Below are 284,009 nucleotides of genomic sequence, written 5' to 3' on the forward strand. Positions count from 1 at the left end.
TAAATCTTTCATTCAGCATCTGTTGTAAATCCCAAGGAATCTAATGGGATTTGGCAATTTAATCCAGCCAGGGTTTAGATGATCAAAACAATTTCTTCGAGACAGCAGCACTTACAGTGAAAGCCAGCCAAAATCTCAAAATACAGTCCCTCAGCAGGATGAAGCCATTATTCTTTCTTTTTGAGTTTATGTGTCTTCATTTTTATCATCTCTCTGAGAGGAGGGGGAGGAGAGGTGGAAAAGTAAAGTTTAAGAGCACAGATAATTCTGCCTTGCTCAGCTCCTGCCCTGAGACACAGCTATCTCTAACCTCTCAGTGACACATTAGCCTTCAGAGAGATTGATCGATGGCTGGATTGCTGGGGAAGACTCACTGCCAGGGCTGTAATGACCAGAGAAACCTGCCAGAGGAACTGCAAAATTAACTCTGCTTCTAAATAATTAAGGGTGAGGTGAATATTTTCTTCCATTAACCATTTCCACTGGCACCCCAGCTGCAGATTCCTCCCTGCCCTCGATGGAGGGACCGTACCTCCAGCTGCTGTGGGATGTGACACTGTGCCTCCTGTTCAGGCAATCTGGTCTCCTGGATTCTGTTTCTGAGACTCTTCCAGTGACACACAGGATGTCACACAGACCTGGTGCGGAGGAGGAAATCATCCAGAATGGAAAATGGAGCCTTCCTCTCTCTCTGCCTCTGTTTCCCCTCCTGTACAACAGCTTCCTGCTCTATGGGGGGGGGGCAAGGGATGTTCAGTAAATGGCCATGGAGCAGGAATGACAAAGGACAGAGTAGATTTCCTGCCTGTCCCCAGTCGCTGGCTCTTTCACCAGCCCTGAGCTGTGCCCTTACTGTGCTCTTTCACCAGGGGTCAGATCCAGCATGGTACTAAGTGTTTCCTGCCTGCATCCTGACCCTGAACGTAACCATGGAGTGACAATAATGAGAAGTGATATAAACACTCAGTAAAAGCCACCCCTGCAGCAGTCACTGGGATCTGGGGGCAGTTTATGCTTCTTAAAGGGAACTCAGTACAGTGCAGGATCAGGTCCTGTTTGCTTTTCTGTCTCTAGGCCTTTCTGACATTCTTTTTTCACCTCAGCCAGTCTCCTCCTCCCTTTCCAGGTTCCTTCCACAACATCTCTTCTGTTCAAGCTCCATCCTCTCCCCATTTGGGAGGACAGACACGGGCAAAGTGTCACATTGCCAAGCAACACGTCCACGACGTGTCTGCCCTGCGCTAACTTCATGATGGATTGGGTATGGCTTGTCACCCCACAAGCAGTCTGTAAACTGACATGGAAGTGTAAACTCTAAGCCTCATGTGTGGGCTAATCTGACAGAATTCAGAATCAAATTGGTCCTGCCAGAAGAGCCGGGGTTGTGTTGATCTTGTGCAATGATTGTGCAGTCCCAGCTGCACACAGCATCTGGAGATGCTCGTAGACAATGCAGGGATGGCAGGTGAGATATAAACCTGGAATCCTTCCTTCTATAGAATATCTTTCCAGGAGAGAGACAAGATCTAGTTAAGAAGCTGCCTGCACTGAACTGACTCTGCTGCTGTGCAGAAATGTTTGCTGATCCGTTTAGAGCACTAAATTCACAAACAAAACAAAGCAACATACAGGAAGAATGACCTGAGCGTTGTAGTTCAACCTCTCCTCAACTCCATGGGGGAGAAAGGAGAAAAAAGCAGAAGAAAAGTTAATATATTCTCCAGATTGCTAGGTCACACTAACTTGAGGCCATATAAGGGTCCCATCCCCAGGTTAAGTGAGCATCCCCTGGTCTGGCACACATGTGTGCCTAGAGAATCCTCCCAACTCCACTCAGAGAAATCCAACTCCAGTGCAGCCAGTGGAGCTAAAGCCGTGTCGTGCTTCTGATGAGATGGAAAAGGCTTTTTGATTTCAGTGGGAAGCAGTAATGGCATCTAGCAGAGATCAGAATTTGGAACGACTCTCTCTGATTCTGCAAAACAGGGGAAAAGCTGCACATCGTTAAAACAAAATCTTCCATAATAAGCAGAGCTCATTTGTCTGTTAGTGCAGGTGACAATCCATCAGGCTGTCATCTGCCTTGACAGCTGTCACCTCCCTGAGAGTGACACATTTAGAGAGTACAGGGTTTACTGTGCTGCACTCCCTTGTACTGCTCTCCCGTGCTCATGTCCTAGTCACTATCTCCAGAGCCCTTCTGTCAGCTCTTAGGGGCATTTGATATTCACATCTATCCACCCAGGTCTTTTGACTTCACCCTGCAACACACTTTTTGCTGCCAGTATTCACTTGAGATTCATTTGCTAGACAGAATTTTAACGCAACAGTCATTGGTGTGGGAGTTCTGGGACAGGTCCTCTTCTGATGTGATCTGGAAGGACTCCAGATCTCCATCTGCATCACCTAACACCCCACCTCTGTCACTTCAATTTTCCACCAAATCTCTCCTCTCTTCTTCTTCCTACCTCTTCCATACAAGTTCCAACCACACTCCACACATCCACTTGTTTATTCCTTCTGCAACTTCTTTCTTTTAAATACAAATGCCTGATTACTGCTGTCCCCAGCAGGAAATGGAGATTCCAGGCCAGGCATAAAAGATGTTGCCTCCAACACTTGTGATGGAATTACTCTTACATATACTAGAGCTGAACATAAAAACAAAGAGTTCCAATCAGCTTACACACTGCTTGTGGGGCAACAGATGAAGCATAGAGTTGGAATTGATGGCCACCATCTCTGAAAGGAAGGACAGAGTGTTTACCACTGTGCCAAGGAATGAAATCCCCAAACCCTGGATGAAAGAGAAGGGCATCCTTAAGCCTACAGAAAGGGAACCTGCAATACAGGGCTGGTTTAGTGATTAAAGAAGGCCCTTGACATAAATCAGGCAGATTTTGCTTCTTTGATACTGGTACAAATCCAGGATGAGCACCACAATTTCACTTGGATTACTTCACATTCATGTTGATGCAAATATTATTAAAAGTTGGTGTCTTACCACTGGGATGAGCACCCTGCAGCAGAACAGAACCGTGCCCCTGCTGCTGCAGTCCTAATTAGGAGTAAGTTTATTGACCAAGGATCAGTGTGGCATTTTATCAATTCTTTTTCCTTGTTCTCTCTGTCCCACTCTCCAGGTGTCATTTATAGCCAAGGGAAGAGGAAAGAAACAGCATCAGCAGTTTCTGTCCACAATGAAATACAAACTCCTCTTCCCAAGCATCCTTGTGAAGCAAACCCTGGCTCCTGGGCTGCTTCCACCCCTTTCCATGGCACTGACAAACATCCTCCTGCCTCGTGTGTCAGGCAGAGATATAAACTCATGGCTGGAAGTGATGAGCTGGTTTGGTGCTCCCAGAGCTCTGCAGCCTGTGCCTGTGACAGACACTCACTGGCCTTCAGTGTGGGCTCAGGAGCCCAGTATATTTGCACTGGAGCATGTTCCAGCTTCCTGGTGAAATGAATGTATGTGCAGCACACTGCAGACAATTACTGTATAAATCACCGAGAGCCCAACCCAGAGTCCCAAGCTGTTTACTCCAAGCATGCAGCCTCTGCAGCTTAAGCTAAAGGGAAATTTCTTGAGCTAACAGCCACAGTTATTCCTTCACCTTGTCTAATTTAGTAGGGACAGATGGATGGATGTAGATATAGACACATACATATTGCTCCTCAGGTTTCTACATACGACTCCTGAGCATCCCTATTGCTTTAGCAGGTGTATCATAGGGAAGACCAACATCTTCCTTAATTATCAGTTTCATATTATCACTCTTTTCTCCTGTGTTAGATCATTTGACACTCCTTCCCACTCTGTGGGATTCCCTGATATAATCTACCAAGTACAAACAGCTACAGCTACAATGTTAATTGGTATTTATGCTGCAAACACTGTGTAACTACATGGTCATTTGCAAGTTCCCTTAGATCAGTCATTAATGATATTTAACATTGTCAAGTTATTACATCCATAATTGCTACACAATTCAGAGTGTTCAGGTCCCCTGATGAAAAAGCAGCCCAGAAAATTCAAACAGTGCTGCCTGTGCCTTGACACAGCTCCAACTGGATGTGATGTGGAAGTCCACACTCCTTACCCTGTAAAAATGAGTACTAGAGACTGATTTGTCCCGTTGCCTTCACCTGCAATGCACCTGGAGCCTGCCAGCAGTGTGAGCACCCGAGCCAGCTTCCAACAAGCACACAGTAGCCACTGAAGCATCAGTTCCAGTATGGGCTGGAAATGCTTTCAGGTGTCCTGGGTGTGTCTGGCTCACCTGAGCTTACATCCATCTCACTGTACCTGCCTGTGAGGGCCTTCCCACTGCATCCCAGCTGCTGCTGGTATTTAGGGAAGCTAAACAGAAGAGGCAAACACAAGGTTCACTGGGGTATAATGGCACTCCAAGCCTTCAGGTGGGACAAACCCTTTATCCTGCCCATCCTTTGAATGAACGGCACTTTCATCAAGATGCTCCTCAGGAGCTCAGCTCTGTTTGGGTTTTTATGGAATTAGAGACTAGTCTTTACAAACTATTGCAATGGTAGAAGGAGAACAGGTCATTTTGCCCAGGGAGTGTGGAGTCTCCATCTCTGGAGAGATTCCAGCCCCGTCTGGACGCAGCCCTGTGCAATATGAGCTGGGGAGCTGCTTTGGCAGGGGGTTGGGCCCCATGAGCTCTCCAGGTCCCTTCCAACCCCTGGGATTCTGGGATTCTATGATTTTCATGCCTACCCCTTGCCATGGACAGAAGTTTCTACATCTTCAGCTCTTTGCCTACAACATACTTGCCTACCAGGATGTTTTTCACAGGATTATCTAACTGTCTCCCTAATTGTGTCTTGGGAACATGTTCTAAAAATGTGTATCTTCAAGCTGCAGCAGTTGGGGACGGCAGCATTGCATCTTTCCTGCCAATTCCCCCCTGCCTGTTCTCCACATATTTGTCTCATCTGTAAGAATAAATGAGTATCTCCTGTGCATTCAGTGCCTGTGCCTGGGACTGCTCCCCTCACTTCAATGATAACGAGAATACCAGATCCCCAGAGATAAGGGTAACGCAAAACTTCATTAGAACAAGGCAGGATCTGTTTTCTTTTGTTGCTTCTGACTCTGCTGCATTTCTGGATTAGGATAATGTGTTTGGGGAGTCATTTCTCCATTTTTCAGGCCCGCAGTGAATTTATACAGTCCCACCAGAGACCTGCATGCCATTGCCAGTAACCAAGAGACACAACTTAATACTTCAGGGAGCTCAGTGCAGCGCATGGAGCCACTTTGGCTGCCAGCCATGGTTCTGAAAGAATAATAATGGAAAAAAATATGCTTGCTACAGGACTGCAGACCTAAGGAAATCAAAATGCTATTGATCCCAGCCCATCCTGTTCTCATTACAATCTGCTTTGCTAGTGGCATCAGGAGTTTTGATGAAATCCATTATTACTAGCAGGGTAAATACGTCTTTAGGTGGCGTAAATCAGCAGCGCTTGCTATGCCAGTTTATGCCAAGGCTGAATATAGACCACTCTGGTATTTGTTATGTGTAGAGAAATAGTATATGGGGTCAATACAGAAAGCTCCAGCACGGCTGAGGCTTGCAGAGCATTTGTTTAACTAATCAGCTGCACCATGCAATCAGTGTCTATTTTTCCTCTCATAAATAGGCACGCGCGAGGCAAGGATGATTGTTAAAGACTCATACAGCAGGTTTGAACAAACCACAGATTTGAGAAGAAAAACACAAGTATAAATAAAGCTTCCCAGCTGCTTAGGATTTTTTTTTCCCCCTTCCAGTTGCATAAATAATCACCTTTGGCTAATGTGGTAAATATAAACCTCCTCAGAAATGGCAACTCAGCCAAGCCATGAGGCAGCCCGGCGCTTGCAGGAGGAATCCCCCAAGAAACAGTCGATGCAGGAAGACAATGAATTAAATATTTCTCTCAGTTCCTCTAGAGGTGAGAGTCCAAAAGCTGAAATAATTAGGTAAAGAAAGAAATATTTAATTAATAAGATGAGACAAGAACAAGGCAGAGGGAATGGTTTCCAGACGCTTCACCCCGGAGTCCTAAATGAACGATAAACAAACCGCAAGACATCACCCCATCATCGCTGCAGTGGCTGGAGTTGTGAAGCAGGTCTGCACACTACAGATTTACTGACTAAAATACCAGAAACACCTTAAAGGGAATGCCACAGGAGAGGGAAGGAAAAGGCAATTTGATGCTGTTTTTCCACACAGAGGGAAAGAAAAACACATAAAGACGTTGCATGTTTTGAAGCCACAGAGCTGAGCTGGTGGTGGTGTTGGCAGCTGGTGCTTTCACCGTTAAACCACAGCGCCTTCTATTTCCACCTCTCTCTCTTGTTTTTCTTAGGAACATCAAGCTTAAAAGCATTGCCAGGCTGAGAGCTGAGCTTATGAATCAAAGAAAGGATACGGCAGTATAATCTTTTTCAAGTCATCTTCTTGTAAAGGTGGTTTCGATTGGTTTAACATCCCTCCATGGTCTTTATTAGCAAACAAAATGTGAAGTGCTTCACATGCTCTGTGTGAATTCTTACGAAGGAGGAGAGCGGCAGCACAAGATAGATGTGTCAGCTGGGAGGTCTCTGAGATTGGCTATAAGAATTTTAAGGAGCTAATTTCAAGAAAACAGTAATCAAGGGAAGCTGAAAGGGTGGAAGAACATCATAAAAAGAAGCGAGCTGCTTCTTCAGCAGAAGGAACTGGCTTGATACGATTCTCTGAGGGTCCCAGATTGGCTGCACCAATTCTATAAACTTTAGGTATTACAGCAGGCCAGCTACTAGGAAGCTGCAGTTTCAGAGATGACGATTGGCTCCAGATTAAGTACCCACATAAATCCTGTCAGCTGGAAAACGGTTTGTTTGTTTTACAAGAAAATTATGTAACCGAGAAAATCCAATCTTTTCCTTCCTCCCCTTTCCTTCAGTTACAACATTGAAACAATGAAGCTGAGCTTTACGATGAGTGTAACAGACAGGGCAAAATTAGTGTGTTCTGCTACCATTAAAGCTGTAAAAGGATCACATTATCCCCAAAGACCTGCTTCTCCACTACATCAAAATCCAGCAAGCCTTCTGCACCTCCATCATTCCAGGAGAGCAGAGCACTAGATGACACCTGGCACTCACGTGAGCTCTCAGAAGATTTGAGTTCACATCGAAGTTTGTTTGTGTTACAGCTCCAGTGCACTCATGAATCTGACTCCTGTCCAGGCACAAAGCCCCATTGTTTCTGTGTTGTGGTGTTAATAGCTCAAACTGATTAACGGAGAAAATGAGCACAGCTTGGCTTAAATAAAGGTAAGGAAGTTGAACGATACAATTCAGTTCTCTTGGCCTCCCTGAAAAAGGAAGGAAAATGGGAGGTTTGGGTCAAGAAGAATGAGGGTCTTGGCATGTTCTGGCTTCCAGAGTTAAAATAGGTACAGGGAGTTAGGGAAGGAGAGAAACCATGGGGCCAGCTGATGGTGCGATGCAACTCACGTCACCCTTTTCAAATCCACTGGCACAAATACTTGAAAATAACAAGGCTGCATTTTGATCAGAAGGAAGATGGCATGGTCTTCTGCACTATTCTGAGAGGCTCTGAAAGTCTCTCAGCAATCCAGCCTGCACAGGACAGCACGTAGCATTTCAGCAGACACTGCTGCACAGAGGCCAAGAGCCTGTGGTTAGCTGAAGGTGTGCCTGTCAGAAAGGCTGCTAAGGTGAAGCCCTGATGCTATTGAACCTGCTGCCAGAGCGTTCAGCAATTTCAAGTGCAAAACTTCCGCTTGAGTCTTGATTTACTGACTCAAAGGAAAAGAATTTAGCCTAGTTCTCAGCTCTGCTCACTCCGGGCTACACCGAGCGCGTTGAGATCAGTAAGGACGGCTCACCAGGGTGAGCACTGGGCAGATCAAAGCTTCAGGTTTCCTCATATCCTTGACAAAAAAGACCCTTTCAAAAAAAAAAAAAGAAGAAGACATGCCTCACTGTGCTCTGCTGAAGATGCACAAAGGGGGAACAAAGCTCATCCCATTCATTTTCTTGCCTGCGTGCAAAGACTGGTAGTTCTCTCATCAGACATCTGTGTGCGTTGTTAAACAAGCCCCACAAGCTTCCCCCCCCACCCCCCTTAGGTGCCAGCGAAATGCTGAAGGGCCATTGTGCTCACATCTGCACTGCTCTGGAATTGTGAAGGTGCCCTTAGAAGAAGCAACGTAATGTCTGTTAATGTGGAATTGAAATCACAGGAAATCATCGCTTTCACCACTTTATTTCCTATGCATCCTCCCCACTCCCCTCCTGTTCATCCATCAATCTCTGTAGCTCTCTCTGCTTTTCTGTCTTTTTTGGTGAATAAAAGCTTTGCTCAGGTGACAAAAACCTGTCCTTCTTCCAGTCTCTGGAATGAAAGTCAATATAAAACAGCTCCTTATCTCCAGGTTTAGTTTTTTTAATACCTTCAAGGGTCTTTATTTTATTTCAGTAGTAAATTTTAACTGACAATTACAGTCCTTGACGTGCATACAAGGTGCTTAAAACCTGTGTTACCACTGCATTAATCCAGGAGGAGACTGGGAGCCAGGAAAAAAAGCTGCCAAAGAAGGCACCTGGGAATGCATCGGAAGGAGGAGGCTGGGGAGAACATGCACATAAGTGCTACCCATTCCTTGCAAAACACATGGCCTTTTTTCTTCCTGCTCCTGCTTTTCCAGAGCTCTGGATTTAACAGCCACAGGTTAGAAAGAACCACACACAGGATGTAGAGCGTGAAAGTACAGCTGCAGAGGTGAAACCTGTCACAATTATGACGTGAAACAGCGCTGCCTTGAAAGAGACAAAAGGATTTACGTGCAAACAGCAAATCTTCTCCCTTAAACTAAACCCAAACCCAGTTTCCTGAGTGTTTACTTGAAAACAGACAGCGATGATGGCAAAAGGAGGCTTCTTCTCTAAGGCAAGACTCTGCTGTTTGGAAATGTGGAAGATGAAGGCCTTTATTTTGTCTTGTGACATGGAAATTAATAAGAGTAGATGAGCATTGCTGAATGCAAATTCCTCAAGGGGGAGAATCACTTATCTCCAAGAATATGTTCTGCTCAGCATCCTCTGGCAGCAGAGATCTTTGGAGCAATGCCAGATGAATCGGGGGAATAGCAATGAAGGGAAAGGCCTTTCTCTGTCAGGGAATGGCCCTGCTCAGCCAGCAGCGCTCGCTGCCCCGAGGTTTCCTGGCGGCCTCCGATCAGACAGAGTGGAGATCTCAGTCCTGTCTCAGCTCACAAAGCCACAGAAGCCACCACCCATCAATAATTTCAGGGCTGTCCCTTCTAAAAGCACTTCTGGCATTCAGCTCAAAGGGAGAGAGACCTGTGCTGCCCCAGGTGATGTCTGCATCACAGCAGCCTGGCACCAGACCACACGGCTGCAAACACTGCACAGCAGCTCCACTGTTCTTGGGTCTGTTCATTGACAGTTCATTGATGGACCAACTGTGTTCTGGCATGTCACACACCATGTGTTCTTTCTTCTCCTGGCCCAACAGAAAGGGCCCTGGGATGTTTATACCCCCAAAACCTAGACAGGAGGCTGTGGGATGCTTAGGAGTGTGTGTGTCCCTCTCTGATGGCTGGTGGCTGCAGCAGCACCCAATCACTGGTTATTCACACACACACACACACATAAGCACTCTGGCAATCAAACTAAGTCAGCAGTTGCTGACTTAACTGAATCAACATTGGGAGGTTGAATTAGCCACATGCTGGCACAGTAATTCTAATTGTTTTCAAATACACATTGTAATAAAAGCCTAATTAGCACACATCAAACAGGAGCCAATGGCACTCAGGATGGTTTTGCATTGGTGACACCAGTAATGAAGGATTATATACCTTCACCTGTTACTTCTGAGACACTTCACACCATGTTCTGTTGGTTTTGTGGCAGAGTTTTTTAGCAAACGTAGGAAAACAAGAAGGAAAAAGCAGGCTGACAAACTGCAAGAGATATAATATATAGACCAGAGCCTTGGGAATGCAATCCAGCAGAGAACATTTAAATAACAGATGACTACAGAGCTCTGACTCAAACACAATCCCCATGTGCTAACGAGTGTGCAGTCCTGTACACGCTCACCAGTATGGCTGCGTAGCCACCGCTTGCAGGAGCGTGCACGCCAGTCTGGCCTGCAGCACATGTACAGACACCACTCACGTGTGTGAGCCCACACACATGCACCTAAGCCTGTGCACAGTAATCCAGTAACACACAGACACCCCTGAGCCTCAGCACACACCATCAGCTGCAGACACATTTACTGAACCCTGTGTTGGATGTCATGTCCACGCTTCAGGCCCTGCTCAGCCCAGCTGTATGGGTCAGTGGTTGGGAGAGCATCACTCAAAAGGTCGTTGCAGGCTGCAGGTTGCAACGGGAGAGTCACAGAATCACAGAATCACAGAGCTGTAGGGGTTGGAAGGGACCTGGAGAGCTCATGGGGTCCAACCCCTTGCCAAAGCAGCTCCTCAGCTCATATTGCACAGGGCGGCGTCCAGATGGGGCTGGAATCTCTCCAGAGATGGAGACTCCACACCCCCTGGGCAGCCTGTCCCGGGGCTCCCTCACCCTCACTGGGGAAAAGTTCTTCCCCATGTTGGTGCAGAACTCCCTGTGCTCAGGAAGACAGAAGCAGAGGAAGCACTGCCCCACAGAAGGCAGAACATCAGCATGCTGGGGGATGCCTGGAGTTCTGGATGTGCTGCTACTCTTTCCAGTCCCACTGAGTACCAGACACAGCAAGCCCATCAAGTATTGAGCTTGTGTGGTGGCCTCTACAATTTGCAGCAGCCACTGCATACATTATTAATGGCACTGCCTGAGCCAAGGTCTGACCCTGCACCCAGTCAGGGTCAAGGCCCATTAATTATGCACTCTGAATCAGTCCAAACTGGGTGAACACAGAAACAGAATCATTTGCCACTGGGCTAGTGAGCAGATGTCCTGAAGATGAAGTAACTTGTGGAAACATGTGCACATAATACCCTCATCACACATGGCACAGGAATATATGGGGAAGCACTTCCCAGCATAGCCATCTCCATTTCCCCCTGGAATCTGATTCATTACTGGGGAGGCAAGCAGAGCAGAAGCACGGCGTGTGAAAGGCAGCCTAGCCCCTTCCCAAACTGAGTTGCCATTCCATTGCCACATTTGTCTGAGCCAGCCAGATCTATGTAAACAGAAGGAAGCCAATTAGCAGCTGATGTGAATGGTTCAGTGGAAAGTTATTGTTTAAAAGCCAGTTAAGATAATTAGGGGGCAGTTTAATTAAAACATCAACTTAAACACGAAATGAATGCAGTAGCTTTCAAGCCCAGCAGGATGCACAGCTAGCACATTCCCCTGGGAGGCTGCTAATTAGTGTTTGTAGTGACTGCATATAATAAATAAAAATAATAATATTCCCATAAGCCTTAAAAATATTAGAAGCTTGGTTCATTTCCATCAGCACATGCCCACTGCTCAATCCCTACTGCATGCCCAGGTAGTTTGAATCAAGAGCATCTGCAGGATATTGAAAGATTACAACGCTGTAGTAACTCAGCCTAAGTTTGTGAAGGTCTTTGAATCATCATAGAATCATAGACTGTTCTGGGTTGAAAGGGACCACAGAGCTCCAACCCCCTGCCACAGGCAGGGCCACCAAACTCCAGGCCTGGAAATACACAAGGTTGCCCAGGGCCCCAGCCAACCTGGCCCTGAACACCCCCAGGGATGGGACACCCACCCCCTCTCTGGGCAGCCTGTTCCAGCCCCTCACCACTCTCTCTGTAAAGGACTTCCCCCTAATATCTAATTTAAACCTTCCCTCCTCCAGCTTCACTCCATCCCCCTTGTCCTGCCAGTCTCTGCCCTTTAACAAGCTGATTCCCCTCCTGTTCCTCTGCTCCCTTCAGGGACTGGGAGGCTGCAATGAGGTCCCCCCACAGCCTCCTCTTCTCCAGGCTGAACCAGCCCAGCTCCCTCAGCCTCTCTCCATAGGGGAGCTGCTCCAGCCCTCTGATCACCTCTGTGGCTCCTCTGACCCCTCTCCACCAGTCCCACATCTTTCTTGTACTGGGGTCCCAGCTCTGGACATCTGGAACTCAAGCCCACCTCCCATACCATGCACCATAGATGGCAGCACCAGACTTTGTTCCCTTTTGTTGAGTTCTGCAAAGCTCTTGCTGGAACATCACAAAAGATCTGATTCTGACCTGAGTGACCCTGGTGTTGGTCAGAAGCACCTCTGGCTGTTTCACTCTGCACACTGCTGCAGGCAGCGATACAGAGAGTGCCCTTATCAAACAGGGAAAGGTGAGGCGGCTGCAGCAGCACCAGGGGCACGCAGCCCATCCATCCATCCATCCAGCTAAACCCAGAACTCTGCAGCAGCTACCAACAGAGGTGCTCCATCTCACTGAGAAGATAACTGCCAGGGCTCCCAACACAAAGAAGGGGAGGTCTCTGCACTGGAGAAGGTGGTGCTCACAGCAGCATGGGCAAGGCCACAAGGAACACAAGGGCTGATATTTTCTCAGCTCAACAGAGCTGAGCTGTGTTATCTAATTCCTGAGCTATAGATTCCCAGTTGCCCAAGGGGAGGGGGATGCATTAATTACTTATGAATCAATTGATCTGCTTCTATTTCAGGAACATCTATCTGTAACAGCGATGATTCCCAAACAGCAGCTCCCTCACTTAACACAAGTCACCCCTCACCTCTCCTCCCCACAGAAGAGCAAGACAAGAGCCTGCAGTACAGGGAACCTCCAGGATGTAGGGCAATCTCCTACCTCTTACTGGCCTTGTTCTTGTATCCCAGTTTATGTCAGGGCAAAGCAGGTGTGAACTGCCACCACTGGGAGTGAAGCTCTGGTGCCCCTATCTCACCTTGCTAAAAATGATGAAAGCAGGTAAAAAGCAGTAAGGAAATGGGTTCAGAGGCTGCTCCCCTTGGTGGGATACATTCAGGGGTGTCATCAGCAAAATTAGAGGCAGGGAAGGAAGGTCATCTCTCTCTTTTTCTTTCTACTCACACACCCAGCTCCAGCCTGGCCAGAAGCAAGGACACAGACCTTCACAGGGCAACCTGCATACATTACAGGAGTCCTGAGCAGCTTCCCACTCAGCAGCTTGGCAGACAGCTCCAGGACTGGGGAAAACAAATATGTTTTACAACTTCTTTTTTTTTTTTTTTCAGCTCTGGACTCTTCTGATGCTTTTGGGCAGACCCTGCATTTGGCCCCTTGCATTTTCCATTGGCAATAATACCCTGTTTGGATAAGCATAAGCCAGTTCTTTCACCACCCGAGCCCCCTGTGGCTTCCTCTGTTTCATCTCCCATATGTCTTGCAAGTGCATTAAAGTGCTGAGATTAAAATTTCTTTAAAAAAAAAAAGAAAAAAAAGAAAAGTAAACAAGATTCTTGGCATGCACTAGATGGCATTCTGCTCAGTAATGAGCCTGGACCACTATGACAGAGTATGAAATCACTCCTTTAGTTTAGCACAGACCGTCCCCAAAAGCCAGGGTGCAGTCTGGGCAGTTGTTAGATTTCCTACAGACACAGAGAGTGTCATAAAGGACAAAAGTACGTATTTTTTTCAGTTTACCACCCTAGACCAGATCCTGAGTAGCTTTAAGTCTGCTCTTGTTAAAGATCAATGGCCCAATGCCAGTTTATACTCCTCACAGCATATGCACCATGAGTCTGGTGGATCCTGAGTGCTGGGCTCTGCACAGTCTGCAGACAAAGCATACATGGATTTCTGTCTGAAACAGCACTGTTGAATCATCCTGGCCCTGTAAGTGACCCTTTCCATTGCTGCACAGTAATCAAAGCCTCCTTCTGTAAAGGGTTTGCCCATGCTCCATTAAAACCAGTGATGAACTCCTCCTCCTCAGCTCCTCTGCGTGGAGAATCAGGCCTAAATCAGCAGGAGGAATCAAGAAGTGTCTGAGACGTGCTCTTGGACTACCTTCCTTAGCCAGGAATTGAGCCATCAATTCATTAAAAACTAGAGATCCTAGTTTGGGAACTTAAAGGCAAGAAGCTTCCATTTTGCTTGGCACTTCTTCTCTAAAAGATAGCAAAGTATTTCTGTCATTCTATGAGTGCATATCGCTGCTCTGAAGGAAGTTCAGAGGCAATTTAGTTTCACTCTTCACATTTAAGACAACAGGAATACCTCTCATCAGACTGTGACTCTGTGTAACTGAAGCACAATTACCTACAGCATCCCATTCCCATCTTCAGCTCCTCTCCTGAATAATTAAGTTCTCTGTCAGTCATCAATTCTCTCAGTGTAAGCAGGGTCAAAAGGTAACCTGTGCTCCAGCAAGATTTGGGAGGTACATTTATGGGAAAGAATTTGCCTGTCATGGCCAAAATCTGCAAGGAATGCTTTCCAGTGGCTTTCTTGCTAATAACAATCTGTCAACACTTATCAAACTTGTATCTAATCATCTCATCTGTAGCGTCTTTTATTTTAGCAAAACATCAAACAAGAGGATATTAAAGAAAAACCTAGTCTGGCCCAGCTCTTTTCAGCAAAATATATGGAAACTTTTTATGCAGAAAGCGTGTATCATTATAGCCATTTCATAAACAGGAAAATGAAAGCATTGAGAGATTAAATTACTTGTTCAAGGTATTAAAGAAGATTATTGGCCAAGGCAGAAACAAACTCAAGTGCCTCAGGTATTGCTTCGATGCCCTGGATGACACCAAGTAAAGATCAGCTCATTCACCACTGAACACAACCATTTCTCAGCTGAAACTGTGCGTTATGGGTGCTGCATACCAATGTTACACAGCAATTTAGGACAACTGTGACTTAGATGTGTCCCAAGGAGGCTGGAGAGCTCCCTGGAGAAGGACCTGGGGGTGTTGGTGGACATGAGCTGGCTGGACACGAGCCAGCAGTGTGCCCGGGTGCCAAGAAGGCCAAGGGCATCCTGGCCTGTGTCAGGAATGGTGTGGCCAGCAGGAGCAGGGCAGGGATTGTTCCATTACACTCAGCTCTGGTGAGGCTGCACCACAAGTGCTGAGTCCAGTTCTGGGCCCCTCACTACAGGAAGGACATTGAGATGCTGGAGCGTGTCCAGAGGAGGGTGACAAAGCTGGGGAAGGGTCTGGAGCACAAGTCCTGTGAGGAGCAGCTGAGGGAGCTGGGGCTTTATAGTCTGGAGGAAAGGAGGCTGAGGGGAGACCTCATCACTCCCTACAGCTGCCTGCAAGGTGGCTGCAGAGATGTCGGGGTCGGTCTCTTCTCTTGGGTGACAAGTGACAGGAGGAGAGGGAATGGCTTGAAATGGCACCAGGGGAGATTTAGGTCAGAGCTCAGGAAGAATTTCTGTACTGAAAGGGTTGTCAGGTGTTGAACAGGCTGCCCAGAGAGGTGGTGGAGTCACCATCTCTAGGGGGATTTAAAAGGTGTGTGGATGAAGTGCTGAAGGACAGGATCTAGAGGTGGGCTGGGCAGGGTTAGGCTGGGGTTGGACTTGATGATCTAAAGGGTCTCTTCCAGCCCAGGTGATTCTATGATTCTATGGTTCTAATTTGTGTCATGCAAGCCAAAATCCCACAGCACAGCACACAGCTGTAAACACCTGAATTCAGATTCGATCAGGCCAGCAACATTATCCAAATGCTGTTTCACCCAGGTGCTGGGGTCTTTAGTTTATCCTCCTCCACCCATCAGGGCTCCCAGCAACTCCACAGCTCCCAGCCAGGAGCTGCATCTCTCTGCCCTCATTCTCTGTGAGCAGAGATGATCAGAAAGCCCAGCTTGGAGAGGTAAGCAGGGGAGCAGCTGCAGGAAGGGACAGAGGGCTGTCAGGGCAAGCAGTGAGCACGCACACGGCAGCTGCGGCTTCCATCGCGGGAAGTGCTGCAGCTACGCGCCAGCAAAGCGCTGGGGAGAGCGACTGAGGCAGGGAACAGCCACAGGTTGGGGCAGAGCTGGTGGCAAGGAGTGAAAGGGAAAGGCTGGCCTTGATCTCTGTGCTGTCTGAAGAGCCCCGGCAGGAAAGCATCGGGATCAGGGGGTTAATAGAAGCTCCGTGCCTTGTGGCCTACAGCTGCTGAGCGAATTGATCCGGTGTCGTGGTTTTACCCCGGCTGAGAGTCGAGATCCAGGCAGCTGCCTGCTCTTCAAAGGAAAAGAGGAGAGGGAGAAGTAGGGGGGGTGTGAGGGAAGGGAAGGGAAAAGGAAGGGGCAAATAACAACCCCAAACCCAAGAAACCAAAAGCCCGTGGGTTGGGATAAGGATAGTGCACTAGAATAGCAGAAAGATAAAATATAACAATGCTGACAGGACTTTAGAGTGAAAAATCTCTGGAACTGTTGATACCCAAGGCAATTTCTCACCAAACCCACAGCTCAGGCCGTGCCACCCAGAGCTGCCCCGGAACCCGACCATTCCCCAAAAACCACGCGTCCTGGAGCCGCCCCCTCCTCCTCCCATCAGCCCCCTTTACACTGAGCAGGATGTGATTGGCATGGAATACTCTCTTTGGCCAGTTTGGGTCACCTGTCCTGGCTTCATCCCCTCCTTTCTCATGAATAGAGAAATATGAACAGCTGGGAAAGTCCTTGACTGTCTGACAGCAACTAAACCCATCAGGGTGTTATCAGCACTGCTTTCATTGTAACACCCAAACACAGCATTCCATCCGCTGCTGTAAAAGAAGTTAACTCCATCCTGACCAAAACCAGGACATCCAGCTTTGCCCACAGTGACTCGCTGGGCGAGCACGAGGGGTGCATGAAACAAACACGGGTCCAACGCTGCCCTCACAGGCAGCACACCAGTTATGGAAGGTAGAGACAGCCACCCTGGCAGCTCGTGTTCAAGAGGAGTGATGGCTGAAGGGGAAGCAAAGGAACTCATCACCAGGGATCTAAATGAACCTGAATTGCATTTGCATTTCATTCAGATTTAATAAGATAGTTATTGTTTGTTAATTATGTGCCAATTGATTACTGCAGCAACATATTTATTGAAGAGGAATAATTCAGCTGAAGATGCATATCCTACTCATCTGAAGTGAATTAAGCAGATCCAAAGCGGTGTAGTGTCAGGGAAGGTACATCTCCAGTTTGACACATGCACCTTGGAAAAGTCTCTAGAATCTGGAAGGAAAGCTGCTCTGTTCCACAGCGACCTGTGCTGAGGAGGAAGTGTTGTATGGGAGACTGACTGGGAAATTGTAGGTCAGAGTGGCTGAGGACACCTTCTATCCCTTCTTCATCTGTGGGAGAAGGACTTGTTACCCACTGTCTACCTGGTGGTGATATGGTTCTCTTCTAGATAAGGGATGTGCAGTAGAACTATGACCATTAATATATCCCAAACTCTCTTGTTACGTACTTAATACCAGTTTTGGAGCACAGGAGGTTCCACAGCAACATGGGGAAGAACTTTTCCCCAGTGAGGGTGAGGGAGCCCTGGGACAGGCTGCCCAGGGGGTGTGGAGTCTCCATCTCTGGAGAGATTCCAGCCCCGTCTGGACGCCGCCCTGTGCAATATGAGCTGGGGAGCTGCTTTGGCAGGGGGTTGGACCCCATGAGCTCTCCAGATCCCTTCCAACCCCTGTGAGTCTGTGTTTCTATGATCACCTATGAAGGACTTGTAAGAGGCTTCCAGCCTCTTACAGATGATGACATACATAGATGAGCCTGCAGACCCCAAAAGCCACAAAGCTGTGCTCCAAGGGGAGTCCTCCTAGTGCCATACTTTTGCCAAGAAGAGCCATGCACACCAACACAAACATGCAAACTTACAAAAAAATGGAAAAATATACAGAAACTCACTTCCAAAACTGGAAGTTGGCATCATGAGAGCCATTGTTCCTATCCATCTTTGCAGTAAAAACAAGTTCTCCCTTCTGCAAGCCTCCACAGATGGCTGAAAAAGCAGGAGGTCTGGCAAAGGTCATCCCTACAAAGGAGAAGGAAAGGCAGAGTTTGGAGCTTGTGCCAGTTCTGGAAAGGAGATGTGGGGTATGTGGGGATGGTTGGAAAATTAAATCCCATTTGATGAATATGAGGAACTAAATGATCCTCTTCATGATGGTCTTTGCACACAAGCAGCTGCAAATCAGAGGACTGCTCCAGCCGGGAAATGTCAATTGTATGGAAATGTCATCTTCATTGCAGAGCTCTCCTGGGGCTGCTGGAAACTGCAACTCAACTGCAGTAATTTCCATCCCTCTTCCTCTATCTCACTTTCTTTTTTCTTTTTCAATCTTTTAACCTTTATATATATATATATATATATATATATTAAAAAAAAAAAAGAGAAATTAAACCCAACCCTCTTTTCTGCATCCTGTAAAATTCTGTGGCTATAATTGTGCAGAAAGGTTAAAGAGTTTCAATTAGAAAGGTCACTCCAGGATGACTGTGCAGCTGGGTTCACATGCTGCTTGCTGTTGAGAAAGTTAAAGATAGCACTGAAGAGCTTTCAGGGCTGACACCTCCAGCTTTTTCAGTCCCACCAAAAAAAAAACCCCGACCGAAAAAAAACCCCTTTCAGTCCCTTTCAAACAGGGCAAAAGCTCATGGATCTCTGGAGATTTTCAGCAGGGGAAAGTGTAACTTGTGTTCAAATGAAGACTGGATCAAGAGGAAAACAAGACATATATGGACAAAGGGAATTCCCAAAGGGAGCCAGCTGCACTCCTGGAGCTGAGTGTCTCCAAACCCACAATCTGGAGCTCATGGTACCTCCAAAGCACCCGCAGCATGAGACAGAGTTCACCTGTAGGCTTACCTAGCCTGGCTCTCCAGGCTCCCATTCCCCACTTCCAGCATTCCCTGATTCTTTGCCCTTACCCTGGCTGAACACTAACTTGTTTCATAGGAAAATAATGGATGTATTCTCCAGTGTGGAAACGAGGGAGGAACAACAAGGTGCACAGGGGGGACAGCGTACGGCTGGTCAGGAGAGAGGGATTATGTGAATTACAATTGATTTTCCACCGTTAATGAACCATGAAGTGCTTGTGATTGCATCTTGAAGAGATTTATAATTATTCATCGAATCTCAGAAGATAATTAAACTTCATTAAACACAGACATGACAAGCTTGCATAGTAAAGAATAAACCCCAGAGCAGGTTCCCGATAGAATAGGGAGATAACGGTGTTGGGAGATGATAAGAAGAACCAGGGGGGAATAAAGAAGGGGATCTTCATGGAAAAAAGGGGTTTCTCCAAACAAGAAAATGGTGCTTTCAATCTGTGCTTTCACCTCTCTGTCCTTTGTTTTTAAGGGTTCTTTTATTTCCCAGATAATACTCATACCACTGCCTTTGTCTGATGTTAGGAGTGCCGTATACAACACCCTTACCCACTACACAGCGGCTGCTGTGTCAAAACGTTCCCATGTTTCACAGCCAGTGGGGACCAGCCTTTCATTGTGCATTTCCCAAAGTGGCCTGGAGCATCTTCCCTGTGAGGAAAGGCTGAGTGAGCTGAGACTCACTCAGAGAAAAGAAGATTAAGGGGGGACCTGATTAATGTTTATCAATATCTGAAGGATGGGATGCAGGGGAAATGGGCAGCCCCTTTTCAGTGTCTGTGGGGACAGGACAAGGGGCAATGGCTGCAAGTTGGAGCACAGGGAGTTCCCCAGCAACCTGGGGAAGAACTTTTGCCCAGTGAGGGTGAGGGAGCCCTGGGACAGGCTGCCCAGGGGGTGTGGAGTCTCCATCTCTGGAGAGATTCCAGCCCCATCTGGACGCCGCCCTGTGCAATCTGAGCTGGGGAGCTGCTTTGGCAGGGGGTTGGACCCCATGAGCTCTCCAGGGCCCTTCCAACCCCTGGGATTCTGCAATGTATAGAACACAGACTGTGGAAAAAGCTAGGGAGGAGATAGCAAGGAGATGCAGTTCATCACACCATGAGTCAGAATTTCTAAACAGTTCAGCTTTGAAAGATCAAGGGGGTGCTTACCTCTTTCGAACCGTCTGGCCATAGCTTGTGATCACGTGAAAATTTAGCCTATATGGTCCATATTCTAGAGATTTCTTAGGATAGAATGGGACACATACTCCATGCTACATGGCTTGTTCAGCACTGGTGCATATTATGCCCTCGTTGGATACAAAGCATTTGAAACCTTAAAAAAAAAATTGAAATTTGGTTGACTGCAGGCTGAATGTGAGCCAGCAGTGTGCCTGGCTGGCCAAGAAGGCCAATGGCATCCTGACTTGTATCAAAAACAGTGTGGCCAGCAGGTCTGGGGAGGTCATAGTGCCCCTGTACTGGGCATTGGTGAGGCTGCACCTTGAGTGCTGGGTCCAGTTCTGGGCTCCTCACCATAAGAAGGACATTGAGGTCCTGGGGTGAGTCCAGAGAAGGGCAACCAGGCTGGGGAAGGGGCTGGAGGGCAAATCCTCTGAGGAGCAGCTGAGGGAGCTGGGGGTGTTCAGCCTGGAGAAGAGGAGGCTGAGGGGAGACCTTCTCCCCACCTCCCCTGCCAGGAGGGTGCAGAGAGGCGGGCCATGGTCTCTTCAGCCAGGGGACAGGAGATGGGACAAGGGGCAATGGGCTCAAGCTGCCCCAGAGCAGGGTCAGAGCAGATGGGAGGGAAAAGTTCTTCCCTGACAGAGTTGTGGGGCTGTGGCACAGGCTGCCCAGGGAGGGGCTGAGTCACCTTCCCTGGGTGTGTTTAACAGAGGGAAGATGAGGTGCTCAGGGATGTGGTAGCTTAGGATGGGAATGGTTGAACCTTGTGATTCTCTGAAACCAGATTAAGAAGGATCTAAGAATATTTCAGAAAATAAACTTATTGATCAAAGAAGGAACCCACTGGAGAAAGAAAAAAGCTAATAATGACGTGCAGTGCTGAGGATCAAAGGAACCCTGGCCTGCTGGTAGAGGTAACCAAAGCCATGAATCCAGAATCGCGTCTGTTCAAAATTTGATCACTGTGCTCTTGGGAGCTGCCAGAGATTACAGCACCCCGACTCAGGGAAGGGTCTGCATCCACAAATGCAGTCCAAGTAACCACAGAATCCCAGGGGTTGGAAGGGACCTGGAGAGCTCATGGGGTCCAACCCCCTGTCAAAGCAGCTCCCCAGCTCATATTGCACAGGGCGGCGTCCAGACGGGGCTGGAATCTCTCCAGAGATGGAGACTCCACACCCCTGAAACCACTTACTGGAGTACTCTGCTCAGACAAGGTGTGCTGCTGGTAACCACCCCTCCCCTCCCTGTCTCAGCTGAAGGGGATCTCACTGCCCTCTCACACTGAACTTCCCAAGATGTCACACAGAATGAGGGACAGACCCACCGCCTGTTTCCTCCAGCCCCCCCATAACACAAACTGCCTGATCTACAAGGGGCATCCAGCATCCAGCTCAGCCAAACACAAGGCAGCTGGGACACAGCTGCCACTGCAGAGCCAGGGGTTAGTGCTTACACAGCAAGACCAGGCTGTACCTCCACGAGTCAGCCTGGAGAGCAGGACAGCAATCTCAGCCTTGCCCTGTATCCTTTTTCTTCCTCCTACTGCCCTCCCAGAGCTGAACAGCGAGACGTCCCCGTCCCGAGTTGATCTGATTTCACTAACAACTGGAAATGTTGACACGAAGTGAAAAGGACCCAGAGAAAATGCTTCTCCCACCAGGCTGCCCTAACTTTGCTGAGCACACACGCTCTGCTGAGTACAGTGCAGAGGGGATGAGGCAATGCAGTTCCTACACTGTATTTCTAGCATGAACATCACATCTCTTTCCCTTCCATACCCAGGGGAACGACTGAGCCCGACAGCTACATCTCTCTCATCTCTCCTTCATTTTCTATCCCTCCCTGACACACCACCTTCCTCTCTCCCTTGCCTCAGATAGATTTTAGAAATATAGGGCTCCCCTATCACAGTGCAAGTTAAATCAAACTGTTGTAGGGAGAGTTTCTCTACAGCAGCAGTGCCAGAGATGCACAGAGCAGCACACCCATAGGTACAGGCAAAACAAAGGACAAGCAGGAAGATACACAAGTGGGAATTAACCACCTGAGAAGTGTTATTTGCTCCCTAAAGTCTTTGCACAAAGCCCATAGTCTCTGGCACAAAGAGAAGGATTCAGGTCTATCAGCCCTGATTTCTAATCGGTGGAGTTTAACTCCTGGAAACTCCTTCATTCAGCTTCATGGGCTTGATCATTCTGTGAGCCAATTAAGCCAAGCTGATTTATTTCATGAAGGAGGGAGCAGCCTTCGCTCTGCACGCTCAGAGTACTCTGATTTAGCTGGGTGAAACAAAAACCAGTCTCAGGAAATCCATGCAGAGCTCGCGGAGGGATTTCTGTCCTTCCAGGGAACAGAAGGGCTGAAGGAGACTGTCTCCACCCAAGACCCTTCCTGTCTTGCATCTCAGTGAATCCCACATCCCAGCTCTGCAATGAATGAGGTTTCCAAAGGCAGCATTTTACTCCAGCTCTCCCCCCTGTGCAGTAGCACTGTGTGTTTTACAGCATTGTCAGACATGGTGATTCCAACCCTGGAGAGAAATTGGGTTCCCTTTTATATTTTATTGCCTCAGAAAGGACATTTTTTACTTTCCACAGTCCACAGGTGGCAGCAACAGCCCTATAAATCTTGCCAAATGCTTTTTGTTGATATATTGTCCAGCAAGAAGTCTGTGAGGCTGGGGCCAGCACAGAGTAAACAAATTAATGGCCTCCTGATCCATGTCCGAAGAGGGAGAGCAGCAGGGATGAGGAGTGCTGCAGAGTCACTGCAGACAACATCCAGCAGCTGAGCAGTGAGCTAAGAGATCACCAGGAGTTTGTTTGCCACACTTCATCCAGAATAACAGGCAAGATGCAATGCTCCCTGTGAGCATGCCCCAGCACATGGCAGCAGGACTGGGGGAACTGGGATGAGGGGAAACTGGATGGGAGGGAAAAGCAGGAGCAGATTGTGTTGGTGAATTTATCTGTGCAGGAGCAGTTCTGCAGACAGAGTGAGCAGAGAAGGATGAATAAGGAGAAGAGAAGAGTAGGCTGCAGGGGGACCTCATTGCAGCCTCCCAGTCCCTGAAGGGAGCAGAGAAACAGGAGGGGAATCAGCTTGTTAAAGGGCAGAGACTGGCAGGACAAGGGGGATGGAGTGAAGCTGAAGGAGGGAAGGGTTAGATGAGATATTGGGGGGAAGTTCTTTCCAGAGAGAGTGGTGAGGGGCTGGAACAGGCTGCCTAGAGAGGGGGTGGGTGCCCCATCCCTGGGGGTGTTCAAGGCCAGGTTGGATGGGGCCCTGGGCAACCTTGTGTAGCTCCAGGCCTGGAGGTTGGTGTCCCTGCCTGTGGCAGGGGGTTGGAGCTCTGTGATCCTTGGGGTCCCTTCCAACCCAGATCAGTCTGGGATTCTATGAATACAGGAGAGACACAACTCCCTGTCCATAGGGAGCAGGCTCAGTGCAGTTGCTGTGCACACTTTCTGCTAGGAGGGTAAGCACAGGAGAGAACTGGTACACGTAAGGGTGTTGGGTGTGGGTGTAAGCAGAGCTGTAAAGGAGAACAACACGTCTGTGGGTGCAAGAACATGTTTTGGTACGTGTGTGGACAGTGATGGAAGGGAAGATGCTTGTTCCCACATTCTGGAAGCATCCAAGATGTGCATTGCCCAGTGCAGGGGTGGAGGTGTGTGTAGGTGACACACTTTACTCCTGTATCAGCACATGCACACATGATACACAGAGCTGGCCTTGAGCCAAGCCCTAATTTCTAACAAACTTGTACTTTGCAGGTGATGGCAGAGCCTGAGAAAAAGAGATGTTGAGCTTGATTCCTCTGGGCAGGTAATGAGCCGCTTCCCTCCTCTCCATCTCTGTCCCTGCACTCCTCCCTGAGCTCCAGCAGCACTTTGTGTGTAATGAAGAGATAATGCCATAATGACCTGATATGTTACACTCAGCCCCATCATAATGCCCTGGAACCACTGCCTGCTGCCTTGCAAGGGCTCTGGGAACTCAGCTGGTCGCATCCAGGCAGTGCAGAGCCCTGCCTGTCTCTCCAGGCACAGGGCCTGTTCCATGGACCTTCATCATGCAAAATAGAACCACATCTCAGAGAGTCAGGTGTCCCAAGCTTTACTGTCCCACACTATTCCTCCAGCCACAGGGCAGGAATGAAGTCCTCCAGGCACAACCCCTACCAGTCACCAGGCTTGGTTGGGATTCCTTATGAGCTGAACGTTCTCCTGAGGCCTCAAGAATAAAAATACTGCAAACCCTGGCTGAAAGCATAATGAACAAGAAGAAAGATTGATTGCTGTGGCTGTAATTAAGAGAGAGGCTTTGATAGCCTCATAAGCCACAAGAACCAAGCCAGTCCTGATGTGGAATTAGAGTGGCATGGCTTTCCCCCCTGCTCCCTGCCACGTTCTCCTCTTAGGGACAGCACCTTAGGATTCCGAACACGCAGCTGCCCTGCTCCAGGCTTTAGAGGCTTACAAGTCATTTTAAGGGGAAATGGAAGAAATGAGCTTCCCACAGATGAGAGTGAAAGGAGGCTTTAGGGGCTGACTGTATGTGGGAAGGAGGAGGAATTGGCACGCTGCCTCCCACCCTGTGTCTCACCTCCCACCCTGTGCCTCACCTGATTACAAGGTGTCTCTCCACGTTAAGCACAGCATCACATCTATTTATAGTCTGTGAACAGTGTCTCATAGCCAGGGCAGGAGGGCTTGGGGAGTGAGGGCAGGAAAAGGAGGGAATAATTATCCACCAAGGACTTGAATCCAAGGAGATTTACACCCTTCCTGAGCTATAAACATTGCTGGGAGCTCTAGAGATAAACACACTTGCAAACGCTGCCTGCCCACCTACAGATGCTCAGCCTGCCCTGCATGCCAGTTCCCAAAGGATAATCCAATTCTCAGCTCAGGTAGACCCAGAGAGTGATGTAAAGCACCTTTGGGACTGTTTCACTGGCTTGGCAATCACAGAAGTGTTCTTTCCATGTTTACTTTTAGGAAGTTCTCTTTCCCTGTTTGCTTTTTTCCTGCTTGTCATAGACCCTGATGGTGTTTCAGTTTTCTTTGTGGCTCAATCACCCAGGGAGGGGGTTGAGTCCCCACCCCTGGATGTGTTTAATAAAAGGGTAGATCAGGTACATAGGGATCTGGTTTAGCACAGGACAGGAGCTGTTGGACTTGATGATCTTAAAGGTCTTTTCCAACCCTGTGATTCTGTTTATTTCCCCTCTCAGTTCATCCTGAAGCTTTAGAGTGTGTTTTGCTTGTGCAGCAAGGTTTTGGTGGGGGTGTGGGGTGCGTGTGCTGCAGGAACATCTTTCAGTCCTGGCACCTTTTGTGTGGGAGCTGTTGCTGCCATTTGCCATTTGAAGGTAAGTCTTTGAAAGTGGTCACTGGTACACCCAGAGAGAGACCTAAGGTGCTGTTAGGACCATTCCCTTGGCTAGGAAAGCCCTGAGGGAGCCCCAGGGTGGGCTCCATGGGGAGGTTTCAGGCCAGGAACATCTTTCATTCCTGGCACCTTTGGAGCAGGAGCTCTTACTGGACATTTAATGTTTTGAAAGGTGAGCTCTGCTAGACCCAGAGTGTGATGTAAGGTTGTGGTTCACACACCCATTTCAGCACAGTGACTTAAGAGTTGAGAAGAATTCCATTTACAAACACAAAATGTAAAAGGAAAGTCAAGACTCTAAGAAAAGCAACAGCAGAAGAGCCCAGTGACAAGAGGCTCACACAAGAGGCAGTTGGCTCATCCACGTGGTAAAGAGCAGCACAAAGTGGCTACAGGGAAATAGCAGGAAGAGATGAACTGCTGACACTGAAGTGCTATTTCCAGCTGACATTTCTCTCAGCCTTGGAATTCCCAGTTGGAGAGAGGAGGAGGAGGTGACAACAAACAGGAGAAATTTACACTGGCCACTTTATGCAAATATAACCTTTCCCCACCTTGGGGGGAGCATTTATTTACTTTCTGGCTGCCTGGGAAAACTGGCAGGAGTAATCCAAACAGAATCTGGAGGAGGTCAAAGGACTACAGCTCATGGCTGGAATTCCAGGATCTGTTCCAGGCATTGCAATTCTAATGTGGCAGTTGAGAGATACACACCCTCAGCAAAATGAGCTGGCAGAAGACATGTTTGCCAACCAGTGTATTCTTCCACATGAGCATTTCATCCCCCTTTGAAGGGCAGGTTCAGAGATGCTGCTCTGTGTGCTGTCCTTACCTCATGAAGGAGCTTGCTCATAAAGGATCTCAGCAAACTCCTTCAGAACACGTGTGAAGAGAGATTAATTTTGGCCCAGGCAATCCTGAGTTCAGTTGCCTTTGTCACAATGACTTTTCAGGATGCAAAGATGTGAAGCTGAGCAGCAACTGTGAGATGTCTGGGGGTGAATCTGTCACAATTTTAAATAGAAAGATAGCACTTATATACACACACCATCAAATTAACGAGTTCATACCACACTCTAACAAGTGAAAACAACTTCCTGCCACCCCAGAATAAGACTGCCTTTTTTTTTTTTTGAATGCTAAATAATATCTCTTTGTAATACATATACTCATCTTCAGCTTTTTCCATTAAAAAGTCCCTTTTTGTTCATGTAACTAAAATGCAGCCATCTCTCAAGTAGGAAACAACACAAGAGCCCTTGATATGAAAGTCCAGGAGAAAAGGAATCACAGAATCATAGACTGGTGTGGGTTGGAAGGGACCCCAAGGATCACAGAGCTCCAACCCCCTGCCACAGGCAGGGACACCAACCTCCAGGCCTGGAGCTACACAAGGTTGCCCAGGGCCCCATCCAACCTGGCCTTGAACACCCCCAGGGATGGGGCACCCACCCCCTCTCTGGGCAGCCTGTTCCAGCCCCTCACCACTCTCTCTGCAAAGAACTTCCCCCCAATATCTCATCTAACCCTTCCCTCCTTCAGCCTCACTCCATGCCCCTTGTCCTGCCAGGACTGTTTGAGTCCCAGGGAGTTAGTGTGGTAGAAATGTCTATCCTGCAATGGGAATAGTGGAAATAGACTATTCAAATTCTATGTACCAAAAAACCCAAGCTTTAACAGTAAAACTGACTCAAATAGTCAGGCTATGGTGGTGCATACAGAAGTGTTGGCTGAAAAATTCCAGCCCCTCACCACTCTCTCTGGAAAGAACTTCCCCCTAATATCCAATTTAACCCTTCCTTCCTTCAGCTTCATCCATCCCCCTTGTCCTGCCAGTCTCTGCCCTTTAACAAGCTGATTCTCCTCCTGTTTCTCTGCTCCCTTCAGGGATGGGAAGGCTGCAATGAGGTCCCCCCACAGCCTTCTCTTCTCCAGGCTGAACCAGCCCAGCTCCCTCAGCCTCTCTCCGTAGGGGAGCTGCTCCAGCCCTCTGATCATCTTTGTGGCTCCTCTGACCCCTCTCCAGCAGTCCCACATCTTCCTTGTGCTGTGGGCCCCATACATCTGGTTAAAAGTATATAGGGCAAGTTGAGCTGGGCTGCCAGCCCCTTTGCACCCTACTGAGCCCTGGTCACAACACAAGAAATTAAAACCAGTGCCCTCAAAGTAGAAATGCCCTGAGATCTCTAGTCTTTGGGTCAAAAAATGCAGTTACACAGCCCTGCTAAGAGCACACTTCAGACACAGTAGCTGCCTCCAAGAGCCTGTGAGGACACTGCTTCAGCCAAGGAGTAATGCTGCAGCTCCCAGCTCGGCTTGTATTAGCCCACACAGCATCCTCCAAAGTCCCACTGACACCAGTGCTCACACAGTCAGCACAAAGCCTGATGTTTTACAAGCATGACTAACAATTCAGAAACCTGCTGACAAATGCCCTCAAGGGATTTGTTTCTAGAAAGTACTCAGATCTCCCCACCTCTTCATGGTATCAGTGTCTGGGTGCCCAAGATCACTAGAAGCAAGAGGGCTTCTGGCAGCCAGCATTTTTTACAACATCTTTCAGTCCCTTGAACTCAAATCTAAGCCATGACACTGCATAACTCATCAGATTGGCTTAACAAACAGGATACTTTTATAAACAAGGACTCTCTGCTGCTTTCTGCCTTCTGAGCCTTTAGGTTGCATGTGGGTCAACTGCTCAAGCTCCTCACCACAACTGAGAGACAGGGATTGCCTTCTAAATGCAACAAGATATCTTGTGGCATCTCGTTCCTCTAGGATCCCCAGGGTTGGAGAAAGGGGATGAAATAATGCCAAATTCACAGTAAATACCATGGAAACAGGCAACACATGAGCAGAGACACCAGATCTTCAACTGATTCCACACACAACATGGCAACAGTAGGGCCAAACCAGTTGGTGTCACACTTCAGGGCCTTGTGCAGACAAAGCAGACAGGTTCCCAGAACCACAGAACTGGAGGGGATGGAAGGGAGCTCGATCATCAGGTCCAACCCCCTGCCAAAGCAGGGTCCCAACGCTGTTTCCTACAAACTCCAGGGTTCTTTCAGTCATCCAGCCCAATTTTGCTTACTGTGCAAGAACTGACAACAGCCTGAGGTGATCTGGCTGCAGGACATGCCAGGGGCATATATCTGAACCAGGCATGCCCTCACATTGTCCCTGCCCTGAGTCTCTGGCTGGCTGGTTGTGTGCAAGAAGCAGGTGGGGGGAAAAGGATTTATGAAGGGTCAGAGAAAAAAAAACTGCAAAGAAAGAAAAATCCCATAGGATAAAAGATGTGAAATTCGAGGTAGTTTTAAAGTGGTTAGTGAAGTCAAGAGCCCAAGCTGACCTGAAGTCACAGCAGTGAGACTTTTAAGGACTTAGGCTGAAATTTTCAAAGCCTTTTCAACAACTTGGATGTTCATTCCCCATTTATTTTATTGGGTTGTTGCCAAGAAAATCCTGTGGGCTGCTCTGATTCCAGAGGTCTGAATTTGGAGAAGAGGAGCTAGGCTCTGCTTTATTTTTTAATCTTTTATATATAGATAGATCTATATAAAGCATCAGAAAAAACAGGCATCATTTCCTTCACCATCAGAGAGCCTGAAGGGTCAAGAGTTGCAGGCTACAGAGGAATCACTGCAAGGTATAAAAGGGAGCTACAAAGAGACTCCAGAACAGCAGAAGGGCTGCTGACATTCATGGTCTTGTGGTGCTATTGCTTCCCCCTCCTTTTCACCATGAAATTAAACAAGTTAGATCAGATTTCCCCTCACTTAGCAGAGTGAGTGCAGCGTTGGGTGGAAAAGATGGAGAATTCTGCTGTCCTCCTAAGAATCTCCCATCCTACCTCTTCCACAGCATCATTTCAGTCCCTGACACCAGCTCTGCCTGCTCTGGGGTGTCAGGCTCTGGAGGCATAGCCAGCTTCAGACATGCTGCAGAGGACAGGACTGGCAGCTCCACCATGGGACAATGTGCTGAGAACTGCCTGTCACAGAACTCCACAGCATGTTGTAGGATTTCTCCTATTCCACATGTCCACAGACTTCTCCACTCCCAGTTCCACACACAAGCAGCAGCCCAGCCCTAGAGCCACGTGAGTTGTTTCCCTTTCCAGTAGGAAACAGCAGTAGTGGAAATCAGCTCCTCCTGCTCTCCAGCTCTCATGAACTCGAGGTTAAGATGACTTGGGGCTTCAGTTCTATTAGACTATCGACTGACCAGCAGGTAAAACAAGCAATAAGTAAGTGGAAAGTAACTGATAGCAGCAGGTAGCTCCAATAAGTTTCTTAATCAATACAATTTATAGCAGAGACAGCTCCAAACACTGAAGCAGGGAAGCCCAGCTTAATGTGTTTATAACCCTTCTCCTTTGGGTTTGCTCATTTTCCCTTCCCTACATCTTTCAGCAGTGTTCTTCTGAGGACTCAGTTTTCCATGGACATAACAAGCTCATGCTTTACTCACCTTTATCTTACAAATTCCTTGTAAATCAAATTACCTGCATGGCAAAGGGGAGCTGTCCTAGTTCTCTGGGACAGAGCAGATTCCAGACACACGACCTTGTTCTTAGCAGAAAGTAATTTAGCTCTTTTTGTTGTTGTTATTGGATTTAAAGTGAGGACAAATGAAGAAGCCCCCCTCCTCAAAAGAGCAACAGAGAGTAAAATGGTCATTAAAACAAAGAGTTTCATCAATAACTGGTTCCTTAATCTCCAGAATGTGGAGAGAGGAGAATGACTTTAGCACGTATGATGTCAGGGGACTGTATATGGTTTTCTCACAGGTATCTTGTGTAGCTTTTCTTGCCTTAATTTTCCCACTCAAAAGCCAGGGATAAAACCTATCATTCCCTCAGGGTAGAGGGTTCATTTGCCTCCAGCCATGGAGGCCACACAGAGAGTACTCACTATTGAAAGACACACTCTGTGCTAAGCAGCACCACTTGCAACTGTTCTGACAGGTGTACATAAAATACTTCAAGCAATTATGGCTTGCTGACAATGACCAAAGATGGCATCAAGAGAGATGGGAGACCTTTCCAAGGTTTCCTGATGGATCCTGATGGATCCAGGTTTAAAGTTTACTGCTCAGAACTAAACATTGCAGCTGACTATGATCAAGGATCCTTCAGATGTCCTGCCAGTATTGGTACTGTGTGGAAGTAACACACATTACTGTGTGTTCTGAATTCTGTCTTTCCTGTCATAGTTTTTGTGTGAGTTGATGGACACCATAACAGGAGCCTTGAGGAGGCTTATTAGGAAGGCAGGTAGGCAGGGGTACCTCCAGGTGTCACAAAGGTATTCCTAAAGGGTTTGCACAGCCATTAGGAACAGACTGACATTCTCCCCACAGCACAAACCACCACATAACCTGTGTATCATATGTTGTGTCTCCTACCTGAAAGCCACTGGGGTGCATGGAGGTTGTCTTCCACATCCTTCTCCAGTGATACTGGTACAGTGTGTTTCTCCACCTCAGCAACTTCTGCTTCCCAGTGTTATTACTCTGGCAAAAGATGAGCATTAGATTGGTTACATGGAGAAAGTGGATACTGAGGAATATTCTCTGCATCAAGATTGATCTTCTTCCTCCTTGTCAGCTGAGGTGGGAAATGGAAGAGCTGATTTTCAGTTCTTTCAAAACTTTTCATAGAATCATAATCAATATTTTTCAATACACAAACAAAAACGTGTTCTAACCTCAAAAGGTCTGTTTATTATTTCTAAGAACCAGATGGAGAATACTACAGAATCATGAAAAATCCATATTTGTCAATTAATAGCATTTTTCAGGCAACATTTAATTAAAGGCCTTTTTCCAGTAGGTAACCCCCACACACACACACTTTTCAGCAAAATGCTAAAAATACTGAGAAAGAGTCTGAAGTGAAATTTTTGGCAAGATGAGTACAGCTCAGTAGAGAGCCTGTTCCATGGGAGATGCCTAATTCTGCTTCAGTGACTCAGCAGCCTCAGACATGCTTCCACAAGCTGCTAGATGTTCTTTCAGGACTATTATATAAACTTTTCCTTCTTCAAGAGACCTTTTACTATAGAAGACAGTTTAGGGAAAAGAAATAAAAAAGCTCAAACTTCAGTCAGTTCCAGCTGAGGAATCAAAAACATGGATATTAGAATTATTGGAATTGTATAGAAATATTACTTGTCCTCACACACTGACTGAGGAGCTGCAAGAAGCCAATCTCCAGAAAGCCAGGTTCCCTGCTCCTGCAGGACAGAGGTACAACTGTGGTTAGATGTTTGTTTCTGAAGCTCTTTCAGAAGAGGTCATCCTCCAAGAACTGTGGCCCTCTTGAGCTCACTGTGAAGAAGTTTTCTTTGTGGAGGGGACAGCTTTCATGGGACAGATCTTCCTAGGGGTATAAAAGCAAGAAGCATTCAGTGATGACTCTGTAGAGGAGTTAAAATTCTCCCACATGCAAAGATCAGGTCCAGAAAGGCTTAAGTACACTCAGAACTGAGCCCTCAGGAGGATGCTGAGAAACATTTGAGCCTCTTCCCAAACTTTGAGCAGAGACATTTGTCTTCTTCCCTGGGAGCAGTGCAGAAGTACTATGATGTCAGCCATCAGCGAGCTGCAGAAGGTCCTGGGAACTGCCCCTACTTCATGCTATGCATGAAAACAGGGCTCCTCAAGCAATGCCCAACTGCAGCAATGTCAGGAGATATGTATTAGGGAGACAATTTCCCTTTCTTTTTAAGACATTTTAAGTGAATGAATAATTCATCCTGAATGACTTTGAGCTGAGGCACCTCTCCATGTTACCACCTGATTACATGTTCCATAAAAAGAGATGACAGCAATTTATCTCTTTTCTCTTGCCAGGTGGGCTGGGGGGGGGATAAATATGCTGCCACCAAACTGGAGTGATGAATCACCCCTCAGAGCAACCAACAGACACTTGTACTGATTTGACACTTAGTGCTTCCCAGTGGGAGCAACAGGGAGAGGGACATCAGCCTTCAGAAAAGGAAGGAAGACCATCAGGAACAGAGGGCTCAGTTCTCTCTCATCATCCCCACAGGACCACTCATTGCTGAGTGCTCAGCAAAGGCATCTGGGCAGAAGAGCCTTCCTCCTAAAAGCACTGCAGTCTGCCAAGACCAGTGGCTCACATCACTGCCTGGTGGTAAGAAACACAGATATTAAGCCTTCCTCTGCTTTGCTATTGACTGAACAGTGGGGTTAGGCTGGAGGAGAGGAACTCTGGTAAGCATGATGCTGGGGAATGTCTCTTCCTTGTATAACAAGCTGCACAGCACACGCTGGTTGTTCAGCTGGGAAATGGAAGTGAGGAAGATTTGTCCTGGGAATTAAAGCACAGGTTTACTTAAAGGAGACAGGACTGCAAGTGGGGGCTGCTTTGGCTGGAGATAAAGCCCACTGCACCGGCCTTTACCTGTGCCCACTTTGGCAAGCCTGAGCCTATCCCAAAAGAGGATCAGCAGCTCCACCAACTTGGGGCTCTTTGGATGACCTGAAGCCACCAAGCCTGGATCAGTTCAGGCCAAGTCTGAGAAGTAAGGGCTTCCTTTCCTTAATCAACACAATGCTCTGCTATCACCACAGTCCATTTTTGGGATATCCCTTATGTTTATGGCCACGTAGACAACTGCTGTCAAGCTGTGCCAACGGCAGACAAATGCTTGATCTTCTTACCCACAAGCAACACATCCTGGGTGCAAACCCTCTGCCTGTGCTCCCACTTCTGCTCTGAAATGCAGTGTATCTGCCTCAGAATCATAGAATCCCAGACTGGTCTGGGTTGGAAGAGACCCCAAGGATCACAGAGCTCCAAGCCCCTGCCACAGGCAGGGACACCAACCTCCAGGCCTGGAGCTACACAAGGTTGCCCAGGACCCCATCCAACCTGGCCTTGAACACCACCATGCTCCACCACAAGTCCTCTGCAGCCAGAGACACCCACAAGACCTGGAATAAATGAAGATTTCCTTGCACAGGTACTGTGCTGTGCACACCCACACCTCCAGTGCCTCCACCTGCACACTGTGTTCAGCTGCCTCTGACCTCCCCACCACCCCCAGCCATGCCAAGGCTTGATGCAGCATGTAAATGGGCTACAAACACACATCCTCCTCACCCCCGTGCTGGCTATGGGGGACATAAAACACAGCAGAGATTGCTACTACTTTATTATTTATGAAGCTTTGGTTATTTCCTATATAAATAATCCATGACTGCAAAGTGGCGCTGGCACTGGAATTGAATATTCATGAGGTATTTCTGTTGCGAATTTTCACCACCACTTCAAACCCAGACACAGAAACAAAAACCACCAGCCTAAAACTTGCACCTGTCATTTCACAGCCCCAATCTCTGAGAAACAAAACCCTCCCCCCTCTTCTCTCCCACCCTGAGCGCTTCCCATGGGGCAGGGAAGGGAACAAACCAGGAGGGTGCGTCTGGAAGGCGAGTTCATGCTGCATTAGAAAGAAGCAGGAAGAACCTGCGTGGAGCTCTGCCTGCTGGCTCTTCACCCTGTCGGGATGCTTCAGCTGGGGATGCAGGCTGTGTGCATCCTCTCTTCCTCCTAGAAACCGTTTTCTCTTCAGGTTTAATCCCAGCCAGGACCCTGAGGGGGAAGCACCGAGGTTGGCTCGCTCGGGATGCTGCTGCCACCCTGCGGAAAACGGTGGCCCTGGGTTGTTGGGGACCATTCTAGAGGTTCACGAAGCCTCAGCTGATAGGGCGGTGGAAGAGATTTGTGGGGCTGTCATCACCCTGATGAGCCTCTGGAGTAAAGGAGCCGGGGAATTGCCATTAAATAACTGCAGGATTTGCAAGGAAGATGTTCGGAGGTTTTACAGGAATGATGGATGGTGCCTGTGCTGTGCCCAGGCTGCAGCAAGAGGATGAAGTACTATGGCTGCAGAGGCTCCCAAGGATAACACTGGCAAATTCCTGGACATGTGCAACAGTCTAAGTGTCTCTTGCATCCTGGGGTAGCTGATGTGCAGCTTCTCCTCCTTGCCTTGCTGGAGTTCCCTTTTTTCTCCCCACTGTGCTGCTTGTTTTCCACACAAAGGCAAGGGAGGACTAACTAAAAGACAGCAGTACTACCCAAATTCTTCCCTTCTCCTGCCTTCTATCCACATCTCTGAGGAGGCTCTGTAGCTGCCCACATGGTGCATCACCCCAGCCTCCTTAGCATGCACTGTCCCAGTTCTCCTCTACAATTTCTTCAGGTCACAGCTCCTTTCTCAACTCTGTGAAGCTCTGTATGCACAGAAAGGAAACAGCAGCAGGAGAAACAGCATGTTCCCAGCTCTTCTAACCCATCCTCCTCAACATCAAAGGGAAGCATATGAGAGCCTGGCAGTCAGATCTGGGATCCACCCCGATCTGCCACTGTCCCCATGCAAGTGGTGCATGTAAGGCTGTCTCACATCAGCACATCACAAACAGGGTCAGAGTTCTCAGAGCACCTTGCCTTCCAAGAGTGATTTATGGGCCCTGTCAATCCAGCAGACTGAGCTGCAGCGACAGCTGGAGTGTGCAGCAAAGAGAGCAGCAATCCATCACCACCGGGTGGGAGTCACCCAGGAACCCCTCAGGAGCTTCATCATGGTGACACCTATGCAGAAAGAGAAACAAAGAAAAGAGATGGAGACAGAAAGAGTGAGCCAAGAGCAGAAAACCCACCCAGGGTTTCTCAGAACTCCAGAGACACAGAAGTAAAACAAGATGGCAAGCATGAAAAATACTGTGTGCCTGTAGTGATTTAGGTGGCCCTGCTTTAAAGCCACAAATTACAAGGCCTCACACAGCTGAGCAGGGCTTGCTGGTGTCAGCCATACCACAAATTGCTTTCCCATTTGCTAGCTACACATCATTGTGGTAGGTATTAATCACATCCACGTGTGATGCTTGGGTGGTTTTGCTGGTGAGGGCATTTTATTGTTAGGGAGCTGTCCCTGGCAGAAGGAACCAACCTGAGCTCCACTACAGAGGAGAAAGGTGATGCCCTGTGCTTGAAGAAATGTCAAAGCAAGCTGCAGCATTTTTCTATGTGGCCCTTGTGTGGACTTTAACCTGATGCTCACTCTTCAGCAGGAGCCGACCTTCTCCCCTGAAAACTGCAGGCACATGCACAAAGACACAGGTACCCCAGGCCAACAGGGATGTAGGTATGCACCAAGTCACAAGAACACATGAGATAGTTACACAAGGCCCATATATACCCCCAAGTCCAGAAAGAGATGTATACAACAGCTTGGCACACACAAAGTAAAGGGGTACACACCCCCTAAGTGTGTCTGAAGTCTGCAAGTATGGCAGGAACAGAGAAGATAAACTCACAGGTGACCAGAGATACTCAGATTGGATATTAGGAAAACTTTCTTCACTGAGAGAGTGGTGAAGCATTGGAACAGGCTGCCCAGGGAGGTGGAGTCACTGTCCCCAGGGGTGTTTAAAAACCAGGTAGATTAAGCACTTTGGGAGATGGTTTAGTGGTGTAGGGCTAAGAGTTGGGCTTCATGGGCTTGAAGGTCTTTTCCAACCTTGACAATTCTATGACACATACACCAGTACAGCACCATGATGACTGTAAGAGTGTCTGTTATCTGGTTTTGATCTGCAACTCAATAATAGGAGAGATTTCAAGCTCTGCAGTAACACAACATCTCTCCATTCCTAAACTCCCTTAAAAAAACCCAGAGAACATGATTTCTCCTAAATCTGTTAGACACCAGGGAGAGGTAAAGAAAAGAAGTAAACATCTGCTCTTGGAGGAAAGAAAAGCAATTTAGCTTTGAATAGGGAGCAGCAGAACAAAGCACATCATTTCTTTTTGCTCCAGGGATAGAATCTGATGCTGGTTTGAGTCCCGCCGACTCCAGGTTCAGCATGTGCTCCCAAAGGTCGGGAAAGATGGGGAGGGTGTTGGGACCTTCCTGATAAATCAGGGAGGGGAAAGCAAATCAAATGAACAAAAGGATTCAGAAGCTGGGAGTAGGGGCAACAAATCTCTTTGGGCATCACAGTAGGTGCAAGAGAGATGGGGTGGGGAACAGGGAGAGCCTCCCTGGGAAGAAAGTAGAGGTGGGCATGAACAGGAGCAGCCAGGAAGACTGCTCAGGAGAAGAGTGAGTGCCTGAGACCGTGAAGGAGTGGCTAGAGACTTCCTGACCCAGGTTTATTTCTGATGTGTCTCTCTCTTCTGGGCATGTAAAGGACTACTGGCCTCCAGAAGGCCCTCTCCCCAGCTAAGACATTTATGCAGACAGTATGTATTCACCTGTCCTGAGAATATGTGCAAATATGGGGACAGTATGATACCCAGTGTCATAGGGATGGCTTTAACAGCACATCACAGGCTGAGTTGTGTCTAGCTTTCCTCTAGCAGCTTCTCTGGTGCTGTCTGAGTCACAGTGGCTGTGGAGCCATTTGAGTTTATGATCCTTTTATCTCTCTGACCAAGAGATCATATGCTGCTTCTCCCAAGAAGAATAATGAAGCCTCATATATTACACATCCCCCAAAGGACTTAATTTCCCTTAATCTAAGGGGAGGATTTGCCTCCAGTCTCCAGCCCTTTTATTATCCATTTGTCGCTCCATCTGCAGCACAGATAATAAAGGAATTCTTTATTTTTCAAGTCAACCTTTGCTTGGGCCTCATTAAGGCCTTACACAAAGTCCCAAGCTGCTCACAGCTCAGAGAAACAGAACGAGACAGAGGCACTGAGGGCTGGATGGGTCTTGTCCTCCCTCTTACAGCATTGTGAGGATGTCTGGCTCAACCAAAACCATGAAATGATGAGTCAAGAGAAAAGCAGCATCAACACTCACCCACCCTTCCTTCAGACCCATGCTTGCTCTGATGTTCCAGCCTGCAGAGATGTTGCTACTTCACACTGTGGTTGCTGGAGGAGCATTAGCCAGTGAGCCAAGACTCCTCTGTGCTACATGAGGTGCAAAAGTAGACCAAGGAGATTGTCCCTGTCCCAGAGAACTCATCCAAAGCTTGCAGCTTGTTTTAGAGATGAGGCCTATGCAGTTTATTACTACAGTGGGCTGTGGCTACTGAATTCTGTTCCTGGCTTTTTCACTGAGCCACAGTCTGGCATTGACCATGTTGTTTCACTTCTCTTTCTTCATCTGGAAATGGGGAGCTGTACAACTCAGTAGAGTGGATTATTTTAAAGGGTCTGGGTGTCTGTGGTGGTTCAGCCCCCAGCAGTGGCTGAGCTCCACATGCCACCCACTCACAGGAACAGAGGGAGTCTGTAGGGTGGGATAAGGACAGTTACTGACAAAAGCACCATGAAAGGGGAACAATAACAGCCCACAGGGAATTTCACTCACACCCAGTGATAACACAGAGTACCTCACTGATCCAATGGTAACACAGAGTACTGACTGAGGACTGACTCAAGCACTGGGATTGCCCTGGAGGCACCCAGGAGCACCCCTCCCCAACCAGCCCCTTCTATGGGAGTGATGTCAGGTGCTGTGGAAACAGCCCAGGGTACCTCAGCTCCCCCAGGCTGGCTTCTGGGGAGAGGGGTGAACTCTGGCCTGGCCATGCAGGTACCAATCTCTCTCCTCTCTCTGGGGACCAGGGATAGAACCTGAGGGAACAGCATGAAGCTGAGCCAGGGGAGGGTTAGGCTGGGTGTCAGGAAGAGGTTCTGTGCTCAGAGGGGGGTCGGGCTCTAGCACAAGATCCCCAGGGAAGGGGTCACAGCCCCGAGCTGAGGTCAAGAAACATCTAGATGATGCCCTCAGCCCCCATGGTCTGACTGGGCTGGGCCTGTGTGGAGCCAGGAGTGGGACTCCAGGGGCCTTATGATCCCCTTCCAGCTCAGGAGATTCTACCATTCCATGACTCTAAGACACTACTTTCTCTCTCTGCTTCACAGCTGTGTGCTAGCAAGAGGGAGCACATGTCCAGGGAAGCATGCAGCCTTCAGTGCTGTTGTCTCAGCTCCTTTACTGGCTATGTACATACATGTAGATGGTGTTCCCTCCTAAAGTGCTGCTGCTTTATTTTCCCTCCTTGTCATTCTCACTGAGCTAGAAACTGGCACTGAACTGAAAGTAATTTCCTTTCATTTTAAATAAATAATAATTTAACAATGCATGCTGCTGAATTCATTCCTGCATCAAAGGGGAGATGATTGCACTTCCCAGTCCGGAAAGGCAGAGAGGGGAGGAAGACACGGCTTTATAATTAAATTTGCTTTTACTCCTTTCATTGTGCATCTCATTGAAAAAAGAAGAAAAAAGAGTGGAAAAAAAGAGAGAGAGAAAAGAGAAAAACACCCAGATTGTTTTGGAGCTTTGTGTCTTAGCCCCAGGGAGAAGGGAAAACTCTGCCTTGTTGGTCTCTTGCTGCTGGTTCCATATGACCACATGGATAGTGCAGCTAAGGGGACCCTCTCAGCCCTGTGCAGGTCCCCAGGAGAAAGCAGAGCTGGATCAGTTACTGCCTGGGAGACAAGCAGAGAGATGAAACCTTAGGAAGGAAGTTGCTAGGCATTTTCTCTGACATCTCATACACCTAATGCGGATGCTATTCACACGGGGTAGAGACAAAGCGCCCCAGCAAAGGGCACTGTGACATGCTTAGGATTGTTGGGCAGCTCACTGTGCTGCTGGGGCAGCTGCTCTCCTCACTGTTCTCCCCAGTACAAATGTCTTTGGCACAGAACTCCAAGTACTGTGACCTCTCTAAACCCAAGCACTGACATTTCTTGTAAGCTATGGCACTGGCAGAGTTGTTGGAGTATCCCAGCCTTGTAACTCCAACCAAGCTCCCTAAGTTCTGACCCAGTGTGCACAGGGGCCTTGGAAGCCAGCCCAAATCCTGCCCTGTGTCCTGGAAGGGAACATCCTCAGGGCCTGGAGATTACTCACCTTTAGAGAAACTGACTGCAGCAGGGACCAGCAGGAAACACTCCGTTCAATCAAAGCAAACATGTACACTGCAGCTCTCTCCATAATAAGCTGGTGCTCACAGCCATCTTTCCCTGTGGAAAAATGATTCAGTGTAAGGAGGCTTCGCTGAGTATAGTTTATGAGAATGACAGAAATGTTTTCCTTAACAAAGGAAAAGCTATTGAAGCTGTAGTACTCAGATGCTGCTCAATTTAACTCTTTCCCAACAATCTTTGATCTCTACTCAGGGTGATCTCTCATCACCTGAGTGCTGCACAGGTTTACATTCTCTGCACTGCAGCCACACTTCCTTTCCTGGACATCTCTTGATCCTGAAGGCAGCTCACCTTCAGCACAGGCTTTGGTCCAGGAACTATCCTAATTCAGTGAATCTCTCTTCCCTGTCCCTTCTCCCTTTGTACAGGACAGGTTTTCCTCTTTGCACTTTCTGTATTTAGTATGGCAGAAGAGGAGGAGGAAATCACTTTGAGCTCTCCTCACCATCTGCATCCCAATCGCTCTAGTGGGATTTGGGCTGCATTCCAAACCGTTCCACTTGCTGTGCTTCTGGGGCAGGAGGAGGACAAGCTGACCCTGACATGTCTCTGTAGATAAGACTCCAAAGCAGGTAGCTTCTGGGACCTTTCTGTTCTGGCTACTCTAATTACAGCTGTCTAGGGCTGCTGAGCAACCTCCCTCCTATAGCACCCCGATTTACCTGACAACCTGCAGCATGCCCTACTGAAAGCAAACAGCTCTCCTACAGACAAAATTTACACACAAGGAAATAACAAAAAACCCCACAAAACTGGCATCACTCTGCACTAAAATAATGAAACTGGGTTTATTTTCAATTTGTTTCTACCCCAGATAGTGGCAGTGATCAGCACTTTACAAAAGATGCTTCTTCCCCATCCTGGCATATGTTATTACTGTTATTAATAGCAAGCCATTCCCAGGGGCAGCACTCTGTACAGGTACATTTATTTCCTTCACTGCCCTGTCACCCCCTTGCTGGTGCTCCAGCTCCCTACAGCACACCCCACAAGGCAAAGGGAGGCAGACACAATGTCAGGCACCGCTCTGCCACGCTCCAGACATGGCTTAGCCTGGTTCTGTCACTCACAGTGTGCCTGTTGTTAGCTTTATATCATCATAATTGCATGGCCTGTGTCTTGTACCACTGTAATTTCCTATTCCTTCCTCCTAAATCAAAACGGCCCTTAGAAGATAAAAATACTCTGGTGTTACCTCCTCCCTCTGAGCCAGCAGGAATGGAGCTACCAGCATCTTGCTGCTCAGTAATGAGGTCAATTCTCCTAGTTTGTTTTTCTGTTTCCAAGCACTGACTCATACCTTCTGCCCTCTGAAGAGGAGCTGACATGTCCCTTGCATGGGACACTGGCTATTTCTCAGGAGGGCTGCGACAAACAGGTACGTAATAAACTGTGACCACACCACCAGCATCAGGTTCCCAGTCCCTCCCTCACAGCAAACCCTGGCACTCAGACACCTGAGCAAGCCATGAACTGGGGCTAAACAGCCTAATGTGCAGCCACTGAGCCAGAATAACCACCCCCCAGCCAACCACAGTGAGATAAGATGGACAAGCAAGTCAGCGTCTGCCTGTTCCTCCCTTTGTCCCCTATCTGACCTACCTCTGCTGCAAAGTCTCCAGGGAAGCAAGTGTTGCTCAGTACCTAACAGAGCAGCAACCTGCCCTTTGGGACTCCACATGCTGTCACAGTAGAAATCAGAGTGATAACCCAGCCCCAAATCCTGAAAAAAACAAGAGAAAGGGAAGCACCCTCAGAGGAACTCCCCATGTAAGGGAGTTCTTAGGCTGGAGTCAAAGCAAACAAGGTGTATTCCCTCCTGAGAAAGATGTGCTGAGCTCCCTCCTTTGTCTAAATTTTAGCAACTTCTGTGGGTCACATTTGCCTTCCCCAAGTGGGATGAGGCTCCAGGCAGTCACTTAAGCGGTAAAACAATGCTCTGGCAGGATTTGTGAGCACTGGAGAAATCAATACAACTGGGACACAGCTCCTCTTTGCCTGCTGGCCATGGTGGTCACCAGCACGAGGTAACAACGTAGAGCCATTTAATAACACAGATCATTAGGCTTCTGACAACAGGGATGATTGGAACTAAGGCCTCAAACATAGAGCCTCATGAAACTTATGTGCAGTTTCAGACTGGGTATGTTAGACATTCCAGCACAGGAGGAATGCCTGTCTGGCACAAGATCCAGAGGGAAATTCCCTGAGAAAATCATGTAGGAATCTCCCTGAGGGAGCAAGATTGAACACTCAGGAATGTTCTTAGACAGTATGAAGCAGGTGGAGATGACCTAGAGAAGACAGTTTCTTTGGCTTCCCAGTGTCAAGCAAGCAGCCAGAGCTCAGTTTTGTCAGGGAGACTCCAGGAAAAACACTTTTGGCTGGTCTAGTCTAGATTACAACTTCTTCCCCCATGCCCCAGGAACTTGCCTCTAGGCTTCTCTGTTGCTTCAAATACTAACATTCAGTGAAAAACAGAGCTGTAACAGACAGCCAGAATCCAGTCAGGGACACCCTGCAGTTGTATCAAAAGTCTTACTAGCTGCAAGCTTAGAAGTGGTTTCCACATGGGGAGAGACCAGTCCCAGCACCAGCCAGAACAACAGAACAAGTAATAGGGCCTACAAGGTACAGCTGTCCTGGTGGAACCCTCATGCCATAGACAATGTTTGGAGGAACAAAAGCCACCAATAAAACAACAAGGAGTAAAATCCTGATCGCTTCTAAGTTGGTTACTAACCTACCACTGATTTTAATGAGCTGTGGGACTTTAAAGGGTGCACAGAGAGGCTGTGGATATATTGCTGTAAGAAGGTAGATGTGATGTCAACGCAGGAGCAAGGCCCCTAACTGTTACAGCCAAAAGGAAACTCTTTGATCATTAACCTGTGTAACACAGTCTCCTACCTAGCCACAAGCCAGAAAACAGAGCAGCTCATTTCTGCAACAAGCTGAGCCCTGTAAGACATCATGCACTCTTTGGAAAGACAACCAGCCTGATTCAAAGCCCTTTCCTAACAGATAATCGACCACAATCCTACACAAGCTGTTCCAGTAACTAATTGTTCCCTTGTTCAAATTTTATTTCCAGTCTGAGTCAGACTAGACACATTTCCAGCTCTTCAGGCTTCCACGTACTGGATCTGCCCATGTCCACTGTCTGGTGGATTAATGAGCCCTCTATTATCTGAAATCTTTCCCTTGTACTTAAAGACCGTGATCAAGTCACCTCTTTAGCTTCCTTTGTAGAAAGCTGATGCAACTTTTGTCACATTTCAGAGTTGTGTAAGGATAAATATACACAAGACTCTGTTTCTATGATGATGGAAAAAAGAGTTTCCAGAAATGTGGTCGTTATTCAGAGCTCTTGACTGGAGCTTATCTACACCAGACAGAAAAAATGGATAAAATCCACTGGCTTGAGCAGCTATTCCTTTGCTGCTGGCCCCCTAAGTCACATAGAACAGTTTCAGTTGGAGAGCAGGGAAGTGTGTCAATGTTGATGTTGACTCCTCTGAGTGCTTGTGCATGCAACTCCAAACTACTTCCAAAAACCTCTGTACCAGCAACACGCACCTGCTTAAATATTTGGGGAATTAAGCATCAGTGGGAAACTGAGTCAGGTATCCCCTAACCACCTTCTGCTTCCAGCAGGAGGGGCAATATGATTTTGGCAGAACATACTCACACACTCAGTGCCCATAACGGGCTTCATACTTTCAGAGCTCAGCACCTGGATGGATCCAGACTGCTCTTTGGAAAATCATGTGTCAGCAAGTTAGATGAAATCATGCAGCTTGATCACAGCGACAGGTTGCAATATGCAGCCTGATATTCCATTCTCATTCCAGCTTTTTGGTGGTTGCCACAGCTTTGATTTTATTATTCACATGTTTTCCCCTTGACTTCATTTAGGAATGCAGTGACTGACTTCTCTTCTGCCTCCATCACATGAGAGAGAGCTCATAAAGCAGCCTGATGGGCAAAAGATCTGAAATACATTAGCAAACATAGCAGTGCAACTGAACCAGAAAAATCAGAATTAACTCATTTGGTTCTTGCCTGGCCAGTCCTGGCTTTCTTATTTTCTACACAAACTTTCTTCCCTCAGCTTGAAATTAGCATTCCTTTTAAATGTTTTCACACTCTAAAATTATTCCTAAATGTGCATATTAGCTGGTGAAACAAGTTATTAAGTTAATCTACACAAGCTCACATTCATTGCAGCAAAAGCCTATTATACTTAATACGCCTTCTCCTCACTTCCCAGGATCATAAAGCTCAGCAGCAGTAATGAAATCAGCATATCGACTCTTCACCCAGAACTAGGGAGATCAGGGTGTCAAAGGCAGGAAAAAAATTATACAGTTTAGTTGTAGAAGCACGTTTGTGCAAGACATCTGTGCAAATTTAACAAGACCTCTGTGTCCAGGTCTTCCTCAATGGCCCAAACAGGCCATTTCCCTAGGAAAAGGTGGGGAGATACCACACTTTGCACAAACAGTGTTTGGAGGGAGAGATGTGAAAACAGAATTTGCTTGATCTGAAAAAGCAAGCTGAAGAACACCGTGCTTTGGGGACAGCTTTGAATCTAACTGCACCCAAAAAAAAAAGCCAAGCTTCAGCTAGAAACCAGTCTGGACACTCTTAACAGACCCTGCTGTCCTTGCTGGAGTTGACCATGGCAAAGCCTTGGGTCTTCAGCACGCTTCTGATGGGGACTGAGCAGGTCACCTTTTGTATGCAAGGAAGACAACAGTGCTCCAACCTTTGACAAGGCTCTTGGAGGGTACAATCCTTGATCTGATGATTGAAAAGAATTCAGGGCTGCAACAGTTAAATCACCTGCAAAAGCAACGCAAGCCATGCTAGCACAGAGTCTTTTAGAGGTGTCAGAAGCACTTCTGCAAAAGAAAATCATGGGGTGTGGGGGGACAAAGATCTTTGCAGAGCCCTATCCATTTGGTTCTTTTCAAACCCCTTGGTGGTCTGGCTATCAGGTACACCATCACCATTAGATCCAGGGCAGAACACGAAGTGACTTTCACCCACGTACCTGTCAAGGACACAGGACTATGACAGGCAGGAGTTTGAAAGCACTCAGCTGCAGAATGGGAAAGAAGGTGATTTTAAGCATTAGTTTAATCTGTATCTGAGACAGAATTAGGTCAGACTCCTGGGAAGATGCACACACAGCAGTGGCCCAGAAGGAGAGAGCAGGTAGCCCTCATCTTGCCCACTTACCAGCGTACACACTTAGAGCAGCCAAAGGGCTTTGCTCCAGCTATACAAGGTGTAAAGTCCCACCAGCTTGAGACAATTTTGAAGATGCTAGGGATTGGGCTTGGGGTATGTTCCAGGCTGAACCTGCACATGCTGGGGACTGCTGTTGCCTCTGTGGTGGCAATGAGACTGGATGAATCACTATTCACTGCTGGCAGCCTCCACTGTCAAGTAGGTCACAGGACGTTCCTTGTGGGACATACAGCACTAGGACCACGTGTATCCTACTGAGATCACCACTGCTGCTCCACAGGAGAGAGGGGTCTGAAGGAAAGCCTCAATCCATGCCTCTGCATTGCAGTAAGTATGCAGAGCCCCAGCACCCTTCAGGAGGGGACAGGACAAATGTGGCTGGCCCCACCCCAGTCCCACCCATCTTCCACAAGACCACAGCTCAGAAATCCAGCCTGGCTGGCAAAGTGGCTCTCTTCCTCCTCTTCTCTTTGTACCAACATGTTTGCCAGGGATGGCATAACAGGGCCAGAGAATAAATCAGGTGCTATATCAGAGTATTCCATCCCTGACTGTGTAAAGAGCAGCTTTTGTGACTTCCTGGTGTGATTTACCATACAATGACAACCTTTAATGTCCGCCAGTGTTATAATCTACTCTATCTTAATACAATCTTCCCCTGCTGAACCCACCAGAGTCTTAACAGCTATTTTCAATGGAGTTTTTTTTATTATTATGACTTGATACTGTGATTACTGTCGCACTCCTGCTCTTTGTGGAAGGGGAAATTAATAAGTTTTTTCTTAAGCACTCTGCACCAGAGCTGAATACCAATCAGCCCCCAAGCTGGGTTCCTGTGCCTGCTCGATTCCATTATGAACCTTCCCTCTGACTTTCCAAGACACAGCAGTTTTCAGATCAACAGCATGCCAGCACATAAGGCTCTGTCCCACTTCCCAAAGTCTCTTCTGGGGAGGAAAGGGAACAGGCACTGAGTGGGGAAATGTGGCTTTTCTTCAACTCTCCTATGGCTGCCCCATTTGTAGTTAAGTCCACAGACGTGTCCCTGCATTAGGGCATTCAGACTTGTCACACCTTGGAGAGGAGGGTTAAAGCACTGCCATTTATATGTGTTATCCTTAGCCATCCTTACTCAGACTCCTCACCTCCTCTCAGGGGTCACTACACCTTCCTTTCTCTTTGGGAAATCATTAGCCTAGGGAATCACAGAATGGTCAGGCTTGGAAGAGACCCCAAGGATCACAGAGCTCCATCACCCCTTGCCACAGGCAGGGCCACCAACCTCCAGGCCTGGATCTACACAAGGTTGCCCAGGGCCCCATCCAACCTGGCCTTGAACACTCCCAGACACAGGGCATCCACCCCCTCTCTGGGCAGCCTGTTCCAGCCCCTCACCTCTCTGGAAAGAGCTTCCTCCTAATATCTCCTCTAACCCTTCACTCCATCCCCCTTGTCCTGCCAGTCTCTGCCCTTTAACAAGCTGATTCTTCTTCTGTTTCTCTGCTCCCTTCAGGGACTGGAAGGCTGCAGTGAGGTCCCCCCACAGCCTTCTCTTCTCCAGGCTGAACCAGCCCAGCTCCCTCAGCCTCTCTCCATAGGGGAGCTGCTCCAGTCCTCTGATCATCTCTGTGGCTCCTCTGACCCCTCTCCAACAGTCCCACACCTTCCTTCTATTAGGGCCCCAGCTCTGGACACAGGACTCCAGCTGGGGCCTCATGAGGGCAGAGCAGAGAGGGACAGTCACCTCCCTTGTCCCTGCTACCACCCCTCTGCTGATGGTGCTGGTTTTGGCAGCAATAGAGTTAATTTTCTTCCTAGTGGCTGGTACAGTGCTGTGGTTTGGATTTAGGATGAGAACACGCTGATATTTTGGTTGAAGGGCAATGTTTGCACCAAGTCAAGGACTTGTCAGCTTCTCCTACTGCCCCACCAGCAAGGAGACTGAGGTGCACAAGCAAAAAGCTGGGAGAGAGAAGTTGTGTGGTTGTTTTAGCTGCCTGCCTGGTTAAACCACAACAAGGAGTCAGAACCTCCTGCTGACCTTCAACTTTCTCCCTTCTTTGCTCAGTAGGGTCTTCTGCCTCTCCTGGACTCCACAGGCCAGCAGCGGCCTACTCCAGAGCATTGTATAAACAAGCCATGAAAGGAGGACTTGTGCACAAGAGGCCACTTTTACCATCATGGTTGTTTCTCTGCTACTAAGGGGTGCATTTGGTGTGCCACAGAAGCACTTCACTGCTGAAGGCTGCTGGCTGCCTGGCACTGTTCCCCAGCAACACGCTGCAGTGAGTCAGTGTGACATGTATCCCTGCTGGGGTTAGGCTGTTCCCACTTGGAACCTCACCGTATTGCTGGGTAAAATGCTAATTGACACCCTTCAGCTAAGGAGCATTTCACACCTTATCTGGACAAGCACAACCAAGCACACAGGGGCGTGAGGATATGAGGAAGGATACACTTGGGCTCTCAGGCTTTAGTTCTTTCATCGAAGCATAGGCCCGAAAGGCAGGAGCCGCCTGGAACAGGCTGCCCAGGGAGGTGGAGACATGATCTAGAGCTGGGCCAGGCAGGGTTAGGCTGGGGTTGGACTCAATGATCTAAAAAGGTCTCTTTTGACCCAGGCAATTCAATGGATGTTTAACTGGGAAGGCTCCACAGCCTGCCTACACACAACCAGCCAAAGGCACTTCCCAACCCCCCATCAAAACCACCTGTGGTACAAGAGTCTAGATTCCACCAGCTGTAAAATACTACAGGAGGAGATGGGGCACAGTGTGAGCATTGCCTGTGCTTTGGCTCTTGGGGGTGATTTATGGCATTCATCAGTCCCTTTCCTGTTACTGTCAAGCCCTCATCATCTCCAGCTAGCCGCCTGCAAAGGGAGCAGGGTTAGCACTGTGTGAGTGGCCAGGCCTGGAGCCCAAGCTGCTGAGCTAGTGCCAGTATTGATCAGGAAGAGTGAAAAAAAGTAAACAAACTCTCTGTAATTACTCAACTTGATGGATACCAGTTGGTTTGTTTACTTCCTGCAAAGATGCCAATAGCCTAACGGAGCAAACACTGCCATTATGTAATAAAACCATACAGGTAATTAAAAGCTCCAGGCAGGACTACAAACAAGAACATTATCTATTAACTGTTTCAGTGGAGAAAGATCTGAAGATGCTGCTTCATTTGAGGGGAGGCAGATTTAATGTATACTTGAGTATGAGCCAAGCCAGGAAGGAGCTGTGTGCAGTTCAAGGTTGTCTTTTCTGCCACAAAATATCCCTGTGGATATTACAACATTCTCAAGATCTCAAATGAAATTAGGGCCCTTCCACGCTGTGTTTGTTCTGTATCAACACCTCAGAGACTTTATCTAAAAAGGGAGGAAAAAATAGCGAGGGAAGAAGGATTGTTGTGGTTTCCAAAGGAGAAGGGGAGACAGGGGAGTTGTCCTTCCTCAAGCACACAGAGACCAGCTGTCCTACATCTAATCCAACACTTTGCCAGCTCAAGAGCTGAGCAGGGCTACATCTGAGCACTATGACAGATAAGAGAACACAGACAGCAGCAGTCAGTGGCAGGCTTTGCTGACTATCCCAGACTTACCTGACTTGGAGTTATGAGGGAGGGAAGGGGCAGTGATGGAATAAACAGTCTAAAACTGCAGGTTAAGCACAAGGTTCAGTGAGGATCCTGCACCAGTTCCTCTACTACCCATGCCAGTAGCAAAGAGCCCACTTAAAAGCAGGGATTGGAAGTAGAGGAAAAGAGACAGAGTGCCTAAGATGAGAGACAGGCTGCTACAGCCACCTACAGCCACGATGGGCTGTGGGTGGTTTCAGATTCTTTTTCATGGTGCAAGCAAGCAGCTGAAGGAGCAGTTGAAGAATTAAAGCAGCTCTCAGTTCATTAAGTATGGCATTGGAACAGGCTGCCCAGGGAGGGGGCTGAGTCACTGACCCTGGATGTATTTAAAAGATGGATAAATGAGGTGCTCAGGGATATGGATTAGTAGAGGACAGGTATGGTTAGACTCAATCTCAAAAGTCTTTTCCAACCTTGTGATTCCATGATGCAAGCCCAGCAGCATGCAGTGTGGGCTGGCACAGAAGAGGGCACACAGCAAAGGCTCTGCAGAGGAGTACTTGTCCTGGGGTGCCCAAGCAGCACACCACACTGGCTCTGAATGGCTCAGTGAGGACAGGGCAGGCTGCCCACACCACACTCTTAGGATATTCATAACAGGAGCAATATCCTTTCTTTGTAAAAGGGCTTTTCTCCAAAAGCACTGACTCTCCAGGTGCTTTGCAGAAGAGATGGGACACTCATGCAGCCTTTATCTCAATAAGGCTGATACTGGTCCACTGACAGAGGCATGAAGCAGGGAGCAACACATCTTTAAATATGTTAAGCACCTCACCACACCAGTGGCTGGCAGCATAGTAGCTTCACACCACTCCCATCAAAGCCAGAAAAATCTAAGTACAGGCTTCAATGGAAGTTGGATTTGGCTGGAAAAACCACAGATTTCTGACAACTCCTTGCTAAATATTCTAAATCATTCAGATTTCTTTCCTCTAGTGTACCTGAAAAATATCATCTTCCTATCAAGGATCATAAGCAAGCAACTGTGACCTTCATGTGCATCAATATTAAAGGTCAACTGCTGTGGCCAGCAGCTTAAGAGGAGATTTTGGAAGAAAGGTTGAACACCTCTGCCACGTGCAGCACAGATTAGACAAGATTTAAGTTAGAAAGCAGCATTCAATAGCTAAGGGGACATACCTACATCCTGCTGTTCCTACCACTCAGTAACTGGTTGGGAAGCCTTGGGTGACCTTTCCCTGCCTCAATTTCTCCTTAATCACAAAGCAATTAATTTGTTAATGCTTCTGCAGCATTGAGACTTAAGAGACAGTGCTGCAGGCATGTTAGCAAGTTCTTTGCCAGACACAGGCCCTGATGCAAAGTACTGACATGAGCATAGATCACAACAAAACGTGATACAGGGTAAGTGATGGGAAGAGGCAGAGATACACAGATTAGAGCTGTGTCAATTGGGTGACTCACCAGAATCATAATAGTCACTAGGGCTTAAGCACAGGTTATTTATAGCTGCTGGGAGCACAGAGTCACTAGATCTCAAAATGACAGCTGGAAGAGGAAATGGGGATTTTTTAAATTATTTTACCTCTGGGGAATGTTTCTTGCTCACAGGAAGAGATAATTAAATCAACAGTTGAAGCCATAAAGATTCCTGAATCACAGACAAGGGTGCATTGCATCTGACCTCTTGCCTTGCTTACAGACAGCAGAAGTGATCCTGCTGACCTAAAACTTTAACTGTCTGGTGCACCCCAGTCACAGCCAAACATGGGCAGTGGGAAGGAACCAGAAAAGCAGCCAGGCTGTTCCAGAGAGATACAGGGTGTGCTGGGACTGCACCATATTTGAATCAGCTCAGCTGGGGCCTCCTCCTTCGGAGGCTTTGGCACTACAAAAAAATCATGATGGGTTTTTTTTGCAGACTGCACATCAAGAGGAACAGCATGAGACCACCCTGATGTAAACAATCTCTCCCAACACTGCTCCTTTGAGCTCAGGCAATAGCTGACTTGGGGCAGGCAGAACCAGGGAGCCTGGGAACTAGAGAGCACAGGGTCTGTCCAGCCAGCAGCCCCAGAGGGAATAATACCACTCATATCCTTCACCACTGAGAGCTCTCTCTTATCTACCACTACAAGAAAACCCCATACACAGCAGGCTCCTTTATCTCTACACAACAGGTAATAAATATTTCTTATTGTTTACAAAAGCAGTGTTGAAGAAAATCTTGAGCACAGGAAAGAAAAAGGCAGAATTTCTGCTAATAGCCTTTTTTTGGTGGCAAAGCAGCCTTATCAGTGGATAGGAAAATTCCCAAGGCAGCTTGTATTCTAAAACACGTGGGAAATAGCATCTCTCAATGACTCTTCTCCAACACAAAAGGGTTTGTAACAAACCCTGACAGGATCTGAAGCTGGAACTCCAGATTTTCAGCTTTGACAATGGAATTATTGCACATTATTCTTTCTAAGTAAATTAAACCCATTAATCATCATAATTAGTAATGCTCTGTGTCAGTGATATGGTAACAGAGCTAGTCATTATACTGTGCTATTAAGGAACTAAAGAATGATACTACAGCCACTACACACTGCTGCTGTTGCTGCCTGACTGGAGGAGTATGTTAATGCCCAAGGCTTAAGAAGGACTCCAACTTTAAGAGAGAGAGGGCAGCAAGTCTCTCCCACACTGGCTTTAAAGCCCCAGGGATGCTTGGAGATAACAGGAGAGAACAAATTAATCCTTGGTTTGAATTTAGTTATGCAGATAGGCAGCAAGTGTGAGGTGCAACAAAAACCCCAGGAAAAGAAGACTCCTGATGATCCCTGCCCTTCACTTAGGGAGGTAGAGCTTACTCACCAGGTAAATCACAACCACCAACTTGCTCAACAAGTTTCCCCTCCTCCTTTAGCAAAACGTCTCTGGAGAAAGGGAAATTTTTTTCCCCCTAATAACTTGGTTAATTGAAATCAGTTACCAAAATGTTTCCCTAATCTGGTTTTCTGTACCACTCTAGTCAGGCTAGGTTGCTTAGTTACAATTGTAATTTGGAATTATTTTTGCTCCAGCACTCGACAAACGATGAGTTCCTTGATTGATTCTGATGTGGATGCTGACAGAAATGGAAGTGAACATTTCCTTCCCTCCTGCCTAGTATGATTGGGTGGTAAGAATGTTATAGAAAGCAACACAAAGGAATCAATCTGGACACCTCCCTCACACAGAGGGTATGTTCCTCCCGGTGATGGCAGTGAGACAGCTTGCCTGGGGGGGGGGGTGAGAGAGGCTGAAAAACTGATACAGACAGACAACTCTTTGTCCCTTTATTCTGTGACATGCATGAGCCTTGTAGAGACAATGTGCCCACATACCCCTGTGTTTCATATGAAGCCATCACCCAGTAGTTATTGTCCTCACCATAGTTCCACAACATGCTGTACAGCAGATCCTCAAAGAACAATGTGTCTCACTGAATTGCCCCTTAAATCTTCACCCCAAAGCACCAGCTCTCAACTTCGTACTTCCTCATCCCCCATTCTCTAGTACCCCCCTTCCTTTAACACATGCTCCACTCCTTTCCCACCCTCAGTGAGTTTGCAAACTATACCAAAACTGTATGGGATCTGCTGGGAGGTAGGATGGCCCTACAGAGGGACCTGGACAGGCTGGAGCCATGAGCAGAGACCAACTGCATGGGGTTCAACAAGGCCAAGTGCCAGGTCCTGCCCAGGCAGCACCACAGGCCTGGGGCAGAAGCTGGAGAGCTGCCTGGAGAAGGACTTGGGGGTGTTGGTGGTCATGAGCCGGCTGGACACGAGCCAGCAGTGTGCATGGGGAGCCAAGAAGGCCAATGGCATCCTGGCCTGTGTCAGGAATGGTGTGGCCAGCAGGAGCAGGGCAGGGATTGTTCCATTACACTCAGCTCTGGTGAGGCTGCACCACAAGTGCTGTGTCCAGTTCTGGGCCCCTCACTGCAGGAAGGACATTGAGATGCTGGAGCGTGTCCAGAGGAGGGTGACAAAGCTGGGGAAGGGTCTGGAGCACAAGTCCTGTGAGGAGCAGCTGAGGGAGCTGGGGCTTTATAGTCTGGAGGAAAGGAGGCTGAGGGGAGACCTCATCACTCCCTACAGCTGCCTGCAAGGTGGCTGCAGAGATGTTGGGGTCAGTCTCTTCTCTTGGGTGACAAGTGACAGGAGGAGAGGGAATGGCTTGAAATGGCACCAGGGGAGATTTAGGTCAGAGCTCAGGAAGAATTTCTGTACTGAAAGGGGTGTCAGGTGTTGAACAGGCTGCCCAGGGAGATGGTGGAGTCACCATTCCCGGGGGGATTTAAAAGGTGTGTAGATGAAGTCCTTAAGGACAGGATCTGGGCTGGGCAGGGTTAAGCTGTGGTTGGACTATAAAGAGTATCTTCCAACCCAGGTGATTCTATAGCTGTATGATCACATCTTTCCCCCACAGTTTGCCACCCTTCCCACACCAACTTCTAATACCAACTTAGTAACACAGCATTTGTCTCTCCCAATCAAGTATTTCTTATGTTGTGAGCTCCATCTAGTGATGTAACTGAAGCCTTATCTCCAGCCAATCATGACACTGCATGCAAGGTGTTCTGTGCTGGACACAGATCTGAGGTTGAGCAGTGTGGGGATAAAATGCCTTTTTGCCTATTGGAATTTCTCTGAGGACATCAGTAACTATCAACATCTTAGAGCTGCTGTGCAGTCTTCTGGGGAGCTAGGTAGAAAGCCAGAAGAAAACAGGGTGCAACAGGCCAGTAGCTTCGTCAGACAAGCAATTGACTTGGAGTGAGCCATCTCCCACCCCAGTGTCCTACTACAGTAGCTAAGCCTTTTTGGTAGTGCCTTTTCTGTAGTCACACACTGAACAGGCTGGACACCTGGCATTGCAGAATGGTGCTCACCTGTTTGGCTGAGCCAAACTGACTGCATAGCCTCAGGGAAACAGTTCTACCTCCAACCATGTTCTGCAGCAGCAGAGCATTTGGGCTTCCTATGCTGGCAGCACAAGGCTCTCTGTCAGCACTTGTTAAAAACAAGAGGCTGATAAAAAGGATGTCAGAGAATAAAGCAATTTTCTCCCTGCAGCCTGGCTGCCTTCATAGCTGCATGTAACACCAACATGCAGAGCCCAGCATCATGGGTGAGGGGACAGTTCCAGTGAGACTAGGATTTGGTGGAAGCTCTCAAACTGTTGTGGGTGCCATCTCACTTCTCTGCAGGGTTGGTGCAATGTCTGGCTGTATGCCTGTGCAGCTGCAGAGGAAGCTACAGTTGTCTCACTGAAACACACATTTCTTCAGCTGGGAGTTCTCTTTTTGCAGTGGTTCTTTCTAGTATACTGCAAAGTAGCTTCATTCTTCTAACAGGACGTGGCAAAAGTGTCACAGCAAAAGGATGCTAAGGGCTTTCTTAGCCTCCAGAGCTCTCACAGTGCAGCCTGCTTGAGAGCCTGAGTCCTCAGAGAGGAAAATGTTGCCTACAGAAGAAATGGGCTTTCAGATATCCATGCCAGCCACTAAACTTCATGGTATTTTAGGGACAGTGAGGATGGCTGGGTCTTGGAGTGCTATTTATGGAAGGAACAGACAGAAACAGTAAGACGACTAGGGAAGGGAACAAGAATCCTTTATATGCATCCTCAGATTTTTCCAAGCCCAAGCACAGCATCTCTGGACACAAGGACAAGGCAGTCCCTAGCATGTTTCTCTCACTGCCTGCTCAGAATGCATTTGCTGCCATATCACATTTCATTCTGATTTTTGACCTCTTACTCTCACGTACTACTAACAAGTTGGCATTGAGGCTGACACACTTCTGGAATCCCAGGCAAAGCCCTGAAGATCAAGGAGGATTAGATTCCCAGTCAGGGGATGAAATATAGTGGCTTGGAATAAGACTGAACTTGCTTGTAAGCCTGCAGAACTCCAAATCACCTCCTTCCCTCAATGGCCCTTCTTCACTAAACCCTCACCTCACAGTTCCCATTGAGTTATCCTGCATTGCTCAGTTGCCTCTCCTCACTTTTTGAGCTTTCTGGGTGGATTCTGGGGGGAGAAGGAGCTTTACCTACTGCCTAATCCACTGTTAACACCACAGAGTATAGATCATGCAACATAAAATAGGCTGTGCCCTGTTTCAGGATTCTTAGGTACAGTGGGGCTGCCTACAGCTGATGGCCAGGTCACAGTCCATGAGAAGGACTCTGTTCTGACCACAGACTTCCCTGATGTCTGGTTCAGATCCCTTTACAGTGACAACTGTAGTATGAGAACACAGATACCAAGAGAAATGCACACTATGCATCCTCCAACTGTTCTCCCCAGGTCTCTCCCTCTTTGGGAGACTGGCAGACATGGTTTCCTTGAGACATTTCACTGGACCATCAGCAGGGAATAAGGAGCACAAATTGGATTATTTATTGTAGACTTAAATCACAAAGGTTCCACAATAAATTGAAGTGCAATCTCATTTAGCTGCTTTATCCCATTCCTACTTTGGAGTAACAATTTCATAGTCAAATCTGTTTGATATTTAAAATGTTCTCTCTCCTCATTCCCTCCATCAAGGGAGATCAAAATACTATGAGACAAAGTGTTCAATAGATTCTCAGACAGCAGGAAAAGTAATATTAACCCAAACCAGATCGTTTCTTAATTTCAAAAGATAATTTACCAAGACATTCTCAGGCAAAAGGAATATATCTGCATCTCTCCATATGTACACCTATCTACAGTGTTTAGGATTTCTTCCCTCATTTTTGTAAAATTCATGAAAGATTCATGAGTTATTCAGCTACTCTCAGTTCCTGGGACATTGTTAATAAACCTTCCCCTTATTCCTATTGTTACTTCTCATCAGCCCCTCAGCCATTTCAGGCTTTTGAAGCATACAGAGATTCCTTTTTGTTGAAGTATTTTAATATCTGCTTCCCTAAAATGAACATCAAGTTTTCCTACTCCAAATCCATCATTTTCCACTCTCCCATCATAACTTAAAAGCCAGGCAGACAACACATTAATCCCTTGTTAAGGCAGGAGTGGAGTTAGATGGGAGGAACCTCTGAAACCAGATAATGAATCTCTACAAGTGCTCCAGTCCTTAAAGAATTAAGCAAAGCTAACTCTACCTGAAAGTAAATTCAGGACTATTGTCACTGCAAAGGACATACTGATACACTGCCAGCATTCAGCTCTGCCAAATAAGTCTTCAAAGGCCTTTGAGGAATCATCCAAGAATAAGTCTTGTGAAGCAAAATGAATGCTGAGATTTTTATTTTGTTGACAGTTCTCTTCCCAGACCCATTTCCATGGGCTCCTTTCCCTCTGCCACCACTCATTCTCAATTCCTAAGCAATTTGTACCATTTGTGCCATTAATTTCAAGGAAATATGAGTGACTGTTGACAAGGCACAAACTCCAGCCTTGGCAGACCACAGGTTCCCCTCTACTGCAGCCTCTCAAAGCTGGCATCAGAAGGATGTAGCTGTCTGCATGCCACAAGACTTGCTCTTCTTGACCAGTTCACAGAGTTTAAGATATTTTCAAAAGAAACCAAACAACAAATCAGAGAAACACTTGTCATGGGTTACCCAGGAAAGAAAACAAAGTTAAGCCCATCAAATCCATTCTGTTATCTAGGATCTAGATTTTCCAGTTTGCACTTCCAACACTCCATGCCACAGCTTCAAGGCCCCTCCAGGCTACTGTCTGAAGAAGCTGATGTCTAAGTGCTGTCCAAGGAGCACAGCTGCTCAGCCTTAAAAATGCAGAGCCAATCTCCTTGTCAGAGCTAATAGAGATATGTGCTTCTCCAAGAGCCTTCATCTGGAGCAGATTCTCCAGAGCACACAGTGGATGAGCCCTTTAGATTTTAATCCTTTGGCTTTTTAATCTTTTATTCTTCACAGTCTTATCATGCACTACAGAGTTTCCAGTGATTAAGCCCACAACAGAAGGAGGTAAAATTCCCCTGTAGACAAGAGCAGAACAAAGGAAAGGATAGTCCTGATTCAGCCTCTTGTCAGCAAGCCCTTCCCCACAACCAGGCCCGGGGAGAACACTTAGAAAAACATCTAAACTTCCATCTTAATTACTGAGGAAGCTTTCATCACAACAGTAGCTATATACCTTGGAGTCTTAACAGATCTGTCATAACAATGCTCTGGCAAGATGAGAATGATTATACCTACTTTACAGATGAGGAACTGAGACTAGGAAAGGGAAGCATCTGGTCCTCTATCAGACACAAACCTGTTACTGAGCTAAGAATTTAATGTGAGCCTGAAAGCTGCAGACTAATGCCTTAAGTACTACCTGCTTCTATAATTTACCTCCTAAAACAAACTCAGGATGAAGCAAGGCCTTTGATTCCTCACTAGCATTTTGCTCCTCTTCACTGCAGTGGGCATAGATTTATCAGTGGAGTCGTGGTAGCAGCATTCAGAGCATTGGCCAAGCAGACCATGCATCCTTATGGATTGACCCCACAGCCTCATAATTCCTCTTTTTTCTATCAAGTTTGGGGCCATCCAAATGATCCAAACTCATTTATGCTCAGTGAGACAGCAGACCTGTATGTCAGAGCACATAGGCACAGCTCAACCTGCTCATTGATCTCTCTGTCCGATGTCCGCGTGACACAGGGGTAGCAGGAGTTTGTGAGAGCAGGGTCACTCCAAGCAGAACATAGCCTGGGGATTAAGGAGAGCCAGCTTTCCACAAACTTGTCAGAAATCACAAGAATTAAGAACACTTGGGATTTCACTTTATTTTTACTCAGCAAGCATTCTGTTCTTAATTACACTTGGCAGCCACAGTGGCCACCTCATTTGGCTTTGTCAGGGTTGAATTCAATTACATTCAGAAAGGGAAAGAAACACCTTCCTTAAGTCCAAATCACCTTGGACATACATCCAAAGCAACTCTGGACAGCTGCTTCCTTTGTGAGGAGTTACAAGGAGTAGATACAGTATAGTGGCAAACTCCTTCAGGTTTAGAGATTTCTCAGTGCTTTTTGGCAAAGAATAATCCTTTCTTGCTCTGCTGACACCTAAGCCCATCTTCCCTCCTCCATGAAATGAAAAACAAAGTAAAGGACTAGTAAATTGTTTCACTACCTGGTCTTACATCTGCAACACCACCAACTCACTGTGTGACCTGGATCAGGCTGCTTCAGCACATTGCTCCTCAACGTCCTCACTGGCAAAGTCTTTACTACAGGAGATGTGTAGTAAAGCAGAGAGGCTGCAGGCAAGTTCTTATCCTCCACTGGAGAGAATCAGAGACACTCAACCCAGGCATTGCAAGTGCATTTATACTGGCATTTAAAAGAGATTATTCTAGATGTTTTAAAAGCTGGAAGAACTGAATTTTACATCTTTCCAGATGTAAGATGGTTGCACCCTAGAAATAGTGTTTTTACAATGTTATCCTCCCAGATAGCCAAATTACAGAGCAATACACCTATGCATGAGACAGATCAAATCTGAGAGCTCTCAGCTGCTTTACTTCATGGCACCATGTGCTTTCTCTCCAGATTTAAGCATCACTATAGCATAGGTTGCCTCTACCTGAGTCTAGGGTTTTACTGAGCATCTGTGAAAAAAATTGTTTAAATCTTGATGAAGATGACCCCTTTGCACCTCAAATAAGTATCACAGAATCATAGGGGTTGGAAGGGACCTCAAGAGATCATTGGGTCCAACCCCCAGCCATGTAACGTCGTTCCACTCTGGAAGTTGTTTTCTGCTTTCATAACAGGTCATGCCCAGTAAAGTTTTGGAAGGCCTGTCTCTGCTCCATGCCCACCAGCATATTGGACACCTCTAGCATGTGATCTCTGAATCAACCACTATCAGACAAGTCTCATAGTGCATCCAACACAGCTGGAATTTCAAAGCCTGCACATAGAAAAGACAACCTGGGAATCTTGATGAGAGCAGCCTGGGAACTGTGAAAAATCCAAGTCCCTTTCTTGCTAAGCAGACTGCAACAGAAAGATGCTCCTTACCTCTGTTACTAGCAATAGGATCTGGCTAATACAATGAGGCACTGAAAGTTTAAGGACCCTTCTAGAAAACCTGGTAATAACACAATCTAGAGGATAACCAGGACTTGCCCTGTAGGAATTCTCCTAAAAAAATTTCACCTCCAAAAAATGGGCAGCTCTAGGCTGTAGAGGCAGTGATACAGAGACTATCCATCCAGAGCAGTGTTCAGTTGTAGGGTCATTTGTGGTTTGGGCTATTCTTCTGACCCTCACCCCTGTAATTGTCTGCCTCTCAGAAGAGAGAACTTTCCATCATTCTCTTCCAAAACTTTCCAACATAACTAAGACCTTGACACACTGAGATGGAAAGAAAAGAACCTATACCAAGTCTTTAGAGAAAACACCAAACAAATTTAGCATCACTCTAACATCTCCCTTTGTTCCCCTTTTGACAGCCCTGGGAGCTGCTGGGATTCAAAGCACTCAGTGTCCTTAAATGTAGACTGGAGGATGGGAGGGCACATAAAGCATGAGAGCAAGGAGAGGGAGGTTGACAAGAAAAGCAGGAGGGATGCAGGTGTTCTGAGTACACAAGGTTTATGGATGACTTATTCAGTAATGCACCATCAATTATACTGATGCTGTCTCAGTTGGATTAACTCCTGGTGGACAGGAGGCAGCTGGAGAGATGGATTTGCTTTTCTGTCAGTCACAATCAAGACCAGCATTCCCCACTTATTCAGGCAGGTCCACGTGCGCTCTGTTCTGTGGCGGAGGTGGTGACAGCTTCACAAATGTCTGCAGGAGTCCCACAGCCATCTGCTGCTTTCCTACCTGACTTTTTTTGGCAGGTCAGTGCCTAGAGAAGCTGGCACCTTGGTTTGCCCTTAGTGCCACAATACAACTGTGGGTCTGGCACAAACTCATCATGCTCAGTGAGCATCATTGCAGACCACTCCCTAATTCAGAGGAAGATGAGGGCTCAAGTCTTTCAGCTACATAGAACCCACTGTGCTGCAGAGATGAGCCACCTCCCTGCTCTCTGCAAAGCACTTCAAGACCTCAGGAGGGAAGGTTCCCACTGGCATGGTGTTTATCACAGGCACAGCACCACACACACAGTGAATAATCTCACACCAATGTCACAGGCTGTGCAGCAAGTTCCTAAGCACACAGTACAAGTAGTAAAATGCCATGCCTGTTTCCTCTTCAGCCCTTCTACCTGGTGTGTGTCATCACTTGTTTGCTGGTTCTGGAAGGAGTTTTTGTGCTTGTGGACTTCTGTTTCTGCCTCTGGATCTACAATAATCCCATCGTTGTGATGCCAAGCAACACCTGAAGATAATTTTATCACAGTCTGTATAATGTGTAAATACCATTAAGTTAGACAGATTTTCTCATTAATTCTCCATCCCAGTGACAAGCCAGGAATTAACACAATTGATTTTCCAGTCCCTGCTCATTATCAATCATCCAAGAACTTAGTCACATCACATCTGTTCCACCTGGGTCCCAGCATTTATTTGCAGACTTCAACATACATTAAACTAATGAAAACCAATGGCCATAGCAACCTCTGAACTCAAAGCCCAGACTAAAACAAACTACGTATGGTCCTAATTCCTGTGGTGGGAAACTTCCCACTATGAACTCCTACCCTGCAGGGAACAAGCAGTGGCCAGGTTAAAGAACAGCCAGTTGTTGGGGTGGTTCAGCATGGAGAAGAGAAGGCTCCAGGGAGACCTTACAGCACCTTCCAGTCCCTGAAGGGGCTACAGGAAAGCTGGGGAGGGACATTTTAGAAGGGCCTGGAATGACAGGATGAGGGGGAATGGGTTGAAATGGGAAGGGGTGAGATTTAGATTGGATATTAGGAAGAAATTCTTCACTCTGAGGGTGGTGAGGCCCTGGCACAGGGTGCCCAGGGAGGTGGTGGCTGTCCCCTCCCTGGAGGTGTTCAAGGCTGGGTTGGATGGAGCCTTGAACAGCCTGGGATAGGGAAAGGGGTCCCTGCCCATGGCAGGGGGCTGGGAACTGATGATCTTTGAAGTCCTTTCCAACCCAAACTATTCCATCATTCTATGATTGTACACAGCCTGTTGTGCTGATATCTTCAATCTTGAAAACAAAATGCACTCTCTAAATGGCTCTCCCTCAAAATTTAAAGGAAACAACAGTTTTCACAGGGTGCTTCCTGGAATTGCTCCATGTCAAAGCACTAGAAGCTGTATAGCACCTGCAAGGGACCTCCACAATTCAACCCAAGTTCTCCCCATTACTCCTTCAGCAATGCTTCTGACTTTGCCACTTGTCCCCACTGACTGCAGTGGGAATGCTGCCCTTCAGTGCCTCAGCAAGGGCAAAGCACAGGCAGTATCTGGATCAGGAATTTAAAAGAGACTGAAATCCTGGGAAAAGCAGTAGATACAGCATAAAATTAGTTTTTCAGCTCTAGAACAGGTTCTGTAAGTGTCCAAACGGAGACAAATCACAAAGAGTGGTGCTGTGTGTCACAGTTCTGCTCCTGTGGTTCCCACCATGTCTGTCCTGCTGTCAGACCAATTTTGCAGTTTTGAGCTTTCCTGATCTCCTTCATTACCATCACTTGAACCAGGAGCAGAAGCTTGGTGCAGACAGTATTTTCTACAGGTAAAGTCGATACTCAAACAGCAGTCTGGCTAATGCAAGCCCTCTGTTATGAAACCAATGTGCTTTCAGTTCACAGAACCTTCCCTGAGCCTCTGTATAAAGAGGGAACTGTTTTGGATCACATCTGCCACTCTCATTCCTCTACTTGTACCCTGAGTCTCTCAAGTTCCCTCTTGCTTGTTCCACATCATACCACATCACTGCATTATATACACTGCAGAAATCTACCCATTCATATATCAGTAGCTCACCCAAGAAACAGTAAATCCAAAACACCACACTTCTGCTCTAAACAGGCTCTAAACTACACTGCTGTAGGCAACAGCTCTGAATCCCCTTTATTGAGGGGATCTGTTCTTCTGGTACTTACAGTCAAAAGGAGATTCAGAGACCAAACTCAACTCTGTCATCCACTGCAAAAGGAGAGGTTTGCTCCAGCTTGTACAAGTTGGTGTGGTGGTTCGGCCCCAACCAGTAGCTGAGCACCACACACTGCTCACTCACTCCCAGAGGAGAAAGAAACAGCCTCCATGGGGTGGGATAAGAACAGTTTACAGACAAAAGCACCACAAACATAGAACAACAACAGCAAATTATACTTACACCCAGTGATAATGGAGAGTATCTTGCTGACCTGATGATTAGAGTGCTCCCTGATGCAAGGGCCAACCGATACAAAACCCCAGCCACTCTCAGCCTGTCCTAGAGACACCAAAGCCCTATCCCACCCCAACCAGCCCCTTTTATGAGGAAGTGATGTCAGGCAGTATGGAAAACAGCCCAGGCTAACTCAGCTCACCTGGGATACCTCAGCTCACCTGTGATGACTGCTTGGGGAGATTGACTCTGCCCTGGCCAGAACCAGGACAGCTGGTGATGATGAATGCTGAATGCCTTTGTTTTGTTAAACCATGGAGGCAAACCTCTTCCTGCCCCAATAATAGATGCTCACTAATATTGACATGGTAAAGCAGCTGCACCTTATCTGCAATCTCATCTCCATTTTTGTTCCCCATCCTGTCATACAGTGGTAAGTTCTGTAAATCAATCAAACATGAAATACTGGGGAGGAAAGTCTCCTCCTGGGTGTCTGAAGTGCACAGTTAGTCCCACAAGCTCTCTGACTCACCCTAGAGTGGCTGTAAATAAGTGTAGTCTTTTAAAGCCATCAGCTCTCCTTGGCTCATCTGGATCCAGAAAGTACTCCAGACAGGCTCAGAGATGGAATTATCACTAGATAATAATAATCTTTATGGAAGCTATTTAAGGGTAATTCTGGTCTTTTTTATTAGGTGACTTTTGAAACTTCTAGTGCAGGGAGATGATACAGGTTTGGAATACTAAGCAATAGAGGTTAGAAGGGATGTTTCAATCTGGTGCCTGTTTCTCTGGATAATTGGATTCCTAATCCCTGAAAGGTTGTGATCTCAGATTACTCTGCTGAGACAGAAGGTGCCCAATTAGTCTTTTATCACATGATCCAGTGCAGGCTCTGGCACTGCCTGCAAGAGACAGGTAACAATTTGGAAACCATCACAGGATGGAAAAAATAAGGATACTGCAGATAGAGGGAAGTCAGACTCTGGTAGATCAGCTTCTGTCTTGTGTTTCTCACTGGGACAGAGTGGGATAAGCCTTTCTCCCAGCTGCTGTAAAACAACAGCTCACAACACCCCCAAACACAAAGGATAATGAAGTCTGTTCTCTAAAGGGTGCTGGCTGGTTAGCTTGTATGCAAAAGCCTGCTCCTGTATAAACAGGGCTGGATAAATACCTCTCCAGCACAGATCTGGCAGCCCACTGTGAAGTACTCAGAAGATAAGTTGTCTAGGTAGTATTGCTGCTATGTTGTCAGCTTTTTCAAGGTTATAGCACTGAAAGGCAATAGCATTAGCAGAAAAGCATGGGGGATGGGGACATGTTCTATTCTTTATACAGAATCCATATTAAATCACAAAATAGTCTCTCAAGGACTGTGAAGTGTTTGGCTGCAGCACAGAGGAGCTTGTAAATACAGTGGAACCAAGCTGGCTCTTGTAAAACATCTTCACCAATGCAGAACAAAACACAGAGAGCAAGTCAAACACACTCCCCATTTCAGTAGGAAATAAACCCTGATGGGCTTAAATCTAGTCCTGAGTGGGAAAAAAAAAAAAAGAGCCAAACTCAACAATGGTGTGGAAGGATCACTTCACAGAAGCTTATGAAGTTCATAGTCCACGGTGTCTTCTTGGCAGTATTACTGCAATCAACAACCACGCAGGGTCTCTAGCAGTGAATATAGAGAAGGGCTGTGTCTGGCAAATAAAGCATCCTCAAGGAACTGCTCACTTCTGAATGGAACACTAAACAAAGACTGGTGCCAAAAGAGGAATAAAGATCATGGACAATGAGACAAAATAATGTCACCTTCCAGGTCCCTGAAGTGGTTGTGGCAGCACAAGGAGCGTTGCAAAAATTTAGTCCTCATGGATCTTGGAGATAAATAAACCCACCAGTTTCTTAATATGGGTAAGGCTTACTGTGTGCAGGTGATTTTGCAAGTTGTTACCTGCACCTCTTGAGCAGCCAGGGATCTTGTTGGAATCCTCTCACACACCGGTGCTGCCTCATGGCTGCCCTTTTCCTGGGGTTTTTTGTTCCAATTCACTGCAGCCCACAAAGGTGTGAACTACATAAGGTAAAGAGAAGTTCTAATAGGTGTGCTTACAGCCTGCATGAGAAAAATGTGAAGACTTTTTTAGGTTATACTGAAAACAAAACAAAACAAAACAAATCTCTTTGAATCCAAGACTTTCTCCTTTATCAATGGATGAGCTCATTTTCCCCTGCAGCTTGGTAAATACATCCATTTGTGAGGAACTAGTTTTACAGCAGATTTCAGACTGGAGAAGATTTTTAAAGCCCAGCAGATTTTTACAGCACCTTTGGTTTGGGAGCTGATTCTTGAGGTTTAGCATTGTTTAAGTGTGACACTGGTACACCTGGAAAATGAAGTAGGGCACTCTTAGAATTGTTCCCTCTGCTATTAAAGCCCTGAGCCTTAAGGTCTGTGGGGCTGCATGTGGGCTACATGGGGAGGTTTCAGGACAGGAATATCTTTCAGTCCTTGAACTCTTGCCTCCCAGTTAGGGAGGCAATAAGATAAGCTGCAGAATCAGTCCTTGAACTCTTGCCTCCCAGTTAGGGAGGCAGTAAAATAAGCTGCAGCATCAGTCGCAGAGCCCTGCTCCAGTACAAAGCACAGAGACTAACATTAGGTGATGCAGAGAGCTGACACAGCATCAGGGACTGGGGCTGAGCACAGCAGATTGTGCTAGCCAGCTGCCTCACGATCAGAACGATGCCTGACACATCCCAGCAAGTCCTAGACAGCTCCTCCAGGTCTAGGACTATACAAAGCTCTGCCAGATCCCCTGAGCCCTATTCTATTTCCAGTCCTGGTTCCCCATATGCAGCTCTTTTAGTTCACTTCAGTCCTGCCTTGCAACCATGTCCACATGCTCTTCTGTCCATCCAGGATATCTACAGTGAGCACTGACTGAAATTATATTCATGGGCTGGGCAGCAAGCCAGGGACTCTCTTTACTGTCACTCACTTGGCAGTTGACTAGAACAATTTATAGCAAATTGAAGTGTAAGGAATTGATAATGAAACTGTTTCTTTTCCATTTCCGAATCAGCTGCCACCTGTATAACCACAGCCAGGAGCAGCTCTGGAAATGCATTACCAGACAAAGCATTAGAGCTCCACCAGGCACTGCCCTCATCTTTATGCCCTTGCTTCTGTGCCCACCCACATCAGCTTTCTTATTGTAAATGGTGACTCCTCTTCTAGCTGGTCCCCGAACTGATCAAGAACCTGGACTGATTTATTACTGCAAGGACACAGAATAAGGCTGCTGTCTCCATCTTCCACAGACAGGTATCACGTGCAGAGTTCGGAGCTCCCAGCACTCCAATGTTTTCTCCTTCCCCAGGAAAGGGAAAGCAGGAATAATGGAGTCTCTTTGGACAGCTGTTTCACAGAAAATGGGGCACACACATGGTTGCTGACATTTTACAAATGCCCCTGCAGTATTGTGAGCAGCCCCCCTGCCACAGGAGCCAGTTCCTGACAGTCACACCGGCATCGGCATCATTTTATGGTGGCCCTTTCCATCAATGTCAGCCTCAGCCCCAAGGGGCTTTATGCTAATTTTTCAGCCAACACTTCTGTATGCACCACCATAGCCTGACTATTTGAGTCAGTTTTACTGTTAAAGCTTGGGTTTTTTGTGGTACATGGAATTTGAATAGTCTATTTCCACTATTCCCATTGCAGGATAGACATGTCTACCACACTAACTCCCTGGGACTCAAACAGTCCTGGCAGGACAAGGGGGGTGGATTAAAGCTAAAGGAAGGAAGGTTTAAATTAGATATTAGGGGGAAGTTCTTTGCAGAGAGAGTGGTGAGGGGCTGGAACAGGCTGCCCAGAGACGGGGTGGATGCCCCATTCTTGGGGATGTTCAAGGCCAGGTTGGATGGGGCCCTGGGCAACCTTGTGTAGCTCCAGGCCTGGAGGTTGGTGTCCCTGCCTGTGGCAGGGGGGTTGGAGCTCTGTGACCCTTGGGGTCCCTTCCAACCCAGACCAGTCTGTGATTCTATGATTCTATGAATTCCCCATCTCTTCCCATACACAGATTGAGCCTTCACAGAATTTCCATCTTCCCCCAGTACTGCTAACAGGGCAGTAGTGACTAGGATGGTCACGTTCTGAATGTAAGAGAAAGCAGCTACATTAAATTCAGTTTTCCCTAGAAAAGGCAAACCCTGGTGAAACAAATGCTGAAAACGTTTCTTCCCTTTAACCTTTCCTCCACAAGATGTTTTTTACACAAGTTGAAATGCAACACACATTCTCTCCCACACAAAAAAAGAGCATAAGGATCTCTAGAAAACAACCTTTTATTTTTTTTTCCTTCCCTGTGAGTTAGCTTGCTAGAGAGATTGATATTCTTCTTTTTATGTCTCAATCCTCAGGAGACATTCAGGGCTTCTAAATTTCTTAGATGCTTTTCTCCACCGTATGGAGCTAAGTTAACTCTCAGTGGGAATGTGCATCACTTTCTTGTATGTGCATGAGTTCAACCCCTCCTGACTCATAGGAAGCACAAATCCTTGGTGCTGCTCCCTTTGGCCCAGGTCAATAGGGGTGTCTACTGAGCAGAGGCTGGGGAAAGGGACAGGGGAAATTAGGAGCTGCCTGTTTCTGGCCACAAACATTGCTCAAAACTGGAGACTCCTATCCACACCCACACACTGAGGAGACACCAGTTTCCTGCCCAGTTCTGCAGAAGACAAGGAGTAGGCTGGCAGACAAACACACAGGACTTACAATCTCAGCAGGGTCATGCCAAGTTCTCACACAAGTCACCTCCCTTCTCCAAATCCCAGGCTCTTGAGTCACACCACCATCTTTGTGACAGTTTCTGGGTAAATCAGCACTATACTAAAATGCTAAAATCCCTCACATGTAAATAATTTTATATGTCCTCCAGGACACCCATCTTATGCAGGGATACTGACAGAACCACTACAAAACCTCCAGTAGTTTAGGTTCAGCTTCCCCAGCTCATTTTTTCTCTTGCATTGAAATCCTTGGATCAAATGACCTTGAGAATGAGGTAACTTAGGATACCAGTCTTAGAATTCAGGCTTATCAGTGCTGAAAGGAGGGCAGAGGCAGGGAAGCTGCCTGTGCTGCCCTGACTGCTACTGCTCACAGAACAGCACTCGATTCCCAGCTTGGGGGGAAAGGAAAAAAAAGAAACTTTTGGCACAAAGACAGACAGGATTTCAGCTTCTTAAGTTCATTAATACCTAACTGCCTTCTCCAATTCCCTTCTTGATCTTTCCCCTTAATCCTCCTATCCACATGCAAATGTTCCACCTTTTCCTGGAAACCTCAACTGCAAAGGTGTGAAGAAGCAGGGATGCTGCAGGGAATTCACCAGAAAGACATTTTACAGCAAGTCTACAGCACCCCACTGGGGAGGAAGCTTTGTGTTTCTGGGTGGCTAATTAATTTCTACTCAAGAACTAATTTAAGGAAGAAGACCAAATGAAAACTGGCACAGCACAGCACCAAATATACTTCTATGCCTCTACTGAGCTCTGGAACATATACACACCCACCCCCCACACAGCACTTGAATCTCTAGTGTGTTATTCCCAACCTCTCCTTTATTTCTACAGACAAGAGCTAATGTTTATACAGTAGTAGAGCTACTCCCCACGGGTTAAAATATGACTCAACTGTGGCTTACAGTGGCCTTATGCCATACAGAATTTATAATCTATCTGAAGTCATTTCATCAACCCCTGGGACAACAGCTAACAAGGCTGGGAAGATGGTTTATTAGACCCTCCTTCCATTACATCAAAGTCTGAGAAGCAAAGCACTGCTTCCCACTCAATTCAACTAACTCCCTTAAAGAACTTTCCATTCTACCCCAAAAGAAGAGGAAGAAGGTAGACTCCAGCCTTTGTTAAAATTGCTGGGCCATTCAGCAGTTCCCAGTTAATAAACTGGCCACTGATAGAGCACTAGAACCAAGAGCAGATGTCAGGATCTCCCACCTCAAATAGCACCTAAAATCACTGCCAGAACAGCAGAGCTGCCCAGTACTAGTCTTGGACAAGACATCTGAAAGGTGCCAACTCTTGTTAACCTGGAGGAGGCAGACCCTAACCTCTTCTGCTGCTGAGCTCTACTGCTTTCGAGCTCTTGGAGCAGCATGTCAGATCCTGTTCTAGCAAGGTTCTCACTGCTTTCCTTGCTCCTTGACAAACTGCCTGTGTGACACGTCTCAGCCAGCGTGTCCATCTTGATTCATGACTGACAGAGCCATCTGATTAACCACCAGATTCTCCTCCTTGTTGTTTTTATGAGAAAGCTGCACAGTGGTGCCATCGACTTTTAATTCTTGAGACAGCTCAGGCCTTGGCAGTCTGATGAGAAGTCAGCAGAGGACACCCAGGGGTTACAGATTTGTTTGGTTACGTCCTGGTTTTAAAAAACATTTCAGTCTTCATGTTGCAGAGGTGGTGAACTCCAGTGAGTGAACTTCTCTCCCAAGACAGTGTATGCACTAAGTCGCAGACAGATGCCTAGGCATAGGTTTCCTTGCAGGGGAACAGACAGACTTGGGCTGTAGCCTGCTGTGCCTGCAGATCAGGGAGCCTTAAATGCTGCAGCAAGCCATGCTCTCTCAGCTGACCCCAAAGGAATGCTGAACTATGACCTTCAAGTATTTCTCATTCAGACAAATTCATGTGGCTGCTGAAACATCTGGCTTAGCATGTGAGCTTTCTTGTCATCTAACTACACAGAGCTGCAACTGTAGCAGAAGGAGAAGCACTGACAGTGTTAAGAGCTACAGTCGAAGACCGTGGAAAAGAAATCTTGATAAACATGTTAATTTTGGGTCTTACTCTGAGTTACACAGCGGAGTAAAAACCTTATTTCACAGATAAGCATGGACATTATTCCATCCAGTGCTCGTCCTGTTTCCTGTAGACATACAGCTGCAATAAGGCAGCCATGCTGTGCTGAGTTTTAATAAAACTTATGATTGTTTAGCTGTTCTGGGAGCTATAGATTTTAACTTGCCTAGACATTTAGCTCCACCTTAAAATGAAAAACAGCATAAAAAAGCTAGAGCAGCCTTTCATTCCTTGAATATATAATTCAGCAGGCACAAAACTCCAAGTATAAAGCAACCAAAGGTATGTAAATCAAAGTAATCTACCAGCAACTTAAAAGACAAACCAATATGTGAGGGGAAAGGCCTAAGGTACCCAACTGGAAAGGAGAACTCTTACGTACTCTCCTCCAAGGAGCATGACCTTGATTAAGCAGCAGTGACTCAGTCTACTCACCCAAGAAATGGGGAGAATATAGTCCAAGCTCCTAAAAACACTACAAAGGCATTAAGATTTTCCAGCAGTGATTCAAGATGTGTGTTAAAAGCAATTGAGTGGACAAAAGTACATCTCAGAGCGTGCAGACACTGCATTTTTTCCCCACTGTTTCTGCCATTACCTGCCTGGGCCAGGAGCATTTGTCAAGACATAATCTGCACATTAGAAATTCATCTGCAGCCATTTACCTTCCAAGGTTCCTTATACCAGAAGAGACCCAGTGACGTACAACCAGATAAAAACTAAGAAATCTTGGAAACACAGCTAACAGGGTGTTGTAGTTTTGTGTGGCTGGGTTCTGGCAGAGGAGCAGGGGCTGCAGGGCTGGTTTCTGCAAGAAGCAACAAGAAGTTCCCCCCCCAGACCCCACAGAGCAAATACCAGCAGGGTAAGATCACTGGCACAGGGTGGCCAGAAAGGTGGTGGAGGTCCGATCCCTGGAGACATTCAAGGTCAGGCTCCATGAGGCTCTGAGCAACCTGCTCTAGTCAAGATGTCCCTGCTCACTGCAGGGTGGGACTAGATGACCTTTGAAGTTCCCTTTGAACCCAACACATCCTAGGATTCTATAACCATAAAAATAGGAGGGAGACCTCTCTTTCCCCCTCCAATAACCATCCAGGCAGCTGCATAAAATGTTTTGCCACTCAATAAGAAGCAGACCTAGGATTCTGGATCAATCCTGTAGAAAAGCAGAGCAGCAATACGAGAGTCTGGTCCATCCCTTCTCTCACAGGGAATCAGGCTTTTCAGACTGTGGAGCAAGGTATCAGGACAATCCTAGCACTCTGCAGTCGCCCTTGGCAGAGAGATCCCATCCTCAGACACAGGGTGCTGCAGCAGTGCTGGAAGAGCAATGCTGCCATCTGCAGACAGCCAAGAGGTCTCTTCAGACCGTTCAAACCACTTAAACCGCATATGAAAAAAGAGCCAGAAACCACAGACTGCAGAAAATAAAGAGTTTGGAGTCTCCTTAAGGTAATTATACATGGTTTTGTACAGCAGACTGCACCAGCAGCTAAGACAGGAAGATTTCAAACCAGGCTTTAGGTTTGTTTACAACCCACCGAGGTGGTGCTGAGCTGTCAAAACCCCAAAGAGCAAATAAAATCACTACAGGTCAGGAGCAGAGAGACCAGGGAGCTAGAAGAATGGCAGAGCACACAGGTGAGGGTGGAAAAGTCCATCTTTATTAAAAAATTAAAACTTCAGCTGAAAACTCCTTCTAAATGCTGAACAGTACATGGCACAGAAAACAGCATCAAAAATATTCTGCTCAATGAAACTGAAACCTGCCATTAGTCTGAGACAGTCACTGCTGCTGAAGGTTTCACTGGTGATAAGGACGGACTGGGCTGTGTGATTCACACGAGGCCTCTTACACCAAAAAAATCTCATCTTTCATGGACATGGCACACAAAGATCCTTCACCTTCCAGGAAGATGATGAAAAATAATCAAATACAGCATAACTGACAGGATAGCATTCAGACACTTTTATTAGATTAAAAAGAAAGGCCAGGAGGTGCTTTAGAACACGTTAACAGATGGATGACAGATCTGTTTATAGACCAGTGTAGACTCATCATACTGCAGCCCAGCTCATCAAGAGACCTGAAAGAAGTTTTAAGAAGTTTATATTCAGGGAAAGGGGCATTGGACAGGGTGTAGGGAAAGAGACCCAGTATCCTCATCACAAGCCACACCAATCAAGGAACCTCTCTTACCACTCCACATTTTATGTGGAGATTCTTTTGGTCTACTTATAATATTAAGTCACATGTTCAGTTAGCTCACGCCTACAATGTTTTTGGACAGCACACAGAGATAAAGCACTTGCTACTTTCAAAGCTCTCTGACAATGATGTCAGCTCAGCATCCCTGTGAGGTAGGCAAAAATTAGCTGTTTCCTGCGACACAGAAGTTAAATGACTTCCTCAAAGCCATGGTGAGGAATATGCTATTTGATTAATAATACCCTTAAGAACCTGGAATGATACTACTTTTCACAGACAGCATCCGCTAATAAGGAATTACCAAATTTTCATCTCATTCTTACTGCTGAAATACTTCGAATCCTCCCTACCTTGAAAAGTGTTCCACAAACACACAGACATACTAGTGAGCTCTTCCTTCATCTCTGTAACAAAAAGCACTGGTCCTTTCCAGCAGCAAGCAGACATCCTATACAGGGTGCTTTCTCCTGCTAGGAAAGCATAGCCTAGATAGAAGTAGAGTTACATACAGTACTCCACCAATGATCACACCCTAGATCTTTCCACTGTTACAATTAAGTTATCAAAGATAGAAGTTAAATATTAGCTTCTGTAAAGAATTTAGTTACAGTACTCTAATTTATGTAAAAGGAGTAGGAAAAAAGATAACCATCCAATATTTGAAACTGATAGCTATACAAAACCAAGCTACCAGAAAGGACACAGCAGCAACAAAGCCATGCTGGGATTAACATAATAAACCCACATATCCCCAGTTGCAAGGTCAGCAGATTCACCACCTCAGTCCATATCCCTAGAAAAGCTTTTGCCTTGCAGAAAAGCGAAGTGGGTCTCAGAACCGGACTCTTCTTTATTCTGTAGGTCCACAAAGAAGTAACAACAGATACTGTGTTGAGTATGTCGCTATTGAAAACAGTTTCCAAAACCTTCTGGGTATCTCCTTCCATCCATCTGAGCTGAACTCTTGCATTTTCTAATCTAAACAAGTATTTTTGCTGTAGGAAGCAGCACACAGTTGCTGAAGTCCACCTCCTCTTGTCTTGTCAGATAGATCATTCACCTGGTTTTAGTAAGAGATGAAATTGTGGCTCACAAAATACACCTGTAAAGAATTCTTTCCTTTAACTACAGTTCAGCTGTAAAGCAGGAGACAGACTGACAGCTGGCTAACACTGAATATGAAGCCATAAAAGTCACCTATTTATACCACAATCTTGTGCCATCAACTCAAGCTTTACTACTCTGAGTACACTCCACTAATAACTAACATAACACCCAGCACTCAGATGACCAAGATAATGGCATAACTTACCTACTGCAGACGTAGTATAACACCATGCTAGTTTATTGCTAGTTTATTGCTCACTGTAAAAGCCCTTCATAAAGTGGCTAGCACACTCCCACCTGGTTCAAAAGCAAGGTTGTGCTCCAGGCACCAGCAGCTCTAGTTGAACACTTTATCAGTTCCCCTGAAGCTCTGCACAACTCCTATAAATAAACTTTTCACCAAAATCCTGCATACAGGAAACAAGTGTTTTCTTCAACACAGAATTCAGTTGCCACTGAGTAACACAGTACAGATCAAATTCATCTTTACATCAGAAATCACCCTTTTTCCCAGTTGTTTGGCATGTTTTTCACTGTTACATAGTTGCTGAAACAATCAGTTCTTCATCATATTAACATCAAATGGCAAGATCTGCAGGAGAAAACAAAACACTGCAAGGTGTAGGAGGGCAGGGGGTGAAGCAGGGAACTTCATTTCAGAGCCAACAGTTAAATGCAATTCAGTCCCACAAACTCTAGACTCTATTACCCGTTAACAGCCACGGTTTCTTCCTGTTTCCAGTCCTAATTTTTATGCAGGGCCAATACAATATTACTGATTTCTTTTTTCTAACCCTGTATCTTTATCATTCATTCAACTGAGCTGCTTTTTGGGCTTATAACAAGATGACATTTGACTACAATACTCTGGGCCTCTAAATAAAGAGAATGAAAGTTGAAGAAACATTTTTTTTTAAACCAAGAATTTGCTTTTCCACTCACATATCTATTAGTCCATAGCCAGGCACAGAAATCTGGAACTCTGTCAGCTCCCCTTTAACTCCAAGACTTAAATTTCAGAGAAATCACTTTTTTTTCTATGCACTGAGGGCTTTCGGTTGCATGATTTGCATTTATTTGCTTCATTTCTCATAATAGAGCATAAACTTACTGCTTTTGGCTTAAGTTTGTGCAGCAGGCACATTTTAGTAGCTACATCCCCATAGAGATACAAAACTTTGAAATTTCTAGACTCTTAGTAAGAAGGAGAGGCAACAGTTAATTTATTTCTATGTAGTGCATTTCAGGGGCCTTGGAAATAATAAAAGCTCAAAATGTAACTAGGCAGAAAAAAAACAACAAAGCAAACCAAGAAAAACAACATAGAACAGATGAAGATAAACTATGCTCACAATGGAGTGAAGTAACAGCACCTACACCACTGTGCTTCTGAACATTTGGCAGTGCTTACCACACAGGAGCCACTGGACCCCAAAGCGTGGTGAGAAAAGGAGTCATAAGAGCAATTGCTGTACTTGTGAAGGGAGCAGAGTTTGAGCCTCAACCTTAACTTTCACTGACAGTATAAGAATTCAGTGGCAGATGGATGAGGGGCATCTCCCTGTCCTCATGTCGCCTTGCTCCCCCCTGAAGCAAAACTGCACAGTTCACCCTTTCTGACAAACTGACACATCACCTTTAATTTAAAGTCTGTTGCACAAGCTCACCAAGACCAGAAACTTTAAAATTCACATACAATCAACAGCTCAGAACAGCCTTCTGTTCTCCCCACTGCCCATCGCGGGTCACCTACCCACAGCATTAATACTGAGTTGTGAGGCCGGGCTCCACGGCTCTTGTTACAGCTTGGGCAGAGCACCGGCTGGCGCTAACGTAATACCAAAGACATAGAAGAGCCCCAGGAGGAGATTGAGTTTGGCTGTCCGCTGAGGGATCTTACTGAAGCTCTGGCTCCGAAACTGCCTCTCCAGGGAAAACGCCATGGGGATGGTGAGCAGCGGCAGGGCCATGCTGATGGTGTAGCGCGTAGCCAGCACGCAGAAGATCAGGTAGGGCAGGAAGAGCAGCACGGTGTAGAGGATGTAGGAGAAGGCAGGGCCGATGAGGATAGCCAAGGTGACGATGCCCGCCTGCCGGTCAGACTCCATGTCTCGTGTGTTGTTGCTGTGCAGGATGGCCTCAGTGCTGAGGGCTAGTGGGACAGCGTAGAGCAGTGGTGAGACAGACAGATAACCAACCTGCACAGCGTGGGCAAACATGACAGCCAGCGGCCCAAAGGTGATCAGGATCACCACGTCTCCAAGTGCAACGTATTTAAATCCAATTCCTGTGGCAAGACACAAGAATACAGTGAAGCATGGTCAGGTAACTCAAACGACATAAGAGAATGGATAATACAACAGATCAGCCCTTCCCACGAAAATATTGCAGCATGTGTAGCTGTGGTTGAGAAGCTTATTTTCTCTTTTCTCCAGTCAAACGTAACAGATGCCAAAGGCCAGGTTTTAATACCTCCACGTATAGATGTGCCTATTTCTTCAGAAACCTACAGAAATAAGGTACTCTTTTGTGTGATCATGTATACTAGAGCCCGATCCTAAAGAAATATATAAAACACAGAGAACAAGAAGTAAAACTAACAGGCTTATTTCAAGGAAACTAACATAACTGTTTGAAAGTTTGACTTTGAAACAGGATTTTGTTTTTCTTTCCTAGTAATTGCTTACATCTACCCTACAGAGGAAGAAACCAAAAACATCTTCCTCTTATCAAGAGCAAACTGTTCTACATCCACAGCGAAACTTTATCTAGAGAAAAACAACCAAACTTCCCAAAACAAAGCCAGATGTTCCACTGACAGAAAAGAACATACACAGGGAGTTCTACTGCTAAAGGACAGAAGATACACATCACAAAAAAATGCAGCAATAACCCTGATAAGCACCTAAAAGCCATATATGTAAATAACCAATTTCAACATCACTTTCCAAGCAAAGAACTCAGTGCCCCTCTTCCCACAACAACCAGTGGCAAAGAACACAAGTTTATGGAGCAAGAAATACCACCAAATATTTTATGGCACTTAACTAGACACACCACTTGTATCTTCTTGAAACCCTTCACAAGGCAGCCAATTCTGTCCCATTTACATCCAGATTGACAGCAAGTGGCATCCTGCTTACCTCCAGTATAAAGGAAGGAGCTGGAAAGCCCCCCAAAGTAGATGAGGGCCAGGTGCTCCAGCTTGAGCGTTGAGACAGCGTAGAGCCCAGCAGCACAGATACAGCCCACCGTGTAAAGGAACACTCCAAACCGGACTACGTCCTGAGGCTCCAGGATCTGGTCCACCAAAGTCCTGTCATCGCTCTTCTTGTGATCGATGCCTTTGGAGAAGTCGTAGTAGGTGTTCACCAAGTTGCCGGCTCCGTGCACCGCCAGGACGGCCACAGCGCTGCCCACCAAGAGCCGCGGGTCCAGCGCTCCCTCGGCGCGGTAGGCCAGGGCGCTGCCGAGGGCCACGGGGGTGAGGGAGGCGCTGAAGCTCCAAGGCCGGAGCGCCAGCACGTAGGCCGCGCACTTCTGCCTCCAAGTGCCGGGGGAGACCCTCTCGGCGCCCGCCAGCGCGCCGCTGCCGCCGTTCCTCTCGCTCCCCCGCGGGCTCTCGGCGCTAATGCTGATCTTCTGCGCCGGCTCTGCCGGCCCCATGCTCCCAGCTGCCGGGAGAAGAGCCGCCCGTTAGCCCTCCCGCCGCCGCTGCCGCCATGACCGCGCGCGCGGCGCCTCAGAGGGGGCACGCGCGGCGCCTCAGAGGGGCCACGCGCCGCCCCGCCCGCCCCGCGCCCCCCCGCCCCGCCACCCGCTCCCGCCGCGGCCGGACCCCTACCAGAGACCCGCCAGCACCTCTCCACACCCGCTACGAGCGTTGGACAACCCGCGCCGCCACGCACCGCTGCGAGGGGTCACTCTGAGGCGCACGTCGCCGCTGCAGGATGAGCCATAACCGCAACAAGCGACCTGCAGCAGAACACGGCGGCCGCCGCCGCCGCCGCCGCCGCCGCCGCCGCCGCCGCCGCCACCCTTGGCGCTGCCTTGGGCGGCCGGAGCCCTTCCCGCGGCGTACACCGAGCGCGGCGCCTCACCGCGCCCCCAGCACGCATGCGCACACAGCGCGCAGGCTCTACGGAAGAGCGGAAGTCAGCCAGCGCCTGAAAGGCGAGCCCAGCGCGGACTTTTGACTAATCGAGACCGCTTCGCTTTCCTATTGGCCGGCTGTGCTGCCACTCGCCCCCGGCTGGCTTGGTGATTGGTCGGGAGGCCACAGTCGCTCCTTGCGGTTCCTTGGGAAAGTGGGTGGAGCTTCCAGCGCTCTTTCCCTTGTGCTCTCTTTCTAGTGGTCAGCGGGCGCGTCTATCAAAGGCCTTCTGGGAGGCTATTGGCCAGCAGCGGCTCGCCGGTCCGGCAGGCGCGGGGGAGGGGAGGGCGCGGGGCCCGGAGCGGGGGAGCCGGCGGCGGCGGTCGGGGCGGAGGCGGTGAGTGCGGCTCCAGAGCCTCCCCGCGGCGTCGCCTTCCCCTTCCCCTCACCTCCCCCCCCCCGCTACGGCCCTTCCCTCGCGCTCCCGCCTCAGCGCCTCCTGCGCTGCCGCCCCGCGCCCTGTCAGCGGCACCGGCGCTCCCGCGGGAGCCTCGGCCCCGCGCCCCGGCTGCCGGCCCGGACAGCCTGCCCGACACCCCCCATCCCCATCCCCATCCCCCGCGGCGTTGCTGCTCCAGGCCCCGCGCCCGCCCCGCCGGCGGTGCCCGCCCTGCCCTCCCTCGTTTCCCCACCTTCTTCCCGGCCTGGGGGGCGGAGGCGGTGGCGGCGGCGGCATCCCCGCGGGCCCGGGCCTGCCGACTCCCGCCCTCCGGCTGTCGCTTCCCTCCGCCGGTGCGGCTGTGGAGGGGCAGCCCGGCCTCGGGTGACGGGCCCGAAGCCGTGGGCTGCTCCCTTCACCCGGGGGAGGCTTCCCCTGGCTCCCGGCCGCGGGGACGCTGTGTGCTGCCTCAGCCCGGGAGGTGTTTTGGGGGGAAGAAGGGGTTGAGGTGCCTGGTGTCGCTGCGGGTCCTTCTAGCAGGTGCTGGGTTTGGGCTTATGTAACGTGGGAATCCGGGGGGGGTTAAACCTCTGCAATACCTTCCAGGAGAAGGTGAGGTTACGTGTTGTGGTAGCACAGGTCCTGCTGCAGTGGCCGGTGTTGCTGGAAGTGGAATTCCCGTCTCTAAACACCTGTGGGAGAGTGTAACTCAACCCCAAGTGCTGAGTCTTCCTTGTGTTGCCCCAACACTCGAATTCCTGTGGAGAAACTGGGATGAAAGTGTTCAAGGAATCACATATGATAATGATACGGTCGTGGTAAAGAGTGTGACTGATGATCATTGGGTAATTATAAGCCCTAGTTGACAGTATAAAACAAGAAATAGAACAGACTACAAGAAATAAGTGGGTGACAGGGTGGCCGTGAGCCAGCAGTGTGCCCTGGGGGCTGAGAGAGACAATGGGATCCTGGGGACATCAAGAGGAGTGTGGGCAGCAGGTCACAGGAGGGGATCCTCCCCCTCTGCTCTGCCCTGGTCAGGCCCCACCTGGAGGGTTGTGTCCAGTGCTGGGCTCCCTGGGATAAAAAAAGACAGGGATCTCCTGGAGAGAGTCCAGAGGGGCTATGGGGATGATGAAGGGCCTGGAGCATCTCCCCTGTGAGGAAAGGCTGAGTGAGCTGGGGCTGTTCAGCCTGGAGAGAAGAAGACTAAGGGGGGACCTGATTAATGTTTATCAATATCTGAAGGATGGGATGCAGGGGAAATGGGCAGCCCCTTTTCAGTGTCTGTGGGGACAGGACAAGGGGCAATGGCTGCAAGTTGGAGCACAGGATGTTCCACAGCAACATGGGGAAGAACTTTTCCCCAGTGAGGGTGAGGGAGCCCTGGGACAGGCTGCCCAGGGGGTGTGGAGTCTCCATCTCTGGAGAGATTCCAGCCCCGTCTGGACGCCACCCTGTGCAATATGAGCTGGGGAGCTGCTTTGGCAGGGGGTTGGACCCCATGAGCTCTCCAGGTCCCTTCCAACCCCTGGGATTCTGGGATTCTGCTGTTTTTCAGCTTTTGTATGACCTTTGACGTAGAATTAGATCACTGTGGTGTCAGGTCACCTGACCTCCTGGAGCATGTTTTGGTCTTTGAGGAAATAGAGTGTAAATAGGCTGAAGATTATGTGGTGATGCAGCTTTACTGTAGGGCTGTAAGGCCCAAGGTGGATGCTCATTCCTTGTAATTCCCTGCTCGACTGGCCCCCAGCATCCTTGCATGCACTGGGCTGTGTATTGTGTAAGCAGCAGAGGAAGCATTAAGAACAGGCAGTTTCTCTTCAGAGATTTTTTTGTAGCTGAAAGAAGTTAAAAAATAAAGTGTCTCTCTGAAGATCTTGCAGGACTTGATGCTCCCAAGCCCCAACACACCACCATCATGTCGGGCACTGTGTCCATTCTCCAGCAATTTGCCAATGGCTTGAAGAGTCGCAGTGAAGAGACGAGGGCAAAAGCTGCCAAGGACTTGCAGCATTATGTCACCATGGAGCTCCGTGAAGTGAGTGCTGCACATGAGACAGCTTATCCTTCTTAAATACTATGAGTGGAGGGCACTGGCTGGGTACTTCAGGGGTGGAGATTTTGGGAGTATAGGCAGTGAAGCATGGTAGGGAGGTTACCTTTGCTGCACTGTGTGGGAGAGGCGAGTTGATGATTTAAATTGGGTGGTCAAGCACCAGAAGAAATAAACTTGACATGTGCAGGACACAAAGAAGAGGTGCTGACATGCATGTTTGTAATATACAGTTGATTTAATTTTTAAGTGACCTAAGAAGTATTGTATTTATGGAGCTTTTGGGGGGAGGAAGGAGGGGAAATAATGGCCAAAGCTGATTTGAACTTTTGCTTTCACAGATGAGTCAGGAAGAATCTACCAGGTTTTATGATCAGCTGAACCATCATATATTTGAGCTGGTCTCTAGCTCTGATGCAAATGAAAGGAAGGGTGGCATTCTGGCTATAGGTGAGTGAAAGTGCCTGATGCTTCTGGTGAGTTTTCCCTTTGTTCATCTCTAGCAACAGATTTTCAGAAGAAATGAGGTTTTATAACCAGGTCCTTATGTCTGGCTGCTCAGTATGCTGGGTGTGTGCTAGTTGCTGGGCTCTGAAAAATCTGTCTGTAAGTGTCAGCATGGGAGCTGCTGAGTGCTGAGTGACTGAAAACCTGGTGCTTAATGGGCCCTGAGCTCTTCAGTGTATCAAGCATCAAATGTGAGTGCTGAGCACATGAAAATGCTGTTACTGAGCTCAGCTGAGGGCAGTTTGTGCTCTTCCTTTACATGCCTCAGGCTGGGCTGACTTTCTCAGCTCTCTTCTGTCTGAGGAGGTTGGTTCTTGTTTAAATTTACCTGGCTCAATAACAGCAGCTTCCACCCATGAGAAGCTCACATGGCTTCTGCTCTGATTCCAGTCAGCTGGGCCCTGGGTCTCTCTGGTTGTTCTTTTGCTGTGACATGGCAGAGCTGCCTGTTTTCCAAATCTTCAGCTTCTATAAATACTTTGCCTTCCCAGCAGGTAGCCTGTGTTGTAGTGGTTACATCTATAATAACCAAAGAGGAAGTGCTTATGGTTTAGTCTCACAGGCATAATCATCCAGTCCCAATGTGTGGAGGTCTCTGAGCTACAGAAATCTCACTTGACAACATCTAATTTTAAGCTGATGGTATCACGTTAAAAGTGTTTCTGTGAGTTTAGTGCTGTTGAAAAGTGCCAGCTTGACAGCCCTGAACACTGGTGGCCCCTCTGTCTCCAGAGCAGGTACAACCCAGGCACCAGCAGTGAAAGCTGCTGTACCCTGGCCAGCATAGACCATCTCTGGGGCTGAGGGGGAGGTCTGTTTCCTTCCTCCTTTCAGTCTTTGCCTCCTCTGAGCTGGACCAGCCTTAGGAGTTGCATGTGGATGATAGATGCCTTCCTATTGGGAATGGCTCTGTGATCCCAGGGTGGATTCTTTCTTTTTTTGTTGTTTTTTTCTTTTTTAAAACTAAAAATGGGGAAAATCTCTGAAGCTGCTGGATGCATTTTCCTACCCACTTAACAAGTTCAGGCTGGAAAGAATGGTGGCCCTGTTCTCTTGCTTTATTTTATTACTTTCTTCATGGGGATTTACAGTTTAGGAGGAGTTAATAGGAACCTTTCAGGAATGAATAGGGAATACTAACTCTCCCAGGGATTACCTACTGTCTGCCTTGCTGGGTCTTGAGGAGAACCTACAGCATTGCTCCCTTTCTCCACAGCAAGTCTTATTGGTGTTGAAGGAGGTAATGCCACCCGTATTGGCAGGTTTGCCAACTACCTGAGGAACCTCTTGCCATCCAATGACCCTGTTGTCATGGAGATGGCCTCCAAGGCTATCGGCCGGCTTGCCATGGCTGGGGACACCTTCACTGCTGAGTATGTGGAGTTTGAGGTGAAACGAGCTCTGGAATGGCTGGGAGCTGACAGGAATGAAGGTAGAAGACATGCAGCTGTAAGTTAACTTTTTTCCCTCTTCATTTGTCTTGGAACAGGGTGGTTAGGATTACTTAGGATGGTAGGAGATGTGCTCAGAAAGCTGTGGGAAGGCTCTGACTGGGACCAGAATGGCTGGCAGTCCATGTCTGAGAATCTGTGCTGCTCTCAGGGTAGATACAGCACTGCTCCATTGCTTCTACCTCAGCCCAGTGACTCAAGAAGATTGAGACATCATTGTGCTAGGACCTATAGGAGCATGGAGCTGGAAACAGCTCGGTCTCATGGGTCTTAACAGTCTAAATGAAAGATGCTACAGTCTAGAAATGACGTGGTTTGCCTATGGGTGCTCATCCTCACAGGCTGCTGCTGCTTCTCTCCCCACCTCCAGGTTCTTGTCCTGCGTGAGCTGGCAATCAGCGTGCCTACCTTCTTCTTCCAACAAGTGCAGCCATTCTTTGACAACATATTTGTGGCTGTGTGGGATCCCAAACAGGCCATACGAGAGGGAGCTGTTTCTGCCTTAAGAGCCTGCCTTATCCTAACCACTCAGCGGGAGCCAAAGGAGATGCAGAAGCCCCAGTGGTACAGAGTAAGAAGATAATTGTTTTGAAGCAGGTCCTCCTAACAATCAAGTGCCAGTTTTTAGAAGAGCTGTTTAAGCTAAGAGCCTGTGTCAGCTTTGCCAGTGTGTCTGATTGTCAGTAGAAAACCACCTCTCCTTGAAAGGGTTGACAATATAATGGCTTACAAAATGGGTAGTTCCTTTAGCCTCCTGTAAGAGACTTAATTCCATCAAGAATTCCATTGCTCTATCTGCTGCTCATTTCAGCTGTTGAGCTTGACCTAGTTTTACAGCCATGCAATCATCTATCTATTGTTATCTCTTACTAGCAGATAGGTTTATTAGTGTAGATAAAACATGAGTGCCAAAGTTAAGGATTCTTTTGCCCAAACCTTAGCTTTGCTGCCATTGTCACATGAATTCAAACATCATAATATCAAATAATGTTTGGACAGGGCAGTAAAAAAAAAAATCCCTTAAAAAAATCCAAGTTGTGAACTCAAATATGTGATGCACATTGTGATGAAGTTTATACCACATCATGGCTGACTGGCTCTTTGATTAGTGCTGTTGAAAATGCCCACAACTTCTGGGTGAATCTGAATTTTGTGGTGTTAGTTGAGGTTTGCACCTGCTCTTGGGAAATTCAGGACATCAGTAACTCCTGACTGGCATTACAAGTTTATTTCCACAGGCTTTGTTTCTGCATGATCACTGGGATAATGTATTTTTTTCTCTTTTCCCCCAAGCATACGTATGAAGAAGCTGAGAAGGGCTTTGATGAGACTTTGGCCAAAGAGAAAGGAATGAACCGTGATGACCGAATCCATGGTGCCTTACTGATCCTCAATGAGCTAGTGAGAATCAGCAGTATGGAGGGAGAGGTGAGCAAATGAATGAGATGGAGATTAGGGCTTTTTGGTTGGCAGATTGATAATGTGTAGCAACTGTGCAGTCTGTGGAAATACTCCATTGTGTTTGAAATGGGGTTGTTGGACCAAAAAGTCATCTGAACATGGAGTCAGAGCATTGATTATTACAAATTGTGCCCTGGGGGCTAAGAGAGACAATGGGATCCTGGGGGCATCAAGAGGAGTGTGGGCAGCAGGTCACAGGAGGGGATCCTCCCCCTCTGCTCTGCCTGGGTCAGGCCCCACCTGGAGGGTTGTGTCCAGTTCTGGGCTCCCTGGGATAAAAAAGACAGGGATCTCCTGGAGAGAGTCCAGAGGGGCTACGGGGATGATGAAGGGCCTGGAGCATCTCCCCTGTGAGGAAAGGCTGAGTGAGCTGGGGCTGTTCAGCCTGGAGAGAAGAAGACTAAGGGGGGACCTGATTAATGGTTATCAATATCTGAAGGATGGGATGCAGGGGGAAATGGGCAGCCCCTTTTCAGTGTCTGTGGGGACAGGACAAGGGGCAGTGGCTGCAAGTTGGAGCATAGGAAGTTCCACAGCAACAGTGTGTCAGAGAAATAAGTGACAAGTTTGTGCTGTGCTGAATAGATATTAAGTTCTGATGGAAAGTGCTATAAACTGGATAAATTACAGTTTAAGAAAAGAAGTATAGAATAAGAACTGTCTGTTGCATGTTGGATACCCAAATATTTTTGCTGGATTTTGCATATTTGATGTTTTACAGACATTTGGATATCAATTATACAGGATGATGTTCAGGAGAATTGGGTGGCAGCTGTGTTGGGAATTTCTTATTCAGCTACTTTGTTTTCTTTAAAAAAAAGAAAAACCAAACTCAAACCCAACTGCTTTTCTACTTTGTCCAGCGCCTTAGAGAGGAGATGGAAGAGATCACTCAGCAGCAGCTTGTGCATGACAAGTACTGCAAAGACCTGATGGGCTTCAGTACCAAACCTCGCCACATCACTCCCTTCACTAGCTTCCAGTCCCTTCAGCCCTCTCAGTCAAATGCTTTGGCTGGTCTTCTGGGGTACAGTGCCCACCAAGGAATCATGGGGTTTGCAACCTCACCTGTCCCAGCAAAGTCTACGTTGGTGGAAAGTAGGTGCTGCAGAGATCTAATGGAAGAGAAATTTGATCAAGTAAGTGTTCATTCCTCATCTTGCCTACCAACATTCACAGCGCTGGTTCTTGTAGAGCCATTGTCCTCAGTACCCTTAGCCTAGTATTCACTTGAGGCATTGAAACTCATTAATTGTATATATCCTGCTTTTGTCACTGTCTCTTGTAGAGAAAGTGATTTACTTTCTTTGGCAGCAGTCTTAATTATCCATCTTTCTGATAGACTCTGAAGCCACATGTCAGTAGAATGCCTTAAAGCACCCAGGTAATAAACACTTGTGTGTTACTGCCAATAGCCATCCTTCAGAGCCAAATCTGTCTCCTTTCAGGTGTGCCAGTGGGTTCTCAAGTGCAGAACCAGCAAAAATTCTTTGATCCAGATGACTGTTCTCAATCTGCTACCACGGCTGGCGGCTTTCCGTCCTTCAGCATTCACAGGTGACAAGACAGATGGTTGGAAGTTAGAAGTGTTGCTGAAATTGGGCTGGAAGTTAGCCAGCTCTCTTTGGTCCAGATGAGCTTGTGCAGGCAGTGCAGCAGCACAAATGTGGTGCCTGTAAGATGAGCAAATTCTTCTGTGGGAGGACAGTCTCTTTTTTTCTGAATAAGTGTGACTTGTTATATGATGGCAGTGTTGATTTGATGAAGAAAATGGACTGAAAACTATTGTCTGAATTCTGTAATCAGTACTGTAAGAGACAGAACCTTCTTTTTGTTTTGTTGTTCATTTTGGGGGGACAGGGTGTTGGTTTGTTTGGTTTTTTCCTCAATATGTCAGTCTTAAGGTTGAACTCTGCTCTCTTGCTCCCACTCAAGGCATCCTAAATCTTATCAACAGAGTTGTCTCCCTTTTTACCTCTGTTGCATGTGCCAGGAAATAGCAAGTAAAAGTGGGAAGTAACTGCTGTCTGTAAAGCAGATCAGTTGATTTATCAAGCAAGCTTAGTAGAGTGGCAGAGTTGGAGGCAAGTCACCAAGCTGCACAAGTGGCTTGAAACAAACCTTGTGCTATTTCAGCTTTCTGATCAATTGCTGTAAAAACAAGATGCTCAGATCTCATTTCTGTATAAAATTTGATGGGATGATTTTTTTACCCTCATATCTCTTATTTTGGTGAACATTAAAAAAAAAGCCTCTGGGCTTTGAAAATATCATTATACAGTGTCAAGTGTTTGCTCATGTCAGCAAATTCTATATGGCTACATCTGTTCCCTAGTTTTGTGCTTGTAAAGGTTCAGTTGCAATATGATGCAGCCATGTAAACCTAAATGTGTTTCAATATCTGTATTGTTCTCTCTTGTGGGCAGCTGATCAGTATCTTCCAGACACCATGAATCATGTTCTCAGCTGTGTGAAGAAGGAGAAGGAGAGAACAGCAGCCTTCCAGGCCTTGGGTTTGCTTTCTGTGGCTGTGAGGTCTGAGTTTCAAGCTTACCTGCCAAAAGTCCTGGAAATCATCAAAGCAGCTCTTCCACCAAAGGACTTTGCACACAAGTAGGTGAAGTTAGAGGAGGAGACCTGTTCTTTAGATAATTCTTGAGATGAAATCAGAGGTATTTCTGTAAGACTGATGTTTGAAAAGTAGCAGCTCCTCTTCATTAACTTTTATGTTGTCCCTTTGCAGGAGGCAGAAGTCTGTGCAGGTTGATGCCACGGTCTTCACTTGCATTAGCATGCTGGCCCGAGCCATGGGACCCAGCATCCAGCAGGACATCAAAGAGCTTCTGGAACCTATGCTGGCCGTGGGCCTGAGGTACGTTCAAGGCACTGGAGCACAGTTTTCTGTTAGCCACTGGATGGCATTGTTGGCCCTATGGAAAGACACAGAAAGCCTTCAGATTGAGAGGGAAGACTATTGCTTTTAAATCACCCTTCAGAAGGATGGGTGTAGCTCATGATGTGTTTTCAGTATTAATGTGTCTGTGTTACTCGAGCATTGGTCTCTGTGTGATAAACTTTTTTGTAGAAGAGCAAGTGAATTCAAAAGCAATCTACTTCACTTTCTGCTATTCAAACACACTTGGTAACAGCCTGCAGAAATCTAGAAAACCTCTTGAAGGCCAGCAGATTTCTGCTATATCATATCTGCCAGCAAAGAACTGAAGTCCTACTTTCCTTCACCTTTGGAGCTGACAGTTCGTCTTGGAAACTTCCTGGCTTATGAAGCTATTAGCACAGGAGGGTATAGAGCAAGTATCCAGGTAGCACAGAGCTGTTTGGGGTACCATTACCATCTGGAAGTAAATGTAGTTGCTTCTCTGGCTAGAAAGCACAAGGAGTCACTTACACTTGGAGTGGTGTTCTAGCAGCACTGTCTAATGTAGCAATGTGTCCTGGCAGTTTGTCGTCTGCCTTCATAGGAGGTCATCTTGTGTGCCTGACTTCACACAAGGCCCCACTTGCTCTGCTGACAGGGGTTGCTGTGATGTCTGAATGCCCACAGTTATCTTATGATGGGCAAAAGCATAAACAGAAGGGTGGAACGTGCACCTCATGGCTTCAGTTCTTATGACTTCTGGCTTGTTTCCTGCCCTCAGCCCTGCGCTAACAGCTGTGCTGTACGACTTGAGTCGGCAGATCCCCCAGCTAAAGAAAGACATCCAGGATGGGCTGCTGAAAATGCTCTCCCTTGTTCTAATGCACAAGCCTCTGCGACACCCAGGCATGCCAAAGGGCCTTGCCCACCAGCTTGCCTCTCCCAGCCTCACCAACATCCCAGAGGCCAGTGATGTGGGGAGCATCACCCTTGCCCTTCGTACACTGGGTAGCTTCGAGTTTGAAGGTAAGATGAACTAAGGAGTCGGGGAGCCGAGGGGTACGTACAAGTAGCAGGAAAACTCTGAGAGCGCTTTCATTAAACTCCTCTTCCCTTCTCAGACCAGTAATTGAGGTGTAAACCTGTATTAAAAACTCCCCATCTTCTTCTTTGTAGGCCACTCTCTGACTCAGTTTGTTCGGCACTGTGCAGACCACTTTCTGAACAGTGAACACAAGGAGATCCGGATGGAAGCAGCCCGCACCTGCTCGCGCTTGCTCACACCTTCCATCCACTTGATCAGCGGTCATGCCCACGTGGTCAGTCAGACAGCAGTGCAGGTTGTGGCTGATGTTCTCAGCAAACTGCTTGTGGTTGGAATAACTGACCCAGGTTAGTGTGGGGTTCAGGCAAAAGGATTCTCCTACCGTGTTAATTTTTGGCATGGGGATGGGTAACTATTCAGGTTGTGGTAGAATTTGAATGTATTTGCCACCAACTTTAGTTCTTGTTCTTTATAAATTGGAAACTCTCCCAGTTTCTCCTCCTGGATCTTAATTTTTTTTTTTTTTTTTTTAGTTATTAATAGAATCTTAGTGAAAATGCTCAAACTGTGCCCTCAGTAGCAGAGCCCTGAGACTTCATTTCCTGCTGTTCCGTGCTATGGCCTTCAACTCCCTAGTTTGGGAAGGGATTAGTCCCTTCTATTGAATCTTCCTACTTGATTTTATTTTTGTTTTTCGTTATTCTTTCAGTTACAATATGGTAAACTGAGATGAGTTTGTTCTCAGAACACTGCCTCTAAATATACCACTTGTAGATGCAAGTGGTTATTGAGGTGGTACTGAATTTGTTGGGGTGACCTACCCTGTTTCTCATGTGTAAAATCCTGATGTAGTGTCTCTTGCTGGGGAAGCTCTCAGCATTTCCCTGCAGTTATGAAGAATTTTTGAGGCAGTTGGTGAACAAAGGCAATAACAAGAACAGGAGTTTCCTGCACTTAAAGAGAAACAAATGTGTTCTTGCAGACCCTGATATACGTTTCTGTGTGTTGGCTTCTCTGGATGAGAGATTTGATGCTCACCTTGCCCAGGCAGAAAATTTGCAAGCTCTTTTTGTGGCCCTGAATGATCAAGTATTTGAAATCAGAGAGCTGGCCATCTGCACTGTGGGTCGCCTGAGCAGCATGAACCCTGCTTTTGTCATGCCTTTCCTGCGCAAGATGTTAATCCAGGTAACAAAGAGGAATGCCTGCAGTAAAAACAGAGTCCTTGGTGTTGAGACTAAAGTGCTGTTGAAGGACTGGGCTATCTTGTAGTGAATGTGTGGGAGAGTGGGGGAATAGCTGCATTTTGGAAAACATTGATCAGGTTTCAGGGAGCCTTTAGTGGTAGATGTTTGGACTGAAGCTCGAAGAATATATGAAAAGGAAAGGACAGCAGTCATTTTTTCACCCCACGTTCATCATGCTGGAGTGCTTTTCATCTACAAAGGAAGAGTGTTCTGTGCTGCTTTTAAATGAATGGATGGCACCACTTCATAAATGTAGATGGTTTTGGAGCCATCTACTCAGTTTTATGGTAATTAACTTCAACTTCATTTAGACATGAATGGATGGAGTTTAGAATACCATTTCTAAGTGCAGGGATTGGATTTCTTCCCCTCCTGTCCGATGACAACAGAAAGAAAAAGCAATGAATTTTTGCCTGTCTTTATTTCCCTGTTCTCATGCTTTCATTGTCTTTTCTGCAGATTTTAACAGAGCTGGAACACAGTGGTGTTGGCAGGATTAAAGAGCAGAGTGCCAGGATGTTGGGTCACCTGGTTTCTAATGCTCCACGTCTCATTCGTCCGTATATGGAGCCTATTCTTAAGGTAGAGTCTCTGTATGTTTCCTGGTGACTTTGGAGTGCAATGATACAGCAAGTGGGTGCACAACCATCAGTTCTGCTTCTTCAGAACAATCAGATTTTCATTATGGATGTTACCCACAGTAATGGAACAGCCTTGGTTCTGGATTTGTGTGAAGCTTGTGAAACCAAAGTTTCATTGGCTGTTGAAATGCTCACCAGGATGGAAATTGAGCCCTTATGGAATCCATTTTGGGCATAAACAAAAAAGATCATTTTGAGTATTTTATGTAGAGCAATACAAACAATTAAACACATTCTAATTTGTTCCTCTGTCACCTACCAGGCACTGATTGTGAAACTGAAAGATCCCGATCCGGATCCAAATCCAGGGGTGATTAACAATGTCCTAGCTACCATAGGGGAGCTTGCACAGGTAGGGACACTGCAGGTACCTCATTGCCATGGGTGTCAGCTGTTAAGTTTTTGTCAATGCTAGATGAAGGACTTTGACTTTTGTCTTTCAATAGGTCAGTGGGCTGGAAATGAGGAAGTGGGTGGATGAGCTCTTCATTATAATTATGGACATGCTACAGGACTCCTCCCTGCTGGCTAAAAGACAAGTAAGTGTTTGATAGCTGTGCTAAACTTGCCATCCACTGTAACCAGAGGTGTAGTAAAATACCCTCGTGCCCCATTGTAGCTGCTAAAATGAACCTTTCAGTTACTCTAGTCTCTTGTGGAAAGTATGGTCACCCTCGTGGCATGCAGGTCAGCACCTGTCTGTTGTGACATAGTACAGAGTTGTTAAAGGAAAAGATGAAAAAAGGGAGCAGTTTTTATTAGAAGGCTTTTACTCACTGACTTCAATGCTTATTTGAATTGTATGTCTAAGTGAGGGCAATTATGGTATGGCAGTCAGAGTCTAAGAGGCTGTTGATTATCACTTTCTTTACTACTCCTTATTAAAAAGCACTCTATAGAAGCTTTCAGACCATAGACTCTGATTTACACTGTGATGCTAAAATGCTCATAGAAACTTTATAGAAGTAGAGTAACTGATGGATCAGGAGGTACAATAAAATCCCTGGTCACAACTGATCTTCTCTGGGTTTGTTTTATCCAGGTGGCCCTTTGGACATTGGGACAGCTTGTGGCCAGCACTGGTTATGTGGTGGAACCTTACAGGAAGTACCCAACTTTGCTGGAGGTGCTTCTGAACTTCTTGAAGACTGAGCAGAACCAGGGTACCCGTAGAGAGGTATGAACATGAAGCTATTACACAGGTGTATCAGTTTTTTGGGGAGAGCAAGCCATCAAATATATCTGTGGGGGAAGGGAGATGAAAGATCATTACTGTGGCTGGTAGAAGTACAGTAAGCAGATTTCAGAGTGTGGCAGTATTTAGGCAGTGAAATGCCCTCCAGCAGTTGAATGGAAAGCATTGATGTTTTTTCCAGGTGGTCACTTTACTTCCAGATCTTCTCTCTTTAATCCTCAGGACCTTTCCAAACGTGTGGGTTCATTAATTGACTTTTGCCTTGGGGATGCTGTTCTGATGAGTTTCCTCTTTGTGTCTTACTAGGCTATTCGTGTGTTAGGGCTGCTGGGTGCCTTGGACCCTTACAAACACAAAGTCAACATCGGCATGATTGATCAGTCACGAGATGCTTCAGCTGTCAGCCTCTCAGAGTCCAAATCCAGCCAGGATTCCTGTAAGCATCTGAGTTTTTACTCCAAATTAATAGCTTTAGCATCTAAAAACAGGTCTTGATTTGGTTGGGTTTGGTTTTGCTGTTGCCAGTTTGCCTCTTCTGCTTAACCAATTCTTATTATAAATGTTTTCACATCAAACTCAGCTGCTCCTGAGCTGGTGTTCAAGACCATGTAGTTGTGACACTACTTTCTTTCTCCTAGCTGACTACAGTACCAGTGAGATGTTGGTGAACATGGGAAACCTCCCTCTGGACGAGTTCTATCCAGCTGTCTCTATGGTGGCACTGATGAGAATTTTCCGAGACCAATCCTTGTCCCAACACCACACTATGGTAGTTCAGGCCATCACCTTTATTTTCAAATCTCTTGGGCTGAAGTGTGTGCAGTTCCTGCCCCAGGTCATGCCAACGTTCCTTAATGTAATACGGGTTTGTGATGGTGCCATCCGAGAGGTGAGTGTACCAGGGGCCGCTCCTTCCTTCCTGTGCCACCCCCCTAAAATAAGAATCCATCTTTTTTAAAAGAGAATGCGACTGGCTTTGGGCATTGCTGTGCTGTATGTTGCTGCCAAGCATGCTGCAGAAGTGAGGTTCAGCTCTGCTTTTTCCCTCCTGTGAGCATTTGGTAGAATATCCAGCGGAGTATGTGTTGGTTTTGTTACTTCTTGTTGAAACAGCTGCTTCTGAGCACAATCCTTAAAGGATAATATTTGATTCTGGTTTTTTATCAAGCTGGTCTTGTTCAGGAAAACAGCCTGTGCAGCTTCCAGAGCTTTCAGTAATCTCTGCATTAATGTACTGTTGCAAACAATATTATTAAATAATAGAGGTAGATGATTTTCAATTTCTGATGCAGCCATGTACTTTGGCTCATCTGTGAGAAGGAAAATTCAATTTGCTCCAGTCTGCTAACATTTGGAGCAGCGTGGGTGGATTCCACAGCAGTGCTTTCTCTTCCTTCCCACTTAAGTCACAGTTTTAGAAGGAAATGAGAATTGTGTGAAGATGATAATGGGCTTAAGGTTCACCTAACCAGAGATGGCTGCTGTTTGCCAAGCCTTTTCCTCAGACAGCTGAAAAGAATCTCTGGGGTGGGAAGGGTAGTTTGTACTAGTTACTGGTACTGTGTTTTATAGGTGGGATGGGTGCTCCCTTAGCAGAATCCCAACCCTGCTATAGAACCACTGTTTTCTCCCAGACTGAACTACTACTCAGATTGGAAGGAAAACATCTCACACGCCCGGGTTGGCCGAACTCCTAGACCTGACTGATCTAACTTGCTTGAAAGCTATGCAGTTGTGCACACTCTGTTTAAAAATTTTCAGGTAAAAGAAGATGGTGAAAGTGTACTGGGGAGAAGAGCTGAGGTGGGTATGCGTGACACTAAAGCCTAAAGGAGTCAGGTCCTTGTCCTGTATGTAAGCATCCTCTCACTGCACCAGAAAAGGCACGGTACAGGAGCTCAGCCTTCATTTGTACTAAATGTAGGTGTACTGCTCTCACTAAAGAAGCTGATGTTATTTCTTATTTTCACAAAAATCCGTTCTCTCTCTCTCTTTTTTTTTTTTTTTTTCCCCTGAGCTCCACTTTGTCACTATAATCTTCAAACATTGCATGGAGAAATTAAATTTAATATATGATAACTTACATTTTCCTAGTGGAAAAGTATTGAATATAGTAGTCTGTGGACAAAGCAATTAAACCTGAGTTATTTCATACCCATCTGAAAAGTAAATTCATTGTCATGAGAGAGTGCATAAGATTGTCTAGGGGCCAAATGAATTGCAAAACTGTCATACTACATCCAAACAAAGTGTCTCAGTCAACGTTCTTCTATGGTACAATCAACTATCTTTCAGAAAACTGCGATGTTTCTGGCAAGGACTAAACTCTCTTCCCCAGTAACTTTTCACCAATATATCTTGGTGGGCATGGGAAAGAGTATCTTAAAATGTGTGCCTGTTTGGTTTATAGGCAAGGGGAAAGGATTAGGGGCTTAATTTTTGGAAGCATCCTTCAAACTTAAATCACAAAGCTCTGTTGTGGAGGTGTTTGTGCTTGCAAGTCTCTCCTGAGGCCTTATAAATAGCCAACACACAATAAATCCCTATTTGTAGACTTGCCTGTCTAAGGCTTTCAGCTCTCAGAATTTTTGATTCAGGTTGGGGGAGTGAAGAGGGGGAGAAATCCCAACCAAAAAACCCCAACAGCCACGTACTCCCAAAACCCAAACCACTGACCTGAAGCTGCCAAGAATTTAGCCCCGAGATTCTGAGCATATAGGTGCTAAGCATGCTGTTTGTCTGGTAAATGAGCTTGCAATTGGCCTGCAACATGCTGTTTCCCCAGCATCCCTTTGATACTTACATAAACTGCATTGATCATGATTCCCTTCTTCCTTCCAGTTCCTGTTCCAGCAGCTGGGGATGTTGGTGTCCTTTGTGAGAAGTCACATTCGGCCCTATATGGATGAAATTGTCACCCTTATGAGAGTGAGTACTATCTTTAAGCCAGCATTTTACTCTCAGGAAAGGTGGATACTGTTTCTGTCATCAAATCTGTCAGGTACTTCATAAATTCATACAAAGTGCAGAATTCCATACGATTAAAGTAGTAATTCTGGTTTGAAATAACATGTGTTTGAACCCATCATATACATTATTTCTAGCAACTGCAGGAAGGGCAGGTCCTGCTATCACATGAGTTCATTTCAGTGCTTGGGTCTTGTGTGCTCATTACTTTCAGGAACATAGTTTTAGGAAGAAGTGTTTGGAGTTCATAAATAGGTGGCATTTCACTTCATTGTCACTTATTGTTTGCAAACACTTAGAAAGATTAGGAGAACTTGGTTGCCTAGAGGTTGTTTTTAACAGCTACAAATACACTGAAGGCACAGACTGTTTTAAAAACAGACCAGAACTGCTGATTTATGTTTGTCTGTAAGGGAAGTACAGTCCCTCCCTGCAGTCTTGACTTTATCTAGAGACTCTCTTACAGTTCATTTTCAATTGGTACAGCTCAACTGAAGAACTGTTTCCTTTTTTTCCCCCTTTTTTCCTTTTTAAAATTTTTTTCTTTCCTTCTGTAGGACTTCTGGGTCATGAACAACTCCATACAGAGCACAATTATCCTACTGATTGAGCAAATTGTCGTAGCTCTAGGAGGCGAATTCAAACTGTACCTGCCTCAGCTCATCCCTCACATGTTACGGGTCTTCATGCATGACAACAGTCAGAGCCGCATTGTGTCTGTCAAGGTGAGTGGGAAGCTGCAGCAGCTGGATGTGGCTGGGGCAGGTGTATGCTCAATGTGCCCTGCTCCAGCAGAGCCTCCTGCCTGCGAGCGAATGGGATGGGTACAGTTCAGCAGTGGCTTGGTGTGAAACGATGCAAGTTTCCTTTGTTTAAAGTGCAGGGTTGAAACAACTTTTCACTGAGTACTGACTTACTTAGAATGCTTCTTTTCCATGGCTTTGAGTCACCTTGGGTCGTTTTTCCTTCCAGCTATTGAATGCGATCCAGCTCTTTGGAGCTAACCTGGATGACTACCTTCATTTGTTACTACCTCCCATTGTGAAGCTATTTGATGCCCCGGATGTCCCAGTGGTGGCTCGCAAGTAGGTGTTGGTGGCTTTGCAGTATCTTTTTTTTCCTATGACACCCAAGTTCTGCAATGGCTGACCCAGCCAGGTCTGGAATGAAATCCCAGAATCCCAGGGGTTGGAAGGGACCTCTAGCGATCATCGGGTCCAACCCGCTGCCAAAGCAGCTCCCCAGCTCATACTGCACAGATAGGCGTGCAGACGGGATAGGCATCCAGAAATACTGCTTTACTTCCTTCCACAGGTTTTCTCTGTGTTTAATCATTGTAGGATGTTACTTTTGGTTGGATGTCACAGCACTGTTACTAGCTTTTCTATTACTTGCTGATTCTCACCTGCCAGTATTTTAGTTGCTGCAACTTGCAAGCTGTCCTGCAAGTACTGGCTGCATTAAGAGTGCTGTGACCTGTTTTTACTATTTCTTATTGATGCTTAGTAGTTCTGAGCATGAAGCATGTATTTTTACATTTAATTTTTCCCTATGTTTTACTCTGTTCCTTCCACTCTGACTCTAGAGCTGCTCTAGAAACAGTGGACCGCTTGACAGAGTCCCTGGACTTCACTGATTATGCTTCGCGGATTATTCATCCCATTGTGCGAACGCTCGATCAGAGTCCTGAGCTACGAACAACTGCAATGGACACACTCTCCTCTCTGGTGTTTCAGCTGGGAAAGAAGGTAATACTCTTTTTTTTAGCCTTGAAAGCTCTTCAAAGGAGGGACTGTCCCAAAGATCAAGGAATTAAAGTTGACCCTTTGTAACGGACTCATTCGGGATTTTAAAGAAAACAGGTTTATTTTCCTCTCTCAGTTGTTTCTGGAACTGGGAGTTACTGAATCAAGCTTTCCTAATTGGTTTCCTATAAGATTCATGAAACAAAGGTGGAATTTTACTGCTCTTGGTGACACTGAGTGACTAGCTTTTGCTGTGTTCCCCTGTACAGTACCAGATTTTTATCCCAATGGTGAACAAAGTTCTGGTGCGACACAGAATTAACCATCAACGCTACGATGTTCTCATCTGCAGAATCGTAAAGGTGAGTTGCCAAGTGTACAGCTGTTTGCATAAGGGCACTTTGGGGTTGTTTTCATGTTGAAACAGATGTAGGTGGAAACTTTGCATCATAAAATGAAGAATGGTTGTTGCTGTGTTTGTGTGTTAGGTAAGGGTTTTTTTAAGGAGACTTTGAGGTTGCATTGGGACAGTTATTGTCAGTTGGTATCAGTTATTTCCTGTAGAAAAATCACTGCAAGTTCTAGGTAAGAACTTAAACTTGTAGCCCATGTCATTACTTTTTTTTTCTCAGTAATTGTTACATGTGGATTTAGCCTGGATTTTCTGCCCAGTTTCAGGCCTTAAGGAGACCTCACTATCTCAGTGTTTTCCATAGTACCTCCCATGTTGCAAAGCAGTTCCTTTTGACAATTGATTAGCATGGAACAAGTAGCACAGTGCTCTTCTAGGCTTTCTAGGGGCTCAAATGGGAAAAAGTGCTTGTTTCAAAGTGCATTATTTTGGCTTTTAATACTAGGGTCTAAGTTTTCTTAGCTGTTGCATTGCCTAGAAAAGGGATATCATTTGAGTTCACTGGTTTATATAATGAAACATAGTTGTTAGCTTCACAGATGTTGTGAGATTGGATAGTGCTCTGTATGTGTGGGTGTGATCTTCATTGTAAGCTGTTTATTGTAGGGCTATACTCTTGCTGATGAAGAGGAGGATCCCCTTATTTATCAGCACCGAATGTTGAGAAGTAACCAAGGAGAAACTTTGGCCAGTGGTCCTGTGGAAACAGGTCCCATGAAGAAACTACACGTTAGCACCATCAACCTGCAGAAGGTAAGTCTGGAGCGCTGCACAGCATGAATTTGCTACTGACAGGAGGAGCTATTGTGCCTCATCTGAAGAGTTTGTCCAGCACATCTGAACTACATCTGCAGCTCTCTTCTGTTGCCAGTTCTGTACAAAACTGGAGGCAGTGTCTGAGACTCTCTTCCAAATTAGAAGGTGGTAAGCAACTTTAAAGATTGGAGCAGCTGACTTAACAGGCTATTAATGGCCATGAAATAATCTTGACACTTTCTTGTTGTGTGAAGTATGGACAAAGCTTCCTAGCTCACCAGGAATCATCTGTAGCTCCTAGAGACACCTATTTCAGAGCCTCTGCCTTGTTTTCATTGGCAACTTCTCTTTTATCTTAGTGCTGTATTTTCTTGAAGCCAGTATAGAACTTAATGGCCCAGCCCTAGCTAATTTGAACAGTATATGCACTTGGTTCAGCAGTGGGATGGATTGGTTTGAAAATGCTGGGCTTAAAGATGTAATTCTAAATGCATTAAGTATTTTTAAGCTGATGTTTCAACAGTGGCTTTAGCTCTTGATGTATTTTTATAGGGAAAGAATTATTCATGTTAAATACTTGGCATGTCATGACAGGAACACATTTAAGGGAATATTTCTTAGAAATGAGACTAAAGTACTGCAAATTATCTGGTAAAGGTAATGGATTTCAGGGAATTGAAAAGGGAATCTCAGCAATGTGATTTGGAGCTGTGAAGAAGTCATGCTGCCTGCTGACGGGTTTCTTCCGCTTCTGGATAGCGCTTCATTTGGTAGCTGAATTGTCTTGCTTTGTACTGCAGGCCTGGGGAGCAGCAAGAAGAGTTTCCAAAGATGACTGGTTGGAATGGTTAAGACGACTGAGTTTGGAGCTGCTGAAAGATTCCTCCTCACCGTCCTTGCGCTCATGCTGGGCCCTGGCTCAGGCATATAATCCCATGGCTCGGTAGAGTAATTCTCTTGTTTTCACATCACTTGAAATTGCAGGTGCAAGCCAGATATTATAAGCAAAAAGTTACTTAAAAGCTCTTAGGTTCCATAAATAGAGATCCATCCTGCTTTGGGACAAATCAAATAGCTGGCAGCTTGATTTCATTTCCACCCTTCCCAGTTGGCTGCTCCATAATATGCACAAAATCTTTCAGTGGAATTTTGCATATTGGTCTAGAAGTAAAATAAGGCACATAAAAGTGAAGCTGGAAAAACAACAGAGCATGAAATAGTTTTGAGAAGCTACTGTGGGTGAATAAAAATGTCTCTGAGTGGAATAAGCCACAGTGCTTTATTTCTTTTGCAACCAGTATGTCTGGAGAATCTTTGAGTCTCTGCAAGTGGCTGCCTGTTGCCTTCTTGATGATGTATGTTTGTCATCTTAGAGCATATGAGTCTGAGTGCTGCTGTTAGAACAGTGTTCGTTCCTGGTTTAATTTTGTCTTTAATGTGAATGTCATCATTGTTGAAATAGAAGAGCAAACAGAATCATGACAAGTTGGGAATTCCTCAGTAGGCAAAGGTGATGCTAGCGTCCTCCATGTATCCATCATGTGCATCAAACCCATCCCATGGTGTTTCCCCTCACTACTAGAAGTAAAAAGCTTTTCATCACTGTTCCTCCTTGAGCTTTGTCACTAATGTGAACTCCAGCTATTGCAGTCTGTTAGGGAGCACAGAAAACACAAGTGTTGTGGCATACATAGCCAGAGAAATGTACAGTCACCTTTTTCACCACATTCACTTGTGATCCATGACAAATTAGGCCAAAGAGAAGAGCCTCCTTGCTGCCATGAAGTTTGTTGTAGCCTAAAACACTTGATGACAGGACCATATTTCTGCTATTGTAGTATCTCAAAGTATTACATGCTTTTTAAAATGCAGTATTTGGTGCAGAAGTTAGTTTTGTAAAAGATACCAATCACTATTTATTGCAGGTAGGCATATAAATGTATTTTTGTAGCTCCTTCTCTGATTACAAAGGCAAGTCTGCTGTCAAACACATTTTCCTCTCATTAATAATGAATCTCCACTCTCTTTTTGTTTTCCTCCTCAGAGATCTCTTCAATGCAGCTTTTGTTTCCTGCTGGTCTGAACTGAATGAGGACCAGCAGGATGAGCTGATCCGAAGCATTGAATTGGCCCTGACTTCTCAGGACATTGCTGAAGTCACTCAGACCCTGCTGAACCTGGCAGAGTTCATGGAACACAGTGACAAGGTAGGGATGCTGGCAGGCAGGTTTTTTCCCTAATACTGGCTAGCTGGCTGGTGCCTGGTCTGTGGAAAGGGTTTGAAGAGTTCATAACTACCACCTTCTTTTTTTATATTCATCCTGCTTTTGATGTCTGTGCTTCTACCCAGGGCCCACTGCCTTTGAGAGATGATAATGGCATTGTCCTCCTGGGAGAAAGAGCTGCAAAATGTCGTGCATATGCCAAGGCCCTTCACTATAAGGAGCTGGAATTTCAAAAGGGTCCTACCCCAGCCATTCTAGAGTCTCTGATCAGGTAGGACCACAACTGATGAGATTTCTGCTCTTGCATCAGGTATTAATCTAGGATACCATTAGGATGAATCTAGACAACTCTCAAGATATCACTCTCTGCCACAAGTCTTTGTTACAGGCTTGTGGGCTAGCTTGCACATGTACACTTCTAGCTGCTGAGTCCTGCCCTTCTGTCCTGTGGTTAAAATTATGATGAAAGCCTTGCAGGAAAAAGTGGAGGTTTCACCTCTCACCCTTCACATTCAGTATGGGATGTTGTGGAGTGCTTGCAAGTTAGATGAGAGAAAATTCTACACCTATGAGAAATAAGCCAGGAACTCTGAAGTTCTTAATTCAAATTCCTCATCAAATTCTGCTCACCTACCTTAGGTAGGTTTTGTTCTTCATAGATCAGATAGAAGATGCTATAACAAGAGTGTATTGTTTCCTGAGCTTTGCCAACAAGAAAGGTGTTATCCTGAAATGCCTCCAGAGGATTTGGTACTAAACTACATGTTTTAAAATGTGAATCTCTTCCATATCACACATGTGGCAGGGGGGGTGAACTCTGTGATCCTTGGGGTCCCTTCCAACCCAGACCATTCTGTGATTCTATGATTCTAAATGTCACCTCTCTCATTTGATAAAGACAAATGGATTTCAGTTGAGCAAAACTGTAGCTTTGTTTGGATGTGGTGAATTTTTCACCCTCCTGCTTCCTTGAGGATACTTTCTTGTACTTTCCCTTCTTTTACTCTGTCATTCTTTGTTCTCCTTTTTCTAAAGAAATACAGAACTCAATGTATTCCCTTTCTTGGCTTCAGTCACAGGTGCAGCTGTTTCTTTATGTATCAAAAAGTGAGTTAAGGAGCAAAGACTTGAAATTACAGAAGGATTAAAAATGAAAGACAATTTATTAGATATGAAAAAGTTTAGAAACCTTTAAAAATCCATTTTATAGACCACAGTTAAAATAGTTCCAACTATAGTTCCACACAGTTGAAATTTACAGTATGAATAGTCAAACATATGGAAGGCAATTCCCAAGACACCTTTATCTCCCATTTCACACAAGGCTGAACAATTTAAATTAGATTCAAACTCTCTTTCAGGTGAATAAAAATAGATATATTAACTATAACTATCTTTTCCAACAAACTCAAGCAGCGGTATGGCTATAGAAGGAGCCTCTTTCTTCTTTTTTTTTTATATGGTATTTTTAACACTGTGTTATGTAAAGGGAGAAATACACTGATTTCTAGGGTATTTGTCACTGGGGTAGTCTTCAGAACAGACTTGAATATTTCTCAGCTCAGTATGCTAGCAAACATCTCCTTATGTTTGAATAGCTTTTGGCACTTTAAGGGCTTCTCTGGTGTGTTCTAGTGTTTTCCTCAGGGATATGGTGGTTTTAAGGGTTGGAGCTGAGGTTTTCTTGTCTGGGTCTGGATTTTTTTTTGCTAACCTACTGTTCTCTCTTAGTCTTACTGACATACAGCATGCTGATGTTTTATCCTGAACATTGGTAGCAGCCCAGAAAGTGGCTTTTTATTTATCAACTGCTATGGATAGGAATAAGAATCACAGCATATGGGACAAATCCTTCCTGAAGGAAGGATTATGGTCTTCTGGGTGTCACCTGCTATGGGGACATCTTTGGGGCAGCAGCAGTAAAACTTCAGGAGAGAACCCAGGCAATACTAATCCAAAAATTTTGAGCTTTGTTTTTTCCTTTGTGGGAATGTAAGCTGCTTGTTATACACTACAGAAAGCTGCAGCAGGGACACTTCTGATTTCATTCCTCTGGTTTGAAAGAAATGTGTTGGTTTTGTGGTTAGGGCCCCTCTTGGAAGGGGTTGCTCAGCAGTGCTTACTCTAGCTACAGAAGGAAAGGCTACGAGGAGGCTTTCTTCTTGCAGTCCCTGCCTAGTTGGTTAATACAAAGGTCACAATGCTGGTGGGAACACACCAGTAGGCTTTTGGAAGGTGCTGTAAGTGCATCCTGTTCTAAGCTATTCTAACACAGAATTTTTCCCTTTGGAAAGAGCCCTAAGAGGAAGAGATAAGTATGAGCCCTGATAACTCTGGTGGCTGTGGCTGGTGCTTAGTGTGCCTTAGTGCTTGTGTGTGTGTGTACATAGCCAGTATGGAGCTGTTGTATGTGTTAGGTGAAATGAACAATTACTTGGCTGATTTTGAGCTGTCTGTTGCCCACCTTCTGTGCAGTGGCATCGTGTAGCTGTACTAGCAATTGGTTCCCTTTATGGTTTGAAGTCCTCTGGCCGGATCTTCATCTCAACTCTCTTCAGGGAATAGGTTGATCCATGCCATCCATACCAAGTGATGCCATCCATGTTCTTGGTGTGTTCTCCTTTGCGGTAGTAAACCCCGTTCAGATTGGAGTCTGTGCAGCAGTTGTACCAATATCCACCTTTTCAGAAAACAATTTAAAAGATTCTTGGTGAGCTACTTACTCAAAACAGCTATGTTTTGTATTGATGAGAAGAATTGCTGCTCTTTCTGGAGGAGAGTAACCAGAATGCATCACTGAATCCTCAGATCCTATGGCCCTAATAGTTGGGATTGCAGGCAAATTCAAAACTTCAGATACTAAATACAGAAAGGCTTTACAGTTTTGTGGTCAGATTAGCCCAGATGTTTTTCATTTAATTGCTCTGTTCCTCTTAGAAACATGTCAAGGAAATACTCTGACGCTGAGAATTAGCACAGGAAATGAGTGAATATTGTTAGCTTGGGCATCTTAAGGTATTTAAAAGGTTTCTGGACTCTGCAAGTAAGCTGCATGATGTTATTGAGACTGCTATCAACAATTTTATTTCCATGTCATGTGGAGGCACAGTGGGGAAATTAAAAATAAAGGGCAAGGCACAGTGAAGACAATTATCTTTGTGACAGACCTCATAGAAAGATAATAAATTAAATGAAGAGAGTAACCTCATTAGAAGCTTTTAATAGAGTAGAAATAAAGGATAGAATTCAGGTTGAACCTCGAGGTGTGTGTTGGATGATAATATTGGAGAATAATTACAGGTCACTAATAATAGAAGTTGAAACCTCAGGAAAAAATACAAGAAAAAATAAACCCCTCCTAGATCTGTGGGGATAACTTTGTGTCACCAATTGCATGGACACCTGCAATAGTCCAGCAGGCTGGTGATGTGTGTGATGGGCTGGATAACAGTCTGTGTAGGTGAGAGCACACATGAAATCACTTGCAGAGCACTGATGTCTGTAACACACAGTCTGGCTCTGTGTAAGGCAGCTCAAGCTGCCAGATTTCCCACATACCCTAACAGTGTATTCCAGAATTAGTCACCTCTCCCTTGATTTGCCATCCAGATGCTACTTACTAGTTACTTGCAAAGACAGAATTTGGGTTCTCTACGACTCGCCCCGCAGCTCTCAGGACAGGGAGATGTTTGCGTGCGCTTTACCTTTACGGAACTGGGCACAGTCATCCACACACTTGTCGTTGTCCTTGTCCTTCGTGCTGAAGGCTGTGTTGTTGTGGTACCTCAGGGAGTCACGCCCTGTGTTGCCAGTGTAGTTCCCCACAAAGAGGCGGTAGCTGTTCAGTTCGTTGCTCAGGGTGAAGTGTTGATACTGCGCGTAGCGTATGTTACCTTCCCAGTCCTGCCACGGAACAGTGAAGAAGAAATAGGTCCTGTTAGAACAGTTCTGAAAGGACTCTGCCATCTGTGGCCCTGCACAGTGTGTGTTGTGCTTTTCTTCTCGGGCAGAGATTGTTCACAAGGTTTTTTTTCTGTCTCAGACTGCACAAACTTGTCTGTTAAGGCAAAGACACTTTCCAGAGCAAAGCCTTGTATTTGCAGTTCTGGTATTAAACAGTGGGTATGGAAGCCTGGTGCATAGCTCTTCCACTCAACATCACTGTCTCACCATGTGCTGCCTCAAGTAGGATTTCCCCCCTCTGAAACAAGCACCTTTTAGATATAAAGCCTTTCAGCTCACTTCTTCCATTATACATAGCCCTCCCCTCAAATCTATTGTACCAGCTATCAGCTAGTCTCAAGTACCACCCAAGCCTTTAGTAGACTGTGGAAATTGGATGTGTGATGTGAGGATGTGTGATGCAAGGTGATGAAGGCCAATGACATCCTGGCTTGTATCAAAAATAGTGTGGCCAGTAGGTCTGGGGAGGGGATTGTGCCCCTGTACTGGGCATTGCTGAGGCTGCACCTCGAGTGCTGGGTCCAGTTCTGGGCTCCTCACCATCAGAAGGACATTATGGTCCTGGAGTGAGTCCAGAGAAGGGCAACCAGGCTGGGGAAGGGGCTGGAGGGCAAATCCTCTGAGGAGCAGCTGAGGGAGCTGGGGGTGTTGAGCCTGGAGAAGAGGAGGCTGAGGGGAGCCCTTCTCCCCACCTCCCCTGCCCTGCCAGGAGGGTGCAGAGAGGTGGGCGATGGTCTCTTCAGCCAGGGGACAGGAGATGGGACAAGGGGCAATGGGCTCAAGCTGCCCCAGGGCAGGGTCAGATTAGATATTAGAAAATAATTTTCCACTGAAAGAGTTGTCAGGACCTGGAACAGGCTGCCCAGGGAGGGGCTGAGTCACCTTCCCTGGGTGTGCTTAAAAAAAGACGAGATGAGGTGCTCAGGGATGTGGTTTAGCTTAGGATGGGAATGGTTGGACTCTATGATCTTCAAAGGTCTTTTCCAACCTTAGGATTCTGTGATGCATCGTTTGTATGCAGGCTGGAAGGAAAGGCTGAAAAGGAAAAGACTTGGAATCTTTAAAACTTTATGGTGCATCTCTCTGAATGTTTCAATCCACAGTGGTCAGCAGTTAGATCTGTCTGCAGTGGGTTCTGCAGGATTCCCTGGAGCCCTGAAGACCAATCTGTGTGCAGACAGAAGGTTGTCCTACTGACTCTGCATGATGGAAAACATAATTCTGTCTTGTCCTTGACTGTCTCACTAGGTCTGTCCTACTTCCTCCTCCTGTAATTAAAGCATGCAAATTCTTTGTGCCTTAGAGATAGCAGATGGTGTGATGTGTGCTACTAGAGAATCAAAAAAAGCCCCTTTTCCTGCTGAAATTGAGTTTATTAATTACCTCCAACTCCACCCGCAGCACGGTGGGGCGCCTGGAGAGCCGGTAGATGTTTTCATTTCCCAGCCAGAAATCCCCCCGAATATTGCCAAATCCTTCCCTGTACTGTTTCCAGTCCCTATTGAAAGATATCAAGCCAACTTTACGCCTCTGGATGATAGTCCAGCCCCCTCCATCTGTCTCCATGTCACAGAACACCTAGAATAGGGAAAAAAGGCAGTATTTATTTGTCAGTATAAGCTAGGAAGGTGCAGTTCCCTTCATGCAGGGCATTGTGCCAGGCTTCACAACTTGAGGAAATACTTATTTTGTTTTAAAGCTATAAAAATGTGGGTTAAATTAACACTTTTCCTGTTTCCCTCTTTAAATGCACACTCTCTCCTCCCTTGCAGTTTGCCTGTGTAAAGTGCAGGGTATCATAACTCAGTGGGCTCTCTTTGTATCTAGCAGAGGGGAATATTTCTTGCCTATATTTGAAGAAGATGTGTATTAGATGTTGTGTGCTTACCTCCAGATCTGGACTCCCCAAAAATTCATCAGGAGGGAGCTTGTAAACACCAGAGATTCGGTAGTTCCTCTGATAAAGTGATGAGCAGTCATAAACAGCATCTACTTGAACCAGAAAAAGAAAGTGAGAATCTGAACACCAAGAACTCCCTTGTAAGTGTGGTTTCAATAGAGCTGAGTTCATAATACAAGGAGAAATTAAGCAAAGACAACTTCTCACAAGCCTAAGGTCTTCCTGAAATAGTTTAGTTTTCCCCAGTGCAGGCACTGGGAAAGGGGGTTGTAGCTGTGGGACTTTGCTTTGCTTTTGGTTGGTTGGGTTTTGAACCTCCCCTATCCAAACAGAGAACTCTCTCTTTACATTGCTCCTGTGTGTGTCTGTACTGGCAAGTAGGAAGGTCTCAATTTGCTGTACCCCTCCCAAATAATTAAGGCTTATCTAATAGAACTTTTAGGCCTGCTGCACTTTCTGCACAAATGCCTGTGAGAGAGGTGGTGGCTTTTAGCTGTGGTCAGTCTGCCAGCCTCTGCAAGCCTCCTTTCCTCTTGCTGCCAGAGCTGACTTGAAGATGGCAAAAATCCTTCTTTGGAGGAAGAGAAACTAGCTGAAGCAAGGCTTTATCCATTCTCATGGCTTCCAATTTGGTACAGAGTCAATGCCTCTTACCTGGGGAGGTGAGACATGTCTGGTTTAAATGCAGAAGAACCTGGCCCAGAAGGTATGTTGTTGTATTTTTTTCTGAACCTTTACTACAGGTCTAAAGAGATGTAGTATGGTAAAGTTGCTGTTTAAGACCTACTGTTAACAGTGGTGTGTCAAACTCTTTGTAGGAAGAATTTTGTGAATAGATTTAGAAAGGCTTCCTTTGCATTTAAAAAACAACCCCAAAATCACCAACAAATCTAAGTTAAGTCTTTTGGAAAACACAGTCATCCCAGAGCCTCCCTCTTTGAAGGAATTTTTAAGCTTGTTGCTGTGAATTTCATGTTAAAAGTTGGTAAAAATGAGGCTTTCTTCTCAAAGTGGCTTTACAGGTAGCTGACCTGCAAAACACACCTGCATTCCATGTTTAGTACAGGCCTGTGCAATCGCTCTGTGCAGTCAAATTTTCCCTCAGGGAAAAGAGGATTTTGAACAATTTACCTGAGTTCTGACTGAGCTTATATCACAGTCTGCATCCTGTGTTACCTACAACCCTGCATTTTTGAGAATTACCATTCAAATAAGGATCAGAGTTTTGCTCTGGTTTGGAGATAGTCATAAAGATACAATTACACATCTCCAGTAATGCCTGGAGAGCATTTATAATTGTTTTACCAACTTCTAGTCCCCTGTCAGCACTTCATAGCACTCAGAGGGTGACTGCCAGAACAGCTGATGAAGCCAGCTCCCTTTTTCTCCCCTTGGATGGGTACTGGAGAGCTCAGAAAGTGAAATGTTCAACCAAGTTCCTCACTGTACAAACACAGTACCTGTTCTAAGGGAGTGAAAAAGCTGAACAGACACACAGATAGGAAAACACAGCTGGCTCTCTGGACTTCTGACAGATCCACTCATACCAGCTTTCTCAGGATCACTTGAAGCACTTTAAGCAGAAGTATTCAGAGTATCCCACTTGCTAAACCCCTTAGTGGGACGTGCTAGCATTAAGAACTAGTCACTAGTTCATTATGTGCATTAAGAGGCGTATCTGGGAGCTTGGTGACTCCCTCCTTACCAGCTGAAGTCTGTGTGACTGTCTGAGCTGCCTGGAGCTGCATGATGTCTATCTGGTTGTTCATCTCGGAGTACTTGCTCTCAGCATCGATGAGGCGGGACTCCATCTGCTTGGTGCTCCCCTCCAGCTCCATCACCTGCATCACCACGTTCACCCAGTCACCTTCCTGCTTCTTGCTCAGCTCCTGCAGCATTCTGCTCAGGTTGGCAACTTGCAGCTTGAGCTCCTTGATCTCCTCACAGCAGCCTGTCACCTTGGGCTGTGCGTTCCCATTGATCGTTCTCCTCTTCGGGGGCTTCTGCAGCAGCACGGGGTAGATGGCCACTGACACAGTGACAATGCAGAGCCATGCCAGCTGAGCACTGGATCTCACTGGCATTTTTTCCTTCCAGCAACAGAAATCCAGCTGCCTGTGGCCAGTCTGAATGCAGCTGGGGTAGGTATGAAACTTTCTGCAAGTGCTACAGCAGGCTGGTACCTAGCTTTCTTCCAGTAAAGTCAGTCTCTGAAGGTGGAGCCTGAAGAAGTAGCTTGCCCTTTTTTTTTTAAGCTCCTCCAGACCCCTCCTGTCAGTGTCTGTGCACTTTGGAAATCTGTCTCAAAGCATCTTATATACTGTTTTTCTGTTTACCTCCACCCCCCTGAAGCTATGAAGAGCTTTCTGGCCACTCCCAGTTCATCTGTTCATATCAGGTGTTACGGGGTGAAACCAGAACAGGTTTCAGCCAAGAAAGGTTAAGGAGAGCAGGAGAGACCTCCCTCAGTTCTGGTTTGAAGGGGTGTGGGAGAGGGCTAAGAAATGAGGAGAGCTTCCAGCAATTATTGCCTGTTGGATTGCAGCCCTCTTGGTGACTAGTTCTGGCACTTCAGTAACATAAAAGCCTGCAGGGTCCAGAATGTGAAGAGGCTGTCCAAACAGAGTTTATAAAAGTTCAAGGGAGGTAACTAACTCCCTAGCAGGTAGCCTTAGCTGCAACCAATCCTGCTAATATATCCCCCAGAAGTTGGAGGGGGTAACTCTGTGGTATTTCCTAATTTAGCTTCAGTTCTAATCCTTGTCACTCTGGACACTGGTGTCCCTGTGCTATTTGTTTTGTAGAATTCAGTGCTGCTCTCCTTGGAGATGGGATATCTGAGGCTGGAGTGGCAAGAAGCCTACAGAATAGGAAAGTTAAAACCCAGACCACTGTTTTACTTGTAGTGGACAAGCAAAAGGGTGTTGGGTAATGCTGAAAGGCAGTCTACTTAAAATTGGTAAGAGATGGGTTTTTACAGGCAATGTGATCTAACTCAGCTATTACAGAGGCCAGTTTATTAGCAGGATTTTGAGACGAATGTCTGTGGGTGATTAAAATGTCCACAGTTACATAAAGTGTTGATTTAAGAGTAAATCTTCAATCTTTAGACACTCAGAAAGCAGGTCAGGTATCAGCTAACCTAAGCTAGCAACTTCCAACCCCTCCTTTCTATCTTTTAACAGTACAAAAGTTGATTACACCTGTTTGATCCCAAAGTGGCCTGGTGTTTGCTAAAAGGTCTGCAACTTTTCTTCTAGATCCTTAGGGAAAAGTTGTTTCTCCACAGGCCAGCTGCTCTGTGAGCAGGCAGTGGGGGTTCTTGCCTCTTCCCACTGGCAGGTCAAGGATGCTAATAAAGGGGGGAAATGCCACAAAAGCTTCTTGGTGTCCAAGAAAACAAAAGAAGGCTCATCTTGCCCCTTTTGCAAGGAAAACCAGGACAAGCCCAACTGACCCATGTTGTCCCAGCTGGATTTCTTTTGCTGTCCCAAAGTGGCTGCAGGATTTCAGCCTAAGAAGGAGAGATAAGAAAAGCCTTTCTGTTCTGTCATCCACTGTTAGAGAACTGGGAGGCAGTTTCCTGTTGATGTAGCTGCTTCTTCCTTAGCTTTGTTACACTCCTTGCTAGATGCATTATCACCACCTACAACTACCTGCCAGGAGGGTGCAGAGAGGTGGGCGATGGTCTCTTCAGCCAGGGGACAGGAGATGGGACAAGGGGCAATGGGCTCAAGCTGCCCCAGGGCAGGGTCAGAGCAGATGGGAGGGAAAAGTTCTTCCCTGAAAGAGCTGTGGAGCTGTGGCACAGGCTGACCAGGGAGGGGCTGAGTCACCTTCCCTGGATGTGTTTAAAAAAGGGTAGATGAGGTGCTCAGGGATATGGTTTAGCTTAGGATGGGAATGGTTGGACTGGATGATCTTTAAAGGTCTCTTCCAGCCTTGTGTGTGATTCTCTCTCTACCTCTGGTTTGCACCAGTGCTGGCTACTAGGATTTTTCTGAGAGACTCCACAGAGTGTGAAGGTTTAGGATGATGCACTGCAGGGATGGAACATGAACACAGATGTTTCATAAACCTAGTTTTCTTAGAGGAAAAAGAGGGGATCTTTTGGAGGAGGTCAGAATTGGAGATCTCCAAACAGGCAGTGTTTGCCTTGAGTGTCATTGTGGGTGACTTGCCTGTGTGCTGTGCTTCAAGCAGACACCACTGTGGTCTGTAGCCAGCTGGTGAGGCTGCTGTGTGGTACCAGTGACCTGAGATACTGCCAGAGATCTACAAGTACAGCTTGATCCAAGTCCTGTGGGTACCTCCATGGCAGACCATGGGCTTCAGTCACATTCTTGTCATGGACATTCCAGAAACCTTCCATAGCAAAACTGCTTTATGTACTTCAGACCAGAAAGTGCCACTGCACACAGATGAAAGCCTGACCTTTTTGTTCTGCCTCTAATCCTGTCTGAGCCCTCTTCCAGCTGCAGCTTCTGTCATTCCCAGGGGAAAATTCTTCTCAGGCTTCCTGTGATGAGAAACATGTTTTTGTCAAAGTTGGAACAAAGAATAGGACAAGCCAGACTCTGGTCTCTGCCCACAAAAAATCCACCCTGCTAGCACCCCCATCCACACCCTGAGGGGCACATGTGGGTGAGGGGAGCCACTGGTAGGTCCATGCATTCCCTCTTGATACAAACTTTCGAAGGATCCAGGATTCAGCCAAACTCTCCCTTGCCCGCAGATGTTACGACACAGTGCAGAACAGCCTCCAAATCCCCCCTCTAAACTGGAGTGTTTAATTGGAAATGAGACAGCCAGGGCTTTAGTTTGGCTTCAGCCTCCCATTTGTGTCCCTTTACACAAGCCCTCTTTCTTTTGCATGCTTTAGTTTACCTGTTTCCAAACAGAACCAACAGGTTTTTGTCTGGAGGGGGGAGGCAACAGACACGTTACACAGGGCTGGAAAAGAGCTCAAATCTTCCTGTCCCTCACTACTCTTGAGGAAGCATAACCCTAATGGAATTTGACTTCTTTATGAGTATTTGAAAGATTAATCTTTCCCTGTTCCCTGGAGAACTGAGTGTAGTCACTTAGGCAGCAGGAGCTACTGATGCTACTTGTTGCCAGATTAGATCAGCAGTGTTTTCCTGCAGTCTGTAGGAAACTGGTTCCACAGTTACATACTGGTGTGCATAAAAGGATCTGGAATCGAAGCTGTGTTGAGGAAATAGGCATCGTTTGGGGCATAGTTAGGAAGAAACTAGTTCTGTGATTACTGAGTAGAATCATAGAGAATCCCAGGGGTTGGAAGGGACCTGGAGAGCTCATGGGGTCCAACCCCCTGCCAAAGCAGCTCCCCAGCTCATATTGCACAGGGCGGCGTCCAGACGGGGCTGGAATCTCTCCAGAGATGGAGACTCCACACCCCCTGGGCAGCCTGTCCCAGGGCTCCCTCATCCTCACTGGGGAAAAGTTCTTCCCCAGGTTGTTGTGGAACTTCCTGTGCTCCAACTTGCAGCCATTGCCCCTTGTCCTGTTGAAGTAGGTTCATGTTCTTTTTTTTTATTCCTTTTCCCCAACACTGATAGAGAAGTTCATCATCATCTGAAATCCATCACCCCAGTTTCCCTGCTGTATTTCCACATACATAGATACACATGTGGAAATACCTTGCTACATGGCAGCTAGAAAGATGAGATCCTACCATGAACATGAGGCAAATCCTTTTTGATCACAGTAATGATGTAGGTTTGAATTGTTTGAGATAATTGAGTCTAAACATGGGTACAGCTAATATGTACACATTTATGTTACTTGATGTTACCAAATTCAAAGGCATTAGTATTACTTGGTTAGAACTAGATAGCCCTCATCCCTGAGGGCCAGATTAAATCAGAGGTGGGTTTAGATGACAGCTTTCTTGGGAAGCTGTTCTGGCAGGTGTATGTGAAGCTGAGACATAGGAAAAACTCAGCACCCTGTGGCTATTTATTTGGTAACCAGTCATTGCAAAACCCTTAATATGCATCCAGCAAATGCTTTGAATCTGGCATTCCTGGTGCTCACTGAGATAGCAAAGGCTCTCCTCAACTCTGTGGTGGCAGGTCAAGGGAGTCCACACATGGACAGAGTGCTGGGAAATACTGCTTTCCCTTCCCAGGAAGTGAGAAACTGTTCACCTCTGGCTTGGGAAAGGGTCCTAATATTCACTCTGCTGTAACTTTACAGTAAGGACTAAATACCTAATACACTCAAAGGGAATTGTTGCCTACTGCACGTGATTATCACAGAGGCTGCCCATTTCCCCCTGTGTCCCACACTTTAGATACTGGTAACCATTGATCAGATCCCCTCTCAGGCTGCTTCTCTCCAGGCTGAACAGCCCCAGCTCCCTCAGCCTTTCCTCACAGGGGAGATGCTCCAGGCCCTTCAGCATCCCCATAGCCCCCCTGGATTCTCTCCAGGAGATCCCTGTCTTTTTTATCCCAGGGAGCCCAGAACTGGACACAACACTCCAGGTGGGGCCTGACCTGGGCAAAGCAGAGGGGGAGGATCCCCTCCTGTGACCTGCTGCCCACACTCCTCTTGATGCCCCCAGGATCCCATTGTCTCTCTCAGCCCCAGGGCACACTGCTGGCTCATGGCCAACCTGTCATCTACCAGCACCCCCAGGTCCTTCTCCACAGAGCTCCTCTCCAGCAGGTCACCCCCAGCCTGTACTGACTCCAGCAGTTATTCCTTCCCAGGTGCCAGACTCTACACTTGCTTTTATCAAACCTGATCTGGTTTCTCCCTGCCATAACCCATACACAGACTCTGTCTCTGTCTCACCCTTTTCTGATAAACACCTTCCTGGGCAATTTTTTTTCCTTCTCTGGTGAACTAAGCCTGGGTGATCCTAAACCTCTTCCAGCCTGAGCAGTGGGGCTGGCTCAGAATTTTTAGTGTACCAGTTTTCACTGCATTTCCTTTCAAACCTCATGAATGATTTGATTTGGTTTGCAAGCATTTAGATCAAGGTTGGGAACTTGGCCTGTTGTGATGCTTGTGAGGGATGTGTTGTGCCCATGCTGCAGAGCTGAAGGGGCTCCTGCTCCAGTTTGTGATCCATTAGTCATCCTAAGTATGCATTGAGAAGAGCTCTCTGCTGGTCCTGCCTTCCCAAACATGTTTATTCCCAGCAGGGGAATAATTCTTGGTGACATGCTGGGAATGCATTGGGGTTTAGAGTTGTTTGGGGGGCAGTTGGTTGTTTTTTCGAGGTTTGTTGAATTAAGGGCTCAGGGATGCCTGAACACAAATAAACTGTAGGATTGGGGAAAGTGGCCAACAAAGCCCTTTCCTTTTGCCAGAGGATTATCTGTTCCCCAAAGTATCTACAAAGTAGCAGCTCCTTCCGCTTCTAATCCCAGAAGGAAGCTCTCAGGGCTCCTTCAGGAGGAAAAATAAAGCTTGACTTAAAACCTGTCACGTGGAGGAGCTTTCTAAACATGGGGAGACTAAATAAATTTAGGCTTTTTAATTGGCTTTTTGTCTAGATGGTTTACACAAGCTGCTTTACTGCAAAAAATTTTGCTACCAAGTTTTGAGATGCTTTCTGGCAGTAGGAAATGTGTGTTCCCTCCTAGAGAGGCTTGGGACTTGCTGAAAAGCCTCTGGTAAAGGAAAGGTTTTCATTTTTATGGGAAGATAGGGGAGGATCCAGACTCTTACTTCTGAGTTCTTGAAAATTTCATGTGTCTTGAGTGACAGAGAATGTTGTTAGAGACCCTCAGAAATAGTGGAAGCTTCCAGGACACTATTAAAGAAAATACTTCTAGTAAATATTTAACAGTTATGCCTGTGGTTTGTGGAGGAGAAAACTCCATCATTTGAGTGCTCTGGCTGCTGAAGACAGTAAAGTTGTTTTTCATTCCCAGTTCATGTCTGGTTTCTGTTTAAAAAGCCTTTAAAATATGCAATAGGAGTATATTTCTCTTAAATAGTGTTGGTTTTTGTGGTTCTAGCTCAGTGTGCTACGTTTTAGTCCTTTGTGCATCTAAGATAATTTTGTTTGATATCTTAATAATCAAGCAGCAGTTTACACAAACTTTCACTACCAATAAAATGCAAAGATTTAAGGTTTTTAGCCAAGATTTTTCTATCAGGGAGTTTGAGCATAATCCCTTTTCTCAATTATTTTATCATTCCATCCCTTCAAACTCTTTTTCCTCAGAAGGCTTGTCACGTTCTAATATCCCACTCATCATGATCAAGTGCTACAGAAAGGTTAGGGTTGGACAGGAGAATTGATACTCTCCTGGCTACAGTACAGGTATTGATTAATAAATGGGGGAGGGGGGAGTTATGAAATTATAATCTTGGATTTAACCCTCTCCTTCTTGCACAGCTTTCACTGCCAGTCTCATTTCCTTACTTAGCTGCCCCTGGCACCTGCTGAAGATTGAGCACTTGGAATATAGAAATTAAAGCTTTTGTTATTGTGGTGGTTTGGGCCTGGCTGGAGGCCAGACACCCACCAAAGTCTCTCTATCGCTCCCCTTTCCAGATGGACAGGGGAGAAAATAGATGTTGAGAGGCTCAGGAGATGGGTCCTGTCCCCACAGACACTGAGAAGAGGCTGCCTATTTCCCCCTGTGGCCCACACTTCAGCTATTGATAACCATTGATCAGATCCCCTCTCAGTCTCTTTTCTCAAGGCTGAACAGCCCCAGGTCAAAGCCTTAATACATCACCTGAACCCTACCAAACCTTTACCTGAAAGCTTCCAGGAAAGGAGATGAGGTGGTCATCTTTTATCACCTGCTGATGAGCCTTTGAGTAAAGTAGGTGGCAGTGGTGGCTTTTTTCTACCTTCTAACCAAAAATGAACAATGAGTATGTTCCACCCTTACTGGATATGGGGCACTATTGGTCTTCACCATAATGTTAAACTACATATTATCCTGGATTAGAAACAACTGCAAGGACAAGGGAACTTTTTTACAGAGAGAGTGGTGAGGGGCTGGAACAGGCTGCCCAGAGAGGGGGTGGGTGCCCCATCCCTGGGGGTGTTCAAGGCCAGGTTGGATGGTACCCTGGGCAACCTTGTGTAGCTCCAGGCCTGGAGGTTGGTGTCCCTGCCTGTGGCAGGGGGTTGGAGCTCTGTGATCCTTGGGGTCCCTTCCAACCCAGACCAGTCTGGGATTCTATGATTCTATGATACCACACAGTAAACAAAGGCTTAAGGAACTATCTGCTGAATTAGCCAGCAGCACTACTTCTATCTTGAAAGATGTTTTCCCACCTTCTCCTTTAATCCAGAAAGATTTTGTAGTTATTTTTTTTGCAGATAGAAGGAGAAATCTCTCACCCTGATTGTAATCCAGTAAACTGCCCTGACTTCCAGCAGCAAGGCTGACTAAAACCCCCTGGTACCTGTGCCTGGCTGGGCTCTTGGCCCCTTGGGGCCTCTTCTGGGTGCCTGGAGCTTTCCTGTAGTGTTTTTCATCTGTTCAGGCTCCAGCAGGATGACTAGAAAACAGCTGTGTACTGCTCTAAGAGCATTAGAGAGGTTAAGGAGATTCTCTCTGAGTGCAGCCTCATCAGATCTGCAGGGAGAGGGGTGATACCTCCACAGCACAAGGTGAGAGGGGAGGGAAGTGAGGAACGCTGTGGTTTCTGAAGGTGTATTTGGAAGGTGTTAACAGGACCCTGCCTGGAAAGGCTTTTCTAAGCAAAGTGTGAGCTTCAGGCTTTCTCCCAGGACTTGTATGCAGAGAGTAGTGGGGCTGTTGAAAACACATTCCAGTCAGCTGTGGTAGTAGTGATTTTTGGGAACTGTCAGGATGCTTCCAACACTCAGAGCACACCGACTCCAGCAGCTGAGAAATAACAGAAATCTGAGGTCTTGCAAAACAAAACACCCTCCAAAACACAGGATCAGAACGAAATCCACATGCAACTGTTTCCCTTACCCTGTAAAACCAAAGAGCAAAAGGATGCAGTGACAACCAAGGCTCATTGCTCTGAAGTCAGTCAGTCGCTGTTCAGCCACGTTAATAAAGCTTCCAGGCTCCAGTCTTGCTTTGGAGGGACTCTTGTACTCTTCCTGACAGTCATACTTCTCCGTGTTGAGGTTCATTTCTGCCACAGCAGTGATATTGTTGCTCTCCTCCACCCCCCTCAGTTTGTATATGCAGTTTTGATGTGGCACATCAGAGTTTGGTGTCTGTGCAGTCTTGATGTGGTACCCAGTCAGTGGCTTCTCCTAGTCCACAAAACTAGCTGTCTTTACACAGGATGGGCTAGATTGTTCAAGTGTGAGCAGCAGGTCCCAGGAGGGGATCCTCTCCCTCTGCTCTGCCCTGCTCAGGCCCCACCTGGAGTGTTGTGTCCAATTCTGGGCTCCCTGGGATAAAAAAGACAGGGATCTCCTGGAGAGAGTCCAGAGGGGCTACGGGGATGCTGAAGGGGCTGGAGCATCTCCCCTGTGAGGAAAGGCTGAGTGAGCTGGGGCTGTTCAGCCTGGAGAAAAGAAGACTAAGGGGGGACCTGATTAATGTTTATCAATATCTGAAGGATGGGATGCAGGGGGAAATGGGCAGCCCCTTTTCAGTGTCTGTGGGGACAGGACAAGGGGCATGGCTGCAGGTTGGAGCACAGGGAGTTCCACAGCACTGTTGGGAAGAACTTTTCCCCAGTGAGGGTGAGGGAGCCCTGGGACAGGCTGCCCAGGGGGTGTGGAGTCTCCATCTCTGTAGAGATTCCAGCCCCGTCTGGACGCCGCCCTGTGCAATATGAGCTGGGGAGCTGCTTTGGCAGGGGGTTGGACCCCATGAGCTCTCCAGGTCCCTTCCAACCCCTGGGATTCTGTGATTCTATGAAGAGTGATTTATGATTAATACTCTCAACCCAATAGTATATCTACTTATCTGTATTCTGTTACATCCAAGTCTTTCTCCTTCCCCTTCTCTTCTTTCACCTCCCTTTGCTTAAACCTAGCCATAGACAGCTCTGAAACATGTAATTCTACTTTGGACAGCCAAGAAAAGTATGAAACAAAGAAAGAGTAATTGAGTGCACCAGGGAGCATCAGCCAAAGAGCAGTGTTAATTGTTGAAGAATAAAAGATAACGGCCAATTTTGTCAGGAAGCGTTGACAAGAAAGATAAGTTGGAAGTAATTAACTGTCTGACACGCTGGAAGTGATGTGTCTGCCAATGGCTCTTTAAATCATCAGGACATGAAATGTGACAGCCATTTATCACTTTTATGAGGCACTACTGCCTGGCTTTCCCCTGGGAAGCATAGAGGTGCTGTGTTCTTTGACTGTCTTGCTTAAAAAAGGCATGGCTGTATTTCAAGTGCTTCCCATTTTTGGGTGCCTGTCTTCTTCAGCTGTGATTACAGTACATTCTTAGCCTGACTAAATCTGATTTGAGCTTAAGCCATTCTGAGGTCCTGTTTCCAAGATGTTTTACTTGACCTTCCCAGATATCCAGAGTGTGTCCATGAGCTTGGTTCTTTATTGTCAGGAAAGGAAACTTCTGCAGACAGAAGTAATACAGCACTTAATTGTCCATATTTTGACTGTTCAGTGTATTCCCTTTAACAGTAGAGATTTTCTCCTGACCAAGGCCTCTCATAGGGAGGGAGAAATGTGCAATCATTCTGAGGATAGCAGGCAAGAAGGGACGTTTCTGAAAGCTGCCTGCTCTTTACAGCAGCCTGTTCAAGGCCCACTGAAGGTCTCTTTGCAGTGCTCTCAGCTGATATGTTTTGTTTGAGTAGGTTATGCTGTTTCCATTCCAGATGTTAATGAGCATTAATACTGGACTCTGGGATGTATTCAAGTGTTGTGACATGGCTTTGGACAGCTTCTTGCTCTCCAGTGAAAGAGGAGGGCAACGAGCCAGGGACTGTTTGTAAATAAGCTTTATAGAATAGTTTATTTCCTCATTAAATTGGGGTTTAACTAAAGCACTGATCAGGAAGCACTGATGTGCAGACAGAGCTATTTCTGGTTGTAAGATCAGGAACTCAATGTGAAATAGAAGCTGTTGAAGAGAATAGCTGTACATCATGGTGCTGAACTGGAGAACCAGGCTCATCAGTAGCCTGATTGCTTCTGCTCCCCAAAACTCAGGTGCCCTTGCAAAGCCAGATGCCTCACTGGTACAGAACCAGGACTAATTGTGAGGACAGAAGGTTCTCACATGGTCTTGGAAACCAGCAAAAGAGCAGTGCTGGTGCTGGTTAGTACCAGTGGAGACACCTTATGTGAAACATGAAACTGAAAGGAGGGTGGCAGCTTTTGGGAAGTCAGCAGGTGTGTTCCTGGTGATGTTTGTCAGCTGTTGTAATGATGTAAGTTGTTTCCTGGAGCATTAAAATCTCTACTCTGCCCTGATCAGGCCCCACCTGGAGTGTTGTGTCCAGTTCTGGGCTCCCTGGGATAAAAAAGACAGGGATATCCTGGAGAGAGTCCAGAGGGGCTACGGAGATGATGAAGGGCCTGGAGCATCTCCCCTGTGAGGAAAGGCTGAGTGAGCTGGGGCTGTTCAGCCTGGAGACAAGAAGACTGAGGGGGGACCTGATTAATGTTTATCAGTATCTGAAGGATGGGATGCAGGGGAAATGGGCAGCCCCTTTTCAGTGTCTGTGGGGACAGGACAAGGGGCAATGGCTGCAAGTTGGAGCACAGGAAGTTCCACAGCAACGTGGGGAAGAACTTTTCCCCAGTGAGGGTGAGGGAGCCCTGGGACAGGCTGCCCAGGGGGTGTGGAGTCTCCATCTCTGGAGAGATTCCAGCCCCGTCTGGACGCCGCCCTGTGCAATATGAGCTGGGGAGCTGCTTTGGCAGGGGGTTGGACCCCATGAGCTCTCCAGGTCCCTTCCAACCCCTGGGATTCTATTCTATTCTATTCTATTCTATTCTATTCTATTCTATTCTATTCTATTCTATTCTATTCTATTCTATTCTATTCTATTCTATTCTATTCTCTGATATTTTTTTTAAGGAGTTGGTGGTGGGTTTAAGAGAAAGGGGTGGAAAATCAGTACTGTAAAGCTCTGACTTTTAAACTACCAGGAGCTATTCTTCTCCCTGTGCAGGTGGCTTTTTAGAATTTCTAATATATAATCATTGTTTTGCAGAGCAAGTCTGGAGAGTATTTGCAGAGAATATTTGTGCACCTGTTGTTTTGCAAATATGTAGTCATTGAGTGTCTCCTGTAGTCTAATATTCACTTGGAAGACTTAAAGAAAAATGAGAGTGTTCCACTGGTATTTCTAAATGATGGAGTTTGGTATTATCAAGTAGAAGCCCCTACCAGCCCCTATGAATTGCCAGCTGTGTTAAATGGTCTCCCTCTTCCTATCTTTTCAGCATTAACAATAAACTGCAACAGCCTGAGGCAGCTGCTGGGGTACTGGAATATGCCATGAAGCACTTTGGAGAGCTGGTGAGTCCTGCTGGGTATCTCTTTTCTTCATGTCTTAAGTTTTTGTATTGTTTCATTAGTGTGTGTGGTGGTGGGGTGTGTTTGCAGGCCAAGATGTCAAGGTTCTGTGCCTGCTTACAATATTGCTTTGTTCACACTGAAGGTGCCTTGCTGCCTGTGGACATGTGTACTGGGTACTCCACTGTATACTGGCTGGGGAAGGCTCAAAGAATGTGGGCAGTAACCTGGTTTGGAGGAGAATTTACCAGCTATCATTGATACTAAATGTAGCTGTGGGGAACTAGCAACATCCCCTGGGGTGGGATTCTGTGTGGGTTTGACCTAGGCTGGAAAAGAAGTAATTCTTGGGAGAGGACTTCAGAACATCTATGCAGCTGCTTGTGAGTGTTTGGGTGGATGTTACCTAATCCTGACCTCACTCTTTAGCAGTAATGGACTTCTAGAGTAAATGTACTGCAAAGCAGAGCTTGCTAGAACAGGCAGGGAAAAGAAATTAAAAAGAGCTGTGAGCTCTATTCTCAGAAACTCACTTCAAATAGTGTGACTGAGCTGAGAAGTTAAAGGGACTGGTACATAAACCTCCTAAGTGGAAGACCTGGCGTGCAGAGCATGGTTTACACTGACCCTGCCCAACAGGGCTGGGAAAAGAATCTGTTCTGTAGCCTATGTCAAGACAGGAGCTGCCAAGGACTGAGCAGAAAAACACTGGCAGAGGTCGGTATGGAAAAAACAGCAAGGAGGTTTAGTTCTTGAAAATTAGAAATAAATTCTAGAAACAAGGACTGGAGAAAAGTTTGTGCAGCTGATAAGGATCACAGCTTGGCTTACTGCTAAGTTACAAACCAGAGCCTTGCCTTGTGAGGGCTGCTTACACCCCAACATTGTACATGCCTGGTGCATTAAAAAATGCCCTAGCAGTAGCCAGACACACAGTGTGCTCTTTGGGTTTGGGGTGATTTTCCAGTTAGTCATTCTGTTCCTGAACACAGGACTGTTGTTCTTGTCTAAATGGAAGCATGTGCAACAATGGGAAATGGAATATTTTATAGATTTACCTTTTTTCCTATTCCACTCATCCCCCTCTCCAAAACAACCCAACAAAACCCCACCAGCTACTGAGGCAGTACTGCAGTGGCACTGAATGGGGGGTGATGGAGTATTGATCCCTCTGGTAAACCTGAATTCATTGCTCTGCAGGTTCAGCAATACTCAGGATTCCTATTTCTGCACTAGCTCAGGGCTTTCCTCTGTGTTGTAGAAGTCTGTGTGGGTATTTAGAATAAAACAAGGGCTAAGCAACCACCAGAGACATGGAATGTTTCAGGAAGAGCTGCAGTAGTTAATATAGAATAGTGAATATCAATTCCACTCTTTATTGTGAGGGTTTTTTTACCACCTTAGGAAATTCAGGCTACCTGGTATGAAAAGCTTCATGAATGGGAAGATGCTCTGGTGGCCTATGACAAGAAGATGGACACAAACAAAGATGATCCTGAGCTGATGCTAGGACGGATGCGCTGCTTAGAAGCACTTGGGGAATGGTAAGAAGGGTCTGCCTGGAGACTCTCTTCCAGGTGAAATTTGTTTGCCTGAGTTCCTATTTAATCCTGCTTACTTAATAGTTTGAGTATTTCCAGTGACTTCTTACTTTGTTTATTGATACCAAAATTGGTAGTGACATCTCTAAGCCTTTTGGGACAGGACACCTGGTGATTTAGGGTCTCTCTTAGGGAGAATCTGTAGTCTTACAATCAGATCAGCCCCATTTGTAACAAAGGAATAAATTGTAAATAGATGGGACTTCTCAGGAAACATTAACTGGGCAGCACTGGTCAAAACCAATCCTAACAGTTTCTCACTGTGGCTCTCCTTTGTAAACTGATTCAAGCATGAAAGACTTGGGCCTCTCCAGAGTGGGTGGTCTTTTCCACAGCTGTTAGTGAACTTGTCTGCTTCCCAAGAGTCACTTGGGTGGAAGATGATACCAAATAAAATTTACTCCCTAGAAAATCCTATTGCTCATCTTGTAGATGGCTGAGTTCTTCATGAGTATCTTTCTAGTACTTGTTAATGTTCTCTTGGTGAGCATTTGGTATTTCAAACCTTGGTTAAATGTGTGTTGTCAACATGTACCTGATTAATTAGAGTCAGAGTGTGTGAGAGGATGAGCTAGTAGTGACTTAGAAGTTGCTGCTTAACTGGGGTTCTGCTTCTCCCCATTCACTGGGAAGAAGATAATTGGAGCTGGCACCCTGTGCACCGTGGCATGCAGTTCTACCTGGGGGCATGTGTGATTTGGGGCAGGTTCCGCCTTTCTCCTGAACTTTTCATGTCACTAGAGCTCTCTCCTGATGGGTCCTGACGTGAACCCATGGGGTGGCACACAGACAGGAGATTCCTCTTCACTAAAGTCATTTGACTGTTAGAGAAACAGAGCTCTTTGAGTAACCAGATTCTGACAGCATTTTTCTGCCCTTTTCATTTCTAGCTGAGGCTGAGGCAATACTGGGTGTAGCTTTTTCAGCAGGAAGAAAAGAGATCCTCTTACTGACCAGTTTCTCAGTCACCTTTTTCTAGGAGTCAGCAGTTCCCACCAGGGATTTACAAAATTCCTTCCTCCAGCAGGCCACGTGTTTGTGTAGTGTCCTCTCTGAACCTCCTGCTTCTCCATATATCCATGACAAATACAGTACAAAAGGATGCTTTTCTTCTCTCAGAGCTGGAGATTGTGCATCTGTTGGCAGTCTGTGGTGATGAGAGTGTTCACAGCCTCACAGAGGTTTGTGTTCTTGCTCCTGTGGAAGTGCACTCTATCTCTGAATAGATTTTTTTACAATCCAGAAGTACCTTTGCAGAGTGCCCCCCAACTCGCTGTAGGTAGGTTGGCCATGAGCCAGCAGTGTGCCCTGGGGGCTGAGAGAGACAATGGGATCCTGGGGGCATCAAGAGGAGTGTGGGCAGCAGGTCACAGGAGGGGATCCTCCCCCTCTGCTCTGCCCTGGTCAGGCCCCACCTGGAGTGTTGTGTCCAGTTCTGGGCTCCCTGGGATAAAAAAGACAGGGATCCCCTGGAGAGAGTCCAGAGGGGCTACGGGGATGCTGAAGGGGATGGAGCATCTCCCCTGTGAGGAAAGGCTGAGTGAGCTGGGGCTGTTCAGCCTGGAGAGAAGAAGACTAAGGGGGGACCTGATTAATGTTTGTCAATATCTGAAGGATGGGATGCAGGGGGAAATGGGCAGCCCCTTTTCAGTGTCTGTGGGGACAGGACAAGGGGCAGTGGCTGCAAGTTGGAGCACAGGAAGTTCCACAGCACCGTGGGGAAGAACTTTTCCCCAGTGAGGGTGAGGGAGCCCTGGGACAGGCTGTCCAGGGGGTGTGGAGTCTCCATCTCTGGAGAGATTCCAGCCCCGTCTGGACGCCGCCCTGTGCAATATGAGCTGGGGAGCTGCTTTGGCAGGGGGTTGGACCCCAGGAGCTCTCCAGGTCCCTTCCAACCCCTGGGATTCTGGGATCCCCCTGAGACTGAGGATTTCATGGCTTGGCAGCCGTTGTTCAACTTGACCGTTGGTGCTGCTGGAGTCACAGTATGACCATTAATCCAGACCTGATGCTGTGCAGCATCATTATTTCAGTACTTTGAGCAGTGACATTTTGAAAGTGCAGCCAGAATACCCTTAGCTGTTTGTCTCCTGATGCACTGTGTCTGCGAGAGCAACGCTGTATTACAGCTGAGCTCCTCTTGTACTGCTGGTGCTGGGTTTGGCTTGGGTTTTCATTTGTTCTGTTTAGTTTTGGTTTGTTTGGGGTTTTTTTTTCTGCTGGCCATTAAGCTGTCAGAACAACTGTCTCGCCTGCAGCAGCCCATCAGTTCTGTTTGACTAATCTTCCCTTTTGGAAGGGAAGAGGATGATGGTAGAGGAGGCGGGTTGGCCTCCCTCACAGTTGGCAGCTATTCCACTGCTACAGAGTATCCAGCCTGAAGAAATTCTGGAACTGCAACACCCACAGTAATTGGTTTGATCAATGGACCATCCACAGTTGATTTAAAAAAAAAAAATAAATATATATATATATATATATATATATATATATAAAAAAGAGTCCTGATGCTTCCTCTCCACTGGAGATGAAAGATTCAGATCCCCTCTGAGATATTGCCCTGACAAGTCTTCAGACAAGGTTAGAGCACCACTGATTCTCTAGCCTGTGTCTTCAGACCTATGATGTGTTTATCCAGAATGCTGGCTTGCAGGAGCCAGGCACCGGCTGTTCAGAGCGTGTGGCCCTTGTACTGACACTTGCAAAACCAAAAAGCTAAACATCCCTTGTGTGGGGGACAGCAGGATGACCATGACTAGCAATGTGTCCTCATGGCCAGGAAGGCCAATGGGATCCTGAGGTGTATTAGAAGAGGTGTGGTTAGGAGGTCAGGAGAGGTTCTTCTCCCTCTGCTCTGGCCTGGGGACACCACCCCTGGGATATTGTGTCCAGTTCTGGGCCTCTCAGCTCAACAAGGACACAGAACTCCTTGAAAGAGCCCAGTGCAGGGTGACCAAGGTGATGGAGTGGAACCCCTTCCTGATGAGGAGAGGCTGAGGGAGCTGGGGCTCTTGAGCCTGGAGAAGAGGAGACTGAGGGGTGACCTTATTAATGTTTATAAATATGTAAAGGGTGAGAGTCAGGAGGCTGGAGCCAGGCTCTGCTCAGGGATGGCAGCGACAGGACAAGGGGCAGCGGGTGCAGCTGGAGCAGAGGAGGTTCCATGGGAATGTCAGGAGGAACTTTGTCCCTGTGAGGGTGACAGAGCCCTGGGCCAGGTTGCCCAGAGAGGTTGGGGAGTCTCCTTCTCTGGAGACATTCAAACCCACCTGGCTGTGTTCCTGTGGGATTTAGTCTGGGTGATCCTGCTCTGGCAGGGGGTTGGGCTAGATGAACTTTTGAGGTTCCTTCCACCTCCTGCTGTTCTGTGGGTCTGTGATAAAAAGGGTGATGGGGCTGACGGTTGTATCTGTGGAAAGTGGTCGCTTAACAAGGTGGAATTCTTAGAAGGGGTTTTTTGCTGATCTGAAATTGTGGCTTCTTCTTAGGGGGCAGCTCCACCAGCAGTGCTGTGAGAAGTGGACACAGGTCAATGATGAAACTCAAGCTAAGATGGCCAGGATGGCCGCTGCCGCCGCCTGGGGTCTGGGTAACGTATCCGCGTGCCGTAGCCTGTGACAGCCCACTGTGTGGAACCACAGGGAGTTTGAACTTACTCCAGAACTGCAAAACAAATGAAACAGCAAAATCCAAGAACAAAATTACTTACACTGGGATGTGAAGTGTCACTCAGTGCCAAAGCCCTTTGGAAAACCTGCGTTTGCATGAGGTCTCCCAGTGTGGTCTCAAGGGATGAAGGGACTTACTGCCCCGAGCAGACACCGGTTACTTGATGTCGGTTTATGCTGAATGTAGCTCAGACTTGAAATGAGATTAACAGAATTTCTCTGATTTGTGGCAGACTCTTGCAAACTGGAACAGCATCTGTTGAGCCTGTTGATAAGATTGGGAGAAGAGCTCCTTGAGAGTAGCCCTGATGAGAAGGACTTGGGGATTCTGGTAGATGAGAAACTTAACATGAGCCAGCAGTGGCTCTTGCAGCTCACAAGGCCAACGGGATCCTGGGCTCCATCAGCAGAGGGGTGGCAGCAGGGACAGGGAGGGGATTGTCCCTCTCTGCTCTGCCCTGGGGAGGCCCCAGCTGGAGTCCTGTGTCCAGAGCTGGGGCCCTAGTGCAAGAAAGATGTGGGACTGGTCGAGAGGGGTCAGAGGAGCCACGGAGATGATCGGAGGGCTGGAGCAGCTCCCCTACGGAGAGAGGCTGAGGGAGCTGGGCTGGTTCAGCCTGGAGAAGAGAAGGCTGGGGGGGGACCTCATTGCAGTCTCCCAGTCCCTGAAGGGAGCAGAGGAACAGGAGGTGAATCAGCTTTTTAAAAGGGTAGACAATGGCAGGACAAGGGGGATGGATTAAAGCTAAAGGAAGGAAAGTTTAAATTGGATATTAGGGGGGAAGATTTTTACAGAGAGAGTGGTGAGGGGCTGGAACAGGCTGCCCAGAGAGGGAGTGGATGCCCTGTCCCTGGGGGTGTTCAAGTCCAGGTTGGCTGGGGCCCTGGGCAACCTTGTGTAGCTCCAGGCCTGGAGGTTGGTGGCCATGCCTGTGGCAGGGGGGTTGGAGCTCTATGGTCCTTGGGGTCCCTTCCAACTCATGCCATTCTATGATATGTGTGTCTGCTGAGTAGACAATTTTAGGTGGACTATGTCTCTAACTGGTCCAAATATCAGTATTTATTAGAGAAGCTTCTGAGTCACCTGCTGTTTGCCAGCCTTTGCTGAGAAAACGAGTCTTTTGCTTTGTGGGACACTCATTAATTCAGATATTCTGGAAAAATCAGCTTTTCAACTTTATCATCCCAGGGAATGCAAGAACCTTTTCCCTGAAGATACCAACTTGCTTAGAGGAAACATGCCTGGCTTTGCTTGTCTGTAACTCCCTGTGTGTGGCCATACAGCTTCCCTGCCTGTAAATACACACAGTTTCTGTGCAAAAACCAGCCTCTGCCAAACAAAAGCCCTTAGAGAGCTGACTTAGATTTAGAAGGACTTCACAGCGTTCAGGCCTAGTCACTGATGTCTGAGCACTGTAGCATGGGTCTGCCCTCACCTTGCAGAGAAGGCTGTTGTGTCACTGAGATGTGTCTCTCTGCAGGTCAGTGGGACAGCATGGAAGAGTATACCTGCATGATCCCACGGGACACCCACGATGGTGCTTTCTACAGGGCTGTACTGGCTCTTCATCAGGACCTCTTCTCACTGGCTCAGCAGGTAATTATCTTCTTTGTTGGCTTCCAAACACCTAGCTTAAGATGAACTAAGTTATATTGCTGCAAGGAGACATCCTGTTTTAAAGCAATTTGCTATAATCCTCCCAGTACCCAAAGGGACCTGCAGGGAAGCTGGGAATGACTGCTTGTAAGGGCAGGGAACAATAGGACAAGGGGCAATGGTTTAAACTAGAGCAGGGCAAGTTTAGATGAGACATGAGGAAGAGGTTCTTCACCCTAAGGGTGGTAGATCACTGGCACAGGTTGCCCAGAGGTTTGGTGGAGCACCCATCCCAGGAGACATTCATGGTCAGATTTGATGAAGCTCTGAGCATCCTATCTGGTTAAAGGTGTCCTTACTCACTGCAGAGGGTTGGACTAGGTGGTCTTTAGAGGTCCCTTCCAACCCAGTGCATCCTATGATTCTATGATAACCTCTGCATTGCCTAATCACCTTTCTTCCATGGATGTATTAGATGTTTGTGGTTGGTATCTCGTATTTCCAGCGACACAGCAGTGACTACCTGTACACACAGTAGTGGTTTGGTGCTGCAGGGAGTAAGAATGCCTCAGTCATTCTTAAGCTTCTTTACTTTTAGGTCTGTTTTCCAGACAGGCAGTGCACAAGGACTGTCTCAGCAGAGGTTCCATTCCTCAAGGCTCTGCTTAATAAGAGGTGTTCATGCCACAAGACTCACATAAGATCCTTCCTTGGTGTTCTGTGCCCTTCAGTGAAGTGCTCATATATATCATGTACCACAACTATTCCTCTAGGTTTTTCTGGTAGCAGTGTTAAATCTTAAACTGAGAGGAGAAATCAAGGCAAGGGATGGGTCTGTTAAACAGCCCCATCTGTATGCTTGTTTGTCACAGAGGAGATTTGCAGAGTGACTTTTTTCCCCTCTGTAGATGTGAAACATGCTGTTTACGTTCCAAGGAAGCTCAAGTACCATTTCTCAGAATTCTGTGTTGGCTTGCCAGCTTAGATAAAGGAGTAATTCAGTCTGCTCTGTCAAAACCCATACATGGATTTTTGGGTGATGTGCACAGTAAAATTAGCCAGGCATTCAAAGCAGTAGAGTTTGTGATTAACCTTTAACATTTTGGGCAGGAAAAACTGTAGATGAGCGATTATATAATGACTGGAACCAGAGCAGGATTTATTTCATGCTTGAAGAGCTTGTCTTAGTTGGAGGAAGAGAAATGGAATTTGCTGTCCTGTAAAATTCATAAAACCCTGTTGGGTTACATAAACCAGTGAAAGCTATTTTCTATCACTGAGACATTTCTTGAGGCTTTTTTGTAACCAACTCTTGTATAAAGGTGGTTAATGATAACCTCTCCAGTGACAGGGGGATTAGAAATACCACAAGCTTGGATTTGGTAGAATCCAATTTGATAGACAAACGTCAGTCAGCTTGTGCAGGGGAGAGAGGAAGGTCCCCAGCTGCCCCATGCCTGCCCTGAACACTGTTTCCCTGTCAGTTCTTTCCATGGATAACATTTTTTCCTGGTTCTTCTTGGAGAATGGGAACAATTCCAGCTTTGGTTAGGAGATGGAACAGATGAGTAGCAGTTCCAACAGTTGACTATAGGTAAGGCATAGCACCTTTGCCCCAATATCTTGTTCTGTTTCAGTGCATTGACAAAGCCAGAGATCTGCTAGATGCTGAGCTGACTGCCATGGCTGGGGAGAGTTACAGTCGAGCCTACGGGGTAAGTGTTGAGCTCTCAGCCTTTGTTCTCCTTGGTGCTGCTTCAGGCTGTCTCTACAAGTCCCATGAAAGTTCTGAGGAGTGCTTGTATCAAATGTAAGACCTGGGTAGGCCCACAAGCTTAAATGGCTCTTGTCAGATAAGAAATGTAACTTTGTAGGAGCAGCTTTGGGACAAATTAAACAGTGAAGTGAACTCCTCCCCTCAAGAGAAATAAGAATTGACATTTAGAAAGTTTGAATCAGCAAATAGTCTAGATACCAGTATATAGCAGCCTGTTCTTTACCTGCTGGGCAGCATATGTACTTAAGATTTTGATGCCAAAATACTGCTCCTTAATTATAGATGTGTTGTGTAGTGATTGGGATGGAATGTGATTGTTTCCTTCAGGCTATGGTGTCCTGCCAGATGTTGTCAGAACTGGAAGAGGTTATCCAGTACAAACTTGTACCAGAACGCCGTGAGATCATCCGCCAGATCTGGTGGGAGAGACTGCAGGTACATCTATGGAGGGATCAGGGATGGAGGTGCTGATGTGCTAGTGTGAACAGCTGCCTTTTGAACCAGTGTGATGGCTCAGCACACTTCCCTGGCTCTCTCTATCCCAGTAACGTTCCTGGTTACGTGGCCACATGCTTTCCGACTCCGTTGCGCTTGTCCTGGGGGTTTGGGTTTTGGGGTGGCTTTTTTGGTTGATGTCTACTGATTTAAACCTTGTCTGTACAGAATGCAGACACCAGTAAATCTCCACAGCTGCTTATCTCAGTCTGGGATCACACCTGGAAATACTGGTTTGGATAAGGCTACTTTGACTTTTTACCTGGCTGGCTGCATTTTAAGAAGTGAATTCTCTCACAGAGCTGGAAATGGCACAGAAAATTTACAGATTAGTAAAAGATTGTCCTATTCCTTCTGGACCTCTTACAAGAAGATTTCCAGTTGATTGGCCCTGCCTTCTTACCAGACCATCAGCTGTGTGGCTTTCCCTGCATTCGAAGTTGGTGCTTTTCTTACTCAAACCAGCAAAAATCCAAAGCACCTCTGAAGGCCTAAATCAGCCCAAATATTTTTTGAGACTATTTCCTCACAAGAAGCATCCCTCCAGTGAAAGTGAACATCATCAAATGAAGTAGTATTTACAGAAATACTGTTTAAAAAGGTGATTCCTGCAAGGAAAGGAGCAGGGAAGGAAAGTAAATATTATGGTACCAGCTCTTGATAGAGTGCCTGGAGGAAGAGCTTCTCCCTGTGCTGAGTTCTTTGCTGTGGCTGCCTCCTTAGGAAAGGCTGTTGCTGCTGAGTATTTTTTAGCTGTTTGGGAAACTGTGACAAAGCTTTTAGTCTCCCATCTGCATTCCTGTCTGGAAAAGCTCAGGAGCTTTCCACTGGGGTGGAGAAGCAGAGAGTGACAGGAAGTGTAATGTCTGAATACAGCTGTTTATAGTCCTGAAAGCAGTACATACAGTTCTTGCACATTTTATAGCTGCTTTTTAATAAATGTAAAATGCCTAGGGGATGAGGTTTATTTGGGTGTTAGGGAACATGCTTTGCTTAACTTCCCAGCCCTCAATTTTGGGGAAAAGGAGAAAGGGAAAGAAATAGATGCTTTGGTGCTAAGGTGCTTGCTGCCATTGGAAACTTTCACTTACCTCAAAGCTAAGTCATCTCTGGATCAATACAAACTTCAGAGCATCACTGTTACCCTGAAATACTTGGCAGTTACAGTAAGCACTGTGTGTTTGGTTGTTCCTGTCCCTTCCACAATATTTCTCTGTAGCATCCTTGAATGTTTGAAGGACTCATCCTTGTCTGACTGACAGTGTTACCATGCCTCTCCTTTCAGAGAGACAAGAACCAGATGATGCTCACACAAGCAGCGTAGCAGTTGGAACTGCAGTTTCTGGCAGAGTGTCAGTTCAGTCATGCCAGTCTCTAAAAGCAACCCATGCAAGGAGAAGAAAAAGGCCAATAACAAAAATATCTCTGTAACCATTTGGTTTCATACCATCTCCATATTGTGACTGGTTACTGTTTAAACCAAGAATAGGCTTTAATACTAGGTTGAGAAGTGTTATAAAACTCTTTATTCATTTTGGAATTTCACAAAGAGCTTTTCTGATTTTTGGATGCATTTCTGCTGCAGAAGCTTTTCTTCTTTTGCCATTAGAGGATATCATTACACTGCAATTAGCTGGCTACAGAGAATCAGAGTCAAGGACTTAACCTTCTTCACATGTTGCAGTGTTAAAGAAATAGCCAGCTAGTTGGTAATGTTGGCCTGCTGTGAATTATAGGTACTGAAGTCTCTCCACCTTGGGAAAAGTCCCTTCAGATTCTGAATTAAGACTGTGGAATAGGCTGGAGATAAAAGACTAAGAAGTCCTCTCTTCCTTTTCCTCTCAGGGCTGTCAACGAATCGTGGAAGATTGGCAGAGAATCTTGATGGTCCGATCTCTTGTTGTGAATCCTCATGAGGACATGAGAACGTGGCTCAAGTATGCCAGCTTGTGTGGCAAGAGTGGGAGACTGGTGAGCATTATCAAGCTCTACCCTCTACAGCAGATTTTTCAGACAATTGGATTTGTTGTGCTGCTTCGACCTTGAGCATTTCCAAATGCTTTCATTGCCTGAGTGGATGGGCTCTGCTCTGAGGAAGAGACAGGTTGGAAATTGAAATGCTAAAATTGTAACCAGGATAGATTTCATGTTTGCAGCCAAGGATATTTCTGTGGGATTAGTATTATACCCAAAAGCCTCAGAGCCAGTTTTTTTATTACATGCTATACCTGAAAGTTGTTAGGCAGCACTGGTAATTATTAATAATAGCTCTCTGTGCTAAACACTCCCTCAGATCTCAAATGTGATGTTGTTATCATTGAACATCACAATCCTATTTCAACATTCACCACAAGATTTATTACCAAAAATAATTGGAAGAGAGACTTCACACTCTCTACTGGCTTCTGAAATGAGACTCTGATGCTCTGATCCCAATGAAGACATATGGTTTATCATGTGGTATTCTTATGAGTCAGGGAGTGGTCATAAGGCTGCTACGCCTGTGTTTTATGGGGAGGGTCAGAGGTATTTTCTGGTGGCAGGCAATTCTGCAGTCAATATGAAATGCAGGTAAGAATGAGCTTGTTTTGACTTGCTTTTTGCTCTTTGCAACTTCAGGCTTTAGCCCATAAGACCCTTGTCCTGCTCTTGGGAGTAGATCCATCTCGACAGCTGGATCACCCGCTGCCAACAGTCCATCCCCAGGTGACCTACGCCTACATGAAGCACATGTGGAAGAGCGCCCGCAAGGTACACAACACCCTGGTACTCTCTGTGTTTCACTGCTCAGGTTTTGTGTGCATCAGCTCTACATAATCCTCACAGAACATAATTAAGGCTGAAGGCTTTATTGTTACTCACCTAAAGATAAAAGTAGCTAATCCCTTTCCCTGTGCAGAAGAAACGCTTCCCAAATGTTCCTTGAAAACACTGTAGTGACAGAAAAAGCCTGGCCCTGATTTTATTCCCTCCATGGAAAGATTCTTTTTGCTAAACAAGTGTCAGGTACCTAAGGGATGCAGGTGAGATTAATGGTCAATGTTAGTTCTTCAGGGTTTTCCTGTGTGGGCTTGGTACTTGACTTTTCATCCACTGCTCTGGTCTCCAGGTCTCCACGCTGTACCTGGGGTCAGGGTTGCAAGCTGAAAGAGGGAAAAAGTAAGGGTTTTTTTTATTACCAGTTTTAGGAAAGTATCCTGAACAATTTGTACTTAGTAGCTGAGCAGAACTGACTTTTATTAAGGACATTATTGAAAATTTCTAACTGAAAGACAGCTGAAAAGCACATAGGGTTTTGTCACGGGAACAGTTTGGCTGCAGAGAGCCTGGGGTGAATGTTTTTGACATTGCAACACAGGGAGAATTTACATAATCAAATCCAATAAGCTCCAGGCTGGATAACTTATCTTTTTTTTTAATATACATTAAAGCCTCCATTTATCCTCATATTCTGCCACATCTTTTTTATTTTTCCTGTCTTTGGGATTTCCAGACTGGAGCAGAGCCATTGCTATGGGAGTGTTGCCATGACCTAACTATTCTTTAGTTGAATTTAAAAACCAGAAGCAGCTGCTGCTGAGGCCCTGTTCTTTGTAAAACAGCATAGTGGTCTCTTACTTTCTTCAGTAAGTGACCCAAGAAGCATATGGGTCTTCTCTGCCTGCCTCTTTGAATCAAAGTGGTCTTTTCCATGGGTTTGTTTGGGTTTTTTCCCCTGTGTTAGACCTGTGATAAATAGACAAGATGCTGGAAACTGCTGAGGCTGTAGCAAGCAGAATTAAAGAAGGCACAAAGATAAAGGGGGTGGAGAAAGAGAATGTGTCTAAATAAACTGATGTGAATGTGGCAAAAAAACCCAAGCAAAGCAGCAAAGATGAGAAGGAAGAGCAGATGTGGTTACAGTCACCTTCTCTTGCTCACTGAATGATTTCCTGTTTAAATACAGTATATAAGCTTTGTGCTTAGGAGCTTCTGGGTTTTTTTATCCCTCCTCCTTTCTAACACATTAGAACTGGGTGGTGTTTTACCCTAGAGCTGCACACAGGTCTGAGCTGCCTTCTGCTGGAAGGGCTGGCACAGTCACTCAGTCCTTTGTGGCACTTTGGTCAAGGCTTATTTTTGAACCTGATGGTTCAAGGTGCAGGGCTGTGGCAGCAGCAGCTGTGTGAGAGCACAGCACAGTCTGTAGTCTGGAGTGAGACTGAAGTGTTTGTTTGTACAAAGCACATAGGGAATTCTCCTGGTACCAGGAGCATCACATGGCTGGGTGTGTGCTGATGCCCTGTTTTGAGTGACATCATGAATTACATCACTACATAGAACTATGTATTATTTATGTAGACCAGAGTTTTATGTAACTGTAACTTGATTTGGTATCCTAAGTAATGAGCTGCTGAGCTGATGTGGGAGGAAATGACCATTTTCTCTGGCTAAGGAGTTCCACGTTGCTTGGTTGACCTGAAATGTTTTCCTTATTGTCCTTTTGGCACTTGCCAGATGCAAAGGGAAAAAGAAAAGTGGCTTTATGTGGTTCAGCACAGCTCTGGGACAACAACAGGCCTTGCTTTGGTGCCCAACTCAGGGCAGAGTTAACTTCACCCTGGCCAGAACCAGGACACTGGCATCTAGCTGGAAACCAGCCATACTGTGGAGCTGCACAACAGTGTTTTCTTAAACAACAGATAAAAAGATGGAGAATTAAAGCCTCATGTGGTTCTTCTTACAAGGACCTTTGCCAGCAGCTGTGTCTAGAGATGTATACAATAACAGGGCTGCACACAAACTTGGGGATTCAGTTGTTAAAGAAAACTAACTGCTTTCAGTCTTAAAATGCTCTGGCTGTCAGCTTTCAGTATCAGTTTTCAATATTAATGGAAACTGAAGAGCAGGTTGGGTGTGCCTAGATATGAGAGGGGCACGTAATTGTTTGGCAATATCTCCTTGTCTGTTTTTGGCATAACAGCATAATTATTTATAAGACTGTTATTTTCCCCCCACCTTCTAACCAAGTGTCTGGGTTACAAGGTGTGGAATGCACCCTGTTCATACTGTGATACCTTCTTCTATTTCACCCTGGGCTAATACCCTTTCTCCTGACAACTGACTTGCACACACTGACATTTGAATGGGATGAGGCATTTCAACTCAGGCAATTCTTGTCTCACTCTAACACAGCCCATTCCTGTAGATGGAACAGAAGTAAATTGGACTCTTAATAGCATATTCTGCAGTTTCTGACCTGAAATGACCTTGCAGATTGCAAGAGCTTTACTCTAATTGTTTCCAGTGAAGCGTGCATACTTTGTTCTTAAATCTTTAATTTTAGGTTTTCTTACCCCATCATTCTTTCCAAGGAATTCCAAAAAAAGTCTTTCCCTCAGAGTTTGGTAGTGCAAGCTGCTTTTCACTGCTGCCTTATGTAATCTGCTGGCGAAGGACACAGTTACTCGTCCCGCAGTGTAGCAATTCACTGGCCAGCTTTCTGAGGCATCAAGAATCCCTAACAGCTTCGTTTATTTGGTGCTACCTATGCAGAGTATAAACTGATTTTTAGAGGGCTATAAATGGCTAAAAGGCTTTGAAAGAAAACAAACCACTGTATTTTTGTCTTTGGTAAGAATTTATTTGCGTTGTTATCCTCTCTTGTGCCGTTGCATTTAACTCCTGTGGTCCTTACTGCAACCATCATCCAATTCCAGATCGATGCCTTCCAGCACATGCAGCACTTCGTGCAGACAATGCAGCAGCAGGCACAGCATGCTATTGCCACTGAGGACCAGCAGCACAAGCAGGAACTCCACAAGCTCATGGCACGGTCAGCACCTGGTCCTTGGACACCCTTTAGCTATAGAGTGAAACTGATGTCTTTCCTGAGGATGCAGGGGATGTGCAGATGATGCTTTTGAGATTAAAGGAAACAGGGGGTTCTCATTTAGCTGGTAGAGACCTTTTGGTAATATGTTTTTCTCTGTCACATCATTTCAGCAAACCTTATTGTGACACATTGGCTGGTGGTGTTTTTCCAGCGCTGTGGCTCCCTGGCAGAAGGCAGAGCTCTCAGTGTATTGCTTTGGTTTTCAGGAGATGCAGTCAGCAGGAAAGAAACACTTCCCACATGCCTGGCACATCTGTGCTTGGCAGCCTGTACCCTTAATACAACAGCAGTGCTTTGGGCAATAGGTGCCCAGCATGTGATGGCCTCTTAAAATCCTGTCGCATTAAAAACACATCTTATAATCTCCAATTTCCTCTCTGGATCTGGAGGTGCCAGATCTGTTGGTTCCCATTTAAAAGGAATTGCACAGTGCTTTGGGTTTTCTGTGTAGCAGTTTCATCTCTTTTTGGAAGGGAGGCATGCATTTAATTTGCTTTTATAGGGACGGGAACTCGATAACAGTATTGTCTTGTTTTTTCCTTGGGGACTATCAAATGGGTGATGAGTTGTGCACAATATTTGTCTAGCACAATGCTTTTTGGAAAACTCGACCTACAGAAAGGACAGCTACATTGCTGTGGTATTTAAAGCCTGCTGAGGGAGCAAAGGATTAAGTTTTGCACAAACCTTCACAGCCCCACCCGGCTGCAGTAAAAATGGGTTGTTTTTCCTTTCCTCTGGGAGGGGATGGCTTAACGGGGCTCTGGCTTGGGGGAAGAGTGAGTGCTCTGTTTCCATTGTTTGTCACAGTCTCCTCTATGAAAAGCCAGCCAGCACGTGTCCTGTGTGTGTTGAGAGCAGCCCTGAGGAGAAGGCCTTGGGGGTGCTGAGCGATGACAAGCTCGACATGAGCCAGCAGTGTGAGCTGGCAGCTCAGAAGGCCACCTGTGTCCTGGGCTGCAGCAAGAGCAGCGTGGCCAGCAGGTCTGGTGGGGGGGATTCTGTCCCTCTGCTCTCCTGAGACCCCACCTGGATCCTGTGTTCAGCTTGGGGGTCCTTACTACAAGAAAGACATAGAGCTGTTGGAGCGAGTCCAGAGGAGGCCATGAAGATGATCAGGGGCTGGAGCACTTCTCCTATGAAAACAGGCTGAGAGAGGTGGGCTGGTTCAGCCTGGAGAAGAGAAGGCCCTGGGGAGAACTAATTATGGTGTATCAATCCTTAAAGGGGTCCCACAGGGAAGTGAGAGAGGGACTGGTCACCAGGGAGTGCAGGGACAGGACAAGGGGTGATGGCTTCAAGCTGACAGAGGGCAAGGTTAGGTTAGACATTAGGAAGGAATTCTGCACTCTGAGGGTGGTGAGGCCCTGGCACAGGGTGCCCAGAGAGTGTGGGGATGCCCCCTCCCTGGAGGTGTTCAGGGCCGGGTTGGATGGGGCTTTGGGCAGCTCGGTCTAGTGAGGGTGACCCTGCCTATGGCACGTAGTTGGAACTAGATGATCTTTGAGATCCCTTCCAACCCAAAGCATTCTATGATTCTATGATTTTATTAATACCAATGAAATCTTTTGATGATAGTTAACTGCCTCTTATATTTATTTTATAACCAGTATAACTGAGGAACAAAGTTTGACCTTTAACTTTCTGCTGTAAGTTAAACTGTTAAGTAGTTAGCTCCACACTTACAAGCAGGATGTAGGTATTTTGAACCTTAGATGTTAACATGTACCCTCCCAGTCTGCAGAAGACACTTACTGGGGGGGTTACCACCATGAAATGTGTCTTTAGATAAAAAGCCTGCCTTTTAATCCAGTAGCCTTCATTTCCATTCTAGGTTCTGAGTCAATAATCCCTTTGCCTTAACCAGGTGTTTCCTCAAACTGGGGGAGTGGCAGCTGAACCTGCAAGGCATCAATGAGAGCACCATCCCCAAAGTCTTGCAATACTACAGTGCTGCAACAGAGCACGATCGCAACTGGTACAAGGTCAGTAAGGAGAAGGTTCCAGTGCCATTGCATTGATCACTTCCCACACTACAGGGAAGGAAGATGTTCATAGAAGATGTCTTATCTTATAACTATCTGCCTTGTTACTGCCAGTAGGATTTACCAAAAAAACTAACCCAAAAACCAACCAGAGAAAGCAGACAAGGTAACCACAAGAGTCTTGTTGAGACTTTTATCTGCCTGGAAAAACTAGGCCATGATTCAGTTTCTATTCTTGCTTTTGGGACTTTCTCTCCTGTCAATTAACAGTGAAGGAGAAAGGATAATCTAAATGGAAAAAACTGATTCTTACTCAGTGAGAATCCTAAACTAGGAAATCCTAAACTAGGAAAGTAGCCTTGTTGCTAATTCTCCAAAGAGCCTTTGATTTCAGGGTTGTGAAATTTCAATTAATATTTGGTGCTACATCTCTGGGGCAGCTGTCTCCTGTGTTTCTTCCCTGAGTCCTAACATACTGATCTTGATTTTCAGCTTTGAAAAATTAAGGTGTTATGTGAATGGAATGTGATCTAATTTTTTGGTACAGAGCTCCTTTGCCTTAACATCCAACAGGGAGCTCCTGACCAAGAACTCACCATGATGTTATTTAAGATAATAATACAAGTGATTAGAGAAGACCAAGCATTGTGTTGCCTGCAGTGTATTACTGCTGGTGTCGGTGGCCTCAAAGGTTGGATTATTCTCTAATAATTTGAAAGCACAGCTTGCAGAAAGGATTCATCTTCCTTTTGACTCCTGTCCTCTCTTGTTGGCAGGCCTGGCATGCTTGGGCAGTGATGAACTTTGAAGCAGTGCTTCACTACAAACATCAAAACCAGGCCAGAGATGAGAAGAAGAAACTCCGTCATGCCAGTGGAGCCAGCGTCACCAGCGCCAACACCGAGGGCAGCAACAGCGAGAGCGACGCCGAGAGCACAGAGAATAGCCCCATCCCATCGCCGGTGCAGAAGAAAGTCACTGAGGTACCTCTGTCCCATGGGCACTTGGGGATCCATATGTCCTGCTGAGACACAAGGAAATGTGATGTTGAGGAACAAGCTCCTGTGTGTACCTGGCTCGGGGAAGTGGTCTTGGAAATGGATTTTTATATATATATAAAATATGCTCAGAGCTTACAGCAGAAGTGAGTAAGTTCATTTTCACAGAATCACAGAATCTTAGGGGTTGGAAGGGACCTCAAGAGATCATTGGGTCGAACCCCCCTGCCAAAGCAGGCTCCCTATCTCACATTACACAGATAGGCATCCAGACAAGACTTGAATATCTCCAGAGAAGGAGACTCAACCACCTCCCTGGGCAAACTCAGTCTGAAGGGAAAAGGACTAAATTAATGCAAAGGATGGGTTAGTTAACTGTGAACTAAAGCACATGTATGGAGCTGTCACAGGCAGTACAGTCTGCAGGGACATGTTCTGCTCCTTAAGCCCTTCATGAAAGACTGAGGAATCTTTTACTTACCCCTTAGAGTAGGTTGTTATTCTTAGGCAGCTTTGCTGTCCGTAGTTTTGCCAACAAACTGAAGTATAAAAACGCTTCCCATGTGTTCCCTGCCAGGCTGAAAGATCCATGTGTAGTCAAGCAAAGCACAAACTCCGGAAGCAATGTGTCCTGTGAAAAGCATGAGTAGAAGTCAGCTCTAATGCACATTAGGTCTATGTTTCCACATACTTCTTCCTGTTGCTCCTTGCTGAGTTTAGAGTTCATGCAGACTGATGCACTTGTGTAGAACTAATGCAGAAATTTTTATTCCTAAAGGATTTATCCAAGACTCTCTTGATGTACACAGTCCCTGCTGTCCAGGGTTTCTTCCGATCCATATCTCTGTCTCGAGGAAACAACCTACAAGACACTCTAAGGTACCTAATAAAACAGGAAATGAAATCCACCTGATAAGGACAAGTGGTTTAAGATTAGATAGAACCTAATCTTCTGCTCTTTTTATTATGGTTAAACTAAGCTTCAGTCCAAGCTGATTTGTGTTAGGTGGATTAGCCCTTATCCTACTGATCTCTACATTCTGGGGAAAAGAATAATTTATAAATGGATCTGATGGTGTTTGACTGGGATGGGGTTCTTTCTTTCATTTCTAAATGATGTGTTTCTCCTTTGCAGAGTCCTTACTCTGTGGTTTGACTATGGTCACTGGCCTGATGTGAATGAGGCTTTAGTAGAAGGAGTCAAGGCAATCCAGATTGATACGTGGCTGCAGGTAAGGAACACAAAGGGCTGAAACAAAGCTCATTCCTTGAGGATTTGTGATATGACATCCATGATGATCCTTCACTAAACAGTCCCCTGTAGGTGAGTGGTGAGAGCAGTGTGCACCACAAATAACTGATCTAACAAGCATCTGGAACAGAGACATGAGCAACATGCTTGCATGTGTTTCTGAGAGCCTACAAGGGAGCTCTCAGGAATGAGAACATTTTTCAAGTGGAAGATTATGTGCAGTCAGTGGTCATCAAGAATAAAACACCACTGTGCTGCTCTGATGTAATTCCATCTGTTCCAGGGTTGCTTTGTAGAACAACTCTTGAAAATAAATTGTAAAAGGCTTTGTTTCTTGTTTGAGCATTACACTTCTGGTATTTCTGACACTGCTGGGAGCTTTGTGCTACCCTCTGACTGTCTCAGAAATGAGTGGTGGGCTTCTCTGTCTCCTTTAGAGACCGGGAGGGCTGTAGCAGAAGGCAGAGCAGCTTGTGAACTAAACACATGAGAAGACAGGGTATTTATTTTACTTCTCCTTACTGCTAGGTTATCCCTCAGCTCATTGCAAGAATTGATACTCCTCGACCACTAGTAGGACGTCTCATTCATCAGCTCCTCACAGACATTGGGCGGTACCACCCCCAGGTAAGCTTTGGCTCACAGGAGGAATTCCCACAGGCTGGTAGCCAGTAGAAGGCATTCCCTGTGTTCTGTTTTGCCTGCTCTAGGTGTCCCTCCTGGAAGTCACAGCAAGTGGGGACAGGCAATGTTTCTGCTGCTGCTTCTTTCACCTCAGCACTGCTCCTGTAAAAAAGGAAAGAACAGGTGGAGAAGCCATGTGGCAGGGGAAGTTCTCACTTCTGGGTAGTCTGAATCACCCTGAACCTTGATGAGTCACTGCTGAGGCTGCCTCACAGGTGTTTCACCTGAACTTCTGCCTACAGGCTGGAAACTCACAAAATGCTAAAACCAGTTTGATACAGGCTCTGAACATCATTCTGCTACTCGGTGAATTCAGTCCTTGTAAGCTTTTCAGACTGGAAGACTTGGAATAGCAAATTCCTATCACCTCTTTCCAGAAGCAAGCTTCCTTTCTCTTGTCTACCTCTAAGCCTGGGATTTACTAACACTTTGCTAATCTCTCAATTTAGGCAGCTTTCTGCGTGGTTGTAAAATATTATCTGTTGATGTTCCTTGTAGGCTTTGATCTATCCTTTGACTGTGGCCTCTAAATCTACAACCACTGCTCGCCACAACGCTGCAAATAAGATCTTGAAAAACATGTGTGAGCACAGTAACACTCTGGTGCAGCAGGCAATGATGGTGAGTACTCTGGGTAGCACAGAGTGTATTGTGTTTCAGGCATGGGTGTGCCACAGGGGGAACAACACAGACTGACTACTCCTTGTTAATTTTATTCAAGTACAAATGATCAGGAGAGCAGGGTTGCAATTGGTAGAAGTTATGGTTAATATAATTTCAAGAGAATGTTTTGATTTAAAAAGGCCCATAATGTTCAAACATGCTGAATGTGAGCCAGCAGTGTGCCCAGGTGGCCAGGAAAGCCAATGGCATCCTGGCTTGTATCGGAAACAGTGTGGCCAGTAGGTCTGGGGAGGGGATTGTGCCCCTGTACTGGGCACTGGTGAGGCTGCACCTCAAGTGCTGGGTCCAGTTCTGGGCTCCTCACCATAAGAAGGACATTGAGGTCCTGGGGTGAGTCCAGAGAAGGGCAACCAGGCTGGGGAAGGGGCTGGAGGGCAAATCCTCTGAGGAGCGGCTGAGGGAGCTGGGGGTGTTGAGCCTGAAGAAGAGGAGGATGAGGGCAGACCTTATCAGCCCTACACTGCCCTGCCAGGAGGGTGCAGAGAGGTGGGCGATGGTCTCTTCAGCCAGGGGACAGGAGATGGGACAAGGGGCAATGGGCTCAAGCTGCCCCAGGGCAGGGTCAGAGCAGATGGGAGGGAAAATTTCTTCCCTGGCAGAGTTGTGGGGCTGTGGCACAGGCTGCCCAGGGAGGGGCTGAGTCACTGCCCCTGGATGTGTTTAAAAAAAGGGTAGATGAGGTGCTCAAGGATATGGTTTAGCACAGGATGGGAATGGTTGGAATTGATAATCTTCAAAGGTCTTATCCAACTTTGTGATTCTGTAATTCTTGTGTCTCCTTATGAATACATTTAGAGAAGAAATACAGAAGCATTTAGGTAGAGTCATAAAGAGGTATTTTTGCTTAATGAAAAGTGGAAACAAGATTTACTAAGCATAGGATGGAAAGAGTAATCTAATGAATTTGCCAAAGCTTTTTACAAACAAATGAAGAGGCATTCTTTCAGGCCAAGCTACACAAATAAATAGAAAATTTGTAAGGCAACATATAAAGTGAAGCAAGCCTGATCAGCTTCTTGCAGAAAAAAGTCTAACAACCTTGTGGAAGTTCCTGTGGCTCCCTCTGGCTGCCAGCAACAAATATTTCATAATCATTAGAGAAGGAAGTAGTTGTGCATTGCCAGTATACAGTCATGGTGTTTTTCTTTAGGTATTTGATCTTTTTTCCTGTCCTAAAACAGGTGAGTGAAGAGCTGATCCGTGTTGCCATCCTGTGGCATGAGATGTGGCATGAAGGGTTGGAGGAAGCATCTCGTCTCTACTTTGGAGAAAGGAACGTGAAGGGCATGTTTGAGGTGCTGGAACCCCTTCATGCAATGATGGAACGTGGGCCTCAGACCTTGAAAGAGACATCCTTCAACCAGGTATCAGCAAATGGCCAAGAGCATAACCTTCTGCACACCCTCAAAAACAGGCAGGACAGCCACCTGCCCCAGATATCTTACCCAGGACCTTTGCAATCTAACACAAAGAGCACAGCTCTTAGGACTTGTGACATTCATAGAGTCATAGTTTGGGTTGAAAGGGACCTTGGAGATCATGTTGTTCCAACCCCTCTGCTTAAGGACAAGGACACCTCTCACCAGCCCAGGCTGCTCAAGGCCCCATCCAACCTGGCCTTGAACACCTCCAGGGAGGGGGCAGCCACCACCTCCCTGGGCAGGCTGTTCCAGCCTCTCACCACCCTCAGAGTGAAGAATTTCTTCCTAATATCCAATCTAAATCTCCCCCCTTCCAGTGTATAGCCAGGACCCCTCGTCCTGTCATTGCATGCCCTTGTAAAAAGTCCTGCCCCAACATGAGTTGCAGACTTCATCATTGACGTTTATCTTCAGCTCTGAACCACTTTTGGTGACTGCAGTGCTCCAGGGGCCATGGCAGTACAGCTTGGGCTCTTGTATCGGCCACGTGTCTGACAGGGTCTGGAACACATTCAGCTGCTCTGCAGCTAATTCTTCTGACTCTGCTTTGCTCCATGATAACCACTAGCACACATAGTCGAGATGAGCTCACCTAAGCCAGCAAAAGGAATTAATTTGAGCTTGTGAGCCTACTGTTAAAAGGTGATTCCATTCATCCTGTTACCTCCTATCATTAACTCTGTTGGTGGGCAACATTGGCTAATAAACTGGGAGTCTGTCTTGGATCCAGGAATTTCTGGACCTTTAATTCTGATATGCTACAAAAATGTGGAATCAACTCTTTGTAATGCAATTTGAAAGTACTGTGATGCTCTTTGAAGGTGTTAAGTGGTCTCCAATGTTCCACCATCGTCTGTAGAAATGTTTTTCCTCTGTTGTTTTCCACTCCCTCCCTAGGCCTATGGCAGGGATCTCATGGAAGCTCAGGAATGGTGCAGGAAGTACATGAAGTCAGGAAATGTCAAAGACTTAACTCAGGCTTGGGATCTCTATTACCACGTGTTCCGGCGTATCTCAAAGCAGCTGCCTCAGGTAAGGGGAGAGGTACAATTCTGTTGGGGGTCCTAGTGCAAGTGGTCAATACCAGGCTTTTGTTTCATGGTTTTTGGTAGTTCAGAACACTCCAGTTCCATAGTATAGACATTCCAGCCAGTGACATGCTGCAAGTTTGCTGAGTGTGCAACATTTCCCACCAGCGTTTGAAATAGTGAACAGCTCTAGGTCACAGAATCCCAGGGGTTGGAGGGGACCTGGAGAGCTCATGGGGTCCAACCCCCTGCCAAAGCAGCTCCCCAGCTCATATTGCACAGGGCGGCGTCCAGACGGGGCTGGAATCTCTCCAGAGATGGAGACTCCACACCCCCTGGGCAGCCTGTCCCAGGGCTCCCTCACCCTCACTGGGGAAAAGTTCTTCCCCATATTGCTGTGGAACTCCCTGTGCTCCAACTTGCAGCCATTGCCCCTTGTCCTGTCCCCACAGACACTGAAAAGGGGCTGCCCATTTCCCCTGCATCCCATCCTTCAGATATTGATAAACATTAATCAGGTCCCCCCTTAGTCTTCTTTTCTCCAGGCTGAACAGCCCCAGCTCACTCAGCCTTTCCTCACAGGGGAGATGCTCCAGGCCCTTCATCATCCCCGTAGTCCCTCTGGACTCTCTCCAGGAGATCCCTGTCTTTTTTATCCCAGGGAGCCCAGAACTGGACACAACACTCCCTTCAGATGTTTCTGTCAGATTTAACTGAAATTTGGGGGTGTGGGGGGTGTGTTTCTTTTTGGCAGCTCACTTCTTTGGAACTACAGTACGTGTCACCAAAACTCTTAATGTGCCGGGACCTGGAGTTGGCAGTACCAGGAACGTACGATCCCAACCAGCCCATCATCCGAATCCAGTCCATTGCACCCTCACTGCAGGTCATCACCTCCAAGCAGCGGCCCAGGAAGTTAACACTAATGGGTGAGAGCAGTTTTCACTCACTTATTCCAGTATTTAAACAGGCATAGCTTTGAGGTCCAACTGCACATTTCACAGAATCACAAGGTCAGAAGGACCTTTAAGATCATCGAGTCCAACCATTCCCATCCTAAGCTAAACCAGATCCCTGAGCACCTCATCTACCCTTTTTTTAAACACATTCAGGGAAGATGACTCAGCCCCTCCCTGGGCAGCCTGTGCCACAGCCCCACAACTCTGCCAGGGAAGAATATTTTTCTGATATTTAATCTAAACCTGCCCTGGCAGAGCTTGAAGCCATTGCCCCTTGTCCCATCTCCTGTCCCCTGGCTGAAGAGACCATCGCCCACCTCTCTGCACCCTCCTGGCGAGTGGAGGTGGGGAGAAGGTCTCCCCTCAGCCTCCTCTTCTCCAGGCTGAACACCCCCAGTTCCCTCAGCTGCTCCTCAGAGGATTTGCCCTCCAGCCCCTTCCCCAGCCTGGTTGCCCTTCTCTGCACTCGCTCCAGGACCTCAATGTGCTTCTGATGGTGAGGAGCCCAGAACTGGACCCAGCACTCAAGGTGCAGCCTCACCAGTGCCCAGTACAGGGGCACTATCTCCTCCCCAGACCTACTGGCCACACTGTGTCTGATACAAGCCCGGATGCCATTGGCCTTCCTGGCCACCTGGGCACACTGCTGGCTCGTGTTCAGCCTGCAGTCACCCAACACCCCCAGGTCCTTCTCTGCCTGACAGCTCTCCAGCCAGTCTCCCCCCAGCCTGCAACACTGCTCAGGGTTGTTCTGTCTCATGTGCAGGACTCTGCACTTGGCCTTGTTAAACCTCATCCCACTGGTCTCAGCCCATCAGTCCAGCCTGTTCAGATCCCTCTGAAGAGCCTCCCTACCCTCAGGCAGATCAACACTTCCTCCTTGTTTAGTGTCATTTACCAGGTATAAAACCTTTCCAGCATCTCCTTTCAGGGGAGGTATTTTTTAGTGGTCTGGTCAGTCTGTCTGCAGCGCTTTCCAGTTGTTGGCTGCACAGGTATTTACTCTTGTCTGTTTGTCCAGCAAGAATAAACTTTTGTGTATTAATTCTTCTGCAGGGAGCAATGGGCATGAGTTTGTATTCCTTCTGAAAGGCCACGAGGACCTTCGCCAGGATGAAAGAGTGATGCAGCTTTTTGGGTTGGTCAACACTCTGCTAGCAAATGATCCGACTTCCCTTCGTAAAAACCTCAGGTGGGTGTTGTGGGAAGTCACTGAATGTGCTCACCTACAAGTGAGTCCTTATGTAGGTGCAATCTCCAAATAACCCTTGGCACAACCAGCTGGTTTGTGAGGAAATCTGAGGGCTGAGTTAATATTAAAAGAAGAGAGAGAGAGAGAAAAAAAATCATAGAATTCAAACCTGGAGGAAATGTGTCCCAGGGGGATTGTTTGGTTTATTGAAATGAAATCCCATCTTGTAAATATTCCAGGATAGTTTGAGTGCTGCCTTAGGAGCCTGAGAACAAGGGGAGTGTCAAGGATGGTTTTTGATTGAAGTCACTAAATAGCTTGGTGAAGAGTCACTACGGTTCTGAGCAGAGTCTTTCAGGCTATATATCAAATGTCATGTGCAAATAGTAGATCATGGTGACATGTACCTTCTGAAAGCAGTCTTTAGTGAAAACCATGTAAGCCCTGAGAATGTCTGTAGGTTATCTGGCAGCAGTCTGTCCAAATGGATGTTCTGGGACTGTTTGAAAGGAAGAAAAGCAGGGCAACTGCTGAAGAAGACAGTTTGGATCACAGTCAGATTTAGTAGTAGTTGCTTTGTATCTTGAGATGTCATAACTCACAACATGTGAGCTCTGATTGTCCCTTTTGTTCCTGCAGCATCCAGAGATATGCTGTTATTCCACTGTCTACAAATTCAGGCCTGATTGGTTGGGTCCCCCACTGTGACACGCTGCACGCCCTCATCCGAGACTACAGGGAGAAGAAAAAGATCCTGCTCAACATTGAGCATCGCATCATGCTGAGGGTAAGGGGCAAAGCTGGCAGAGTTTGTTGGTTCATTCTTTTAGGACTTCACTGCCTTAGTGCAGAATAATGGCCTGCAGCATGTCCTTCCTTTGCTTCTGGTTGCTATTGGTAGCAGTAAGAAATGCAGAGATGTCAGGTAAGAGAGATAAAATAAGAGAGATAAAATGCTACCAGGAGGTAAAATTTGCCATCCTTTTGTTTCTCCTGTCCTCTTTTAGCAGTGACCACAGGTTGTTACTATCTGGTGACTAAAATGTGCTTGGAATTTTGTGTGACTGTGCCATGCTGTGCACAAGGTGCCATGCTGCTGGCATTAGGAATGGTGTGTCTGAGCAACTGGGCCACAGTTAGACAGACTGGAGAAACTGAACATGACTGGGGAAGTTGGAGTTGCCTAACGGAAAGGAGAGTGTGTGCCAGCCCAGCAGACTTATTTGGATAATAGTGATAATAATGGCTTTTTGAAACATATGTAGCCTGGAGAAGAGGAGGCTGAGGGGTGACCTTATTAATGTTTATAACTATGTATAGGGTGAGAGTCAGGAGGCTGGAGCCAGGCTCTGCTCAGGGATGGCAGTGACAGGACAAGGGGCAGCAGGTGCAGCTGGAGCAGAGGAGGTTCCATGGGAATGTCAGGAGGAACTTTGTCCCTGTGAGGGTGACAGAGCCCTGGGCCAGACTGCCCAGAGAGGTTGGGGAGTCTCCTTCTCTGGAGACATTCAAACCCACCTGGCTGTGTTCCTGTGGGATTTAGTCTGGGTGATCCTGCTCTGGCAGGAGTTGGGCTAGATGAGCTTTTGAGGTCCCTTTCCAACTCCCTACGTTCTGTGAGTCTGTGATATTTACCTTCACAGTATTTTCCTTCACTATGGCTATGGACTGTTCTTTGGATGCTAAATCATTTGCTATGCCATCTGAAATAAATTCTTCACTGTGTTTGGGAGTATACTGGTCAGTTTACAAATAATCTCATATCAAGTTTAAAGTGAAATTATTTGTGATTACTGTGTTATAGTACAGCCAGGGATTACTGGAGGTGGTGGGGTTTTAAGTTGCTGAGTGTCATTTCTCAATTACAGATGGCTCCAGATTATGACCACCTGACTCTGATGCAGAAAGTGGAAGTATTTGAACATGCTGTAAATAACACAGCTGGGGATGACCTTGCCAAACTGCTGTGGTTGAAAAGTCCAAGCTCAGAGGTGAGTTCAGCACATGTAACACCTTGTGTTTGGCAATCAGCATACCATGGAATTACCTTCCCTGCAGCTCAAGTGAGAGATGGAGTTTATTCATCATAAACTCCAGGTGAATCACTGCAGAACATGGATCTGCACATGTGTGTCCCCTCACAAGGGGTGTGCAGTCCAAAGCTAGAGACTGGAGCTCCATTCACCCTGCACTGGCAGAGAAAACCAGGAGGCTCAATATATTCTCTTAATGACTTAATGAATTAATCTAATTCAAGACCACAGGATGTTTGAGCCCCCTCGGGCTATAGAGTGTGTGGAACCTAAGCACAGTGCAGCTTTGCTCTGTGCAAAATACAAGTAGTTAATATATAGATTAAAACCTAAGCTGGGACATGGCATGTGCCTGCCTGACTCTGCTGCTTCTGTCTCTGTGTGTAGGTGTGGTTTGACAGAAGAACGAACTACACTCGCTCCCTAGCTGTGATGTCAATGGTTGGCTACATTTTGGGCCTTGGGGACAGGTAAGTGACATTGTAAAGGTTTCTTTTAAATAAAGCAGAGACTCTGTATGCTTTATCTGTTCTTTCTTTGTGTCTGTACTTACCATCACACCTTTTGCTGTGGTTCTCTCCGAGCTGTAACGATACCATCTCACAGGGCTGAATTGCCTGCAGGGCTCAGTGACAGCAGCACGTGAGCCACAGTGTTTGTGGGTTGTGCTTGTGAATAGGAGTTTCTTCCATTTTGAGAGGAATATACACCAGGATTACACAAGGCTGGAGAGTTCTCTTTCTGTCCTTTCACTCACAAAATGGGAAGTCTTATTCCATCCATCCTGTAACACAGAGACATTGTTGACTTTCACCAGCAATCCATGTGTGTGCTTCCTGCCTATGAGATGGCAGGGGTTTTTTGAAGGTCTGTTAGGACTGTACATGTACATCCAGCTTTTTGGGGAGGAAAGCACGACTGTGATTAAGCACTGGGCTTTGTTCCCTGAGGTAGCATAAAGAAATCCAGAAAGTATCTATTGGTAAAGGTTTTCTGTCTCTCTCTCCAAATTTGTTCAGTGACTACTTACTTTGCTGCTTTTTTGCCTGGTGGATATTTATTGAGTGAAGCAGGAACCTCTCACACTGTGTATGCTCACAGTAGGTGTCAGAGACATGCATGAAGTCCCCACAAATACTCATACACAGAATCACCCAGAATCACAAGGTTGGAAAGACCTTTAAGACCGTTCCTGTCCTGTGCTAAACCAGATCCCTGAGCACCTCATCTGCCCTTTTTTTAAACATATCCAGGGAAGGTGACTCAACCCCCTCCCCCCAGCCTGTAGCACTGCTTAGGGTTGTTATGTCCCATGTGCAGCACTCTACACTTGGCCATGTTAAACCTCATCCCACTGGTCTCAGCCCATCAGTCCAGTCTGTTCAGATCCCTCTGAAGAGCCTCCCTACCCTCAGGCAGATCAACACTTCCTCCCAGCTTAGTGTCATCTGCAAACTCACTGAGGGAACATCCAATCCCTTCATCCAGGTCATTGATAAAGATGTTGAACAGAGCTGGACCCAGGGCTGAGCCCTCGGGGTGCCACTCGTGACCGGCCTCCAGCTGGATTTGGCTCCATTCACACTTTGGGACCGGCCATCCAGCCAGTTCTGAACCCAGCTGAGGGTCCCCCTGTCCAGGCCAGTGGCAGCCAGTATCTCAATCAGAATGATGTGAGAAACGGTGTCAAAGGCTTTACTGAAGTCCAGGTAGACACATCCACAGCCTTCCCCTCATCCATTAAGCCAGTCACCTTGTCCTAGAAGGTGATCAGGTTAGTTTGACAGGATCTGCCTTTTGTAAGCCCATGTTGGCTGGGCCTGATCCCCTGGCCATCACACATGTGTAGCTTGATAGCACCTGAGGTGACCCTCTCCATGATCTTCCCTGGGACTTAGGACAGACTGACAAGCCTGTAGCTCCCTGATCTTTACTCAAAGACTCTGCTAGGCTGAAATGGCAGTTAATGTTGGTTTAACTATTACTTAACACGGTGCTTTCTCTGATCTGCAATGCAGACGTGTTCTGGAGGGAAGTATGTACAATCCAAATCAGTTTGGGCAAATAATGAAGAGAAAAGAAAAGATAAAATGAAGAAAGGTTTGGTATAGTCTGTGGCTTACTGTCAAAAGGAGGCATCCCAGCTTCCAAAGTACTTTTGAAGACAGTATATTTCACATTTAAGGTCTGTAATGCAAAAAACCAGCTAAACCCTCAAATGCTTTCATAACAAAAGCTTTTATTCCTGACCTTAAAGGTATTAATAGTGGAATTATAAACCTTTGAAAACAAAATTGGAATGAGCATCATGGTTTTGCTAGTCTGGATTGATTCTCTTCTAGCTTTAATCCAATGTGCATTACTTCAGTTGGAGGATAATTCATTGTATTTTCCTGTACTGAAAAAAAAAAATTAAAAAAGCATAAAACAAGCAGAAGAATTTATCCTCACTGAAAAATAAATGTTCATATCTAAGAAATGTACTGATGGCTCTGGTCCACATGGTTGTTTATCTTCCAAGGCGAGAAGATCTCTAACTCCTGAGAGGTAATTACAGAAATAATGTGATAGATGCACTGTCAGGAAGCTATTCTGTTCCTCCTGAGATGGAAGGTGTCAGATAAGCAAGCTGTCACTGGCTGTCCTTCATCGTGAAGATAAATATCATTTCAGACTGGAGGTGCTGTGATTTACTTTGGGGGTTTATAATGGGCTGTCACTCTGTTTTTTTTCTCCTACTCCTTCATCAAAGACACCCCTCCAATCTGATGTTAGACAGACTGAGTGGAAAGATCCTGCATATCGACTTCGGGGACTGTTTTGAGGTAACTCTTTGTATTTGGACATCCCATTTTCTGTTAGGTTTCACTTTTTCTGGTGAAATGGGGATGAATCTGTAAGCCAGGACAAACTGACCTTGGAGGGTGATGCTGGGCAAGCCCTATAGCTCTCTGCTGGACTTTGCTTTACGTGCAGGCAAGATGAGTATAAGAAGATGCTTTATCTCAGAGCCTTATGTCTCAGGGGTTAGCTAACCACTGGAACAAGCAAAGTGCTAACACCCCTTCTCCATAAAATGTCCTGGAACAGTGGAAGCTGCTGGTAGGCAGTCTGCATTACTTGACACAAGCAACTGGGCACACACCTGAATTTTTCCACTGTGTTACCATGTTAAATATCTAAGTTTTTCCCAAAAATTTGTGCAAACTGAGGACCATAAAGCTGGGACTCTATTTACTATTTGGAATATAACCTTCAGGTTTGTAGCAAAAAAATAATTCACAGTGCTTATTAACTGTTACAAAATAATGTTAATTATTAATTTACTAATTCTTCATCATATGTTTAGGTTGCAATGACAAGAGAAAAGTTCCCTGAGAAGATTCCATTTAGGTTAACAAGAATGCTGACAAATGCTATGGAGGTAGGCATCCTCTCTTCAGTGGGAAGCAGACTGTTCCTAGGGAAAATCCCACTAATTGCTCAGTTTTCCTGTATTTGCTGTTGTGGCTGAACCTCTCCACTCTTGTAAGAACCAAAGATTCATGTTTCAGCTGTGTTTTCTGTAAGTTAAAGTACTTCTTGTGATCTCTACGATACATTACAGTGGAAAGCAACTTTTTCAGTGATAAAAAACCCACTGAAATTCCTCCAGTTTCTTAGTTCTTCCTTAGTTTCCTTATTTCAAATAGCTGTTTGCATCAACCAGACACAGCCAGTGGCATGGTACTTTGCAAACATTATCTTAAAAGCAGAAGGGAGCTTCATAGTTTGTAATGAAACTCTATCATAGAATCCCAGAATCACAGGGGTTGGAGAGCTCATGGGGTCCAACCCCCTGCCAAAGCAGCTCCCCAGCTCATATTGCACAGGGCGGCGTCCAGACGGGGCTGGAATCTCTCCAGAGATGGAGACTCCACACCCCCTGGGCAACCTGTCCCAGGGCTCCCTCACCCTCACTGGGGAAAAGTTCTTCCCCAGGTTGCTGTGGAATTTCCTGTGCTCCAACTTGCACCCATTGCCCCTTGTCCTGTCCCCACAGACACTGCAAAGGGGCTGCCCATTTCCCCCTGCATCCCATCCTTCAGATATTGATAAACATTAATCAGGTCTCTCCTTAGTCTTCTTCTCTCCAGGCTGAACAGCCCCAGCTCACTCAGCCTTTCCTCCCAGGGGAGATGCTCCAGGCCCTTCATCATCCCCGTAGCCCCTCTGGACTCTCTCCAGGAGATCCCTGTCTTTTTTTATCCCAGGGAGCCCAGAACTGGACACAACACTCCAGGTGGGGCCTGACCAGGGCAGAGCAGAGGGGAAGGATCCCCTCCTGTGACCTGCTGCCCACACTCCTCTTGATGCCCCTCAGGATCCCATTGTCTCTCTCAGTCCCCAGAGCACACTGCTGGCTCATGGCCACCCTGTCATCTACCATGACCTCCAGGTCCTTCTCTGCAGAGCTCCTTTCCAGCAGGTCACCCCCAGCCTGTACTGATTCAAGTGGTTATCGTGTTCTATTAACGAACAACACAGAGTGGAAGTGAATTCTGGTTCAAAGCACAAGCCACCTCCTGCTCACTGAACATTGGGGTTGGTACTTGTGTAGTGAAGCAGCAGTGGTTGATTCACTTCTTTCTCTTCTGAAGGTGACAGGTCTCGATGGCAACTACAGGATCACCTGTCACACCGTGATGGAAGTCCTGCGCGAGCACAAGGACAGCGTCATGGCTGTGCTGGAAGCCTTTGTGTATGATCCCTTACTGAACTGGCGCCTGATGGACAGTAAGTGAGAAGAATCAGTCTGATTCCATACAAGAAATCCAGAATCCTGAAATCCAATGTCTGTCTGAAGCCAATCTGATGCCTTTCTTGGTTTCCAAGTGCTGCTTCTGTACGCACTCGGTTTTAGGGGTTGTAATGTGAAATCACCACAGTGGTTGAACCCCTTTTGCCCTTAAACACAGATGCCAAGCAGCTGTTTGGGTTTTCAGACTGAAAGATGTGTTGAGGTGACAGAAGATGTTGAGAAAGGCTGTCACATCTCTGTTGTGGACAATTTGCTATGAAAGACTGATACTCCAGTTCATTCTTTTCAACTCTCTTCCTCCCTTGCAGCAAACACGAAAGGCAACAAGCGCTCCCGGACAAGAACAGACTCCTACTCAGCTAGTCAGTCAGTAGGTGAGTAGTGGAGGTGATGTTTGCTACAAGTGGTTTTTAGCAGTGTACAAGACTGGGTAAATGTTGTCAGGCATCTTCTCCAAAGTGAGCAGCTAAACAGCTTTTCTTACTGTGACTTTTATTTATACAAAAAAAATTGAGGGGAAAAATAACCTTTGCTCCTGTGATACGACCCCGTTAGTGAGAGACATGTGGCTGCTTGCAAACTCATTAACAGCTTTGTCAGTTAGCTGGTTTTCATGTTGTTTTCCATAGAAATGTTGGACAGTGTGGAACTGGGTGAGACAGCCCATAAGAAAACTGGGACCACAGTGCCTGAATCCATCCATTCCTTCAGTAAGTGTCATTGTCCTTTCTATACTGATGGAGAAATTGGGTTTAGATCAGAAGATTTCATTGTGATTCAGATGGTTATATGAGAAGGGAAAAGAGAGTTCCATGTTAGTGTAAATGACCTGTGATCTTAACTCCTGGAAAGAAGGTGACAGAATGTCCTGGCATCTGGCACAGGCTGCCCATGGAAGTGGTGGATGCCCCATCCCTGGAGGTGTTCAAGACTGAGTTGAATGGGGCCTTGAGCAGCCTGGGCTGGTGAAAGGTCTCCCTGCCCATGGGACGTGATCTTTAAGCTCACTTCTATTCTGTGATTCTCTGAAAATGGTATTTGTGGTGTTTGGGAAGAGGAGATGCAGCAGGAATACAAAAGGTTTTATTGTTTAGATGAAATCCTCATTATCTCCCCTACTTCTTTCTTTTAGTAGGAGATGGTCTAGTGAAGCCAGAAGCTCTAAATAAGAAGGCAATTCAGATCATCAACAGGGTTCGAGATAAGCTCACTGGTGAGCATGCTTCTGTCTTCATATAAGATAAACATACAGTTTGAGGAGCTGGATCAGCACTATTCTTAGTGCTGGTATTTGATGTTAATCCTTGAACTCAGCATATTCCAATTAAGTGAACGAGGCCATTTTCCAGTTCTTGTCTAACACTGCTGATGGTTTTGGGCACAAAGGAGCCTGGTTTGGTACGTACAGAGGGGATTGTCACTAAACAGACTTGGTATTTGGCATGTCTTGGCTTGTTAGTGGAAGTTGAATGTCTGCTCTCCTGGCTTTATAGCTTGTGGCCTAAAATTTATACACACACACAACCCCTCTAAATAAAGTACTTGAAGGGGAGTAGGATCAGTATTCCAGCTACTGCAAAGTTCTCTGTTGTTGGTTTATCCAACCGCCTGGAGAAAAGAAGACTAAGGGGGGACCTGATTAATGTTTATCAGTATCTTAAGGATGGGATGCAGGGGGAAATGGGCAGCCCCTTTTCAGTGTCTGTGGGGACAGGACAAGGGGCAATGGCTGCAAGTTGGAGCACAGGAAGTTCCACAGCACCATGGGGAAGAACTTTTCCCCAGTGAGAGTGAGGGAGCCCTGGGACAGGCTGCCCAGGGGGTGTGGAGTCTCCATCTCTGGAGAGATTCCAGCCCCGTCTGGACGCCACCCTGTGCAATATGAGCTGGGGAGCTGCTTTGGCAGGGGGGTTGGACCCCATGAGCTCTCCAGGTCCCTTCCAACCCCTGGGATTCTGGGATTATTGGGAAAAGACAAAAAGAAGAAACAGTAATAGGGAAAAAGAGAGCTCTGAAGGCATAGAGCACCCAGAAGCTCTCCATGTTTAGAAAATTCTGCATTTTACATGTAAGGGAAGGGGAGTTCCAAGCCCTGCCAGTCCTTAACGTGCCACCCAGAAGCACGTTACATTCCATGGTTTGTGACTCCCATTCACAGTTGGTTTGTTTTATCCTTTAATTTCCCAGGTCGAGACTTCTCTCATGATGAAACTCTTGATGTCCCCACACAAGTAGAACTGCTCATTAAGCAAGCTACTTCTCACGAGAATCTGTGCCAGTGCTACATTGGATGGTGAGTTTGTCACTCAGCTGAGCTTGCAAAACTCTCCTCAGAATGATGTGGGCAGCAAACAACGAAGGGAAATGTCACTTGTGTAGTTAGTTACATGTAGTTACATGGAGTCCTGTGTCCAGAGCTGGGGCCCCAGGACAAGAAAGATGTGGGACTGGTGGAGAGGGGTCAGAGGAGGCACAGAAATGATCAGAGGGCTGCAGCAGCTGCCCTACGGAGAGAGGCTGAGGGAGCTGGGCTGGTTCAGCCTGGAGAAGAGAAGGCTGTGGGGGGACCTCATTGCAGCCTTCCAGTCCCTGAAGGGAGCAGAGGAACAGGAGGAGAATCAGCTTGTTAAAGGGCAGAGACTGGCAGGACAAGGGGGATGGAGTGAAGCTGGAGGAAGGAAGGTTTAAATTGGATATTAGGGGGAAGCTCTTTCCAGAGAGAGTGGTGAGGGGCTGGAACATCCCTGGGGGTGTTCAAGGCCAGGTTGGATGGGGTCCTGGGCAACCTTGTGTAGCTCCAGGCCTGGAGGTTGGTGTCCCTGCCTGTGGCAGGGGGTTGGAGCTCTGTGACCCTTGGGGTCCCTTCCAACCCAGACCAGTCTGTGATTCTATGTAGGAGCCTTACAACCTGTTGTATCTGCTTGGGTAAATCTTGCAAGCTTGTGAGATCAATTCTGTAGGCAGCTGGGTTTGTCAGTACTCTCAGGGGGTTTGGAACACCTGCAGTGGTTTCAGCCTGACCAGCTGATAGGTTGGAGGTTCCAGTGAAGAACCATGTGTTCTGAAGTAAAAGCAGGTGATTTATTGTCATTTTGAGAATCAGCTAACTATGGACTGACTTTAAAAAGATAGAAATTCATAACTTTTTAAGCCTTTTTAAACTTCAGTTAGCTGGAAAGAGGCATGGGGATCACCAATCAACTTTTCCTGTGCTAAAACAGCACCTATTTAGTGTGGGTTCTCAGTCCTTCTCAGTGTTGCTCCTGTGAAACTCTCTGCAAGTCAGACTACTACAACATCTTTCTTTTCTTTAGGTGTCCTTTCTGGTAACAGAAGATTCCAAAGTATCCACAGCCTTTTGTTCTGGAGGCTTTTGCACTCCAAACTTGCTCTTCTACAAACACAAACTGAGAGTTGGACTGAAATACAGACCTTGTCATATATTTCAAAATGTAAATGAAAAGAGTTATTGTATATTAAAAGTTGGTTTAGGCCAATGTATAGCTGCTGATGGAAAAACACAAGCTGTCTGAAACACAATGCTTGATTGGGGTTTCCAGGACAGTGAAGACTGATTGTACCACAGATGTCTATGGTTCCACTTGGTCTTTGGGGAACCAGGGATCCATTGAAAATAACTATATACGGGTTTTGACTGACTTTGCAATGTAACTGAGTCACTTGCAGATTAATTATTGCCCTGGTCAGTCCTGTTGTTGGTGTGGCTGAGCCAGCTCAGTTGTCCTTGTGCAGGAGGCTTTGTTTGGGTTTGGGGGTGAACTGGGTAACTGGACAGAAAGAGGAGAACGTTACCATTGTTTTGTCCTGTTTCCTTGTTTTCAAACTTGATACTCTCCCCAAACTTGGAAACTCTTATTTCCACTCATTACAGCAGTGCAGGAGTTGTGTTTCTAGCTCAGGATATCAGAGCAGAGCTGGGAAGTGAAGACCTTGAGCTGAGCCAAGTCAGATGCCTCTGCGGATCGATCGGTGGCAAACCAGATGCAGGGTACAAATGAAATACCACTTGGGAGCTTCTCACAGTGTCTGGGTGAAAAAGCAGTATTGGGGAATAACTAGGGGAAGTTAGTGCTTGGTGTAGGAGGCGGCTGTGGGGAGAACTGGTCATAACTTGAAACAAAATAATGGTTATTAAACACGAGGGTGAGGATAAAGTTATGATTTATGAATTAAACATATTAAAAACAATGCACAAAATACAACAGAGTAGCCATGTTTAGATGCCATGTTGTATTTGAATATTTTTGTGCCAATAAATTACACCAAAATGTAAACATGTTGACTGTGTTCTTGTTTATTCCTAAGTACTCTTAGGAGACAGAGAAGCAGGTTGTATTTTAAACTTTTTAAGAAGTTCCCTGGACCCATGGATTCAACTCATCCAGCTCTTTCTGCATCAGTTCAGGTGCATGGCTGTATTCCCTTTTCAGAGAAGCTGGGGGCAAAATTGCCAAAACTGAATGATTTCTGTCACTTGTATGGAAGAACCTTCCTGCCTGAGGTTCAGCCTCCTGCAGGTGCAGTGCCATCCATGTGGTAAGAGGGACAGTGTGGGGTGTGTCACTGTCCTGCTCGGGCTCTGTGGGCTTCCCCAGCTGCTTAGAGGATCATAGAATCACCTGGGCTGGAAGAGACCCTTTAGATCATCAAGTCCAACCCCAGCCTAACCCTGCCCAGCCCACCTCTAGATCCTGTCCTTCAGCACTTCATCCACACACCTTTTAAATCCCCCCAGGGATGGTGACTCCACCACCTCCCTGGGCAGCCTGTTCAACACCTGACAACCCTTTCTGTACAGAAATTCTTCCTGAGCTCTGACCTAAATCTCCCCTGGTGCCATTTCAAGCCATTCCCTCTCCTCCTGTCACTTGTCACCCAAGAGAAGAGACCGACCCCGACATCTCTGCAGCCACCTTGCAGGCAGCTGTAGGGAGCTATGAGGTCTCCCCTCAGCCTCCTTTCCTCCAGGCTATAAAGCCCCAGCTCCCTCAGCTGCTCCTCACAGGACTTGTGCTCCAGACCCTTCCCCAGCTTTGTCACCCTCCTCTGGACACGCTCCAGCATCTCAATGTCCTTCCTGCAGTGAGGGGCCCAGGACTGGACTCAGCACTTGTGGTGCAGCCTCACCAGAGCTGAGTGTAATGGAACAATCCCTGCCCTGCTCCTGCTGGCCACACCATTCCTGACACAGGCCAGGATGCCCTTGGCCTTCTTGGCACCCGGGCACACTGCTGGCTCGTGTCCAGCTGGCTCATGTCCACCAACACCCCCAGGTCCTTCTCCTCCAGGCAGCTCTCCAGCCTCTGCCCCAGGCCTGTGGTGCTGCCTGGGCAGGACCTGGCACTTGGCCTTGCTGAACCCCATGCAGTTGGCCTCTGCCCATGGCTCCAGCCCTCTGCAGAGCCTTCCAGCAGATCCCACACAACTTGCTGTCGCCTTCAAGCTCTCCGCGGCCGCGCTCCACGCCCGCCTCCAGCTCCCTGAGCTCCGGCCCGGCCCGGCCGGGGAAGGCGGGAGCGGGCGGCAGCTGAAGGCGGCGCCGCCTCCCGCCGCTGCCTCTCGCCCCTTGTTCCGCCGCCCCGCCGGGGGGCGCCAGAGGGCAGCCCCGGAGCCCTCTTCCCTCTTCTCTCGCGACAGCGGCTGCGCGTCCCCAAGCAGCGGGTAGAAGATGGCGGCGGCCCTCGGCGGCGGGAGCGGCGGCGGCGGCAGCGCGGCGGAGGGTCCCTCGGGGCGGGCAGGGCCCGATGCGGCGGGGCGGGCCGCGGGAGCCGAGGAGGGCAGCGCGGGGGAGGCGCTGCCGGGATTCAGGGACGCCGACGCCTTCGTCAAGGTGCGCGGCGGTGGGGCCGGGGGGAGCCGAGCCGAGCGGGGCGGGGTGGGCGCCGCGTTCTGCCGCTCCCGGCCCCGGGCCCACCGGGAGCTGTAGTTCTGCTGCGGGGGCCGCCTGAGGACCCCCGCCCGGGGGGGGCTTCCCCCGTGGCCGCGCCTCGGCTTGTGCGGCATGGGGGCTGCGAGCCGCTCCCGTGGCGGCCCCGAGCAGCGCGGTGGGGCCTGTTTGTTGCCTCGGGGCTTGAGCCGGGGGGTTGCCAGCCCTTGGCGGGCTGAGGGCTCGGCACCCCCGGGGAAGGCACCGTCCTTGGATCGCAGCCCTGGATCGCAGCCCTGGGTCGCAGCCCTTCCCGCGGTGCTGCTGGTAGAGAGGGGCCGGTTCTCGGGCAGGGAGCACTGCGCTTGGGGTGGGATTAAACCCAAAATCTCCTGCCTTCTGCTGAGTTAACAGGCTTTTCCCCCAGACCTTAAACTAACTGTGAGTTTTAGGTCGTGTTAACTAGATTTCCATCCTTTTAAAGGTCTCTTGAAAGACCGTGTGGAGTAAATAGCTGCCAGCTTGGTGCTGACAAGCCCTGTGACGCTCTGTGTTAGGGCCACACGGGTCCTTTAAGCTGGGTGAAATGTGTCCCTCCCTGATGGTATCTTGGGTAAACAGGGAAAAAATGCTGGGAAAAACCTGTTAATTACCTGGTATTTTTACACAGTATGCTCTTGGCACCGTGGTAGCTGCAACAAAGGCATCGAATGGGCTTCCTCAGCCCGGAGACGAGTATGACTTCTACCAAAGCTTCTCTGGCTTCCGGGCGTACTGTGAGACACTGAGTGACCGGCTCATCAGCTGGTAAGGATGCTTTTGTGTCTCTGGGTCATTGCTAGCAGCTTACAATCCAAAACAGAAGGTAGCACCCTCCACAGAATCACAGAATGTTAGGCGTTGGAAGGGACCTTGAAACTCATCTAGTCCAACCCCCTGCCAGAGCAGGATCACCCAGACTAAATCCCACAGGAACACAGCCAGGTGGGTTTGAATGTCTCCAGAGGAGACTCCCCAACCTCTCTGGGCAGCCTGGCCCAAGGCTCTGTCACCCTCACAGGGACAAAGTTCCTCCTGACATTCCCATGGAACCTCCTCTGCTCCAGCTGCACCCACTGCCCCTTGTCCTGTCGCTGCCATCCCTGAGCAGAGCCTGGCTCCAGCCTCCTGACTCTCACCCTGTACATATTTATAAACATTACTAAGGTCACCCCTCAGTCTCCTCTTCTCCAGGCTAAAGAGCCCCAGGTCCCTCAGCCTCTCCTTATCAGGAAGGGGTTCCACTCCATCATTTTGGTCTCCCTGCGCTGGGCTCTTTCAAGGAGTTCTGTGTCCTTCTTGAGCTGAGGGGCCCAAAACTGGACACAATATCCCAGGTGTGGTCTCATTAGGGCAGAGCAGAGGGGGAGAAGGACCTCTCCTGACCTCCCCACCTCTTCTAATACACCCCAGGATTACATTGGCCTTCTTGGCCATGAGGGCAGGTTGCTGGTCATGGTCATCCTGCTGTCCCTCAGGACCCCCAGGTCCCTCTCCCCTACGCTGCTCTCCGACAGGCCCCTCAGAGCTGCCAAGCTTCCTATAGATAAAAAGATGGTTTATTTCACATACAGAATTTTAGCTGCTCTTCTAGCACTTGACAGCTTAAGTAACAAGTTTAGAGAGGGCCTTTTGTAATGATTTAGATAAGAAGCTGTGCAGAGAGAGAGAGAGACTGATGCTACCTGTTTTAGAAGTTGGGAGTTGATAAGATATTAACTCTGACAGTTGGTACCACATCGGCATTTCTTCTGTTGCTGTGACAATATCTGCTGCATTTGATTTCTTTTCAAACTTTAAAGGGAGTTGAAGGCTCTTGGGTGATTTAGTGTTCAGTGTGCCTGCTTCCAAGCTGTTAACAGCTGTACTGTTCTTTTGAAAGCATGAACAGAGTGATGCAATACCACGGCTGCGGCAGCCGCCTGAGGAACTCCAGTAAAGTGACGGATTTGGAGGACAGGTTTGACATGCTGGTTGATGCCAACGACGTTATTCTTGAGACAGTGGTAAGCAAATTCTTCCTGGATGTTGTTCTTACAGGCTGTTCAGCTGCCAGAAGTTCTCTTTTTCATTGCAGGAATTTCAGTGGTCGTGCTTTCAGTTACATTGAGTGTTTCCTCCATCTGTTGGCTTTTCTTTTCTTCTCACAAACATCTCTATGGGTTAGGCCAGGGGTCACAGCAGCTCAGGCAGGTGAATCATAGAATCATAGAATCCCAGACTGGGCTGGGTTGGAAGGGACCCCAAGGATCACAGAGCTCCAACCCCCCTGCCACAGGCAGGGACACCAACCTCCAGGTCTGGATGAATGGCGAAGGGAAGGAGGGTAATCCAGGAATTGGGAGGAAACATAACACAGTTTGGCACAAGAACCTTATCACCTGACAAGAAGTCTGTAAATTAGTAGAGCTGCTTCTCTGAACATCCCACCCTGGTGTTCAGTGTACTGTGCCCATGTTTGTCTGTCTCTTGTGGCATGGAGTTTGGGGAGGTATCTACGCACCTGCAGCTTTGTTGAGTCTGATCAGAGTGGCGAGGTATGGGAAGTTAATTAGTGTTTGGTTTTCACCTCTCTCTTCTGGCCCATAGAGTATTTCACTGGATGAAGCATCAGGAGTGAACAGAAACCAGCAGCCAGTCCTCCCTGCTGGGTTACAGCCCCCAAAGATGCTCATTTCCAGCTGGAACCGCAAGGTGAGGCCTCTGGGCTCTGATCGCAGCACTGGTACTACTGATTTGCTACTGGAGTTGAGTGAGAAAATGTTTGCTCACCATTTTTTGCACATCCTAACTTCCTCCCTCTCTTTTTCCTTCTTTATTCAATCGATTCTGGTTTCTGTGTGCTTTCACTTGCTGTTCCTGTTCCTCGTGCACAGCAGCCTTCCTTTGGCTTATTCCTGTGAACTCAAGCTCCCGATCCAGACCCCTTTCACTGCTGGGTGCTGGACTCAAGCTCCCAATCCAGACCCCTTTCACTGTTGGGTGCTGGACTCGAGCTCCCAATCCAGACCCCTTTCATTGCTGGGTGCTGGACTCAAGCTCCCAATCCAGACCCCTTTCATTGCTGGGAGCTGGACTCAAGCTCCCGATCCAGACCCCTTTCATTGCTGGGAGCTGGACTCAAGCTCCCGATCCAGACCCCTTTCACTGTTGGGTGCTGGACTCAAGCTCCCGATCCAGACCCCTTTCATTGCTGGGTGCTGGACTCAAGCTCCCAATCCAGACCCCTTTCATTGCTGGGAGCTGGACTCAAGCTCCCGATCCAGACCCCTTTCATTGCTGGGAGCTGGACTCAAGCTCCCGATCCAGACCCCTTTCACTGTTGGGTGCTGGACTCAAGCTCCCGATCCAGACCCCTTTCACTGTTGGGTGCTGGACTCGAGCTCCCGATCCAGACCCCTTTCACTGTTGGGTGCTGGACTCAAGCTCCCAATCCAGACCCCTTTCATTGCTGGGAGCTGGACTCAAGCTCCCAATCCAGACCCCTTTCACTGCTGGGTGCTGGACTCGAGCTCCCGATCCAGACCCCTTTCACTGTTGGGTGCTGGACTCAAGCTCCCGATCCAGACCCCTTTCATTGCTGGGTGCTGGACTCATTGCAAAAGAGTTGCTTTTGGGTTTGGGGTCCTCTTAAGATTGGGTCAGGCCAAGTAAATGAAACTCTGAACATCTGCAAACTAATGTGAGCTCTGCCTGTGGTTTCCCTTTGTCTGAACAGGCAGCATCCTACAAGAAATCCCAGTCTGAAACCTTCCGCCTGCTTCATGCCAAGAACATCTCGCGACCGCAGCTGAAGTTCCGTGAAAAGATTGACAATTCCAATACTCCCTTTGTACCAAAAATTTTTATCAAGCCAAATGCTCTGAAACCTTTGCCTGAAGGTAAGGAGTTTATTTTTTTCTTGGGTTAATATATTGGGAGTATTTGACCCAAATCAGGCCCCACAGTCTAGAGAAGTCATTGTGAAAACCAGTAGCAGCAGGAGGTGTTGACTGTTTAAGCTCTGTGACTCTCTTTATATATGTGCAGTGTGAGGGTCAGTGAGCACCACTGGGGAGGGTTCAGAGGAGCCACAAAGATGATCAGAGGGCTGGAGCAGCTCCCCTATGAAGAGAAGCTGGGGGAGCTGGGCTGGTTCAGCCTGGAGAAGAGAAGGCTGTGGGGGGACCTCATTGCAGCCTTCCAGTCCCTGAAGGGAGCAGAGAAACAGGAGGGGAATCAGCTTGTTAAAGGGCAGAGACTGGCAGGACAAGGGGGATGGAGTGAAGCTGAAGGAGGGAAGGGTTAGATGAGATATTGGGGGAAGTTCTTTGCAGAGAGAGTGGTGAGGGGCTGGAACAGGCTGCCCAGAGAGGGGGTGGGTGCCCCATCCCTGGGGGTGTTCAAGGCCAGGTTGGATGGGGCCCTGGGCAACCTTGTGTAGCTCCAGGCCTGGAGGTTGGTGTCCCTACCTGTGGCAGGGGGTTGGAGCTCTGTGATCCTTGGGGTCCCTCCCAACCCAGACCAGTCTGGGATTCGATGTTTCTTGTGGGTATATGGTCTTGCATCTCTTTACCACCATTGAACTGCATGATGAGAGTCACTCTGGCACCAGAAGTGGTCTCACCTAGTCTAGTTGGCTTTACAGCTACCCCTTCCTGATTAGTTAGGAGCACAAGGTGTAAGACCTGCCTTTAGTTTGGGTGCTTTATCAAAGCTGCCAGCATAGCATCCTACGTCAGCAACGTCCTGCTGCTGATGAATTGTTGTTGGTCTGCAGGGTGCAGTTGTACTTTTAATAACTGGAAAGGATTGAAAGATTTTACTGAAGGTTCTCCAGTATCTTTCCAAGGTGTTGAGCAGAACCCCCTTGTGTCCTGATTAATGACAGCCTGGTAGAACCTCGTAATGGAGTTGTCAGTAGGGGTATAGACAGAAACCTTGCTGACAGCAAACATTGCAGGTCGGAATTGTTAGGATTCTTGACACTTTATGAGTTTAATGTGATCTTCTCCTGGGTGGAGGGGAGAGAGGAGTGGGCTAAGAACACGTTACGTGTGGGATCTGATCTGTTGTTCCCTGTTGGTTATTCAGCTCTCACAAAAAGCGGGCGGCAGCGGAAGGAGCGTCCCGAGGACTTGGACGTGCCGGCTGCCTTGGCAGACTTCATACACCAGCAGAGGATGGCGCAGACTGAGCAGGACATGTAAGGCAGTAGAGCTGGCCTGGAGCAGCTCTGCACCTGTTTGTGCATCCTGTGTGATGTGCTTCAGACATCTGCAGTTCTTACTGGGTAGGGAACTCTGCCATCTGGCTTCGTGAAAGGGGAATAAAATCTCACCTGCGACTTGTCTGCCTGATTTCCACAGGTTTGCTCACCCGTACCAGTATGAACTGGAGCATTTCTCTCCACCAGATGGAGTTCTCAAGAAACCAGAACCCCAGGTTGGTGCCCAAATTAACCTAGCTCATATGCAGTGTTTACAGCCGGCCATGCTTGATGAACTGCAAAATTGAGGTGGGGGGAGGTTGGGGCTGGGAGCTGACAAAGAACATACCACACCTAATGATTTGCTCTGCCAGATGTACAGGCCCATCAAGGAAACTCCCTGGCATTTTATCACCACACTGGATGAGCTGGTAGAACTAAATGAAAAGCTGATGAAGTGTGAAGAATTTGCTCTGGACTTAGAGGTAATCAAATTGCCTTTTGTGTTTACAAGTTACATGTGTACTCTTAGTACCTGGGAGACCGTTAGATTTTTCTAGTCTGTTTTGTATTCTTCTCTTTCTGTGGCTTTTTATAGTTCTGATGTGAAAAGACAGTTCATGACCCTGACCTGTCAGGTATTGTCTAGGAGATGGAATTATATAGTTAATATTCTGAGTTTTCTAATGGTGCACTGGCTGTGCACTTCATGGGGAATTAATTTGATCTTTCAATTCATCCCATGGCTTTCTATGTCATATTAGTGACTGAAAAGAGGAAGTTTGCTCATCCTGTTGTCTCTTGCTTTAAGTAGTCCTCTTTCTCTTCCTTCATTTGGGGCCTTTTTATGGCATTACTTCTGTAACAGATCCTAGCTTACATCTCTCTCCCCTGTTTTTCAGCACCATTCCTACAGGAGCTTCCTGGGCTTGACATGCTTGATGCAGATCTCCACCCGAACAGAAGACTTCATTATTGATACACTGGAACTGCGCAGCGACATGAACATTCTGAACGAGACCTTCACAGACCCTGCCATTGTCAAGGTGCCAAACTCACCACCACAATTCTTTTTTTAAAATGGATTTCTTTTTCTTCCCTTAGTTGAAGCTTTATTACCACTAAGAGCACACTGTGTGCTCTGCTTGTAGCCTGTTCATGTGCTTGCTTCTTTGATGGAAGCCAAGAGTTACACGCCAAGTGCTCTCATTTAGTAGTTCCACACTGAACAGGGAAGGGCAGAGAGAAAAGAAATGTGGTCCTGGATACATAAATGTGAAGCTGCCATCCTGCCAGCTTGGACTCAAAATGTTCTTCATGTCCTTCTCAATTTCTTCTGCTTTTCAAGGTCCTTCATGGTGCAGATTCAGATGTGGAATGGCTGCAGAAAGACTTTGGTCTCTACTTGGTGAACATGTTTGATACACACCAAGCTGCTCGGCTCCTCAATCTGGGCAGGCATTCTCTGGACCACTTGCTAAAGCTCTACTGCAATATAGATGCTGACAAGCAGTACCAGCTGGCTGACTGGAGGATACGGTAAAAACTGACCCCTGAGATGGGCTGGGGCTGTTGAGGTAGCACTTACACCCATTTGTATCTGTAGAGCAGGAGCATGTTTCTCCTTGCAAGCCCTGCAGTTAGAGGTTAGTCTCCAAGCAAACAAACACAGCATTTACCTGCCTGTGCTTTAAGGTCTTCTATGAGTTTTCCCATGTTTGTCTAGAAAATACGTTCTTTTGGGAAAATGAGGGAAGATTAAGTAATGAAAAGCTCCTGGAAACTCAGTTCTTGGGAACACAGTGCTTAACCATTTCAGAGTTACAGAGAAAGTCAGTATTTGCTCCTCCACAGGCCTCATAAAAACATTCACCCATCTGCACTGAGTAGAGTACACTGTAGGACCAGTGAGCCAGGCTGTGCAGATGGACCCTGCTCATCGCAGGCATCCCAGGCCTGCTTTATGCAGGCTCTGCGGAGAGGAGTTACAACAGATACTGTAGCAAGTGGTCCTGCCAGCTGGCTCAGCAGCACAGCAATCCTGAGCAAAATGCCATCTGGGCTGGGGAGGGCACAGCATGGTCCTGCACTTGCCCAAACAGTGCTTCAGTGAGGACACAGGGCAATTGCCATACTACTTCTTGGTGTGGTTTATGTGCAGTTTGCCCTAAAACTGCAAGGGGGGAGGGACAGTTTGGTGGGGCAGCTGAACCATATGTCATTTATGTGTACTATGTCATTTGTACTTTATATGAACTGTGTCATTTGGGCTCTTTCTAGGCCTTTGCCAGAAGAAATGATTCAGTATGCTCGTGATGACACTCACTACTTGCTCTACATCTATGATAAAGTGAGAGAGGCCCTGTGGGAGAAAGGCAAGGAGCAGCCCACTCAGCTGCAGGTTGTGTGGCACCGCAGCAGGGACATCTGCCTGAAGGTAAAGCTTGGGTTACCTGAATCACAGTGAGGGCTTAGTAAGACAGACCTTCCCTTGCCATTCTGTCTGATGCATAGAGGTGGGCTTCTTCCCTCTCAGAACAGCTGTAACAACTGTGACTCAGTTGTGTGCAGGCACTTGTTTCACTAACCCCTTCAATTCCAGTGCCCTCTGCCTGTGTTTTTGGCTCTCCTGATGCTTTAGGTGTGCCATTCCCAAGAGAGGTTACATTTCTGATTCTGCTGGACATTCCTGGAAGTTCAAAGCCCAGCTGGAGTTGTGTTATATTGTGCCTGTCTGTGAATGTAGGCTTTGTCTAACTGAGCAAAAATGAGAAGATACTGTATGTCTAAAGGTGCTCCTGGAGTTGGTGAGGGTGGCTTTTCCCCTAAAAATGGACAAGATTAATGTTTTCCAGGCACAGACTCCTAACAATAGCAAAGGGTAAAAGCTCTGAGACACATTGTACCTGGGTTTATTCAGTCCCCTGTATTTATATGTGATCCTGTCTCAGTAAAGCACAAATCTGATACTGATCATGAGTGTTTCCTTTTTTTTTTCCCTGTCCAGAAATACATCAAACCCCTCTTCACAGATGAATCCTACCTTGAACTCTACAGGAAGCAGAAAAAACATCTCAACATCCAGCAGCTGGCAGCGTTTAGGTTACTGTTTGCCTGGAGAGACAAAGTGGCACGTCAGGAGGATGAGAGCACAGGGTAGGAGGCCTTTTGTTACAGACACTGGCTTAATATTGCACTGAGGCCCTTGGATTGTGCCCTTCTGCTCCCCTCCAAGGTGGATCTGCTTTGTTGCCTGTAGAAGTCAGTATTGTACCTCAAGCTGCTTTTTACACACAAGTCCTCCTTCATTAGCAGTAAATCTTTACAGATATCTAGATCAGCTCTACTTAACTTTTTCTCAACTGATTGCATCTTTCCAGACCTTGTGATTGGGGCAGATTCTTGCACTTTGAAGATATTTTTAAGTTTTTCACATTGTTCTGCTCATACTGCCTCTTTGTGTTGTAGATACGTGCTACCAAATCACATGCTCTTGAAGATAGCAGAGGAACTGCCAAAGTAAGTTTTGCTCACCCTTGAGGAGTCTTGTTTGATTTTAAGATCCAGCAGGTTGGTTCCTAGTGTGTAGTGCCTTCTGCAGTTGGTCCCATCCTTCCAGCTAATCAATACTGCTGTTCTTCAGCTTGGAAGAGAGATAAATAGCAACACTCCTTCAGAAGCCTCCAGGCTTCTTCTGGGATATATATCTCTCATTTTATTCCACATTGCTTTGCATTTCTGTATGCCACATGTTCCCCCTGAGAGTCCTACAGTATTACAGAGCAAGGGAGGGATGAGTTCCCCTAAGATTTATTTGGGGATTACTTTTTTCTTTCAATTCCTAAAAGGACTTTTTTTGGGGGGAGGAGTGTGTATGTAAGGGGTAGATCCCTTAAAATACCAAACTTGTACAGCATTTTCCTCAAACACTGGGCACTCATCATGCAGCATCTGAACTTGAGAATAATAAAAATGCATCTTTAAATGCACAAGCTGAAGACACACAGGCCACAGAAAAGAAAAGTGAGAGGAGGGCTGAGTTAATGGTTGCTCTTTAACTGTACAAACCTGGTACAGAATAGTTTTTCATTGCAGAGAATAAACTCTTGACAGATTAATCTGACTTGTGTTACTGTGTCAGAGTCAGGGCCGTGGTTGTGTCTGGTTGAACATCCTTTGAATGCAAATGCCTCACGTCTCTGCCATAAATACAGCATGCTGAATTCCTCTCATCTCTCTTTAGAGAACCCCAGGGCATCATTGCTTGCTGTAGTCCAGTCCCACCACTAGTTCACCAGCAGATTAATGAATTGCATCTGCTCATTCAGCAGGCCCGGGAGATGCCTCTTCTCAAGGTAGGAGTAGCTTGTGCCACACAAGAGACTCATCACTTGCTTTCCACAAGCCAGGTACAGGAGCTAAAAATGGTGACCCTTGATGATGTGCACACCAAGGTTTGCTTTTTGGACACTGTGACTGTAGTGCTCTGTAGTAGAGCACAAAGATACGTTGCACTTCTTGCCTGTCTGTTGTCTGCTCAGTACAGGGTTACACACAGTGTAGTTTCCTGGAGAACTGGAGCAGTAAAACAGCAGACACTCCTTCAACAGGGTGCAGTTGTCTGTCTTAAATTGCACATCGTGTTTGCCTGTGTGAGGAAGAACTGGACCTTGTGGAGTGTTTGTTGGGCACATAAATGGATCTGTAAATCTTTTACAGCTGTGGTGGGGCCAAACAGCCTCCCAGGTGTGAAAGGCTCATAGTTGAGTCTTGTGAAACAAAAGCCATTTGTGATTGTGACATGTCCTTTCTGTGGGAGGTGTTTAATGTATCCATCTGCAAACACTGCAGGGGAAGAAGAAATCATGTAACTTTATTAGCCTGCCAGCTTGTAATAACTGTGTGGAATGGGTTGGTAAGGAGGCCAGCCTAGAAGAAACAGGGCAGGTGTGTTTAAGTGACTCTCTTTCTCTCCTTTCCTAGTCGGAGGTTGCTGTGACAGTCCAGAGGACACCTCTAGCCAGTACAGAGGTACTGTGTGCATCATAATTGCTACCTAATATCTTCAGCTTTAAACCTGGAAACAAATGTAGCAAAACTCCAGCTTCTAGTAAATATTGAGTTTATTCTCATCCCTTTTACAAGTCCCCTCTGGTTTAACATAGTGTTACTTTTCTGTGCTCAACTGGTGACATTGCCAGCTGTTACTTGGTCTTTGACAAGCCACCCCCATAGCAGCTCTGCTGGCACCAGCAGCAAGCACTGGCTGCTGCAGTTCTGTGTCTGACAGTCTGTATTGACAGACCAGTTCTGGGCTCCTCACCGTCAGAAGGACATTGAGGTCCTGGAGCGAGTCCAGAGAAGGGCAACCAGGCTGGGGAAGGGGCTGGAGGGCAAATCCTCTGAGGAGCAGCTGAGGGAGCTGGGGGTGTTGAGCCTGGAGAAGAGGAGGCTGAGGGGAGACCTTCTCCCCACCTCCCCTGCCCCACCAGGAGGGTGCAGAGAGGTGGGCAATGGTCTCTTCAGCCAGGGGACAGGAGATGGGACAAGGGGCAATGGGCTCAAGCTGTGCCAGGGCAGGGTCAGCTCAGATGTGGGGGAAAAGTTCTTCCTTGGCAGAGTTGTGGGGCTGTGGCACAGGCTGCCCAGGGAGGGGCTGAGTCACCTTCCCTGGATGTGTTCAAAAAAAGGGTAGATGAGGTGCTCAAGGATGTGGTTTAGCTTAGGATGGGAATGGTTGGATTTGATGATCTTAAAGGTCTTTTCCAACCATGTGACTCTGTGTCCTGTAAGCAGGGACGTTTGGGGTGAGTTCCATGCACTCTCCTCATACACACAGAGTGAAGCGTGTCCCTTAGCCAGCGGGTGCTTGCAGGGGCAGCCTTTTGTTGCCAGGTGCAATATGCTGGGGCAGGTGAACTCTATGAAGAATATTCCATCTCTGAATTTCACCCTGTTGTTTGGATTTTCATGAACGTGTCTACAATATCTGGATGCATACATAGATCATAGAATAATCTGTTAATGGTGGGTTTGATTGGAATTTCTCTGCAGAGGCTGGAGAGTGCCTTCTTTGGACCACACGACAGTTCCCAGGTTCCTGCAGCTGACGTTCAGAACACCACTGGCTCAGGTACCTTGGACTGAACCTAAAAACTCCACTAATAAGGACACGATGTGACTTTGACATGAGGAAAATGGGCTCCTCACCATCAGAAGGACATTGAGGTCCTGGAGCGAGTCCAGAGAAGGGCAGCCAGGCTGGGGAAGGGGCTGGAGGGCAAATCCTCTGAGGAGCAGCTGAGGGAGCTGGGGGTGTTCAGCCTGGAGAAGAGGAGGATGAGGGCAGACCTTCTCCCCACCTCCCCTGCCCTGCCAGGAGGATGCAGAGAGGTGGGCGATGGTCTCTTCCGCCAGGGGACAGGAGATGGGACAAGGGGCAATGGGCTCAAGCTGCCCCAGGGCAGGGTCAGAGCAGATGGAAGGGAAAAGTTCTTCCCTGGCAGAGTTGTGGGGCTGTGGCACAGGCTGCCCAGGGAGGGGCTGAGTCACCCCCTGGGTGTGTTTAACAGAGGGGAGATGAGGTGCTCAGGGATGTGGTTTAGCTTAGGATGGGAATGGTTGGACTCGATGATCTTAAAGGTCTTCCTGACCTTGTGATTCTATGAAAGAAGCAGCCCTGAAGAAACCTTCAGTGCAATCTCATTACACAAAAGAGCAGGAAAATACACAATCCCTGATAAACAACTTTGTCTCCTTTGCCTGCAGAGCCTGCATCCCTTGCAGAGCACAGCTGCCAGTTGTCAAACAGCGAGGAGACAACAAACACCGAGCATCTTCAGCTAGATTCAAAAAGCTTTGCTGCACTGGCTGCTGCCAGCATTTTCAGTGTAAGTGGTGTATTTCTGAGACTCTCAGTATTTAAGTATTAAAAACCTATACTTAATCTGCTAAAACTGTGTGAGAATTGCAAGGAATAGTGAGGTGGGACGTGCATGGACATGTCACTGGCTGCCTGTCAGGCGTGTGGCATAACCAAGGCAAGGAGGTTGGGAGGCCAGCAGGTTAATTCTTTCCTTTGGAAGGTCACTGCCATCCCTGGGGTTTCAGATAAAGCCAGAGATACTGTGCATGGAATGGCAGTAGAGAAATGTTAATATTTCTTTCTGGCTTGTTTCTGTTTGTTTTAGGAGTGTGTTAAAGAGGAAGGAAGGAAGCCGCCTTTAACCGCCGCGCAGCAGAAAGCCCAGCGTATCATTGAGTCCTTTGAAAACCCTTTTAAAATGGTAAAAGCTCCTGATACACCTTTGAAAATCCCTTTAAAATTATAAAAGCTCCTGATACATCTTTTGGTGGGATTCAAACTGCCTCGTGCAGGGGCTGCTCTGAGCATCATCTGCTGTGCTCTCACCGGGATGGAGTGTGTCCCACTGCAAAGCACACACATGTGGGCTTGTCAAAACACCTTGAAATGCTGTTTTAGATAAAAATCTTTCTCCAGAGTAACCAGACCTCTCACTGGGTTGTTTTTTTAATCAAGCTTGACCTTTTTTTAAATTTTCACCACGTTTTCACCTTCTCTGGCTAAAGTTAGTGAGCTGATTTTACTCTTGTAATGATTCAAAAGAACAATATAATACTTGCAGTTCTGGAGTGGCACGTTATGAGAGTGTCAGACCAGCTGTGTCTGGTGTCTGGTTTGGGGTTGGTTTTTCTTTTTTTCTTTTTTGTGGGTTTTTAGTTTGGTTTGGTTTGCCTTTAACATTTCTTTTGGCCATAGCTGTGGTAACTTTTTCTTTTTCTAACAAGTAATCTATCTGTAGAATGTTTCTTAAATCTGAACTTTTTTATTTGGAACATTTTAAGTACTATTTTAGCAGTAAGCTACATGTCATGTGCTGGGTTTAATACAACCTGGGTTTTTTCTCCTCTGCAGTTCCTGCCTCTGGATCAGAGCCGTATCTTTGTCTCACAAGCTGCAAAGTTTGACCCATCATCAAAAATTTATGAAGTAAGACTCATGCTAAACTTTCCTGCCAAGTAGTATAAAAGAAACAAGTGGATTGTTTTCCTTTGGGAACCCCAGAAATAGGATTATCTTATTTTATTTAAATCTCCTTAGAGAAATAACCTTAAGCTTGACATGTTTCTGAAGCATTCGTATCCTTGGAAGAACCAGGGAGACTTTCCACTGTCTGTCCCTGTCTGTCAAAGCCACAAACTACTCCTGAAATCTGGATCTGCCTTTGTTCTTGTGACTGGCTTGTAGCTTGGAACTTCTAAAGCACATGGTTTTACTTCACCTGGTGCAGCAGATCTTAATCTCTTTTACAATCCAGTTTGATCTTTTGTACTCTTAATGAAGACCAGCATGTGGTAGCAAGTTTATAAACTCCTTTTTGCCATAAAACTTCAGAGAAAGTGTTCCCAGGTGATTCTCTTTTCTTTGCAGATCAGCAATCGATGGAGGTTGATGAGAAAGTCACAAGTGCAGGAGTCCAGGGGTAAAGCCAAGAAGAGAGTAGCCCAGCAGCCAGGTACAGCCATCCCCCCCTTCCTCAGTGTGCTGGCTAGTGTGATTTCCCCAGAGCATGTAGATTGTTTCCCAGTTAAAAGAAAACCTTAGATGATGCATTTCCTGATGGGCAGGTGTGACTGTTTGGCAAAGGTTATACCCTGTTTGGTTTGAGACTTGCTACAGGCTGGTTTTCTTGCTTTTTCTAAGCTCCTTGGTAATTTCTTCCTGCTTTTTACAGTAATGCTGCCTTGTTTCCACAGCTGCTTGTCCCCAGCCACAGAAGGTGTGTGAAGAGGCAACAGAAAATATTGCATCTCTGCGTCAGCAAGCAATGGTATGTCAGTTAAATCCCTGCTTCCAGCCTTTGCCCCTTCAGGCCTTTGTAACATAGTTCTGGATGAAAACCTGAGCCCTGTACCTCTGAAATACCCCAACAACAGCCTTTTTGATTGCAGTCTTTCCACCCTGCAAGTAGCATCAGCCCCCCAAACAGCTGTGCTGGGTACATCCTCACATCCCTCTGTATCTTCAGCAGGGAATGTTTTCCACTGTTGAACCTCTCTGCTCCTCACTTGCCTGGGTTCCCCAAAACCTTGCCTGTGGGGCCACAGGAGATGTCAGCCTTTAGTATCCTGTGAAATGACAGCTTGGCTTTTCATCTGAAAAGTCCCTGTGGGGTGTGAGTGGGAACCAAAACTATTGAGGCCCAAAGAACACGGTGCCTCTGAAGAGAGGCTGAGGGAGCTGGGCTGGTTCAGCCTGGAGAAGAGAAGGCTGTGGGGGGACCTCACTGCAGCCTTCCAGTCCCTGAAGGGAGCAGAGGAACAGGAGAGGAATCAGCTTGTTAAAGGGCAGAGACTGGCAGGACAAGGGGGATGGAGTGAAGCTAAAGGAAGGAAGGGTTAAATTAGAGATTAGGGGGAAGTTCTTTCCAGAGAGAGTGGTGAGGGGCTGGAACAGGCTGCCCGGAGAGGGGGTGAGTGCCCCATCCCTGGGGGTGTTCAAGGCCAGGTTGGATGGGGCCCTGGGCAACCTTGTGTAGCTCCAGGCCTGGAGGTTGGTGTCCCTGCCTGTGGCAGGGGGTTGGAGCTCTGTGACCCTTGGGGTCCCTTCCAACCCAGCCCAGTCTGGGATTCTATGATTCTCCCTCTGCTGGTTCTGCCACAGGCAACAGCTGCCGCGGGGACTGTCGCCCACTGGGCAGTTCATCTGCACGCTGGTGTTTCACACCTACAGAGAGATGCTTCATTCTCCTCTCCTGAGCTCCTCCTCATTTCTAGTCTGTGGGTTGCTTTCACAGCAGGCACAAGCCAACAAGAAGACAGAGACAGAGGTGAGTGAGATGGAAACAGAGACGCCGAGACGAGAGAGGAAACGGCCGAAACCCGCCCAGGAGCCAGAGGAGGCCGAAGCAACCAAGGAGTTCACCCCCTTCGATTACAAGAGGTCCAACTTCAGGATGTTTGCAGGTAAGATCTGCATCTCTTGCTGGAGTGCTGCTGCCATTTGAGCCCTGAGAAGGCTCTGTATGAGTGTAGGTGCCCAGGCAGTTCAAACTGCTACATTGAGCTTACAGTAGGGAAATACTAAGAGAAATTCCCTTGAGGGGTGTATGGTTTAGCATCCCTTTTCTGAGGTGTGAGCAGAACCCTGAAACTATTGGCCCAGGGCATTGTGTATTTGTATTTTGCCTTTTTTCTCTGTAGAGAAAGTAATTGATTTAATTGGACCCCAGGACCTAGGAGGCAAAGCAGATTTGACTGCTTTGTAACGTGTACTGAAAAGCAGCTCCTGTCCTTAAGAGACTGATGTGTGCTTTATTGTCAGAGGAACACCATAGAATGTACAGTTCTTTCTGGAAAATATTATTGACAGCTTCTCTTCTCTCTCCCTTAGGAAGAAGCAAGTCAAAGCTGTCACAATTTGATCCTGCCAAGCAAGCTTATGCAGGCAAGGTACGGGCATGTCATGAAAGCACTGAAGTGTTGGTGGCAGCGTGTACCCAGCTGGGGACTCACTGGGGAAAGAGATGATAGTTTCTGGATCTGCAGTGTTCCCACACAGCACTTGGTACTGAGGTGCAGCTTCTAACCACAGATTCACACACTTGTAGGGGTTGGAAGGAACCTGGAGAGCTCATGGGGTCCAACCCCCTGCCAAAGCAGCTCCCCAGCTCATATTGCACAGGGCGGCGTCCAGACGGGGCTGGAATCTCTCCAGAGATGGAGACTCCACACCCCCTGGGCAGCCTGTCCCAGGGCTCCCTCACCCTCACTGGGGAAAAGTTCTTCCCCAGGTTGCTGGGGAACTTCCTGTGCTCCAACTTGCAGCCATTGCCCCTTGTCCTGTCCCCACAGACACTGAGAAGAGGCTGCCCATTGCCCCTTGTGTCCCACATTTCAGCTATTGATAACCATTGATCAGATCCCCTCTCAGGCTTCTTCTCTCCAGGCTGAACAGCCCCAGCTCACTCAGCCTTTCCTCACAGGGGAGATGCTGTGTCCCTCCACTAGGCTCTTCCCAGGAGATCCCTATTGGAAAGAGTCCAGCAAGTTCATACTTTGTATTATAACCTCTTCCCATGCAGGAAGAGCTTTTCTCAGATGCTCTTATTTCCCACCCCTGTGCCACCATACATCACAGGGGTGACACTGCCCACAGTATGACACCACACAATCCCAGGACCAAATTCAGGGCCCTCTCAAAACCTCACAGTCTGGTTATTCCCAGCCATGGCAGGTTTGTGTTGCCCACATTCTCCACCAAGCGCTCTCATTAGGAAAACAGCTCAGAGAATTTCTACTTGATTCATTGCTAATTGAGAGAATGAAGAGAAGAAAGACAACACAGTCAAACACATACATAGGGAAAGCTGTGAGCAGCACCTGTGGTGGTATTATCCCCCAGACCAGGGGTACCCCACATGTATACCCTGTGCAGCGCTCGTGATGTCACTGGGCTTTCAGGCATGAGGTAATAGGGTGCCCATGTGTGAACTCACCAGGCACTGGAATGTTAATGTTCAGCAGCTCATCACAGCTCAGCCTCTTTCCTGTGCCTGCTGCCTTCCTGCATATTTACCTAGAGGGTAAAAGGTACCAGGAAGCATCTTGGATACTCTTTAAAATTGTATTTTAGAAGCTGAACAAGTTTGTGCCCAGTAGTGCAGTAACCACTTCCCTGCCTGTGCAATTCCCTTTCTGTGTCAGGTGACACTTGTTTCAGGAGGCAAAAAAAGAAAGAGGCCAGTGAATTTGGGGCAACCTGCACAGCTCTCTGTGTCTAGATGGGTAAGGTTCCTTGTCAGTGCAGCAGTGTGCCTCACATGTCAGGGTTAGACCAGTAGAACAGCATTCAGCATGTACACATGTAAAGAGGTCATAAGGCTTGACAGTGTAAGAGAGCAGATACCTTCAGGCTGGAGGGACCTGCAGGGAGGTTGTGGTGAGCTGAGCTCAGCCTCTTCTCACAGATCACCAGCAACAGGACGAGAGGGAATGGCTGTGAGTTGTGCCAGGGCAGGTTCAGGTTAGAAATGAGGAGACATTTATTCTGAGAAAGAGTGAGTGGGCCCTGGAACAGGCTGTCCAGGGAGGTGGTGGAGTCACCATCCCTCAGGCTGTTCAAGGAAAGGTTGGATGAGGTACTGGGGACATGGGTGAGTAATAGAGGTGGTAGGGGATGGTTGGACTGAATGATCTCTGAAGTCTTTTCCAACCTTAAGGATTCTGTGATTCTATGACCTGATGGCACATGAATGCCATGGAATATACTGTATTGGGCAGGGATCTCACTGTGGTGGTGGTTTTTTTTTTCTCTGTACAGAAATGTGCTGGACCTTACAGACTGCAGCAGTCTGGGAACCGAAGCATGTCCTTCCAGACCCGGAAAGCCAGTCGGTATGTTCAGCCTGTGCTCAGGCAGTGGTGGAGGTGCTCATGCCTGTGCCCTGGAGCTATGGGCAAAGCAGTTACTGTCCTGTTACTGTGGGAGCTTAAGCACGTGTTGAATGGAAAGAGGTTGTGTAACTCCTGCTCACCTTCATCTCCCAGCCTGAGTCACTTTAAAAGGGAAAAAGCAAAAGCTTAGTGGAGGTTAATGCAATCAAAGACAATTCTGGGTGGAAGGTTTGAAATGCTGAGGTAAAAGCTTGTGTTAATGGCTGTGGGAGTGGCTTGCTTTGGCCACAAAACCAGATAGAGGTTTGCCTAGTCTGGGAGGCAGATAAATACCAGTACTGCCAAGTCTTATTCTAAGTAGGTACTTGAGGGTTGATCCTTCTGTCTGTAAGGGCAGCCAGTAGAATCGTTGTAACCTCAAAGCTTTTCAGTCTTGAGTGAACTTGAGTGAATTTGAAGCAAGAGTTAAGTTAAAGTCTGTCTGTAACTCTTACAGGACTTCCAAGTGCCACTGGCCAAAGAGATAATCCTGGGTGCTGGACCTGTGGAGATGCAGCTGAGCGACACACCACCAGTGTTGTCACCGTGGGAAGGCAAATACTGGTCCCTGAGCAGTTTTTCTATAGCTATGTTCTTAAACCCATTAAAACCCTCTTGTTTTCCAAAGGGAAAAATGTCTTCACTCATTTAACTTCTGAGTTCACGCTGGGTTTTTTCTAATTATACTCACAATGGTGCTTTGTTTCCAGATCTGAAAGTTTACCCCCAATCCCCAAACACAGGCTCAACTCAGCTGGGGCTCGTGTGGGATCCAGAACCAGCTTGTAAGCCGAGGACAAGAGGAACCTCTTGGCAGCTCTAAAGCCAACTCAAGAATAGATGGAGTAGCTGTGCTGGGGGTTCCAGACAGTAAGGCCAGGCTGTGGCTGTCTTCTAGGTTACACCTTGCCCCCACACCTGCACAGCTCCTCTTGTAACACAGCATAGTGTGAAAAATGAGGGTGTTTCCCTGGCAGTGTTGGTGTGGTGGTAAGCAATGCTTTCTAAAGGAAAACAAACTGGGTTGGGGTACTTCTTGGATGAGATACAGGTAGTTTCCCCATGAAATCAGGAAGCTTTTCACCATTCCAAGTGAAAGCAGCAACAGGAGGGAGAAGGGGAAAACGTGGAGTTCAGCACTGGGGCAGGAAAGCCAGTGAGATCCCCTGCCACAACTGCATCCCCATACAGCTACCCCAGCATCTCCTAGTTCAAAACACCCTGTGAGTTACCCTGATGCCTTTGTAGGAGGAGCAGCAGCCTGTAGTTTGCTGGGTGGCAGAACCTTTGCTACTGGAAGCTGGGAACGCTGCAGGGAAAGAGGTGAGCAGGGCTTGCTGGGCACCACCTTAGACCTGGGGCAGAGCTGCTTCCTGACCTCTCTACCTGGCTGCTGTTCCCAAGGGATTTCCTCCTCTGGCTGAGGATTTTCCCTTTCAGGTCCGCTCTGGCAGGGATGGAATTGAGGTCTCTGGCTGCTGGGCAGGGGCAGGGCTGGAGCAGGCAGCGGTAAGTCCTTCCCTCGCTGTGCCTGGGGCCAGGGCTTTACTTTACAGAGCCCGGGAGGAGCTTTTGCACTGCGGTCGGTTTCAATCTCTCCCCGTGTTTCGGGGGAGCTGGGAGCGGAAGGAAAGGGGGGGGGGGGGGAGGCGGAGGGCAGAGGTGTTTCCTCCGAGCGCTGGCAGGGCCGGGCGCCGTCCCCCCTTCTGCTGCAGCCGCCAGCGCCCTGGGGAAAGCGGCGCGGCCGAGGCGCCTCCGTGCCCGCCCGTTCCCCGCCGTGGCAGCTCCAGGCTCCGGCTCCTCCGGCCCCAGCGCCGAGCTGCAGCACCGCACCGGCTGCGGCTCCGGGCTCCCCGTCTCTTCCGGGCGGTTCAAGGCCCCGGGGGAGCCGAGTCCCGCCGCGGCCGCCGGTGTCAGGCCGGGCAGCGCTGGCGCCTCCCCCCGCTGGCTCGGGCCGCGAGCGCGTTTTCCGGTGCGGCGGCGGAACCCCGCCGGCTGTAACCACCCCGGTCCCGGCCGCGCCCGGGAAACGACCGGCCCGGAGCGGTACCCGGTGCCCGGGCAGCTCCGCGTCCCGCGTCCCGCTCCCCCCCACCCGCGGCGGCGGCGGCGGCTCCCGCGCGGCGGGCGGGGCCGGGGGCAGCCGAGGCTCCGCTCGGGGGGGCGCCGCCGCCCCACGTGGCCCCGGCTCTCGAGCCGCCCTACCCCGCTGGCGCCGGCGTCGCCGCAGACCCCAACCAATGGGAAGGCGGCGGCGCGGGGCCCGCCAATGGGAGGGCGGCGGCGCGCGCGCTGGCGGCCGGGGGCGGGGCGGGGCGGCGCGTGGGCCCCTCTGCTCGGCTCCCGCGCCGCGGGGTCAGGCGGCGGCGGCGCGCAGGTGCCCGGGGGCCGGGCCGCGATGGAGCGCGGCGGGGCGGCGCGGATCCGCGAGGGCTGGTTCCGGGAGACGTGCCGGCTGTGGCCGGGCCAGGCCATGTCGCTGCAGGTGGAGGAGCTCCTGCACCACCAGCGCTCCCGCTACCAGGAGATACTCGTCTTCCGCAGGTGCGGGGCGGCCCGGGGCGGCGGCGGCGGTGGCGGCGGGGGGAGGCTGGGAGGCGGGGGCGGCGCTCGGCGCCATGCGGCGGGGCCTGGCGGTGCCGGGACCGAGCGGGGGAGCGCGGCCTCCCGGGCCGGCTCCGACCCCGCTTCCCCGCTCTGCCCAGCACCACCTACGGCAACGTCCTGGTCCTGGACGGGGTGATCCAGTGCACGGAGAGGGATGAGTTCTCCTACCAGGAAATGATCGCCAACCTGCCGCTCTGCAGCCACCCCGACCCCCGCAAGGTGAGTCGGCCCCGGCCCGGGCCTGCGAGCCGGCCCCGGCGCCCTCAGAGCGGCCCCCGTCCTCCCAGCCGGCCCCTCCAAGGGGCCGCCGCGGCCAGAGGCCGGCCTGGGCCCTCTGGCTTCAGGGTGCCTCCGCTCGGCGCTTGACGGAGCGGAGCCTCGGCCGCCCGCCGTGGTCCCCCCCCCTTCCTCCTTCCTTCCCTCCCTCCCTCCCCCGGAGCGCGTCTCCGAGCGCCGGGGCGGGACGAGCGCGGAGAGCCGCTGCGCTTCGGGCCGAGCCGGCTGACGGCCGGTCCCCCCCCACCCCCCGTCCTCTCCTCTGGCAGGTGCTGATCATCGGTGGCGGCGACGGGGGGGTGCTGCGAGAGGTGGTGAAACACCCGACCGTGGAGTCGGTGGTGCAGTGCGAAATCGACGAGGTGCGTTGGGCGAAGAAACGTTCCCCCGGCTCCGGTTAGACGCGGGTGGGCTGCCCGGGCACGGCCCAGGTTTCCCTCCGCAGCATCCTCGGGAGCTGCGGCTTCACCTGCTCTCCCCCATCAGCACCAGGCAGCGCGTGTGCCGGCTGCGCTGGCGTGACACTGACAGCGCCGCCTCTTCGCCTCGCCAGGCGGCTACGTGGCAGCTGGGCCGCTCTCTCTCCTGTGATTCCTCTCGCAGAGCCCCTTCCAGGCCCGCCTGGGACCCGGAGGAGGGGAAGGAGCTGCTTCTCCCTCTCCCCCGGCGCACAGCAGCGGAGGAGGAGGATGGTTGCTTTGTGAAGTGGTCCCTGGCGATGGCGGGGCGAGGAGCTGGGGGCAGCACGTATCCGTACCTGCGGCAGATGGGCCGGTCGTCCCCCCCTTGGTCCCTTCATTCTGGTGTTTTACTGTCTTAGGGAGCTTTGCTGTCCCCTCACACGGGCCGTGGCAGGGCTGGGAAGCGCCGCTGCGGGAGGCTGTGTGCTGGCTGCCCTGTGTGCAGGCGCTGCCTGACACCAGCCTGGCTTCCTGGCCCTGCCAGCTGCGAGGAGCGGGTAGCGTTCCATGCCCTTGCTGGGCCTGGGGCAGCAGCTGTCTTAGCTATTTTAGAGCAAAACCTGGGTCTTACAGGGGGGGATTGACAGACCAGCTCCAGAAACCCGCTGCCATGGTGTTTATTTGGGGAGAAAAAGGTCTTTAGTTGAGCTCACCTCTGCAAGCGATGCCTGCAGGGAGGAGTGCAGAGCGCTCGGGTCTGCGATCGTGTTCTCATAGTTCCTCAAGGAGCTTTTGAAGCTCCAACTTCTTGTTGAGTTTGGCAAGGCCAGACCAAGAGTGTCACTGAACCCTGAGGCCGTAAGAGAGGGCTGAGAGCAGCTTGTTGGCTGAAGATGCTGACAGCTCTTGAGCATCTGTGGTGTGGGACTCGTGCTGAAGGCATGGAAGGAAGTGACTCACTGTGCTGTTCTCCCAGCTGCACAGTAGCTGGAGTAGTAGCTCCTTGTAGTGCCCGCTGACCCTCCTGTGCTCTCTGTGTTGCAGGATGTGATCCAGGTATCTAAGAAATACCTCCCAGGGATGGCAGTGGGGTACTCCAGCGCTAAGCTGACCTTGCATGTGGGAGATGGGTTTGAGTTCATGAAACAAAATCAAGAAGCCTTTGATGTGATTATCACGGACTCGTCTGACCCCATGGGTAAGAATTCTGGCCATAAAAGGGTACTGCTTTCCACACTCCTCCTCTCCTGCCTTCCTCCTGGAAGTCATGCCAGCCTGCCTAGGCTCCTTTCAAGTGAAAAGATTGTCACTGACTTGGCCGTTTTGGTAGTGAAAGGAAAAGATGAAGACCAGAAAATTGTACTAGCAAGGCTTCTGTCCTCAAAATTCAACTCCAGCAGCTATTGCTTCTGGCACAGAGGTGATCCCCAAGCCCAGTAATCCCGTGGGGAATCAGCACCACGCTGCTGGACAACTTTGCACATGTCAGTTAACAAAGCAGCGGCTCACGAGCTGTTGGTGTAACTGCCCAGCCTGAAGATGGGTGTAGTGAGAGGGGAAATGGGTAGAGGGACCAGGTACAGCGCCTTGTTTTAGGGACCTAACGAGTGCCTGAGTCGCCTTGGCTATAGTCAATGCAGAGAGAGGCATCTCTGAGAGGCAGTTTGGAGCAGGAGTTTGGTTTAAGAAATGCTGGACAAAGAGGCAGCTGCTAGGATCTTTTGATAAAGGTCCTGGGTTTGTTATTGAGCAAAGCTGAAATCCAGGTGCTTCCACTGTGCTGGGCTTCACCCAGGGTCAAAACCTTTTGCTTGTAGATTATCCAACACTTGTGGTCACTGAACAGCTGTTGAAATGTCTCTTTTCCAGTGCGGTCTGGGCATTTGGAGAACTCTCCAAGGCCTATCACCCGAGTCTCTGAGTCTCTCTCTGGACAGGTGTCTCTATTCACTTCTCTCTCAGGTCCTGCAGAAAGCTTGTTCAAAGAATCCTACTACCAGCTGATGAAGACAGCCCTGCGAGAAGATGGGATTCTCTGCTGCCAAGGTGAGGGTGCTGTGTCTGGGCAGTGGCTGATGCCAGATAATCGTACACAACGTGTGTGGCACAAAGGGGACTCTCTCTCTTCCTGGGGAGGCACGATTTCAGGGACTGAAATCCATCAGCTCCTGGGTACAGGAGGGTTTTTTTCAATCCAGATGCGTCAACTCATTAACTGCTGGACTGAGCTTAGCAGAACTGGTGCAAGGGTCTTGCCTTTGAAACCACACGAGCTGTGCAGAGTAGAGCAGGTTTGGACTTGGAGGCGCTGCCAGCCCAGCACAGGCCTGTGCAGGGAAGAGGGGCAGCTCTCACCTCACATCCCGTCTCCTCTCTCCCTGTAGGGGAGTGCCAGTGGCTGCACCTGGATCTCATTAAGGAGATGCGTCAGTTCTGCAAGTCTCTGTTCCCTGTTGTGGAATACGCCTATTGCACCATCCCCACGTATCCCAGCGGGCAGATCGGCTTCATGCTCTGCAGCAAGAACCCGGTGAGTCTCAGGCATCTGGAGTGGCCTTTTCCATTCACAGGCAGCACCTGCTGAGCCTCAGGCTGCCCCGCTCGCAGCCTGAGCAGTGGCCCTGAGCTGCAGCACAGCTCGCTGGGCACAGAGTGAAGTGCAGGGCTGACCGGTGATGTGACCAGCTGCTCTAGGAAGAGACCTGGGATTCTCTCTTGCACATCAAACTAGGGAGGAAGCCACTGCCAGTCCCCAGGCCCTCTTAAGGCTTATTGATTCTGGCTGTTAAAAAGTGGGCACCAGTTTGTGACTGGTAATCTGCTCATACAGAGGCCTTCAGACCACTTGAGGTCTAGAGTGGACCTTCCCAACATGCTGCATTAGCAAGCCTGGAACACAAGTGTCTAGGGACCAGCAGCACTTCTGCTGTTGTATTTTCTTTGTCTGGGGCACTGGCAGCATGTGCAGAACAGGATTCTGCTCCAAAGAAGTGAGGCTTTCGCTCTTGAGATGCTGAGGCGCCATCTGACAGCTTCCTGCGGCGCCGGGCTCACGTGCAGCCTGACCTCATACGCTGACCTCTCTGAATGAGACTAGTCACACGAGGGATGGAGCGTGAGCCAGCCCTTGGGGCTGCACAGAGCCTTTGAGCTCATACTGGCACAGAAAAGCATCTGTTTTCCCGCGAGCCGCCCTGGTTCCGCGCCATGGAGCGGGATGCCCGTGGCAGAGCCCTCTTGCTCCTTACCCAACCCCCAAGGAACCACCTGGCTTCTCTGTTGCAGAACACAAATTTCCGGGAGCCGGTGCAGCAGCTCTCGCAGCAGCAGGTGGAGGAGAGGAGTCTGAAATACTACAACTCCGACATCCACCGGGCAGCTTTCATCCTGCCGGAGTTCGCACGGAAGGTAAGGCGGGCAGGGCCGCCGCGCCGCCCTCGCGGGTGAGGTACGGCTCCTCTCGCAGCAGGAGTGGGAGAACACAGGGCTGAGGAGTTCCTGCAGCCCTAAAGGCTTCTGTGGGCAAGTCGGAGCAGGACAGCGTTTCGGATGACGTGGCAGGGTATGAGTCAGTCTGGGATGACTGGGGTTGGGGTTGGAGCTGTTCTTTGGGTTCATGTCCTGTGCCTTTGGTGGCAAAACGCTCATCCTTCACCTACCAAACTTAAGCCCACGAGCCTGCAGAACTGGTGTTTCCCATTGACCTGCTGGAGAAGAGCTCAGTGGATAAGGACCTGGGGGTCCTGGTAGATGACAGGGTGGCCATGAGCCAGCAGTGTGCCCTGGGGGCTGAGAGAGACAATGGGATCCTGGGGTGCATCCGGAGGAGTGTAGCCAGCAGGTCAAAGGAGGGGATCCTCCCCCTCTACTCTGCCCTGGTCAGGCCCCACCTGGAGTGTTGTGTCCAGTTCTGGGCATCTTGGTTTAAAAAGGACAGGGATCTCCTGGAGAGAGTCCAAAGAAGGGCCACGAAGATGATGAAGGGCCTGGAGCATCTCCCCTATGAGGATAGGCTGAGAAGTTGGGACTCTTCAGCCTTGAGAAGACTAAGGGGGGACCTAATTAAAGTTTATAATTATCTTATGCAGGGGGAATCAGCCAGCCCCTTTTCAGTGGTCTGTGGGGATAGGACAAGGGGCAATGGCTGCAAGTTGGAGCACAGGGAGTTCCACAGCAACATGGGGAAGAACTTTTCCCCAGTGAGGGTGAGGGAGCCCTGGGACAGGCTGCCCAGGGGGTGTGGAGTCTCCATCTCTGGAGAGATTCAAGACCCATCTGGACGCCTATCTGAGTGATATGTCCTAGGGAGCTGCTTTGGCAGGGGGTTTAGACCCGATGATCTCTTGAGGTCCCTTCCAACCCCTACGATTCTATGAAAGCTCCAGGTGCCTTAGATAAAATGTTGTTGTGGTTTCCAGCACAACCCAGAAGGAAAGAAAGGATGCTCTAGCGTGGCACAGCCTGCCTTCTTAAAGGCCACTCTGTGGTTCTGCATCCTTCCATTGTCTTCTAACTGGGTCGTTGCACCTGCCAGTTCCAGGAAGAACCTCCTCAAAGTGTCCTAGGGATAAGGGCAAATGCCATGGTGGTGTTTGAGCCGTGTTTCCCTTGAGGACTGGTGGAGCTGCAGCAGGTCCATCCTGACACTGTTTTTCTTTGGCCCGTTTTTCTTCCAGGCCCTGAGTGATGTGTGAGACTGAGAAGCTGCTCCCTTCCTTCAAGTTGGACCCTGAGATCGTCAGTGATGCGGTGGGGACCTTCCCAGCAGCCTGCAGATTTGCTCTCCACTGTCTGGGATCGTTTAACCCTTTGCCAGCCAACATTCCCTTTGATGATGTGTTAAAGATGATGGGGCGTAAGCCAGATAAGACTCTAGAAAAGGTCCAGTGACTTATTGCGTGAGGTCAAAACTGTTCTTTCCAGTACTGGAAACGTAAGATATCTTCATCCTTTTCCCTCCTCCCTGTGCCCTCCTCCCACTTCCAACCCCAACAACTGACATGATATATTTATAACTGACACTTATTTCTGCCTGGCGATCTTCTGAAACTTGGGAAGAGCCCAGAAGGGTCACCGACTCCGCCTTAAGCACAGAGAGCGAGGGCTTTGCGCGCAGACTTAGCTTGCTCTCTCCTGCCAGGAGCTCCCTGCTGCTGAGACGTTTCAGCTGGTAACAGGTCTGAGCCTCCACGTCCCACTGCCCTTCTGAGACACCCGCGCTGCTCTGCAGCTCAGCTGGAGAAGCCAGTGCAAACTGGTGCCACTCACAATAGGTCTCCTTCCAACCCTGACGGAGTAGCAGTATTAAACACCAGCCCAGCAAGCTGGCAGCAAAGTCTTGTGGCTATTTTTTTTTGGGGGGAGGGGGGGGTTGTTGGTTTTATATCAGTTGGAAGCAGCAGCGCTGAGGTAGCGACAGGCTGACTCCTGGCCTTACCTCTGCCTCCAGAGTGGTTCCAAAGAATGTTTATCAATACGGTGATAGGCGCTTTATATATATAAATATAAATATATATATATAAAAAAACCAAACCTTGGATCCATTGCCTGCTGTTAAGTACTGGTGCTGGGGAGTCAGTTGCGCTGACAGATCCCTCGTCACAGTCGTGCTGAGATGCTGTGGGCCTGGGGGTTTGCTAGTCCTTGGGAGGCATTGTTACTCCTGGCGTTACTTCCACATCCCCAGATGCACAAGGTGGGTTTTGTTGTCCTCAGTTGTGAGCTGCATCTGTGGTAGAGGCTCCGTACACTGCTGTGCCCTGGGTATCTCCGCGGCACGGCGCTGCGCGGCTGTCACTCCCTCGCAGTCAATTAAACACTCGGCTCTGGTTAAGGTGACATCGGTGTGGGTCAGTGTGCTTCTTTGGAGGGAGTGTGGGGGGTGGAAACGGCGATCCTGAAAGTTTGCTGTGACTGTCTGGGGCTGCTCTGACCTCCTCTCTCCCTTGTCTCTAGGAATGACAAGTTAACCATCAAAAATAAGCTCTGAAGAGTGATTGGGTGGCACATTCAGTGTTGTAACTTGACTGCCTAATGGCTCCAGCTTCTGTTGTCCTCGGTGCTGCAGAAGCTGATAAGTTCTACCCAAGCTGTTCTAGCCCAAAGGCTGCCTCTGGGACAGCTTCCCATCTCCTTGCAAGGGATGGAGTGATGTCATTCCCATCAATCACCGCACCAGCCTTTCCTCTGCTACAATCGCGGTGGCTTTGTGGCACTGAGGGCCTGCACCAGGTGCTGGGCTCCAGCTGAACAGGCTGGGAACAGTCACTAGGTGGCATCTCCAGAAGACACAAAAGCTCCTTCTGAGGGAGGTCTATGGGCTGGATAAACAAAAACTAGAAGGAGCAAAAGGTGGGGTTGAGCTTTACCATCACAGTGACCCTACAAACAGTGGCAGTGGGCCAGCCACTGCGTGCTTGCAGCAAGGGAATCTGGTGGTGTCATATCAAGCCTCCCACTTTGTCCTCTTTTCTGCTGAGGCTTACTGCTTCCTTCCCAGTGTCCCCTCTGCTACCAGCACTGGTGCAGCTGGTAGTCGTCATAGGGCTTTGTAAAGCATTGCTAAGCACAGAGCTGTCTGTCTGGCCTTTGTATTCTTGTGTTGAGAAGATGACTCCCATTTGGTCTCTCACTTGGTTGGGTATCTGTCTGCTTTCTCCCAGAGCTACTGAGTAGTTAGGGCTGCTGAGGCATTTTCCTTGCTCAGCTCTTGTATTTTTACTCTGAAGAGCTGACAGAGGCTGGTTCTACGGACCTGAGCTCTACTCAGCCCTGACAGAAAACTTCCTCTCCCCCAGAATGGGAATCAGGACCAGGACTATAGTCCAGGAAGGCCTTGGAGCAGCTGCCAACTGCTAACAAGTTCAAGCCTTCCACCCACCCTTAGTGAGTACAACAATGCCCAGGAGGGAAAGAGCTTCCTCAAACCTGCTACTAACCTCCATGCAGCTAATTATTCCTTCTGTCTCTCTGAGCTCTCTCCAAGTCTGTAAGTTCAGCAAGTGGCCAGCGATGAGAGCAGGAAGAGGTGGCTGTTTGCCATCCAAACTAACACACTCTGTCCTCAGTCATTCTGAGTCACTCCAAGTCACTCTTCTTTCCAGGCAGTTCCACATACTTGGTGCCTGTGGCAGGTGAAGCTGGAGGTGGGTGAGGTGCCTGAATCGAGCGCTCTGGGTACTTCAAGGCTGTTAGAAGCCAGCCCTGTGCCTGGAGCTGCCACAAGGTCTGCATGCTGTTGATGCTGCATGTTGGGCAGGGCAGTCACCTCTCAGGGAGCTGTACCTCAGATGGCTTCTCCCACTGAGGCATGCCTGAACTGGGATGCTGGGCACTGAGGAGACTGGCAATCTGGGTGATGCCCACCTAATGGGCTTTGTGGTGCAATCTGTGGTGTCTCCAGGAGGGCAACTAGAAGACCTGAGTAAGGTTTTTTTGAGTTTTACCTGGCTTTTGCCCATGGCTAGTTGAGCAAGGCTGTTCATAAGTAAAGATCCACAAAAAGATGTTCGTCTAGACAAGCTGCAGTCGTGTTCCAGCATCTTACAAAGCCAGGAGCCTCTGAACAGGGACAGGCTTTGTCCCAAGGAACATCCAGCATCGTATCAGCTGGAGCAGGTGGAGCCAGGAGGGGGAATGCAGCCTGATGGGCTTTGGCTCAGCAATTGCTTCAGCCTCTTGGCGCCTTTTGAAGCGTGTCAGGCTCCCTGCTCCGTGCTTTACTCACTGAGCTAACTCAATTTTTAGAAGTTCAGAAAAGAGCTTAAAAAAATTAAGAGAAATCTCTTGCCTGTATCTCTTGAGCCCTTTCAGCCAGTTAATTGGCTTGAGTGCCGTATTCATCCAGAGTTGATGTTACCAGGGCCTGGCTGAATTATTGATGGGGCTTGGCTGGAGCAAGAGACTGCTGAAGTAAGAATGACAATTCATCTTCCATCAGTGAGCAGCAGCCTCTGAAGCAAACAGGCAAAAAAGTGGTACCAGGGCCACTGAGTTCAGAGAGAGGAAAGTTCCATTGAGTTCAGAGAGAGGAAAGTTCCATTGAGAAAATGGCAGGAGAAGAGGGAGAGGCTGAGGGAGCTGGGGCTCTAGAGCCTGGAGGAGAGGAGACTGAGGGGTGACCTTATTAATGTTTATAGATATGTAAAGGGTGAGAGTCAGGAGGCTGGAGCCAGGCTCTGCTCAGGGATGGCAGCGGGTGCAGCTGGAGCAGAGGAGGTTCCATGGGAATGTCAGGAGGAACTTTTTCCCTGTGAGGGTGACAGAGCCCTGGGCCAGGCTGCCCAGAGAGGTTGGGGAGTCTCCTCCTCTGGAGACATTCAAACCCACCTGGCTGTGTTCCTGTGGGATTTAGTCTGGGTGATCCTGCTCTGGCAGGGGCTGGACTAGATGAGTTTTTGAGGTCCCTTCTAACCTCTGACATTCCCTGAACAGCAGGGACAAAGCTGTGAAACAGCAGCTCAGGTTTAGCAAAATAATCTGACAAAAGCAAGGTGAGAAATTTCCCCAAGTGAAATACTGAGAAGGTGAAGTGAGACTCCTTCCTGGCTGGGCATGGGGCACAGGTAAGTGCTTTTACAGTATGCAGATGTGGGGAATTAGAGCCAGAGAGTCTCAATTATAGCACAGTGATGTGTGAAGCAGATAAAGGTGGTGGGGGGGATCATTACAAACGTTAGGGATCACAGCAGCAGGCTGTTCAAGGACGCCAGCTCTGTGGCTAATGGGGTCTGACATGGGGAGGAGGAGGGGGCTGCTTTCCCTTCATACCAAGCAGCTCCTGCAGTAGCCCATGGCCACACAGCCCCAGGAAAGGGTTTGCTTAACAAAGCTGATTCTGTCTGTCAGGAATGAGGGCGAGATGATGTACGTGGTGACCCTGCATGTGCTTCAACCCCCTTCATCTGTGGGAGGGGAGCAACCAGAACCCCCCCCCACGAATTCCTGTTTAAAGCTCTCTGAGCCAAGCGGTCCCTTCTGCAGCAGTCTCATGTGTTAATGTCCCTGCTGAGCTGTTGCTGATTGACTTCCAACAAGGTGCAGTGCCTGGGAAATCCCTCAGGAAATCCAAATGGGAAAGAAGTGTTTCTGTCCATGTCTTGTCCAGCCAATCTTGCCACCAACAGCACAAGACTGGTGTAACACAGACCAGCTCCTGTGTCAGTAGGTGGTAACCTCAAGCATCCCTGGCCTGTTTCACAGCTTGCAGTGCCTCCTACCTGGAGCCAGGCAAAACATTTTCAGTGGAAAATAGAGCTGCTTTGAAATAGAAGTGTTTCATAGCAAGGAGTTATTCTTGAGGAGGATTTCTGGTGGACTGGCTGGAACGTTCAGCTTCGCCTGCGTTTTGAAATACAGAGAGGCTTTGAGAACCACTGAAGCATCACACTCACCCTCCCTTCACCCTCCTGCAGCCCCTGTGGGGTCGACAGACAGAGAAGGCAGCACAACTCCCCCCGCTCCACCTCCCTAGAGAGCTGTAACAGGCTTGTAGTCGTGCGTGCTCTGACAGCAGCATCCCTGCGGTACTCCCCTCCTCCTCCTCCCTGCACCTGCTCTGCGGCTCTTACCGGAGCGGGAGCGGCGGGCGGGCTCCAGCCCCCTCTGCCTTGGGTTCGTTAGATTAGCGTGGCTGAGAAGCCAGGGCTGGAACCTGCATGTTCCTCTGAGCTCCCTGGGGAGCAGAGTGCGAGGCAATACTGCCAGCCTGGCCTGATAAATGAGCTGTGAGCCCAGGCCCAGGAACAAATTGGTTTCCCCTTCCAGAAAGGCTCACGACTTGTCAGCTGACTATTGCTTTATTTATTGTGTTGGCCTTTGCAACAAGGGACTCCAGAGGGCAGGGATAAAGGGTTCCAGTGACAGGCAAGCAGAGCGTTTGAACCCTTCCTTCAGCTGCAGCTGAGCGCCTCACCTTGGGGAACCAGACTTCATTCTCCAAGCCTGATGCAATTCTACTACGTGCTTCAAGCCACAGTGATCTGAACCCAGACCAGGCAACACGTGGGCAGAAGATGGCAAATATCCATGCCATGGAGCAAAGCAACTGAGAAATTATCTCGTTCCTTACTGTGGCATTTTGGTGCCATAGTCTCAGCTTTCATATTCCAGCAATGCCCAGTCTTTGCTGCTGTAAAGGTGCACTGAGGAGAGGTCAGGGACCTCCTGAAAGACAAAACTTCTCCCACTGCATGCTGTTTGTGCACCCTCAAGCACAAAAGGATGGACATTGTCTTACACGATTGTGTAAGCACACTCTGCTGTACTTCTGAACCCACTCTGCATCTCCACTGAAGCTGGGAGCCATAATCCTTGGACAGACAGGGCTTCTGAAGTTACTGAATGCTGACCTTCCTTCTGGAGCACCCCCACCAGCTTCCCAGGGATGGGTTCACAAGTATGTTGATTTCAGCTACATCTATCTACCCTCCTGTGAAGTTATAGAAACCTACTCAGACCACGTGCTACTCCAGCCAAAAGAGAGCATCAAGGAGGACTTCTAAAGGGGTGAGTCAGGAGACAGGGAGAGAAAGTGGTAAGAGGAAATCAAGGAGAGAATTGTTTTAGCAGTGTTTATTCCTACAAGGGAAGACCCTTAACCTTTCCTGTATGGAGTGATAAGCATTTAAAGGTTGGCAAAACAAAAATCAGGGCCTCCTTAAAGGTCAGCCAGCCAATGCAACAGGGAACAGCAGGAATGAAGAACGATCCTGGTGCTGTATGTTGAACTCTTTCCCATTACTAAAAAGAGCAAATGTTACCACCACAGAGCTATGTTAGTTCCTTTGGAGGAGGAGATGGTCAGCAGTGGTGGTAGCAGAACCAGCAGGGTCTCTGTGGAGGGGCCAGGTGGCCAGACTTGAGGAGGACAGAGTAGTGTAGAAGAAACAGCAGAGGGAATGTGAGGAAAGGGAAAGGCATGAGGGAAGATGGAGGAATCTGCAAAAACAGGGGCCTGACACTGAGTGATGCTGTAGCAGACCCCAGAGGGAATTTGTTTGTATTTAGAGATCCAGCCCTCCAGAGTGCAAATGCTTTGATGTGTCCTAGTTCCCCTCCCAGCTGGGAAGAGACACCCAGGCCAGCCGTACGGGTTTTGGCTGTGCTGTGCTCCTAAGCAGGGCCATGGTTTGGTGCTGGCAGAAGCTCTGGCCAAAGCCAACTCCCTCAAGAGATAACAATTATTTTATTACTGCCCTTTAGTCCCAGGACAGCTTCATCACAGCCTGGAAGCTGTTTACATCCCTGTGGGCCTCCCCAGAGGCTGCTGATCCCATCCGTTCTTTGGTAGAAGAGCGTTATTGCACTTGTGACCCCATCCACTCAATGAAGCTTCAGAGAAAACAGCCCATTCAGAAGATAAAGCTGCAAACAAACCCACATTTATTACAACAAGCAGTTTGGTTAGACCAGATGGCCCCCAGCATGGAGACCTGGCCTTGCTTCTGCTGTCTGTCTAGCTTTTTGGGCTAGCAAGCCCACGAGGTTTAGCCCTGCCTCACAACCAGTGGTATGGGACCCCCCCCTTCTGCCTGTCTGCCCAGGCACACCTCACACTCACAGGTACCATCTCTTCCTTCCTCTGGAGCAACCAAGTGTGTGTGTCTCTGTTGGCTGTTCTCCCAGTTTATGTCTCCCAGAGCAAATGGGCTGCGGGTCATTTGGCAAGTGCCTGCGATTTGTCTGCTTGCTGGAGTCTGGTCCCTCACTGCCCTGTCTCCAGCCCCAGCCTGGCTGGGAAGTGTTTGACAGAACCCATTACAAGGGCTAACACAGCAGTTCTGATAAACCAGCGAGATCAGTTTAAAAGGGAACAGATAAGGTTTGGTCTGAAGCTGGTGTGTGGGAGCCAGCTCTGGCAAGGGGGAAGGGTGAGGAGCAATGAGGCTACAAATTTTTCTGAGGCAAATCCATTTCTAGAAATTGCTAGGCTGTCGCCTTTCCCCACAAATCCACAGAGCCTTTCTGTCTCTCAGTGAGGGAATCCAGCATTTCTTTGCAAGTAAGCAAGGAAGTGATGGCATCTCTTCCCTCAAGAGCATCCAGGGCCAGATTATTTGCAGGCAAAGCATCATCCTGCTGTTTCCAGGAACCACAGTGCTGGTGAGCTGTAGAAGTGGGGAACAGGTTTTTCTGCCTTCTGTTCTTAGTTCTGCCACAGCATCCCCTTGGCCAAGTCACCTCCCTGTGGGGTTTTTCTAATGTGCTAAATCAGGGTAACAGTCTACCTTTTGACTGTCCTTTGTTGTTAGGGTCAGAAGAGGACTTACCCTGAGGTGAGCGCTTCTGGAGGAAGGGCTGGTGGTGAGATGGGATCTTAGCCCTGTCCCTGCATCTGGAAGGCACGTGACAGTGGTGGGGACAACTCAAAGCAGTGCTTAATGGCACCTTCTGTTGGCCCAAACCCAATCTCACTGGTGGGACAGCATCTGGGGCAGAGGGAGAAGCATTATTAACAACTGTTAACCAGAAATCAGAAGTGGCAGGAACTTACTCCAAGCAGCCTGCAGTCAGTGCCAGCACACCATGAGCTGGTTTCTGAAGTCTCACTGAGAACAGCAGCTTCAGCTCCAATCAGCCTTTCAGTACTTTGTTTTCCCTTTATTACATTTTAACCCAACGTCTCCGAGTCGGGATTCACTGTGTTGACTCATGTTTCTGGGATAGGTTCAAGACACACTGAAACACCAAAACCCAGGAACCCCCAGCTGGCTTCCAGGTAGTCTTAGGTACATTTGCAGGACAGATGGTATTAGTGCATAGCTGTGGCCTGTGTCCCCATGTTACCATGCAGGGAAAGCCAGGCACATTTGCATCCCATGCTGAGATGCATCACTGGATGCAGAGAGCCAGATCCCAATACCCCCGGAGGCAGGAGCTCTTTGGACAAGCAGGCTGAGGGTCTGAGCCTGTACCTAAGCACTGGTGGCCAGAAGTTTGCCTCTGAATCATCTGGCACTGGCTGGAGGTTTGGGTAAACTGGTGGCCTATTCTATCCCACATTATGTTCCCAAGCAGAATTCAGCTACCAGGGAAGAGGCACAGATCGTCCCTACAATTTATGGGAGTGAAGAAACAGCATATTACTGGAGAGTCCCAAACCTTTGCTTCCTCAGTCTCTGCAGGTCTGGCACACAGAAAGCCCAGAGGCACTGAAGTATCCCACTCAAGCAGCCAAGTGTTAACAACCTCTCCAAAGTCTAATTTGCCTTTGATATAGACTTAATTGTTTGCGTCACCCACTGGGCTAGGGGGAGGGCTATAAAAGGGGCTGCAGCCATTGTCTGAGGCAGAAGAGAGCCCAGGAACAGCTCCCTCTCCCAGTCTTCCTCGTTCAGCACAGTAGTCACAGCCTGTACATCATGCAGCTGGTGGCCAGCCTAGTGTCCGTTCTGCTGCTGGTGTGGAGCGTGAGAGCCACTGCACTGCCCGGCGAAGAGAGACTCGCAATACAGAGCACCAGGGTGAGTATACTGCACCCTGTGCAGGAGCTGGCTGAGGTGGGAGCATGCAGAAGCAAGCTGGAGCCAGGGGAGGGGTAAGAAGGGCAATTAGGCTTTACTTGATGCAAACAACTCTTCCTCCCGTCTATATTCCAAGGCTTCATGCTGAAGCACAGGCTGTTAGTACAGCTTACGAGTCAGTTTATTGAGGAAAGGCAGGTGCCAGAGAGCTGCAAAAGTGAAGTCCAAGCTAAGCAAAAACTGGGGAAAAGAGCAGAGAAGAGAGGGAGAAGGGGAAAAAAAATAACTCCTGAAAGAGTGCAGCATGAGAGGATAAAGCAGAGTACTAGGGAGGGAGAGAAAAGATACGTAATTGGTAAAATGATCAAGGGAGATGATATTTTAAATAGGACTCATGGGAAGGACAAATGTTTAAAAGATGGGTTCAGCAGGAAAGTAACAGAGGAATAATAAATGAAGTAATTATATCAGAATAAAATTGCTTTTTCCAGAGTAGTATTCACAAGGGGAGTTATACTGACATAGTTCTGCTAGAATAATTACACTCTGAACCAGCACGGCTCTATGCAGTGGCAGAACTTATTATAACAATATAATTATCCTACCAACTGGCAAAACTCTAATATTATAATGGCCAGAGCACTATAATAACTTTGTTTTGCTGGACTATTTCCCTAAGAGGCCAAAGGAGTAGGAAGCAATAGCATAAGATAATCACAAGCAAGTGCTCAGCTCTGCTTGCCCTCACCCTGCAGTTTTCTCACCTGCATGTCCTGCCAGCCCTGACGTTCCTCTGGGCAGTGGTTAGTCACTCCATGCTCTGCCAGTCCACTGCACAGCTGGATCCATAAGGCTGCTGTTATTTCTGCTACCCAGAGAAGTGGAGGATCCCCATGTTGGTTTCAAAGGCACTAACTTCTCCTTCGTGCGTAACCACAGCGTGTTTTCTGTCTTAGCGTTGGCTCCAGCTCATCCATCAGTGTCTTGCTGCTTCAGGAGTGGGCTCACATCCCATTAACGACAGAACTGGCTGTGAGATAGAAACGTACACAGTGTGAGGTGCTAGGGCTAGCATTCTGCTAGAGATCAGGGCTTCTGCAGCTGGCTGGGATTAACCCTTCTGGGGATAACTGGAAACTTTCAGCTGTACATTCTCACAATAAGAAATCCAGTACTTAAAAAGTAAACTCCTGGTGCAAATCCTAGCTGCTGCTGGAGTAAAAAGAAACAAGTTGTAGGGAATAAATCAGTAGATAAGGCTTTGGTATAAATGAATTCAAGTGTAATGACTCTCTGTCTTCTACCCGCTGTTGCTTATGAAATAATGATATAATAGCTAAAATGATTCTCTTTAGAGCATTCTGCAAACTGAAATATTGTTAGATGCTGCTGAAGCAATCCCTACAGTCAGTGCTGCTGTTAACTTAGACAAATGTCTTCTTAAGTATAAAGAATATCAGGATTTTACATGTAAACCACCAGAGAAATGCACCACAGCGCAGAAGAAAGACGGCACATTCTGGTGGATGTAGTAGAGGGAATCAAGCAGCCACCCAAAGGTGTGCCACAACCCACCCGTGCTCAGATCTCTAGCTGCTGCCAAGGAATCTTCATTTCGTGCTGCTCGAGAATAAGCTGTAAGCAGAAAGGATGTTGGCAGTAGATGAGTGCGGGGGAAGAGCTGCCTGGTTTCACTGACAGCCACAGCCGATCATGCGTAAGGAATATCCCCTAACAGCAGGCTGAGTTTCGCCTTCCCTACCCCTGAGCCTGAAGCTGCTGGCTCTGCCTGGAGCAGGGTATTTCAAAACATGCAGCACTTCGAGCTAGGAAAGAAGCTTAGGAGGAAGACGTGACCCAAGAGACATATTTAGCTGGGTTCCCCGGTTCCGGTCCATCTCCCGAAGGCTCAGAGCATTTCTGTACCTGCAGCACAGGAGTAGGAATCAGGACAGGCACAAACTGGGTTTTGTCTTGTCTCCTGCTACAAATCTAGCACGTAATTTTTTCTGTGCCTTAGTTTCTCTTGTATAGAACTAAGAAAGTGATTAAAAAATACCCATAAACATTCTGTAATCCCCAAATTGCTGCTGCCTTTATTTATCCATTTCTTTGAGTTGCTCACCAAGTGGTCCTTAACGGATGCTGACAGAGCCAGCAGCTAGATACAGCAGTCCTGGCAGTAAACACAGCATTTGTGAGACAGTGATGTGGAAATCTGTTTCCAAGATTCTCATCCACATGGGAAACAGGATCTGTGTCTGTCGAACCATTAGCCCAGCTTGTCCAGTACCAGCTGTCTCTGCTAGTGAGTCAGAGAGACCAGGAATAGTCAGGCAAGAGGCAATTCCTCAAATTTGTGGGATGTAAAGTTAAGAGAAACAAGATAACCCACAGCTTGTTACTGACGGAAATCCCTCAAGCCCCAGACCACAGGCTCTGCTCTTTCGCTATGGCAGAGATGGAGCTCCACAGATCCTCTTTCATTCTGCCTTCCCCCAAGGTCAGACTATTGAAATGCACGTTCTTGTTCTTGAAATACAAGCTGCCTGTCTCCACTGATTAAATATTTCACTCTGGATACTTGGGGTGACTCTCTCCCCATCCACCCAGCCCTCTTCTTTGTTGCAGTTCGTTCGTGGCGTGTTACGGTGGGTTGCAGCCCCCTGTGTGCTTAATTTAATATTGCTCAGGACTCGGTGCCTCTTCCCTGACCTTCCCACAGCGGATGCTGGGCAGTCATAGCACCAAAGGGAGCACAGGCTTACAGAGAGAGAAGGCAGCCTGGCATTCAATGAAATGTAATTAGCGCAGGCAGCAAGGGACTTTACAACCAATTCATGCCTATTTGTTAGCAGCTTCTTTCCAGTTGTAACATGGCACGTGTGCTGGACAGACATGACCTCTGCAGCCACAGATTCCTCAGCTCTGCTGATGAGAAAAGCGTCGGCTTCGAGGACAGGGCACTGGGGAGAAGGGACCCCAGGGGGATGTTTGCACCCAGCAACAACCCCCTGCCCTCAGCAGCAGTGGGGGAGAGAGCCTCTGGCCATCACTTTGCTCTGCTCTCTGCCCACAGGAACAGAGCACAGTCCGGAAAGAAGCCATCCTGAAGATGCTGGCGGGCCTGCTGGACAGCGTGGACATGGGACGTGAGGCGGCCTCCCCAGAGATGGAGGAGGAGGGCAAGCTGGAGGAGGAGCGGGCGGTGCTGGGGAGGCTCGCCCAGCTATCGCAGCGGGACCGCAAGGCCCCCTGCAAAAACTTCTTCTGGAAAACCTTCACCTCCTGCTAGTGCCACCCGGCCTGGTCCCACCGGGCCACCCGCCTGCCAACACCCTCCCCTCCCCTCGGCCACCCAGTCCCCCGAGCTCCCTTCTTCCTCCTCTCCGCCCCTGAGAATAAAGCATGGCGCCTCGGGGACTCGTCTCTGCCTCTCTGCTCCCCGCCGGGCCGCGCTGGGGTGGTCGGGGTGATGTCGGGCGCCGGAAGGCGGTAGGGAGCGGGGAGCTGCCCCGCCGGGAGTCTGTGGAAGCGGCGGCCATCTTGCCGGGAGCCCATGGTGGGCGGCGGCCATTTTGGAAAGGGGCTTCGCCGCGGCGAGGGGCGGGCGGTGGGGCTGTGGAGGGCGATGAGGCGATCTCCCGAGCTGGGGGGAGTCCCTCGGCGGGAGCAAGGCAAGAACTAGGGCTGTGGCTGCTGCTCCCTCAGCCTCTGAGGGAGTGGGTGGGTGGGTGTATTCCCTCTGTTAGGGTGGGCCAGTGGGGTGAGGCCCAGGCTCTGGGCAGCAGGGGTTGTGCACCGTGAGGCGCGGCCTCTGCTAGGCCCTGGTCAGGGTAAGGTGTCGTGCCACGATCTGGAGAGGGTGGTTTGGGAGAACATCCCTCTGTGTGCCTTGTCACCTCAGCTGTGACTTCGGTGTGGCTGAGTGAAGCACCGAGGTAGTTCTCTGCATGTGGGGGCACGGGGATGTTGGCTGGGGGGGTCCTAGGGAGGTTGGGAGGGGAAGATGCGCCCAGAGCCAGGCCCAGTCCTGCTTTTGGTTGCACAGCAGGTATCCCCAGACCAGTTCCACTGTGTTCTGGGGCTGCATCTGCAACCCTGAGTGCTGCATTTGAAACTGATGGAAACCTCTGCTGTGAGCACAGGCCAACGGCTCTGACTGACCACACTGGCTATCTCTTGCTTTCTTGGTGACTTCTTGCCTTGCTTTAAAAAACCCAAAAATGAACCCCCTGATTAGTTATCTTCTTGGGTGCCATTTGCTGCATGGTGAGCAGGGTCTCTGGGCCTGTAGTTTCATTTCTTCTGCCTTGCTGAGGAGCTTTTTGAACCTTAAGTTTTAGAACTGACAGGTAGTGTAGAGATATGAGGGATAGATGTTTGAGGTCAGCACAGATATTTCTCTTTAAAGGTGACTACCAAGGCCTTGAGTTCACATGCTAGCAAAGAAAAAAAAAAGGTAGGAAATTGCTCTTACTTGCTTTGAGTTTCTGAGCTGTAATGTGTTGCTGGGAACGACCACACAGAATATTAGACTTCAACTGCATATTACTGAGCCTGTCTCCAATGCTGATGAGAACTAAAGGGCCACTACGATTTGTAGTGGCTTCTTTTGAACCTTTAGTTTTGTGGTTTTGGAGGCCAGTGACCACAAGGTCTCTCATCTCAGCAGCAGCACTTTGGATTAATCAGCAGCCAGCCTGTTTTCATACAGTTGAAGTAATGCTTCTGACTCCACTGCTCACTCCGAATAATGAGTGATACAACCACTCTAGCACCTAGGCGGGCTGGCTGACTGCTGCCACTTTGCTCTGTGTCAGGCCACATTTTCACTGCATCATTTGCCAGAGAAATTGCTGGCTGCGTGTCTCTGACTTGCAGGAGGAGTTAGAGCCCTGTGGTTTGGTTTATTTTTCACTCCATAATGAAAAATAAGATCCTTGCTGGGGGATCTCAGCAACTCAGTATACGGATAATGGGATATGGAGCTTTCCAACTGTGTTGCCTGGAGCATGCAGGAGACCCGCTTTTATGCCTCACTTTGCTGCTGGCATTTGTGTTTTATCATTACCTCCCTTGCTATACCTCAGTTTCCCTGTCTTTAAAACAGGGTGATAGCACTTATCTCCTTTTATATTTATATATTTATACCTTTATTTATTTATACATTTATTTATTTATTTATTCCTTTATTTATACATTTATATCTTTATTTATACATTTATTTATTTATACATTTATATCTTTATACCTTTATTTATACATTTATTTATTTATACATTTATATGTTTATTTATGCATTTCTATATTTATTTATTTATACATTTATCTATTTATATTCTTAAGATACATGGGTAACAAGTGCCATATAAAATCGAGTTATAGCTCTTGCTAAGACCTGTGTAGCAATATGAGACCAACCAGGATGCCAGTACCTCAGAAATGTTCTCATCAGAGCTGCTTTATCATCCCCTGTGCTTCTCTGTGGTGATAACTTTCATACACAGAGAAAGAGAAACAGCACATGGATGTGGGGATTGCCCCTAACAGAGCCCTGCCTCTTCAGGAAACTGTTTGCTGTACTCTGTAGTGGCTCATGAAGGACAGCCTAGTCCTGCTGCTCTCAAGGCTGGAAGCCAGTTTGGAAGTTGAACTCTTCTTCCATCCCCACAGATGGTTCCTGTGAGTGTGGGCTGAGGCAGGCTGGCTGGGCACCAGGTGGGGAGCCTGCACTGCCAGTGCACGTGCTGTGGGTCGGGGCCAGCGCGGTTGAGGCAGCGTCTTTCCTCAGAGCCGAAAGCGGTGCTTGAGCTGGATTTCATTTTGCTGTTCCCTTGCTAAGTCAGGGCACTGAGGCTGAAGCAATGTGAGATCCTAATGATGCCATTCAGTATTAGGGAGTGTAGCACAATAAATCAGATTCAGCAGGAGGGGCTTAATGAATGACATGTCATATGTGGGCATTTTCTGTTTAAATTTTCACAGAAGAATCATATGTGTCCAGGGACTGAGAGTGTTACTTCTTTTTAGATGCTTTTTAGATGCCAGTGCTTTCTGAAATCTTGCCACAGCTCAGAATAATTTTGTGTCTGTGTCTGAGTGAGTGGATAATACCTATGAGCTCTTTCCAGATTTTTTTTAAAACGTGAAAAAGGCAAATTAAAAAGATGCCAGAAGGCAAACTTGGAAGTCAGCTGGCGCACGTAGTGCTGACCTCACATCATTCAATGCATGGTCCAGTGGTATTCACTGTAAATTTCATTTTTTTATCCTCAAGCTAGCTCATGCTTATGCATCAAGCTGCAGGCAAGTGAAGAAATTATCATGAGGACAAGCTCAGCTGTGACTCTACAGCATATTCTGTACCCAGGGGTAACTCTGTGTGCATATCCTATGATAAATGCGAAGTAGTCCAAGGTAGCTTATTCCTTGATGAAAAGAGAGTAAATCTTATTTACTCTGAGATCAAAGCATGTGTATATGTGGACAGATACAACAGAGGAACTAGGGAGGTATTAATTTGAAATTTAGTACCCTCTATGATCATTTCTTTAGTGCTTTTAGTAGTGAGGATCTTGGTTTAATGCATACTGTCAGGTAAGCTAGCAGGGAACCAATGCTTCACTGTGTGTGTTTTCAGCCTCAGATAAAGGAGAGCGTCACAGTCTGACCAGACTCCACAATGGTCCTGTCTGTCTGCAGGTAGCTGGCAAATGGAGTTAAATTTAGTGGGAACAGGACAGCACTGCCTAGTCTGGTCGTCGTATATCTGTCTGCTTAGAAATGCTAGAAGTGTGTTTAAAAAGCAGGGAGCCCATTTATTTTTAAAAAAGAATGTGTTTTGAAGTTGATGGCACACAGGCAGCCAGGTCTGAGTGTTGCACACAGATACCAACTGGGAGAAGAGTAACTGGACTTGCACTGAAGGGGAATCTTCTCACCTGAGCTGACTGAAATCTGCTGTTGCTCTTGGTCACAGATGTGTGTCGTGGTTCACAGAACATGTTTTGCTGGGACATTTGTTTTTGACAGCCTTCATCTGATAAGTTGGTGGTTTAGGTAGCAACACACTTGACAACATTCTTGTGACACAGAAGTGCTGCTTTTATTTGTCTTCCTTGGTAACATAGAATCATAGAATCATAGAATGTTCTGAGTTGGAAGGGACCCCAAGGATCATAAAGTTCCAACCCCCTGCCACAGGCAGGGCCACCAACCTTCAGGCCTGGAGCTACACAAGGTTGCCCAGGGCCCCATCCAACCTGGACTTGAACACCCCCAGGGATGGGGCACCCACCCCATCTCTGGGCAGCCTGTTCCAGCCCCTCACCACTCTCTCTGGAAAAACCTTCCCCCCTAATATCCAATTTAAACTTTCCTTCCTTTAGCTTTAATCCATCTCCCTTGTCCTGCCATTATCTACCCTTCTAAAAAGCTGATTCCCCTCCTGTTCCTCTGCTCCCTTCAGGGACTGGGAGGCTGCAATGAGGTCCCCCCACAGCCTTCTCTTCTCCAGGCTGACCCAGCCCAGCTCCCTCAGCCTCTCTCCGTAGGGGAGCTGCTCCAGCCCTCTGATCATCTCTGTGGCTCCTCTGACCCCTCTCCACCAGTCCCACATCTTTCTTGTCCTGGGGCCCCAGCTCTGGACACAGGACTCCAGCTGGGGCCTCCCCAGGGCAGAGCAGAGAGGGACAATCCCCTCCCTGTCCCTGCTGCCACCCCTCTGCTGATGGAGCCCAGGATACCACTGGCCTTTCGAGCTGCCAGAGCCACTGCTGGCTCATGTTAAGCTTCTCATCCAACAACAGCTAGGAGATTTGCCTTGTGCCTTGGGCTTGGTGATGAAAGATACTAATCCAAGAGGCATTGCTCTGTGTCTTGTTCTAACAGTAATGCCACATGTACCACAGCCTGTGGCTCTGCTGACCTCCCTGCAACACTAGGATTTGTTAAGTGGAAGAGCACAGGTCAAATAAGGCATTTTCACTGTCTCTTTGTTACTGGCTGTAAACAGTTTGTTCAGTGACCTTGTTCTCTGAGCTCAGAAAGCCTCTCTTACTCTTGCAGTGGGCTTTGAAGGTTTAACTTCAGTTACTCTCTGAGCTCCTGTATTCAGAGAACCCTCAGCAACAGCAGGCTGTAAATGTGTTTCAAATTCCACAGAGACTGCTCAGTGAGAGAAGGAAGCTATTACCTTGACTGTTCAGAATGTACAGTAGCTTCATGTAAGACATGCACCACATAGGAAATCCTGAGTACAAATGACCTCTTGGTGAATTGGGAGGATGTCTTATGCAGTGGATTTTTCCTGCCTGTGCTGGACCCTGATAGAACTTGCAGAGATTTGAGAGGAGGATGTGAGGGAGTTGCCAGAGCACTGCAGCTTCTGTAGACTAGGTCAGAAGGCCAGGCAGGGTTAATGTGTTGTGCATCTTCATGAAACTGTAGTGTGAAGGTCTGTGTGCCTGAGAGATGGGAAAACAGAAGATATACTCTACTGTTCCAACAAGGATTTAAGAACTACAGCTCTTCTTCAGAGGTTCACAAGTAGTTGGTCAGAGTTACTGCTAAGGCAGTAGAGGATGAAGCACAGGTAGATAAAAATCAGTTATCCAGGGACACAGCAAACTGGGACTTGTCACCATAGGGGGAACTTTCAGAATGAAAAGCCTGACTGCATTACCACAGAATATCTGCTGGGGTTAAGGTGTTTTTTATTTCAGAGTAAGCACTGAGCCTTTAAGCAGGAAATATTTGGGTGTCAAAGGACCTGCCTCACATAAGAACAGCAGACTGCTGTTACTCAGCTTGCCTGAAGAAGCCCTTTGCAGAGGTCTGGGAATACAAGCAGAGTCTGTAGAAGCTGTCTGCCTGTAATCCAGAGTACTGAGGAGCAGCTGTACCCCAGGCACTGGGAGAGCAGTTTAGCTACCTGTGCTGAGCCTGTGAGCCCCTTCTAACAGGCATGTCTGATCTGTGTATTCTTGCTTGCTGATGCCAGCACCTTTGGAGCTGACTGAGCTCTCACTCATAGATTTGTATCTCATTTTGCAGCCTTGGGAGGGAGGTATTAGATGAAAAAAAGCCAGCGTTTCAGTCCCATGAAATAGGAGCTTTGGAGAGAGTTGTTTGAATCTGGATCCAAACCTTCCAGCATGTCAGCTTCCCACTTGTTAAAATTATGTAGGACTCCTACAAAGTCTCAGAGGAAACATTTGGGAGGCGAAGGAAATCTGAACAACCCAAATCCATGTCTTCCATCTCCCCAGAGAATGTCCTAGTTCACAGTGGTGGGCAGGGCTGGGTAAGGGCTGTTGTCTAGGCAGGACCACAGGGCACAAGGGAATAGTAGCTGTTCTGGAGGAGAGAGCATACTTGTTCCCTGGACTCAGGGCATTCAGCTGGGAACGAGGAATTTCTGTTCTAGCAGTACCTTGGGGACCTGGAGAACTCTTACAAATCAATCAATGGTTAGTGAAAAAAAATAAAATTATGAGCAGTCTTTATAGCTGGGAGAATTGAATTTGGCTTGAAGTCAGACCTACTTCCTATTGTCAGATTACTTGCTGGTTAGGTACATCTGCTGTCAAAAATGACTTCAGTTTCACTGGGCTGTGCTTGGCTGGTGTGTTTGTCTTTTCTTGACAGAGAGGAAGAAGCCAGGGGGTTATGGTTATGGAAATCTGCCCACTCCTGGCTTGTATATTCCAGAGACTTTTAATCCCTTAGGTGATGGTTTTAAAGTCCATCGTTATAGCTGTGGTCACTGTTGCATGTAAGGAAGTCTTCATATCTGGTTGGTTTGGCTGTGAGTTATGTATTTGAACAAGAACAGATTGTCTAGATAGCACTGGGTGTCTTGGTCTCCATTACTTAGGGAGCCTAGCACAGGCTGCTGCTTAATACAGAAAGGGAAAGGAGAGTATTTCTGTGTTAATATTATATACAGAGCATTTAACTCTTCCAGTTGGGATGAGGCTCTGTGCAGAGAGTCTCCTGCTGACATTGAAACCCAGAGCTCAGGACATGTTTCCACACAAGTGTTTTCTGCTCCAAGAGCTCAGCCTCCGTCCTTGGCCTTGTGCTGCTCATCTAGTCAGAGGTAAATCAGTCCCATGGTGAGAGGTGCCCTGCCAGAAGCTTAGATGCAGGTGTACAGACAGGGAGCTGCAGCTGCCTAACAAAAACCTCATGGATTTGCACTTGAGGAGCCCAGAACCGTGGGGAGCAAACAGCAACCTTTGTGCTCCAAAACACTGGCGTGCGAGCAGTGCTCATCGCTGTCTGTGAGCCCATGAATTTACCCCCTGCTGGGAGCCAGCGGGCTGGAAAGTGCCTTCTGATTGCTCTTCCGAAAAGCATAGCTGAACCCTCTTAGTGCTGGAAGGCAGCTTGTCATGCCGTGGGGCAGAGTGGGCTGGAAGCAGAGTATAACTGGGAAGAAATGCCACTGGTGGCTTTTTGCTCCATTCCAGAAAGAAAATGTAAATGTGTCCGTATTGCAAAGTTGTCTCAGTAGTGTGTGACTCAGAAGCTGTGTGAGGGGACATTAACCCAGTGGAGTGAGGGAAGGGAATGTCCTCCCTTCCTTTAACCATCTAGTCCCAGGCAGGCTTGAATTTTATCAATAACCCTACCTTAGTACTGTGGCTTGCTGTGAAATAGGAGATTGCTGAGTGTTACTACTGCAGCAGAAAGTGGCTGTTCTTATTTGTATGTGAACATGATTCTTTTCAGAATAAAAGCTTCTGCTTGCATTGAGCTGGGAGTTTTCATGAAGGAGTCTTTGGGAGATGATCAGCCTTTGTCAGCAATCTGGGAATTCAAATAAGAATGATCATTCCTATTTAACAGGAGACGAACCAAGATCCCAGCCAATGTATCCCAAGGTCCAAGCAACCAGGAGGCTGGGGACCACCATGCAGGAAGTCTCTTGGGACATAAGGTCACAGAATCATAGAATGGTTTGGGTTGGAATGGAGCTTAAAGATCAACTTCCAACCAGCTGTTCTGGGCAAGGACACCTCCACTAGCCCCATCCAACCCAGCCTTGAACACCTCCAGGGAGGGGGCAGCCACCACACCCCCAGGCACCCTGTGCCAGGGCCTCACCACATTCAGAGTGAAGAATTTCTTCAATATGTTGCTACCACAATAAGGTAGGACATGGAACTGTTGGAATGAGTCTAGAGGACGGCCACTAAAATGATCTGAGGGCTGGAGCACCTCTCCTATGAAGACAGGCTGAGAGAGTTTGGGTTGTTCAGCCTGGAGAAGAGAAGGCTCTAGGGAGACCTAAAAGCAGCCTCCCAGTACCTGAAGAGGCTACAGGAAAGCTGGGGAGGGAGTTTTTAGAAGGGCCTGGGTGAGGAGGGGGTGTTTTTAAATTGGAAGGGGGTAGAATGGGGGGCTTTGTCCAAGATACTGCACCTGGGGAATGTTTACATGATTCTGGGTGTCTCCACCTTTGAATAGTCACAGCCCCAAGCAGTGTTTTCACTAATGTGCAAAGAACAGCCCATCTTTGTCAGCTCCTGTATCAGTTGTGGGATCTAGGTAGGCAGAGAGACAGGTTAATATGTTTCCTTCATCTCTAAGCCCTGTCCTGACAGCTGGTCAGCTCTGGCTGCAGGCCTTGGTAGCCTCTGAATGGCAGGCCATAAATCAGAGCTGGCACTTAAAAGACAAATTGTAATGGAAGCTGAGAGATTCGAGGAGAATTGCTTCCCAGAGCCCCATCCCATTTTCACACAGGCACACACAGACACTTGTCCTGTCCCTCAGAAACATTTAACCAGGCTTCACCTTTCTGGGAAGATAGACTGCCTGATAAATGAGATGTCACAGGCAAACACTGGCCTGGCATTAAGGGGATTATTTCCAAATTATTTGAAAAGACCCAGCACAAGTGCAGAAGCCATTAATAACATGGAGCACTTTAGAAAATCAGAGACTGTCTCTTGAGCCCTTGGGAACCTCCCAGTGTAGAGTGCAGATGTGGAGCACAAGGGAACTCCATCTGCTGGAGGGTGCACCACAGAACAAGTGGGTCACCAAAGCAGTCAGCAAAGGGAAGCTTGTTCTGTGGGGCTTCTCTGATCACTGTTGGTGGAATTGAATTCCACTGTGTGGAACTGAATATGAGATGCCCCAGGCTGGCCATCAAGAGCAAGCTGGTGTAAAAGGTGTGTGAAATGCTGCTTGCAAAACACTACTGGGCTGTAGGCTTGTAGTGGCAACTGATGACACAGGACATTTGGCTCAAAATACAGGTGGCTCCCATCTTGCAGCAGCTGTTTGCCTGCTGCATACCATAAACCTGCACATTGGTTGTGAGAGTACAGTACTACACTGGGCTCACCTACAAGATGAGCTGGGTTATCCCACAGGTTGCATAGTTTTTGACTCTTCTCTGCCATTTCAAGGGCAACCAGGCTGGGGAAGGGGCTGGAGGGCAAATCCTCTGAGGAGCAGCTGAGGGAGCTGGGGCTGTTCAGCCTGGAGAAGAGGAGGCTGAGGGGAGCCCTTCTCCCCACCTCCCCTGCCCTGCCAGGAGGGTGCAGAGAGGTGGGCGATGGTCTCTTCAGCCAGGGGACAGGAGATGGGACAAGGGGCAATGGGCTCAAGCTGCCCCAGGGCAGGGTCAGAGCAGATGGGAGGGAAAACTTCTTCCCTGAAAGAGCTGTGGGGCTGTGGCACAGGCTGCCCAGGGAGGGGCTGAGTCACCCCCCTGGATGTGTTCAAAAAAAGGGTAGATGAGGTGCTCAGGGATATGGTTTAGCTTAGGATGGATGGGAATAGTTGGACTTGATGATCTTAAAGGTCTCTTCCAACCTTGTGATTCTGTGATTTGACCTCTGGTCATGCTGTTTGCTCATGGAATACAAGTATTATTTACAGGATGAATAGGTTGAAGAATGAGTCGTCCTGCTGGGAGATGACCCTTGATTGCTGTGCCCATTGCACAGTCCCCTCAGTCATGTTTTGCCATGTGGCTGTGGAGGCTCCTTGTGCTCTGGCTGCACAAAGCCTTCATAACAGGAACATGGTTAATTAATTTATCTTTACTATCTGTATTGCAGGAGGTGGAACAGTCTCTCAGCTGAGGCTGAGGGACTTTTTTTTAACAGGTGTGCCCCAAAAAAATGCTGCATCTCATGCTGATGGTGTTTCAGTATGAGTAGGAGAGGTGAGATAGGAGAGGAGGAAAGTAAGAGAACATGCGACTGTCAAGGCCACTGCTGGAATGGGAACTGGAATGGGACATTTGTCTGCAGACTCCCAGATCTAGTGAAACTGAAAGTTCACAACTTTGCATTCCTTACCTGCCTGCAGAGTTCAGTGTATTAGGGGGAGATATTACAGTGATATGTGAGGAAAAATCTCATGGTTGTTGGAGACTTTCTCAAATGGAAATAAACCCCATTTGGTCCATCTGTGTCCCATTACTGAGCTCGGGGCCATCATCCATTTTCATTAGACAGGGCCTGAGCATGTGGGTGGGGACAGCAGCCCAGGCAGCTGCCCTGGACACCAGGCTAAAAAGCACCATATGGAAAAGCCTAATGTATGTTAACAGGCATCAGAGACCAAAATTGAAAGAATAATGGCCCAGCCACATGCAGTAGCCTCAGTGAGACAAACTCTCAGCACCAATCTGTCAGCTGCAATTTTGGGTCATTACAGTGCTGCTAAGCAGAGGCTAACAGACAAGTAATCTGACTTCAGCAAAAAGGATTCTTCCAGCCCTGCTAGCACTCTGGCTCAGCTCCCTCCTTGCTAACATACATCAAACAAAGTATCTTCCTTTCCTCAGAGATTCTGCCTACCAAGCCTCAGGGGATCCCAGCCAAACATTTAAATTCCTTGGAATGATACTTGATTTTCTGGCTGCTTGGTGGCTCTGTGTTGCTTTTGCCACTTCAGGTGAACACATGCTATGGCAAGCCTGTTTCCCTTTTGCCTGCCTCACAGAGGGTGTACCTGAAGTATTTCCATTCTGACCCACACAGAGTTTCTTCTTTTAGTTTTAATTGTTAGCTAAAGAGGCTCAGAGCTTGACTAAAACTCCTCAGTACTCTGTGCTGTGAGTGCTTTGGCATTCAGGGTGGAAGCCAGGTTAGATCCAGTATCCTTGTACCAAGTTGACTCTGCATATAGCTGTTGTTTGCCTTTCAGTGGAGCTGAGCATTGCTGGAGCAAAGCTTGCCCTTGCAACTGTTTGGTGGCTAGTGGAACTCACTGGCAGATGTTATGGCTGCAGCAATTTAGGCCAGACTTTCTTTAGACTTTGTGCCTAATTTTAAATTAGAGGACTATAGCAATCCCCTAGGTCTCCTTTCACTTGCTAGCAGGCCCAGTGCCTCCAGGGTATGTCAGTAATTTCTGATGGGCCTAATTTCTATGGTCACATAAGTAGTCACATAACCTCAGCACTCCAGTAACCTCTTAAGCCAGGGAGTATTTGAGTACCAACACCTGAGCCAGGTTATAGCTCTGTCTATGTCTGAAATGCAGGTTTTTCTGAGACAGAACACAGTGCTGTGTTGGCATGAGCTAACTCCTCCTTTGTAATGCTTCTCTTAATTGTGCTTTGTTGAAAACTGTATTTAAAATCTGTTCTTTTCTTTTTTTTGCAGATCCCCTCTATTGTTCAAGTTCTAGTCATGACTTCTGCCAAAACTTCAATCTTGGCAATTTCAGTAACTGTGTGGAAAAGTGAGAAGGAAGCCCAGGTAAGTGTCCCACTCATTTAAAAGTTCATTTTCTCTGTGAATCAATAGCAATCTCAGCTCCAGTCCACGTGTTTGACATCATCTGCACACAGGAGCAAAGGATGTTTTGCAGGTTATCACTTTGTGAATTTTTCTGTGACAGAAGCAAAAATGAGCAAAGAAGCTGATGAGTGAAGTGTCCAAGCAGCACAGAAGTTTTACCCCGTGTTTTGGTGGCCTTGCTGTTTGGTTTAAGTTTTTTCCCTAGCTTCAGAGCAGAATTCTGGCAAAAAATAACTTAGATCTAGACTGAAGGACACTGGTTTGAACACTTCCAGTTCTTTCAGACAGAAACAGATGTGACATTCCTGCTTTAAAGATAAGGTAGATGAGGCCAGGCTTTGTAAAAGGCAATGAATCTAGAATACCTAGACAGTAACCCTAATTTATCTTCCAAAGAGAGAACAATCAGGTATCCTAGACTTCTTTGAAGGTGAGTTGATTTGAAATAGTTGGGAAAGGCTTATTATTCCATTGAGGTAAGCAAAAGTTGAGCACAGCTGGTTGCTTGGTGGGTTTGTTTTTTCTCCTGGAGTGCTACAGGCATTTTAATACACAGGTTCTGATTGATGTGACTATTGGCTCTGACACAGGCCTTCAATCTCTTTTCTCCAAGGCAGGTATGAGGTCATGTGTATTCAGTGAGGGATTTAGCCAAAGGGAAGATTTGTCCATTTCAATGTATCATACTAACTCTTAATGCCTGAGCTCTTATTTTGGGAGTGCTTTGGGCTGACTTTACTGTTTATCTAGATTAGTGGGGTAATAGCCTCTTAGGAAAAAAAAATGAGGTTATGGACAATTGCAGAGGAAGACAAATGGTGAAAAATGGTTTTGAGTTGAACAGGGGTGAGTAGAAAATGCATTTGGATGTATATGTGGAGAGGGAACCTGTTGAAAGTGGGTTTAATGAATTTGCCAGACCCAATAGTGTTGAAATGTATTCTTCAGCATGTTTCCCAGCTTCTCCCTCCTCCTGAGGAGGGGTGGAGCCTCAGGAATTTACTGTCTCCTCCAGTCTCAGCAAGTAACCCTGTGGGAGGTGAATACAGTTCTGCACAGTGTTAATTACTGCATGTAGAAAAAGAGCAGTCATGGAAGAAGAAGAAAGAAATGAAAGGGAGATGGAAATAGAGACAAGTAGCCAAACTCTGACTTCCAAAGGCAGACCTTGTGCTCTAAGCTGAGAGCAACTTCTCTGCTGTAGTTTTGGTGTGGAACATGAAGTCTGGGTTCCTCTTCTTTGAAAAACCAGGACCAGAGTCTGGTCATGCAGATAGGAAAGGTTTTAAAAGCTTAGTTTAAGAAAGAATATAGTGGTGGAGGGTTACATGGAAACTCCAGCAGGAGATGGTACAGTTCTCCTGCCAAGCCTGCTTTGCAGTTCTCCCTTGACAAAGGTTGAGTTGGGAGAGAGGCCACTGCTCAAGGGGATCCTCTTGTTGGAGGCTGTGCACCAGAGGGGATGGCACATGGTAACAGCCTTTTTTTAAGCTGGCAAGTGACTTTCCAGGCCTTCCAGTCATTGTGGCAGGTGTGTAACCCCAAACTGCTCTCTGTAAATGAGATTGTCATTTCTGAGGGCTGTTATGGGAACTGGAAAGTCTCCTAATTACTTTGGGGTGCCAAGCTGCTTGCTGAAGGAGACTATGGTAAGTTACAGGGAGGCTTTTCATTAGCCTCACCCTGTTCACAATAGGGAGTCCCTGACGGGCTCATCCTTGGTTGGTCTGTGTGTCATTGAGATTTGTTGTGTTTTTCTTGCTTTGCTTTGTCTGCTTTCCCTCCTTTGAGACTTTATGTTGGCCAAGAGATCCACGTTAGACGTGTGTTACTCCCCCTCCTCTCTGTTCCTCCTAGCTGGCGGGAGGCAGGCTTACGCGAGGAGGGCGTGTTGGCTGCGCCTGTGACGTGCAAAACACCTTTGCTGGGAGACAAGACAACGCTGTATTTCCTGGCTGTGGCTCTAGCTGTATCTGACTTGAAACCAAATTCTCTTCCCAGCACAAACAGCTGCTCCTGTGAAGTCACAGACTTGGAGCCAGCCCAGCAGACACGCTGCAGCTACCAGAGATGCGGGTGGGAGTGGGACAGCAGCTTTCTGAACTGGTTCAGTTCTTGAGAGCCGGGCTAATGGGCACTGGGGAGACAGGCAAGGGGGAGACAGACTCTGACCTATGTGGTTCTTACTCTGTCTTCCTTGTGGCAGAGTGGGATATTTGGTAGATGACAGGGTGGCCATGAGCCAGCAGTGTGCCCTGGGGGCTGAGAGAGACAATGGGATCCTGGGGGCATCAAGAGGAGTGTGGGCAGCAGGTCACAGGAGGGGATCCTCCCCCTCTGCTCTGCCCTGGTCAGGCCCCACCTGGAGTGTTGTGTCCAGTTCTGGGCTCCCTGGGATAAAAAAGACAGGGATCTCCTGGAGAGAGTCCAGAGGGGCTACGGGGATGATGAAGGGCCTGGAGCATCTCCCCTGTGAGGAAAGGCTGAGGGAGCTGGGGCTGTTCAGCCTGGAGAAAAGAAGACTAAGGGGGGACCTGATTAATGTTTATCAGTATCTGAAGGATGGGATGCAGGGGAAATGGGCAGCCCCTTTTCAGTGTCTGTGGGGACAGGACAAGGGGCAATGGCTGCAAGTTGGAGCACAGGAAGTTCCACAGCAACCTGGGGAAGAACTTTTCCCCAGTGAGGGTGAGGGAGCCCTGGGACAGGCTGCCCAGGGGGTGTGGAGTCTCCATCTCTGGGGAGATTCCAGCCCCGTCTGGACGCCGCCCTGTGCAATATGAGCTGGGGAGCTGCTTTGGCAGGGGGTTGGACCCCATGAGCTCTCCAGGTCCCTTCCAACCCCTGGGATTCTGTGATTTTTCCAGGAGAAGGCAGAGTAATGTGACCAGCATCTCTTACTTGTGTACAGTCACATTCTGTCTCCAAGGGGATGAGCATGTGCAGGGGTTTGCTTCTGGAATTTGTATAATCACCTGTGTAATTACATATAGATACATGCATGCAGTGCTTGAAATAGGATGGCATATGTCAGTGTTACGTGCTGTTGGATTCTGCAGCTGTGTAGTTGAACAGAAGGTACACAGCTACTTGCACATTTTGATTGTGTACACATACATAATGTAGCAATTGTGTGTGCATGGTCACTAATATGTGCATGTGTGCATGCACACACACACGTGTTCAGAGACATGGTGCTCCTGGAGAGGCCATGTTTCACAGCCAGACAACAGCCCCACACAGATGATGGGGTTTTGGTTTTGAGAGCTCTGTTCATACCAGAGGAGCAAAGCTGTTGACCAGTATCTTTACCCCAGAGCTTTTGTAGGTCTTCCTAGACAATTTGAGGTCAGATCCCAGTGCTTTCAGAGAAGGATGATACTGTGGAATTCCATTGGTCATCCTTTGAAGTCAGTGCAGAGGAGAGATGACAAGTCCAGTGATCAGTTCACTGCTGGAGAGATGTCCCCTAGCACTCTGTAGCAGCTGGAGTCCATCTTTGCAAACAGAATATACAACAATCAGGTGACAGTAGAGAGTGTGGGAAGGAGGAGAACATTCCCTAACTGAAGAGAAAGTATCTTGCCCCAGTGCATGAGTTTTCTCTGCTACTTTTGCCCCAGCAAGATTATTCTTTTCCTGTTTCACTGCAGCCAGGCTCTTACCCCTGCCCTACTCCATGCTCTGCTTGCTCCTCCTCTGTGCTTGTCTTTTGATGTCAGTCATGCTATTTGGTTTGTAATGAGGAAACAGAATTCCTTTTCCTCTGCTGCATCCTCCTCCCAGTCCTCTCAACCCCTCAATGCAGGAGCACTGGATTTAGCCACGGAACAGCAAGCATCCAAGCAATCTCTCAGGGCTCTGCAGAGACAGCTGGCATTTGAGAAATAAGGGCAGTGGGGAGCAATGTCTCCAGGGATCACAGCAAGCAGCCATTACACTCATTTGCTCTCCTGGTTTGTGACTCGAGGATAGCCACTGCTATGTTCCTCCATTTGTTAACCAGCCCCTTGCTTTGGCACTTACCCATGTTTTGGATCTGGAGGAACATTGAGATGCTCTCTGTCCTGTCATTACACCTGAAACATCTGGTCCTGCCTGTGGGCAGTCGTTGCAGTCCTTTGTATGAATGTGCCATCAGAAGGCAGGAGCTGCCTTTCAGAGGGGTTGGCAGAATTTACCTCCTAATGGTTTCTGCAGTTTCAAAACTTGGGTCAGAGGGAAATCTGAAGAATTACCCAGGACGTAGCCTGGGTCTCACACCACTTTGGTGAAGCTGTACAGCTGGTTTCCAGCCTTCTCATCTTTTCAGTAGCTTTCTGTTGCTGTCTGGTTTTGTAGGAAAACTGGAGATCGGGTCTCTGGGTCTTGGTGGTACCAACCTGAGGGGCATTGTTCCAGTGAGCAGCTCTGCTCTTGTTAATCTGTTTGTGCATCTGGCTTAGCTGTCTGCACTTGCTGTTGCTACAGGAGGGGTCTGAAGCCTTTCCTTGACAGACTTTCTTTTCCTTATGACACTAAGCTGGGAGGAAGTGTTGCTCTGCCTGAGGGTAGGGAGGCTCTTCAAAGAGACCTGAACAGCCTGGACCAATGGGCTGAGACCAGTGGGATGAGGTTTAACAAGGCCAAGTGCAGAGTGCTGCACATGGGACAGAACAACCCTGAGCAGCTACAGGCTGGGGGGAGACTGGCTGGAAAGCTGTCAGGCAGAGAAGGACCTGGGGGTGTTGGGTGACTGCAGGCTGAATGTGAGCCAGCAGTGTGCCCAGGTGGCCAGGAAGGCCAATGGCATCCTGGCTTGTATCAGAAATAGTGTGGCCAGTAGGTCTGGGGAGGGGATTGTGCCCCTGTGCTGGGCACTGGTGAGGCTGCACCTTGAGTGCTGGGTCCAGTTCTGGGCTCCTCACCTCAAGAAGGACATTGAGGTCCTGGAGCGAGTCCAGAGAAGGGCAACCAGGCTGGGGAAGGGGCTGGAGGGCAAATCCTCTGAGGAGCGGCTGAGGGAGCTGGGGGTGTTGAGCCTGGAGAAGAGGAGGCTGAGGGGAGCCCTTCTCCCCACCTCCCCTGCCCTGCCAGGAGGGTGCAGAGAGGTGGGCGATGGTCTCTTCAGCCAGGGGACAGGAGATGGGACAAGGGGCAATGGGCTCAAGCTGCCCCAGGGCAGGGTCAGAGCAGATGTGGGGGAAAAGTTCTTCCCTGACAGAGTTGTGGGGCTGTGGCACAGGCTGCCCAGGGAGGGGCTGAGTCACCTTCCCTGGATGTGTTTAACAGATGGGGAGATGAGGTGCTCAGGGACATGATTTAGCTTAGGATGGGAATGGTTGGACTTGATGATCTTAAAGGTCTTTTCCAACCCAGTGATTCTGTGATATCAGTGACGAATAATAAAAGTATGTTTTGAGAGACTGTACAGGGCTGGAGGACAGTCTGGGCTCCTGTGAGGCCTTTCCAGTATCTCTGTGTCATTCCATATTGCTCCATTCCACACAAGATTTGTTTGTTTGTTTGTCCTTTCTCTGAACCTTGGCTTTCACTCATGTTGGTGGTTCTCTTGAAAATGACAGCTTGCCTTTGTGCTACCTCAGCACGGAAAGAGACAAGGACACAAGCTGGGCAGACTTCTCAAGAGGCATCTGTCATTTCAGATAACACCCAAGCTTCCTAAAGTGGATCAGTAACTCAGCAAGTTACAGAGCACTGGAAACTACAGTGACATGGATGAAGTCTGCTCAGCTGTCAGGCTGGCTTAGTCCTGTGCAGTCAGAAGGGAAATTGTAGGCAAGAGGAGCATCTGTGGGGCCTGAGGTTAGCTATCACAGTGCTCTCAAGGTGCTGCTGCACCTGGCTAGCTGATGCCTAGCAGCTTTTTGGAGGAAGAAGGTTTCTGGGGGAAAAAAACCCAGGAAAACATTTTTGGAATTGTTTGTGACAGGTGCTGAGAACTAAAATCACAGCAGTCATGTCTCCACAGACCATGCCAGAGGAAAGCCAGGATGTGCACCAGGCATTCAGTTTCTCAGTCTTGGGATTCCAGTTTATTAAGTCAGCTTTCATATTTTGGTGCTAGGCAGCAACCATCAGCTTCAGGGACTTCATCAGACTCTGAGGCTGTGAGAAACTCCTCAGATCAGAATTGCCTCTTCAAGCCTCTGCTACCAAACTGAGCAGGAGGCCTGATGTGGGACACTTCTGCAAGTCTGTGGGAAGCAGCAGCAGCTCAGTTAGGCACGGATTGATGATTTTTTTTCCCCCAAATTTTCTCTCTTTTCCCTTGTTTCCAGCCAGTATAAACTCCACATCTTGCATGCGTTGGGAGGATCATTTTAGCACCTCATGGGTCTTGAGGAAAGCTGGTCCCATCTGTGTTCTTGTCCATTAACCATGCTTGTAGGTACTGCTGCTGTGCAATTCATTATTACTGCTCCTGGTTTTTCCTGTGCTGTTATTAAATGGTGTTTTCTGTTTGCAGGCTGCTAAATGGTTTGTTGGCTTTAGTTTTGTTCATGTAGTAGCTCCTGCTTTCTTGCCAGCACCAGCTTCACTGCCTGGGGTAACGATTTTTTGGCTGTTCAAAAATGAGTATTAAAAGGTGTCCATTTAATTACAGGCTATCTCAGTATAAATGCCCTGTATGTGCAGTCTGTTCCCTGCTACAAGTCAGTTTTCCCAATGTCTGTCCATTTTTGTCAGGAAAGATGTGGGACCAACGTTTGGCATGAACACAGTTGGCTTTTCACCCTCTATAACAGTAAGTCTGTCTCTGTATGCACCAGAACAGGAGTTCTGTGGGAAACCTAAATGCTGACTTGGAAAGCAGCAGTCTGCAAGCAGTGGAATTAATAAAGCTTTATGCCATACAGCATTGGCACTCCCAGTTGAATCCCCTGGTCTCTTACAGTGGTGTGGAATCCCTCTGTGGATCCACAAATGTTTAAAAGAATTTTGAGTTCATTTTTTCTTTTTTTTCCTGAGAGAATCCCCAGTAATTGGGTTTTTTTTTTAATCCACCCTCCTGCCTCCATTGCAGTGCTGTCCTTGGAACTACTTCTCTTCTGCCTAATGTACAAATTGGCTGTTGGGCTTTTAAATTTAGTCACCTAGGATACACAGAGGATTTTTGTTTCTGTAGCAAGCCAGGTTCAAAAGCCATCACTTATGAGGTTTGCCTTTTTCCCTTATGGGTGTTCCAGGATAGAGAGTGCTCCATGAGTATGAATAAGGCATGGAGCAGGTTTCAGTCAACACCAGCCTGCACTGGAGACTTTGGCATCCCTTAAACTTGTGCCTGTGTGTGCTGTAGTGTTGAGTCACCTGAGCATTCCCATCCCATTACCCAGAACCATCTAACAAACTTTGTGACTATTCTGAAGCCCTATAATGTGCCCCATTGTTTTGTTTTCAACACCTTCCTGCTCTGACAACAGAGGAAAATACTTCCAGTAACATGCTGTTTGCATTAATAGAAATGTGGATGAGTTGGTTAAAGGGAAGGAGCTACTCCCCCATGCAGACACTGTCTGGAACCACTCTGTACCTCCTCCCACTGCCTGCCTTCCCACAGAGCTCCAATACTACTGCTCCCTCCAAGAGCCTGCAGCAGTCCTAATCCACCCGCTCCATCTCTGCCTCTCCCTGTCATTGACTGAGGCCTCCTGAGCTGAACACAAGCCTGGTGTTCATAATTGCCATTCCCAGAACTCAGCAGGCTGAAGGGGGGTGGAAGGGAGATAAACATCAGAGTTCAACATCCAGACAAACACAGCAGAGCACACACAATAAATACATCCGCCCCCAAATGCAAATACATCAGGAGAGAGAGGTTCCTTCCCCAGGGCTCAGCAGAGCAGGCTCAGGCAGGAGAGGAGCATGATGAGGTGAGTGCAGTCGCAGGGACCTCCCCACCTTCCCTGGCTGCTTGGCTTTGGGCAGGCTTTAGGAGGCACAAGTGTGATCACAGTCTGACTCCACTGATACCTGCTGATTCCTTCCATTGTCATGTGAGATGAGTGGTGGACATGAAGATTCCAGCTAGTGTTGAGATACCTGATTTGGTATCAATACTGGCAACTTGAGTGTGTGGCTGTCAGGTTACCATCTGAGGTGATGCTCACTTGCTCTCCAATAATCTCTCTTCCTTTGGCACAGGCTGTTTGTCTTGCAAATTGTGCTTTACAGTGGAATAAGCAGCAGCATTATGCTGCAGAAAATGTATGGGAGGATTGCATCCCCCAACTTCCCAAATGTCTACCCAAATCACAAGGAGAGAATCTGGAATATTACTGTCCCCCTGGGATACTCAGTCCGCATCTACTTCACTCATTTCAACATGGAGCTGTCCTACCAGTGTGAATACGATTACGTGAAGGTACGTACAGGGCAGGGTGATGATCAGCAGGCTGAGCTGTTAAAAAACTGTCTGTGTGATCCTGGATACATGCCAGACAGAGGTAACTGTTGTTGATTTTAGTCTGTTAGTACAGTTCAGGCTCAGCTGACTTCTAAATGATGTGTTTATTGAGGCCACGGGGCCGGGGAGTAGAACTGGTTGTCACGTTGGAACATCCCAAACTTGAGTTGTTAGCATTGAGAAAATTCTTGTGCCTCTTGTGAAGCAAAAGGTTTGAAATTTTGCCTAAAACAACATTTGAGCTTCATTTTACTGAAGTTACAGTGTGTGTTTTCAATTAACAAGTGGTGTGTTACAAGGCACATAACGGGAGAGGGTAAAAGTGTAAGCAGTGGTCTGAACAAGGTACTGTCAGGTTGTCTAAACATGCACTTGCAACACTTGCTGTGGTGTGTTTGCTAGCTAATGTGAAAACAACCTCAGGAAAAGAAAGTTGCTGTCTTTGGGCAGTGTTTGGGTGATCAGTGCTGTCCCTGGAAGGTTTGTGCTCCCCGTGCTAGTGTGTGTTCATCTAGGTGCCCTGTGGCTGCTTGGGGGCCGTGCTGCCTCTGCTCTCCTTTCGCTGCTTGCGTGGGCCTGATGTACATTAAAGAGGGAGCTGTGTATGCAGAACCAATGCATTAGCAGTGCTTTGAATCTGGCAGAACCACATCAGACAGCCTTGTTCCTGTTGAGGAAGATGTAGTTTCCATGGGTTTATGTGGCAAGTCCCCTCCATTCCCCAAATCCGTGGTGTTCTTCATGTGATTTCCTTTGGGCAGGACAGACTATTCTTTCCTGGTCAGCCTGTAGTTCTGTCACTACCATGTACAGCATGAACCCCATGGATCAGAACGTTTCCCTTGTATGAAAAACACAAGATAAATTAAGTGCTGTAACTGTAATAAGTGAATCATAGAGCGAGTCACTAGTTTAAAGAGACCATGTACTGTACATTTGAATCCTTTTACCCCAGTTGTCTCTGGCTTTACCAAGATGTGATTGTTACTGAGAGTGCCAAGTTAACAAGAGTGTTATAAAAAACCATGCTGCTGATAGCCCAGGCTGACATCACAGCTTTATGTGAGCCTCAGGAGGGAAAAAGGGAGACAAAATTATGGGTTTCAGTCACAGAGAAAAAGGGAAATCTTCTGTTACATGTCCCTGGATCTGGACTAACCTCCAGAAGCACCTTTTGAGAGCATCCGAGCCTCTTTTCTTCCACCATTAAAAACATGCTTTCCAAGCAATGGCAGTGGGTTGGGAAGTGTATCTGTGCTCATCTGGTAGATCTCTGCCCGTTTTGCAGCTGAGCTCTGGTGGGAGAACGTTGGCTGTGCTGTGTGGAAAGGATAGTACAGACACTGAAGAAGCTCCAGGCAACAAGACCTATGTCTCCATTGACAACAACCTCACAGTAGTGTTTCGGTCTGACTACTCCAATGAGAAACCATTCACAGGCTTTGAGGCCTTTTATGCTGCTGAAGGTAAGAGACCAGCCCCTCCTGTAGATGAGACATAGCTCTGGTGGGATTGGGGCTTCCCTGTGCTCTCATGGCCTGTGGCTGCTCCTGTGAGGTGGCACAAGGTGATCTCGCTGAGCAGAGGCAGATGAGAAAGGGCACTGTGACCATAGGCCAGCCTCACAAAACACAGAGGGGCTCAGACCAAGGCAGAGTGTTGTTGGAGGGTGTTGGTTGCCTAATTCTGTGCTTTGCCCATTAGATATCGATGAGTGCAAGCAGCTGTTTGATGGTGAACCCCTCTGCAATCATCACTGTCACAACTATGTGGGAGGCTACTATTGTAGCTGTCGGGTTGGCTACACACTGCATCAAAACAAGAGGACATGCACAGGTGAGCTCTTGCTAGATCAGAAGATACTTCCTTACCTACAACACCCACTTAAATCCAGTCCCAAAAATAGCAGCAAGATGAAAGCTGTGGTTCCTTGCTGTTGTTTGCAGTGTTCTCTGCACGCCTGGTGCAGCTGGAGGAGGGTACAGAGGGTTAGTCAGGGCTGTGAACAGAGGCCCTGGTTTGCAAAGTTGCCACTGTTAGGGAGAGCAATGTGTTGCAGTAAAGTGGTGTACTGGCAGTTGGTTTTGGTTACTCCTTAGGCAGCATCCACCTGGATTCAGCTTTAGACAGTTGAATGGAGAAGCTGGAGACTTGTCTTACATTGCCCACTGCAGAGTCTTTCAGTCCCCACGGCTGCCAGTGTAGCCAGCCTTGCAAAAACTGAGGATATCTTGGGCCTTGGGTACTGAGATACCGAGTTAGTAGATGTGTTGGAAAAACTAACAGTTGAGTTGTGAAGTCTAATGGAGAAATAGTTTGCTTACTTCCCCTGGAAAGACACAGGCCAAGAAGCAGCTTGGTCCACGTCACTGACACCAGATCCAATGATCCACTCATTAAAAAGTAGACAAGGCCAGGCACAGATCCCTTGCTCAGAAGGACATGCAGCATGAGGTTTACTGAGCTGGCTTCTGCCTGGCTCTCCTTCCCAGTTCACAAGCAGGAAAAGCTTCTGTGTCTGACTCAGCGCGGTGATGGGCACCTTGGGCTTCACTCTGCAGTGGAACGTGCCTCCACACGGTGTCACATTCATTCCCTGTGGGTGCAGCTTCGCCCACCTGGAGCTGAATCCTGTCTAGAAGGAACCACGTGCATACTGCATGCTGAATAGCATCATAGATGGGAAGATAGTTTCTTTGAGCTCCCCAGTGCTGAAATTCAGAATTGGATCGAGCTTGCAGTGCTTAAGGCCACCTTGAGCTTCCCAACTCCAGCCTATTTGTCAGTTCTCTCCCTGTCATGGGATGGGGGAGAGAATTGGAAGAGTGAAAGTGAGAAAACTTGTGGGCTGAGGTAGTGGTAGGTTAATAGGTAAAGCAAATGCCACACACACAAGCAAAGCAAAACAAGGAATTTGTTCCCTACTTCTCCTCACAGGCAGGTGTTCAGCAGTCTTGTGGAAAGCGGGGCTCCATCATGTGTAACTGTTGCTTGGGAATATCCCTTTGGTCACTGGGGTCAGCTCTGCCAGCTCTGTCTCCTCCCAACTCTTTGTGCATCCCCAGCCTACTTAGTAGTGGGGTGGGAAGAAGAAAAGGCCTTGACTCCCTGTAAGCACTGCTCAGTGAGAACTAAAACATCCCTGTGTTACCAGCACTGTTTCCAGCACAGATCCAAGTCATAGCCCCATACTAGCTGCTACTACCCCAGCCAAAGCCAGTACACTATTACAAACTCTCCAGACATGACTGCCTGGGCCTGATTCAAGGTTCAGACTTCTCATCTCTCCAGAGTATTTGAACAAACCTATTCATTCAAACTTCCCTTCCTGAAGTGTTGGCTTTTAGCACAAGGGTATGGATTGACTTACACTGTCAAGCGTGTGCCTGGCCTTAATGTGAAGGTGTAAAAGGACTAGCTGTGAAGTAGCAGCTTTGCATTGACCATTTCATGTGTGCACACTTCTCACCCCTTCTTTGACATGACACTGGCAGAGGGAGCTCCTCAGCAATACTGCAGGGCCGGGCTGCCCTGCTGGGTGGAGATGTGCACACTGGGGATTACTGGGGTTCCGCTGATGTGCTGAAACCTGTTCACGTTTCAGAAGCCTTTAGATGCAAGTGCCAAAGCTGCTCCAGCTGCTGGGCTGGGCTGCAAAGCAAAGGTCTCTGTGGGTTGCCTTCATGAGGTGAAGGCAAAAGCTCCCCCTTTGATTTTTGGGCTCCTGTCTGAGCAGGCTTATATTGACAGGCTCTCTTTTTTCTCTCCTTTATTTTCCAGCGTGAGCTAATTAAGCTCCTCCTTGCTTAGGCAGAGATGGAGACAGATGTGCTGGGAAGAGCTGGTTTGCCCTCCCTTCCTCCCTCCCGACATGCCTGTTGCTGTCTGCCCAAGGGCTGCAGGTTTCTCTTGCTGGGTGACTTGTATGTCTTGGTTCCTTGCCTTTCAGCCCTGCCTCCTGCAGACAATAAACAGGCTGTTCCTTGTTGAAAGCTGATGGCAGCCTCTGGGGCATTCATTTTCATGCATTTCCCATGTGTCACTATTGAAAGAAGAAGGTAGATAAGGCAGGAGCTGATAAGAGAGAAGCCTTTGTGAAAGGCCCCTGAGCATCACAGCTACCTGAAGACTCGTGAATTTCTTGTCCAGCTTTTGTTGCCTATAACCTTCCATAGCTGTTAAACTGCAAAAAGACCAGAACCACACATTGGTTTCCTTATGTTCCTTTTCACTGTTCTCTTGTCTGCACCCAGACTTGTAGATCCAAACTATTTCTATGCTGTTCCTGTTCCCTTTGGAAAGGTTTGATGAGGTTTTTTGGAGGGTTTTTTTGTTCAGTTCAAATGTTGTGACTCTGGCCATAGCACCTATCAGGAACATGGCCTTATGGAGCCAGGAGTTTGGTAATATGAACATCACCAGAGAAGTTTGTGTCTTGCCTTCACACAGGGGGTGGCAACAGTGCCCTCCCCACACTAGATGCACCACAAGGAATGCTGTTCTCCTGCACAGTTGTTTGTGGTGTTGATTGTTACTGCCTCAGCCCTCCATACTCCACATTAATATCCATTTATTGTCCTTTCAAACTGTCCCTCCTTGGGCAGGGACCATCCTCTTGAAACATGTTGGAGAAACTCTGTGCTCCCTAATTGTCCTAATTGACTGTAGCTCCCTAACTCTGTGGACAAGAGGTTAACAAGTCAGAGCTGAGCAGCTGGAGGTGAACTGCAGGTAAAAAGCTCAAGGGATTAAGGAGCAGTAGCTGATCAGCATTTCCTTATTTCTGCAATATAGCAGGAGTTGCTTTTAATTGTAATTTCTGAGGCTCAGCTTCTCCAGCCCCATCTCTACTCTGTGGTGCCTGGAGTAAACAAGGGAGGAAGCCTTTCCCAGGTGAGCACAGGAGGGACAAAAGCCTTTTAGATGGAACACTTAGTGCAGATCACTGCACTTGCTGACTGTTACCTTGAGGAAGTGACTTGATACCAGCTTTGAACATGTCTGCAAAATGAGAGGTAACATCACTGCCTTGACTTACAGGGTAGATACAAGTGTGGTAGAAGGTAGATGCTACAGGGAACAGATTTGGGGGTAGAGTGGCTGTGCAAGCACTTACCAAGGCTTCCTTGTGCTGTATTTAATCTTGTTCAGAAGCTGTTTCATGGTCACAGTGAATTGTGATCAAAGCAGCTTGAAATTTTGTCATGGCTTGGTGATTGAATTTATGACCCACCTTTCATTGGAGACCTAATGAGCCGATGACAATGGACTTGCAAGTTTTGAGGGGTTCATTTTTCAGAGTTCAAGCCTCTGGCAAACAGCTCACTGTGATTCTAATAAAAATATGGCCTAAGCATAATTGAGCACTCTCTGGACACCTCTAAAGCTTGAACAGAGAAGTCAAGGGGACAGCATTTCTGCTGGCAGATGGTAAAAATTTATTTGATCCTTTTTGTGCTGGCTAGTTTTTGACTTTCTTGCTTGTAGACTTATGGAAAAAATACTGCCCTGACAAAGGGAACTCCCAGTGGCCACATCCAGGAGATATTAGGGGAAAAGTAAGGTCCTGTATAAGTTTTTTTCATCTTCAAGCTGCAAATTCCCTTTGACTTGCAGAGTGTCTTTGGTTGGGTCAGTGAGTTTTGTCCTCTCATGTGAGCACAAGTCAGGAGTTTGTTGGTGGTGATGACTCCCACTTTTCCAAACTGTATGATGAAAATCTCACACCACAAATAGGAAACTGAGTTCAGAGGAGATGGATGGAATGAAACATGAAGAACTATTAGTCTGTGTCTTTCACCTTCTTTAGTCCTTCAAAACAAGGTGAAGGGTAGTAGTGGGGCATTGTTCTCATCTGGCCTGTAACAGCATGTGGGGATCCCAGCTCTGCACAGAGGGGTGGTGCTGGTTCTTGCTGTGTGAACACGGAGCAGTCAGAGTCCTGAAGAGGCTCTGAGCCAACGCCTGGGCAGCTCCCAGCAGTTCTGGAATGCACTGCTAGAGCTGATCTGGGCTAAGGACATCTCAAGCACAATCTCCTGCCTCTGATAGTGGCCAGCATCTCATGCTTCAGGGAAGATACAGTTCAGTAAGTGATTTTAAAGTACACAGCCATCCAGAACTGTAATCCTCTGCAATACACCCTGGATTGTTTGTGTGCTGCTTAGCAGTGGTGTAGAAAAGTTCCCCTTGATTTTACATAGCAGTGTATTGCATGGATTAATGTTATGCTATTGCTTAATCCTGGTTTTGTATCAGACTTGGGGGTTTCAGCCTCTAATTTCATTGTGTGTCCCCCTGCCCCTTCACTAGGAAGCACAGAGCCTTCAGAAGTGAGAGTGTTTCAGTGCATGTCTGTGTGCCACCACACAGTCCTCTCTTCTCCACCATTTCTCTTACAGGGCTTTATGCTGGGTTTAGTCTAATAACATTCCTTTAAACATACTTTAAGGAAGGAAGATGACATCATTATTACAGTAAATAGGAGCTGACTTCTGGCTCTGAGGTTCCCCTAAGAGGGAGAATTAAACTTCACTGACCTGAGCATCCCATGTTGCCCAGTAGATCCTCATGCTCAGAGAAAGATGGTTATGTAGGTCATGGGAAAGAGTCCTACAGCAGAACTAGCAGCAGATTCCAGATTCTAACTTCCTAATGATTTCAGTAGAGACTTAGGGGGGTAAAGTTAGTACACATTATATTGCAGTTTGTATGTTTAGGGTAAGACTTCACACTGAGTCTTTTCTCACACCCAAGGATTTCAGATTTCCATTCCCATCTCTGCCTGTAATTGCCTCCACACTACTCCTGTAGGGGCTGTAGAGGTGGCACAGATTACTAACAGCAGGAGGAAATTTCAGTTTTTAAGAGAAGTAGATCTTTTTGCACTTGAACAGCTGTGAGGAATATACTGCTAAAGCTGCTTATCAGGTGGGTTTTGGGGTGGTTCTTAACCTGAGCAGATGGAAGGAGGTCTTATAGCAGGACCTTAAAGCCTTCAGAAAGGCAGTGAGCTCTGTGTCACTGGCAGTATTTTAAGCAGCTCAAGAGAGGTGCTGAAGACATGCTTTATTCTTACATCACCATCAAATCCTTCTGTAGGTGGAGCCACAGTTGGTGAATCTACAGAAATATGCATTTAGTTGGGAATAATGAGGTAATAACAGTTAAGGGAGGGAAAAAAATCACCCCCCCCTTGCTGTGTCAGTCTCTTCTCTCAAGTAACAAGCAATAAGAGGAAATGGGCTCAAGTTGTACCAAGGGAGGTTTGGATTCAATATTAGGAAAAATTTCTTCACCAAAAAGGCTGTCAGTCAGTGGAACAGGCTGCCCAGGGAGTGGTGGAGTCACCATGCTTTGAGGGATTTAAAAGACATGTAGATATGGTGCTTGGGGACATGGTTTAGTGGTGGCCTAGACAGTGACAGGGTAATGGTTTGATCTTAAAGGTCTCTTCCCACCTAAATGATTCTGTGGTTAGTTAAGGGACAAGAATGCCCATTTTCTCACACACAACTCTCTCTGCTTCCATTCAAATGGCACCCTTAAACAGTGTGGTGTGTTTTGGGTGATAATCTGTAATTAATAAGAGGCTAATGGCATTTTTGTTAGTGGAGGTTAGCATGGTGTGTGTGAGGATGCAATTCAAAGGCAAACCATTTCCCTCTTGTAATGAATTCCCTGTCACAGTGCTGCAGAAACAGGCTGGTGTTATCAGCCAGGCCAGCATTCCTCATCAATTAAAGGATTGCTCATACAGCTTTTGCAGCACATCATAAAGTCTTTGTTCCCAGCTGATCAAAGCACCACTTCACAGTGATCAGATGCTGTCAACAAGCAGAGATCCTCAGGGCACTTGTGGCTGTTCCTTCTTGCTTCTCTCCAGCAGGGAGCATTTGTGGCTCCAATTTTGTCGGGGAGAGGCACAGCTGGTTTTGCTCAGCAAATACAATTACACTCTAAATGTCTGGCAACAAAGGCATTAAAGAGAGTGAGCTGCATTCAGAGGCTTCTGGAATTGAGGAGCTGATAGCTGCCCCACAACTCTCTGCACTCCAGTGCAGCAGACAAGCTGCAGATGTAACACTTGAGAATGTTCCTGACAAGCTTCCAGCTGTCACACCTCTTCCTGACCTCCAGGCCTCTGACCTAAGTGGTGCTTTCCTGACGTCCTTCCCTGCACCTCTTGTGAGGTCAGGAGTGCTGGGTCTTGCTCCTGCCCTGCTCCTGGTCCTGCCACAAGAGAGGGAGGGCAGTTTCCTCAACAGTGACCAGTGCATACAGGTGAGGTGGCTGAGCCCACCTCCATTTCAAGGGTACCTGTGGCTCTGAAACTCTCCCAAAGCAATAAACTAGTGTAGGAAAAGACCTGCTCCCTGCACCCAGTGTGCCTGAACCCACTGTGACTCTCATTTCCTGGGTTGGGTTGGGGTTTTTTTCCTAGCCCACTCTCAGTCAGGTTTTTACTGAAAGAATTGGGAAAATTAGCAGCCCTGTTGATCCAACACCTTATCCCTCACTCAGGTCCTGCAGCCACAGTACCTGGGTAGACCATGACTTCAGAGCAGGCTGGAATTTACAGAGACCTTGAATGTGGAGACACACCCTGGAGTGTTGTGCCCCTGTGATGTCCTGAAGGTAAGGGGAGGTTTATTGCTTTTCATCACAGCTCTTTGTGAGACAGGCTGGGTTCTCTTACAGCATCTTCAGCCTCTCTTCTGCCATTAATTTACAGTTTCACGTCCCTGTATCTCTCCTTGTTCATTTCTGGTCCCCTCACTTTGGTTGTTTGCTTGGTTTTTCTTTCAACACTTTCCTCTTTTGGGAAATTTGCCAAAAACAAGCACTTGTATGTGATGACTGGGTAGATTTCATCACAAACTCTGCCCTTAGCACGGCTGAGTGATGCTAGGGGAGTAGTTAAATTGTTTGCATTCAGCTTGCTTCTCTGCAAAATGGACCCAAGGCTCTTCCCAGGAATTCCATAGCACTTGGGATGCTTGGAGCAAAGGCACACTGGGAGTTACCAGTGACAAGCCAGCACTAACCACCTGCCTGGCTTTCTGAACTTTGCAAGGAAGGACCATTCAGGATCAAGGAGTCCCTGTATTAAAGGAGGTTTGTTCCTCAGTAAGCCTCATGGGAGAAGGAGTGAGGACAGTTTGTTTACTTTGTCTCATCCTCATCAGGTTCAAACACCCAGTTGGCCCATTCTGTGGCAGGACTTTGCCTGCAAAAATCCAGCCAGGCCAGTGCTGTGAATGTGCCTGTCCTAACTGGGACCTCAGGAGGAGCCTGGGTGGGAGATAAAGGACACAGCAGTGGGTGGGTAGGAGACCTCTGGGTCGTGCTCAAACCCAAACTGTTCCCAGAACTTCAGTCTAGAAAGGCCTGGTAGGGAACAGCCCCAAGCAGGGTGTCCATGTCCTGTAGCACATCTACAAACCAGTGTAGCTACTGAGTAGCTTACTTCTGAAGTGAAGTTGGAAGAGAACTCCAGAATTCCTGCAGAGCTCACAGTCCAGCTTAGGGCCAGGACTGTGGTTTAATTTCAGGGACCAGTTTTCCCCATTTGCAAGGGGTTACAAGGTGTGTTGGGGCAGCAGCTGTGTGGGGCTGGCCTGTGCCCTGGGTGAGGGCATCCCAGGGAGGCAGGCAGAGTTTACCTTGTGTCCTCAGCAGCTGTGGATCTGTGGCCGTGTGAGTGAAGCCGTGTAGAGAATGGGCGGCTTTCCCCCGGAGAGCCCCTAACAGTAAGTAAAGAACACTGGTACGGGGCGTACCCCGCTTCCCGACCCTGGGTAAGGGGCGTACCCCGCTTCCCGACTCTCCAGGGCTGCCGTGCCCCGGTCCTGAGGCACCACCGCATGGTCACACCGCAGCGGTGCAGGCGCCGTGCGGCCCTCGGGAGATGGGAAGCGGCTGAGCCGCGGCACTCGCTGTCAGCCCGCGGCTTCTCAGGGCTTAAACACATAGGAGCCTTTTCTCGCCGGGGTTCCTGCTGCTCGCACGCTGCACGCTGTGTGCTCAGCACGCTGAGTTTGTTCGCGGTTGGGCTTTCAGAGGGTCACAGACTCCTGGAGTCTCCTGAGCTGGAAGGGACCTGTAAGGCTCATGGAGTCCAGCTCCCGGCTCCACACAGGCACAGCCCAGTCAGACCATGGGGCTGAGGGCATCATCCAGATGCTTCTTACCCTCAGCTTAGGGCTGTGACCCCTTTCCTGGGGAGCCTGTGCCAGTGCCTGACCCCCCTCTCAGCACAGAACGTCTTCCTGACACCCAGCCTAAACCTCCCCTGGCTCAGCTTCATGCTGTTCCCTCCAGTTCTATCCCTGGTCCCCAAAGAGAGGAGAGAGATCAGCGCTGCCCCTTTGCTCCCCTCATCAGGAGGCCACAGACCCCATGAGGTCTCCTCTCAGCCTCCTCTTCTCCAGGATGAACAACCCCAGGGCCTTCAGCCTCTCTTCATAAGGTTCCCCTCCAGACCCTTCCCCAGCCTCCTTGCCCTTTATATCCTCCCGAGAGCACGATGTTTCTCTGTGTGTGCCCGTGCTCTTTGAACACTGCTGCTTAGAGATTTGCTGGCAATTATGCTGGAAGAAAAGAAGTTGTTACAAATGATTTCACAGTGTAGTGAGAATTTTTAATGTTCTTTCATTTGTTACCACACCTCTCCAGGGAAGTTAAAGCTGGAATAAATGGTCACTCCTGCTGCATGCTGCCATTTCAGACTCACTTCTTAGTAACATCCTGCTTCCCAGCAGGCAGTGTCAGAAGATACTCTTGTCCATGTAAAATTACAGCAGAGTTTTAGTCACAGGTGAGACAGGTTTTAGGGCAGCACAGACTCACCTCAGCAGGCTTTTGTATAGTCTGGTTTGATGGTTGCACATACGTGGTGTTTTCTGTTCATGTAGAAACCCAGCAACACCTGAACTGATGTGAGGCTTAGTGTTCAGTGCTAGTAGTGGGAAAGCCCTGTGTGTGTGTGTGTGTGTGTGTAGAAGACAACAGGTTGTGTTCTGTGTTGTCCTTGGACATGTGACCAGCACATGTGCCATGGTTCTGTGGAGTCTCCTTCTCTGGAGATATTCCAGCCCCATCTGGATGCCGACCTGTCCTAGGGACCCTGCTTTGGCAGGGGGTGGGACTCGATGTGGAGTCCAACCCCTACAAGTCTGTGATTCTGTTATTCTAGAGTACTGGTGCAATTAGTCTGTAATTAGTCTGTATTCATTACCATGTGTCGGTTTCCTGTGTACACACAGTGTGAGCCTTGCAGTCACACTTAATCCAGTGCAAATTTCCCAGGGAAACCACAGAACCTACTGAACCCTTCCCAGCTCACAGTGCTCAGCCATGGTGTTACTGGTGTCTGAATGTCAGGACCAGTGTACTGCCTCTCCTGCCCCGTGAAGGCTCATGATGATGAGCAGTTCTGAGTTCTGATGGCATGCAGTGAATAGCCCTGGCATTCACAGATGTGCCTGGAAAGGGCAGCAGAACCTCTCTGAAAGGCAATACAGAGGCTGTTCACTCTGGGCAGTATCATTTGCTTTCTTAAGGCCATGTGCCTGAGCATACGGAGAGGTCCCCCAGGCAGGTGTAACACATTCTTACCCTCAGCTAAGTGGTGTTTGTTGGGATTAGATCCTGTGAGCAGCCAGAGGGGGCTCAGTGATGTGGAGTCAGCATCCCACGAGCATGCAGGAAACTCAAAGGTGATGTAAAATCTGAGTGCTGCCAGTGCCTGGACAGCATCACTGCTGTGTTGCTCTAACACAACCTTCAGCTGTTGTCTGGTTTGTAAGTTTGTTGTCTCTGTGAGATGTGAATGGAGATGTAGCAGTGATGGAAACACTGCAAAGGGGGAAACCCCTTCAGTCTGGGAGCCAGGTAACACAAACCTACAGAGTAGTTGGAGTTGGCAGCTCCAACAAGCCCTGAACAAGCTCTCTGCTGGTGCCGATGGTGTCCGGTGTGTGGGCACGTTGCACAGACCTCGGGCCTGAAGGACACTGCTCCATCTGAAGTGCACTTCAGGGCACCCAGGGGCTGAGCTCCGGGCTTGTTCCCCAGTACCAGGAGCTGGGTTCTGAACAGGTTACCCAGCTGCTCCATTGTCCATGCAGGAGTGGTTAAGCAGCAGGTCTGGGACCAGGGCTTGCTTGGATTTTCTTTCAGTAGCTTTAAGTTGATGAGGCAGAACCATTTCACTGTCTATTTGCCCCTTTATGTTACTCTCCTGTTCAGAATGGCCAGCGCCACACATGCTGTTTAACAGGGAGGAACAGTAAGAGAACTAGAGCTGTTGTGATAGGCACACCCTGGGACTGGCACGCCCTGCAGGGATTAATGCTGACCCCACACCTATCTGTTACTCTGGTTACTATGTTAACAGGCCTTGGTCTTGCCTGAGGCTCCCAACTGCTGCCAGCGCTGCAGGTAAATCCCAGACACTCAGTTTGGTTCCCCTTGAAGAGAGTAAAAAGCTGAACTGTGAGGTTATTCCAACTCTCTTTGGGCAGATGCAGTTTCATAACTAATTGCTGTTGCTTTCAAATTGCTTGGTGGTGTTTCCAGCAGGAAAAGTGAACCACACTCCTGACTGCCCTCACTGCAGAGTGTTGGGCTTGGGGCTTTTATTGCTTGAACTGCAAAATCAGTTACTCTGTAAAATTACTCAAGATCCAAGGCTGAGTTTTGGGAGAAACATTTTTACAATTTAAGTGTGTAATTGGTCCTCTTATCTCTTAGATTAGAATGTCCATGGATTCCAATTACCCTGATTGACATTCAGAACAAACACACTTCCCTTGGCCCAAATTCCAGAGCAAAACTGTCTCTCTTGATTACAGAACTTTTCCAGAGGATGTATGTAATACTGACTAATGAAAATTGTACTCTAAATGAAATACTCATTTGCAAGCAATTTTACCATTCCAAAACAATCTAGGAATTACATTTGGAATCATTAACTTAATTTAATCCATACAGGCATAATAATTCAGTGTCCCAATCTTGACATGTTTGAGGTTTGTTGCTGCACTCATTGTTTTGCAGCTTGTGAAGGGCAGAGCAGTGGAGCTGTGGAGTGAGTACGTGGAAGGAGGAGAGCCAAGCTGGAGAGTTTCCCTGGCAAGTGATGGTAATTACAGAGCCCAGAGGATCAGGCAGTGGTTGGCTTCTGGATGACAACCGAGCTCTGACAGTGTAGCTGAGCAGGGAAACCCCTCAGCTCTGAGGATTAAACTTTAAACAAACACTCACTTTGCTAGGAAGAAGCCTGGGCAGAAAAAACTTCATTCATAAAGGTTCTAACAAAGAATTAGAATAGCTCATCAGCTTTGGCAGTGATACTGCAGTGGGTGGACCAGAGCATGGTCTCACCTAGTACCAGTATCACACTCGTTTTCCAGGAGGTGATGAGGTTTCACCTGAGAGCTGCGTGGGGCTGGGGAAGAAGTGAGCATTCCTTGTTCCACAGCTCTCTACTGGGTGGCAGGGACCAGCCAGAACTCAGCACAGACTGGGACACCCCTTCCAGTAACAGCAGGTGTGCAGGGGAGCACCACTGGCACCCAGGGTTAGACTGCACAAGGCACCAGCTCCAGCCCTTGGCTCGTTACTTCAATGTCCTTAAGAGAGTTTGATGTGTAACTCCTGCCAGGTGTCATTAAAGCCTAAGTATTGACACACTTGAACACCACTGCACCCTTCACATTTGTTAAAAAACCCCAAAACTCCCAAAACTCGAGTATTTGAACACTCATGTTTGTGTTCTGTCCCCGCAGCTGGTAGATCTCCAGCTCTCCAGACCCTCCCTCTCCCTCACGGCAGCATTACTCTTATTTAAGTAAGTGGGGTTTGTAACTCTAGTGTTACAGTGTTGCAAGACTGCAGCTTTACAACAAACCAAGGGCCAGTGAACACACAGAGCATCAAGGTCCTTCCCCCTCCCCAGCACATGGTGGGAGCTGAAGAATGCTGGAAGCACCAGCTGTTGTAGGGGGCAGGGGGGCATTTACGTCCAGCACTGTGTGGTTCAGAGGCTCCCTGCAGCATCCTATCTTCCTGAGCCCTTCTATAAAGGAAGAGCTCTCACACAGTGCATGCTCCCCTGACACCAATGTTATAGAATCAGCTTTGACTATACTGTGTATCCCCTTAGTTACAAAAACTTCCTCTTTCTTGCATCTCACCTTCTATCAGTAGTAGTTTACTTCCTAGAGTAACAGAAAATGAAAGCTCTTTACAAAACACACCAACAAAACAACATGACTCCAAACACTTCAGTGTTTTCAATGGTAGTTTATTTGCTCACTTAAAACACTAGAGTATGCAAAGCAATTAGAAAATACTACTAACACTTGAAAATTACTCTAAAGTTCTGGGGGATTTTGTTTGAGGGTGAAGGAAAGCTAAAGTCATTTGCAAAGACTACTCAGTGCTGCCAACCAGCCTGTTAAAACCTAAACCTGGACAATGGAAACAAAATTAAAGCCATGCTAATTACAGCAACTTACCATGAAGTTCCTTGCAGGGGGCTCACAGAGGTCCAAGAATACCATTTTTAAGTGTTACTCAGCAGAAGTAGCTGGTAATAGTGCAAGTGCTAAAATGCAAAATTCACAGATGGGACAGAGTTTGGAGATTATTCTCACTTAGGTGCAGGCAAAAAAGTCTAAGCAACTTCTCCCAGGGGGGCAGGAACAACAGAAGGGTGGGATTACTGCTCAGCCTGAGTGTTCAGAACCCCTCCCTCACAGCGGTGTGGTTTGGTCCGCTATGGAGATGTGCTTCTACCCAGAATATGCAGTAATGGAGATGTAACTTGAAAAGTTAAGTAGGTTACAAATGGTGTAACTAGGGATATTGAGAGGTTCACAGCTACAGTTTAGTAGCACGGTGTATAGAAAACATGGATCAAGCTGCAGTGGGTTTCGAGCACAAGTAGATGAAACAATTCCTCACGCTCCTACTGCCAGTGGAAAGAACCTTCCACCGGTTTCTGCTGAAAGGTCCTGCTCTTTGTTAAGAAGCTGCCTCTTAGCTGACACTTCTGCACCTGTAATAAACTGAGGGGTTTTTTAGATTACAACTTCTATCAAAGTCTTTGTACGTTTACTAAGGCTTCGTTCAGCTGGAAAGCCCCCTGTGACTAGTTTTAAACATGAGTTTATCGCTTGCCTCTGGGCTGAAAGTGTTGCAGGGCAACACTTCTCCCAAGCAGGCTGGTTTCAGAACACCACTATCCATCCCCTGAGGAGCTGTGCTGAGGACAGAAATACATCTGGGCAGCCTTTGTCTCCCCCAACCCGCTCCTGATGAGGAACTCCAACTCCTAAAAGAACAAGTAACGTCCCTTGGTACAGATGCAATCTGGAGGGAACTGCTTACCATTCTAGGTGCGGGCACCCAAGCGTGGGGGAACTGGATTTTACATAGATACGTATCACTGAACAGTGCAAAATACAGTGGGTAGAGTTGGGTGTCAGGTACCGACACGTGCTGAGCGGTGGCTCCGTTTGACTTGGCAACTTTTAGAGCATGCTTGTCTGAAACAAACCAAATTACTGCAAAAAAGCTTTACAGAAGTTCATCTCAAAAGGGTAATTAATTTAACTGCTATGAATTCTTTGCATTCAGGGCTGCAAAACAAAGACACATATTACTTAAATCAGTTTTATTTAAGAATTTCCTACAGTGACAAATCTTATAAAAAGCATCCAAACACGAAACTGCAGCAAACAGCATTCTTATGGATATCTTACAGACAGTGGAACTTCCACCCTGGAGAGGCACACTGAGCTCGCTAGTGATCTCTGCTCCAAGAGCTACTTGCAAAGCACACCACAAGCTCAATGTTCTCCTCACAAACCCCATCATCTTCAATTCACATTACCACACTTACAGATCATTAACAGAAAAAAAAAACAACACACACCATACAGCATTCACAGCAGTTGACATAAGGGAAAAAAAATACAAAGATTCATTTCACGTAACACATCCAACTAATCGATTAACTAGGTATAAAACCCACTTCAAGTCTTCCACATATGGATGTCCTTTGAATGCAATAAACACTCGTACTTTATTTGCTATCATTGCTCTCCGCACACTCTCTCACCAAAGCCACAGGATCGAGAGACACCTCGCCAAGTAAAATAAAATCCCATAATGCACCACCAGGTCTCCGCATGCGCTCTCTCCTGTTATCTCGCACATACCAGCCCTCTCATGCCTCGGCACCACCATCAATCCCACACAAGGTTTCAAAAGTTCAAACAGCCTTCTGGTTCCATCTCACAGCCTTGCGTTCATAGCGTTGATACGACTCCATGAAATAAAGAGTAGCGGATAAAAATGGAACACCCACCGTCTAAGACGCAGCATGTGCGGTGTGATGAAGTATTCTTGGATGAGAAAGCATGTAGACAGAAGTATTCCTAAGGCAGAATATTTACAGCACTGCTTTCAATGAAGTGCTTCTTCCATACACATTTGAAATGAGATGAACTGCAGAGATTAAATGAAGCCTTCATATCGTACTTTAGTATGGAGGGGAGACAGTGTTAAAAAGAAACACAAACAAAACAAAAACGACACCGTGTTTCTCCAACCGGGGCACTTGGAGAGTCTTATGGTGGGATCAAACTAAAAACGAGAGGGAGAGAATGCTGTTTCTGACCAATGGTTTCCATTTCCAACATGCAAAGAATTCAGGTAGCCGGGAAACAAGGGATAAAGCCTTACAGGAGAAACCTTTCCTATCGCTTGTAGTGTTAGATTACCTATCGGGCAACCAGCAGTCTGCTTCCAAACATTCCGTATCCCAACAAGATATGTAACAAAACTTAGAAAATTCCTTTTACCTTTTTCTTTTTTTTTTTTTTCTTAAAAAAGAAAAAATGTCAAAAATACTGCTGAATATACTGCACACTGAACAAACTTTTGGAAAATTTTAGTATATATGTAATTTACAGTATACTTACCAGGAGTTAGAAAAATTTGATTTCCCACCATAGAGTCAGTATCAGAGCCCACTGCGTCTACATTCCCCAGCCCGACGACTTGGAATCCATGCTTGAACCAAAGCCTCCGTTAAACCCGCTGCTGGAGCCCGCGTTCGAGGCTGAGCCCCAGCCTATGGCTGCCCCCGAGTTGGACCCGCCGTAGGAGTTATTTCCTGAGCTAAAGCCCTGGTTCTGTTCCCGCTGCATGTTGCCTTGGGGCTGGTTGTTTCCCGATGGCCCCGACTGGTTCTGCTGACTAGCCAGCATGCCCATCATCCCCCAGCTGCTCTGCAGGGCCGCCTGCGCTGCCGCCATCATGGCGGGGTTGATGCTAAAGGCCCCGAAGTTCATCCCCCCACCCATGTTACTGCCCTGGTTGTTACCCAGTCCTCCCCCACCTCCTCTGCTGTTGCCAAACCCCCCCTGATTCCCAAAACCTCCCGGATTACCACCAAACCTTCCACCTCTCTCTAACTGTCTATTGCTATTGTGCTTAGGTTCAGCATTGGATATATGTACGCTGATTCCTTTAATGATCAAGTCCTCTCCACAAAGAGACTGGGCAACCTATAAGAAACAAGGGATTGATTAAATGTGTTAGATTTGTTTTTTAAAACTGTTAGTAGTACAAGACAAAAAATCCCCACGTGATTCCAAGCAGAGACTTAACCTGCAAAGGAAGCACGTGCACGTCCTTAATCCAATCTGAAGGGTTTTATCTTCACATTCACTACTACACTAACTGCAGAGTAAAAACCCGCCTGTATGGTGGCATCCAACACATGGAACCTTGGACAGTGCCATAATTAAATCAAGCTAACACCACTGGAATTCTTAAGAATGTGGATAAGTTAAGTGTTCCATGTGTGGTACCAGAAGTTATGCTTTATGAAGCTACTGAAACGTAGGCTGTCTAAATATGGAGTTAAAATATTTTAAGATGTACCTGATCATCTGCAAACGTAACAAAAGCAAAAGCTCGGAAGGGTTTAGGAATGAAGACATCTACCACTTCTCCATACTGGGCAAAGAACTGTCGGAGGTCATCTTCTGTCATGTCCTGAGTGCAGCGCCCAACAAACACTTTTCTGCTACGCAAAGGTTCGTCAGGACTTTGCTGGAGAGAATCAAAGAGGAGGAAAAGAAGAAGAAAGATTGCAACTGCCCATGAGAACCAAGTGCTCTACGATAAAGGCCCCTTTTAATCTAGGCTGTTAGAAGACTGAAGACCGAGTTGAGATTGGAAGCCTTTAAAAAGCGTAGTTCTGTTCAGAACGTGCCTGCGCCCTGATACACATGCAGAAGAGTGGCCAGAAAACAAAAGCAGGAGCAATACACAAATCCAGAGTGTGGGGGTTCTGCAGTAACTGCACAGAAAGCAGAAGTGTCAAGTTCAGTTTGGAATTCCAAGACGCGTTCTGATCTTCCCAAGGCTGTTACTGCACCTGCTTGATCCTCCATTTATTCACACAGCAGACAAGCTCAGCAGGTACCGGACACTGAAACATTCACCTCAGGGTCCCACCTGTACCTAACTCCCCACATAACCAGCTGATCACCCAACACATCCTGTACGGGCACCCACCTCCTCCCCATTTCCCTTCCATGCTCTCACTTGTCCTGTCCCCTCATAGACCAAAAGGAGCCGTTACTGATCTGGTCATCTGCTCATCTAAACAAGTTCACTTCCAGTGTCCAGTAAAAATAAAACCAGTAGTAAATACAGAAGTACCTTAGAATTGGGCAGCTTACAGTCACACCATCTTCCATCTATCATGTGCCGCTGAGACATCACTTTCACCTGGGTTTCATAATCCGTAAACCGCACAAACCCAAAGCCTTTCGAGTGGCCAGTTTTAATGTCCTTCTTAACCTAAGACAGAGAAGAGCAGGCTGTTGGAAGGTCACAGGAACAGCACACACCTGGATTTGTGACTTAATGACATCTCCTCTACTAATTTCAATATTTAGGTCGCCAGAAAAAGGATACGAAAAATTTTGATTGTATTTTCATTAAAAATGACCAATATATTGCAGTCAAAGCACCTACAAAGTGAAATGAGTAGCTTGCCTTGAGGCCAGGCTTGGCCACTGAAACGGGCTGTAGTTACTGTGTCATGCTGTGATGGTACAGTCAGACCAGCTGTATCAGCACTGTGACCACCAAAGCAGCAAACACGTGTAGCTGCACATGGGGCACGCGAGCAGCAACAGATGAGGAACAAGCCAAGCATGAGAGGACTGGGCGAGACTCCCCCTCCTGGGAGGGCAAAACCACACCCGTGAAGACACAGGAAAACCAAAGCAGGGTTGTCCTCCAACTGCTGCCACCAGACAGCCCTCACACCTGACCAGGCCATCTCACAGCTGAGGCCACCAGAGTCCCCAGCGCCCGTGCTGGCTGAGCAGCACCACATCCCCGGGACTGTGAGCACGCAGCTGCCGCAGGAACGTGCGGCACAGACCGGGGGTCTTGTGTAGGCAGCGGTAACAGAGTAACCGCTGGCAGCCTGTGGTTCCTGAATGAACTCAGTGCAGTTCTCTTTGGGAGTATCAGTCCTGGGAACACACCCATCAGAGCAATCTCCAATTCCTCAACACATACACACATATATATATACTCAGCTGCAACACTTAGTACCATAAATTAAAAAGCTTAAAAACACTGTACCCATTAAGCTGACCCGTGTGAATTACCACTCCCAAATATTCCTGGCCATCTGTACCTACACACACCTGCAGCTACAAAGCTCAGGGAACAGAATGAACCCTAGGAAGAGGGACACACAGCTTCATGTCTGCTCCAAGTGCATACACCTCTATTTGTTTCCACTGGCTTTATCAGAAAGCCGATTTCTACCTATCGCCCCTCCTCACTGGAGCTGCAAAAGGAGTTTACCTGCACCATCAGAACTTCTCCAAACGTACTGAAATATTCCTTTAAGTCTTGTTCAGTGGTTTTCCATGGAAGACCCAAGACTATTAAATCCGAAGTCTTCTGTACTGCTCGTTTCACTTTCACAGCTGATGATGCATCCGTTTCATCCATTTTTCTCTTATTATCTAAATATAAACAAGGACATTAGACATCATCCTCAACTCTGGAAACTGCCTCTACTAGATAACTCAACAACTTTGTCGTTAAAGTGCTTGAATGGGTAGAGAGTTACAAATCTTACTGCACATCTAAAAACTGGGTAGGGTCAGAGATAGGGCACAGGATAGACACACAAACAATCACTGAACCATAAAGCAGAAGGTTCAACAGCAATATTGTAACCATGCTAAATCAGCCTGACTCACACCGACCTGGAGTGAGAAAAGCAAGTTAGAACAAAAAAAAAAGCCAAGGAAAATCAGACAAACCTTTGGGATAATTAACAACATAGACCAGGTTTCCCCAGCCAGCTTCTGGGGCGTGCAGGATGCCCTCCACCAGCCGCACACCCCTCATGCACTGCGACACCGGGTTCCTGTAGCGCAGCCCGCAGGCCCCGGGGAACTGCGCGGTCACTGTGGACAGCAGCACGGTGCCGTCATCCTCCGAGGGGATCTCGATGGGCTCATCGTTCTCGTCCTCCGTCACCCGGATATACTCCGACATCTTTGCTGGAAGTCCCTGAGGTGCGGGGGAAAGGCGAAGAGCAGGCGTCAGCCGCCGGGTCTCCGGGCAGCGCGCTCAGCTGTGCCTGAAGGCGCGGCCCCAGCTGTGCCAATTACACAACAGGCGCGCTGCTCACTGACGTTAAAGCCTCTCCGGCCCAGCCGCACCGACAGACGCGCGGCCCGACGCCTCGGCCCACCCCAGAGCCTGCGGAGAGCCCGGCAGCGAGTGCTGCCCGAGGCGCGGAGGGTTCTCCCTGGGCCGCCGCAGCCGCCCTCCGCGGGGCTGGGCCCAGCGACGGGCTGAACTAAACCGCGCCCCAGGCCCCACCGCCCGCAGGGTCCGCCCGAGCCCGCCGGCGGCCCGGCCCGAGTAGCCCCGAGCGCTACCGCCTCGCCCCGCTCACCGGCTCGGGAAGGGAGCGGCGTCTCTAGGAGACCCTCACGGCCTCCGCCTCGCACCTGCCCGCTCCTCTCCGCTGGCGCCGCACAAAATGGCGGCCGAGGCCCCCTCAGAGGCCGGGCCGAGCCGCGGGGCGAACTATTCGCGGCGGCGGGGAGGGCTGGCGGCGGGACGCGCTTCCTGCCGCGGGGAGCGCGTTGGGCCACCCTCAGCGCCGAAAACGCCTCGTCCGAATCCAGCCGGTGCCGCGGGCCGCATTCCTGGGACGGGAGCGGCGGCGGCAGCAGCTGAGGAAAGAGCCGCTCCCTGCCGCGCTTCCCCCAAAAGCAGAGCCGGTGGTACGGCCCAGCCTGCGCGGAGCGCGCTGCGATTGCAGGGGCTGCCGGGAAGGGGCGGTGGCAGAGCGGGGGGGTGACGCCGGGCTCCCGCCGAGGCCCGGGCGGGCGGCTGTTCCCGGTGAAGGACGGGGAGAACGGCAGAGCCCCGACCCCGCGGCCCGGGCCAGCCCTGAGGTCTCCGCTTCGGGCCGAGCGGCTCAGGCTAAGGCGGTGCACGGACCCGCCTTCCCGGCGGCGGCCGGCGTTAGCGAAGCCGCCGCACCGGAGCCCGGCGGCTCCCGCCCCCAGCCCGTGTGGCTCGCGGAGGCCGGCCGGGCCCCCCCGCCGCGGCGGGAGAGGGGACGGGGAGCTCTGTGCGACAGCAGCCGTGCTCCCGAGCCCGCCTTCGCAGCCTGGCGGCTCCCGGGACAGCCGTCCCTAGAAGCGTCCCCCTGGGGACCTGCGGAGACGGAGGAGCGGGCGGGGAACGGCGTCTGCCCGGTGCGCCCCAGCCTCATCGGGGGGCGCGCACTGCCCCCGGGGCCGTGATGCCAACGCCGAGACACTCCCCGCGCTCTGACGGCCGGACCCGAGAGGCGGGGGGAGCGGGGCTCTCCCTCCCGTCTGCCGCCAGAGGCCTGGGGTGCCAGAGCCTGTGTTGCCCTGGCAGGAGGGGGCACCGTGCGCTCCGGGGCCCTTTTCCATACGGCGCTGGAGATGCCGAGTGCAGCCGGGCACCGGCCGGGGAGCTGTAACAGTCTCTGTAACGTTAGTGCAGGAGACAAACCCTCTCGCCAAGAGTCACGAGCGAGCGACACCGGCTGAGGCGTGACACCACCCCCCCACCCCCCCCCCGGAACAGTTTCATTCGAGGGGTTGATCCAACATACCTCTGAGACAGATCTGCTGCTGCTCCCTGAGGATCTTGGGAAGAACTAGATTAACCAGGCTGACAAACACGGAGAGTTTCATGGCAGTTTGGCTCTGTAGATCATACTTAGTGCCTTAGCCTGATGCACTCCCCCAACAACTGGTTTGTCATCAGAACTGGTGTCTTCCTCAGCTCTTCCAGATGTTTAGGTTTGAGGGAGCTTGCCTCTTCCTTATCACTGCCCTGCTCTGACCTCATATAAAACAATTTTGCAGACACCTAGAAGGTAAAAAACCAGTACTTCCTTTAATACCTAGTTAAGTATTCGCTCTAACATGGCTTAATCCTCTCTAGACCCAATCTCCCCTTAGTTAATGGAAGGGCTTAATGGTTAAAGCTCATTATACACTATTACAAACTCCTGATCCGCAGGCGTTATGGCTAAGGGACACTCAGGTTCTTGCTGCCACTTTTCTGCCTCTTAAAACCAAACCAAAGATGTTTAGAAGAGCCTGCCTAGATGCATTTGCCCAAGCTGCAGTCAGAGGAAGGGGTGCTGGCTAGGCTCCCATGCTGAGCTTTCTCTGCTCTTGCACACAGGCTTGTGTAAGGCACAGAAGAAACACGCAGAGGGGGACAGCAATGGTGGCAGGCACATGGTATTTTCCACTGGGTCTGGTTACTTTCATAAGGTTAATCATCTGATTTCAGTAGCGTAACCCTCTAGATAAACACTCATCTTTAAAAATTTATTTTGCAGTAATACCATAAGGCTATAAATTAGTAGCTGTTCTACAGTTTTAATCAATCATTTTATGTCTGGATAATTGCCATTCCACATCTCCAAGTTATTTTCTTCTGCTACTTTAATAATAAGCTTATCTGGTCCATCAATCACAGTCACATTAGTTGCAAATCGCACCAGAGACATCTGTAACAGAATCAGTTTTCATTACAAGATACATGTGAACTGGAAGCCACACAGGGTTGCTATTAGCAGAGCTGTAAAGTCCTGCCTGCCATTGTCACAGAGAAGTGCTGCAGAGCTTTCTCTAACCAGCCAGCTCTGTGACTTCACCAGGGGACTGTCCCACACTATCCTACAGAAAATAGTTCTGCTACATTCTTCCCCCTCCTTTCCCCTCATCTGTTCCTCTGTGACACTTGTCCATGTGCGCTGTGTCCCCAGTGCCCATCTAGCTCGACCTGCTTTGCACTGGTACAGCAGGAGACATAAGTCCTGTTAGTGAGGAACGATGACGCTGCTCTAGGAGAGGCTGATCCAGTCCCTCGTGTTAATTGTTCTGCTGAGTAGTTAAGACTCTGCCTAAGATTTCTTCAGTTGCAAAGACTGGCTGCCAGCACCAGTGAAACCCAGCCCACCCATGCCCATGTAACTTTAGACTCGTCCTTATCACTTAATTGCCATTTTCCCACAGTTCTAGGGGCCCTGACTAGACACAGGCTAATGAGATCAGCTAGTGCTCCATCTAGGCGTTCTCCTGAAATGCCTACGTTTTCTAGTCACCCACAGTATACATCCCAGACCCAGTTCTGGTGCTGCCAAGTCAGCACTGAGGTAGTCAGCGTTGTTTGAACACGCTGTGAGGACTGAGCAGTAATTGCAGCGCGTCAGCGTTACCTCCTGCACCATTTCGAGTCAAAGCTGTAGTTTAGCAATCACACTATTTGAAGAGGTTGTCATGGCATTCAGCCAGAGTGACCTCTATCTTACAAAGCATCTGGTGGTAATTTCACTAATGAGCAGAGTAAGCATCAACCCTGAACTAGATTTCATGCAGGTAAAAGCTGGAAGAGAGAGCAGCGAGCTCCATGCAGCTCGCTGGCTGTAAACAGACAGGGAAAGGAGGGCAATTACTCACTGCAGACACTTCTGCCCCAAGAGCTTCTTGTTCAGCTTTGGCAACAAACAAGCTGAGAATGAAATAAACGTTGCTATCCATTTTCTGTAAGAACTGGGATTCTTGGGGCACTTCCCTTTGGTTATTTTGCATTGTGATTAGATTTAAGTTAAGCAATTAACAGTGGTATTGAAGTAACTACACCAGTGGGCATACAGCTAGTTAATTCACCAGTTCCCTCACACTGGCAATTCGGGGTGCCCATGGGTGTAGACAAATGCTATACCGTGCTCCTAGCCATCATGTATATTGACTTAAGTGTGCCCACAGGCGCACACCGAAATGCAATACAATAACTATTTGCTGCTCTAGGTTAAGTGTGCTCAGGGGTACAAGCAAACTCCCTGTTAATGATCAGCTGTTCGCCCTCTCAAAAGCACTGGGGATGAAAAACAACATCTATGGGCATTTAAATATAGCCCTGTGGTAAGAAAGAACAGCCACCCAGCTGTGGGTACTGACAAAGGGGGAGTGCTTGGGTCTGCTGCTGATCATGGAGCAGCAAAAGCAGGAGGACTTAGGGACTCGTGGCATGCTGGTGGAGCCAGAATCCCACTGGTTTTGCCAACAGTTAAATCATCCCACCTCTCACCCTCACTCAGTGGAAGTTGTTTTGTCAACATCAGGTCTCTCCTACTTCATTCTGAGCATAAGGAGGACACAGTTTCTCCTCTCTGGGTGGGAAACAAAGTGCTCCCCCCAGAACCTGAGCAAATAGGAACGGGAGGTTCTCATTCCGAATCCGTTTAGCAAGGGGCAGGCAGGGAAAGCACATTATTACTCCATCCCTAGGACTCTGCCCTTAAGTAATTCATATCCTTGTGATCAACTTTATCCTACTCTTTCATACAATCTACCACATGTGTAAAGCCCACCTTGAATGCAGTTGCATGAAGGAGCAGGACACCTTTCAGTTTATTTCTCTGTGTAATTTTAAGCCATTTTAGCTTCTAATTAAACAGGTACTATGTCATAGAGATGGAACCAGATCAGTAGGGTTTCTTTATTCTGAACTACCACTGCAAACACATTCACACCCAAGAAACATGTGGTTTACAATGCTGACTTTTCACTCTTTTCCTTTGAAGGAGTTTTCACCACAACCACAGGGAGATTTACAACAATTACTTCTTCCCTCCCCAGAAATACCTAACAGAGCTTTCCATACATAAGTTATCAACATAAAAATTTACTAATACCTAGCAGCCTAGAAACTACTAGAGAAAAAGCTTCCCTTAAACAAAATAAGCAACTTCTACCCACAGAATTTACCTGGAAAGATCATTTCATCCATGACTCTCAGTAACACACCTTCTAATTCCCTTAGTTGATACAGCATTTAAGACTTCATTATAGTGCCTGAAATATTTCAGGTAATTTTCCTGTCATCCTATAAAGCCATGATTTCAATTGCCTCAGTTTTAATCCACCTGAGATGGTTTAGTCCTGTTTCTTAAAGGGGCAGACTTTCCATGTTCCTTTTGGTTCATGTCCTTATTTACTTAACTCTTCCAAAACTGATTGGAATGGATGATGTGGTTTTTAATCTGTCAGCAAACACAATCAAAATCAGATTTTTTTACATGCCTGGCCCTTGTAGAGACCCAAGGACCCAGTGCCCATCAGTCTGGGTCCTTTCAGACCTTCAGACCCTAAACCTTTGGCCACGTTTCTCTAACTGACACTACAAAGAGTCTCTGCTGGTGCTTTTGCCACCAGACAGGTGCTGAGTGGTAGCGGGACAAGAACTAATCAGAATTGATGATTAATTTATCTGAGAGGGAGGCTGATTAGACTGCATGTCTTTGAAACCTCTGGGATCTGCCAGAGGTGTGGTGCTCAACAAGCCCAGCCCCGTCACACAAAGGATGGGCCTGGGTGAGATCTCTGTTAGGAACTAAAAATGTCGTGTAGGAGCTGGAAACCCAGCACTGGTGACAAAAAAGGCCCCTTTGAGCTCCACAGCTACTGCTGGCACTTGGGTGCTGACTGCTACCTGAGCTGTGGGCCAGGCAGGGTTCAAAGCACAGCAGTGCTCAGTATCCCATACCTCCACCTTCCCCTTTGATGGGTATCTTGGGAACTGCCAAATGTTTGCATCTTGTACACAGGGAATGCAAAGTTAACTTGGTTCTGTTTTGTTTGGCAGAGTTGCATCAAACCATCTGCAAATCACCTCCCTTGCCTTTCTGGACCATCCACAGCAGAGCCTGGGAAGAATTTCTGCCCGTGATTCTCAGAGGTATCTAGTCAGTACCCAGAGCTGTGGTCCTGGTGAAGACATGCCAGGCATCTTTCAAAGGAATCTCTTGCCTCTTACAGCATACCAGAGATGGCATTCAGGACTTATTTTTACTAGAATGTGTAGCAAATCCCAGCATAAAAGAACATGAACTTCCATCAGGACAGGTTGTCATAAAGCAAAGGACAAAATCCACAGCCTGGGTGCTGTGTACAGAGCCAGCTTCAAGTCTGTGCCGTTGCAAGTGCTGGTGTGTGACAGATCCTAAATACTGAATACAAAGCTTGGCCTGAGGTTTCCATGAAGCACAGGCAGGATTGAATGGCTGCCTGAGGAGGATGGTCCAGACTGCTCCTGCCCTGGAAAGCAGAATGAGAAACCTGTGTTTCTCAACTCTTTTTCACACAGGAAAACAAAGAGAGTTTGGAACAGACTTCTTCAAAGGCAAACCCACAGGTGGCTAGGGTAAGATGTAAGACCTGGAACAGTGTGAAAGACAACTTTATCAGGATCTATTAAAAAAGCTGTTTCATCTAGTTTTCCTTCTTTGCTTTTTTTTCTTTCAAGGAGTAGGTAAATCTGGGGTAGTTTTTTGCTGCTTTTGACTGACACACAGTGAAGCAGGAGCTCAAGTGTAAGACAAAGCCTGTTTTTAAAGCAGTTACGTTTTACTGCCTGGTGATATTTTTTCGAAGTACATTTACTGAAGATTTATGTAAAATCTATCTTTTGTCTCCTTAAAATATGTCAAATGGATGTACAGGGCAAAATTTAATGCATATGGGTTTTCATTATTTTAAATCATTTGCAATATAAGTGATTTATTATGACATCAGACATTTGTTCTTTGGCTGTCCACCATAAATTGAGGCCCACCCAAACTTCCAGTCTTAGCTATATTTCTGCATTCCCTCCCCCAGTATCTATAATCTCAGTTCTGTGATTCTTCATGTAAATGACTTTCAGCAAGGAAAGAAAGAGAACACATAATTTGCCATAATACAGGTAATTTTGAAAGAGGAGCAAGACCTTTACATGAGAAATAGTTGACAGCTGCAGAACAGGGAGAAGTAATGCTCGTAGAACAGAAAGTCATTCTGGATGAGAGTGGTGAGAGCTACTGATCAACCAGATGTGACCAAATGGACTTTTTGTGCAGTTGAAGCTGCCAGAGGTGATAGACTTCTATCTTTCTCTTTCTGAATCTTTTCTAGTGCCCTTACATTTATAACACAATGACTCCAACTCTGGCCAGTTAATGTTGTAGGCAACCATTTGGAAACCCAAGGAGTCGGGGTAAGCCAGGTTCCTCAAGGTCATTCTGAAAGCCCACAGTGAAAAACTGGTGACACCTGAGACCCAGAATTGTGCTTTTATGACAGACTTTCTCCCAACAGCTATAAACATCTTGCAAGGCAGGGACCTTTTGAAAGACCCTGTGGAAAACTGCATTCATTGTCATGTTTGCAGGTTGTCTTATGGCACTTAGTGGGATACAGGCTTTTGGACCCACCCATAGCCTGTATTTGAACCCTTCCCAGCTCAGCAGTTGCTGAGAATTGTTGCTACCCAATAGGTCTGCAGTGGACTGTGCTATGGGAGTTAAGGTCCGAGTTCTGCCTGGTTTCTCATCCATGGATATCATCTCAAAACCTGCTATGTCAGCAGACTCTTGTGACTCCTGGTTTCTACTCGTGGAATTGACAGATGGTTAAGTCTGAACCAAACACTGTTCTTCCAAACTTCCCCCACCCATAGCAGGGATCTTAATTGTGACACAACTCCCTTCACGCTCAGCCAAAGGATTTCACTGGGTTTAGAGTTTCAGGCATTATTGCTCACACATTCAGTTTCAAGAACACCTCCCATATTTGACCCACCTAAAGCTCTGTAGCAGTTCTGAGCACTGGCATAAACTGCAGGACCATCCTAAATGGCATTTTACTGCTGACATCCAGGCTGTCTGTCCAATCCTACGGCTGCAAGTGTGTCTGATAACGTCCACTGATTTCTGGTTTCTGTCTTTCCCACAGTGCCAGTCCTAAACCAAACAGCAGCACTGCCAACAACCTTAATCCTGAAATCAGAGCAGGGTTAGCTGATGTGGTGGGCCTGCATGTGCTTGCCTTCGTTCCTGCATGTGCTTGCCTTCACTCTGCCTTCCAGTGGCTCTGCCACGAAGAGATCCAATTGAAAAAAATCTCAGCATAGTTCTGATTTATGTGCAAAAGTGCAGAGGACAGCAGAAGCTTTTAGTATCTTGGGAAGTAGTTAGGAATTAAGGCCAAAGAAAGGATAGTCATGTCAATTACAGCCTAAAAAAAGAAAACTTAAGTGAAAGTCCTGGCTCCTGAACTGTTTCTGGGCTGGCAGATGTTCACAGTTCTCTTGGCAGATGCTGTAGAAAGCTAATGGGCCCATTTAGATCCCCTCCCTTACACAGTGGCATCGGTGTTATGATGTTGAGGGAGGCCTGGAGGGGCTGGTGAGATTTCAGCAGTTTTCCTGAAACGAAATGGGAACGTGGTTAATATTTTAAGACGTCTGATGAGCTCTGGTCAGGAATCTCGGCCGAACCCAGCCCTTCACGCCAGATGTGGCGAGGGAAGAAGATCTCATGCGAAGTGCAAGTCTGACACCTGGAGGGGACTGCGGAGATCAGCCCGAGGAGCCCGCAGGAGCTGGGGATTCCTCCGGGCAGCTCGGCTTGGGAAAGCTCGGAGGGGGAGAGAAATGCCAGGGTTTGGAACTGCTCTTTTCTAGTGGAGTGCTTACATACTGCTCTCTACCCCCTTTTACAACAATAAGGAAAAATCCGGATTTTTAATTCAGATTTTCCATGTATAATTTTATGAGAGGAGAAGATGATTGAAGAAAACTCTGTGTTCATCGAGTTACTCGCTTCGCCCACGTGCAGGAATATTTGGATCAAAACTTCTCTTGCTCAATAAATTGCTACAGATAATGCAAGGTTATTTTTTTCAGTTGGTTGGAATTGGTGCACATCAGACTTCTCACTGCTTTGCCATTTGTGTAACCGTGCTGTGAGTCTCTGGAGTACAGACTTCCAGGGCGATTCCTGCTGTCAGAGCTGCAGCTGGAAGATTTGGCATTGGGTAGAGCTTGTTCTTTTCATGTCTGGCTCTGCCATGGTGAGGCTTTTCTTGAAGCTGAGCCTATAATCAAGGAATGAGAAGCAGCTTCTGGGACATCTTTGTGCTGTTGGAAGTTTGCTTTCCAGCCTGGCAATCACCCATTCACAGCACTTACTTAAACTCTTTCAGTAATCTCTCTTCTCTGCCAGGAATTGCCTCAGTATTTGTGAATGCCGGTTTTGCTTGATCTAATTTTAGAATATGTTAATGAGTAATTTACTGTGCTGGCATTACCATACACTTAGTATCTCACAAACCCAAAGATTATATGTCCATTACAGTTCCTTAATTCTCTTTGTCATTGCCAGCGTGGTTCCAATCATCAGCAGCTTTGCTTAGCAGTGAATAGTTGTTTATGGAAATGAAAACAAGAAAAACCCAACCAAACCCCCAACAACCAGCAGTTATTTTCAGAACTCTTACACACTGTTCTCCTAACACACCTGCACTACACCTCCCCAAGCCTCCCTATCTTCACTGATGAACCTCAGTACAGACTGACTGTGTACCTATCCCTTCAGACTCCTAAAATACCACCAGCACTCAGCCCATCTGGGTGAACACACTAAACTACTCTGTACATTCCCCACCCAGACCAGCTTAATGGGTGAGCCATGAAAATACTTGCTCCAGGCTGGGGAGTAGGAGAGAGGCACATTGCCAACTTCAGTAGCAGCACAAGACATTTGGAGTGCTGGAGGTGCTTCTTTTTCCTGGGAAGTCTAATGCCATCTCTGTGGCTACTGTTTCTCCAGCGTGTCTCAAGTGTGGTAGGGCTGTAAAGAGGCAGTAACATCTTTCCCCATCCTCCATGCCAACACTATTGCCGACTCTGGATTGTCAGTTATGCTGAATTATACTGGATCGCTTGTGGTTATTAAGGGATGTAGACAAATACCAGCTCAAGATCAAGGGTGAAGCCTGGCCACTAAACTTGTTTCACTTCTGACTCATTCCAGACTTAAAACCTGGCTCTTGCTGACATTTTATTAACCCAATTTGTCATCCTCCTAACCCCCATTATCCAACACAGGCAGATTATTTACTTTGAAAAGATGTGTAGATAGCTTCCATGCGAATCATAAGTAAATCCATGTGCCATAGCTAGATTCCAGAGGGAGCTATAGTCATGAGAGACATGTGCTGGTGTAACAGCTTCTATCCTAGATGGAAACTCAGTGACATTCCCCCTGTTTAAGATACTGTCTGGACTCTCAGCCTGCAGCCTGGCACCAATGTGGTAAGATGCTGAACTACACACCTTCAGGCCTGTGCATGGTCCCAAAGACATCAGCAGAGATAAATGTAAGCATATAAAGTTAAACACGTGCTGAAATACACTCTTGCTTTGGAGTCAGAATCAGTGACTGCCCCCCTCCTAAGCAACTCCCTTTCAGTCTTTGCATTTATCCCAAAATAAAGCATTCAAGTCAAGAATCAGCTCGCTGCCTTCCAGAGGATTCGTCATTTCCAGTTTGCAAGCTTGAGGAGAGAAATCCAGGAAGCATCAATAAATCCCCTTTGACAGCAAAGAGCTGCGAAAGGAGTAACCTGTCAGGGCACAATGTGACTTAATTTCTCAGAGAAAAATTCTCTTTATAGATGAAATCAAAATTCCAGCAAAGTCCAAGAGCAGGAAGCGTCACACTCAATCGTCTCTCAGTAGGACAGAAATGAAAGAGGTGGCAAGGTAAAGGACAGGGGTTTACATTGAGCGAGGAAAGTAATAGCATAACCCGAGGATGATCACATACTCGGAGAATCTATGCACAGCAGCCAGGGAGGATGACCAGGGGATGTGTCCCCACATAAACATACCCATTTTCACTCGGACCGAGGGGAGGTTCCTTGCCGGGGTGTGGGGATGCTGGGAGATTCCCGGAGTGGACATGAGGGGGCAGCCTTACCTGCAGTTTATGGATGGCAAAACTGCTGCGTGGTACTGCAGGGTCATCAGGGGCGGGTTGGTTTGCCCTCCCAAGCTGCTATGTCAAGGCCTGGAGCTTTGCCCCTTTCTAAACAAGGGCCTCACCCCGAATCTTCACTTTTCCTTCTTCAGAGGGTGAGCGCTGTCCCTTTAAGTAAGCAGAGAGATACCAGCCCAAATGGGGGGGATGAGGCCCAGGCTACCAACAGTTATGAAGCCTCCCTCTTCCAGCTCGCCGGCTTAGGGGCCGCTGCTACACTCCGAGGTTAATAATCAGTTTTAATATTCACTTAGGGGGCTGTAAAAAAAGAATGAAAATTTCCTAATTTGAAAATGGACTTGATTGGCAGCTTTATTATCTCTGTAAGGTGCATGGCATTCCACACAATCAAGCCATTTTTTTAAATAATCTCACTGCTTAAGTCATACACGCTGCTAATTGCATTTTAATAAGTCTCTTTAAAATCTTTCCATATTTTTTAATATCCTAATATTAGATAAGTGATTGCTGGGGACACTGGAGGGCACTGAAGTTTATAGAAAGAGGAACACCATAATGAAGCTTTATTGGGATGGCATCACCAAACAATTGCTGTGATAGCAACACTCCCAAGCTTGGAGAAGTGCCAGACATTCCCCCCTGGAACTGACTCAGACACTAGCCTCTCTGGCTTAGGACTGACGCAGAAAATGGATGCTTTCTGGCTCATAAAATGGCCTCTTCCTGGCTTGGAAATGACTGAGGAACTGTCCACTTTTGATTTGGACAGGACTTAGGAACTGGTCTTTCTCCGCTGAGCAATGATTTCAAAATGCATCTCTGTGTGTGTGTGTGTGCTTGATTCTGGCTTTGGGTTTTAAAATTTGAGCAGGACTAGACAGAAAGAAGAAAGGTAGTGTTTGGGTTGGGTTTTTTACCAGCTCTATACAATAGAGGGTGTGAAGGGATTCAGTGGCAATTAGAAAACCATGGCTTTGAGTAGAATTGATGAAATTTCCACCTCAAAGATCAAACCCAGTTGAGATGAGAAAGTATTTGGGGAAAATAAATACTCTCTCATGGTGTGGGCTTATTAAGTGTCTATATCTCACACCAGGGACAGGGAGTATTATCCCAATAGCAATCCAGACTTAATCACTCAAAAATAAAAAATAACAACCAAAAACCTCAAATTACAATGGGACTGACAAACTCCAGATTCAAGAACCCAATCTAGAGAGAATTCAAACTCAGATTCAAGCTGGATCCTGCATGTGCAACCACAGGGTCAGCTATTGCAGCAGTTACGAGCCAGTGATGCAAGAAGGTGCTCCACAGCTTTTAATGTCCAGGATACAATCCCAAATTAGTGTGTAACTCACTTCTAGGAAGCCTGACTGGGATAAAGGGACTTTTTTTCCCCCCTCCCAAAACAGAATTATAATACAAATTATAAATTACATTGTGTTTTGACCTCTGCAGTTCATATATTAGGATCTCAGATCAGAAAGTTATTTTAAGAATAGTGACTTTATTGTATTGCCTGTTCATATATGGGTTTTTCCCAAAGTCTCATCTTCTGACATCATACTACAATAAATCACAATGTCAGCTTTGGTTTTAAAAAAATCAAGCTTGTAGCAATTCACTGTTATTAAAGAAAAACAGCAAAAATGTTATATCTTCCTAAGGATTCAAAACCTAGGAAACAAGTACAGAGAATCCATAAATGATTTTTTTCCCCTTTCATGTCTCATAATATTTAAGTTGGTTTTTGGAACCCAAGTTTTAATACTAGAAACGGGCAATACTGATATAAACATCTTGCATTAGTTTGTTTGAATGTGAGCCATTTTCTGACTAACTGAAATCTGTTTGTCTATCCATGTGTTTCTCCTGTACATCATCAGAGAATCCTTGGATTTGGTCCATCGTATCTTTAGGTCTGATCTTATTCCCACTGAAATCCAAGGAAGTTCTGCCACTGACTCTCAATTAAAATTGGATCAAGCCAAATTGTACCATATAGTATGAATAAGAATTGGGGTTTTTATTAATAATACATTTCTTATTACTAGTTGTGTATCATTTTAAGGTGTATGAGATGCCACTGTAAAGAAACCAGTATCATTGACATTAGCCATGAGATAGAAAAGAGTTGTCACTTTACAAAATTTCCTGTCTTCCTCTCTTCTCCCCCCTCCTCCCCCTTTTTTTTTTCTTCTGAAAATAAGAGCAGAAGGTCTTGTTTCGTACTGACAGGCTGGGAGGCACATGTTTGAGCGAACTTCTGCACAGGAAGTAAATGTCCAGGTCATATTTATCCCTTTTCATGTGGTTCTTTTAATCCCCCAGATTGGGTTTCAGAAGAGTTTTACAGTTTCAGTTTTACAAAGCAAACCTTCCTTTAATGTTGGCATTTTAAAGAAAAAGCTTCAGTCAAAACATGTGTGTTTTACATCAGCCAGATGTGACGTTTGGGGGAGCAGGCCACAATGTGGCAGCCAGCTCCGCTGCAAGAGCTGGCTGGATTGGTGTTGGACATCAAATGGGAGCTACTGGTCCCAGGTTGGGGATCAGCCTCCTGACTCTCTCATCCAGTAAAAAAAAAAAATTATGAAAATAATAATAATAATTAAAAAAAAAGAGAAAAGCCCTGAGCAATTTCAAGATCACAGCATGGCCAACATTGCAACATCGCTATGACGTGCATCCCAGTAGGCCACATGGCTGCATCAGAGAGCACAGCCCGGCTGTGTACAGACCTGTACACCTAAAAATATGTTCTTGCCAAAAACCAGTGAAGTTAAAGTGAAGTAAGAGGTGTGAAAGGCAGCAAGAGGCACACCGATGCCTGCACCAGCTGTCAGCGGCTACTCCAAAAATAAAACCTGTCTCTGTATAACTTCCATAGAACATCACTGTCTCTGTGAACAGCTGTTTCCAGGACCTCATTTTTGTTGTTTTAATTGAAAAATAAACAAACAATGACATGCACTCAAAAATCTGTTACCTTTCTCTAGGGCTTACCAGATAGCTACACCAGGTGGGACAGGTTCTGTTCTCAGCTGTCCTCTCTAAATTGGGGCCAGTTGTGATGGGGTGGGGCCTTTTGTTACCTTCAAAAGCCCTTCCTGGCAGCATTGCTTCAGTGTGGCTGCAGTTGACACTGGAGAGATGGTTTGTGGCTGCTAGGTTGAGGAGGTTTTTTGTTTTTTTTGTTTTCTCTTCTTCCCTGGGTTGATGTCTGTGCAGAGGTGCCTGTTCGGGGCTCCCTTAGGCAGCCATTTTCCCCCTCCATTTTGTTTTTCTAGCAGGTAGCTGCTGGTGCCACAGCACATGCAAGCAGTGGGTTTTTTTTCCCCCAGGTGTTTTGCCTCATCCCTGCAGCAGTGCTTGGCCTTGTCATCTACGTGGTGCTGTGCTGGTACCTCAGTTAAGTTGGCAGTGAGGCATGCTCTCCATATTGGCTGCCATTTTGTGGTGGTTGTAGCCCTCTGAGTGGCTCCTCAGGGACTGCTGCTGCTCTGGCCTGGGGCAGTTAAGGTAAAGCTGAGACTGAACAAAAATACTAGGCTGGAAAATTAATCTTATCAGTGGCAGGGGGCTTTAGTCCCCTCAGACAATCTGTGGCTTGCACACCTGCACCACTTTGTCACTGGTCTCTTTCCTTGGGTGGAAGGCCCTTGGAGGAGCACCTCCTGGAGAGAATCCCTGTGAAGCTCACTGTTGTTTTGGGATGTGAGGAGTCGCTTCTTCCAGGAGCACCACTGTTGGAGTCATACCCCACCTGGTGTCATCTGAGACAGACTTGGCTGCTGTGAAGGGCCTGCCTGTGTGGCCCAGGCAGCCATCAGGGTGTCCTGAGGAAGCAGCTCTGTGCCTCTGCTCCTGTACCAGCCATGGGTGAGTATTTGCTTCAATTATAAAGAAAATGTATCCCTGCTTAAGCACCTTTTCTTGATCAGTAAGCTGCAGGGCCAGCTTTTGAATCCACTGAAATAACAGCTGTGGTCTCTTGAGCTGACACCATTAATATTTTCCTTTAAGTTTTGTGTCAATCCAAGGTCACTGGCCTCCAGGCCTGGGCTCTCCATTGATCTCCTTGAGTGATATAAATAGGTTTTCAACAGAGTTGCCTGCTTTCCTGACTGTAGGTAGGTATAGATTTTGTCTTTACTGTGGCTAAATGGTATGGTCAGATGGCTTGCAGTAAATTTGGCAGGGGGTTAATTTAATGTCCTGGAGTCTGTGTGACTGGATGGAGTTGGGCCAGAGTCTGTTGTTTCTCTGGGGTGAATTTCAAGTAGGTATATATTATAAGCTATCCTGTACAATATATCTCTTTATAATATGCTTGAGAAGAGACTATAAGTTTGGCTTATCCCTGTGTGAGGAGCTGGGTTGAGCAGGATAGTGTTTAGGTGTTGGGACTACCTGGATGCTGCACTGGAACAACTGGCTGTCTCTCATCTTGAGGCAGATGAAGTGGTATAAATGCAAGGAAACCTGGGTGAATTATATGTTTTGACTGGATTAATATAAGCTTTTTTGACTGACCATACTAAGGCAGATGTACATTTTAGAGGGTTTAGTAGGCCCTTTATTTGGTGGAAACAGATTTTGCTCTTGAAGTTAGTTAGGTTTGTGTAAGCATGCTACAACTTCTTATTCAACCCATGTGCCCCCACTTGTCTTTGGCTGGGAAATGTCTTGATAGATAACACAAAGAAATAAATATAAACATATGTGGTTGTGTGTTTTCTTTTGAAGTGCATGAGTATTGAGAACCTGATTGTTATTTATCCTTGGCTGTTCCTCTGATCCCCAGTCCAGGTTTTTCTATCTTAATTGATATTGTTGCTATCAGGTTCTGTCTAGCATTTTTTTTAAGACTCTCTGACAGAAGTTAAACTTGAGCTGATACAAGCAGCGGGGCTTTGTGAAGCTATCTTTTTGGAAGTGCCAATTACCAGCAGTTTCCTCTGATATCACTTGTACGTATAGCTCTTTACCATTGCTGTAAATTGGTCCTGAAAATAAGGAACAGGAGGCTAAACTCTTTTTCTGACATCATCCCATTAAAGCTCTAGTGTTCACTGTGGATAACTGGATTAGCATCTGACCAAATTCTTGGCTGAAAACTACTCATAAGGTGAAAGAAACAAACCCCAAAATGTTATGATAGGGAATAACCTGATGCACAACAAACATTGACTCCCTTTTCAGACCACTTCCTCCTTCTTCAGTAGGAAGACAGCCACAGTGTGACTGACCAATGTAGGAAGATATCTTCAGATCACAAAATCCATATGACTAGGAGGATAGTCTAATGGATGTGGCAGAAGTTTAGGAAATAAAGGATTAGCCTTGACTTTGCCACGTAGTCTTTATGTGACTGGGTCCATTTCATTCAATTTGCCATTTGCCTCACTTTCCTGTGCAACAATCCTGCGATGCGGAGAGGTAATAGGGGGAAAAAAATCCATCAGTAGCTGTGAGGCACTCGGCTGCTGTGGTCAGATAAGTACCACAGTGAAGGAAACTCCTCTAAGTATCTATTAAGGACAGCACTTCACAGGGCTGTTGCCCCTTCTATCCAAGGTGCATGAGGCATTCCATCAATGCTACTCATACTCCTTCAATACCCCTGAGAAGCAACGCATTATAAATCCCATTTTACAGATGGGCGAACTGACTTTTCCCCAAGTCCCAGAGTGGTTCAGTGACAGAGCTGGGAATTGAACCATTAGACATTTTCCTCTTCATGACAGCTCTGTACAATCCCAGGACTCATTTATTTTCCCTATTAAAAAAGAAGTAAACAAGTATTTTCTTTGAGACCCGCTGAGGATGGGGGGGATTGGGGAAAAAAATGGAAGTAAAATTAAAAATAAAATGACATAACTCCCCACTGGCCCAGAGTTGTCCAGTCTCCTTTACATTCACACTTCTCTTTGTTATGTTTCCTTGAAGTTGAACCTCCCTGGAGAAGGGAACCTCAGAGTTTCTGGTGCTGGGGAAGAAATGCTTCAAGAAAAAGAAAAATAATCGCAGCTGCAATGTTAAAAATAAGAAGCTAATCAAAGGCAGCCCATGTGGGCGCCACTTTCATCTCTCATCTTCAAAGAGGTGCAAACAAACATTGTCGGCGTGCCAAGCAGCAGCCTCAGCGGCTGATGATCCCATTACTCCTCCAGCGTCCACCCTCCCCTTCCATGCTGCTGAGCCTGTAGGCATGGGACTCCAGGATCACTGCCAAGGTGGGAACCTCTAGTCACCAGAGGGGAAGCCACATATGGAATTCCTCTGTGGATCCAAATTATTTCATAACAAACATACTTGCGCCCTATAGATTATTCCTTGTACTGCTGCCTTTAGAGCCTTTCTGTTAACAATAATAGCATCTCTCACTCCCTAAAATGCTGAAAAGTCTCTAGATCAGGAGTTTTGTTCTGGTTTTTCAGGGGGGTTTTGTTTTCCAAAGATTTAGTTATTTTTAAAAATAATATCCAGGCTCTGATGAAATCCAGATGTACTGAGTGCAGGAGAAGAGTGTGGGTTAGTAGTTAAAGTGGTGCCACTTGGGGAATTTGCAGTACTAGCTCCTCTCCAGCACTTTTGAGAGCTTACCTTTAAGTTGATGCAGCTAACGTATTTGTGCCTTGGTTTATCTGAGTTTACTTGACATAAGCCTGGCTGTACCTGCATGCCCTCATGCAGTCCATATAACAGTAAACTAATTAGCTTTGAACAAGCCAGCTGAAGTACCAAATCCATCAGGTAGTGTGATGCTCTGCAACTTAATTCATGGTAGAGCCCTCTTAAGTGGGCTAATACTGCTGCACTGCTCTTATTTCCAGAATTCAAAATGTTCAAAGAAAACTTGGGTTCCTGTATATGTATTTTACAGTGCAATGTAGGGTAGTCATCTCAGATTAAGATGCCTAAAGGATAAATAGGGGAACTGAACTCTTCTACCCAATTCTGAGATTTTCAGTGGATGAGTAAGACTGGAAAAAGCTAATTTGTTCTGTTTCTATTGCCCTGCCTTGCTGAGAGCATGGGTGAAACATTGTTGATGGATGCTGACCTCCATAGGAGACAATCACAGAATCATTAAGCCTGGAAAAGATGTCCAAGATTATCCAGTACAACTGTCCCCTTACCACCTACATCACTTGCAAAACCGTGTCCCAGAGGCCCCTCATCCAACCTTTCCTTGAACACCCTAAGGGATGGTGACTCCATCACCTCCTGGACAGCCTGTTCCAGTGCCCACCTGCTCTTTATCAGAATAAATGTCTCCTCATTTCTAACCTGAACCTCCCCTGGCACAACTCACAGTCATACCCAGCGACAGGATGAGAGGGAATCAGCAAGAAGAGGCTGAGCCCAGCTCAACACAACCTCCTTCCAGGGAGCTGGAGAGAGCAAGAAGGTCTCCCCTGAGCCTTCTCTTCTCCAGGCTGAACAGTCACTGTTCCCTCTGCCACTCTTCACCAGACTTGTGTACCAGCTCCTTTGCCTTTCTTTGGACACACTCAATGTCTTTCTTGGGGCCTTGATGTTTGTCTTGGAGTGAGGGGCCCAAACCTGAATGTGGTAGTTGAGGTGTGGCCTCACCAGAGCTGAGCACAGGGGGATGATCACCTCCCTGGTCCTGCTGGCCACACTATTCCTGATACGATCTTCTGGGATGAGGATGTAAGAGACCCCATTCCGCTCCTAGGCTGTGCCTCTGCTCTTGTGAGTGTTCTTAGGCTACTTCACCAGCTGCAAGCCCTTGACTTTCTTTAGATATATGGCTTTGAAAGCCATAGATTAAAAGAATTAGGTATTATTTCTCAGAAATAAACTGCATCTTGGTGCTGTCAGAATCTTGGCAGAGAAAATGTCTTTACCACCTTGTACCTGTCTGGGGCATTCCTGCTCTGTTAACCTCATGACAACATTACAGTAGCTGCAAGAACAATTCACTGGTGCGGTCATCCACCCACAGAAGCTCTGTGGGGCCTGCCCTGTCTTCACAAGGAAAGACTGGGAGATAGAGGGGAGGAGTAGAATTGGATCCAGTTCATCTTAACGAGGAAAGCCTGTCCTACCCAGGGAAGGATTCAATTAGGAGGCCGGAGGAGTATGGATGCTACAGGGAGGGCACCAGGACATCTGGGGCTGCCACTGCTAGCAAGCCTAAAGGTGCTTTGCATAAGAACAGGATGCAATCACAGGGGAAGAGAAATCTGCTCCCAAGTAGCACTGATTCCCCCTCCCCTCTACAGTGCACAACAAGGTACAGATTAGACCATTACACCCAGGGGAAGCCACAGAGTCGCACTCTCTTTTTCATGGACAGTAGCAGGAAATCGGTGGATTGGAACCAAATGAGAAGCCTGACTCAAACCAGATGTGACCCCAGGGAGATCAGAAATGCAGTGATGTTTTTGCTTTGACATATCCGCCAGTGTTGAGGGTGGGGGAAGGCAGAGGGTGGCAGCAGCCGATTAGATGCTGCTGGATTATATCACGCTGGTAACAGGCTGGCTGGGCTTCAGCAAAAAAGCCTGTTATACTGCTACCTAGTCAAAACCATGAATGTATCCAGAATTTTAGCTGGCTCATCACCTGCTTCAGCAGTAAGACTTTGATCTGGGTCCTTCACAGCCATACTTCTTCAGTTAACTGTACTTGTAGGGCACAGCCTCTCTTGTCATCAAGGACTGCTGACCAAAGGTACCATCAATTTCCATTCAGCCTTCATAAAAAAAAATGTGAGTTTGTTTGGATGGGGAAAGAGGGGAAAACCAAAGCACAGAACTGTGGTGATGTGCTGTGAAGTCTGTTTTAAATACACCACCAAAACCACCGCTCTGGGTGAACTTTAATTTAGCTTTTCTTGCTTAATGGTAATTCATTTTCAGACCTCAGGAAACAGCAATGAGTAGAATTGAACTGGGTGGACGTTTTGCTTAAAGACCCAGTTGTGGATTCCCATGATTAGGTGAGATTTATTTTCACTTGCATCAGTCAAAGACAAGTTCTGACATCAGTAGTCTCCAAAAGAAGTCTGAAATTCTATCACTGTAAAGGCTCTGAAGTCAAATCAGTACAAAGTAATCCAATGTATTCATTCATTTTCAGATCTCATGATTATAAAAGCCTGATGCGTGAGTTTTTTGCTTATTTGATTCTGGTAATAATGAAATGAAATGACGGGAAATCAGTTTCTCCCCTGGCGCTCGTACTCTGTCTCTTCCTTCATTCTCTCTGCCTAAACAAGGAGCCCAGAATTAACTTCAGTTAGCATTAAATTCTTTCAGCGGCCTCAAAGACAGTGATCAGTGTGTCCTTTATTTCGTGCCAGGCTACGGGACGTTTGTAACAGAAAAGCAAAATCCCTTTTCTTTTCTGCTGCTGCCTTGGCCGGAACAGTTAGTTGGTGAATGACCCTGAGTGACAAAGACCCTGCAGGAGATCTGTGTTTCATGAGGAGCCTCTAACTCATGGAGGCTTCTACTTGTCTGATACCAGCACAGACTGTTGCTCCTTACAATCCTGCCTCCCCTTATGCAAATACTGTTGCTGGATTTCCTTTGTTAATTAATAATATTTCTGTGGGTGAAGCTGTTGCTCTTCTACTGTTCTCCGGGAGCTTGTACCTCCTCAGTGTCTGCTGAGATGCATCACTGTTTGTAGACTTTGTGTCAGGAGGTTTCTGCTTCACTTAGCAAATAATTCTATCCTGTTACATCTGCCCCACCATCTGAAAGGGTGACAAATCAGGAAGGGCTTATCAGTAAGAAGAGGAAAAAGCCAAATCCTTCCTTTCTTTCTGCCATCAGGTATCTGAAGGACAAATGCTCCACTGGTTTGTCTGGGTTGAGTTTTGTATGCTCTTAGCATGGGTGGAAATGTGAAGTCTAGGTGGAGAAACCAGGCTGTCCACTTGCAGAGTCTTTGGCATCAGAATGAACCTCGGCATCATCATCCAAGAGGAGTCTGAGATGCAGTGAATATGGACCTAATGATACAACAGGAGCATGTTGCTGGAGACCCTGTCAGCACTCTCATGCTTTACAACTATATCTGACCCCTCCCGGGGATGGAGGGTGAGTTTCTGGTTTACATTAGCCCAGATGAGATGCAGTGTTGACAGGACTCAGCAAGGTTTGCCGTGGAGTTTTGTTAGCTGGCCACCCCAAGCAGTGACAGAGCCATGCATAGGGGAGAGCCTTGCCAACTGGGTACCTTATGAAGCAGCCTGAGGGTGCAGTTTCTCAAATTATGGAGCAGAACCTCCTCCTCCCCCTTTCCCAGGCATTTTGATGCTCGTAGCCCACAAAACCAAGCTGTCAAAGAGCAGGCTGGATTTCATTTTGCTGCTGGTGGTGTCTGCATGGTGTTTAGCATAGAAGCTCCAATCTGCAGTGTGAAGGGCAGAAAGGTCCCAGTTTGTTGCCTCAGTCTCCAAAGGAAGGAGTAACAGGCATCTGAATCAAAGAAACACTTGCTTGTCCTGGTGTATCACTGAGACAGTAGCAAGCACTGCAGGCCTGTAAAGACTCTTTCCTTGTTGGAAGGTGCAGTGGGATAGGACAGGGTCTAAAATGTGTATTCCACAGTCTTTTTTCTCACCCTGTAGAATCCTGGATAAAGATTATCCCTGAAGGTAAGCAGGTTTCTCTAGGCTGGATTTATCTGACTCCTTGTTAAGTCACAGATGAAAAAAATCTGAACACAGGCATGGTCCTACCCTTTATGTTCCTGATTCCCTGGCAGAGTTTGAGCTGCATTGGGAATGGGGGGTGCTTCTGAAATTAGAGCCTTTCAGGCCTGAGGAGCAACAGGGTCTGAAGTTGAGACAAGACTAAATAATCTGCACAGCAGTGCTCTAAAGCGAGAGAAAACATTTTACTTTCCTGAAGAAAATAAAAATTGGCTCCACAGTGAGGCACTTTCCAACCAGTTTGCATAGCCCTTGCTTGGAAACTAAATAGAATTGACTGACTTGTGACTTGTGACAGCTTCCTTTGGCATGTGCTCTGCCTGTTTGCACCACTGCCATGGCAGCAAAGGAATTATTTATTCAGCCAGCTACTTTGCCACATCCTGGCTTTCCACTGGAGGCAAAGGTGGACCTGGTTCAAAACAGCAAGGAAAGCTACTACAGAGTCAGGAAGTCAGAGGTCAGATGTCATCTGTTCTTGTGCCTCTTGCACACTATCTTTTGACACTGAGAAGGAAAAGCCATGCAGAATCACTCTTTACATTTAGAAAGCTGCATTTATCTGAGGGTCTTGAGGGCTTCATAAAGCACATCATCACACCCTTGCTTATCCATAGATGGTGTGCAAGAGTATAAAGTCATCAACTTGCTCTGAAGAACTTACAGGCTAAAACCCCAATTTTTAGTATCAATTAATAGGAGGTGTCAGTCATCACAGTTACATTAAAAGTCCATGTGGTAGAGTACAGATTTCTTACTGAATTGGCATGGTAGCCTACTGTGCCTGCTTGGACAAGGACTGTGGCAGTGCTTAATTGGTCTGGTTTTGTGATGTTCCTAAAAGCTGTCCTGAAGGTCTATGTCTCTCTCATAGTAATAAAGGGAAGTTTAAGATTTTTCACAGCCCTCTTCCACCCTTATAGTTGTGGCCCCAAAACATTTCTGGGACTATCAGGTAGGCAAATTTGGTTATCAAAGCTAAAGTTAAACCCATTTTGGGGAAAAGGGTTATTTCTAATGAGTCTGTTGAAGCAGTTCATTGTGTGGTCTCTCAGTGTTTTGGCAAAATTGAGTCAGAAGTAGAAGTCCTTTGATGAGCTATGTGACCATTTTGTTGTGGCCACAATATATTCAGCAAGCTGTAGACAGTGAGAGTATCTAAAGTAGCCCATGCTAACTCAAAACTCAGTGAGCAGAATGAGCAAGTGGGCAGGGAGATGGGAATCACATAAAGAATCAAAAGGGCCAAGACCAGATTTTCAAGAACAGGCAAGTAAATGAATGTATCCTGCATATTGATTTTATTTACGTGTGTGATTATTTAATTAGTGTGTAAATGCATCCTCTTGATGTGTTTCAGCCAGTAGGTAAGGGTTAGAGAGTCTGTGCCTAGTGTTGTGTTGCAATGGGTTGATTATGACATAATTATCTCAACAGATATAGTGGTGTCCTGCTGTTCTTAGAGGCTAGAGTGATGCTGAGAATTCAAGCCCTCTTTTTGTCAGATGGAAGCTATGCATTTAGTATAAAGCAGTAGGTAGTTATTTAATAAAGAGTCAGTGTACAGGGTAAAGCAGGTCTGGCAAGAAAAGTTACCCCCTTCCTTCTGCTGCTACGTTTCTAAAAGCACTAAGCTTCTACAGCAATGTTGGTAGTGTTCAGTTTAGGACTAACAGGTTCCTGGCTAGATAACATCAGTGTGTATTTTTTCAGGACATTCACCTTGATTCTTCCATAGAACCCTTCTAACCTTTCCCATTCTTCTCCCCTCTCCCTACAACACATACCTATGTGCAATGCCCTTCACAGGACTGTGGGTCATGCTTTCTGGATCCTTAATCCCATCCTACTCTGTTTGCTTGGAGCTGCACACACCTTCTTTTTTAATCCCTTCACATAAAGCTGTGGTGAAAGTTTCTGGGTTTCTCTGACGTGTGTGGTCTGAGCATGATGGATTTTCTGTTTATGCACAGCCAGCCACTGTTAAATGAGCAGCACAAACTCAAGAGAGTGAAAAAGGGTATGAGAAGTCAGAACTGGTTTTAAGGGACTAGATGGAGCAAGCTACAAAGCCAGAGAGTATTCATTCTCCAAAACAAGGGGTCTTTTCCTTTTATCTGACATGGGACTGAAAAAAAGACTGAGGGGTATGTGACATGCTAAACACTAAGACTGAAATTAAAGACTAGCTCTTGAATCCCTGTATGCAAGTACACAATGGCCAATATGTGATAAAAGTGGAGTTTGCTTCCAGTTCCAGGAACTTCAAGTTTATTTGATGCTTCATCTGGGTTTAAAAACCTCATTCCTCTGAAATAATGTTTTATTTATACCCATTTCATCCTTTGGGGCCAAACGCTTACTTGGGTGTACTGGTTTACTTATGTCATCAGGCCTTTTATTATGGTTCTTGACTATTGGCATATAAAGCCTTTGAGATCAAACCAAAGCAAAACTTCCTTACCAGCCATAGTCCAAATTCTCATGGAAGCCAGAAACTGCTGGTCAAACAGAGATGATGACATACCTGGGATTTCCCTTCCATAATATATTAACACCATGACTGGATTCCTAGGAGCAGCCTAGGAATTTCAGAGCAAATGGCTCTGTGGTTCCCAGCAGTTATTGCAGGGATGGATTTTTGAGAAGAATGGGTTAACTCTGGGGTTTTCAACTGTTTCTGACAGGCAGCCAGTGTGCTGGGATAATAGTGTCAAAAAGCAAAATGAGTTGGAATGCTCCTTGAAGTAGGCAGACCCGGCATCCTTGGGGAAGAGTTGATGATGGGGTCAGATAATTAACTCTTCGTGTTAATTCTTCTCTTTGGAGCCAAGGAACAAGTCTGTTAAAATGTTTGCCCAATACTTTGGGGCCAGCAGTTATAATTACACTTACTTTAATTCATATCCATACACTTGGTGACTCACTGATGCAAATCTGTTTGACTACTTCCAGAGGGGTTTGCAGCAGAGGGTGGCAGAGGAGGAGACAATCTAATCTTTGAGTTGAGCCCAAGGGTGAGATTTCTGCTCTTTTACATACCCTTGCAAGTGGGATGGACTTCAGTGGGGAGCCTCGATTTTGCTTTTGGTTTAGCTGCGGCTCTTCAGTGAGACCTGACCGAAGTTCTTCACTGAGACAATGTAATTGGGACATAAGTGAATTCCAGTCAGTTCGGGAAACACATCCTTTCAGTTCCTGAAAACATGCTATTATTAATTAACGAGCGCAAATACTAAGGGGGCCGCACGCCTTTCGTTCGCTGGTCTCAGACTTGTGTCTCTCCATTCGTCTCTTCTTGCTAAATTTTTCAGTGTTTTTAACATCAGACTGATGTTACGTATAATTACCAACTTTGCACCAAAATTATATTTGACATGGCTTGTGTGGGAAATTAGAGCATTTCAGAGACTACAAATTCACCTGGGAAGATGAGCCAGGCAAGACAAGGCAGCGCAGAGTGGAAGTAATTTGAATATTACATGTGCCCTCCTGAAAATGCCAAAATCATTTAAATTGCTAGAAAGGATATTTTCCCTAATTAGCTGTGTGTGCTGGAGGGTTCATAATAACGCGCTGGATGTGGAAGAATGGACTGGCAGAACAGAGGCTGCCTCTGCGCCGCAGGGGGCAGTGAAGAACTGGCGTTGGAAGAGTCCCCCCCTTTTCCTCTCTGAAAGCATGAAGGTATTTATCATCCCTGCGGCTGTTTACAACCTTCCCTCTGCTTTGTAACATATAGAGAATGTGCCTGGTTACCTGGTCACCCGTGGTGTTGGCTACTGAGGAAAACCAGGGCCGTGCTAGCTGTGAGGCTGTGCTCCAAACCCATGTCATTTGCTATGTGCTGTTTCAGGAGGATCTAACTGACTTAGCTCTGCTCCACCCTCAGGCATCACTGTGCTACTCTCTGACACTTCTTCAGCTTCCCAGGGTCCCACAAACAGAGTCTCCATTCCCCTCACTTTGCTCTCTCCTCCCTGGGGCCCTGCTGGTATGTTCTCACTTCCTTCCACAATTACAGTGATAGCCCCAGTTAGGCCAAGCCAAGTCTGTCTTCTTTTTTTTCTTCCCCTCTCTAAATTACCCTGATGATTGTAGACATTCTGGGGAGATGTATGCAGGGAGAGCAAGAGGCGGACACGCTCTCACGGATCTTCTCTCTTCCTGACATCGATTGTTTAAGCACTAAACCATTCGCTGACTCTTGTGACTCTAAATGATGTGGGGTTTTTTCGAGGTTTTCCTCCCCACAGCTACAGAAACCGCACTGGAGTGCTAGTCTCTCTAATGTGAGGGCTTCCACCTGTGACTGTGGAGCGAGGCTGCTGCTGGTTCCATCTCCTTTTCTGCCATCACCGTTCCTGTGGTTTCTGCTTAGTTACATATTCATTTTTATAATGCAATTATCATCTTGTGGGATAAAGGAGGGGAAGACACCCTAATTAGCTGCTTAAAGCACTTTAAAACTGCATGTGTCCGTGTCTTTAAAGGAGACAGGACAGAATGGCTGCACTATGCTGCATGCTTCCAGCGCTGAGCATTGCAGCTAGCAGGATTGTACCCACATCGTCTGTTCCACTGCCATGGCAGTGATTTCCCATCTAACTGTCTCAAAGTCTGGATCCCTCTGGCTTCCTCGCACCACAAGGTATCATTTGCACCCTAGCAAAGTGAATGTAAATCATTATCCTGTTGTGCAAGCAGGGAGTTTTGGCTTGGGAGCAGTTCAGAACTGCTTTATATGGAATGAACAATAACACGAATTTCAAGACAGGGTAGAAACAGGCTTTAAACTCTCCCACACCCATTTGCATGTCAGGGATCCTGAAGCACTGTAGTCCAGGTTCAGAGGTAAAGAGACATCTTATTCCCAATGAAATTGGAATTAGGCGCCTACGTTCCCCTGGGGATCTGGCTCTTAACTGCATGGAAAGGCTGCTCTGCAACAGCAAGGAGGAATGTAAATATTGGCCAAGGATGCCAAAGATTACACCTTTTGGGAAACTGCCCTGGCATCTTTTCTGTCCACAGAGTGGCTGGGCCCTGTGGTTAAGGTTTCAGCATGGTCCTTGGCTTCCTTCCCTTAGAAAGATGAAGAGCAGAGTTGATTTGAGAACATTACTCCTGGATAGTTCATTGATTCCTTCATGTACTTTGAGGACTGCAGGCAGGAGTGATGCTTATAGTCTTCACAAGCACACATGCCCCAGTTTGTCAACATCACAAGCCAGTAGCCCTTTCCAGGTGATAACTTTCTTGGAGGTTCAGTACTAGGGCTGAGTATTGTTGCATTTCCATGTGTGTGGTGGTGATGGCTACGTTCAGGAACGATGGAAGATGATATGCCTGGACAGGAAGGGAGGTGGCTCCAGGAAAACTTGAAAAACAAGAAGCATTGTTTTATTTTAAATGCTGATTGTTTTGTGTAATTTGGGCAACTGTTTACTATTCTTGCTATGCAGGAGAGGAGGGAAATGGATGAGTAATGCACCCTGATGAATGACTTTCCTTTGCTCATAAAGTGATAGTTACACCCTGTCAGAGCCATTTTCATACAGTCTGTGGCCATTATAGTACCTTATGTTGTCTTCCATGTTTCTTTAATGCAACTTCATTTGTAGCTCAGGGTTTCAGTATTTCATCGTGGAGTTCCAGACTTTGGCATGTGCTCTGCAAGCCAACATTGGCCACCTCACTGCGGTCTTCAGGACAGTAGGGAAGGTATGCACCCACTAATAGCACTAAAGCTGCCACTAGGAGCAGCAGGTAAGGCTATCCAGGATGGTTCCATAACCCTTCCCATATATAATGTCAGATCTCCTCTAGCTTGTTTGCTACAACGAAAAATCTCTTGTACAAAGAGCATCTGGATTAATGTCAAGCGTTTACTTAGGTCTCCTTGTGCTAGCAGAGTTGCCCCCACTACCCAAGCAGATTCCCCAAGTTTTCCTCACGTGTCTCTCCTCTCCAGCAGGATTTCCGTAGTCTCTTCTCTTGGCACTAGATGGTGCCAAGAACCCTCGTGCAGTTGCAAGGCCTTTACTTGCTTTGTACCTCAATGAGAAGATGCCTCTGGCTTGGAACACAGGCTTTTCAGGAACCGTTTCCCCCAGGGGCTGTTTCCCAGATCTGCCTCTCAATCACGGAAGAGGTTTATGAAGTGGAAAGATGTCACAGAGGCGAGCTGGCATGAGGGGAGGGAGGGGGAGATTATCTTCTGGGCCATGGGTTGTGGGCAGAATTTCCAGAAGCTGTGCAATTCACAATTTCTTTGGGATTTCCTTCCTTTCTTTCTGTTTTTTCTTGAACCAGTATAATTTCTACTGAGAGGAGGGAGACTGCAAGGGCTATCCAAAGACATGTGTGCACAATGAGCTCTCCTCTGCGCCGTTCAGACCTGACCTGAAGCAGCTTCTCATAAAGCAGTCCTGGCCAGCAACGTGGCTGCTTACCTAGTCCCATCTTTGCTCTGATTTACCACCCACAGCTCTCTCCTGAGCAGAGGATTCTAGCATGTATGCAATAATTTTAATTTTAAGAACTAATATCCTCTAAGACTACCTGAAATCAGCAAATTCTGTATATCAGTGCTTGTATAAAAAATAAGCATACTGCTGAGTCCCACTAATGCTGATCATCTCGAGAGTCCTCATTTTAAGAGATACCCTTATTTATTTTGGTGAAGCTATTAAGCACTGTAGATAATCTCAGGTGCTAAGAAGGGAAGCAACTAACATAGCCAGGGATGAAACCCAGCTTTAGATGTTAACTCCTCTCCAGTTCTCAAGAGGAAGTTCTCCAAAACCGGAGAACTCCTTAATTCATCAATTTCTGAGGCATATAATTTCCACTTCTAAACTTTGATTCTCAATAATTCCTGGCTCCTGGGGCAGACCATTTCTTTTCAGATAATTTGGAATGAGCAAATAGAGCAAGTCTGATTCCTGGGATTTTTTGGGTTTGTTTTTTTCTTTACCACCCTTGACTTTGCTTTGTGGCACATAGGATTTTCCCTGCTTACTTTTGCACAGTAAATGGGACAAGCTCTGGCAGATGTATACATAGTGTTCTACTGTGACAGGCATTTAAAAAGGCCAGATCATTGCATTCCTACTTCCTATTTTCCCTAATCTTGTTCCATTCCCGAACTTGCTTCTCTTTTATTTAATTTCTGCCTGTGTCATCTCTTACCCATCTCCTTCCAGCCCTCTGGCCAATCTGTCTCCCTGCCCTCTTTCCCTGTCCTCCAAATGGCCACCCATTCAGGCCAACAGCAGTCACATCCTCTTGACATCATCCCATCAGCAGACTGTAGCTGTGCCATGTTAGTGTGCATATGTTGTGACAAAAGCAGTACAACCAGAGAGGATCAAGCAAAGGGGATCAAGCACCCCCTGAGGCTTTCAGAGAATCCCAGGGAGCAAGAGGGAGAAGCTGAGAGGGGGTTCTTGTTTAGTTGGGTGTTTTGTTTTGGGGTTTTGTTTTGGTTTGTTGGGTTTTTTTAATTTTTACAGAGGAGGATCCAGCTGTTGTGGGGAGTGTTCTATCCAGCTGTTACCTGAAATATTTAAAGGGTAATTTTTCTGTATTTAAAATCCCTTCCCTTCCCCCAAGCATTCCCCTTGCAATGCTGCTTCACTCCATCTCATCTGCAAATTCCACTGTTACTCACATGGTTTTCTTTGTATTCCTGACTCTTTGTATTCCTGCTCTCAGCAGCAGGTGTGGCTCCCAAAGCTTCCTAAGAGAAAAGGAGCCCCCTCTTCCTGGTGAACAGATAGTGTCGGCCCCAAGAAGCTGAACAAGGCAGGTGGGGCTGGCTGTGCAGTTGTGTGGAGAAGGAGACCAAGCAATGGTAGGACTGGGCCCTGTGAGTGGAGCTGTGGGGATGGAGAGGAGGGCAGCAATAAGAGTGTAGCTAACATGAGGCAGGAAAGCAACCCCTTGAATATGGGACAGTCTCTGCTGGAAGCTGACTCTATATTGTAAAGCCCTCAGAGTAGACAGATACCTGAAGGAAACAGTAGGACTGATTCACCCAATATGTAGGAAAAGTGGAGTCAGTGGAAAGGGGGGATACTTGCTGGAGCAGGACCCCTCCTTTCCTCCCAATAGTCCCATCAAGCAAGACAGATGGCACGTGCATTGCTTACTTCTGTGCCAGGCAGTTATTATAGAGCTTATTTACTTATATTGTGGCAGTGACAGAAGATGCTGGAGTTAGATTCCGAGGTTCAGGCATACTGTGCAGGCTGAGAGCGTGAACTCTCAAAAGGCAGAAGCCAACATAGATAGCACAGGTAAGGTGAGCACCACACAGGCAATGGTTGAAAAGGGCTGGCTGCAAAACAGAAGTAACTCCTCATTGCTGCATCTTCTCTCCCTCGCCCTACCCTTTCACTCCAAACAAAAGTGCACAAATGTACAAACCCCATTTTCTTTACCAGTCATTCAAAAGCATGGCCTTTATTTCCCTAAATGTCATCTCATCTTTAGAGTTGGGGCAAAATCCCACCCAACCTAAAAACTGACCCCATGATTTCTTTGAACGAGCTTCCACAGTCACCTTGTAACGAGAACAGTGGTAAACTGCTGAGGAGTCCTTTGTGGTACCCTGTTCCATCAGCTGCTCTAATACCTTTTTGATTATCTCAGTGGACACAGATATAAATGCTGTGCCTTGGATCCCTCACTTGCAAGCTATCTCCATTTTTTTTTTTTTTTGCATTTTCTTTTTAAAATAAAAATGACTGCTGATGTTTATGCCCCTGTAATACATTATGTATTATTTTGTTTTAAGCGCTGCCTTTTGCATCCTGACAGTAACAATAAAATGTGAGTATGGGATTCCTAATACAGACAGACTAATGTTTCCACTGCTAGCCTTCCCTATCTCTTCTTTTTTTTCTTTCTGCTCTCTAAGCACTTTTCTAAAGGCTCCTTTTATATTCCTAATAAAATTAGAGCAAAATACATCGATTTACTGGAAAAGAGGGTTTGGGGTTTTTTTCCTTGGTGATAGCACTTTCTTCACCACCCTCCCCTTAAAAATGCTGGTGAATATTCCAAGTCAAAAACCTCCAATTTCTTCTTGGGGTTTTCTTATCAGTTCCCCAATGAATTTTCTTTTATTTTTTCCCTCCTTGGCTCTGACAATACTCTGCTTGTTGCCCCCACTACAGACCATTTTGTCTATGCTGATCTTCTGAGGTAATTATTGTTCATTAATGCATTTTAGCCATATCTCCAAATACCAGTAAATGGCTGGTCTGCACATATTGGGAACTGATCTGGATGGGACCTTTTTACTCCTTTTCCATCTATAGATTGTACAATCCATATCCTGATGTCTGGCTTCCATTTCAGTGTAATGGATCCCCCTTTTCCCCACTCCTTCTGTTGCCTCTTAAACCAAGTTGAACCAGCTGTGAACGATCAGATCAAACTTGGTGGTGGTGTTAGACTGATAGAGATAATCTCACCAGAGAAATTAGTCCTGCTGTGGTCATACTGCTGAATCTCATGGTTTAAGTTGTGCATTGGGCTCTTTATCTCCTGTTGAGATTGGGGTTGATCACCACACACGCACACACCCCTGCCCTGTTTTGGTTTTTTAGCAATCTCCCAGCAGCCTGCATGCAGTTACAATAAGGGGAGGGAGGGATCGAAGCCCAGTGAGTTTGTTCATACTCTGCACCACTGGAAAGCTTTCAGAACCCGTCACTGTGCTTTGGGGATTTTAAATTTCCGAGATATTCACTTAGTTATGGAATAGGCTAAAATCTGTCATGCTGATTTAATGAGAGAGTAGGGGAGGGAGGAGACACAGGCACACAAAAAAAAGCAATTTTCCTTGTAACAGTTGTGTTAAAATATTGATACAGATGCACAGTGGAAAAACTTAACGAGTTGTTAGTGTTAGAAATAATGCCAGCATTAGACATCTCTTGTGTGCAGGCTTTCCAAGATGGTGTTCAGCATTTCTGGGAAAGAGATCTTATGAGAAATGTGGAATTTCTGTACCTAGGTCAGACCACTGACACTTCAGTCTAGGGTCCTCTCCCAAAGAATCTAAACTGTCCTTTCCTTAACTACTGAAGGTAACACTAATGGGAGCCATAGGGCGGTCAAGTGCTGACTAATTTTACCACAAGCTTAGAGCAAGGTTGGGTGCTGGATATTCCTGAGTGCCTTTTATACTACATCTCTTACCAAGGGTTCAAACCCAAGATCTTGTGGTTCAGGCAGAATGCTGGCACATGCACTATCCAGTCTTGATTCCAAACTTTAGGTACCTCGGACACGTCACTTGATCTGTGCATTACACTTACAAAATACTTTTCCCCCTTTTTCTCCTTGCAGAGCCCTTTAGTTGGGCAGGATTGCAAACACAATACAAAGGGAGATGTCTTTCCCATGTACTGTTTCTCTTGACACTACTGTGATTCTCTGATTTTGATCAAGGCTTCAGCTTGTGCCATCCAGGGGCTCTGGCTGCTTGGCTTCCACGTCTAATCAAGAGGTCTGAAACCTTTCCACATGGTAAGCCTTCCTTGGGGCTATGTGGTCTCTGATATCCTACAGCTTCACTTTGGGTTTAACAAAGACATGATATGATATGTGTACAGTTACAGGAACTTTACTGAGTGACCCACAAGGTCTTTTCCAGAGCTGCCCCTAGTCTTGGGCTCTTCCACTGGTTCTTACTCCTAGAAGAGTCGCCGAATTAATCCGTTCTGCGGAGCATAAACCAAGTCAAACTGGGTATGCTGGGCTCTGTTAATGCAGACCTCTATCCATCAGAGACTCAGCTGAGACCACTAAATCTGAGCATTCCTTTTAAGATGAAAATGAGAAAGGAATTAATTTTAATGAGTGATGTTTTTGCTGCCGCTTGCCCTGTCGTGTGCGGCCTCTGTGTATGCAGTGTGATCTGCCATCATGTCAGTGCTCCATGATCAAACCCCTTCCAAGAGGGGATACTTTACATGGGTTTCTGTGTCAATTCCAGTCCCTGAAGAACGTTGCCAATCCATTAAGAGCCTGGCAGGCTGTACTGGGAAATGCTAGCAAGAGCAGAGAATAGAGAGGCAAGGCTGAGAATAAGGAGGAAGGAAAGATTAATCTGAGCAGAAATTCTGCATTGGAAAAGGACTTCCAGGGATGTATTTGTTTTCTGCTTGTACTTTGCAGAACAGTGTTCACCTTACTGAAGGGCTTACCAAGAAAACTTCCTGGCAGAAGAGATTTCCCTTAAGACTGCAGCACCATTCCTGTACTGTGTGGTTTGCTCGGCATCCCTGGCTCTTGCTTGCCAACACCTGGAATTTTAGAGACCTGGGAAAACTATGAGTATGTTGGAGGTGTGCTCTTTGGCAGTCTACTTCCAATGAAGTGCTTGAGCCCTCAAGTACTAACCCTTTGAATATTGGGTGCTTGGTATTACTGAAGGCAGTAAGGCTTTGTGTTGGATTCACTAAGTATTGTTTCCTGTTCGTGGTCAGAAACTAAAGAGAAAATTAATGAAGGTTCTCTTTGATCAGACTTTTTCTTTCTCTATCAGACTCTGCAGAGAGGAGAGACCAGGGAGAGACTGCAGCCATGGTATCTATTGTTGCCCTTTGTGGGCTTTTGACAGTGGACTGGACTGAAATTTACTAGGATTGTTTTGTCTTATTTTAACTTCTTTTGTAGGTGCATAGCTCCAAAGCAGAAAGGACAGCCCTTTTCCAAAGGAGTGATGCCAAAATAGGAGTGGTTTATACTAAAGATGGAAACTGGAGTGAGTGTCTCCTCCTTTGTGCTGCACAGTATTCTGAACCAAGGCTGGACTCAAAGGAGGATGCACAATACAGCATGTGGAGACCTCAGTTCAGATTCCTGTCAATAACAAATCTTCAAAACTCTTCTCACACTTGAAATGAATTGGTGGGGGAGGAAGGGCAGTAGCTTTTAAAACACATCACTTATCTGTAGATAGATCTGCACAAACCCTTCCTCTGTGTCCCCTTATGTCAAGGCTTTAGTCTGAATTACTCTTCTTCCCTTCCCCATTACCAAAAAGGCTTCTGTCTCCTACAGATGAAATCTCTCATCACTTAAACAGGAGGGAACAATAGCTCCATCAAAAACCCACCAGGTCTCCATAGGTGGGAATGGTGATAGAGCAGCAACGTCTGAATGGAAAGGACAAGGAGTCAATGAAGCAGGGAGGCTGCTGCAGTTCTACCATTAAATGTTCACGGGTGAATAAGTGGTGCCAAGTGCCAAGCTTTCAAATGCTGTCTTTCTCTTTCCTGGGGAAGTTCCAACTTGATTACCGAGTGTCCTGCTTGAGATACTAACACCTTAAAATGAAAGCATGAAGCATCTAGGAAGTATTTTTTTGAGAGGACAAAGGGGGATGATTTCTTGCCAGCTTCCCCATCTTTGCATCATTCTGAGTGAAAACCGCTCAAGGTACTTGCCATGTTGCACATTGCTTATGAATAGAGACCCCTAGCCTGTTAATATTCATGAAGGGAAATGGGGCATCCTTTCCTACCAGGTCTACAAGCTGATCTGAGCAGAACTTACCACCAGACTCTTTCAATGAGAATGTTTTTGACTGATGCTGCCTTCTGGGATCCCAGTGTGACTGAGCCAGCACTGCTGGGCGGGACAGGGTTTGTGGGTTCTTGGTCAGGCTGATATATTTGGTTCCTCTCTGGTTGGGACCCTGGCTACACCCTGTGCTTGTGGGCTGTTCTCTTTTTGCCAGCTTCCCCTCAGAGCACCAAAGTGCCCCCACAAACCACATACCCAGAGCACTCCATTCAGGTTTGTCTGTCTTCAAATCCCAGTTTGCCTGGTCCCTGAAAGCGGGCTCAGAGAGCAATCAAAGCCACTGCAGTGCAATTTCCGACAGAGAATTTCCTTCCTATTTCTGAGGCAGTGTGTGTGTGTGTGTGTGTGTGTGTGTGTGTGTGTGTGTGTGTGAGTATTTACGTGTTTCAAAAAAAACAAAAAACATTTTGGTTTTGTGCACTAAGCACTTTTAAGGGCGATATGGGGCCCTATAATATGGAGGTTTATAACCTCCTCAGCTAATGCTCTCTGACACTCTGTTTTGATATCATTACTACATTATACTCACAATTTTTGAGTGAAAAAATACAGTACTTAGAAAGTCGAAATTCATAAATAAATTCATGTCAAACCGCACTTAATATTGATTTTGTTAGTGTTCAGATTCAATAATAAGGTACTGCGTGCATGAATATTTAAATATAATCATCATTTCTGCATCTCCTAATGGCCTCTGCTCTTCTACACTCAATTTAAACACAATTTAAAAACTATAATGTATTGAAAAATACTAGGATTTAGCAATAAATCACCATTGGGATACTCCAAGCCTTTTATAGGATGGCTCAATATCTGCTTCTCAAGGGACAGCACAATTAGATTCATGTTTTTAAACTTCTCAATTATCCATATACCATAATTTTATGTGAAAGTTTGTTTCTCTTCCTCCTCCCTCCACCCCTGCTCCCCCTCCTCACCCCCCACCAGATACTCTCCCTGTAGGAAGCGGAGAAATCGCTAAGTGTTCTCTTAGCTGGGTTAGTATAGTAAAAAGGAGTCAAAGGTCACAGTCCTCAAACTGAATTAAATCCAGAGGCTGTCAGGGAAAGCAGAACGCTGACTCACTTAATCACATTATTTGGGGAAAAATCTAGGGGGAGGAAAGAGATAAAATGACTCAAAATGAACTCGCCAAGGAGGAAGCGGAGTTTTTATATTTATTTAAAAAGCAATATTCGTCTTTATCAAATAGACGCAGGGTGGTTCGATGAGGATGGAGCTGGCTGGACATTTGCGCAGTCGCAGGCAGGAGAGCGCTGGCAAGCAGTTTTCTCCTTAGCAGGATCAGTGAGGGGAGGATGCGGTGCCCTCGGTTCCTCCAGTGCCAGGCTGGGTTATTTATTGGTAGGGGGTGTTTCTGTAGTGCTGGTCGCTAACCCATCTGCAAACCACACCCTCTGAGGTAGGTCATTATCATTATCCTCATTTTACCGATGGGGAAACTGAGGCACTGGTGGGTGAAATAATTCTGGCAGAGCCACAGTGGCAGAGTAGGGGGCTAAAACCTCTGCCCAAGCTGTATGGCCATCTTCTTTCTCCCACCAGCATCCTTAGAGCCTGTGATGGAGAGGGAGATAAAAAGGATCTAGCCTCGGAATCTAAAATAATAGTGCTAATGCCTTACAGGAGCAGCTGATCTTGATGGCGGTGGTACCGTATTGACTCTGCTGATACTGAGAGGGGCTCGCCAGTGTTGTTGAGCGCGTTGCTATCAGATGTGAGGAAATGGTCAATAGATGAGCAGCGGGCTGGTGTCTAACGGAGAGGACACCCCTGTGTCACTAGGTGACAATGGCAGTGTCATGCAGACCACCCTTGAAAAACTGTCTAAGCTTCCATGTGGGGCTGGGAGTTGCAGTTGGCCAGGGATCAAAGCATGGCGTGACTGACGGCGAGCACCCTGATGGTGGAGGGCGGGCAGAGGTTTGCTGAGATGAGCAGGGAGCGCTGGCCTTTATGATTCCGATACAAATGTCCGTAGCTCCTTCAGGCCACACTGGGCTTTTGCTTATATTCAGTATTTCTCCTAAATTCATGAGAACGGTTTTCTGAAGGAGTTTACCATGTTGCGTTGGAATGACTGTATCTCATTCATCTGCAAAGTGTCAGCTCCTACTGCCTCAGGGTCATAAGCAAAGCTGTAAAGTCCTATCAGTGGTAAAACAGAAGTAATTAATGGTAGAAAAGTCTAACAAAGAGGTCATGTAGCCATTCTGTATGCCAGGCCATTGTGATTTGAAGGTCTGTTCGTTCCCTTCTGTAAGGAGGGGAGGACAGACATTCCTTCCCTTGATAGGCAGGAGCTGTCTTCACCTCTTTAACAGCTCTAGAGCTCTCTTGCCCAGCAGAGCATGTTTGTAACCCTGGTACCAGGTATCGCCCATCTTCTATTGAATAGTGAGGGAAGGAAGGGATAGCAGATTTCTCTTTAAGAAACAGGAGAGAAGATTATTGTGACAATTATGTGGGTGCTTCTGGAGTTTTAAGGATTTAAACGACTGTTCCTGAGCTTCTCCAAAGTGTCAAAGAGTAGAAACTAAATCTTACCTGAAGGCAACAGTGTGTGCGTGTGGCAAATATAGTTCATAGCCTGGACTTTACCTTTTTTTTTCTGTGGATTCCTTCTTCCAATATGTAGAAACAGTGTTAGGGAGCACCTGCAGCTGAGGGTTTGGGAATGGAGTGTTGGCACTGTTGGGGCAGCACTGGCGTATAGCACGTTGCTGGAGGCTGTTGGCAAGGGACACCTTGGTGAGTGGCACAGGCGCCAGTGCGGCTGGAGGCACAAACTCCACAAGAGCCCCAGCAGCTCCCAGAGAGGTGTGAGAAGAGGCAGCCAAGTAGCCACGGAATAAAAACTAGCAGCAAAAGGTATTGAAGGTTTATCCTGTTCGCCCTCTCGATCCCCACGTGAGACAGCAGGAGGAGTTTCCCCTCCTCCTAGCGTGGGTGCAGCCTGGCCGCGCTGTGACCCCGCGGTTCCATGTCCACGGCCACCCCGTGCCGCAGCACACGGAGGGTGTGAGTTTCTCTCTCGGGTTTGTCTTCCTCCAAACCAGCGGCCAGTCGGGCCGGCACTCCGGCGTGGCTCGCTGGCTCCGGGGAGCGCGGCGCCGCAGCCCAGGCCGCCTGAGGCCGCCCTGGCTCGCTGGGGCCGGAGCGCCTAGGCCGGGGCTGCGGCCTGCAGGTGGCGCCCGGGCCTTGCGGCGGGCCGGGGGCTCTGCCGCGGCCCAGCCCGAGCGGGCAGCGGGGGCAGCCGCCGGGCATCCCCGCCGTGCGAGGTGCGGGCGCTGGCAGAGTGCGGGGTCAGCCCAGTACTCGCGGGTACCAGCTGAGCGTTGTTCAAGACAAGTGCGGGCGGTGAAAAGCCGCTGGTATCTGTGGCCCGTCCCAACAGATGTCACCAACAGACCTGTATTGATTGCCGGGGTTGGGGCCTTGGCCGCGGTGGAAGGCAGATGGCACGCTGCTAATAAGCAATGAGCACTGCTGGCAGAGGAACGAGGAGCGTTTGGGCCAGTGGGACAGCGGGATGGCACGATGCCATGGGCAAGTGAGGGACATCTTTGACCATCTTTGTCCTCTCCACACTCATTCCGTTTTGCTGGCTGTGTGAAGTCTAAATTTCCTCACCTCCTCCCTGAGCCTTTGCTTTCCTTCTGGTTTTCAGTGCTAGCCCCACTGACATTGGTCTAATTTCCATCTGCTGCTTCTACCTGTTGTATTGAGGGACATAGTGTAGTGGGAGCTAGTAGTAATAGGTGAATGGTGGGACTGGATGATCTTTTAGGTCTTTTCCAACCTTAATAATTCTGTGATTCTGTGACCTCTATTTATTTATTTATTTATTTATTTGAGTGCTCATGCCTTTGCCTGGAATGATTTTGGCTGCCAGGACTATCCCCTTCATGTTTATACCTCACTGGATCGTGTTGGGTAGGAAAGAGAGTGAAGAACACTATGGCCGTTCCTTCTGGCTCTTTTATAGAACAGGGTGGGGGTTGCATTAGTCCTGAGAAAAGGGCTGTGGATTATCTTGGATCCCAAATGTGGTGATAGATACTCATCACTACTCAGCAGATTGGATTTTTGAATGTTATCAGACTGTGTTGCTTCAGTTATCAGAACAGGAGACAACATGCAGCACTACCATGCAGAGGATTGCATGGACTGACGTATGAACTGCAATAGCAGTGAGCACGTGCATCCAAGCACACAGCTCTGAGGAGTGGTAGGTGCATTAGTAAGTGCTTATATGCACTAGGAATTCTATTTATACATCAGGAATGCTCAAGAATGGCACTCATCTCCTAGCTTCCCACAGTCAGGGACACATGAATGAATCAAATGTTCATTATTGCATGTACATACATGGGATTTTTAACTGTTGTGTGGCAACCTGCATGTCACAGTAGGCTCTGAAATACCTTTTTGTTTTGATGGTAACCAACTGGAGAGTATGGCTAAACCAAGGAAGCAACCAACTGGAGAGTATGGCTAAACCAAGGAAGCATTCTGGCATGGTTGCTTTGCTTATGAATATTTTGTTATTTCTACAGACTGGTTGCATTTCCAGGTGCCACATTACACTGTGTCTAAATTCCTCTTACGAAGGAAGATTTCTTTCCTGTTTTCTACAAAAATGACCCAAGTTCAACACCTCCAGCTTCATTTAGTAACATCACATGTCACAAGAGACCATCCTCGAACCTGGAGTTTCATTCTTTAATCATGCACACAGCAGCTGGAGACCACTGTGACAGCCCCCAGTGTTACCTGCTGCTGCTTTTTGTGTTGATCAATCTGAATTACATTTGTGGTCAGAAGAAACATGGCCAAAGAAGTACACTGAATTATGAAGGGTGGGTCCCTTGGTCTTCCAGTTGTGATTCAGTAATTTTTTTACTATTTCAAGGTAATGAACACTTGTGAGCTCCCTTTCCTGAGAGAAGGGCTTTGACTTCTACCTAAGCTGCAGCTCTCCTTGTTACTGTAGTTTCTGAATTAGGGAAATAGCTTGATTTTCTTTCAGAGCCTAACTGATAGCTGAAAACCTGGACTGAGGTGCAGCTCATGGGAATCTCTTTGCAAAAGGGAGAAGCTCCTGAGTGTCTGTGGAAGCTGGCTCTGCGCTTGCCCTGAAAGCTTCTATTTTCCAAAAAAGGAAAGGGCAAAAAAGGCTTGAACACTGATTCTTTGAAAGCTGTGAAACTTAGAACAGGTGTGAGCACAGGCAGCTGCTGGGGTGCTGTGTGCAGATATTCCTGCTAATGCCTCCTTAGAACTTAATCTCTGAAACCATCTGCTTATGGTGAGCACATGTCCCGGGGGGTGGGGGGGGCAAGAAGCAAATCCAGCAGCCCTGCAACTTCTTCCACTGTAGCCTGAGTAAGAATTTTGAACAGCAGAATAAGCTTGAGCTGTGTGTCAAGAGGCCTTACTCTCAGCTTTTATGAAGGAGGAAAACTGGAGTGTCAGTTCCCCAGCTTCACAGCGGTTACTGTAGGGGCTCAGAGATCAAGATCAGGCTCGTGACCATCTGAACAAAAACAATTCACCAGACGGGTTCTGGAACTGCTACCAGCAGAACCCCTTGGCTCTGCAAATATGGAGGATCAATTTTTCTGACTCTGGGTCTCAGTTAAATCCCCCTGCAGAATGCCTGACTTGCATTACTCTGGTTTTCCAGTCTGAAGCCACTGGGAACCTGTACAAGTCCTCTAGATTGCCACCTTTAGTGCAGCCATCCCAGTAATCTCCAGTGGAGCCTGCAGCAGTTATCTCTGTGTAAATCATCTCTCTTCTTCATGCCTTTTTTATTCTCCTGTTTCTTTGCTTTTTGACTTTGGGAGAGGCAGCTCCTGCTCCGGGGTCTCTGTTCATTATTCAGCACAATCTATCTGAGGATCATAAATGTTACTGTGCTAATCAGTGAATCAAACCCACCCACTGCTGCTTGCCTTGCTGCTTGTTTTTTACCAGTGGACACTTGTTTGCAGAGGCAAAATTGTTCTCAGCTGCTGACCTATTAGTGAAAAGCTAGTTTATCAACTTTGGCAAAAGAAGAAAGAAGTATTAGCCACTGTCGCCCCATGACTGCCAGAAGCAGTGTGGTGACAGGAACGGGTCATACTTCAGCCCATGACTGAAGGGTCCCCAGCTTCAGAGAGACATTCAGGGACTTCCCCTGCATTTGGTGCTGGCCATAAAAAATTGATCATCCTTTGTTACAGCTTCACTTCTGTCACTTTCCATCCCAGAGTCTGTTTTTTACAGAAAACAAGCTACATTCATCAAAAATGACAGAACACAGACTTAATGTAATCATGTATGGGAACATGAATTGCAAATGCAGAACACAAGCACTAAAATGTATTTTCCATTACCGCCACAAAATGAAATAATCATGAACATTTTCCCCAAGAATGAGAACACATGTAGAGTACACTGACACCTCAAAATCTGCTGCCGTGCCCTGGCCTCAGGTGCAGATAGGCTTCATCTATCAGCAGGGCAGAGATCTGCTAGTATCAGAAGAGGTGGCTATCTTATAATCCTCACCATGGAAACTTGTGTTGGTTATTAGTTACAGCAGCTTCTGCAGGCTCATTTGGGTGACCCGCTGGTCATCTCTGGTTGTGAAAGATCTCATGGTACTCTTAAGCATAACTGAGCAGAGGTGCTGGAAAAATAGACAATACTAGGTGGTTCCTTAATTCTAGATTCTACTTCTAACTGCTGTTGGATCATTTGCTGATAACCTCAAACAAGTCCTCTCACCCCTACCCCTACATAAGCTGCAAAAATACAGATATCTCAAAATAAAACACAAAATATCTGTTAACTCTTTGAGAGATGGTACAGGACAACATGTTAATCAAATTCTTTCTTTTGCAGACACACCAGACCACAGCTTTGCCATGCTCTGAACGTCTGCAGTACTGTGCTCCAGATGTGGCCGTGTTTCAGAGACAGGTAAGGGTATACCTGCCTTTGTATCTGATTGTTTTCTTTGTTTGTAACTTGCTTTAGTACTAGAAATGTGATGTCAGTTAATGATGGTGTCAGGAGAGGCAATGAAGAAGGGTAATAGGATTGGGAATACCCAATCTGTAAACTAAACTAGGTCCAGAAGTTGCTGGGTTATTTAGGTTAAATTAAACATATGCAAGTTCTCATCCAGCCTGTACTTGCCACAATTCTGCAAATACAAAGCCACTAATAAGGGGTGTTGGAGCCTGCCCTGCTGAAGGATAGTTGGATATGGATCATGATGATGTCTGGAAGGGAAACTACTAGTTTGATCAAAGCCTGTACTCAGACAGCACTGAGTGCTGATGGAATGATATAGAGAGAATAAGGCAGAAAGACAGTGGCTGGTTTACATCTCATCCAGCAGAAGCTGTTAGGAGGGATTTATTGATCTCTGATTCAGCCACAGGCTGTGGATTAAATGATGGGTTACATTTGAGAGACCAGTCTAACTGCACCCAACAGGAGGTGCTGAAGAGGAGAGCATGCTGTGCTGCAGCAGTGTTTTCACCTCAAAGAAGATGTGACACTGTCATAAAGAGGGAGAGATTTTATTCTAAATTCATTAAAATGATGCCTTTGCATGAGAGCAATTCAGATTATAAAAAATACATAAAACAAATAGACTCGACAGATGTAGAATCCAAGAGAAAATCTGGATTTGGAGGAGATTCTTAACTTTTTTATTTTGTGACAGGAAGAAAAAACATTTGGTCTGATGCATCTTTCCAGCTGTTTACATGTAGTCTGTGTCCTCTCTGACAACTTAGCTTAAGGACCTTTACAGACATGTTCATTTGGTCATACATATGCAATCTCCTTACATATATCTGCACATATCTCTGTGTTCTTGTACATTTGACACACTTCATGTGCCTGCACATCAGCTCATAGAAATGAACTTCCTCCCTGCATTAATGTGTTGATATGCATATACATCAGTATGTCTCAAGGTGCATATATGTATCTTTCCTCATATTCCCAAACACGTGTGAGGTGATCAACATAGTCAAATTGAAAACCCAATTCCAGAGCTGTGTTATTCCTCCTTTCATTCCCAAGGGGTAAATGGAGCCATTCCAAATGAAAGGTAATCTTGGGACCCGCAGTGCTACGTTTCGGTGTGTAGTGTGGGTTTAACACTCTGTACCAGGGACTGCAACTCTTCAGGAGCAGTTAGGTTCCCTTCTTTGTTTATGCAACAAAGGCAGTGACAGATTGTTTAAGACTTAAGTGCTAGGACAGTGCAAATAATTAATAACAGTGGTGAGATTTTATGGATGGATGAGGTGATCTAGGCAGGAAGGACCCCCAAAGACCCTGCAAAGCCATCCACATAAGCTTCTGCAGAAGATTGGTCACTGTTTTTCTCCACTGAGTTAGAATCCTTTCTCTACACCTTTGAACACGTACCCATTCCACTGCTGTCTGCATGGCTCACAAAACCTAGCACACGTGGACATCACATACTCATCTCCAGATAAACATATGTAGTAAAAAGGCCAAAACTTTCAAAAAATAAGCCATAAACATTCATGTAATGTCAAACATGTCATCCTCATAGGTACATCCTCATAGGCACAGCATAGGTACCTAAGTCTCTGTAAATGTAAATAGAATTTATGGCTGTGTATCTTCAGCCAGGAGTGTATGTACATGTGTTCAGACATGAATGCAGGGCAGTGCACACAGTCTGTGTGTGCACCTTCCAGGAGAGGGCATCTCTCTCCCAGTGCAGGCAGCCTTTCTTCACCAATGGCCCCCAGCCTCTCACACCTGGGCACTTGCATCTTGCTTGCCAATTTGAGGTTAACAGTGCCAGCACAGAGTGAAATATTAAGGCAGCCGCTTGAAATTCAAAGTGTTTCTTTTAATTAATGGGTGGATGCCACAAGTTGATCCAATCCAGCTCTTAAATTAATCTTAATTACATGGATTTTGTAACTTTGGCATTAGCCAGCCACACAAAATATGTATTTCATAATCCTAGAAACGGGTGAAAAAGACTGCTGCTGAGCTGAGAAGTCAGCTGATGATGTTATCAGCCTCTGTGGCTGTGGGTGTAAGTGTCATTGGGGTGTGTCTGAGATCTTATCAGGGATACCAAATTAATTCACTCCTGCAAATATCAAAACAAGCTTTTTTGCCGGCAAGTAGGGAATAGGCAAGAGATTTCTGAGCTGCTATATTTGGAGTTTCTATCCCATCCAGTACTGAGGCAAAAAAGGAGAAGCATCAGGGAAGGGAAATTTGTGATCTGTCCCGTTTGATAATGAGGTTTGAGTGGATACTCAGAGTGCTTCTAAAGCCTTTAGCTACATATGTTCTACTTTTCACTTTGGACTGGGTGGGGATCAGGAATCCTGCCTTTGTAGCTCTGCCATTGGTTTGCTCTGTGTACCTGGTCAAAGGGAGGGAAGCTTTCCACCCTTGTGCTTCCATTTTCCTTCTTTGCATATTGGTTTGTTCATATTTCTCTCTTTTTTGGGGTAGGAGCTGCCTCTTAGTATGTGTCCATTCAGCATTACGTGGCATCTAGGTGCTACTCTGCTACAGATTATGATAATGGATAAATTGAATTATCTCAGGAGGATTGGTACTGGTAGTCTCTGTTAGGAATAAGCATCCAGGAACTCTCTGAGCATCCATCATGCCAACTTTAAATAGAAAACAGAGCTGGGAATAGATGGTCAGGGATATTCATAGGAAATGCAGACACACAATTTGCCTTACCAGTCACTGCATATTCTTTTAAATAGGAAGCAGGGCCTTGGCTATCCCTAGGGGTTGGTATTCCCTTGGGATTAACATTGCTTCTCACTGGATTACACTCCTGCTTCTGTAAATGAGATTTAAAAAGCGATGGGTAAAACTGGGAGTAAGCAAAATTGTAAATTTTTCTTTAGCCATCTTGCTCTAAATCTAAGTCAGGACAAGAGCAGAGTCTGTACATAGCCCAGAATAACTAGTTGTGAAGTAGTAAAGTGCATTTGTGAGTCTTTTCTCTGTCACTACTGCAAACCCAGGGAGGTATGGAGAAAGAGCAGAGGATGTTTGTTTCACCTATGGAGAAACATACTGCTGTTTAGATGTACATGCATACACCCCTGTGCACGCCTGTACTTTTTATTTGTGCTTCCATAAACATCCTTTTTTCACTTATTCTACAGTATAGGCACCTGAAATATCTGTAGAAACATCTTTTCTCTATGATGGGTTTGTGAATGCTAATCTTAGTCTGACCTGTGGGTTCTCTCAGTGCCTGTATGAAGTACTTTATTTGAAGACAGTCCCTCCTTATTCTTTCAAACTTTTTTGATGGTCTTTTACTTATGATGTACTGGTTAACAATTTTGCCTTCTAAAGCTTTTCCTGAAGTTGCTTTACAGGGCAAGGTTAGTTATTTTCATAATCCTTTTGGAAAATGGCAATTTACCTAATTGATGGGAGGAGTGTATTTCCCTACTTCAGTCCTACAAATAATTTGCTCATCTGAAAAGAGAAAATATCCATTGAATCCCAGGAGCCACTGCACCTATCCTCACAGGCTGAGACTCTCCAAAATTGGGAGTATAACCAGGGAAATTGTGTGCCTGACTCCCCTGGTACACTTTGTAATGCTTAACCTTTGTATTGTATTTGTTTTGGTTGGAGCAGAAAGAATCTTCCATGGAGTGAAATTATGTTGACTCCAATTCTGTCAGGTCTCTTGTGCTTTCCTCCAAAGCCCTTGTTTCTCAAGTGACAGCAACAGAATCTGAATTAGATGGACCACTCCTGAAATAGTGTATCATTCCTGTGTTCTTGAGATACTTCAACATGCTCACTTTTGCAATTTTTAATCTCCAAGGCTTGACGGAGTAGGTGTGACTTGACTAGGAATGATACAGAACTTCTTTGGGTTTCAAATTGGAACATCTTTAGATGTCTGAACTCATCTAGCAATGGGGAGGAAGCCAGCAGGCAAATGGAGAAACCTTTCCAGCTTTCAGTGTAGGTAGGAAACAGAATGAGTTAATGTTGGCCCAAAGGGCCACAATAAATAATGAGAGCTCTTCCAAGTATATCGGGGGAAAGAAATACGAGAGAGAAGGTAAGCCCATTAATAAATTAGGAGAGAGCTGGAATCAATGGTGATTCTAAAATGGCTGAGCTACTTAACTTTTTTTTTTAATTGGTCTTTAAGAAGAAAAATATAGAAATGGAATATGGACCATTAGGAAGTAATGAGCATCTTGGCACCCTAGCTGTTGATGTAAAGCAGATAAGGGAACACTTGAAAGAATGGATAGCAACAAATCAGCAAGTCCAGCTGATGAGCATCCTGGGATGTTTGGCTGCTGAATGCACTGAACTGCTGGCAGGTACTTTGAAAAGTTGTGGATTAAACAGGCAGGTCCTTCATGGTAAGTCCATATCAGTAGTTCTGGAACAGAGGGCAGCCTTACAAAGCTATTGGGAGTGATCCCTGCAGTTACCACTTTACACAGCCCGTTGTATTTTCAGTTCCAACAGGTGCTAAGATGGGGTACATGACTTTCAAGAAGCCTAAGTTCAGAAGCTGGTCAGACTGACAATCCAACTAGAAAGTTTCTTTGCTTCACATCATTAAAATTACCACTCTTGTCTTCTCAGTCAACTTGCACAATTTGACCAAGAGCAGATCGAGCCGTTCCAGGGAAAATCCACCTAATAAATTTACCTAATGGTTTGTGGATTTCAATTTAGCTTAATGTTCAGAAATGCAGCTCCTTCAGAACACACTGCCAGAGGGATGTCTACTGGTGGAAGCTTTCTGCTGTAAGACTTCAGCCTGCTCAGATTTTTCCTGCAAATTAATCTTTTGATATTTCAACCAACCTCGTGCTGCTGCTGAGGTTGAACTTAGTCTGTTGTACCCGTTGCTGAAGTCGCTCCTTTGAGGTGCAGTACAATAGCATAAGCTAAGCAGGTCAGGGCATGTTCTAGACTGTCAAAATGACAGATGCTTTCTGCTGACCCAAAGGGGTAAATCCATTCTTTGAGTATGGGAGCATTCAGTATGCATGCCACCTCTCTGGAGGCACAGGTCTGTAAAAAGGAGTGATTGAATATTTCCTTTAAAAACCCTGTGGGGTTTCCTAGAGGATCCTAGCTCTTTCTCCTGATTTTTTTTGTTGGGACTTATGGCCAACGTTGGTAAGTGGAATGTAATGAGTGGTACAACTGGATCACATTCCCTTTACCAAAGGATTTTCCTTAAAAAATGTCTATGAAAGGGCAGTGCCACCATGGGGGGGATCAGCACCCTGAATACAGTGACAGCAGGCGGAAAGCTGCGTACGGGCGCTGCTCAACCCGGCGGATCTTGCTGAGGACCTGTATAAGATGGTGTAGCATCTCATAAGGCTGGTGCTCTCCTCAGCCTAGAACTAGCTCAGTGATTATTCTTCTTTATCAACAGAAGGAAATACAAAGCAGAATATGAAGCACTTCCACAGATGGATAATTGACTTAAGTTCTTATTAATGCCTTTCTCTGAAGTGTACTGAATAAACCATGCAGCAATACAGAGCTTCCCCAGATGATATTGTTTCAGGTGAATAAAATTTTGTTTCCCATATTTTCTTAACAATTGAGGTAATTTACAGGCTTTTGCCTAAAGTTATTTTTGCAGGTTAAAAGAATAGAGCTAGATTTTATCCTGTGGTAAGACCTGTTCCCTTTCTAATTTTCCTTTAAAGGAACTCATTCTGATTTGGTATGTGATTTTAGGGAGTTCTGAGTTAGCCCTGAAAGCCCATGCTCAGGCCAGTCCTATCTAATGGAGCTGCAATCTGGAGCTTGTTAGGACCCCCTGGTCACTGACCTCAGGGATCAATGAACACCCAGCCAGGGTGACTTACTAACTACACCCACCCCTGTCTTCAGCCCTGACATGGACAGGGACAGGGCACTGTGTGCAGTGTCCTTCAGAGTGCATAGCTGAGAGATGCCGAGGAGGGTAACTCTCCCCAGGTATTTGATACCTTGATTGTGTAGAGTCTTTTCCATTTGCAAATAATGTATGGAATACATTAGCACAGAAGCTGAGATTCTCCAGCAGTTACATTTCAATTGTCTGTCTGTCTTTCTAATTTCTCCTCCTACACACCTTCTTTATACCCCCCAGTGATACAGAAAGCTTCGACTTAAATGATTTCAGTGGGTGAGAGGCAGGAGGTGGGGAAGGAACTAATATGAAAATTACTTTAATTTAACAGTCTGTCACTCACACTGGCCCAAAGGAACTCTAAGACCATTATCAGTGACCCTACTAGACACCCTGCTTCTCCTTTCCTCAAGCATAAACTTGAACTATTATACACACTTAGGGGTGAGAGCATACCTTCTTCCCTATCTGCATGTTAGGAGGTAAAATAGGGAAATGCTTGTTGGTGGAGGTTGAGGACACTATGAATATGAAGTCTCAGCTTGCCCTCATGCATTGAGTGCTCAGAGGACTTGACAGCGTTTGTGAAGTTCAGGTTTAGTTTACACTTAAAAGAGGGGTTCCAGAGGAAATAATCATCCCTGCTTGTGGTCACTGAGGAAGCAGTTTGGGGCTATCATTATGTATTAATATTCTTCTTGTGATAATGCCCAAGGACCCAAACACGGGTGTATTAGAGAAGGTTCCTAGGAGAGGTTGAACAGGGACATTCAGCTGTCTCATCTCTTCAGTAATGGAGCCCCAGTACAAGACTAAGGCTCCTAGATCCACAGTAATGAATGTAATTAGTTCTAATAATGGGTGAGGTGATACTATCAAATGAGAGATGGGAGGGTTCAGTTGGGTTCCTAGGGCCCTGTTCTTGTTTATGCCAAGGTCCTTCTACACCAGTCTGGCAGTGCAGAGAGGTCTGGAAGATGAAGTGAAAAGTTAGGAGGCTACCCTGTGGGTCTCTGGCTATAACGTTAATCTCTGCTTATCTGACAGAGCTGGAGGGAATCAAACACCAAGCAAATACAGTGGACTAAAATCTCTGCTGGTGTAAATCACTCTCCTTTGATTGCAATGAAGCTATGCTGATCAAGGCCAGCTGAGGACTTGATCCAGGGAGTAAATGGCTTTTTCCTTTAGTCTGTGAGTCCAGAGTCAAGTCCTTTGCTTGTCGTGTCCCATTTGGCATTAGAGAAGGTCATATTTCGCCTCCTCTGCACCTGGGCTGTCCCCTCTCCTCTGGATAAACAGTATTTCCCCATTGCATTCCCAGTCCCTCACGCTTCACCAGAATTAAATTCATCATTCATTTTTTATGGTTTATACATAGCAGTAATTTATGTTTTCAAATATATTGAGGTCACACTTTAGCAGAAAAAGAGTGTTTCACATTTAAATTGAAGGCATGTTCGTTCCATTAAACGGAGATGTTTTGGATAATTTTAAAAGGCTAAAAGTAGTAGAAAGTAACATTAAAATAAAATTTGAGAGATGTAATTACACCTAATCGTACCATAAAATAATCAATACTGCATTACATTATTTCTGACTTCCCCAGTTATAGCCTTTTTTTGTTAAGCTTTTGAATATTGATGAGGTCAGTGGGGTCGCAGTCGACTCTCTGAGGTCTAATGGAGGTGGAATTAAGGTGATGTCCTCTCCTATTATATCTGCACGGGGAGGTGAGCTCTATACTTTCTCAAACTGGGGAGATAACATGGCATCAGAAGCCAATACCTTGGCAACATTTCTTAAGCTGAGATTAGGCTGTCAGTAAGTGCTGACTGGGAAGCTGGCAGTGCTGTCTCCCCATCACAGACCCACTCAATTACACCAGGACGTAGAGGAAATGATGTTCATGTCAACAGAGATCATTAACAGCTGGAGACCAGTGTGTGTGAGGTGACAAGAACCAGTTCCTTCCAGTTCAGCCAAGGCCTTCTGCGTTGTCCCTGTTCTATGTAGGAGACTGAAAAGGGGTTTTCTTGTGGCTATTTGCTTCTTCTCTGCCCCCTTAGTCCTACACCTCCACCTGACACATACCTCTCACTGTTAAAACAACAGCTGCCTCTGACCAGATTGCAAAGCATTTATCCTTCCCCAGCATTTATGTGTGTGGATGTGCAACACACCAGCAGAAAACCTGGGCAGCTGCTGGGATTCAGTCCAGATAGTCAGTCAGGGACCTTATTTCTACCTGTTTGTCCCAGAAGGTACAGGTCTGACCACACCAGAGCGAACAGCTCTTTGTTGAAAAGGGTTTGCTTTTGTCCTGGTCAGTACTGTTCTTCATTAGGGATCTTTCAGTCATCCATAGTTCACCTTTTGGAATTTTTTCCTGTGTAAGGAAAAAAGTTCCCTGCTGGGAGACAACAACAATCTGTATTTTTCCTTGGTTCAGTGTGTGCCTCTCTACTGTCATGCTTTGAGCTAGGGCCGTCTTTGGCAATTAAAGCAAGAGGTGAAATACTAGGCAGCCCACATTCTGGATCCATATTTCTGATAAAGGATTGTTTTGTGCCTTTCTGCAAATGGTTTAGAATTTAACCTAATGGAAGGGATGGGATCTGAAGAGACACGCAGCAATAGTCTAAGGATTTGTATTTTGCCTTCTGTGCCTCTGTTTCTCCAGCCATACAATGAGTATAAGGTTACTGGTGTCTCTTTTGCACAATGGAGGCAAGAAAAAGCTTTCTTTTCTTTTGATGAACCCTCTGGAAAAGGCAACAAAATGCCTTTTTTCTGGGTTCTGATCATAAATATCGTGAAGGACGAACCAAATCGAGCAGTACCACTGCATTATCCATTTCACATTGCCACAGCATCCTCAGATTACAGTGCTCATAACAAAAGGAAAGATAACGAGCAGGCCCCTATCATTACCATTAATAATAAAAACCATATAATGTATTTTTAAAACTTTCCTTAATGCAACACCAGCCCAGTCATCCCAACACTCAAATTATCACATCTTCCCAAATATATACGTAAATACATAGATGAAAATGTCAGCAGGGGGAATGTACGAAATACAATTCAGATGCAGGATCTCCCCCCACCTACAGAGGGGCCAGTCTCCCCTCACTCCCCCTTCCACACCAGACCAGCCTCTCCCCAGGCTTGCCAGCTGCCTAGTAAGCTATTTCTTCCCTTGTACCCAGCACTGTCCCTGGGGTTTGGCTATGTGTGCACCCCCCCCCATCCTGCTCTGCCAGTTATGAAGGTGTTTTCCTGATACCCGTTCCCATGTACACCAAATTCTTTACTTCTCCCTTCTCCCACCCCCTTCCTTTTACTCCACCCTCCCCCTTTTTGTTCCTGCTTGGAAATCCAATTGTTAAAACTCCTGGTAGAAGGTGGCTCTTTGCTCCAAAGCAAATTACCAGTGGCCCTCCTTTTGTTGCAGACACAAGGCAGTCCCGCTCTTCTGATTAGACTGAATTGCTTTCAATTGACTAACATAACAAGCTGCTGCTGCTTTTTCTTTTTTTTTGAAGTTTGAAAATGGAAGGGACACTATTAGGAAATTTACATTTGCGAATATGATATTTAATTAGCAATATTAATAAATTAATAGAAGTAAAGAACCTTGTCGAGACTCCAGATTAATAAAACATGCTCTAGCTGAGTAAATGAGGTGAGCCAGGGATGTGATGCCCATAGAGGATACAGGGGAAATCTCACTCCTTAAATGCCCCTCAAAACAAATGATGGGGGGCAGTAGTGAATTGGGGCAAAGCTTTTTCTCTGACAGTACCTCTCCCATTGGCACACTAGCTCTTTCCCTGTCCTGCCACAGTACTTATACAGGAAATTAAGTACTGCTTTTCTGCCCACCTTCCCCTTTGCACTGCCAAGAAGCTGAATGAGTCAGTGCTGGGCAGTGAAGGAGCAGCAGTGCTTGCATGTGTAAGGTAACAGAAAGGACAGAGCAGGGCAAATGCTTAGAAATGTTTGCTCAGATCCATAGAAAGCAGTAAAGGAGACTTCTAATATTTTCTGATCTGATCCTCTGCTGAACATGGAGCACAGCCTCCCACTATGACTGTATCCAGCTTGGTCTCTCCAGGGGACTTGGAGAGTTTTGCCTCAGAGAGACCCTCAATCTGTGGCATATAGAGCAGGTCTACACAGGAGTGATGTCTCAGCACAGAATCAAGAAGGAAAGCAGCACAGTAATGTCACTGTGGGCTCAGCTGAGAAGAATGACCACATTAAGCAAAGGTCTGACATAGCATGAGATAAACTGCTGCAAGGTTCACAGGGGTCAGTCCCAGCTAGGTGTCCCAGTCTTAATGTCCATCTGTCACTGCTCTGAATCGTGGGTGCTAACCCAAACTGGAGTCCAGTCCTCTGCCCCTCACTGATCCACCAGTTTGCAAGGCACTACAGCCTATGCTGTAATTGAGGCAAGCCTGATATGGGGGGAATATTTCTGTGCCTCATCTGCCCTAGAAAAAGCTCCTCTCTTTCCTGCACTCAGCAGGGCAGTG

At 47.2% G+C, this 284,009-nt stretch overlaps 8 protein-coding genes across 9 annotated transcripts; 5 read left to right on the forward strand and 3 right to left on the reverse strand.

The window, feature by feature from the left end:
• Window positions 1-73,452: 73,452 nt before the first annotated feature.
• On the reverse strand, window positions 73,453-75,639 carry UBIAD1 (UbiA prenyltransferase domain containing 1). The gene is made up of 3 exons (XM_084274535.1): window positions 75,602-75,639; window positions 74,901-75,431; window positions 73,453-74,044 (listed from the first exon to the last, which is right to left on the reverse strand). Exons 2-3 carry the CDS (start codon window positions 75,421-75,423, stop codon window positions 73,557-73,559), a joined length of 1,011 nt encoding a protein of 336 aa, XP_084130661.1. The 5' UTR covers window positions 75,424-75,431; window positions 75,602-75,639; the 3' UTR covers window positions 73,453-73,556.
• An 8,562-nt stretch (window positions 75,640-84,201) lies between these two features.
• MTOR (mechanistic target of rapamycin kinase) lies at window positions 84,202-151,621 on the forward strand. The gene is made up of 50 exons (XM_084274653.1): window positions 84,202-84,380; window positions 84,511-84,639; window positions 85,424-85,668; window positions 85,819-86,034; window positions 86,670-86,875; window positions 87,394-87,516; window positions 87,838-87,927; window positions 88,022-88,114; window positions 88,618-88,752; window positions 89,077-89,206; window positions 89,409-89,659; window positions 91,612-91,698; window positions 92,295-92,462; window positions 92,710-92,822; window positions 93,323-93,485; window positions 93,752-93,844; window positions 94,501-94,647; window positions 95,451-95,593; window positions 96,695-96,857; window positions 97,001-97,146; window positions 116,102-116,177; window positions 117,579-117,718; window positions 121,264-121,369; window positions 122,930-123,040; window positions 124,678-124,755; window positions 125,145-125,252; window positions 127,158-127,283; window positions 127,932-128,063; window positions 131,012-131,127; window positions 133,055-133,172; window positions 133,949-134,155; window positions 134,949-135,049; window positions 135,306-135,402; window positions 135,951-136,049; window positions 136,605-136,727; window positions 137,972-138,154; window positions 139,109-139,243; window positions 139,994-140,168; window positions 141,255-141,390; window positions 142,030-142,177; window positions 143,259-143,381; window positions 143,811-143,893; window positions 146,176-146,248; window positions 146,773-146,847; window positions 148,064-148,199; window positions 148,533-148,598; window positions 148,854-148,934; window positions 149,357-149,437; window positions 150,412-150,517; window positions 151,539-151,621. The coding sequence occupies exons 1-50, from the start codon at window positions 84,217-84,219 to the stop codon at window positions 151,552-151,554; spliced, it is 6,360 nt and encodes a 2,119-aa protein (XP_084130779.1). The 5' UTR covers window positions 84,202-84,216; the 3' UTR covers window positions 151,555-151,621.
• ANGPTL7 (angiopoietin like 7) lies at window positions 99,386-104,822 on the reverse strand (the record flags this gene model as incomplete). The annotated part of the gene is made up of 5 exons (XM_084274775.1): window positions 99,386-99,555; window positions 100,580-100,778; window positions 102,222-102,416; window positions 102,727-102,827; window positions 104,444-104,822. The coding sequence occupies 5 exons, from the start codon at window positions 104,820-104,822 to the stop codon at window positions 99,386-99,388; spliced, it is 1,044 nt and encodes a 347-aa protein (XP_084130901.1).
• Window positions 151,622-153,913: 2,292 nt separating the features above from the next.
• Window positions 153,914-172,436, forward strand: EXOSC10 (exosome component 10; the record flags this gene model as incomplete). Its single annotated transcript, XM_084274762.1, has 25 exons — window positions 153,914-154,075; window positions 154,782-154,918; window positions 156,033-156,156; window positions 156,740-156,844; window positions 157,869-158,031; window positions 159,224-159,335; window positions 159,499-159,574; window positions 159,713-159,823; window positions 160,241-160,384; window positions 160,687-160,877; window positions 161,619-161,775; window positions 162,346-162,494; window positions 162,807-162,857; window positions 163,582-163,693; window positions 164,322-164,369; window positions 165,393-165,471; window positions 166,107-166,228; window positions 166,529-166,624; window positions 167,275-167,349; window positions 167,791-167,875; window positions 168,117-168,190; window positions 169,157-169,325; window positions 169,753-169,811; window positions 171,682-171,755; window positions 172,252-172,436. The coding sequence occupies 25 exons, from the start codon at window positions 153,914-153,916 to the stop codon at window positions 172,280-172,282; spliced, it is 2,706 nt and encodes a 901-aa protein (XP_084130888.1). The 3' UTR covers window positions 172,283-172,436.
• Window positions 172,437-174,112: 1,676 nt separating this feature from the next.
• Window positions 174,113-180,604, forward strand: SRM (spermidine synthase). The gene is made up of 8 exons (XM_084274568.1): window positions 174,113-174,338; window positions 174,500-174,620; window positions 174,947-175,039; window positions 176,123-176,276; window positions 177,041-177,124; window positions 177,463-177,608; window positions 178,364-178,486; window positions 179,755-180,604. The coding sequence occupies exons 1-8, from the start codon at window positions 174,193-174,195 to the stop codon at window positions 179,770-179,772; spliced, it is 885 nt and encodes a 294-aa protein (XP_084130694.1). The 5' UTR covers window positions 174,113-174,192; the 3' UTR covers window positions 179,773-180,604.
• A 7,835-nt stretch (window positions 180,605-188,439) lies between these two features.
• CORT (cortistatin) lies at window positions 188,440-191,836 on the forward strand (the record flags this gene model as incomplete). Its single annotated transcript, XM_084274542.1, has 2 exons — window positions 188,440-188,541; window positions 191,621-191,836. The coding sequence occupies 2 exons, from the start codon at window positions 188,440-188,442 to the stop codon at window positions 191,834-191,836; spliced, it is 318 nt and encodes a 105-aa protein (XP_084130668.1).
• Window positions 191,837-211,188: 19,352 nt separating this feature from the next.
• MASP2 (MBL associated serine protease 2) lies at window positions 211,189-215,725 on the forward strand. The gene is made up of 5 exons (XM_084274693.1): window positions 211,189-211,195; window positions 211,467-211,686; window positions 213,017-213,194; window positions 213,433-213,564; window positions 215,509-215,725. Exons 1-5 carry the CDS (start codon window positions 211,191-211,193, stop codon window positions 215,511-215,513), a joined length of 540 nt encoding a protein of 179 aa, XP_084130819.1. The 5' UTR covers window positions 211,189-211,190; the 3' UTR covers window positions 215,514-215,725.
• Window positions 215,726-227,398: 11,673 nt separating this feature from the next.
• On the reverse strand, window positions 227,399-232,822 carry TARDBP (TAR DNA binding protein). Of its 2 annotated transcripts, XR_014617824.1 has the most exons (7): window positions 232,757-232,822; window positions 232,113-232,365; window positions 231,646-231,809; window positions 230,479-230,619; window positions 229,693-229,863; window positions 228,726-229,313; window positions 227,399-228,387 (listed from the first exon to the last, which is right to left on the reverse strand). XR_014617824.1 is itself a non-coding variant. In XM_084274692.1 (6 exons), exons 2-6 carry the CDS (start codon window positions 232,348-232,350, stop codon window positions 228,783-228,785), a joined length of 1,245 nt encoding a protein of 414 aa, XP_084130818.1. In that variant the 5' UTR covers window positions 232,351-232,365; window positions 232,757-232,822; the 3' UTR covers window positions 227,399-228,782. The 2 variants fall into 2 exon arrangements, 1 of the variants encoding a protein (XP_084130818.1); XM_084274692.1 differs by having other exon boundaries at window positions 227,399-229,313.
• Window positions 232,823-284,009: the final 51,187 nt, after the last annotated feature.

Source organism: Gallinula chloropus, assembly GCF_964237585.1.
Source record: "Gallinula chloropus genome assembly, chromosome: 23".
In the NCBI taxonomy this organism is placed as follows: Eukaryota; Metazoa; Chordata; class Aves; order Gruiformes; family Rallidae; genus Gallinula; species Gallinula chloropus.

What these genes read in the sequence shown, in the direction of transcription:
- MTOR (XM_084274653.1), top strand. Translation starts at nt 84,217, where the DNA reads ATGAATCATGTTCTCAGCTGTGTGAAGAAGGAGAAGGAGAGAACAGCA. An exon ending in CCATAGGGGAGCTTGCACAG is followed by an intron (nt 87,928 to 88,021) that starts GTAGGGACACTG and finishes GTCTTTCAATAG; the next exon opens with GTCAGTGGGCTGGAAATGAG. An exon ending in TTAGAAGCACTTGGGGAATG is followed by an intron (nt 117,719 to 121,263) that starts GTAAGAAGGGTC and finishes GCTTCTTCTTAG; the next exon opens with GGGGCAGCTCCACCAGCAGT.
- TARDBP (XM_084274692.1), bottom strand. Translation starts at nt 232,350, where the DNA reads ATGTCGGAGTATATCCGGGTGACGGAGGACGAGAACGATGAGCCCATC. An exon ending in TGTTGTTAATTATCCCAAAG is followed by an intron (nt 231,810 to 232,112) that starts GTTTGTCTGATT and finishes GTTTATATTTAG; the next exon opens with ATAATAAGAGAAAAATGGAT. An exon ending in GTAAGCTGCCCAATTCTAAG is followed by an intron (nt 229,864 to 230,478) that starts GTACTTCTGTAT and finishes GATTCTCTCCAG; the next exon opens with CAAAGTCCTGACGAACCTTT.
- SRM (XM_084274568.1), top strand. Translation starts at nt 174,193, where the DNA reads ATGGAGCGCGGCGGGGCGGCGCGGATCCGCGAGGGCTGGTTCCGGGAG. An exon ending in GAGATACTCGTCTTCCGCAG is followed by an intron (nt 174,339 to 174,499) that starts GTGCGGGGCGGC and finishes CGCTCTGCCCAG; the next exon opens with CACCACCTACGGCAACGTCC. An exon ending in GCCACCCCGACCCCCGCAAG is followed by an intron (nt 174,621 to 174,946) that starts GTGAGTCGGCCC and finishes CTCCTCTGGCAG; the next exon opens with GTGCTGATCATCGGTGGCGG.
- MASP2 (XM_084274693.1), top strand. An exon ending in GTGAATACGATTACGTGAAG is followed by an intron (nt 211,687 to 213,016) that starts GTACGTACAGGG and finishes CCCGTTTTGCAG; the next exon opens with CTGAGCTCTGGTGGGAGAAC. An exon ending in GGCCTTTTATGCTGCTGAAG is followed by an intron (nt 213,195 to 213,432) that starts GTAAGAGACCAG and finishes TTTGCCCATTAG; the next exon opens with ATATCGATGAGTGCAAGCAG.
- UBIAD1 (XM_084274535.1), bottom strand. Translation starts at nt 75,423, where the DNA reads ATGGGGCCGGCAGAGCCGGCGCAGAAGATCAGCATTAGCGCCGAGAGC. An exon ending in CTCCTTCCTTTATACTGGAG is followed by an intron (nt 74,045 to 74,900) that starts GTAAGCAGGATG and finishes GTCTTGCCACAG; the next exon opens with GAATTGGATTTAAATACGTT.